Source organism: Neodiprion fabricii, chromosome 6 (genome assembly GCF_021155785.1).
Source record: "Neodiprion fabricii isolate iyNeoFabr1 chromosome 6, iyNeoFabr1.1, whole genome shotgun sequence".
Lineage (NCBI taxonomy): Eukaryota > Metazoa > Arthropoda > Insecta > Hymenoptera > Diprionidae > Neodiprion > Neodiprion fabricii.
This window is the reverse complement of record NC_060244.1, coordinates 16,852,265-17,085,282: the sequence shown is the minus strand read 5'-3', so window position 1 is coordinate 17,085,282 and position 233,018 is coordinate 16,852,265. Positions and strand designations below refer to the sequence as shown.

General features: G+C 38.5%; 11 protein-coding genes and 3 long non-coding RNA genes across 20 annotated transcripts; 8 read left to right on the top strand and 6 right to left on the bottom strand.

Annotated features, from left to right (window-relative positions):
* Positions 1-8,725: 8,725 nt before the first annotated feature.
* Positions 8,726-13,042, top strand: LOC124184996. Its single transcript, XR_006871307.1, has 7 exons — positions 8,726-8,748; positions 10,789-10,902; positions 11,289-11,412; positions 11,644-11,749; positions 12,119-12,194; positions 12,278-12,343; positions 12,697-13,042. It is a non-coding gene; the product is annotated as an uncharacterized LOC124184996 (long non-coding RNA).
* Positions 13,043-21,840: 8,798 nt separating this feature from the next.
* Positions 21,841-26,162, bottom strand: LOC124184995. 3 transcript variants are annotated; one of them, XR_006871305.1, is made up of 7 exons: positions 26,135-26,157; positions 23,981-24,094; positions 23,471-23,594; positions 23,134-23,239; positions 22,689-22,764; positions 22,540-22,605; positions 21,841-22,186 (listed from the first exon to the last, which is right to left on the bottom strand). It is a non-coding gene; the product is annotated as an uncharacterized LOC124184995 (long non-coding RNA). The 3 variants fall into 3 exon arrangements; XR_006871304.1 differs by lacking the exon at positions 26,135-26,157 and adding an exon at positions 24,484-24,666; XR_006871306.1 differs by lacking the exon at positions 23,981-24,094 and having other exon boundaries at positions 26,135-26,162.
* A 6,030-nt stretch (positions 26,163-32,192) lies between these two features.
* LOC124184903 (disheveled-associated activator of morphogenesis 1) lies at positions 32,193-89,877 on the bottom strand. Of its 4 annotated transcripts, none has more exons than XM_046575095.1 (11): positions 89,514-89,877; positions 47,661-47,768; positions 38,233-38,541; positions 37,943-38,167; positions 37,256-37,853; positions 36,900-37,174; positions 35,790-36,595; positions 34,639-35,075; positions 34,350-34,477; positions 34,013-34,183; positions 32,193-33,704 (listed from the first exon to the last, which is right to left on the bottom strand). In XM_046575095.1, exons 2-11 carry the CDS (start codon positions 47,700-47,702, stop codon positions 33,438-33,440), a joined length of 3,258 nt encoding a protein of 1,085 aa, XP_046431051.1. In that variant the 5' UTR covers positions 47,703-47,768; positions 89,514-89,877; the 3' UTR covers positions 32,193-33,437. The 4 variants fall into 4 exon arrangements, with proteins under 4 accessions (XP_046431051.1, XP_046431048.1, XP_046431050.1 ...); XM_046575092.1 differs by lacking the exon at positions 89,514-89,877 and adding an exon at positions 89,386-89,498; XM_046575094.1 differs by lacking the exon at positions 89,514-89,877 and adding an exon at positions 58,013-58,873.
* Positions 89,878-92,733: 2,856 nt separating this feature from the next.
* On the top strand, positions 92,734-101,871 carry LOC124184918 (kinesin-like protein KIF6). The gene is made up of 13 exons (XM_046575132.1): positions 92,734-92,799; positions 92,872-92,990; positions 93,062-93,136; positions 94,007-94,049; positions 94,249-94,353; positions 94,531-94,643; positions 96,073-96,189; positions 96,275-96,409; positions 97,715-97,849; positions 97,964-98,060; positions 98,838-98,993; positions 99,057-99,234; positions 100,785-101,871. The coding sequence occupies exons 1-13, from the start codon at positions 92,734-92,736 to the stop codon at positions 101,828-101,830; spliced, it is 2,385 nt and encodes a 794-aa protein (XP_046431088.1). The 3' UTR covers positions 101,831-101,871.
* A 142-nt stretch (positions 101,872-102,013) lies between these two features.
* On the bottom strand, positions 102,014-120,290 carry LOC124184896. The gene is made up of 15 exons (XM_046575073.1): positions 120,005-120,290; positions 117,396-117,891; positions 115,867-116,168; positions 114,871-115,175; positions 114,052-114,759; positions 113,710-113,964; positions 112,324-112,648; positions 110,868-112,235; positions 108,539-108,747; positions 108,264-108,402; positions 107,399-107,676; positions 105,475-105,843; positions 104,143-104,496; positions 102,616-102,766; positions 102,014-102,492 (listed from the first exon to the last, which is right to left on the bottom strand). The coding sequence occupies exons 1-15, from the start codon at positions 120,216-120,218 to the stop codon at positions 102,296-102,298; spliced, it is 5,670 nt and encodes a 1,889-aa protein (XP_046431029.1). The 5' UTR covers positions 120,219-120,290; the 3' UTR covers positions 102,014-102,295.
* A 228-nt stretch (positions 120,291-120,518) lies between these two features.
* Positions 120,519-129,082, bottom strand: LOC124184909. The gene is made up of 3 exons (XM_046575108.1): positions 128,935-129,082; positions 123,108-125,277; positions 120,519-122,334 (listed from the first exon to the last, which is right to left on the bottom strand). The coding sequence occupies exons 1-3, from the start codon at positions 128,935-128,937 to the stop codon at positions 122,039-122,041; spliced, it is 2,469 nt and encodes an 822-aa protein (XP_046431064.1). The 5' UTR covers positions 128,938-129,082; the 3' UTR covers positions 120,519-122,038.
* Positions 129,083-132,537: 3,455 nt separating this feature from the next.
* Positions 132,538-146,875, top strand: LOC124184943. Its single transcript, XM_046575201.1, has 6 exons — positions 132,538-132,847; positions 139,925-140,120; positions 141,298-141,529; positions 142,942-143,098; positions 143,436-143,576; positions 145,295-146,875. Exons 1-6 carry the CDS (start codon positions 132,736-132,738, stop codon positions 145,528-145,530), a joined length of 1,074 nt encoding a protein of 357 aa, XP_046431157.1. The 5' UTR covers positions 132,538-132,735; the 3' UTR covers positions 145,531-146,875.
* A 15,152-nt stretch (positions 146,876-162,027) lies between these two features.
* On the top strand, positions 162,028-168,693 carry LOC124185549. Its single transcript, XM_046576426.1, has 3 exons — positions 162,028-162,381; positions 164,235-164,312; positions 167,181-168,693. The coding sequence occupies exons 1-3, from the start codon at positions 162,229-162,231 to the stop codon at positions 168,144-168,146; spliced, it is 1,197 nt and encodes a 398-aa protein (XP_046432382.1). The 5' UTR covers positions 162,028-162,228; the 3' UTR covers positions 168,147-168,693.
* Positions 168,694-172,126: 3,433 nt separating this feature from the next.
* On the top strand, positions 172,127-174,477 carry LOC124184978 (actophorin-like). The gene is made up of 3 exons (XM_046575272.1): positions 172,127-172,282; positions 173,338-173,567; positions 173,868-174,477. Exons 1-3 carry the CDS (start codon positions 172,237-172,239, stop codon positions 174,060-174,062), a joined length of 471 nt encoding a protein of 156 aa, XP_046431228.1. The 5' UTR covers positions 172,127-172,236; the 3' UTR covers positions 174,063-174,477.
* A 2,677-nt stretch (positions 174,478-177,154) lies between these two features.
* LOC124184935 (delta-like protein 1) lies at positions 177,155-188,117 on the top strand. 2 transcript variants are annotated; one of them, XM_046575180.1, is made up of 7 exons: positions 177,155-177,328; positions 179,062-179,165; positions 181,122-181,278; positions 182,541-182,663; positions 182,758-182,888; positions 186,596-186,872; positions 187,616-188,117. In XM_046575180.1, the coding sequence occupies exons 1-7, from the start codon at positions 177,189-177,191 to the stop codon at positions 188,013-188,015; spliced, it is 1,332 nt and encodes a 443-aa protein (XP_046431136.1). In that variant the 5' UTR covers positions 177,155-177,188; the 3' UTR covers positions 188,016-188,117. The 2 variants fall into 2 exon arrangements, with proteins under 2 accessions (XP_046431136.1, XP_046431135.1); XM_046575179.1 differs by having other exon boundaries at positions 179,059-179,165.
* A 15,077-nt stretch (positions 188,118-203,194) lies between these two features.
* On the top strand, positions 203,195-206,937 carry LOC124184975 (cuticle protein 63-like). The gene is made up of 4 exons (XM_046575261.1): positions 203,195-203,262; positions 203,991-204,224; positions 204,928-205,095; positions 206,252-206,937. The coding sequence occupies exons 1-4, from the start codon at positions 203,251-203,253 to the stop codon at positions 206,384-206,386; spliced, it is 549 nt and encodes a 182-aa protein (XP_046431217.1). The 5' UTR covers positions 203,195-203,250; the 3' UTR covers positions 206,387-206,937.
* Positions 206,938-207,672: 735 nt separating this feature from the next.
* Positions 207,673-208,657, bottom strand: LOC124185004. Its single transcript, XR_006871317.1, has 3 exons — positions 208,341-208,657; positions 207,921-208,183; positions 207,673-207,830 (listed from the first exon to the last, which is right to left on the bottom strand). It is a non-coding gene; the product is annotated as an uncharacterized LOC124185004 (long non-coding RNA).
* A 4,367-nt stretch (positions 208,658-213,024) lies between these two features.
* Positions 213,025-216,073, top strand: LOC124184964 (zinc finger protein 512B-like). The gene is made up of 3 exons (XM_046575245.1): positions 213,025-213,173; positions 214,188-214,598; positions 215,314-216,073. Exons 1-3 carry the CDS (start codon positions 213,162-213,164, stop codon positions 215,602-215,604), a joined length of 714 nt encoding a protein of 237 aa, XP_046431201.1. The 5' UTR covers positions 213,025-213,161; the 3' UTR covers positions 215,605-216,073.
* Positions 216,074-217,812: 1,739 nt separating this feature from the next.
* Positions 217,813-219,189, bottom strand: LOC124184966 (MAGE-like protein 2). The gene is made up of 3 exons (XM_046575248.1): positions 219,044-219,189; positions 218,579-218,755; positions 217,813-218,410 (listed from the first exon to the last, which is right to left on the bottom strand). The coding sequence occupies exons 1-3, from the start codon at positions 219,107-219,109 to the stop codon at positions 217,967-217,969; spliced, it is 687 nt and encodes a 228-aa protein (XP_046431204.1). The 5' UTR covers positions 219,110-219,189; the 3' UTR covers positions 217,813-217,966.
* Between the last annotated feature and the right edge of the window lie 13,829 nt (positions 219,190-233,018).

Below are 233,018 nucleotides of genomic sequence, written 5' to 3'. Positions count from 1 at the left end.
CATATTTATAATAAATTATATCAATTCATTTTCCGAGTAAACATAAATTCGGTAGCTATAAATGCGCTGATGAAATTTATTATATTATTGCTTAATTGATTCAGTATAAAAATCCTGACATAATATTTTTGATGTGTTCTCATACTGAAAATATTTATTACTATTCCAGGTATGACCCGAGGTGGTTGGCGATGTTTGAAGGTGGTCGGAGGTGGACAAGCACGGGGACGTGGAAGACGAGGAGAACAAGGTGGACGAGGAGGACGAGGATTTGTGCTCGGTGAGTTTAACATTTTTATAATATTCGATGGCAATTGTAATTATATTATATCTAAAATTTTTCGAACTTGTCATGTTCACAATAAATTATTTCAACTCATTTTTCGCGCGAGCACAAATTCAGTATTTATCGATGCGCTCATGATATTTCTATAATTTTTGATAATTTTATCATAATCTTGTTGATAGAATGTGTCAGTGAAAAAATCATATTAGTACGTACACAACATTCTTAAAGTGTTCTGATTTTTGTTTGTTCCAACACGCTAGTGAAATTTCTGTGATGTTTCATAATTTTTTCGTAATCCTCGTAGAATGTGTCAATAAAAAAATTATGTCACTCCTTCAACAATATTTTTCTTGTGTTCTGATACTGAAATTATTGATCAGTATTGGACGTATGACCAGAGGTGGTTAGCGGTGGTCGTTGGAGGTTGTTGGCAGTAGTTGCGGTGATGAAGGTGCACAAGGAAAAGCACGACGATTACGAGGACTTGTGCACTGTGAGTATAACATTTGTATGATATTTGATGGAGTAGGAGTAGGAGTAGGATCAGGAGTGGGAGATGGAGTAGGATGAGGAGTAGAATCAGAAGTAGGAGTGGAAGTAGGTGTTGGAGTAGGATCAGGAGTAGAATCAGAAGTAGGAGTGAGAGTAGAAGTGAGAGAAGGAGTAGTAGGAGTTAAAGTGGAAGTAAGAGTAGCAGTAGTAGGAGATGGAGTAAGAAATAGGAGTAGGAGATGGTGTAGGAATCGGAATAGTAGTAGGAAATAGGAGTAGGAGTAGAGGTAGAATCAGAAGCAGGAGGAGGAGTACGAGTGAGAGAAAAATGAGAAGTAGGATCGTGTGTAACTCGTACTTGAGAGTAGGGTAGGGTAGGGTAGGTGATGAAGGCGCACGAGGAAAAGGACGACGATGACGACGACTTGTGCACTGCGAGTATAACATTTTTATGATGTTTGATGGAATAGGAATAGGATCAGGAGTAGAATCAGAAGTAGGAGTAGGGAGTAGGAGTGGGAGAAGGAGTAGTAGGAGTTATGGTAGAAGTAAGAGTAGCAGTAGTAGGAGATAGAGTAGGAATAGGAGTTGGAAGTAGCAGAGGAGATGGAGTAGATATAGGAGTTAAAATTAAAAGTAGGAGATGGAGTAGGCATAGGAATAGAAGTAGGAAGTAGGAGTAGCAGTGAAGGTAGGATCAGGAGTAGCATTGTGAGTAGAGTAGGAGTAGAAGTAGGATCTGGAGTCATAGTAGGAGTGCGAATAAAAGGGTAGGAGCGTTAAAGGGTGGAAGGGTGGGATGGGGTGAGGTGGGGTGGGGCGGGGTAGGGTCAAGTCGTGTATTAAATAATAAATCCATATTTAATGACAATTGTAATCATGTGGCATCAAAAATTCGGTAGCTATAAATCCGCTAATGGAATGTATTATATTATTGATTGATTAATTAATTCTTTTGATTCTCATATAATACTTTTAATTTGTTCTCATACTGAAAATGTTCATTACTATTCCAGGTATGACACGAGGTGGTTATCGGTGGTTGTTGGAGGTGGTTGACGGTGGTTGAAGGTGGTCGGAGGTGGACGAGGAGGAGGAGGAGGAAGACGAGGAGAACAAGGTGGACAAGGAGGACGAGGATTTGTGCTCGGTGAGTTTACCATTTTTATAATATTTAATGGCAATTGCAAATATATTCTGTCTAAAACTTTTCAAACTTGCCATGTTCAGAATAAATTACTTCAATTCATTTTTCACGCGAGCACAAATTCAGTAGCTATCGATGGGTTCATGATATTTCTATAATTTTTTATAATTTTGTCGGAATCTTCTTGGTAGAATATGACAGTGAAAAAATTATACTGGTACTTACACGACATTCTTGACGTGTTCTAATTTTTGCTTGGTCCAATAAGCTAGTGAAATTTCTGTAATGTTTCGTAATGTTTTCACAATCCTCGTAAAATGTGTCAATGAAAAAATTATATCAATCCTTTCACAATATTTTTATTGTGTTCTAATACTGAAATTAGTTATTAGTATTCGAGGTACGACCAGATGAAGTTATCGGTGGTCGTTGGAGATGTTTGGCAGTGGTTGCAGGTGATCAAGGTGCACGAGGAACAGGATGACGATGACAAGGATTTGTCCACTGTAAGAATAACATTCCGTGATATTTGATGGAGTAGGAGTAGGATCAGGAGAAGGAGTTAGAGTAGGATCAGGAGTAGGAGGAAAAGTACGAGTGAGAGTAGAATGTGGAGTAGGATCTTGAGTACCGTGTACTCGTGAGAGGTGGGGGGTGGGATGAGGTGGGGTAGGTAAGGGTATGGTGGGCGGTAAGGTAGGGTAGGGCTATGTCATGTAGGGTCATGTTTACAATAAATTATTTCGATTCATTTTTGAAGCAAGCACATATTCAGTAGCTATAATTGCGCTAGTGAAATTTATTATATTATCAATTGATTGAATAATTACATTAATCCTTATATAGTATATTTGGTGTGTTCTTATACTGAAAATATTTATTACTGTTCCAGGTATAATCCGAGGTGGTTATGGGTGGTTGGTGGAGGTGGTTGGCGGTGGTTGGAGGTGGACGAGAAGGAGGACGAGGAAGATGAGAAGAACAAGGTGGACGCGGAGGAGGAGGATTTGTGCTCGGTGAGTAAAACATTTTGATAATATTTATTGGTAATTGCATTAACATTGTATTTGAAATTTTTCAAACTTGTCATGTTTACAATAAATTACTTCAATTCATTTTTCGCGTAAGACCATGTTCAGTAGCTTCAAATGTGCTAATAAAATTTATTACATATTAATTAATTATATTCATCCTTACATGATATTTTTGATGTGTTCTTATACTAAAAATATTCATCACTATTCCAGGTATAACCCAAGGTGGTGAGCAGTGGTCGTTGAAGGTGGTGAGCGGTAGATGGAGGCGGTCGAGCTGGACGAGGAGGAGGACGAGGAAGACGAGGATTTGTGCTCGGTGAGTTTAGCATCGTTATAATATTTGATGAAGTAGGATCAGGATCGGGAGTAGGAGTAGGAGTAGTATCAGGGAAAGAAGTAGTATCAGGAGTAGAAGTAGGAGTAGGATCAGGAGTAGGTGTAGAAATAGGAGTGGTAGTAGTAATAGAGGCACGGTGCGGGGGGGGGGGGGGGAAGGGTAGGGTGAGAAAGAAGAAAAACCGAATAGAAAATAGTAATAGCCCTTTGCCGCAGCATAGATCCATACAAGATTCCAAGGTAGGCATCTTAGATTTACGAGCAAAGTCTGATTAGTACTTTGTCAATCTTGTTAGACCTATGAGATACGTTTCTAACCAGACAAAAATATATCGAAAATTTACAGTATTTGACAACAGTGATACCTTATCACATGGACAGTGGCCCACCTGATAATCAAGCTTCACAAGTCCTCATTAAGAGTAAGTTTTACAAGTTCTTGGTAACAGTACCAACAATTACTTAATAACTTCATTCGAAATTAATGATATGTTTTTGTTTTCAGTATTAAAGGCTATCAATGAGGATAGTCCAACGATGCCCACATTATTAACGGACTACATATTGAAAGGTGGGTTGATATCTTTCACCTTGTCTTGAATCCGTGCGAGATAAACACTTGTATATTTCACGGTCCCGTTATTATCATGAGGTTGAAGTTCGTAATGTTATTCAGGCGATGAATTTTTAGAAAAACTTGGAATACAACTTCAGGATTGTCTGAACATAAGTAAACCGTAATAAACCAAATTGTAATCATATCAAGTTATCAGTAATAAGCAATTGCGGGTAAAATATTAGCTTACTTTTGTAAGTATTTATGAATATAGCCTCCATGAATATTCGTTGTTGGTATATAAGGTCTGGCAACGTACCTACTTTCTGTAAGAGATGTTGAAGACTTTTAACATAATTATATTTCAGATCTGTGCCCCACCTAGTGATCCACTAGTACATATCCTCCGACGTGACATCGCTCCGCTACGTATGCAGAAGAAAAGATGTATTAAGATGCAGATTGCTCCTCTCTTCTTGCCATTGTGCTTTCAGCCATTGTTGTGGTGTGTGTTTAAAATTAAGGACAGTATATAATATAGAATAACAGGTACATCTACGAATATAGCACTGCAATAAATCTTATATAAATGAGCTCTCACTGAGATTTCTCTGTATTTATAACTCGACGCGAGAAGGCAAAAATCAATGTAATGCCATCTGTAAGGTAATTGGACTCGTATTTGCACTACGAGAACTCGTTGGGAATTTTGCGGTGAAGTTTGAAAAATTGTTGTAGAAGAAATTAAATAACTATAAAAATGGATAAAAAATATTATCTCTAATAGTAAATGTAGCTAATACAGCTTTAACCGTATATCGATTATGTTAATGATCTATTGTGACAAGATCGGAATTAGATAAGCTCTCTAAATACCCTTTTCTAGTCTATTAACTTATATAATGTACATGTAAATGTATATTTCTTCAGTTTATACAATCACTGCACTAGGATTACCCTTGCCATGTTTTATGGTGCGCTTGTGTAATTTGTATATTATTAACCTTACGCTTTACTCTATTTGCGACAAGTTGCGACTGTTTCTAATTTCTTGGCAATTATTTATGTACATGTATGTGTATATATGTATATATATACTTATGAATGTGTATATACATATATGCACATATTTAAAACTAGACTTTTACAATAAACATAGAGGTTTTAGTATATTCACATACGGATTTCTGTGTATATGTATACTTGAACTAAAATATCCTTATCTCTAATACGGAGTTCTTCGTAATTCGCATTTGTTCTTGTAACCCAATGTCCTACATACGATGGCAAAAATCGAGATCCAACTTAACTGAGTCTCAAAGCCCTGTTGACACAAAAGCAGCTACTTGATAGAAATTATAGTTTATAGTTTACACAGCCCATTGCATGATTTTTCATTATAAATACATATGTTTCAATGTATTTAGGAATAATTTATCAAATATACAGAGGTCATGTGCTAATAATAAATGAATTGATTCGACCGCAGTTTAATGTATTCATTAGAGCTTTAACAATAAATCTAAGCTTTGTTACTGCTTTTATATTATTATGGATAATCAAAAACATTTCTGACTATTCGTGCTGTGGAAGCATGGGGATTAAACCAAATGTAGCAAAAGATTAGAAACAGTGTATGTATAGTACAGGTATTTTTCTAATAATGCAAACACGTGCCGCTGGCTTAGTCTTGACATATCTAGAATACCATGCCTTGCGAATCAGCTTTCCAGGCAGAGATGAATGATGAATTTTAAGGACTGCATTATCGTTGTTGAATACTCTATGCCTCATGGGAAACGAAAATCTGTAACGATAAAATTGATGCACCGGATCATCGTCGACTTTAACTTATGAAATGTCCTACCGTTTTCGAACACCTCCTACCTCCCCCTGCCACCTCCGACCATCAATGGCCACTTTCGATCACCCCCTATCACCTTCTGCCAGCGCCGACCACCTTCTACCATTTCCGAACACCTCCAACCATCCTATTTACCTATATTACTAGATTAGCTATGATACGAAAAGAGAAGAATTATTCATTTCAAAATGAGATTCTATTCGACGCGCGCTTGATGTATTCCATAACATTAGTATTTATAATTATTCCAATGACTTTTCATTTGCCCTCTCGATCTTGAATTTTCATAGGCATAGAATCGAAACGCTGTTTCAGCTGGTCGCAAGTGAAGTATCTGCGTTGGGTGGAGGAGCAGAATTTATTTTTCGAAAAATATTCGGATGGAAAAAAATTCAGAGTAACGGTAATACATCACGAATGCGCTAATTTTGGACGAGATGAAATGGATGCTTCGTATATGAGACAGTATTTAACGCTGCGTAGTGATTTAAAGACCTAAATGAGTGATAGGGAGAGAAAGAACGAGGCTTCTCAACACTTCGAGTGTATTTTAACACACATTTGAAAGATACGAGCGAAATTTTTCATCATCCAACTGTCGCAGAACGGCAGCGTTATCAGCTAACCCGTTAACCGAAGGATATATCTTCAGTCAACGGCTGACCATCGAAGGGCCTGGCGGCTTGAGTCTGGAATCGGCAGGAGAGATGAAGTGCGTATTTCTTGTATGAAATGTGAAAACTAAAATCATCATACATCATATCATATCATCATACATCATACATCATACATCATACATCATACATCATCATACCTAGTATTACAGTTCGAAACCAAAGTTTGAATTTTCGGATGTTCGGAAAGTGACGTCACCAATCTAAAATCGGCTAGCCGAGTTCCTCAGTCGGGTAACAACCGCGCAGTAGAGCGGACGGTTGAGAGTCGCGCTCCGCAAATTTCGAGTACCGGGTTCTCAACCTCCCGGATCCCGCGCTTCGGGTCCGCTACGTATTTCGAGTACCGGGTTCTCAGCCTCCTGGATCCTGAGCTCCAGGTCCGCTACCTGGTGAAACTTGAATTCCAGGAAAAGCGTTCCACGGTTCTTGCGCTCCAGGTACGCTACCTGGTAGAACTCGACTTCCAGGACAAGCGCTCTGTGGTTCCTACGTTCCGTGTTCACTACCTGGTGAAACTTGAATTCCAGGACAAGCGTTCCATGGTTCCTGCGTTCCAGGTACGCTACCTGATGAAACTCGACTTCAGGATAAGCGCTCTGTAGTTCTGGCTCTCCAGGTCCTTGACCTGGTGACTTTTGACTTTGAGGACTAATTTTCAAGTTTACAAGTTTGATTATTGAGACCGTCATGTTTTGTACTATAAAACCAATATGCATGCTTCAGATAACATTTTGCATCCGAAAAAAAACGGAACGACCAGGATCAACAAATTGCAATTGGTGAGTAGTTGGCATAGTATACATAGGAATACATGACAGAAACGTAATTCAATTAGAGCTAAAATTGCTGTGCGTCATGTTTCAAATCTATTAGCACTTAGCTGATTGTCTGTGGTACTTTTTGACGAAATTTATCATCATAAAATAATAATACGTTATACTTACATGCATATGTGAACGGGATTTGTAACATTATATAGGTTATTAGCTGACCCGTCAACTGAAGAATGTATCTTTAGTCAACGGCTGACCATAGAAAGGTTTAGCAGCTTGAGTCTGGAATCAGCAGGAGAGATAAAGTGTGTATTTCTTGTACGAAATGTGGAAACCAAAATCATTATACATCGTATAATATCATCAAACATCGTACATCATACATCATCATACATAGTATTAAAGGTCGAAACCATAGTTTGGATGTCGGATGTTCAGAAAGTGACGTCACCAATCTCAAATCAGCTAGCCGAATTCCTCAGTCGGGAAACAACCACGCAGTAGAGCGGACGGATGAGAGTCGCGCTCCGCAAATTTCGAGTACCAGGTTCTCAACCTCCCGGATCCCGCGCTTCGGGTCCGCGACGTGGTGAAGCTCGACTTCCAGGATAAGCGCTCCGTGGTTCCTGGTTCATGTTTACAAAATATCATTTCAATTCATTCTTCGCGCAAGCACAAATTCAGCAGCTATAAATGCGCTACTGAAATTTTTTCTACTATTGATTAATTAATAAATTATATAAATCATTACACAATATTTTCAACGTGTTCTTATGCTGAAAATATTTAATACTATTCGAGGAACAACCTGAGGTGGTTATCGGTGGTTGTTCGAGGTGGTTGAACGTAGTCGGACGTGGACGAGGAGAAGGACGAGGAAGACGAGGATTTCTGCTCGGTGAGTTTAACATTTTTATAATATTTAATGGCAATTGTAATTACATTTCATCTGAAATATTACAAACTTGTCACGTTGACAATAAATTATTTCAATTCATTTTTCGTGCAAGCACATATTCAGTAGCTATAAATAATCTTATACAATTTATCATATTATTAATTAATTAATTGATATTCTTATAATATTTAACAGCAATTGTAATTATATTTCATCTGAAATATTACAAACTTGTCACGTTTACAATAAATTATTTCAATTCATTTTTCGTGCAAGAACATATTCAGTAGCTATGAATAATCTTATACAATTTATTATATTATTAATTAATTAATTAATATTCTTATAATATTTAATGGCAATTGTAATTATGTGGTATCTAAAATCTTTCGAACTTGTCATATTTATAATAAATTATATCAATTCATTTTCCGAGTAAACATAAATTCGGTAGCTATAAATGCGCTGATGAAATTTATTATATTATTGCTTAATTGATTCAGTATAAAAATCCTGACATAATATTTTTGATGTGTTCTCATACTGAAAATATTTATTACTATTCCAGGTATGACCCGAGGTGGTTGGCGATGTTTGAAGGTGGTCGGAGGTGGACAAGCACGGGGACGTGGAAGACGAGGAGAACAAGGTGGACGAGGAGGACGAGGATTTGTGCTCGGTGAGTTTAACATTTTTATAATATTCGATGGCAATTGTAATTATATTATATCTAAAATTTTTCGAACTTGTCATGTTCACAATAAATTATTTCAACTCATTTTTCGCGCGAGCACAAATTCAGTATTTATCGATGCGCTCATGATATTTCTATAATTTTTGATAATTTTATCATAATCTTGTTGATAGAATGTGTCAGTGAAAAAATCATATTAGTACGTACACAACATTCTTAAAGTGTTCTGATTTTTGTTTGTTCCAACACGCTAGTGAAATTTCTGTGATGTTTCATAATTTTTTCGTAATCCTCGTAGAATGTGTCAATAAAAAAATTATGTCACTCCTTCAACAATATTTTTCTTGTGTTCTGATACTGAAATTATTGATCAGTATTGGACGTATGACCAGAGGTGGTTAGCGGTGGTCGTTGGAGGTTGTTGGCAGTAGTTGCGGTGATGAAGGTGCACAAGGAAAAGCACGACGATTACGAGGACTTGTGCACTGTGAGTATAACATTTGTATGATATTTGATGGAGTAGGAGTAGGAGTAGGATCAGGAGTGGGAGATGGAGTAGGATGAGGAGTAGAATCAGAAGTAGGAGTGGAAGTAGGTGTTGGAGTAGGATCAGGAGTAGAATCAGAAGTAGGAGTGAGAGTAGAAGTGAGAGAAGGAGTAGTAGGAGTTAAAGTGGAAGTAAGAGTAGCAGTAGTAGGAGATGGAGTAAGAAATAGGAGTAGGAGATGGTGTAGGAATCGGAATAGTAGTAGGAAATAGGAGTAGGAGTAGAGGTAGAATCAGAAGCAGGAGGAGGAGTACGAGTGAGAGAAAAATGAGAAGTAGGATCGTGTGTAACTCGTACTTGAGAGTAGGGTAGGGTAGGGTAGGTGATGAAGGCGCACGAGGAAAAGGACGACGATGACGACGACTTGTGCACTGCGAGTATAACATTTTTATGATGTTTGATGGAATAGGAATAGGATCAGGAGTAGAATCAGAAGTAGGAGTAGGGAGTAGGAGTGGGAGAAGGAGTAGTAGGAGTTATGGTAGAAGTAAGAGTAGCAGTAGTAGGAGATAGAGTAGGAATAGGAGTTGGAAGTAGCAGAGGAGATGGAGTAGATATAGGAGTTAAAATTAAAAGTAGGAGATGGAGTAGGCATAGGAATAGAAGTAGGAAGTAGGAGTAGCAGTGAAGGTAGGATCAGGAGTAGCATTGTGAGTAGAGTAGGAGTAGAAGTAGGATCTGGAGTCATAGTAGGAGTGCGAATAAAAGGGTAGGAGCGTTAAAGGGTGGAAGGGTGGGATGGGGTGAGGTGGGGTGGGGCGGGGTAGGGTCAAGTCGTGTATTAAATAATAAATCCATATTTAATGACAATTGTAATCATGTGGCATCAAAAATTCGGTAGCTATAAATCCGCTAATGGAATGTATTATATTATTGATTGATTAATTAATTCTTTTGATTCTCATATAATACTTTTAATTTGTTCTCATACTGAAAATGTTCATTACTATTCCAGGTATGACACGAGGTGGTTATCGGTGGTTGTTGGAGGTGGTTGACGGTGGTTGAAGGTGGTCGGAGGTGGACGAGGAGGAGGAGGAGGAAGACGAGGAGAACAAGGTGGACAAGGAGGACGAGGATTTGTGCTCGGTGAGTTTACCATTTTTATAATATTTAATGGCAATTGCAAATATATTCTGTCTAAAACTTTTCAAACTTGCCATGTTCAGAATAAATTACTTCAATTCATTTTTCACGCGAGCACAAATTCAGTAGCTATCGATGGGTTCATGATATTTCTATAATTTTTTATAATTTTGTCGGAATCTTCTTGGTAGAATATGACAGTGAAAAAATTATACTGGTACTTACACGACATTCTTGACGTGTTCTAATTTTTGCTTGGTCCAATAAGCTAGTGAAATTTCTGTAATGTTTCGTAATGTTTTCACAATCCTCGTAAAATGTGTCAATGAAAAAATTATATCAATCCTTTCACAATATTTTTATTGTGTTCTAATACTGAAATTAGTTATTAGTATTCGAGGTACGACCAGATGAAGTTATCGGTGGTCGTTGGAGATGTTTGGCAGTGGTTGCAGGTGATCAAGGTGCACGAGGAACAGGATGACGATGACAAGGATTTGTCCACTGTAAGAATAACATTCCGTGATATTTGATGGAGTAGGAGTAGGATCAGGAGAAGGAGTTAGAGTAGGATCAGGAGTAGGAGGAAAAGTACGAGTGAGAGTAGAATGTGGAGTAGGATCTTGAGTACCGTGTACTCGTGAGAGGTGGGGGGTGGGATGAGGTGGGGTAGGTAAGGGTATGGTGGGCGGTAAGGTAGGGTAGGGCTATGTCATGTAGGGTCATGTTTACAATAAATTATTTCGATTCATTTTTGAAGCAAGCACATATTCAGTAGCTATAATTGCGCTAGTGAAATTTATTATATTATCAATTGATTGAATAATTACATTAATCCTTATATAGTATATTTGGTGTGTTCTTATACTGAAAATATTTATTACTGTTCCAGGTATAATCCGAGGTGGTTATGGGTGGTTGGTGGAGGTGGTTGGCGGTGGTTGGAGGTGGACGAGAAGGAGGACGAGGAAGATGAGAAGAACAAGGTGGACGCGGAGGAGGAGGATTTGTGCTCGGTGAGTAAAACATTTTGATAATATTTATTGGTAATTGCATTAACATTGTATTTGAAATTTTTCAAACTTGTCATGTTTACAATAAATTACTTCAATTCATTTTTCGCGTAAGACCATGTTCAGTAGCTTCAAATGTGCTAATAAAATTTATTACATATTAATTAATTATATTCATCCTTACATGATATTTTTGATGTGTTCTTATACTAAAAATATTCATCACTATTCCAGGTATAACCCAAGGTGGTGAGCAGTGGTCGTTGAAGGTGGTGAGCGGTAGATGGAGGCGGTCGAGCTGGACGAGGAGGAGGACGAGGAAGACGAGGATTTGTGCTCGGTGAGTTTAGCATCGTTATAATATTTGATGAAGTAGGATCAGGATCGGGAGTAGGAGTAGGAGTAGTATCAGGGAAAGAAGTAGTATCAGGAGTAGAAGTAGGAGTAGGATCAGGAGTAGGTGTAGAAATAGGAGTGGTAGTAGTAATAGAGGCACGGTGCGGGGGGGGGGGGGGGGGGAAGGGTAGGGTGAGAAAGAAGAAAAACCGAATAGAAAATAGTAATAGCCCTTTGCCGCAGCATAGATCCATACAAGATTCCAAGGTAGGCATCTTAGATTTACGAGCAAAGTCTGATTAGTACTTTGTCAATCTTGTTAGACCTATGAGATACGTTTCTAACCAGACAAAAATATATCGAAAATTTACAGTATTTGACAACAGTGATACCTTATCACATGGACAGTGGCCCACCTGATAATCAAGCTTCACAAGTCCTCATTAAGAGTAAGTTTTACAAGTTCTTGGTAACAGTACCAACAATTACTTAATAACTTCATTCGAAATTAATGATATGTTTTTGTTTTCAGTATTAAAGGCTATCAATGAGGATAGTCCAACGATGCCCACATTATTAACGGACTACATATTGAAAGGTGGGTTGATATCTTTCACCTTGTCTTGAATCCGTGCGAGATAAACACTTGTATATTTCACGGTCCCGTTATTATCATGAGGTTGAAGTTCGTAATGTTATTCAGGCGATGAATTTTTAGAAAAACTTGGAATACAACTTCAGGATTGTCTGAACATAAGTAAACCGTAATAAACCAAATTGTAATCATATCAAGTTATCAGTAATAAGCAATTGCGGGTAAAATATTAGCTTACTTTTGTAAGTATTTATGAATATAGCCTCCATGAATATTCGTTGTTGGTATATAAGGTCTGGCAACGTACCTACTTTCTGTAAGAGATGTTGAAGACTTTTAACATAATTATATTTCAGATCTGTGCCCCACCTAGTGATCCACTAGTACATATCCTCCGACGTGACATCGCTCCGCTACGTATGCAGAAGAAAAGATGTATTAAGATGCAGATTGCTCCTCTCTTCTTGCCATTGTGCTTTCAGCCATTGTTGTGGTGTGTGTTTAAAATTAAGGACAGTATATAATATAGAATAACAGGTACATCTACGAATATAGCACTGCAATAAATCTTATATAAATGAGCTCTCACTGAGATTTCTCTGTATTTATAACTCGACGCGAGAAGGCAAAAATCAATGTAATGCCATCTGTAAGGTAATTGGACTCGTATTTGCACTACGAGAACTCGTTGGGAATTTTGCGGTGAAGTTTGAAAAATTGTTGTAGAAGAAATTAAATAACTATAAAAATGGATAAAAAATATTATCTCTAATAGTAAATGTAGCTAATACAGCTTTAACCGTATATCGATTATGTTAATGATCTATTGTGACAAGATCGGAATTAGATAAGCTCTCTAAATACCCTTTTCTAGTCTATTAACTTATATAATGTACATGTAAATGTATATTTCTTCAGTTTATACAATCACTGCACTAGGATTACCCTTGCCATGTTTTATGGTGCGCTTGTGTAATTTGTATATTATTAACCTTACGCTTTACTCTATTTGCGACAAGTTGCGACTGTTTCTAATTTCTTGGCAATTATTTATGTACATGTATGTGTATATATGTATATATATACTTATGAATGTGTATATACATATATGCACATATTTAAAACTAGACTTTTACAATAAACATAGAGGTTTTAGTATATTCACATACGGATTTCTGTGTATATGTATACTTGAACTAAAATATCCTTATCTCTAATACGGAGTTCTTCGTAATTCGCATTTGTTCTTGTAACCCAATGTCCTACATACGATGGCAAAAATCGAGATCCAACTTAACTGAGTCTCAAAGCCCTGTTGACACAAAAGCAGCTACTTGATAGAAATTATAGTTTATAGTTTACACAGCCCATTGCATGATTTTTCATTATAAATACATATGTTTCAATGTATTTAGGAATAATTTATCAAATATACAGAGGTCATGTGCTAATAATAAATGAATTGATTCGACCGCAGTTTAATGTATTCATTAGAGCTTTAACAATAAATCTAAGCTTTGTTACTGCTTTTATATTATTATGGATAATCAAAAACATTTCTGACTATTCGTGCTGTGGAAGCATGGGGATTAAACCAAATGTAGCAAAAGATTAGAAACAGTGTATGTATAGTACAGGTATTTTTCTAATAATGCAAACACGTGCCGCTGGCTTAGTCTTGACATATCTAGAATACCATGCCTTGCGAATCAGCTTTCCAGGCAGAGATGAATGATGAATTTTAAGGACTGCATTATCGTTGTTGAATACTCTATGCCTCATGGGAAACGAAAATCTGTAACGATAAAATTGATGCACCGGATCATCGTCGACTTTAACTTATGAAATGTCCTACCGTTTTCGAACACCTCCTACCTCCCCCTGCCACCTCCGACCATCAATGGCCACTTTCGATCACCCCCTATCACCTTCTGCCAGCGCCGACCACCTTCTACCATTTCCGAACACCTCCAACCATCCTATTTACCTATATTACTAGATTAGCTATGATACGAAAAGAGAAGAATTATTCATTTCAAAATGAGATTCTATTCGACGCGCGCTTGATGTATTCCATAACATTAGTATTTATAATTATTCCAATGACTTTTCATTTGCCCTCTCGATCTTGAATTTTCATAGGCATAGAATCGAAACGCTGTTTCAGCTGGTCGCAAGTGAAGTATCTGCGTTGGGTGGAGGAGCAGAATTTATTTTTCGAAAAATATTCGGATGGAAAAAAATTCAGAGTAACGGTAATACATCACGAATGCGCTAATTTTGGACGAGATGAAATGGATGCTTCGTATATGAGACAGTATTTAACGCTGCGTAGTGATTTAAAGACCTAAATGAGTGATAGGGAGAGAAAGAACGAGGCTTCTCAACACTTCGAGTGTATTTTAACACACATTTGAAAGATACGAGCGAAATTTTTCATCATCCAACTGTCGCAGAACGGCAGCGTTATCAGCTAACCCGTTAACCGAAGGATATATCTTCAGTCAACGGCTGACCATCGAAGGGCCTGGCGGCTTGAGTCTGGAATCGGCAGGAGAGATGAAGTGCGTATTTCTTGTATGAAATGTGAAAACTAAAATCATCATACATCATATCATATCATCATACATCATACATCATACATCATACATCATACATCATCATACCTAGTATTACAGTTCGAAACCAAAGTTTGAATTTTCGGATGTTCGGAAAGTGACGTCACCAATCTAAAATCGGCTAGCCGAGTTCCTCAGTCGGGTAACAACCGCGCAGTAGAGCGGACGGTTGAGAGTCGCGCTCCGCAAATTTCGAGTACCGGGTTCTCAACCTCTCGGATCCCGCGCTTCGGGTCCGCTACGTATTTCGAGTACCGGGTTCTCAACCTCCCGGATCTCGCGCTTCGGGTCCGCTACGCCGTGAAACTCGACTTCCAGGATTAGCGCTCCGTGGTTCCTGGTTCATCTTTACAATAAATTATTTCAATTCGTTTTTCGCGCAACCCCAAATTCGGTAGCTGTCAGTCCGCTAATAAAATTTCTCGACTTCCAGGATAAGCGCTACGTGGTTCCTGGTTCATGTTTACAATAAATTATTTCAATTCGTTTTTCGCGCAACCCCAAATTCGGTACCTGTCAGTCCGCTATTAAAATTTCTCGACTTCCAGGATAAGCGCTCCGTGGTTCCTGGTTCATGTTTACAATAAATTATTTCAATTCGTTTTTCGCGCAACCCCAAATTCGGTAGCTGTCAGTCCGCTAATAAAATTTCTCGACTTCCAGGATAAGCGCTCCGTGGTTCCTGGTTCATGTTTACAATAAATTATTTCAATTCGTTTTTCGCGCAACCCCAAATTCGGTACCTGTCAGTCCGCTAATGAAATTTCTCGACTTCCAGGATAAGCGCTCCGTGGTTCCTGGTTCATGTTTACAATAAATTATTTCAATTCGTTTTTCGCGCAACCCCAAATTTGCTACCTGTCAGTCCGCTAATAAAATTTCTCGACTTCCAGGATAAGCGCTCCGTGGTTCCTGGTTCATGTTTACAATAAATTATTTCAATTCGTTTTTCGCGCAACCCCAAATTCGGTAGCTGTCAGTCCGCTGATAAAATTTCTCGACTTCCAGGATAAGCGCTCCGTGGTTCCTGGTTCATGTTTACAATAAATTATTTCAATTCGTTTTTCGCGCAACCCCAAATTCGGTACCTGTCAGTCCGCTAATGAAATTTCTCGACTTCCAGGATAAGCGCTCCGTGGTTCCTGGTTCATGTTTACAATAAATTATTTCAATTCGTTTTTCGCGCAACCCCAAATTTGCTACCTGTCAGTCCGCTAATAAAATTTCTCGACTTCCAGGATAAGCGCTCCGTGGTTCCTGGTTCATGTTTACAATAAATTATTTCAATTCGTTTTTCGCGCAACCCCAAATTCGGTAGCTGTCAGTCCGCTGATAAAATTTCTCGACTTCCAGGATAAGCGCTCCGTGGTTCCTGGTTCATGTTTACAATAAATTATTTCAATTCGTTTTTCGCGCAACCCCAAATTCGGTACCTGTCAGTCCGCTAATAAAATTTCTCGACTTCCAGGATAAGCGCTCCGTGGTTGCTGGTTCATGTTTACAATAAATTATTTCAATTCGTTTTTCGCGCAACCCCAAATTCAGTACCTGTGAGTCCGCTAATAAAATTTCTCGACTTCCAGGATAAGCGCTCCGTGGTTGCTGGTTCATGTTTACAATAAATTATTTCAATTCGTTTTTCGCGCAACCCCAAATTCGGTACCTGTGAGTCCGCTAATAAAATTTCTCGACTTCCAGGATAAGCGCTCCGTGGTTCCTGGTTCATGTTTACAATAAATTATTTCAATTCGTTTTTCGCGCAACCCCAAATTCGGTAGCTGTCAGTCCGCTAATGAAATTTCTCGACTTCCAGGATAAGCGCTCCGTGGTTCCTGGTTCATGTTTACAATAAATTATTTCAATTCGTTTTTCGCGCAACCCCAAATTCGGTACCTGTCAGTCCGCTAATAAAATTTCTATAACTTTACAATCTTCTCATAATCTTTTTGGTAAAATATATCGTTGAAAAAATTATATTAAACCTCACACGGTATTATTAATTTGTTTTCACGCTGAAAATATTTATTAGCATTCGAGGTATAACCTGAGGTGGTTGAAGGTGGTCGGAGGTGGACGAGGAGGAGGACGAGGAGGACGAGGATTTGTGCTGGGTGAGTAAAACACTTTTATAATATTTGATGGCAATTGTAATTATATTTCATCTGAAATATTACAAACTTGTCACTTTACAATAAATTATTTCAATTCATTTTTCGTGCAAGCACATATTCAGTAGCTATGAATAATCTTGTACAATTTATTATATTATTCATTGATTGATTAATTACATTTATCCTTACACAATATTGTTGATGTGTTCCTATACTAAAAATATTCATTACTATTCCAGGTATTACCCGAGGTGGTCGGAGGTGGACGAGGAGGAGGACGAGCTGGACGAGGAGGAGGACCAGGTGGACGACGAGGAGGACGAGGTGGACGAGGAAGAGGCGGGGTGGGTCGTGGGAGAGGACCTTTCCTCTCCTCAGAGGAGGGGAGGGGGAGGGGCAGGAAAAGGGGGGAGGTGGGCGGGGCGGGGGAAGGGCCGGGAAGGGATGGGGTGGGGAGGGGAGGGGAGGGCGGGAAGGGGAGGGGCGGGAAGGGAAGGGGCGGAGAGGGAAGGGTGGGAAGGGGAGGGGAGGGAAGGGGCGGGGCGGGAGGGAGGGAGGGTGGGCGGGCGGGCGGGTGCAAGACGGGGGAGTGTACTGCTTTATTAACTCTAACGGGCTCGCATCGACATCCGTCCTCCACTCTCTCCCTCCCGCCCTCCCTCCCTCCCTCCCTCCCTCCCTTCCTCCCTCCCGCCCTCCCCTCTCCGCCCCTTCCCTTCCCGCCCCTCCCCTTCCCGCCCTTCCCTCCCCTCCCCACCCCATCCCTTCCCGGCCCTTCCCCCGCCCCGCCCACCTCCCCCCCTTTCCTGCCCCTCCCCCTCCCCTCCTCTGATGAGAGGAGAGGTCCTCTCCCACGACCCACCGCCTCCTCCTCGTCCACCTCGTCCTCCTCGTCGTCCACCTGGTCCTCCTCCTCGTCCAGCTCGTCCTCCTCCTCGTCCACCTCCGACCACCTCGGGTAATACCTGGAATAGTAATGAATATTTTTAGTATAGGAACACATCAACAATATTGTGTAAGGATAAATGTAATTAATCTATCAATGAATAATATAATAAATTGTACAAGATTATTCATAGCTACTGAATATGTGCTTGCACGAAAAATGAATTGAAATAATTTATTGTAAAGTGACAAGTTTGTAATATTTCAGATGAAATATAATTACAATTGCCATCAAATATTATAAAAGTGTTTTACTCACCCAGCACAAATCCTCGTCCTCCTCGTCCTCCTCCTCGTCCACCTCCGACCACCTTCAACCACCTCAGGTTATACCTCGAATGCTAATAAATATTTTCAGCGTGAAAACAAATTAATAATACCGTGTGAGGTTTAATATAATTTTTTCAACGATATATTTTACCAAAAAGATTATGAGAAGATTGTAAAGTTATAGAAATTTTATTAGCGGACTGACAGGTACCGAATTTGGGGTTGCGCGAAGAACGAATTGAAATAATTTATTGTGAACATGAACCAGGAACCACGGAGCGCTTATCCTGGAAGTCGAGAAATTTCATTAGCGGACTGACAGCTACCGAATTTGGGGTTGCGCGAAAAACGAATTGAAATAATTTATTGTGAACATGAACCAGGAACCACGGAGCGCTTATCCTGGAAGTCGAGAAATTTTATTAGCGGACTGACAGGTAGCAAATTTGGGGTTGCGCGAAAAACGAATTGAAATAATTTATTGTAAACATGAACCAGGAACCACGGAGCGCTTATCCTGGAAGTCGAGAAATTTCATTAGCGGACTGACAGGTACCGAATTTGGGGTTGCGCGAAAAACGAATTGAAATAATTTATTGTAAACATGAACCAGGAACCACGGAGCGCTTATCCTGGAAGTCGAGAAATTTTATCAGCGGACTGACAGCTACCGAATTTGGGGTTGCGCGAAAAACGAATTGAAATAATTTATTGTAAACATGAACCAGGAACCACGGAGCGCTTATCCTGGAAGTCGAGAAATTTTATTAGCGGACTGACAGGTAGCAAATTTGGGGTTGCGCGAAAAACGAATTGAAATAATTTATTGTAAACATGAACCAGGAACCACGGAGCGCTTATCCTGGAAGTCGAGAAATTTCATTAGCGGACTGACAGGTACCGAATTTGGGGTTGCGCGAAAAACGAATTGAAATAATTTATTGTAAACATGAACCAGGAACCACGGAGCGCTTATCCTGGAAGTCGAGAAATTTTATTAGCGGACTGACAGCTACCGAATTTGGGGTTGCGCGAAAAACGAATTGAAATAATTTATTGTAAACATGAACCAGGAACCACGGAGCGCTTATCCTGGAAGTCGAGAAATTTTAATAGCGGACTGACAGGTACCGAATTTGGGGTTGCGCGAAAAACGAATTGAAATAATTTATTGTAAACATGAACCAGGAACCACGTAGCGCTTATCCTGGAAGTCGAGAAATTTTAATAGCGGACTGACAGCTACCGAATTTGGGGTTGCGCGAAAAACGAATTGAAATAATTTATTGTAAAGATGAACCAGGAACCACGGAGCGCTAATCCTGGAAGTCGAGTTTCACGGCGTAGCGGACCCGAAGCGCGAGATCCGGGAGGTTGAGAACCCGGTACTCGAAATACGTAGCGGACCCGAAGCGCGGGATCCGAGAGGTTGAGAACCCGGTACTCGAAATTTGCGGAGCGCGACTCTCAACCGTCCGCTCTACTGCGCGGTTGTTACCCGACTGAGGAACTCGGCTAGCCGATTTTAGATTGGTGACGTCACTTTCCGAACATCCGAAAATTCAAACTTTGGTTTCGAACTGTAATACTAGGTATGATGATGTATGATGTATGATGTATGATGTATGATGTATGATGATATGATATGATGTATGATGATTTTAGTTTTCACATTTCATACAAGAAATACGCACTTCATCTCTCCTGCCGATTCCAGACTCAAGCCGCCAGGCCCTTCGATGGTCAGCCGTTGACTGAAGATATATCCTTCGGTTAACGGGTTAGCTGATAACGCTGCCGTTCTGCGACAGTTGGATGATGAAAAATTTCGCTCGTATCTTTCAAATGTGTGTTAAAATACACTCGAAGTGTTGAGAAGCCTCGTTCTTTCTCTCCCTATCACTCATTTAGGTCTTTAAATCACTACGCAGCGTTAAATACTGTCTCATATACGAAGCATCCATTTCATCTCGTCCAAAATTAGCGCATTCGTGATGTATTACCGTTACTCTGAATTTTTTTCCATCCGAATATTTTTCGAAAAATAAATTCTGCTCCTCCACCCAACGCAGATACTTCACTTGCGACCAGCTGAAACAGCGTTTCGATTCTATGCCTATGAAAATTCAAGATCGAGAGGGCAAATGAAAAGTCATTGGAATAATTATAAATACTAATGTTATGGAATACATCAAGCGCGCGTCGAATAGAATCTCATTTTGAAATGAATAATTCTTCTCTTTTCGTATCATAGCTAATCTAGTAATATAGGTAAATAGGATGGTTGGAGGTGTTCGGAAATGGTAGAAGGTGGTCGGCGCTGGCAGAAGGTGATAGGGGGTGATCGAAAGTGGCCATTGATGGTCGGAGGTGGCAGGGGGAGGTAGGAGGTGTTCGAAAACGGTAGGACATTTCATAAGTTAAAGTCGACGATGATCCGGTGCATCAATTTTATCGTTACAGATTTTCGTTTCCCATGAGGCATAGAGTATTCAACAACGATAATGCAGTCCTTAAAATTCATCATTCATCTCTGCCTGGAAAGCTGATTCGCAAGGCATGGTATTCTAGATATGTCAAGACTAAGCCAGCGGCACGTGTTTGCATTATTAGAAAAATACCTGTACTATACATACACTGTTTCTAATCTTTTGCTACATTTGGTTTAATCCCCATGCTTCCACAGCACGAATAGTCAGAAATGTTTTTGATTATCCATAATAATATAAAAGCAGTAACAAAGCTTAGATTTATTGTTAAAGCTCTAATGAATACATTAAACTGCGGTCGAATCAATTCATTTATTATTAGCACATGACCTCTGTATATTTGATAAATTATTCCTAAATACATTGAAACATATGTATTTATAATGAAAAATCATGCAATGGGCTGTGTAAACTATAAACTATAATTTCTATCAAGTAGCTGCTTTTGTGTCAACAGGGCTTTGAGACTCAGTTAAGTTGGATCTCGATTTTTGCCATCGTATGTAGGACATTGGGTTACAAGAACAAATGCGAATTACGAAGAACTCCGTATTAGAGATAAGGATATTTTAGTTCAAGTATACATATACACAGAAATCCGTATGTGAATATACTAAAACCTCTATGTTTATTGTAAAAGTCTAGTTTTAAATATGTGCATATATGTATATACACATTCATAAGTATATATATACATATATACACATACATGTACATAAATAATTGCCAAGAAATTAGAAACAGTCGCAACTTGTCGCAAATAGAGTAAAGCGTAAGGTTAATAATATACAAATTACACAAGCGCACCATAAAACATGGCAAGGGTAATCCTAGTGCAGTGATTGTATAAACTGAAGAAATATACATTTACATGTACATTATATAAGTTAATAGACTAGAAAAGGGTATTTAGAGAGCTTATCTAATTCCGATCTTGTCACAATAGATCATTAACATAATCGATATACGGTTAAAGCTGTATTAGCTACATTTACTATTAGAGATAATATTTTTTATCCATTTTTATAGTTATTTAATTTCTTCTACAACAATTTTTCAAACTTCACCGCAAAATTCCCAACGAGTTCTCGTAGTGCAAATACGAGTCCAATTACCTTACAGATGGCATTACATTGATTTTTGCCTTCTCGCGTCGAGTTATAAATACAGAGAAATCTCAGTGAGAGCTCATTTATATAAGATTTATTGCAGTGCTATATTCGTAGATGTACCTGTTATTCTATATTATATACTGTCCTTAATTTTAAACACACACCACAACAATGGCTGAAAGCACAATGGCAAGAAGAGAGGAGCAATCTGCATCTTAATACATCTTTTCTTCTGCATACGTAGCGGAGCGATGTCACGTCGGAGGATATGTACTAGTGGATCACTAGGTGGGGCACAGATCTGAAATATAATTATGTTAAAAGTCTTCAACATCTCTTACAGAAAGTAGGTACGTTGCCAGACCTTATATACCAACAACGAATATTCATGGAGGCTATATTCATAAATACTTACAAAAGTAAGCTAATATTTTACCCGCAATTGCTTATTACTGATAACTTGATATGATTACAATTTGGTTTATTACGGTTTACTTATGTTCAGACAATCCTGAAGTTGTATTCCAAGTTTTTCTAAAAATTCATCGCCTGAATAACATTACGAACTTCAACCTCATGATAATAACGGGACCGTGAAATATACAAGTGTTTATCTCGCACGGATTCAAGACAAGGTGAAAGATATCAACCCACCTTTCAATATGTAGTCCGTTAATAATGTGGGCATCGTTGGACTATCCTCATTGATAGCCTTTAATACTGAAAACAAAAACATATCATTAATTTCGAATGAAGTTATTAAGTAATTGTTGGTACTGTTACCAAGAACTTGTAAAACTTACTCTTAATGAGGACTTGTGAAGCTTGATTATCAGGTGGGCCACTGTCCATGTGATAAGGTATCACTGTTGTCAAATACTGTAAATTTTCGATATATTTTTGTCTGGTTAGAAACGTATCTCATAGGTCTAACAAGATTGACAAAGTACTAATCAGACTTTGCTCGTAAATCTAAGATGCCTACCTTGGAATCTTGTATGGATCTATGCTGCGGCAAAGGGCTATTACTATTTTCTATTCGGTTTTTCTTCTTTCTCACCCTACCCTTCCCCCCCCCCCCCCCCCCGCACCGTGCCTCTATTACTACTACCACTCCTATTTCTACACCTACTCCTGATCCTACTCCTACTTCTACTCCTGATACTACTTCTTTCCCTGATACTACTCCTACTCCTACTCCCGATCCTGATCCTACTTCATCAAATATTATAACGATGCTAAACTCACCGAGCACAAATCCTCGTCTTCCTCGTCCTCCTCCTCGTCCAGCTCGACCGCCTCCATCTACCGCTCACCACCTTCAACGACCACTGCTCACCACCTTGGGTTATACCTGGAATAGTGATGAATATTTTTAGTATAAGAACACATCAAAAATATCATGTAAGGATGAATATAATTAATTAATATGTAATAAATTTTATTAGCACATTTGAAGCTACTGAACATGGTCTTACGCGAAAAATGAATTGAAGTAATTTATTGTAAACATGACAAGTTTGAAAAATTTCAAATACAATGTTAATGCAATTACCAATAAATATTATCAAAATGTTTTACTCACCGAGCACAAATCCTCCTCCTCCGCGTCCACCTTGTTCTTCTCATCTTCCTCGTCCTCCTTCTCGTCCACCTCCAACCACCGCCAACCACCTCCACCAACCACCCATAACCACCTCGGATTATACCTGGAACAGTAATAAATATTTTCAGTATAAGAACACACCAAATATACTATATAAGGATTAATGTAATTATTCAATCAATTGATAATATAATAAATTTCACTAGCGCAATTATAGCTACTGAATATGTGCTTGCTTCAAAAATGAATCGAAATAATTTATTGTAAACATGACCCTACATGACATAGCCCTACCCTACCTTACCGCCCACCATACCCTTACCTACCCCACCTCATCCCACCCCCCACCTCTCACGAGTACACGGTACTCAAGATCCTACTCCACATTCTACTCTCACTCGTACTTTTCCTCCTACTCCTGATCCTACTCTAACTCCTTCTCCTGATCCTACTCCTACTCCATCAAATATCACGGAATGTTATTCTTACAGTGGACAAATCCTTGTCATCGTCATCCTGTTCCTCGTGCACCTTGATCACCTGCAACCACTGCCAAACATCTCCAACGACCACCGATAACTTCATCTGGTCGTACCTCGAATACTAATAACTAATTTCAGTATTAGAACACAATAAAAATATTGTGAAAGGATTGATATAATTTTTTCATTGACACATTTTACGAGGATTGTGAAAACATTACGAAACATTACAGAAATTTCACTAGCTTATTGGACCAAGCAAAAATTAGAACACGTCAAGAATGTCGTGTAAGTACCAGTATAATTTTTTCACTGTCATATTCTACCAAGAAGATTCCGACAAAATTATAAAAAATTATAGAAATATCATGAACCCATCGATAGCTACTGAATTTGTGCTCGCGTGAAAAATGAATTGAAGTAATTTATTCTGAACATGGCAAGTTTGAAAAGTTTTAGACAGAATATATTTGCAATTGCCATTAAATATTATAAAAATGGTAAACTCACCGAGCACAAATCCTCGTCCTCCTTGTCCACCTTGTTCTCCTCGTCTTCCTCCTCCTCCTCCTCGTCCACCTCCGACCACCTTCAACCACCGTCAACCACCTCCAACAACCACCGATAACCACCTCGTGTCATACCTGGAATAGTAATGAACATTTTCAGTATGAGAACAAATTAAAAGTATTATATGAGAATCAAAAGAATTAATTAATCAATCAATAATATAATACATTCCATTAGCGGATTTATAGCTACCGAATTTTTGATGCCACATGATTACAATTGTCATTAAATATGGATTTATTATTTAATACACGACTTGACCCTACCCCGCCCCACCCCACCTCACCCCATCCCACCCTTCCACCCTTTAACGCTCCTACCCTTTTATTCGCACTCCTACTATGACTCCAGATCCTACTTCTACTCCTACTCTACTCACAATGCTACTCCTGATCCTACCTTCACTGCTACTCCTACTTCCTACTTCTATTCCTATGCCTACTCCATCTCCTACTTTTAATTTTAACTCCTATATCTACTCCATCTCCTCTGCTACTTCCAACTCCTATTCCTACTCTATCTCCTACTACTGCTACTCTTACTTCTACCATAACTCCTACTACTCCTTCTCCCACTCCTACTCCCTACTCCTACTTCTGATTCTACTCCTGATCCTATTCCTATTCCATCAAACATCATAAAAATGTTATACTCGCAGTGCACAAGTCGTCGTCATCGTCGTCCTTTTCCTCGTGCGCCTTCATCACCTACCCTACCCTACCCTACTCTCAAGTACGAGTTACACACGATCCTACTTCTCATTTTTCTCTCACTCGTACTCCTCCTCCTGCTTCTGATTCTACCTCTACTCCTACTCCTATTTCCTACTACTATTCCGATTCCTACACCATCTCCTACTCCTATTTCTTACTCCATCTCCTACTACTGCTACTCTTACTTCCACTTTAACTCCTACTACTCCTTCTCTCACTTCTACTCTCACTCCTACTTCTGATTCTACTCCTGATCCTACTCCAACACCTACTTCCACTCCTACTTCTGATTCTACTCCTCATCCTACTCCATCTCCCACTCCTGATCCTACTCCTACTCCTACTCCATCAAATATCATACAAATGTTATACTCACAGTGCACAAGTCCTCGTAATCGTCGTGCTTTTCCTTGTGCACCTTCATCACCGCAACTACTGCCAACAACCTCCAACGACCACCGCTAACCACCTCTGGTCATACGTCCAATACTGATCAATAATTTCAGTATCAGAACACAAGAAAAATATTGTTGAAGGAGTGACATAATTTTTTTATTGACACATTCTACGAGGATTACGAAAAAATTATGAAACATCACAGAAATTTCACTAGCGTGTTGGAACAAACAAAAATCAGAACACTTTAAGAATGTTGTGTACGTACTAATATGATTTTTTCACTGACACATTCTATCAACAAGATTATGATAAAATTATCAAAAATTATAGAAATATCATGAGCGCATCGATAAATACTGAATTTGTGCTCGCGCGAAAAATGAATTGAAATAATTTATTGTGAACATGACAAGTTCGAAAAATTTTAGATATAATATAATTACAATTGCCATCAAATAATATAAAAGTGTTTTACTCACCGAGCACAAATCCTCGTCCTCCTCGTCCACCTTCATCTCCTTGTCTTTCTTGTCCTCCTCCTCGTCCAACTCCGAACACCTTCAACCACCGCCAATCACCTCCAACAACCACCGATAACCGCCTCAGGGTACACCTCGAATAGTAATAAATATTTTCAGCATAAGAACACGTTGAAAATATTGTGTTATGATTAATATAAATAATTAATTAATTAATAGTAGAAAAAATTTCAGTAGCGCATTTATAGCTACTGAATTTGTGCTTGCGCGAAGAATGAATTGAAATGATTTATTGTCAACATGAACCAGGAACCACGGAGCACTTATCCTGGAAGTCGAGTTTCACCACGTAGCGGACCCGAAGCGCGGGATCCGGGAGGTTGAGAATGCGGTACTCGAAATTTGCGGAGCGCGATTCTCATCCGTCCGCTCTACTGCGCGGTTGTTTCGAGACTGAGGAATTCGGCTAGCTGATTTGAGATTGGTGACGTCACTTTCTGAACATCCGACATCCAAACTATGGTTTCGACCTTTAATACTATGTATGATGATGTATGATGTACGATGTTTGATGATATTATACGATGTATAATGATTTTAGTTTTCACATTTCATACAAGAAATACACACTTCATCTCTCCTGCCGATTCCAGACACAAGCGGCCAGGCCCTTCGATGGTCAGCCGTTGACCGAAGTTATATCCTTCGCTTAACGGGTCAGCTGATAACGCTGCCGTTCTGCGACAGTTGGATGATGAAAAATTTTGCTCTTGTCTTTCAAATGTGTGTTAAAATACACTCGAAGTGTTGAGAAGCTTCGTTCTTTCTCTCCCTATCACCTTTTTAGGTCTTTAAATCACTACGCTGCGTTAAATACTGTCTCATGTACGGAGCATCCATTTCATCTCGTTCAAAATTAGCGCATCCGTGATGTATTACCGTTACTCTGAATTTTTTTCCATCCGAACACTTTCCGAAAAACTTTACTGCTCCTCTAACCAACGTAGATACTTCACTTGCGACTAGCTAGAACAACGTTCCGATTCTATGCCTACGAAAATCCAAGATCGAGAGAGCAAATGAAAAGTTGTGGGAACATTCATGAATATTCATGTTATGGAAGACATCGTGCGCTTGTCGAATAGAATCCCATTCCGAAATGAATAATTCTTTTCTTTTTATATCATAGCTAATCTACTGATATAGGTAAATAGGATGGTTGGAGGTGTTTACTGAGTTCTAATTTTTGGACTTCATCAATTTCGGAGAAAATGTATTTGAATAAAGCCACTTCCTCTGCTCAATTACGAAACGAGTCGTGATTGAATACAGCCCCCATACACCAGATGATTTCTCTCTTCGATCAGATACTGATCCATCACTCATTCTTTCAACGTCGAATAAGAACGTATTTGTACGCATGACGAAGTATTGCTACCAGACTGATGTGCAGAGGATGCATCGGTTTCCGACCTATCAGTCGAGTTCTCACATCTCTTAGATGCCACAACTTTATTGTAAGCTGCAGACTCAGAGGATTAGATGGCCGGTGTGAAAAAAGTCTTCGGAGGCGTTGCCTAAAAATATATAAAGTTTGTAATGAAGTTCTTCGTAACCGACAGCTATCGCGTGCAAAACGTTGGTAATATACCGTCGTCAACGTGAAATTGAAAAGTTGAGAAAGTATTGCACAAGCAATATGTACGACGGAATTATACAGTGAAAAAATAAACTCAATCAAATACATGAACGTGTATGATTTATATTTACCTGAATATGTCGAATCTTTTATAGACGACAGTGGCATCTTTAAGATGATCAGTTTATTTTTTCAAAGTTTTTTAGAAAATCAACTATGACCAGCAAATATTTCGAAGAAAATTTGAAATGCTTCATATTTAGTTTCAATCGTTTCAATAATGTTCCCATGAAGAATTTGTTTTCCGATCTGATGAGTACTTTTAAAGTTACGAAATGAAAAAATTCAATGTCTCATTGTCTCAAATTTTGAAAATATACCAAAAAATCCGAAACATTCTTCTCTTCGCTAGAGATGCGTTGAAGATATGATTCTGAGTTTATTGATTATATATGTTTCTGATTTTTTTTTTTTATAATTCTAGTGCTTGTTTAAATTTGATAAATTGGCGACTATTGGATAAATATATCATTTTCGAAGAGCTCACTCCATTTTTATATCTATCTATATTATGTTTTTGACACGTGTCACCGGTTCGGTCGTTGTCGAGGAAGTGAAAGCGAAAAACAGTGAGGACCAAACTCATGGGCATAGCTACGGAGGTCAAGCCTTTACACTTACTGACGTTCAAATTTTGTCGTGATTTAGGCGGGCTTATTCAACTGTTACAGCTCATCTTTGAGAAAAATTATCAACGTCAGTTATTACCACCGATACGTCAGAAACATATTTTTTATTGCAGAACTATGCGAAAAATTTAAGAAACATCAGAAGCCTGCACTCTAAATATTACTCAAACCTCGACTCAATCTAATGCAATTTAAAATCTTGAAAAAAACTATCGGGACTTGTTGCAGCTTCCAAAAGTTTAGATGTGCAAATACGTTATTTTTTAAATGGGTGAAGCAAGACAAAAAACTGTAGTCCAAAATTTGAAAATTTTGGGTGTTATAATCACTGACTCAAGACATAAATTTCCATCAACGTTCTCTACAAGTATGTAAATCTATTCCATCTCTCACAACTATACTTTTATTCCATATTCCAACAAGCAAATTTATAACTCATTCTTCATCCGATTCAACTCCTTTTTTTTCTGAGTTCTAATTGCTCTGGAAGTATCGATTCGAACATTCATCAGAATCAACTTTCTACGAATAACAATTTCACAGTCAACAGTGTTTTCTTGAACATTAAAAATGAATCATTGATATCAAATTAATACTAGTTTTTCCCTTTTTGTCTGAATTGATTATTTCTTCATTCGTGAAATTGAAGTAGGAATTATTTTTTAATTTTCAGAATTATTTCTCATTTCCGAAGTTGAAAAATTCTAATAGGGATTTTTTTTTCGTTCTCTTGATTCATAACACTGACTAAATAATCAGTTCTTTTTGACTGTCGCGTGTATGGGATCGGGGAGAGCGGCCGAGTGTACAAAAAATAACACTTTTACGGTATATGTATACTCATCTCGAATGTTGAATGCTGTGCGCCAAATGTCTATCAAGAATTATAATTACGCAAACAGGTTTGCAAAGTGATTTCAAAGTGAAATTGAGAATTTAATATCATTACATATGGGCAATCCGACTAAGGATAAATACATATAATACATTAGTTGCATAAATCACACACGATGATATATCGATGGAATAATAAGGTCTGATGAAGGAGCTGAACCAAAGAAAAATTAAGATTGAAAATATAGCTTTTGATTAATTTATTTGACTGTTTCGTGGATAAATTTTAAATTCCCCGACTTACCAACAGTTCATTTTTGCATTTTCTTACGTTCAAAAAATGTAAAATTAAGCTTTTGTCAAAATCAGAGCTGCATTGGTTTTGTCAAGAGCATTGTTCACTTCTTTAAGCTTTAATTAAATGAAAAGTGATCTATGTGAGAATTTAACCTTCGAAAGTTTATTCAGTTTCGAGCAAAGTTATATAAATATATTTTTAATATATTTGAAGTTTATGCATTTCTAATCATGAGTTGAAGGTTTTAAATATAACACTTGCATGTGGAAGTAACTAGCATTCAAAAATTGAACAATATGAAATTAATTGCACCTTTAAAATGTAAAACAAGTATTCATCACTTGAATAAACACACGGTAAATTAATTTACTTCTTTTTATTATTGTGAAAAATCTAAACCTATATCCCATCCTTCCTGAATCCCGCATTTATTGAGTTTTAATGTCGATTTTTTTACATGATACGCGTAAAGATTTCCAGCTTATGTGCTTTAACAAAAATGACAATTGCAACCAGACAAATGATTCCGAAATCAAAAAATCGTAATAAATTTACGGCATATATGCAATACGTGTTCGGGTTAGGTTAAGGAGAAGTTATATGTATGACAAGGAAAGGTTCGTATCTAAATTCGTTTATTGTCACGATATATCGAGTACCGAAGTTTTCTGTAAACATACGCTCTCGCTCCAGCGCGATCGTTTATACAGTCAGAAAACCCCCCCTCCCATCGCCAATCGCGGAGCGGGGAGGGGTGCGCACGCAACTGATAATGCTCGACATCCCGAGAATCTTCATTTCAGTATAAATTAAATCTATACTTATTTATTTTTCATTTGTTACTTGTATTATTCAGCGCTACGGTAAATAACCCAGAATGTGATATTTTTGGATCAAGTTTCCGCAGAATCGAATAAATATCTTCATTTTACGCGTCATCACGACTCCAAATTTTACTTCGAATCTCAGAGAGAAGAAACTCTCCTCTGATTGTAGTAATTTTAATTCTCTGTTTCTCTCCCTCCCTCTCTCTTGTCCCCATGCTCGCGACGTCAAAATCAGCCCCAGGTCAACACACGGTTTACCTGTGCACGAGTGAATGATCCAACAAATCTCGGCAGCAACTTCCGCGACGGATCTAACGCACACCCGGGGTTATTCCAAAGGACGCCCTGGGCCGTATGGCTTATCGGTTTAGGGGACCCATGTCTTCCCGTACCTTTCCAGGTTTCTAGGCGACGAGAGAGAGAGAGCGAGAGGTTCATATTCTTCGCAGTTAAATATTATTTTATTATTCCTGCGCAACCTTTTACAAAGTTTCATTCTCAATTAAAAACCACGTCGTCCGAAGCTTATCGCATTTTTGAATGATCGTCCTCTCTTAATAAAACAATTTTAAAATTCTCACCAAAGGACATTTCATTCGGAAAGGCAAATTCTGGACAAGACCTTCTGCGCGCAACAGATTTTCTGCGATTCCGCGATCGGAATTTATTGACTGTTTGTTTTGTGAAAATCAGGTCGTGACGATCAACCAGTTCACGCTTCTACATATCGAAATATTTCCACGAAAGGAAAACGGCAATAGCGAAAACTCAAGTATAAATGCCTTACGCAACATTTTCATAATTTAATTTTAATTTTTATTTTAATATGACAACAAATGAAATTCGACATTCGAGACAAAGTATTGACAATAACTAAACGGAAACGCTAATAATCAAGTAATAGTAATTGGAAAATATTAATTTGGATGGAAACAGTTACAGTAATTAAATAATAACAACTAAACAGCAACAATACGTATAGCCAAAAAACTAGGCATAAACAATATGGATTTTTTGGTTTCTTTATTATCCGAAGTTAGACTAGTCAGGTTCATTTGCAATTGGGGGAAAAATTTGCATTTCTAAATTTAGCACTTGGATATTAGCATTGTAAAAGAAAATCTAACGTCTATACAACCTAGAAGCGGATCGAAAATTTTCAGGATGGAACGTCACATCGGAATCGAGAGAAGTACTACTCAACCATTATTTAGAAAAGGCCAAATATTATTATGCCAATGGATAATCACAATATTTTACGATTATAGTGAAACAACACTTATCTCGTAATTTGCGATTTATTTTTTTACTTATTATTTTTAGTGTACGAAATGTACGGTAATATAATATTTCTCGGTCAAGAATGTTAGTCGTTCGAAAAATTCCCGGCTGCTATATGAAATTCCCGTATATTTCCCGCATTTTCATGGGCACTTTCAAATTCACGTATAATTTTCCGTTTTCCAAGAAACCCGGTTACTGGACACTCCGATTCGCTCTCAATTTTTTTATTTCCAAGCCATTGAAACTCCTATTTAAGAATTTATTTGCAGATTATAACACAACTTTAGAACTTTAATATGATTAATTACGTATAAAGATATACTGAATATCGAGGGAAATTTTATTTGAAATGGAATATTTAAACCCGATACACTGAAACACGTCGAGAGTTTTACGATGAAGAAGGTAAAATCATTTCACGCATTGATACGCCGACGCACGTAACTTTGTATTTTTTATTTTATTTTTATTTCGTTTCCTCATATATATTAATACATATTGATATTAATATTATACGGTAAATATATTAATCGGACATTATGTTTAATCTTTTATCATAATAATTAGAAGAGTAATAATAACGGTAATAATAAGACATTGATACTAAATATTTACAAAAGTACAAAAGCTTAGAAAACATTGATCCTTATACATTGATCGTTACATTTATTTATTTAATTGATTTCGTTTTTTCAATCCTTCTTTTCTACACATTGAAATCTACGTATTTCCTCGTAATATTGAATCCATATTTCATGTAAGGCTGTTTTGTTTCACATGTTGATAAACTAATCTTACTATGATCTTGTTTTATTTTCGTTTCAGAAACTATAAATTCCGACTATGATCCTTAGTTTCAAAGTGCAGTTACAAAAACTGCGTAGGCCTTAAAATGATCCTATGACCGGAGGAAAATAAACTCTACACGTTTGATACTTACGGGATAGGTATTTTGTAGATGATTCAAAAACGGGGAAAACGAGCGGTATAATCAAAAAACCTACCTCTATCGATTGGTCCGATTATAGTACGTGTACATCAATATAATCTGTATCTTAAATATTTTGATCTTGAACTATTTACTTAATATTATTCATTTTTAGAAATTATATGACTGTTTTTCTTATTCCGCCTCATTTTAAATATCTCTTTAATTTTTGTTTGCTTTGATTTGATCTTCTCTCTCCATTCAATGAAAAGTTGACAACGTTTTAACGCGAGAAAAAAAAAATAGCTATAATCTGCATAATGACTATTTACAACGCAAAATATCACGCATGCTGTCTTTTCTACTAAAAAACCACTAATTTCTTTCCTTCGAAACAGAATCTTCACCCAATCGAGTATTGGATTCGATTGAATGATTACCGAGGTATCTTGACGACATTTTTCATAACTTACTTATTGAGCTTGACAATCTTTTTCCGGAAAACCTTTATCGTGATAAGTGTATTCCATACTGAAATAAATATTTAACTCTCTGTCTTGGCACTCGAATAATTTTTTCCAGTCTTTCGCATATAAATCTAAATTCGAAAGAATCGCAGACACGGAAGTTCAGGACGACCGAAAATTCTTATCTACACGCATCTATTGAATTAATAACTTCGAGCAGGGACTATGAGCAAAAAGAGATTCGTAAAAGTCGTGACAATTGAAAAAAAAAAAAAAAAAAAATTATATCACAAGTGTGAAGATATCTGCAACTGAATACTGCATCCTATTCAAACGACTAATGCCGTTCCCTGGAATCTTCCCTGTGTGCGCTGTGCCTTCGGGATTCTTGACCACTGGGTGTCACTGGTCTGCGCTTCGACCTCTTGAACTTAGCGATGTCCTCACCGAAAACATCACCGGTGCGTAGAGCTGATATCAAGTCATCAAACTCGCCCTTGTTGTCACCTTGATTATTTCCATTACTCTGAGTCTTATTTCCCAGCGAGATACTGTTCAGGATACCCTCTCGAGAATTTTTCCTCTCCATCGTCCGTTTTCTCAGCTGTTCAAAAAAAATTTCTTATTATTACGTGGGTTAGTTGGGCGAAAGTTTCATTTATCAAGGTATAAAGGCTTTTGGTCGGAAAAGTGACGAGATCTCGTGACTTGAATCAGATCACACGATGAATTTTAATCCCTGAGAAACTCAAGTGGCTTGGTTAAAAAACGGCAACGTCTTTTAACGTGCACACCAATCACAGATATTTTATTTTCAATTAAACGAAGAGTATTGCGGATAGCTTCTATTTTGATTCGAATTACAGATTTTAGAAGTTGAATTAAAAAGTGAAGAAATTCTATTCCGCATACCTCTTGCTCCTGCTTTGCTCTGCGCTCTTCTTCTTCGACCTTCCTCCTCATATTTTCCACGTCTTGTCTTGCCTCGGCTAAAGCTTGGAGGAAATTTTCGAAAATACCAAAAAATTCGTCAGGCTGTACGCCAGCCGAATCTTCGCCAAACAATCGCACTGCTCTATCAAACTGTAAAGCCGAATAATTTCATCACCACTGAAGGCATTCAAATATGTCAATATTTTGTGCATTCAACGTTATTTGTAATCTGAGTCACAAATAAAATCGATGACAAGCCATAAGAAGAAGGTGAAAATAAATTAAAAACTGATTGAAAGAACGTAAAAATAATCACCCTAGTTTTCATATCTTGGAACAGATCTTCAGCTTCCGCTAGTCTGCATGTAGCTTGTGCCTGAAATTCCCTCATTGCTGGGAGGAACATGTCGCCTTGGAGTACTTGGGATTGTCCCCTGTGGAATTCTGAAAAGCAAAAGACATTCACGTCTACAAGAAACTGGTACCACACTACTCTAAACTATGCGTGAAATCATGTAAGTTTTTAGATTACTGTAACATTTTTCGAACGCAATTAATAATGCAAGAAGCGTGAGTGAGTACTATTCCCAAGGTTTCAAGCCTACCGATTTCCCGTTGCACGTCAGACAATCCGTTTTTCAAATTCGCAACCTCTTTTTGCAGGTCAGCCATGCTAACTCTGGCGGCGGTTCTGACGTGCGGCATGTCTTCCTCGATGTCAAGAACCTCTCTGAACCTCGACTCCAGCATTTGGACCAGGTAGTGAAGAAGCGTGGTGCCCTTTGCGCACGACGATTTAGTATCCACCAATCGATTGAGAGACGCCAATCTAAACCCGGCCGCATTGCCACGGGCGTTACCTCGATTCACGTAATTTCCGAGAGCCAAAACTAACTCCAAAAGTTTCCTCAATCTCCTTGAACGCGCCACTTGACGGCTTGCTTCCAGAACCGATCGCATTCGCGGCGTCAGCTCGGCGATACTGGCAGCAAATTTTTTCTTGTAGTGCAAAGACCTTAACCTCTGCTCGTAATGAGGTACTCTGGAATAAGTGTCAAAAGGAAGAATTGAGTACGTTTTATGATGAACCTGCATGCTTAATGTTACTGCTGATCCTCTTAAAATTGGAATGGAACTGTTGGGATTAAAAATGACCGATTAAACATGGTGGAGAAAAGTACAAAATACTGGTAAGAAGAGGTCACCGACTATTAAATATTTTTGACATACAATGGGATCAGAATAAAGAGACCCATGTCTCGGTGATTCACTGAATGGGCATTTTTCAACGGGGAAAAAATGTTGAAAATTTGTTTTAGATACCCTTTGAAAAATGATCTAATTTGCTACGAATCTTACTAAAACGTGCTGGTACATTTTTTTCAACTAACATTGGACTCATAAGCTATGAAATTTTTGTTTTATACTTGATCTTGTTCAAATTTAAAATTGCAGTTAAAAATAAACGAGTATTCAGGATTTACTTTCCTCTGACAAGTGTCCGTTCAGTAAAACGCCATGTCGTGGGTCTTTTAATTTTGGCTCCAGATTGGGTACATTTTTTTTTTTAATGAAATCGGCTCATCTTTGCGCGCTATATCCCTTTGTGAGAGTTCTCTGGATAGCTGATTTTAGATCATGCAATAAACATGACCATGTAATTCATGAATTCCACTCTTATTTATGTGCCTGCGGATGAGCTATTTTGCTTAAAAAGGGACACACGAAGTGTGAAATGCAACACGCCGCGACTCACTTGGATATTTGATACAAGAAGCAATCCGCTCTGCTTTGGAGGTCCTTCTGATGAAGGTCGAGTAACGCTGATTCCTCGGAGGATGGTATGTACTTGAGGAGTTGTTCAACCATGTCTATGTGAAGTATATTCTGTTGATCCATGGACAAAATGGCCCTGGTGATGTCGTTGTCGGACATTTTGAGCTTGGACAGAAGAATGGTGCAGTTTTGCGCCCTCCTCGAGTCGATGACAGACATGGTCTTCTTGTTTTTACCTAAGTTCCGGAGGTCCTCTATCGAGCCTTCAGTCGGTACGCCATTCTTCTGATAGGCGCAAAATATCTTGTCGATGGACTCGAGGTCCATTACGTTGTAGAGCTTCGTGTCGTCCAATTCGGACCAAATCGTGCCCTGAAGCTTCTGCTCGGGTATTTTTGACCAGTTGAAAGACTTGAGCGGATTTCCGGGCTGCGGCACATTTTTGACAATCTCAACTTTCATGGGCGGTGGAGCAGCCGGCATCAAAGAGGGGGGAGGTGGCGGAGCCAGTGGAGGTGGCGGTGGGGGTGGCGGCATTGGTTTGGCCTCGACCTCCGCGACCTCGTCCTCGACGATCTTTATCGTAGCCTTGGCATCATCCGGAAGACTCCCCGAAGCAACGAGCTGTTCCAGTCGCTTCCTCTCCGACTTTTCATTGTTTACCTGCCGCGAAAGGGTCTCCACATTGTCCTGGAGCTCGGATATTCGTTGTTTCGTCTCTATGTGCAACGACGTCTCCTTCTCAAGCCGTTCCTTTATCCTCGATAGACTGGCCTCCATGTCTTCCTGCGAAAGTTGTGATTACGGGACATCAAAATTGACAATTCCTCAAGTAACACAAATTCAATTTTTGACTTATTTCAGCAAAAAATTAAGTCAACTAAACAGAAACTCATGAAAAGATCGCGTTTGAAGCCTTTAGTAGACAACGTATCAACCAGACATTCACGAATGTCTGCCAGGTTGTCAATTCGAGAAGTCGACTGCACATTGACTTAACATCATTAAAAAATAGTGTGCCACCTAGGTCTTGACTTCGACCAGTTTTTTCAGATTGTTTTTTTTTTTTTTTTTAATACGGTATACTCACTTTTTCCTGCGTCCTAAGGTCCAGTTCCTGTTCCTTCTTGGCCAGCCGGGATGACATGTCCGAGTTTTCTTTTTCCAGTTCTTCGGCCTTCTTCTTGGCCGCTACAAGCTCTTCCTCCTTCGCAAGAAGATGGACAATTTCCTTAACGTTTATCTCGATTGGAGCAACGTCTGGATTTTTTGTCGGTGGAGTTCCGGTACCTTCCGATTGAAGGACGATCTGCTGAACGATCCGGTCAAAGAGGAGCCAGTGTTGAGGGTGCGAGCCGTAGTCAACTGTTAGAAATAATTAGGGAAGGGTTAATCACGCCGACGGAAGCATTTCCAGAAGTGCTGACTAGAGGATTTCATACATACGAGGCAGCAGAAGACAGTGCTCCAGCAGACTCAAAAGATGAGGATACGCTGCAGTATGACTGAGCTTTCTTCTCAACAAATCGAACATAGCTGTAGCGCTCTTCGTGTCGACGTGTTCCTTCTCGAATTTCCGGGCCAATTCCTTCTCATCTTCATTTCTAACCATCTCGAAGAAGTCCAAGTGCCTGTCCAGCGTCTCGTTCTCATATTTTCTCAGCTTTTCGATGATGGGTTGAATACCGAGCATCAGCAGTTCGTACCTCAAGTGAAGTCTGAACTCTAGGGTGACTTGTCCAGGGCCGTAATTCAGCACCGCGTTTATAAACGACATTATCGCCGTCTTCAGAGACAGGTTATCCTTGTATATACCAAAATTCTTGTCCAGATCGTTCACTATACTCTGAAACCTTGTTCTCTCAGAGTGATATTGCTGGAAGTGTAACATCGCTTCGAGGACCTTCCGGTGACCGCCGGGTACGAGGCAAACAGCACCGAGTATTTCCAAAACCGATATTTTCGTCTTAATATTTTCCGTAGCGAGGGACTGTGATATCGTATTTATGGCTGTTGGATGAGCCAGGACGTGAGCTCTGCCGTTCTGTAAGAGGGCAAGGATTTCCAGAATAAAGGCTCGTCAAGTCCAGTGATCGGTCACTCATTTTCTCTGTTAATGCAAGATGTACCTACCGAATTGTTCATAAGAGCTTTCAAGCAGCCAATAACACTCGTGTGGAGGTTGCTGTTCGTCGCGTCCGTGTCCATTGTCCCTAAAACCTGAAGAAGCGCGGTAAGACCATCGAGCTCTATGAACCTCAAAACGAAGCTATGCGGCTGGGTCCGAAGAGCCGTCTTCAGGGCTTCGACCTGCCGCATTTGATTTGAAATTTCCTCGCCTTCTTCGGGAAACGGGGTCTGTTAAAAGCAGAAATTTGGGATTAGGATCATCCTGGGCGGCGGTGAAGAGTCGGAGAACTTACACTAGCGATCGTTTTGACCCTGTTGATGTAGTCCTCGGGATCACCACTCAAGTCTGTTGTTCTCAGTCCGCCATTGTCCAGGGTGCCATTACCCTTCCGGGAGCAGTAAATCTGCCATTTTTTATTAGCCGGTAGAGCCAAGACCGCTTGTCTGTTCGTTTGTGTAAGATCCAACTCCTCCACCAGCTCTAGGAACATTTTATTCAGCTCCTCCTCCGCGGGCATTGGCAGCGTCGGGGTCATCGCTTGCAACGTTAACGTACCCGTGTGCTCCACTACGCAATAGGTTATCTCCGGCGGTTCGTCATCCTGAGAACAGGTGCAATAAACTTTGAAGAAACTGCGTTAGGTGCAAAACGCAAAATTTTATCGAGTACAGTTTGTACAGGGTACACAGTTCAATATCATTGTCGATAATAGAGTTAACCATTACTCAGTTGACTGATTAATAAAACAATATACTTGGAGAGTCTGCACGAAAAAACGCGGCGATTGTATCTGTGCCACGATCTGTTAAACTTCAGTGGCAACTGTCTTTTCAAAAATGAATGAAGAACTCGGTTTGAACCCGTTTTCCGATTACCACTCCATACTCAAGGTATTGCGACATGCCAAGGAGATAATATTTCATCAGCGAATCGCCGCAGCAACAGCTAGTCGCGTCTTCGTTCCAACTTTCATTATTATCACGAATAGTTTAACCTCGATTAGTTAGCATCGATGTTGGACCAAAACTACAAGTTGATGCTCACACTGAGATTCCTCGATGATAAATTTGTGAAGAGTGAACAAAACCTAGGTACTTGTTCCACGGTACGAAATGGTGAAGTTGTTGATTAAATATTGCACCGATACAATCGCTGATTAATCAAACTCGTATTGATCAAGCTTGATCGATCGAAACTTCACGCTCAACACGGGTACAGTGACCAAGAATAGGCACACAGAGATGTTTCTAAGCCGTATCTAACTCCAAGGTCATGAACCGGCAAGCTCTTCACTGAATTCCAGAATCGGTAGGCTGTTACTTGCAGTAACAGTCTCCCATAGTAAAGAAGATGCCGCCGCAGATGATCTCGGCAGTCGGATATAGGCAATGCGCGGGAATAAGGCAATAACCACTACAAAGGTCAGGCGACCGGCTCGCATGCTGCTGCAAGATTCCTAAGGTTCTTTCACACGTGACTAGGAAAGTCCCCCGTCCACATGCACGAGCTGCCTTCATGTGCACGTGCACGTTTATATCCATCATTCATCGCTCCACTGATCACCGGACTCCGCAGGTCTGCGAAGATGGACCGCGACGGAAGAAGCCTCGAGCAGAAATTCTACAACGAAGATTACCTGCAACGTCGGCAACATTTCTATACCTGCACTTCACGACGTTACCTCCAATGAAATACTATTCTTCCAATCGCAGGTGTATTGTATGGGATATTCCGTATCGTGGTCGTGCTTCTGACCGTAGGGCCCACCGTCTTCGAAGTTTTCTTTCCAATTATCTGCAATATCTAGTGTAAAATGTTTCCCGGCAAACTAGAGGTGATAACTTTTTCCGTTTTCCTAGCAATATCAATTAGAAATTATCAAATTCGACGTAAAGGTCATCTTGAAATTTGATTGTTCGAAATTTTGATTTACACCTATCTAGAACAGTTTGACAATCTTTTCGAAACACTACATAATATCATTCCAACTGAAAGAAAGAAATAAAGATAGCAATTTTTGGTAGATGAAAAACGAGTTCACATGGAATCCCCCATATATGCATATACAAACACTGTTTCTGATCACCGAGGTGGTTACACGTGAGTGCGAGCAAATGCCTAGCCTGCAATTTGCGAGAGTCTGGTAGCTGATATCGGAACGTGGCAGTGGAGGCTGCCCGAACGCTGCTGAAAGCTTTTAAATATCAATAGTGTATGCAGTCAGGTTATCGAGAGGTATAGGCACCTGCCAATATCCATTGTAAGAGAACGTGTGAATGTTGCGTTTTATAAAAAGAAGAAGTGAAAAGATTGGAAATAAAAATAAAAAACCTCCTTCACCGCGGAGACTGCAGATATTGTATAATCTGTAGACGCCGCGCTTTTAGCTTAAGAGAATCAGAACCGGGCGTGAGCTGAAAGAAATAAGGAGTGTATGGAAGTACATTGTGGGCTAGTTGCCAATTTTTAAGGAAAAAAAAAATATCGCTTCTGTTCGATACCTTCATCATCGTTTCGAAAAAACTTGTAAAATAATCAACAAGATTCTAACAAATCTTATGAAAAGTCTTCAGCCGGACTCTGTAGATTTCATCATTCGGAAGAGTTCCTGAAATTTTGCGACGATTCGTCAAATTTCACGTAATCCCCTCAGATTTTTTTTAGTGCCATTGTCAATTACTGGGATTCACAGTATTTGACAATAGCGTCATGCATGCAGGAATCGCGACGAAGCTAATCAGCTAAATTTTTGTGCAGATGGTATAACCATCATGACGTTGACTGACCGCAAAATTGCTAAAATTTCGCAAATTGTCCATTTTCAGCTTTTATCCCCGAATCTGCATAGTCCAATAGCAGCACACAATTTTCTATGCATTTCTGAATTGGTTTCTCTGATTGTTACGATAAAAATTCCGACATTCCCGCCTACAACGAACACCTTGTACACAATTTGCTCGCGTCGTTACCATTTTCACAAAACCTTCGTTATGGATTAGCATGTGGCTCGTGCTGAAATGCATGCTGTGGTCTCGTTCGCGGTCGGAGAGTCAAGGACCCCGGACTAACGCATAATAGGCAGGTGGAATCTCGGACGAAGTTACAAACAGCAAACTCGACGCGTCCGTGACATTGCAAGGCCCCACGATGCGCGGCTGCGGAATGAATATTGCATCGCCAAATATCTGAACTGAATTATTTATCAACCGAACGATTTTTCAGGAAAGACAAGTACGGACACACCAGACATTTCACCAGCGTATAACACGTAATAAATCGTTTAGTTATTCTTGACACTTTCCATGGGAAAGAATCATGCACGTAATACCGACGGGTGGCATACTTAAATTACGAGACATGAATCCGCACAACGTTTATAAGCATTAATCGGTTCTGGTAAATATCATGGGAAGGGTGTATCAAAGGAACTCGTCAGTAAATCGATCTTTGAGTTTTTGAATAAGGAAACGAATGGTGTAGACCAAATCCAATTTTGTTGAAGTTTGGTTGGTGAAAAATTCAACAAACTACCAAAATGTGCTAAAAAGCGGCAAGAACGTCATTTTTCAAAGAAAATCTTATATAGTTTTTTTTTGTACAAAACCAACTTCCAAATTTCTAACGCGATTCTGAAGAGGATTCATCAGACTATTAGGAAAAAATTACTGTTCAAATGTCCCGTTGAAAAAACATATTTATTTCGCGATATAAATATTAGAAAAATACGGAATACGGAAATACGAAAAAAATCAGTAAAAATGTAACAAACAAAAAGTATCGGTAAGGAGTTTTTGTATGTATTCAAGTTCTTTCGTTTAAAGAATAGTATATATATCGTTATTAATAATAAATTGAGGAAGGAATCGTATAACTCATTCGACTGCAGTAGCTCAAAGGCAACAATGCACCGTTCGGTGTTTCTCGCAGACGACTAAGACATTTCTTAGATACATTTTCCGCGTAAAAAGATAAACTAGCGCACATTTTTTACAAAGCATTCGAGTTCACAGAGAAAATAGCTTTGGTATGTGAAGTATATAGCTTTAGATAGTCTATCTGACTACAGATACTTGAATTATGTAATAGCAAGTTAAATATTTTGATTCGAATAAAAAAGTAAAATTCACTCAACCCAGCCGATAATGTCAATTTTTAGCTTCAAAGCGCAGTTTGGAAGAAGGCTGAGGTAGTTTAAACTACCCCGTATATGCGTTCTAGGGTTAATTTCGGAGAAAACACAGAACACGGAAAAAATATAGGCTTACAAATTTCATCGAATGTCAAGATCAAATACATCCAAGCGATACTTATTTCATTGTTTATACACACGAGGAAAAAAAACAAAAAATTTCAACAAATTTATTTTGCATTTTTTGGCATATTTCAAAATATTGTATGATTATTTTAATAGGCTCAAGTCCAATTAGTTTGAGTGCTTGGAAATCACCCCATGTTTCGTCCCTACAGTTTTGTGACAAACTTTCCGTATAATATTGCTTCACCGGAAATAGATTTGAAAGAAAAATAATGAGCCGATTCAACCTTTTTTCTTTCAACTTCGCTGCGGTTGAAATTTTGATTTAGTATTTCAAAAAGTACGAGGAAGAAAAGAAGTCAAAGCGTTCGATGTAAAGCTAGTAAGATTTTCTCAAACTTACAGTATGGATATCGTTTACCAGAAAAATATTCGCGTATGATCGTTTTTATTCCAGATCAAAACGGGAATGTAAATCTCTTATACAATAACTAACCGGTAGTCTACTGGTAGTCGAAGGTACATGTAATACGTAAAATGTAATGTTCGCAAGTATAGTCAATTCGTGTATCCACTCCATTCACTTTCATTTCTGATACGATTATTAAAGAGACATATCACGACGTGTGGTAACGATTCTCAGGAAAATGTAGGTTTTGTACAATACGCAGCGTGCATTTTAGTACGGAGGTTATACAATCACAGTTTCTGATCTCGGTATGGTAACGGATACTAACATTACAGTTGTCCACACGGTCCAAACATAGAATATCATGTGGGAAAAATCCTTAGACGCGTACGTTACAGTAAAGAATGCAGGAAATTCCGTCTAGTGTTCCTCTTCTTCAGCTGAATTTTCATGACCGTTGTGGCACAGCACGTGTACGGTACAGCGAACTGATTGCATACCATTAGTTCGCAATATATCGCAAATTACTTCGTTGTGAATAGCAATAACCGAAGGGATTATCGCCAACAGATTTCACAGCAACTGGGTCGAATATTTCATCAGTTTAGTGCTATTTGGAGTTGCAAAAATACGCGAAGAGTTTCTTCGTAACAAACTTCTCATGGTTTCTGGCAATTTCCGGATATACCGTTACTTTAACGATATTTATTAGGAAAAAATTTTGTGAAAGCTAATATTTCTGTAATCGATAATATTATAAAACGGGTAGGCTAGTAATTAAAAATCTTGACTAACTAGTTTCTAGGTTATAATATTAGATAATAAGATTGATATTCGATTTTGAGCGATTTAGATGTTCATTTCGAAATCTCCCATAAGCGGCTTTATAGCCGATATCTGATGCAACAATTGTGTTGGAAAGTCATTTGCGATTAGACCACTCCTTGGTAATGCCAACTAGTAAGAAATGGCTGCCTGTACGATAAAGACTCTAGAAAATAGACCCCGGTACACCAACCATCACGGCATCTGTCGCCCCTGGAATAGACAACCGAAACAGCACGTTTTTAGGTTGGCGATAGCTTGGGTAATGTAGGGATCCGCTAACTCGAGTGCGTGCAAAATGCGAGGCTACAGCGCGAATGAGCCTTATTGTCAGCAGATCCCTACATTACCGAAGCTAACGCCAACCTAAATTGAACGTGTCACTTCGGTTGCCCATTCTAGGGGCAACAGACACCACTGACGGTGGGTGTAACATATACATGTTATCAATGTTTTTTATTCACGTACCTCAAGTACACAATGTAAACATATGCATACTTTTCATACATTTATTTCAGAAAGTCGGTAAAAAAATTTCAGTCCGATACAAGAAAACTCACGCAGTCTATTGAATATTTGAACGATGCTTGGACAATGTTTCCCTGATGCTAATCTCATTCGAAAAGCATCGAATATCGGCATTTTATGCGATCTTATGATGTGTGAGGTTTCAAAGTGATCTTCAAATGCCGCAAATTTACTACAAAAATTTTTTAAAACATTGCATCTTGTGGAAAAATAGATAATCTGTACGAGTATAAAATACTCGTTTTATTTACAAAAAGAAATTGAAAAGAACAATAAAGTAATCATTTTATAATTTCATGATCGGATCGGTTTCATTTTAGGTTATATTTCCATTTGTCATTGAATACGTATAAATGATGATAGCGAATGTTTCAGACTGATTCCATTACCCTTACAATCTCGGAGGACATGTCGTGCAATCCGATGTTTCATAAAATGTCGATTGAATACTATGAGAGTGTTTACTAATCGTGAATTGATCACTTTTATCGTTTGGACGCGTATCCGCCATGCTTTGACTTGTTTCGAAGAACCAATCAAACCGCAGCGCCGATAGTCTGGACTCTATTTTTCATATAAAAAAAAAATTCCCTATAGAAATTCTAGTTACATGCACCGGCGCGTCGCGCATAATCAGCAACGTGCGAATTTGGTTTCAGAATTCCTCCGCATGCGATTTTGCAGTGCGGCGCTCAAACTCTGTTTAAATATCTCCGTCACGAGTGAACGAAGGCGGACCTTCGTCAAATTTTAAGGACCGATTCGATTACGTGACTGCATACGGGAGAGGCGAACGAACGGACGACGATGTGAAAGCACGAGCTCATCACCGCGAGGCGAATTGGTGTGAAGGGATTAGCGCGTAGAACGCGACTCGCGTCGTGTATAATCCAGGCGTGAATTTACCCGGTTTTCTCTGTTTGCACACATATTATTGCGGTGTTTTATTTGCGTCTAGCAAACAAATTCAGCGATAGATAATCGGCACGTTCATTATAAGTGTACACAACGATCGAAAAAGTAATTCAAATTACGGCGGTTTTCCTTTACTCAAATTTTTGAGCTACGGAATTTGAACTCGAAATCTTCTGTTAAATTCACACGCGTGCATTCTGGTTAACGTTAATAAATAAGGTTGAAAATTTTTGAAGAGATTAACTCCGAGTTGACGGAAATGAAATTCATGTTCGATTGATTCAGAATGGAAGTTGAACTCTGCCGTGATGTATGGAGAAAATTTGAATGATGAAGCTTGATATTCACGGAATGGATATTTTGACATTTTTTATTTTTGTATCAATATTTGCTCATTCTTGTTCACATTACGACGGATAATGTCTAACTATATTTTCATTTTGAATAAAGACTGTTTGACTTTGTTGCATTGATTTATAGTGAATTGTAGATCCAGCGTAATTCCATTTTTTTGGCACCACTGTGTATAACAATTTAAGCAGTGAAACTCGTATTGATTTATTACAATTATTTAGTACAAATAACGAGCAATAAATTTCTGTGAGTTGGTCAAATTTTTAGTTTCAGATCAAACACAGAATCAGAGCATCACATTTATGGGCTGTTGAAGCAGTATTTTAAATAAAATACAAAAAAATTAACCGAGCTGCATGTCGATTGTTAAACCTAATAGCTAATAAGAAAGACAAAATACTTTGATATTATACATATTCTTAGAGAATTTTCAGTATCTTCCAGAAAAGTTGAGTCGAAACGTAAGAAAAAAAAAAAAAACAGTAAATTCTTTCACAATCTGCATTCGAAATTATTCCGACGTTGATGTTCCAAAAATCTTCGTGAGCTCCTGTGCCTGAGATGACTAAGAAAGCTTAAAATTCTTTTAAAGTTTATCTTGAAGTTCAACAGATTATACGTATAACATTTCCGATGAACGTCAATAAAAGTTCGAATGAATTTATTCGCCTGCTTTTGGAGTCATATGTCTGGAATCGTCGAATGGAGGATAGTCGCGACAGCTTGGCAAAAGTTAAAAATACCGTGGAGATGACTAGATCAGCACAAAAAGCAAGCACATGTCGCGGAGCGATAAAGATGACACGTACAAAAAGCAAGAGAATTTAGCGATACTAATGTGCGTTCCTGGAGGCTTGCGACGTTTTTACAGTTACTTCATATTATAGTTTTATCAGATTACTTCCTCGTTCCTTCTTTCCGATCACTTAGTTTCTTGTCCAAAGCAGATGGACGACGGTAGTCAGCGAAGAAATTCTAACTGAGAAGTACCGCGTCTGCGTATAACATGCAGTAAAACCTGTTTTATGAGTATATTATTTATGTTGCGGGTGATAAAACGGGCGGCAAGAGGTGGGAGAAAATGTGTTTGAAAAAAAGAAATCTCTACACTGGTATGCGATTGCACTGAATTATAAAATCTCGTAAAAAGATCAGTCCAAGATTAAGCGTCTTTTCACGATGCGACGACGCCGTAGTTTTGATAGGACCGTTTATTCTGTAACCAACCTTGACGTGATGCGGAGACGCGAACGCTTCAGAGAAAGTATACCTTGCGTTCTTTATTTGCTTCCTTTTTTGGTTTCACATATATCCGCAGCCCACTTTTGAACACACTGCACATACGCGGAGACCGAAGTTAAGCAGCTACAGAGGCTTGCGGTGTAACGTGAGATTTGAAATTCCACGAATTCCATTCAACTTTTTTATTTGCTCCGACGTTTGAATTTCCAACTTTTTAAAATCACAGAATTATGAGCCTGTCACATTTTAACGAGATTTCTATCGTCATCTGCTGAATTTTTTAGCATTTTACGTAATAGGATTCAATCGTGATTGTTTGAATATCAATCTTAAATTTCTCTAGTAAACTATATTGATGTTCACTAAATTTTGAGTTTTGGGATTGAAGGATTCTCTAAAATTATGTACATACAGATAAATACAGAGTGATTGCAGAGATTGCAAATTTAATCCGGGGTCAATAACGAACAAGGCGAATGTGAAGGACAGCAATAAATTTGCAAAAACTCCGAGATAAGTTTCGTTTTGAAATAGCAAACCATCTGAAATTCAAACATACCGTCTAGTTTTGTGTGAGATTTTTCCCATCAAATTTTTTACACAATATCAAAACGTACACAATTTCGCATGGTTTACTCGCAAAAGAAGAATATTAAAATAGAATGATCGAATTGAAAACAACAAATAAGACCTAACAATTAGAAACCAAGCTAAAAATAAGAATAAATTTCTTTTAAATTCAAGATCTTACAGCAGCATGCGCATCGAATATTCTTATTCAAATCGACCAAAAGACAATTTAACACCAAACGACGCAACAGGGATACATTGCATACAATTACTGCAGAGCCGGGGAGGTAATGTAAGCAATTTTAAATCATCGAGTGAATGAGTATAATTCATCTATGCACAGGTTGATAATTATTCAACGAATCTGTAATACATGTAACATACATATACACATCAACAATGGGCATTATGCTAATCACTTCTGCTCCAAATTGGTCAACAACGTTGTGTAATGACGAACGGAGCAACGCATTGCATCGCGGTTCACGGATATTGTCTTGGGAACGTATGATTTAAATTTATAATACACCCGGCAATGATTAAATCACGGTATGTATAATTCGGTTTGCGCTGAAGAGGCGTAATCAGGTTCTCGGTTATGGTTCGTTGGTTGGTAACTTACCTGCAGGCAACCGCAGAACGACTTTTTCACCCTCGACGGCATCGTCTGGCACCGACCCACGAACTCTTTCAGAGGCGCCGGTTTCTTCACCGGACAACTTGGAATTCTCTGGAAGATAAACCGATCGTTAAAAAGCGATAAATGGAGAAAAGAAACCAACATTTGTCATTTGACTGATCGAGATTTTACTATGTTAACGGGTCTTTCGTGTTTTCAAAATCGAGATTCTGACTATCGAAATGAGATATGAAAATACGCTCTTTATGAATCAAACCTCATCAAATTCAGCCCGAACAAACGAACTATTACGCTTGAAAATGTCGTTTTAAATAAAACGTTCAAAAAAATCCAAAACATTTGACTTCAAATTTGATACACCGTACTCTAGGATTTGACTCAATTCTGAAATATTGACTAGTTACTTTGAAATGACCTACAAATTTCAAGCAATTCGATATTAAAAGCTTCAAGTGTGCGTCTTTCTTTTTTTCTTTTTTTCGTTCACCATATAATTTGTACTTTCAATAAAAAAAATTCCAGTCTTGTCAATTGAATTTTCTCACACAATTGGGTGAAGATAAAATATTTTCGAAGGAACGAAGTTACAGTTTACGTTTGAAGATATATTTTCTTTATGAATTCTGACAAATTCATTACTTGACATGAATTCTCCAAGTATCAGCACAGGTTTTTACAGCTCCAAGTGCCACAAAATTTCTTGATTCTAGAACGCGTTTACGAATATTGCCTGTGCCTGTCGAAAGGCAAATCACCCAAGGTTTTCAGGATATAATTACGCAAGTCTGCGTGACTAGGCTCTTGTCACAATTTCAGATGCATTTTAATTCGGGAATTGAGTTCTCTATAAGCGAACTGCCGAGAGGTAAAACGCCTTAACACGCGAGGTTTTATTGGATTTTGGCATGATACATAGATACAAGTAATGTGAATTCTTGTATAAACGCGTAATACTTTTCTAAACGGTGTCATCCGAGGTGACGCGGAATTTTTATCACCCATATAAAAGACTGTTACATAGTTTTACTTTCAAAATAACAAGTTCTGACCCCTGCGCGTGTTTCCCCGCCTCAAAAACCTTATTTACTACCTTGTTTTTAATAGGCAAGGACAGATTCCTTATTAATTTTATTATGAGATAGTCGTACGATTGGCTATTGGTCAAATTATTATATTCGTAAGCAAGGAAGATATATTTAAAAATACAAAATAGAACACGCATTAGCCTAGACATCGATATTTTATTTAAAATCGCTTTAACATATTGAAAAATCTATTAGGTTCGTTTGATTTCGCTCTACGATGGCTTATTTTATTTCGAAAACTATTTTCTACAGATCCACTAGAACAGATATTTTTTCTACCGTCAGTTGAAGTCATTTCAAAATTTTGCCACTCGCTGATCACAATCAATATCGGCGATATTTTGAAAACCAACATCATAATAAAAAATGAATTTTGGGAAATAGTCTCCGGGCTCAAATTACTCGTTGCAGAAGAAAATCGAGCGAATCTACTGATTTTCAATCACTTTGAAGCGTATTTGAAATGAAGGAAGGTAGTATTAAATTTTTTTTTTTTTTCTTAACTCGTATATCTTATTTCTGTAAGTACAAAGAGACTTTTGTAGCTTACGAAAATATCAATTTTACGAATATTCGATGTCCGACTTCATCTCAAAATAAAATTAATCACAAAGTATTAAGTAATTTTTGACCGACCAATCTTCGTGTTTATACTACCGAATTTATATTGCATGTGGGTAATCAAAAAAATGACAAAAATGATCTAATTGATGTCTGCAAGAGAGCGCTGCAACAATTTGGAGAAAAATTGGATAACGTACGTCAATTTTCTCATGTTTACAAAACGATCAGTATTATTCGTAAATTAGTGAAGAAAATTGAGATACAAAACGTGAAAACAACGCAGGTAAATAATATTACAATCACTGTTTGCACTGATTCCGAAAAGAAGGAAGACAAAAGGAAAATAATACATCGCACACGTTAAGTAAGCCCGAAGAGTAGTATTCGAAAAATTTATGCAGCATTGATTGATTTTTAGACCAACAATTGAGGATTTCAACTTTTTCAGTCAGATAAACTCGGATTATTTTTACAAACTCTGAAATTCGCATCACATGGGCGAAGTAATAAGTAACATGAAACAAAAACGTTGCGTGAATTTTTCGTTGCAAATTATAACTCGACGAAGTCTGAACCGTGAAAATAATCGAAACATATCTATGACGGAATTTCCTGTATACTATCAGCATACGAAAGTGAGAACAAATATCTAAGACTTAACTGATTCAATTTGTTTGCGCCAAATTGCCTAACCTCAACATCAAACAATGAAATAATACACGTTTTGCAATAGTCAAGTTATTGTTCCGCGATACGCGCGAAAAAACACGTTAGCAAAATTGTGATGGAAAGAGAAAAACAAAACCTTATTATTATTCGAATGTAGCAAACAGCCCAGCTGCAATTTTTTACACCTATCATCGCACAGATATTTCTTTCGTGTCTATAAAGATTTTGACGAGCACATGCAATTACACATGACATGATCGCGAATACAAAAGATTATACGTACACAAAGAAGACAACATTTTCTCACTCCAGAAATCTGACAAAACATAATGATTTTCACTGACTAGATATTATTTATATCAGTATCTGCATATGTAAAAAGAAAAGTCTTTAATAAAACAGTAATTTTTTTTTTTCAACGTCTCGTCGTCTCGTTTGAAAATTTTACATTTTTTCTTAACCTAATTGCACTTTTGCACGGTATTAGCAGACGCTCGATGAAATTTTACCGATCGTGTATTTCTGCGAGCGGTTATGTGCGCAACCGTCACGACGCGATATTTCACCTTGCGAATACGTGAATAGTCATTACGTATTGCAGTACCATGTAAATTTACGATAGTAAATTATTGTTATCAACGCGAAAAAGTCTTATCGCGTATCACGAGTGTTATACGCGGAGTTGCGCTATTTGCAAGTGTGTACATTGCGTATCGTCCATAATTTAGTAAACCTACTTTGAAAAGACAAGTACATATGGCATGATCACCAGTTCTGCAATTCTACCCAAACGTCTCATTTTTTTGCCACATAAATTTCAGTACAATTTTTTTCTTTTCCACAACTTAACGCCTTTATTTATTCCATTTGTTGCATTCGGGTTTTAATTAATTACTCTCGACTGTGAAGTCTACAAAATTCATTCGACTTGCTAGCTTATTTCATTAAAAACTAATTGAAACGTAACTAAATCTGTATCTTTTTTTTTATTACTATGCTTCACGATTATGGTCATTGGTAATATATTTCCTTTTAGCCATTGTGATAATTTGAACTTGGCGTAAGCATAAATTAATCTTGAAGCCATATTCAACTGCGAAAATCTATTAAATTAACGTACAAAATTTAATATTGTAATAACTAGAAAATATTCACAATAAATATTTACTTGTACAACATTCGCTCGTAATTTCAAAAATATTTAATCCGTTATTGTAACGATGGCCATTTGACCAACAGAAAAGCTGCTCCCAACCGTGAGAAATGAAATTTTTCCTCAGTACGTGTCGTAGATCCGTGAAAAGACCCGTTCCTTGTACATAAAACTGTATTCGACAAAATCTCGTTGACTTTCCGGTGCAACTCCCTGCACGATTTAAAATCAAGCGAATTTCCTCAACGACCGCGTTACACAATTGCGGAGAAACGGCTCGATCCCAACACCGATTAATCGGGATATTGAAAGTGCAACGCGCATCCATGTGCGCCTTGCATGCGCACACGTCGTGCAGTTTATAACGATTCCAGAGTACAGGTATGGCATGCACGCAGCCCGGTAGACCGAGTTTAAAGAGGCCTTCCGAGTTCCCTCGGGCGTATGTGAACTTTCGAGTTGGTGCTATGGCTCGTATGTAACGTTGTTTCAAAATTCACGCCTCTCTCGTGCTCCGGAATATACGCGAATGGTCCGCATTGATCTCTCCTAAGGAGGGCCTGAATTGGTCATTCGAATTTCTGGTACAATATCGAAAATGCGCATCACGTGCCGAGTCTAAACTCGCTTACCCTTCGATTCAACCTTTTTTTTTTTTTTTTTTTGCAGCGTTTTATTTATTAAACTGCTTTTTCGCCAACTGTCGAGTTTTTGGGTTTCGCATGGTCCCGTAAGTATTTCTAAGTTTGAGAAAACCATTCAATTCATTTATTTATTTATTGAAGAAATAGCACATGTAAAAACAAATGGTAAAAATTTTTACTTTTTCCAATTCTAACCAATTTTTACACAGATTTGATGTCCACAAAAAAATTTTACACAATTTTCTCAGAATTTTTCATTATGTTGTTTTTGTCTGCCGTATTCGATGCGCCATTTTGAATTTTCGAATTTCGAGTTCAGATTCGTAATTAACGATCTCAAAAGCCCGTGTATACAATATTTCAAGTGAATCGCATGTAAGGAGAAATAAATGTTCGCAACGTTTTGATGTGACGTTGCATTCAGGCCTGTCTGAATTTCGTTAAACCATATATTGTAGACATATTTTGCAACCGATCAACTCCTTCAAAGCCACTCTCAAATTACAAGATACATACAGTGATTTTCGTTTCAATGTTTGCAATCTCATTCTAAAGCATGGCAGCGATTTATGAAACGTAGTCATTGACTTTTGAATATTTTTATGTAATTTGTTTGTTTGTTAATAACGTCATCCATCGACAATGAAAAAAAAAAAATATAATAGGAAAAACTGCAACGAGTCAGAACAACGAATTCCATTCAACTGATTAGTTTAATATGTAAGCTTGTATGTAAAATTGAATGATGTTATTCGAGTTTGTTATATTCAAATGAATTTTACTCAACCTAAATACATTGCATACATTGTAGACAAATCACGTAAATTTCAAGTAAATATCAAATAAGCTTTCTTTGAATATTCACGTAGAATACTTAATGTAACATCCAATCTAGTAACATTTATCTAGGATCATGCAAATAGCGGAATTTGACAACAAAGTAATTATTTCAAAACTTCAGCTCACTTTTTTTATACTGGACAAATTTTTGTTAGCTGTGCATGAAATCACAATATTTTAATTTGTCATTTTTATAAGTACACCGAATTATCTACTCTTGCGGATTGATACTCGTTGCTTTGTATTTTTTTGTTTTTGCATCAATCGCATCACACTTTGTTTGAAGAACACAAATTAAAACAAATTGAATCAGTATTTCCGAATTGTGAGTGTTCAGCAACAAATTCAAACTCTTAGGTTCACTACTTTATTTCTCTCGAAGAATGAAGGTGAATTTTTCTTCCTTTTTTCACCGACGAAAAAGTAAGTCTTATTACTTTTAGTGTCGACTGTCAGAGTGGAGCGAACGAGAACGGGACATTATTATTTCCTCTTGAATGCCATTATACTTGAGTCTCTTCGTAGAAAAAAAATTCTTTTCTCCCCTTTCAATGAGCACTTCAAAAAAAGGGTTTTTTTTAATGAAGACCGATCTGTCTTAGGTACTCCTGAGAAACCAAACCATTACACTACAAAATTCTGCCGCGTAACAGTAAATTCGATTAACTTTCGAGATTTTTACAACTATACTATATATTAAGGGGCGGGGTTGCAGTTCCAAATTTGAAAAGTTCCGAAAGCTATTAATTCCGAATTATTTGGTGGCGATACTTGAAGTAAAGGAACAAAACTTTTACGAAACAAAAAAGTTTCGAATAGTTGGAAAGCCGATGGAACAAAGTTCGAAAAGCGAGATTCTGTAAACTCAAGTTACGATAGAGCAAGGTTCCGAAAAATAAAGTTTCGATAGGGTAAAATTCCGAATATTAAAATATACTCACACAGCGTAGTTTAGTCAATGAGTGGGTGTAAAAAATTAGAAAAACGGAAAATCAGAATGACCAGAATCCAAAACAAAAAAAAAAAAGATCAAAGTGACCAAATTTCGCTGAGTCAAAAATTCACAGAACTGAAAAGTTTCGGTCATTCAAAACTTTGAAGTTTCAAATTTTTAAATTTTCTCACCTTTGCACTTCGGAACTTTCGACTTGTCGAAGTTATGCCATTTCGGAATTTTGCTCATTTGGAACTTTGAGCGTCGGATTTCGGATCATTCGAAACATTCGATGTTTTGTCATAGTTTGATTTCTTCACTTTAAGTTTTACCAGAAAAAAATTCGGAATTTGGCGCTTCCGGAACTTTTAAAATTCGGAATTTCAACCCCACCCGACTAATACCGCAAGCAAAAAAGTGATAATTATGAACGAGAGTAATTATTACAGATTCAAAAAATTACAAATTCCGATTAAGTTTACATCGAATGTCGATTGTAATCTGTAAACAATTCCAGTATCCACATGCAGGAGTCAACAATAAAATATGACAGTTTACGATACTGTTAATGAAGATTTTTTCGGACAACTTTTGAACGGTAAACCGTGACTTTCTTTCGTTCCGTCATCACCAGGACAAAAACATTCAAAATTTTTTATTGCAGCTGGGATCGGAACGTTCCAGAAAGACTTTTCAATTAAGAACGGAACGTAATAAAAGGGAACAAAAATCCCGGGGAAAAACGCTAGCGAATAGATACGAATCGCAGTGTATATAACTGCGCTTATAAGAAGAGCAAAACGATCGTGCGCGCGCGCTTTCTCTGCACGCGCTCGCGGCGTCGTAATTTCGCGTAATTATCGTTCTTAATATCATTTTCTTCTCGTGAAAACTCTGCTTCTTTTCGTCGCGTCGGCACGTTGTTGAAAAAAAAATCGAATTCAACAAGAAAATTCCAAGCTTTTGAGAAAGTATCGGAGAAGAATTTGAGACTTCTTTTTGTGAATGAAAAAACTATTTTTACTGGATGTAAACCCGTGTGAAAACTATTCGATAGTCGGATTGATGCGAGTTAAAACAAACTATCACGACATCGAATATGATTTAAACATTGTCTTAAAAATCGAATATATTTCTGAACCGGTCGATAATAATTTGTCTTAAAATCTCACATCATTCAATATCTTCATAATCTGCATTATCATGTTTATCTCGACTATGTAAGAAGAAATTATGACTTTCGTTACACAGATATTCGTATTCAATCAGAGCGCTCCAGAAATGATTAACTGTATAGTATTTTATCATACTTTTGATAAATTGGAATTTCACGTCGTTTTATTTTTTTTTTTTTTATCTCCCTTGTTCAAAAACGCGGGACTGAATTTTTGTACAGCAAAAGTTGAGAGTTTCAGCTCCAACAGGATTGTCATTAATATCGGATTGCAAAATTCCGTGATTTTTCCAAGTTTCTCAAGTTCAAATTAGTGATTATCGTGCAGAAAATTAAAAATTAAAAACGTCAGTCAATCGTTCCGAATTATAGTTTCCTTATTTTGAAGTCTATACTTCAATTGCATCGGTGTTTTCATTCAAAAATAAATCAGGTACATTCTGAGTATTTATTTCACTGAATCTGTAATATTTAAAACGGTATAAGAGTTTTTCAGTTTGAAACCTGAGTTTATTCCACGAATTCCATAAACACCCCTGACCATTACAGGTATTCCAGATTTTCCGGGAGTGTGGCTACCCTGATTTCGAACGTTCGAAGACGAGTAATTTTTCCGAGACGCCTCGGGTAATTAACTAATTGTCAATTAACCGTGGAACGGTTAGACGATCGACGTTCCCTCAGTCGTTGAGATGAACCGAACTGACTCACACGGTTGTATAAATTACGCCTAATTAGCAATTACGCACACCGCCAACCCACGCTTAATGTACAAAGCTAAAGCCGAAGCGCACAAAATGGGGAATGGAAATAATCAAACGTGTTGCCTAAACGTAGCCGTACCACAATGGGCTCTAATGCCGGAGTTTCACTTTTTAAATATCTTTGGTGAGAGCGTTAACTCGCAAGCGATCTGTTCTCGCCAATTTGCTCCTTTTTTTTCTACGCCTTTTTTCTCTCCCAACGTTCTGTCGCATATGTTGAACTTGTTGCCGGGTGTTTCACTCATCGCGTCGTTACAGAAATGGCAAACTCACACGGATGAATTGGTTCATTTAATGCAAATTTTATTGCAAACTTTATCACGTTGTTGTTGCACTTATCAGATTTGTAACTGCTGATCTAGAAAAACAACTAACGTCTCATTTTTTTTTTTTTTTGCCAGACAAGTTTCAGTACAATTTTTTTCTTTTCCACAACTTAACGCCTTTATTTATTCGATTTGTTGCATTCGGGTTTTAATTAATTACTCTCGACTGTGAAGTCTACAAAATTCATTCGACTTGCTAGCTTATTTCATTAAAAACTAATTGAAACGTAACTGAATCTGTATCTTTTTTTTAATTACTATGCTTCATGATTATAGTCATTGGTAATATATTTCCTTTTAGCCATTGTGATAATTTGAACTTGGCGTAAGCATAAATTAATCTTGAAGCCATATTCAACTGCGAAAATCTATTAAATTAACGTACAAAATTTAATATTGTAATAACTAGAAAATATTCACAATAAATATTTACTTGTACAACATTCGCTCGTAATTTCAAAAATATTTAATCCGTTATTGCAACGATGGCCATTTGACCAACAGAAAAGCTGCTGCTAACCGTGAGAAATTAAATTTTTCCTCAGTACGTGTCGTAGATCCGTGAAAAGACCCGTTCCTTGTACATAAAACTGTATTCGACAAAATCTCGTTGACTCTTTCCGGTGCAACTCCCTGCACGATTTAAAATCAAGCGAATTTCCTCAACGACCGATCCTCAAAATCACACGGATCATGAATCAGTTCACCTGATGCAAATTTAATTGCAAACTCAATCGAGTTGTTATTGGACTTGTCAGACTTATAACGGCTAACCTGGAAAAGGTGTCGCGAGAGAAAAAGGAGTTATATTGATAATCTGTGATGTATAATTATTGTAATAGTCAAATTTTTGTTAGATCAGAATGTAAGCTTACTTGAAAGGATGATTTTTTTTTTTTTTTCGTTTAAACAGATACTTAACTGAGAATTGAATACCTTGATAGATTCATAAATTGCAGCTACGTCGAGTAAAACGTGTAAAACGATATCGGAAAGAAAGATACGTTTGTTATTATTCTTCTCTGCTTTTCCAAATATAGACCAAGTGAACGAAGTACTGTACAAGTTATCTTTAGAATACTACTACAAGACGTTATTTTTAACAGATCCGTCAAAATTAGCCTCAAATTTCAAGATCGTACACGGAAATAAAGTAAATTCAAATATCCAGTCGTCTATAACCTGCAGCTATTGAAAAAATGGAGGAAATACCTTCAAACGAAACATCGAGTGTATAATAAATATTGCGAATGAATATCGGTACGTGCATATAGCTTCGTTCAGTGAGAGGAAAAAAATAACGAAGCAAAAAAAAAAAAAAACTTGTAAAATTATTAACCTTATACGAATACGTCGCCTTATTCTACCGTCAGCCTTGAAACGAACAGAGGCAATTAATGTATATTCTCAAATGTTTTCAACCAAACGGCGACTGTATCTACTTGGCTGTATTTGTGCTGTGTACACCCACCTGGCTTCGTGTTTGTGAGGAAAAAAAAAAGGAAAGGAAAAAAGAGTTGCGCTATAAAGAGGGACGATAAAATATCCTTGCTCGAACCGGCACGTTCCTGCAAATTGACTCTGTAGGACCTGTATAATCGCAATGTTTTGAAAGTTTGAAAGTGCCCGCGGTCTGCTGATCGAGGAACGATAAATTTTTACCCTATAGCTACGTAATCGGTGAATTTGAAGGCACTCGGAAGCGATTTTGTTAGGATTCAAAAGTTTTTAAATATTAAAAAACGATGTGACGAATAACTGCAATGATTGTGAAAAAAAATGCACGACATTTTTTTGCTCGAATTGTAAAATTAGTGTGTAAATAAAATCATTCTTTGATGATTCGGGGACACAAATTGAAATTGATTCAAAATTCAGTACCTGATGCTCTAATTTAATTTATGTCAGATTCACCTGACCATATTGTTGTACTAAAATATGAACACGTGGTTTTCGATTATCTGACATTATGAACCGAAGTGTGTAGTGAATATTTGTGCAACGAATATTATATATAATTATTTATAATTCAATTGTATATTTTGAAAGAAACTTTCATACAGATTTGGCAACTTGCTTGAAAAACTTCTGAGCAATCGGTTATCATAAGTAACGACGAATGAATGTGATACGATACGAAAAGTATATAATAATATTATTAAATTCGTGTAAAAAATTTACCAGATTCAACTTCCCCATCTTTTCGATCACGGTATCCATGATGAATATATCGAAGTTCTTGGCTAGCGAACGAACAACTTGTAACCAAGTGAGAAGACAGAAAAAATAAAAAACAAAAAATAAGAGTACAGTTTAAAAAAATGTCAATAAATCGTGTCGCACAGCTGATAAGGTGTGTAAACACAGGTGTTTTCACTGTTAATTATAAACGGGCGATATAATAAATTAAAGTCTGAACAAACAGTTGTACCGAAAAACACACGCGGCTCTTCGAGTCGATATTGTCAAATAAGCCATCGGTAATGAAAAAATATTTTTCCCGTTCAATCGAAGCTTAATTGAGTTTAAAAATAGGCGGGAAAAATTTGGCGGCAAATTTCACCGCTCATTTTAAACCGCGTGTATGAATTTTAGTAAAATTTCAGAACAAAGGGTGCGAAGAAGTTCCGGGATTGCCGTTCGCCGGAAGTTCCTGCAATCTCATTGCGCACCGAGGTTGACGATTTCCGAAATTTAATCCCGAAAAATTATAGAGCACTGAGTTGAGAGCTGCGGCACTGAATAAAACGAGTATCAATCGATCGGAAGAATATCGATCCGATTTCGATCACTCGATAAGCAAGCGAGGGTGTTTTTTAATCGTCTCATTTTACACCCGGAACGGTATTTCTTAGTTTCCGATGTTTCGTTTTATTGCTTGTTTGTTTGTTTGTTTGTTTTTTTTTCAGATTCCGTATACGACAGTGGGTGTATAAGTTTTTTATTTTTGTCTTTGTTCTTTGCTTGCTTCGCGGTCGAAAATCCAGAGGAAATTCCTCGAGCAGTCGGAAACGTCCGCGCACTCTGAGGGACCCGCTTAGTCTGCCGCTGAGGATTCGACTGGCAGGTGAAAACAGACCGCGGCACCACAATCTGGGGAGGTGAAACGGGGACCGGTCAAGGGGCAGGGGAGATGAGAGGAAAGGAGATGAGAGGAGAGAGAGAGAGAGAGAGAGAAGAGAAGAGGAGGAGGAGGAGGAAGAGGAAAGGGGACGCCCGTGAGGAAAACGGAAGAATCGAATCCGAGCGTGCTAATGCAATCTTCGTTGGTCGGAGGTGATCGTGAGGGGCCTAATCAGGATGCAGATCGAAACCCTGCAGCTGCCGGCGAGACAAATTATCCTCAACTGTTCCCGTCGCGGTTAGATCGATCATCGATTTTGTACATTCGACCGAGGAACGAACGTTTGGATAGACTCGCCATGTACGATGTTTGCGAACTAATTTTGGGGTGCTTAAGGGGGCGGTAGAAGTTGGATATTTTTAAACTTTGCGTCACTTTGATTGTTTGTAACAATGGTACGAGTGAATCTAATCGGCTCAAGCTTTCAGTGACGTTTATTGGCATATTTGTGAATAATTATGACGTATGTCATGGTTCTCAATAATGTGGACGGTCGAAACGTCATTAGTCCAACGAGGTGAAATTGGGTTTGTACCACGATTCCAACCGAACGGGTAATCCTATCCGGAGTCGCTTTGCCTGGATCTCTTTGTTGGATCCTTCTTCGTCGATCTCCCCCGTGAAATGTAATCTCTAGAATTTATAATGTAGTGTAAGAATGTTAATTTTCCGTTTCCTGATAACCATTTTCGGAATTTTCATCTGATTTTCAATTGTTCAGGAGGGATTGATAGAGAGGAATCCAATGAAGAGATTTGGTTGCAGTCGTGGTGAAATCCAATTTTACTTCCTTGGACTAATAACGTTGGACCGACCATATTATTGACTTAGTAACTATGCCATACATTATAATTATTCACAAATATGCTAGTAAACACCCCTGAAAGTATGAGCCGGTTATCTTTATGTGTACCATTGTTATAAACAATCAAATTCAATTAATTATGAACACCGAATCGGTTCACAGTTTTTATTTTCATATGCGTACGATCTTTTTACGATTTTCATTGGCGAGACTGGGCAAAAACAATTTTATGTAACGATTTGTAGTAGGAAATATTTTGATACATCTTCCGTACGAGAAAATTATACATTGATGAAAAAGGAGAGAAAAAAGAAATCAAATAGGTAAGGAAACTAAACCTATATTGAACGTAAATATCTGCATAAATAATGAAAGCGTTACGTATTATTCAAATCCGGTCAAATGTATGACATAACAGTTGTCATTTCACGTATGTTTTTTATCTACCTTGAAACGTAACGAACTTAAATCCTAAGAAAATTAGAAAACTTTCGATGATTCTCAGAGAATTTACAGGGAATTTGAGAAATATTTGAGAAAACCTTGGATTAAGTAAACATGATTCTACCAGTGTGTTGATAAATTCATTGCACACTCTATTGAACTTTTCTGAACACTTTTTGCTGGTCACTCGAATTTCGACAGAAAAAGTTTCAGAAGCTTTGCAGAGTGGCTGGTTAGATTATGTCAGAAGGATTTCGAATAAATTCCATCACACGGAGAGAATTTTTCTGAAATCTCAATCTGAAAATCCTCTGAGAATCTTTAGAAGTTTATCGACTCGATGTTGAAATTCGAATCAATTGAGAATATCTAATGTCTTATTCGGATTATTTTTTCATCGGTCAGAACGTATTGAGATTGACAGACAAGATTATGAGTTTGGCATCATAAACTCGGCATTTTTTATACGCGATCTTGGCGAAAGGTTCTAAAATATTAGCCAGGAACTTGTTGAATTAGCAACCTCTGTGGAAAAAACCCTCAAATTCGGAGTAAATTCGTAGCCCCAACTTATAGATAATGCTGAATTCCTAAAAAAAAAGTTGAAGGTACGAATTCACTGCCAAGTTGAGGGTTTTTTTTCCGTAAGGAAATTTCCGAGATCATTCAGTATCTGTAAGGTACGATCAAGTTAAATATTAGAATTGCACGCGACCTTCGAATGAAAATATGGCATAAAAATAATTATCCAAGAGATACGTGTTTGAGATAGAATATGCAATTAGACATATAAATGGTTACATAGGTATACATTACAACAAACCAAATTCATTCGAAATCGAAACAATGATCTAGAATGATTGCAATGCTTGGTCGTAAATTTCTTTGCGATTTTCGCATGAAACTTCATTTTGTTGTTTCTGAATGCTCGCAACGAAGAAGAAACTGAGAATGCAGTTAGCTAGTTGAAAATACGTTTTTTTTTTTTTTTTTACGAGGTATGAGAATAATATGCATGAATATTGCATAAATCTAGAAATAAATCAGATGGCATTGGTAAAATGTCGAAATCCGATCATAACCAGATGCCGAAGTCGGACGAACGGAACCGGTTGTGGGCAAAATTGTAAATAGTTAATTACAAGTGAGACGTATAATTTGTAATTTGTAACTGCGGTGTCAATGAATTGCAGATAAAAAGTGCCTGATTAAACTTGAATAATTGAAGTGAAATAAAACAGAAATCACCTTGAAATTTTGTACTAGGAACATAAACCGTAAAAGTACACTTTTACTTTTTTATTTTACTGCACCATAATTACGAGACAGATATCTAATTTGTATTTTCTTCTTTTCGAACTAAGAAAAAAAAAAAAAAACTGTAACCCGCAATTTATTGCGCACAAAACTGAACGGATCGAAACGATAGGCGGTCCAAAATTCTCTTGAGCACTTCAGAGCGGTCTTACGATTAATCCTAAGCTAATCTCATCGAAAGCACGCCTCGAAACGCGCATAACTTTTACACGTTTACAAATAAAAGCCAAGTTTTTTTTTTGGAATGTCATATCCTTTACGCTAATCGATCCATCGACGAGTTGCCTGGTCGTCTCGCTGAATCTCGGTGCTGTTTCACTCGTTACTCTCACAAAACTTCAATCATATCCCGATTCGTTTCCGTTAAGAGAAACTGCTTTGAGTGCAGTTCAGAGTTCACCGCGGCTTTGATTGCGCACCTGTTCAACACGAGTCTGCGTAATTATTTCTGCGTACACGTATGTTCCGGCCATTTCCGTTGAGCAATCATCTACTCGGTCTGTTTCCGGTTCTGCGTGTGTCCTTCTCCTCTCAGCCGATTTTCTTTTCTCTACACGATCAATTTATCGGCTTTGGTGTCGCTGAGGAAATACTTCCGGTGACCTCTGAGACAGTAGGTCGACGCGAAAGGTAGGACGAATTTTTGCCATGCCAAGCTTGCCTGCCTTAGAGACGACGAGGCGAAGAGGAACTCGCCCAGCGGTGTGTGAAAATCGTTGCTCAAGCCAAACGAATCGAAAATTGATTCTTTTTTTTTGCGTACTGAAGCACTGATCGACGAAACTGTGCTGATTCGAGGATTTTTTCAGAGTGTGCGGAAGGTCGGTGCAAAATTTTGCGACATAAAACATGGGAGAACCGGATGCTAAAACTAAAATTGACTAAAACACAATATTTTGGTTTTGTTACGATTTGTGATGTTTTTGAAAGGTATTTCATACGTAAAATTCAGTCTTGACGTAAAAATTAAATATGACGCTGGGCGCTAGTTTCATCAGTAGAGACTCGAATACTGTGTTCTGTGGATAATACATTCTAACACTTTTATTTTTCAGAACAGAAAACAAATTTTTAAACGTTTACCTTTATTTTTATTAGATTTATTTTGTAAGGTTGAAAATGACTTCGAAGAAAGGAGTCCACAAGACGTACATGATTGTAGCCGTAAATATTATCTAACACAAGATTTGTAAAAAATATTATTAATCAGTATGACAGCCGCTATCTTGCTATGGACGTTTTTTTTTTCTTTTTTTTTTTAATGAAAATTTACAAAGTGGCGGCGTCGCGACCAAAAAGTATCGAATTTAACCTATTTTTTCGACAGCATTTCGTTAAAAAAATATGAAGTTTACAAAAAAGAGCGTCCGAAGCAAGACAAAGAATGATATGAAGAATGTTGTGTCCAAATTTGAGACGGATAGCTTGAAGACTCTTCTTTTGAGAGCGTAGACCATTTTGAACAACCGTGTTTCGAGAAAACCGTTAAAAAAATGTAAAAAAATAAAAATAAACGTTTAGACATTTATTTTCTGTTCTTTACGAGTGGTCTACTTTAAAATAAGAAAATCATAGCTATCGAAAAAAGAAATCGCGAGATCGAGTTATTTTTCGACCCGTGGTTTCTTAACGATTGACGCGCAACCATAGAATTTTTTTTGTTCGTTTCGTTCATAAGTGAATTTTGTTCCTCTCCAATTCATCGATTTAAGAATAGGCAATAGTTTGTAACTGTACCAATATTTAGACTGAGAGAAATTTTTAGTTCCAGTTACCGCTCAGTCCTTGACTATTTTCATTTTTTACCACAAAATCGAAAAATATAGTTCGAGGTACAAAATTAAAATTAGTTTTCTAGCTGTCACCGGAAACTCTAGTATCCGTTACTATTCTTTTTCATTATGATCACCGTTACTGTATTTTCTCGTAACTGTTGCGAAAATTTAATGCTCGTGCAACAATAAATTGATGTCAAAGCCTTGTTCAGCTAAAAAAGTACAGTAAACCTCAGAAACTGATTTTGCGTTGCAATTACCAAAAAAGGATCGACGATAGATCGTTTTTCGTTATTCCAACAATATTGAAACAGTTTTTTTAACGAAACCTGTTTTACTCAATTTTTCTAGTCACTGTAACAAATGAAATATTTCTCAGTGTAGTTTGACAAATACCAAGCGAATATCGCACATTACAACTTTGAGCAAACCGTCGTTGATTTCCATATAAGCGAAGCCGACTTCCGGCCAAGCTCTGCACATCCAAATTCGTAGAAGCGTAGACGTTTCGCGGAATGTGACGTCTGCGATTAACTGCAACCATGCGCCAAGCCTCGAGGACGAAGGACGGATTCGTTGGAAGAAATTAAAATGCAAACGATCGCTAACAAAGCCGGAGACATTTGAATTCAAGCAGTTTTACACCTCAGGTATATCAAGGATCGTCAAGGTTAACAATGCGGGAAACACGCGACTCCGGCTATTCGCTGTGTAACGATGCATATGGTCTATATACCGGTGCATAAAATAAATTCAACATTTTTTACAGAAAAACCAGAATCGCCGAGGCGACTCGGACGAACTACGGACTGCAAACGCATTCCGATGCAAGGTTGCTGCTGCTGCTGCTGCTGCCGATGCAACTGCTTGGTTTCAGTACTCAGGGTTGCAGGGTGACGCGTTTGAAATTCTTTGATTTTTAATACGCGTATAAAACATTTCAAATGTTGTATCTTCTCCAGGAATACCTTCATTTTATTAAATTATCAAATTTTCGGTAGATCTTGGATTGATCTGAAAGCTTTGACGAAAAATCCTGCATCGTCTGCGAATTAAAAATCACTAAAAAAACTGTCAAGCTTCTTGAGAGAAACTTTTCCTTAAAAATGTTTGTGAAAAATCAAGATTTATAGATGTTTTTTAATATTAGATTACAGATATTTTTACAAAATTTTGGAAACTTCTTTGTCACGGTTTCCTGCAACTGTCGTGAAAAGTTTTGATCATGAATTTTAGAAAATTTACCAATTTTGTCAGAATCCCAGGATGGACTCATACTTAAACTAAATAAACATGTGCGAAATAGCAGCTCGTGAAGTACAAAGAAGTGTAATAAACATTGATCTTCACTTACATTATCCATCGGAAGTACTTAATAGCTTGCGTTTTTCGTTCGTTGGATACAAAGAAAGAAATCGGTTTCATTTTTAAATTTTCATTGCGAACATAACGAAGTCTCACATTTCAGTACATTCATGAAAGCGTTTGACAGCCAACCCTGCCACTACCTGCGTACAAACTGACTTGTGCCGCAAATAAAAGTGACTCGTAGGACGTCCAAGAGCAAGAAAACAACCGTAGCAGACACGTTTTTTCTTTTTCGCATCATAATTTATCTCTTTCCCTTTCGCAGATCGAGATTCCAGAGAAAATGTTCCCGTGACATTTTCACAGTCTCTATATTATCCTGCAGTTTATACGACTGCAGTGTCCCACGTGAGGACCGTGGTAAAAGGCATTTCATAAAATCTCACTCGCCGTTCGCAGTGGGTAAGTAGCACAGAGTGCGTTATGGTTCACCTGATAACGACGATAAGTACACTGCAACTCGTTTAGAACCTTGCGGCTAATGGGGATGGCCACAAGAGATCCGAGGATTGGAATGGAGCGCGTAAATATCCGTCTGAATTCTCAGGTCAAGTCCACGAAGATCGACGATGCGTGTGAAAAATGATCGATCATGAACCGATTTGACACGCAACGGTGACGCGTGACATAGTCAAACAAAAAACGGACATAACCTTTGGAGAAAATCTCAAAATCGTCTCGTCAATCAACTTCTGGAAGGGTATGCAACTGACACTTAACAGAGTGACGGAAAACGTGTTGAATTCTTTGTCCGTACAGAGCGAGGAGAGCGTCCCCTTAGCTGAACGGTAGCTACAAATGGGGCCTCAAAGTCTCAGTGATTATCCGGTGAATTAAGGCTGCAATAAAAATAAAAAATTGAATAACAGTTAAAATCGGCAGCGAAGCCTCGAGGCGGATGTTAGTTGAAGAATTTGGTGGCACAAATGGGATATTATGCGTAGTGTATAGGATTGCCATGCAGGAGATAAATGAAACGAGACGTTGAATGTCGAGGGACCTAACGATACACCGACAATGAGTGAAGTTGGCGATACTTGACTGAACTGACATATCGGGATGGTAAAGAGGCCGGGACACTCTCGTCACGAATGGTTAAACGATCGCAATTAAAAGTTGGGCTTGTACCAATTTACGAGGATTGATATGACCGTGTCGAGTGGATCTGCTGCCCGGTGTCCGTGCAAGAGACGTTTGATCGAGAATCGAGGAAACCAGTAAGCAAGTATGTAAGTAAGTAAGACAGAATTACGAGCCTGCTTCTGATGCCTTCTCGCGCGTTCCGATTCGCTCACAGCTTCTAAGGATTTATATCTACCCATATCGATAATGTGTGAATACCACACGTATGCGATCATTTACGTTTGGACGATATGCACTGGCGCGTTGTCGTTGACACAAATCTACGCTGTCCAAAGTGGATCGTAAGCCGTTAAGTGCCTGTTCAGCTAATGCGTTAAGGGGATAATGTAGAATGGTCGTTGTGTTTCCACACTTTGTTCACCATTCGTTCCTGTCTTGAGAGAAAATTTGTGTTCCTTGATTGTCGATTGAATGTATAAACAATTAGCACTGATAAATTCGTCGATTGTCGCTCTTGAAAAGCGAGCTACGCAACCGTTATGCTCAATTACAGAAGCACGATCGGTCCATTCAAGGATCGAGAACTCGTTTCTCCGTCTTTTGATCATCTTCCATTTACAATCCGCGGCGATTGAAAGGAAGGCGAGTCATCCTCTTCACTTTGACCGATGGTCTCACGCAGTGATAAGAAGAATATACATCCCGATGAATTCAAACGACTCGGCGAGCACCCCACACACGGAGTTGGAGTCGGAGAGGTACTTACGAGAGAAGCGACATTAACATTGTTGGAAAACGATTTTCACGGTTGGAAACTCGAAGCACAAAGTGCACGGTAGAAGCGCCCGTGATGGTAGGTGCATTTAAAGGTTAATTTATGCGTTTTCCTCGATGTCCCAATCGGTGTCAACTGCTGGACGCATCGACCTACTCGCTACGGATCCGTTATGTTCTATCTCTAGCTCGTAGCTTTTAGACTACTACGCGTGAGCTAGAGTCCCGCCGCTATGGGATGGTACAACGTTCACCGGTTCGCCGACACCGCTATAGCCCGAGACTATGGCAGACGGTTGCCTATTTTATGTGGGAGGGCAACGCATCGCGTGGGCTCATTCATGAATTATTTTTAAGCATACCTGACTCTCATAACCAGGCCAGGCTGCTATTTATATTCAGAACCCTTATGTCGGCTATCAGACGTGACCTATAGCGATAATAGTCGTGCTTTTCCCACTCCGAGTACCCACTCGTCGGCTCAAGAGGGCTATAAACTGAATGCTCGATCAGGCATCAGGCGAGGCACGAAGGAACGGAGATATCGGTTTTCATCAATAACGAGCAAATCTAGTGCAAAATTACCGGTCACTTTGCACTTTGACGTATAAGAAGATAACAGGCAGGCATTAAGTTTTGTCATGATGCTCTTGGCAAGCTATATTATTGATCCTCAACTACCGATGTCAGTTGCGTTACGAATATGAATCGAAATCTTTCTTTGTCACAGAGTTTCAAGATTATAATATCGTTAGTCTTTCGTACTATTGAGATGAAAAAAAACCTTGACGTATACAAAGAGAAATTTTTTGGACAGATACCTTTTAATTTCAGTTATTTATTTGAAAAATTGTTGCGAATAAAGTATTCGTTCTAGGAATAATACTGTTAACACAAATTTTATCTCAATTTTATCTGTTGTATTAACTCAGATCAATTTCAAACTTTTTGCAAACTAGAAAGTACGTAAGAGACCTTGATCTTTTACTGGTTCATAATTGTTTTACAAAAGATGGTAATAACGACTTAAATCAATTTGTGTATCTTCTATTCTCAAACTTTGGACGTTTATCTATTGGTTTTCTTTAACGCTCAAAACTTCAAACGTTGGTATCGTTGTTTGGATAAAACAAAAAACTCGAAGCAAACACCAAAAAAACGTTTTTCTTTCAAGCCGCAAGTAAATAGTGAAGAAATGCATAAAAATGATTGTCTCGTATCAATTTTGACTATCCAAAAAAATTAAATTCCATTCAACGCATTACTCGATCAAATCGTAATCCCCGGAAATGGTTGGCTTCCGTCTACTGTATAGTCTATTTTACGAGGTCTGCAGATCTACGATTCAAATCTTGTTTCAATCTCCGAAGTACAGATCAATGATGAAGATCGCATCTAAAATTGTCCAACACTTTAAAGAATTTTCGCTAAAGTAGTTATAAATTCCAGACGCGACACGTAGAATTTCTTGAAATTTCCGTGTCTTCCCGAAGCGAACTTGCACGAGAGCTTAAACAATGACTAGACCCTACGTCGCCAGGCGTGAAAACGTGTTCGTCGCACGGACGCACATGAATGCACCAACGTAAAATCCAAACACCGAATGAATGACCGAAGCAACCGCGAAGAGCCGCAGGATTGTTCAAAGTGTCGATTCACTTCCGCGCATTCGAGAAGATAAGCGATGCGGCAAATGGTTTTGGAGATTTTCAACGCTTGCGAGATGAATGTGTGATAAAGAAAGTTGAGAAACGAAGCAAGGGCGACGTAGAAGCCGACGAAGAACTTCAACGATCGCAAAGCAAGCGAGAGAGAAGTAAAAGAGAAAAAAGATGATTTTGGCAAACCAGAAGAACCCAACGACTGATCATAAGAGAGAAAGTGCAAGTGTATGGTGTCTCGTATTTGCATCTGGCATAGGTTTGTGTCCAAACTCGGTAAGAACTGTAACAGTTATGTTAGGAGTCGCGAGACTCGGTATCCAGACTCGGTGGTCCGCGGTCAGTGATCGGTGGCCAGTTGTGGTTAGGTAGGTTTAGACGTTCTCGTTAACGCGCCTACTGGGGCATAAAATGGTTGTTGGCCAACCGTGACGCCGCCGCTCGAGTAGGTATAAGCGTTTGGAATGCAATAAAATTACCCAAAAGAAGGAGGAGAAAAAAGAAGGACATAAAATAAATCAGAAAATTAGGAAAAAAAAAAAGTACAGAATAGACTCCTCGTGACCGTGCACCAGTCCGTGTATAAAAGTCCGATGGCACACTGACCCACTCACAATTTATAGAATATATACTTTGGAGAAAATTACAAATGGAACTGACCCGGTATGAGGTTTGCATCTTAATCGATCCGCCGCTCGGGCCTTTTGGTGTTGCACGATGATGCCGCGGCACATACTGCATGTGTCACAGATAGAGAGATAGAGAGAAGGAGGAAGGGAGAGAGATAGAAAGAGAGAGAGAGAGAGGCAAGTGTTCACCGTAAGGTGGTCTAAAAACGCGTTGGTGCTCGGGACAAAGGTGTTCATGCAACGTGATCATAAGGTAGTTATCAGTTCACCGCTCACGTTCCGTGTCCTACAGTTGTCATAGATGTTTGTACAATTCGTAACGCGCATTGGTATTCCTTGAGGAGCATCGGGGGTCCCCGACTCCTGTTCCCGTTTGTTTGTCTCTCGGCCTTGCGCCTTGCGTCTATCGTAGTTTTCACGTGTCCTAGGAAACGTCTGGTATCTGGTTCCTGATGCAGCTACGGCAGGAGCTTCGGGATATACCGCTACAGGGGCGATAAACGCGTACTGAAATTTAAACGCGTCGTGTGGTGTAACGGTCTGTAAGAACCAGCAGCTTAGGACTTCGAAAGGTCTTCGTCGTACATCGAATTAATTCGAAGCACCGCCCCCGACCAAATGCACCGTTTCTTTTCCGTTGAAACGTCATTTGAATAAAGGAAACCGAATACATTTGCTTGCGGATGTAAGGTGCATGACAAAAACTGTGAAAAATTTAGTAGCCTGCTGTTTTAACGATCTTTGAAACGACCGATAGGTTCTTTTAATAACTGAAGTCATGTTCATTTTCAAACAAAGACACGCCGACGGTTTAGCATCCCCGTGACCGAAGTGTTTCACGTTTTAGAACTGATTTCAACATCCCTGTTTTCGTGTTTACGATACAAATTCTGACGAGCTACCTGAGTGTCTGTAACAGGAGCGGGAAATTTTCATTGCGATGAGAATTCAAGTGGATACTTCTGAAACCTATCTTATCTTCAGGCTCAAAATTCAATAGATTATACAGAGCCCGATAACGAAGCATGTTTTTCTCGACCACTGTTTACTTTACGATCTTGCTAATCCCAGAGAACAAAGTTTGTTCAGGATATGACGAGTCGATGCGGAATGCCTGGTATACACTGTAATTTCCGCAACAGACAGGAACTCGAAGAGAGTCGACCACGTTCCAATGCTTAAGCAAAATCTATCGGGGTCCGAGGGATTAAGAAACCCATGAAAAGTGCCCAATGAATAAATTGTCCAACCTTTATCCGCCGTGCCCTGCTACACTATTAATTAGATGTCAGAAAAATGGCCGCCTAACGGCAGTTCTTTTCGACTTCGGCGGAACCCAGCGTAGTTTTCTTGGCCATTCAGTCCACCACTCACAAAGGGATGCATGAATCACGCCGTGTAAACGGGCGTAAAGAAAGTCCAAAGTTCGGGGATCGAAACCGTCGTGTTGTGCAGGATGAGGGTGTAATCAAGCCCGTCGCAGGGTTCATTGCCTAGGGCTACTGTCCAGACGGAATCAATAATAGCACCAACGAGTAGGTGGAGAGGCAGTGGGTACGTCAAGTCAATGGCTTCTCGTGATCCCAAGGAAAAAGCAATTGCTGCCATTCTGCCTGATACCTTGTTACACGAGTTGCCGTGCAACAAAAATATCTACGTAGAGCGAACTGAATTTTTGAGGAGACCGAAAAGACATGACAATTTTTGCAAATGTTGACTGAATAGTTTGAAAAAAATTAATTTACATTATAGTAATGAGAGTAGTGTTGTTGGGAATTGATTCGCGTCAAAACAGCTCAAGTCAAATTTCACTGTAAAATTATCTACCGGGTCGGAATGAAGGTCTGTTAGTATACTACAAGTACGAATATGTCGTGAAACGATAAGATTTGGAGCAAATATAAATAGTGCTAGCTCAAATGTTGGTTGAAACAAGCCTGATTTGATCGAAACTGTTTAAGACACATTGAGACATGGTTAATGAAATGTTTACAAAGTCTTTTATAACTATTTCAGATTTATGCATGGGCAGTTACGATATATGATAAGTCCTCTGGACATTCCAACTTTTAAGATTACCACCTTTCAAATTCAAAGCAACTGAGCCAAAAAAATATTGCTGATGGAGAGTATGAGTTAAAGGTTACGAAGAGAGAAAAAAAACAGTTCAAGGAAGGTGCAAAAATGGTATTCGCGCCTATGACAGCAAACAGGAACGATACGTTCCTACTATGGTTTGAAAATTTTGAGAAACGTCTGGTGATCACAAAGTTCAAACTGATTAAACTCTGGTGTTTTTTTATCCGATTTTTGTGGTTTTGAGTTTATTTTGTTCACCATAGGGATTTTCAGAGGTTACTTGGAAATAACTTCCCAACTACAGTCATGTTCAAAGTGAATAAGAATACGTTTGTGTAAGTACGGTACAATAGATGTTCTTGATCGATCATATTTGTACGTCGTAACTGTATTCTCGATCGTTTTTTAAACAATTTATAGGGTTATGGTAATTTAATTATGTGATTACCGTGTAAAAAGTTAACGCTTCATTGCGCTTCACTTTTTTCTTCTCTTACAATTTCACAAACAATAAACGAAATCGCGTTTCGAAATCGAGATACATTGCGGTCTGTTTAATAAAATATCGGTCATCAGCCAGCTGTATCTAATGTTCATTCGACGCGAATTCGAAGGTATGCCACACGCGGAGGTCCGTTAGTAGCGGTAATGAGTTATACCCGCCGTCAGTATTTCAGAGTTTGAAAGGAATCTCTATAAAAAGCGCACAGATGTAATAATCGTCCCAGAACGTACAGAGCTTCATGATATTCTTTTGTCATAAAATCCGAACAGTGTCAGCGAAAGCGGATGAAGAAATTCTCTAATATCGTTACGATGACTACCAATTTCTCTGGCCCAGCTGCTGCGATCGGTAATCGATCGTTTATAAAACTAAACGTCGTTTATTGAACTTGAAAGTCGATTCGAATCACAGACATTTACGGCAACTACATATTTAAAAAAATAAATAAAAAATAACTGCGAACGCATTTGGTGAAAATTTAGAAAGACTTGGAAATCAACGATTGTAAATTAAAATTTTCTGTGCATAAAACAGATTTAAATCGACAAGAGTAGATTGATATTCGTCTTACGTCATGAAATGGGACTATTAGTTACATGCAGTGTAACAGCGGTGTGAAGTGATACTCCATGCTGCGTGTATAGTTGACGAAAAAGACCGAAGAGAAGAGAAAAAAAAAAAAGAAACTCAACAAATTACCCAACGTTTACGAGAATCACCGGAAATTAATAAAACCGGTATAGTTGCGTGCTCCGGCAGTTTCCGAGGAGAAAAAGATGTTCAAGCAATACATTAGCGTATAGTTTTGCAGCTTGTATAATTGCGGTGACAGTTATTGGACAAACTTCTTCGAAAAAATGTCAGATTCAGGTTAATATCGACGTGCGTTTTAATGAGAAAAAAATAAGGAATATTTGTACAACAGAAATAAAAAAAACCAAAAACAATTATTCAGCAGACACCACTTTATTTTTGCCTGCATGTAATGAGAACCTCGTGTACATCCGTTTGAGCAACGACTATTTGATAAATATATTTATCAAACTGAAGCTGCAGATTAAAAACAATGGAAAATAGCAACAACGAGAGAATATTTAGACACGTGCTATGTGCACAGATAGATACGTAACTATCTAACATGGACAGTCGACTTTGTCGGAAAAGAGATAAAAAAAAAAAAAACGCTGCCGAAACGAGTGAGCAGATAATATAATCGAGAAATAAAAAATTGACAGAATAAAGCCACGTGTACGAATAATACAAAAGTAGGGTATCAGTTTCTGACCTCGAATGTCAAAGGAGAGTCGAAGACAGAAGTTTATTCCGCAGGATCATTCCACGTGTAGCACAATTACTGTACAAATATTTTTTGCATCTTCTTTTTCATTTACCGCATAGGAAAAAATTTTATTCAATGAAAAGAACAGAGTATGTATCACCGAGATAATGAAATAGAGGAATGAAAGAGCTTCGAAGAGATGTCTTGAGTGTACGTCGTATAGAGAAGAAGATAAATAGCTCTCTGAACCGAGCTTGTTACTTCCGATATAAAATGTAATGTCTTTTTTTTTTTTTTTTTTACCTTAATTTTATACAATACGGCTCAACTTTCGTTTTTACCACACATCGTCATCGTCGGATAATTTCATCGCGCGTAGATTTGTGTTTAGGTGTGTATTATAGATACAATATTACGTGTGTATAGGTCATATACAAAACGCGCGTATCGTAAATTTATTCAATGCACGAACATCGTCTTCCGGCTTTCTGCGTCTTCGAGAGCGTTGAGAGACACAAAATAAGAAATCGAAAAGCCAAAAGCTAACATAAACCAGAGAATACATAATATGCCGTTTAATTATATGTACCATGTAATACGACTGTTTATGTTACGTCAAACGGTTACCGTAACATCTCCAATCGAATATTTTATTCGCCTATAAAACAATCTTGTATCGATCACGACGCGTGTCCGAAACCGGAGACATCACAAACGCCCGGAAAGATCGTCAAGAGATAAAATGATTTATAGAAAGATGGATAAGTCGGTATAGGTAATATGAGGGAAAAAAAGAAACCGATGAAAACACGTCTGTTTTCGGAATATTTTTTCCTCAAATCCTACGAAAATATCGAGATTCATTATTTCACTAAATTATTTGCCAAGATAATTTCTCTGAAACCCTTGATTAAGGAGGTTCCACAACTTTATTAAAGATGAATGCGGACATTGTCGGGAAAAAAAAATCGTTGATTAATTTAGAATTTCAGGGAATTAGATTGCGAGTAAATCCAATTCAATCCTCCCCCATAAGAATACACATAATATTTTAAAAGAATTATAACTGTACAAACACTATTTCCAAAAATGTTTCGAATTCTTCGCAGTGTTGTTCTTCCGAACAGTGAATATAAAATTAAGTTTCATCAATTCGCACTTTTATGAACTATATTTATATAATTTTATAAAACAACCTTTTATATTCCGGGGTATTTTTCTGACGTTTATTATAGTTGTTAGTTTTTCTTTTTTTCCTCCCCCCCCCCCCCTTTTTCTTGCGTTTCTTGCGTTTTTCAGCCAGAATGATCCGAGAAGGAGTTCCAGATCGAATTCAAATGTATCACTGCACGCGGTAGACTCTGGTCGTAGGTGCACTGCGGGATTATGGATCAGAGACGACCGAATGTGCCATGGGGTGGTTCCCGCTCGATGCAGCGCACTTCGTAGGCCGGCACCCCATAGAGAACTAAGCCCTAGCGCGTGGACCAAACATCTGTCCAACCCCCCCACCTACCGCCGCACACACTTACACCCACTTGCACGTATCTGCTACTTCCGTGTGGTATTGGTCCACGTATATTATAACCATCGTACGCGTATTGCCTGCCTAAATGCATGGGATGTGTGCAGAGAGGATGGTAGGAGGGGTGGGAACGAGGGGGAGAAAGATGCAGTAGTTCGGTATACGGATGTATAAATATGTGCACACAGGCGCGGATGCCGTGTGTATAATAATTCTGCCGCATTCGACTCGGACGTATTTTTATTACGTTTTCGGATCTTTCTTGTTTCTTTTTTTTTTATCTTTCCATCGCGATATATATGGGGTGGCCGGGAATTGCGCTCCACTCTGCTGGAAAAAAATCATCGAGCGGCTGACTACGCATGCGCGAGCTTCGATGTGTTTTCAATCAGGCCGATTATAAAGGTTGTGTAGATAGTGCGAATTTTTTTAGGTTGAGTAAGTTTCAGATATTTAACGTAGTCATTCGGATAGACTTGGCAGACTTTTATTATTAACTGGCTGATGACTGCTACGAATCATCGTAACGACAGGATTTCAATTCGGTATTTGACACTGGAGAATTTGACATTTTATTACACGATTAGAGTAAGTTGGCGCCCCTATCTTGCAGCCGTAAACGTAACCGCGTTACGATCTCGCCGACCAATCGATATCAATTATTTTACGCATGCGCAGTCGGTCACTCAGCTTGCTCACCCGCCAGCATTTACTTGAAATATAGTAAGAATATATGAAAATATTTTCATTATTTACTCGTCGACAGCGTATTAAACATAATCAATCTTCTGTATGTAACAAAATGAGGGATATTGAGTGGCAATGTGACTGGTAGTACGCAAAATAATATAAGATCTTTTCTCGGTAATACAAAGTTGTTCCCAAACGTGCTTGGGATCTTAATTTTCAATCGTATAAAAAGAAAATTCAGCGGTGTATGAAATAATCACATATTAGTCACCATAGTAACTGTACATCAAATATAATGTAATAATCACGTTTTAGCCAGCATAGTAAAAATAACTCTCAACTAAATTCAAATATCATGTAAAAATTCCATGTTCATCGAGAAGAAACTTGTGCCTAAATATTCCTCCACAGCGATTTACGATAAGAAAAAAGAAATGAAGGAAAGAAGAAACGAAATTCGTTGAATACGACTACGTTACTACGACTTGTTTTGAACACCCTGTATACCGTATACAGCTGAAGCGTGCCCAGAGTTTTGTTTTGAAAGAAGACAGAACTGGGAGAGAGAGAAGGAGAGAAGAAGGTGAAAACAGAGAGATAGAGAAAAAGGGAAAATTCCTACCTACCGAACGCAGTAGACCCAAGGTCTAGAGTCTAGACCAAACATATACATGGTCATAATATGCCGGAAATGTAAGGAACGCTGAGTCGACAGCCCTTAAAAAAATGTAATAATTAGAGTAGTTACACGGCTCGGTAGTTACGGGAGTGCTGAAGAAGCACGCGCTCAAACGTTTTATCTAATTAAATGCAGACGCACTTCATCGTCAGACACGGACTGCGATAGCCGCCTACATATACGGATCGTGATGGACGTGCATAATTTGATAGTCCGCACTGCCGCTGCTGTACAATGGATTCTAATTTCTCCGGGAATAAACCTCTCCATAAGTTTAACTAATCTGACGGATAGCATTAATAAGAGTTTGGTTGGCAAAAGATGAATACTTGGTATGAATTTTATTGGCTGTGCGCATTGAGAATTTAGCAAATTGTTGCAATTGCAAGCTTCGGAAATATCTTGAATAATACAAAAATGAAAAATACTGGAATTGTAAACAAATGCTAGGATATCGTTTTTTATGCAAATTCACAGAGACATGTTTCTTTGTCATGTTGGTATCGTTAGATATTTAATTTCACATTGAACCGATATCGATTGTGATCAACAAATTGCAATATCGAATTGACTAGTGAAAAAAGGGAAAACTTTTTTCAGTAACTTTATAGATAAGTCTTTTAAATAAAATGAGGCATCCTAGAGTGAAACCGTTATATGAATCCACTAGATTTTCAACTATTTTTAAACGATTTCAAACGAAACTTCGATAATTAAGCTTTCGTTTGCAATTCCAGTAATTTTTAACTTTATATTTTTAAAGAGATTTTCGAATAATACACGATAATTTGGTAAATACTAATCGTGTGCTCTCATCGTAATAAAATTATTGAAAAGCATCAATTTTCGAGCAGCCAACCTCTTGACTTTTGATCCAGAATTTTACCAGCACAATAATTTCAGGTCTCCGCGTACCTAATTCGCCCAATCATTTGGATCTTTGCGATTTACTTTCACTATTTACTACGGCTTTTATTTCACACCTGAATTCATGGCTTCACTTATCTTTGAAATTGTATTTTCGTTACATGCCCAGCTTCCCTCCCCTCGTACAACAATAATCCGTAAAAACCTGACTTCTAGCCCTGTTGCCCGGTCAAAATTGGTCCGAGTTAAGAATCCGAAGTCTTGTTACCAGCAATTTCTTATCGTTAGCTGTCGGGCTCGCCGCAAGCTGTAAAGAAAAAAAGGACATCGTCCCAGCGACTGGTCAAGGACGAAGAACGTTTTGTCCACTGCCACCAATTTGCGTTTCAAATGCGGTGTCCGGTCATTATTATACGGACAATTTCGCCCGCGGCATATTTAGAGGCATTCGACATCCGTGCCATACCCAACGTCTACCGGCAGACTTTAATTATCGTCAGCTATCTTTGTTGCACAATAATTACAATTGCTCAATCACGTTCGTATTGACATGTTGCGTCATTGAAAATAATAACCACGAAATTGGTAGCCGATAGCGAAAACTTTATTTTCTGCGCTTCAAATACCGTTTTTACGGTGGCTTAAAAAGTGAAATATTTCCTTTAAGTACGAGTGAGCGTGAATTGAAAAATTGAATACAAATTCAAAAAAATTATTTTCCGTTCTCAAGTGTGAAACGACTTCTGTGACACAGCCATGCTTGGGGGACATAATTTCTTCGGGAGCAGGATGCGATTAGAACATTTAGAAAATCCGTTCGTTGCTCGAATTATAACGAGACCAGGAAGTAATTATAGATAGTATGATTTCCACAATATGCGTACGTACAGCACGCTACGTTGAGTTGGAAATTGGAATTGCGTTACTGCTCGAGAGAAAACGTTTCTTATAACTATATCAGAGATGAAAGTGAACCGTTATTATACAAATCGCAGCGAACGCGTTCGCGAATATCTGATAAAGTACTATTGTTTCGCATTCTCAGAGATTGTGGATTTAAATGTAGATTGTCGGTGTGGATGAAAAGTGCAGTATTGGCGTCGGGATAATAGCGAGCAGTTTGCAAGGTAACGGATTGACCTAACATGCTGATAATAATCTACAAATAATCAACGACGATAGAAAAACGTTAATTTCTTGAAGTTTATAAAGAAAAAAACAAAACATTTGTTAAAAAGACATTTATTCTCCTTGGAAGATTTTTAAATAAGATGTGCTCGTTACGTTCTTGTTTATGTTGATATAGCATTACATACAACCATTAAAGACTTCGCACCAAGTTGACCCTGGAATATTAATTCCCGAGAGGCCGATTAAGAAGAGGAGCCAAAAAAAATTACGCGAATACTTTGAAATCTGCGAGAGGCAAAATCACGGCTACGTTTATTGTCCCTAATTCCGTCCAATTCTTGGCAATTGACGGAAATATTCTATATCTGCAGAAACTGTACGCACAAGAAACTGCAGCACGTAAATCACGAATTACTTTCAAACGCACGAGCATGGATGATGTAGAAAAAAAACGTGCACCAAGACTTAATGAAAATAATAAATTTATCCAATTTTATGTTTTGCTGTTGCGACAATTTTCGAACCGCGAAAACGGAAGAAAATTTGTTTTCTCCAACTATATCCAATTTTACAATAAGAAACTTGTCTGATTTTTCGCAAGTTTTATTGGATCGGAGGTGGAGATTTTTTTTCAGGGGTGAATCTTGTTGAAAGGAATTTGTGACAGCAATTTTTTTACCTCCATCATTTGAAAAACAAAAACTTGGTATTATCAAAATTTCACTACATCCCCCCTCAAACGTTGTTATTAGCGTTTCTCATCCCCGAACAAATTACACGTTTATCCCAAGATTCGATTTTCGAGCTTCTCCATGGTTTGTCGTACGACGTACAGCGGGAGAGACAAACGCTAGCCCCGGGAAAAGCGAACTTGACACAGTTTAACCGCATCGAAAGAAGAGATAAAGTCGTCGGTCTTGGCTGTGCCCATGGGCGTTGGTGACGTCACGAGGATCTTCTCTCCCTCTCCGGACACGCACACACGGACACTCGCAAATGTATTTACGCATCTATATTTCTGTGTTTGCAAAGTAGGTGGAGGCGACTCGAGTAAAGACGGTCGCTCCGTCACGAGATTGGAATTTACTGCCAATGCATGGCATATAATGCGTGCGTGTAGATATAAAGATACGCGAATTAGGTTTTCTACTATGTAATCCGCCTTTTTTACCCCCCTTTTCCTTCCTTACTTTCTCTTCTTTTTTTAGAACCTTTCTCCACCACCTTTATCATTCTCGGTCGCGAATTAAGAATATCATACCAACGGGTATATATCATACGAGCAAAATTTAATTAAGTGCGAAGAGATCGATGACATCGTGAGTAATCGGTGTCTAGAGGCTGGAGGTAATTATTCTCTCTCAACTAGCCGCGATGCTCAGAAAAAAAAACAAAAAAAAAAAAAAAACAGTACCTGTACCTATCACAGTTTTTGTACGTTTTTTCGAAATTTTTTTTCCTCTCGTCTTATTCACACTTTGACGAAGACCCTTCGAAAAATAATTTACCTATACGATCGTGATATTAATGGGTTGTGATTTTTATTTTTTTTTTTCTCTCTTTCTCACTCCTCGCACGTCAATAAGTCATATTGCCATTATACTTATTATACACGGGTAATTGGAGCTGTTATATCCAGGATAAAAAGAAATGCATGCTTCCCAACTGAAGAAGGAAGATATTTCTAGGCCACTTGTAAATGACAGGCAATGTGAAAATAAACTAGCCCCAATAAAAAACCGAGCGATATGCCATTTCGTATTTTCGCTAAATTGTCCGCCTACATATCTTAAGATATATAATATGTATATAAGACGTATATAAAACTCAGTCTTTGCGACGTATGTTCGCTTACAACTCCAAAACTACCGAACCGATTATGATTCCTTTTTTTCCGCACACAGTTACACCATCTGACCGAATTTTAAGATATATTTCGTTACGATCAAATCAACAATTTTGGAAATACGACGACATTTGCAAGGAACGTCGGAGCGAAATCACACACTTGAATGCGAACAAAACTGTTTCGACTAAACTTTTTGTTATACATTGGGTTAGGTTGGGTCAAGTTAGGTCAGATCATATCAGATTAGGTCAGGTCAGATAAGCTTTCCGTTACATATGGGTTGGGTTAGGTTAGGTTAGGTCAGATATTATCGATATTCATTCGAGTATTCTCAATTTTAAGCGAGATTGTTGTTTGTGAATAAAATTTTCATTTTATTACATTAAATTCGGGTGCAGGCGGAGCCGCGACTGGCTGCCAGATTTGTATGCAATATATTCGCGACCGTCTATGCGTATATAACCATTAAAGTTGTTCAACTGCACATGTGCGAGATGCTGAAAGTGCACGGCACCGTGGTAAATGCATCCATGATGTATGCGGTATATGTGGTAAAATATTTTGGCAGTCGTGGGCCAGACTTGTGAGTCACTAACGCGGACGAGACACACGACCCCATTGTATGCCTACAATTTCGGAACTTGCGGGTGCACTCACACCGAACGCGAAGAAGAATTTTCAAGAAAAAAAATCAATTTTTTTGGGACGATGTGAGCCGAAAACTACATTAAAAATAATGGGATCCGTTGGCTGGATACTTTTTATATACTTTTTATCAATTTTATAACGAGATAGTCAGACGTTGAGGAAGTTATGCAATGCTCGTCAGGAATTTGAAAATTGGAAATACTGTAATCATAAGCAAACACTTGGGTATCGATGCTTTGTTTGCAATGGTTTCAAAGTTGTAAAAATTCAATAGATTGGTTCGATTTTACTTCACGGTGGCTCGTTTTATTCGTGACACTATAATTTTCTATGCAGCGATTCAAACCGATTTTCTCTTACTTTAGAAGTCAGTTAAATATTTTCGTTTTCTGATTATAATTAATATCATTCGAATGTTGTAAAATTTGATATTCAACGATACCAATGCAATAGGAATAAAAAATTTCAGAGGATTTCTAACAAAATAGTCTTCCGAATCAAATCAACCATCGTGGAGTGAAATCGAACGAATTCACCAGATTTTCAACCATTTTAAAGCGATTTCAAACGAAGCATAAATATTCAAGTTTCTATGCATAATTTTAGTATCTTTTATTTTCACATTTCTAAACATCTCTTCGTAGCTTAAAAATTCTCACGAATGACACACTAAATTTTCAGCATACGACCATCTCGTGCTAAAATTAATGAAAGGCTCTTTGTCAACCAGCATCCTAACCTTGAATTAGTTGTTTGTTCTCATGTAATTTAATCTGCGGATGATACAATATAAAAACGTATGCAGGATTCGGTATGAACGCATCGTAACGCGGTCTCACATCAGCAAAAAGAGCGAGGGGCTGACAGCTGGAACTGATAGCCACATGGCTTGTGTGCATCATGCTCTTGACGGGATGTGAGGCTATCGATTTTATTACCCCGCGATTCGCTGATGAACGCGAGTTGAGTTATTTTATCGATTGCTGCCCGGCTAAGTGGAGTTCCCGGTCATGTGCGTCGAGATAAAACCACGCTCGGGCGTTAGAAAAATGTAGAGTTGTACATTCTTGAACCCAACACTTGAGCATAGCCTTGTGAGGGTTATATAGTGTCGTAGGTCGGCGATAAATATTTCCAATCATCGACGTTCTGGCTGAATACCTATTTGGATGATGGCCTTATACGTAAGGAATAATTTTCATTGGTTGTTCACTTTTAAAAAAATTTCTTTGCGCGAATTCAAATGTGCGTTGTAGGTACCTGGAAAACGGCAGATAGAAAGTGTGATTGTCGCACTCATCACATAGATGAAATATCAGTCAAATTTGAAAATAGGGAGGTAAAAAATTTACCATTTGGAAAAGTTTTGATTACAGGCCGTACTCGGAAATGAATACTTTCAAAGATTGAATTGCTTACATTTTTATGGAATTCAATTGAATTTTTGATCGACGATTAATCACGGTTGCTTTACGACTTGCGTAATTGCTCGTCAATAATGGCTTCGAAAAATATAAATTTTACGCAAACGTATTCATTAACTAAATATTAACCACGTCATTCGATGTAAAAGAAGACGAAAAAATTTAGCCCAGAATATTACGTAAATCGTATCGAACCCGCGACTATCAGCAGGATTTGAAGTACGTGGTTCGATTATCGCGCTAGCAGCGAGTTTTCCGGCCTCTTATCTTGTTATAGGCGAAATTTCAGGTATAATTGGATCACCTTGGACAAAGCTTTGATTTTCGCTACGAAATGTGCTATGTATATACGTACTACGCTAAGTATATTGTATAATAGGTTAAATTCGTTGGTTGTTTGAACTAAATTTTAAAATTGCGGATTAGTGATAATTATATATTAATAACAGGTATGGTGAATAACAATCTTTAACAATAAGTAACGAGCATTATTTCGCTTCGAATGATTATCAGTGACTTTAGTGTCTTTGACCACTTGCGTTTCGGCATTTTTCTTCTTGATTCTTTGAATACTTGTAATACGTACATATTCATCATCACACAAGTGCAATGGTGTTTTTTCTGCGAAAACTGTATCACGACGTACCCAGCACTGAACATTGTACAAATAATGTTCACAATATGCCAAAGAAATGTCACACGATAGCCAACAATTTCTAAAATTTTATCAAAATTCTGAAAGTGAATCGAGTAATTATACAAATGCAAAATTAACGTCACTTTGCGCCATACGTGCACTGTATATTTGAAAAGATATACAAGTAAAGAAGGGTTAAAAATAATGGCGTAATAAACGAGCTGTAATGATCGAGGTGCGAGGCTGGTTGGGAGATAAACTGCCGTCAATCAAGGCTGAGTTTATGGGTGTAGCGAAGAGAAGGTTTGGGGACTCGCTCGTTAGAAGCTCGAGTAGTTTGTACCTGGTAAATTTTTAAGAATCTACGGTTCTCCAGAAAATATCTGGATCTCCCACAATCTGAAGAGGGTGTCACTGGGCGTAAGAACGCGTCGCGATAAGGGGATAACCACGGAAGAAAAAATTCGAAAACCCCAAAAGGGAGAGGCACGAGAAGAGGAGGGCGAAGAGCTGCCACCCTTCGCTCTAGCCCTTCCACTTTAGCCCTAGAAAATAACGCGTGACTTTTGAGACCTTTCGGCCCCGCGGAGGATTGCCTGCGGTGGAAACACGCCGTGCTTCGACGACGGCTCGGAGTCATTCTAAATATTTACGGTAACAGGGTGCGCGTCTGTTTCTTCGCCGTGAGTAAGTATGTACCGAAGACTGCCACGGCTCAAATTTACGCATGATACCCTCTCGCGGCGTGCAGCTTCACACGCACGAAGATACGCACGCGATGCGTACTTTCGTTGTGCTCCTGGTGCGCCACTATTTTTGGATTCGTGTGTATGCATCGGCGTGAGCGCGATCCAACAGCCGGAATTATTGCAAGGTTATTCCCGAGGTCACACGTGTACCCTTTCTTAGCTAGATTTTACCACCTTTGTTAATTTTACCGAGTTTTACGCGTATTGAGGATCCTACAAGTCGACCACAGCGATTTTATATCCATTCAATTTCCCCCGGTAATCTTCCGGCTTTCGTCGTAATATTTCTGATTTGAACATGGCGTCCAAGTGATATCTTGAAAGCTTAATAACTCTGGTATTCATGTGCGAATCTTGACTAAATTTCGAGCCACGTTTCATTCAACTGGTACACGTATTTGTAAATTATTTCAGAATTTTTCAAGCTGAAATATGAAAATGGTGAACGTTTGAATTGTTGAGGTGGACATAATACTGGACACATGATAGTGATGAGAACCAGGAAATAACTATTTCGACGATAAAGTATACATACGTGCATGGTTTACAGACTCCCAGATATTCCATGAATTCAAAAGCTCTGAAATAACTTGGACGGTTTCCCTTGATCTCGAGTGTCTCGTGGTGTAAAATACTTGAACCATGTCTATTAAAGTAACTTCCCGTGAGTTTAACTTACTTCGATAGACTTTATTAAATTCCTATATAATATTTCACATGTTTATGAGCGTGATTTTGAAATACTTTGAATCAGTTTGTTCTCAACTTATTTCATTGAAAATAAAGGGGAAGAGCTTGAATCTAGAGCAAAATTCGACGACTCCGAGACTAAGAAAACTGAAGGATCTGTAAATTTCAACCTTTCAAGAATTAGAAACCTTATAATGCGAGGAGTCGAAGGTTGAGACTTGAAATACTGTTTTCGGACGTATCCTCAATATCTGTTTTTGACAGTGACTAAATTAATCGTATATAAATATCCGCAACGTAATTGACACGCCGATAATTAGTAAGATTTTTTGTCTCTGGCGCTAACTTTCATTTATCTCAGCTGCCAATCGAGCGACTGTATTATGATTAGAGATCAACCTTTCTCTGGATGAATAGCGTGAACAGCGTACATACCGCACGTGGTACGTGAACGTACATGGGGATTAGCATTTTGATTGTTAGTTGCGCAACGCCAGCCTGCAGCCTGTTAGATGATATTTCAGAAATTACGTGCCACATCTTTGACTTTGAGATGGGTCCAAAGAAATCGGAGAGGAATTAAGGATATTTACGCTCATACGTGCACGCTTTGCCTATGTGTTATACAGTTAAGCCGTTCATTGCCTCGTCTTACACCATGTAAGTATTATAAGTGTAAGATTCTCGGAGGATTTTTAATACCCGTCAGGTATCTTTGAACCAGGCACAAATACCGTTCGGCAATCGTTATATTTATACGAGAGTAAAAGAATGTGTATTTCAATTCTAGATAAGGGAAGGAAACATTTTTTCGAAGTGTATCTTAGTAAGTGATTTATAAATAATGATGGATAGTATTAAAAAAAGTATCGTCTGTGTGTAGGCATAGGAGCTAGCTAAGTCTTTTCGTATCGTCACTCCGAAGATAAGACTTTCTTATCGTTAATAGTGACCGTCGATAAGTATCCCCAAAATTTCAAAATCACCGTCTTAGCGCAAAAAGGTTGAAAAAAATAGAATAAGGAGACTAAGAAATCTCCCGGAATGCCTGGGAATGAGTAAATTACGAAAACAAAAATGACATGTTATGCATGTCACGGGAAGGTGAAGAAGAAGCAATGGAAGATAGAGATTTTTCATTAACAACTGGAAATTTAAAAACACAACATCTTCGATTTGCGTACGAATTACGAGTTTGTTGAACATCCTGTGCGCATTATTGTGATATTTCGGGAGCTAGAAATTTTGTGAAAGTAAAAACAATCAAAGTCGATATTGCGCTGTTGTACACAAAATTATTTTCGTACTCCACGATTACTCACTTTCACTGTCATCCTGATGAAATAACTGCCCGGTTGAATTTCGAACTTTTATCAAAACCGTTTGAATCATCGAGACAGAAATTGCAAACGTCATTTCATTTACCCTCTCATTTCGCTCTCTTCTCTGCAGCGACCGACACTTTGGGCGAAGGTAGCGGTGACCTAAACATACGTTGATCTGTATTAACGGGACGTGAATGAGTACAAACATCGAGTTTGTACGTCGGCTTAGCACAGCTCGACTTTCGTTCTAATCGATGATCTGAAAACACATCGACGGGTTGACAGAAACATGTGTCGTTCTCAGTTCACCGCTCACGGATATCTCTTTCTCCCCGCACATATCCACGGACTAAACTGACTCTCTATTTCTGTGCGAATAACAAATAACACAAGCAGCTAAGTCGGTATGAACGAACCGTACAGGCAGTGTTCGGAATACGTAGGAAGGCACTGACATTTCCAAATGCCGTTCCGTCAACATTTCCCAATACCCTGCAACTCCGCTCTTTATCATTTAGGTTCACAATGGACCTTTAACCGCAAGTCTCGTAACCACCACACGCGAAGATGCCACATGCAGCATGCAAACTGATTCCAGGTGTCGAGTGGTGCCGAGCCAAAGGTCAATTCGCACTGTAGAATCGAGTGAAATTAATTAGCGCATGGAGCTCTCCCGACCTTTCGCTCTGTTGACTATTGTAATTAGAGGGTGAATTACCGATCTGACTGATTATAATTATACAATGAGTGTACATTGTCTAAGTGTGTATTGAATTATATTCTTAGTCCAAAGTGTGAGGGATGTGAGAAGAAATATCAAATCTACGAGAGTTCAACACATGGAATCTTCGTTCATTTTTTTGAAATATTCGTTGAACGGTAATTGATTGACGAAGTAAATACTACCTGACAAACGTAATAAGAATGTTTCGTGTGGAACGATTCGGGTTTCTCATGTACTTTAATTTCGTTACGGAAAGTGAATGCAACAATTACAGACAATTAAATATCATTCTCTTCTATATACTGATTGAAGCATTATTTACCACTAAACACATTTTTGCAAGCCATTAAATTTTCTTCAACATTGTTTCAAATGAAAACAGAAAGCAAACAACCAGTCCGTTTTTACCTGAAAACTACTGCTAGAATGTAAAACGAAACAATGCCAGGAAACTTTTCTATTCCTCATAGATACACGAGTGAAAGAATAATCTTTCGAAGGAGATTCAGTTACATTTCCAGAACTCATTATACATTAACGATCGTCGTTGCATCGTTGAAATCGTTGCATGATAACGAATCCTTGGTCTCGATATAAAAATGGTGTTTTTGATGCGAGCGAGAAACCAGTTCTTAAGTGGCTTGATAAGACAAAAATCAGTACTCTTTATTAATTTTATTACGAGATAGTCGTACATTGAATATTCATGAAATTATAATACTCGGAAGTTACGAATCTCGGTTTAAAACCACGAAATAAAAAATACAAGAACGAGAAACAAGAGCTTGTTGTTAAGTGCTTAATTCCAAGTCACCATGTTGGGATCATTAAATATTTTATTTTACAACATTGAGCCGAAGTTGATAATGATCGAGAAATGTCAAAATTGAATTGAGGACTGACAAAAAAAAATACAAAAATCTGCATTCGTGGCTCTATATAAGTCAGTCTTGTTGACGAAATGAGCTATCGTAGAGTGAAATCGAACAGATTTACTACATTCTCAACAATATTCAAGCAATTTAAAATCAGGCATCGATATTATAAGCTTTTGCAGTGAATCTCGCATTCTTTACCACTATACTTCGGAGAGAGCTTCGTAGCTTATAAAAATATAATGATTGAATAAATCCTGAATGTATCTAACTACCGCGTAATATGATTAATAATTAGTATAGTTTTTTAGTCTGTATAAACCAATTGGTTTGATAATTACCCTAACATTTTTGTGTTCCAATATGTCGTTCAAACACAAATGGCCGCCCGTTCCCGAGTTAGTGTTTAATATTATGATTTTTTTTTTTGGACATAGCAATAATTTCAAGCTCTCGCCACGTACACAAAAAAAAACCGCTTAGAAAATGAAACACGGACGGAAAAAAACCGCGAATCAAAACCCCCGACGTAGTGTAGCGAGGATCAATAGACCTTCGTCCGATGGGAGATCAACGGACGAATGACTGCTTCGATTGTAGACACGACCTTTTGGCGTCGATCTTCATTCTCGCGTGCAAAGTATGGATCGCATGGCTCTGCCTGCACGATTATACAGCGGCCTGAAAAGCATTAGCTGTATAATTGCCCGTTGTCTTCATCGCGTCGTTTACCACGCGGCTCAAAATACAACAGAGTGATTTCGTCCGTGTAATCATTCTGACGTAAATTACATCAATTTCAACATTATACGACGAACGATATACATAACTGGCAGCCCCGCATCCAAACTTAATGTAATAAAACGGAGATTGATAATTTCCTAACCTAACCTGATCCTTATCTGAAAAAGTTTAGTCAACGTTCGCATAAATGTAAAATCTCGTTCCCACCTGGCTTTAAATTATCGTTATACCTCCAAAATTATTCATCTGGTTGTACATTGAGAGAAATTTTTAATTCCGGTTACCGCTCAGTCCTTAACCATTTTCATTTTTTACCACAACCGAGAAATATAGTTCTAGGTAAAAAATGAAAATTAGTTTTCTAGCTTTTACCAGAAGATCTAGTATCGGTTACTATTCTTTCTCATAACGATCACCGTTACCATATTTTCTTGTAACTGTTGCGAAAATGTAATGCTTGAGCAACAATAAATTGACGTTAAAGCCTTATTTAACTAAATAAGTAGAGTAAGCCTCAGAAACTGATTTTGCGTTGCAATTACCAAAAAAAGATCGACAGTAGCGCAAAATGGTAACGCGTACCTCGTTTTTCGTAATCCCAACAATATTCAAACAGTTTTGTTAATAATACCTGTTTCACTGAATTTTTCTACTTACTATAACAAATTAAATTTTTCTCAGTGTAACGAAGTAAAGTCTAAAATTTGGGTCGACGTCTTTGCTATCCACAGAAGAAAAAGAATCAAAATCGGCTTCGGTAGTATAGGAATTATAAGCGAACATAGGTCAGAAAGAATTTCGTGTTTTATACGCGTATATACGAGTATATAAAGATAAATATAACCAGAGTTCTGCGCAGGTTTAGAAATGTCAGCGTGCAAAACCGCACGATACGGTAAAGCCGTATACCACATGCGTCCTTCGCCTTATCTTCCGGGAGGAAAAATGCCGAATACATTTTTTTTCGTACGCTGCAAGAGCGTCAATGACTAATCATCGTCACTGATTATACAGGGCTGTATATATATATATATATATAAAGCATAAATAAATAAATATATATATATATATATATATAAAGCATAAAGTTATACCTTGCGAACCCAGTCTGCCATACTTCGTCACATGTGCACACGTGGTTCAAGGTAAGCCTGACTTTCTCAGCGTGATTAGAGTTTAATCCCTGAATACGGAGCTATTCCGAAAATTCGCGACTGTTCTGCATGGGGATCGGTATGTAGTCGCGAATGAGAGGCTCGACTCGATTAATTATGTTTCTTTGAGTGAATTGCAGGCTTCTCGGACCAACGATGCAAAGGTCAGAAGACTGCGTCTCTCGAAACTTTTTTCTACTTATCGATCATCAGCAACTGATGACGGATTTAACACACAAAATTCAAGGAACGACCATCTTTCAACAGACAGACGTGGCTGTCGTAAGGTTTTCGAAATTAATTGCTGGTCTGATTTTTAGCCAAGATCATGTACCGAGGAACCATGATAATTAATCAGTAAGTTCTCTTGGATACTTATAAACCAGACCATTAATCATCTCGAAAACGGTTTCCCTTCTTGTTTTAAATTTCTTTGCGCCTCTTTTCAGCCTGACAGAATCGCCGATAAAAACTTCGGGTGTAAAAGATGTAACGATGTATTATTGCATTCGCAGTAACGTTAATTAACGTCTCTTCGACTTCCGGTATAATCGGATTGAAACCAAACCATGCTTTATACGTTTTGTAGAAAGAAACAGCTCTGCAAGCTATCACCTCGTATTTCGTCTCATCGACAATTTGAACTTCAACCTCGAATCGAAAGTGAAAGGTGTCAACGTAAACACCGTACTACGTTCAATTCGGAAAAATTATAAGGAGATCTAGAATGCCGAAAAACTGATACGTTTTATTAGTTTTAAAACGAGATAGTCGTACGTCGAATACTTGACAAATTATTATACATTCAAGCTACGAAGATCGCTTCAAAACTGACAGGATTGAAAATTCTGGAATGGTGAGCAAACGGTTCGATGTCAATGCTTAATTTCAAACCGGTATAAAATCGTTAAAAATCCAACAAATTCGTTCGATTTCAATTTACGACGACTCGTTTCAGTCAGAAGACTATATTTCCTGTCAAGTTAACGAACATGTTAACTTTTTTTAAGTAGTCTATCGATCGATCGATCGAACCATCCTTCTCAATTCGCATAGTGACTGACGATCCGCAGGGAAATTACGCAGCGGCGGAAGTAAATCTGAAATTGAGATAGGTCGTTGTCTTACCGACTACTCGCTCACTCGCTCACTCGGCGAACTAGACGCAAGATTCCATTGCAGTCGGCGTGCAGGTCAGATCAATACAGCGAGGGTCCCATAGAGTATAAGTTTCACACGAGTCGCCCATCGAGCCGAACGGAAACATGAAAAATCCAATGGCGAAGAGCCGGTCCGGCTGAAAATTCACGTGAAAATCGGCGCAGGTTGCGAATCGGCAGTGAAACCGAGAAACGCGGCGATGCCGATTGGGAGAAATCGGAGCAGAATCAGAGGCACGATGGGCAGCTGAACGAAAACTGAAAAACGCGTGCAATTCCGGACCGGAAAAGTTGCCTTAACTGAACCGAAGGCCGGGACGTCGGGACGTCGGGACGTTTGACGGTTCTCTGCGCCGGTCCGCCGCAACCGCGTAACCATGACGACGTGCGGCCTGCGGAGACGGATCGATGGGTCGAAACGCGGAGAACGAAGCGAGATGTATCGAAAGCCGAATGTGTGCGTCGAATCTCGCAAAAGCCGGTGACATTCGCAGTAAAGCTCGAGTTGCTGGGTGTCGGTATGATTTTCGCGATTTTCGAAAGGAATTCGTCGGGCTACAATGAGAAAAGTTTCATTTCTTACAGTAACTGGAAAAATTCGGTAAAACAAGTGTCGTTAAAAAAACTGTTTGAATATTGTTGGGATTACGAAAAACGAGGTCCGCGTAACCATTTTGCGCTATCGTCGATCCTTTTTTGGTAATTGCAACGCAAAATCAGTTTGCGAGGTTTACTCTACTTTTTTAGCTAAACAAGGCGTTAACGTCAATTTATTGTTGCACAAGCGTTAAATTTTCGCAACAGTCACGTGAAAATATGGCAACAGTGATAGTAATGAGAAAGAATAGTAACGGATACTAGACTTTCTGGTAAGAACTAGAAAACTAATTTTCATTTTGTACCTAAAACTGTATATTTCGATTGTGGTAAAAAATGAAAATAGTCAAGAACTGAGCGGTAACTGGAACTACGTTGTAAGAGCGTAAAAGGTGATCATTTCGTAAAGTAGACGTAGTTCAGAAAATACGTAGGTCGGTGTGACGATATCGAATTTTCAAAGAAGTACAGAAATCTAGGTTTGTACAATTTTTGAAATTTACGAAGTCAATGCATAGAAGAGTCGACGCGCGGAGAGGTGAAGCACCCAGAGCAAAGACGAGGTTGAAGTTGGTAACGTTTTTGTGACGAAACGTTGAAATAAATCGATATTTTCTTACTTTTATAATGATTTTTAAGGAAATGAGATTGCGAAATATAAGCACGTTTTGTTTTTTTACGGTTTACTGGATTTCAAACGGTTACAAAATCGCGGAATAACGGTTTTTTCAGCATGAATCGTTACGTTAACCTTACTAACTTCGATCTGATTAGAAAAGTAAAATATAGAATCGTGAGAATTCCGCTATTCCTCTTCATTCTAACTATTATGCCATTTTTGCTTTCTGTACTTTGAGCTTTTCACATTTTGACTTTCCTGTATTTTGAAATTATGTGAATCGAGTGTTTCACTTTTCAAAATTCTGTGTTTTGATCCTATTTTCTAATACTTCTTCATTTTTCTCCTCTTCCGTTCAAGTTAGCAGCGTCAAAGGACGAATCACGGAAAACAATACTGAGTAAAATTTCATTTGTTACAGTTACTAGAAAATTCTAGTAAAAAAGGTACATACCGTTACAATGACGGCTCAAATATTGTTAGAATGGCAGTAAAATACGGTTCAAGCAACTATTTACTGTGATTATAATTGTCAATGCTACATCCACTGGGTATTGCGAGATTACATTAGTTTGTTCAGTGTACTACATTTTCCGGTTAAATAAGGTCTCGACATCAATTTATTGTTACACCAACGTCAAATAATCACTATAGTTACGAAAAAATTTGATACACGTGACTATGACAAAGAAGAATGGTATACATTACATTTTTCACCCGGTATTATATTTTTCGATTATGGTAAAAGATAAAAATAGTTAAGCGCTGTAAACGTAACTAGAAATTTCTTTCCTTGTAGATGATGAAAAGTAACGAATCAATGTCTGGCAATTTTAGCACGACTTTGAAGTAGTTCAGATTCTAAAATCAATATTGGTATATTTTTCATCATTAATGTACCTTAACGTTACACTAACGTTGCGAACTTCAACTTCATTCGACTTCTGAAGCGTTGAAACTCATTCAAGTTTCTCGAGTAAATCAACTTATCATCCGATATGAAGTTCGACTCGATGGTCGTGTACAATCTTTACAAATAATGGAAGATTGCTACAGAATTCAATCAGAAATTAGTTTAACTCTTAACAACTCATTGTAAGTTATATCGCATTTATTATACTAATACAAAACTCAAAACGCAGATTATTCGTTTTGTTTTAATGGATTCGAATTGGATAGCTTACTTTGTCCAAAAATCAATTTTATACGAGATCGTACAAAAAACGTTTCGAATAAAAATAACGTATTTTTTTACTAAATCGTGAATTTGCAAGTTATAAGTCATAACTGGTAACGATTCTACACAACAGACATTTTTTTCTAATCATTTATGAACAAATCAAACCATGAATTTATAATTCAAAATATACTGTTATTTTCACAACCCATGACTGAATTTATGGAGCCTCCGGTCATCGGGCATACAAGTGACGTATAATAAAAAGCACGGTTGAAAGCTAAGGTTTTTACGAATGACGTAAAATGAGTTGAGAATTTTGTTGGTGCACTTCTTTCTGCAGTTATGTGGCAGCATTGTGTAATGACAGGTTGTGATTCAGGCCACCAGAAACGGTATCCAAGTAAGCCATGAATCCGTAATAAACACGTGCAATTACCGGAAGATCGTTAAACCGCCATATGGGTTTATAATTTTCGAATTTTTTTTCACGTTACGACCATCGGTCCAAAACCGCGGTAGATGATTATTTTCACTTAAAAATTGTCATTACGTCGTTATTGACGTATACCACAAGATGTAGAGCAGTGTAAGTTCACAACTCGCTCGAGATAAAAGACTGGCGGAAGATATCGATAGGGACATACGGAAAAAAAGAGCAGAGAAAATGTTGCAGACGACAGGCAGCCGATGTGCGCAAATAAAGGTTTCAGGTTTCGGTCAAAATTGCTTCAATTTTTCTAACGAGAAGTGAGAGAGAATAATAGTATAAAATACAGACAAATCTTAAGCAGCATGGTGAAAAATGAGATAAAAGTCTTTGCTCGACTGAGACCGGAATCAAAACGAAGAAACGTCGTGGTCGGTCATTAATTATATCGGTCTGACTAACCTGTGAGAATAATGATATCAAATTTCGTTACCCTTGTGCAGAATTACGAGATACATCGGCGGCCCAGAAAACATGTAGAAGAAGATTATCTGGTTTTATGGGGAGCCCAGAAATCCATTAACGAGTTCATTGACAACAGACCAGAGTCATGGAACTTTGCGTAAGTTATATCAAGACAATTTCGTGATTAAAAATTTTCGAGTAATCCAAGTGCGTATTACCTTTCTTCAGATTCCATAAAATCTTTGATCACGCTGCCAGACAGGACGAAGTTTTCGAAGATGTTGCAAAGCCGGTAATTGAGAGGTACGAATACTCGGAACTCCAAGCAATTATTATTTATATTATATATCACCCGAGTGCAAGCTGCGAATCGATTATTAACGTCGATCGGTTAGGAAAGTGATTTCGACGAAATACGTAAAATTTTGCAAAACACCAAAAGTCGTGAAATCTGGTCGAATAAAGTCTGAAATCACTGTGAGGTGATTCTCCAAGACGATAAATAATTCCTCGTTCGTATGTTCGACCTGTGTTGATTTTTCTAAAAATTCAGAAAGAAAAAAAATACTAAAATTGTAAACTGAAGCTTAGATATAATATTGGCTTCTCATTTTAAATCACTTTGAAATGATTTATAACCGAGTAATATCGGAAATTTTTTTTGTATTTATCAATTTGGTCTCGATAGATATTTAATTTTTTCAAGATTACGCTGATACTGATTTTTATAAAAAAACGGCAATATTAAATTAGCTAAAAAAAAAATCCGTATAAGCGCATCTGTGAAAAATAGTTTCCTTTGGAATGATATCGCACGAGTTTCCTAAAATTTAAACCCCTTCGAAACGATTTGAAAAGGAAAATCAGTATCTGTGCTCTTGTTTATAAGTTTAGTATATTTATTGTTGTTGAATTTTTAATGAAAATTTTCGTAACCTGTCGGATATATCAATGCGAAAAATTTTCATCGTTCAACTGCCTCGTCATCAAATTAACAAAACGGTATTGATTTTTCATTAAACAACGTCTGTAACTGAATTTCCCGGGTTTAAAACTTGTACCTGTCATCCAGGATTCAGGAGGAATCAGATCCTGGTCAAAACTACGTTGTAGCAAGTGAAATATCTGATTTCAAATCACCTGTGCAAAGTAAATTTGATTAATTTGTTTCAGCGTTCTGAACGGCTACAACGCAACTATTTTCGCTTATGGTCAGGTAATCATGTGAGACAATTAATTCCAATTTCCCAGTTGAAATACACAGTTTTCATTCGTAAATTGCAACTAAGAAATGAATTTCGCCAAATGTTAATTTTCACTACGACCATTATAGATTTTGTAATTGAATAAATTTTATTTTCTGAGCCTATATGTTTTACCAGAGTGAACGATACGACTGAACATGAACTTTTCAGACGGGCAGCGGTAAAACATTTTCCATAACAGGTGATTCGGAAGGATACGAGGATCGAGGCATCCTGCCAAGAACGATTCAACACCTTTTTCATACTATTCAAAAGGTTATTAATATGAAATTACCTATAACATGCGCGTGGATGTCAATCCGCAAACATACAATTAACATAAGCGATTATGATAATAACGACGCGCCGGAACTTTCTCGGTAAGAATTCGGTGTCGGAATATTATAGATGATATTACAGTTGTATAATGTGTATAACGTGTGTATAATGCAGAATCCGGAGAACCTCTACTCCGTAGAAATCGCATACCTCGAAATCTACAACGAGAATGGTTACGACCTGTTGGATCCGAAACACGAGGTCGTCGCGAAACTGGAAGACCTTCCGTAAGCCTCACCCACGTATAAAACTGACTATCGTTAATTGACAATCCACACGCGTGCCCAAAGACTCGATCTACACGCCGGACACGTGACGGAATTACACGATGAAATACCGTTACCGAAAACTGGGGAAATAAACAGCGGTTCGAAAACCTCCGTATACGAGTACATACATGATCGTCATAGATCGAGAGGGAAAAACAATTAGGTCACCATTGAGGTTCTACTATTTTGCCAAATTTCTTTCTTCGTTTTTCTGGGTCAAAACACGATGCAATATGTATACTGTAACGTTCTTCCCTCACACTGTCATCCGCAATATTCTTAATTCGTGGGAATTGTTAATTTGGTACAATATCTTGAAAGTCACGTAGTTTTTCATTAACCTTTCGTCATACACGGGGTGTTTCCGAGGAAACGCTGCAGTATATTGGGTTGCCTACCACCGAGGGGCACAAATATCGTTAAGGCAGACCTATCGATTTATCGGCAGGTAGCGCGTTTGCGTGTTGCCAAGTACCGGTAACACAGTAGGTCTGTTTTAACGATATTTATGCCCCTCGGTGGTAGGCAACCCAATATACTGCAGCGTTTACTCGGAAACACCTTGTATTTGTGTAGAGGAAGTTCAAATCTTTTGGAATTGAATATGGAGCGAAATGTTCCAGATCCACATTTTCTAAATCGTTTGGAAAATGTTCCGACAGGACTGTGTAACGTATCGTAACTTACGTATGCGATCATCCTTAAATGGAAATCTCTGGATTTCGCTACAACGTAACGCAAGGGATTTTGTAAAAAGTAAAAAAGTAATTGCATTTCTAGTCTTGTTACGGTTCGGTCTCCGGAGACCGAGTATACAGTACGGTATAGCAGCGTGCACTCAAGAGTCAAGATGTTGTGAGAAGCAACTGGTTACCTCGAGTTACGCCACTAATAAGGCGATCTCGTTTGAACGTTTGCAGTTTCCTGATTTGTTCCATCATTATAAAATCGCGACAGAGAAAGAAATGTAAAATAAAATTCAATAAATATTAGGTATGTGCCATTAATCGATTAACCGAAAAAGGACTAATCGAAGGGACCGACGATAAGATAAATCGACAGAACTATTTATTGAAAGGGTCGATTTATCGGTGAGTCAGAAAAACTATTCATCCAAAATACCGATTGAGCGATTCATTGAAAAGGCCGAATAATCGGGATTCCTGATTGAGTAATTAATCGACAAAAGCGATCAATCGAAAGCGCCGATTCCCCGGAAATATTGATAATGTTTGAAAATACGAATAGTTTAAGGGCTAAATCATTGAAAACACCGATTAATCGATTGGTTGAAAAAGAATCAATCGTTTCATCGCACAGCCTGGATAAATGTATGAGTAGAATGAAATTGATCGAGGGAAAAGGCAAAGAAAATTGACTTTTCCAGTCGCGTGACGATTCAAGAAGACGAAGCCGGTAGACTCCACCTGAAGAATCTGAGCTTTCGAGTCGTCGAGGACGAGAAAGACGCGTTGGCACTTCTCTTTCTGGGGGATACGAAGAGGTAATAATTCTTCTCCGCGTTATAATAACAATATATGCCGAATGAAATGCCGTGATTATTATGGCGACGATCTCTTTTTTTCCAGAGCCATAGCAGAAACCCCGATGAATCCTCAGTCGTCGAGATCACACTGCATATTCACAATAGTCGTATCTGTGAGGCAATACGGTGCTGAAAAATACCTGAAGAAGGCTAAAATGCATCTCGTCGATCTCGCTGGGTAAGATATAATATTTCCATTTTTTGCCATGACCAAAAATTTAGTTCTGGGTATAAATTAAAAATCAGTCTTGTTGCTGTGACCAAAAAATCGAGTACCGATTACTATTCTTTTTTATTACAGCTACTTGTGCTATGTTTTTATTCAACTGTTGCGTAATTTAGTTTTAGACGTTGAGGCCTCGTTTACTAAAAAATTTGATAAACTGATCAAACCGTTGTTTTGTGAGAATATCCATTTTACCAACATTTTTTAGGAACTCTTCGAAACAACATTTTTCTAGTCACTTCTTATTTTATGTACCCACGCCAAAAATATTCGCTAGAATTAATTCGGTTGATCGTTGCGATCAAAGTGCAATTACCAGGGATGTTTAGTTTATTAATAGACCGTTGATTTTATATCCGACATTATTCGATATTATCGGTGTCATGGCGTGTATGACGCGCCTCTTAAACACTTGATTTTTGAAAAATTTGTACTCCATGGCAAACGCGGAAAACTTGATTATTTCGTTGATCACTTGGAAATTCTACAACTCTGGTTCCACAGCAAAATACATGCACGGGCTTTGAAAAAAGTGAAAATAACATTCCAGTATCATTTGCACTCGTATTCAAACAGGAAATGACGTCAAAATCGTAACGGTAATTTGCGTACACTTGCAAACTGGTTCGGAGACACAATTGAACAATTCCGAACGATCTGAGTTGATTCTTTACAATCAGATTATTTCTATTTATGATGAATAAAAACTGTGTTTATACATAACAATAAGTATTGCGTGTGGGGAAAAATGACGCAATTTAAAAGAAGAAAAAAGAGCTACATGAAACTCGTCAGATTTTATCTACAAATCAACATCAGAAGAGTGAAAACAAATATTCTCGTTCTAAAACGAGGTCAGGTTGACTACAAATTTTGTTTTCAAGCCTAAACGGTGAAAATACTGCATATAAAACACCTGATTCAAATCAGAATATAGATAATTTCTAATTAAGTAATTATTTTTCTCATCAGCCCCAATAGATTTATCAAAATATATCATCCGCGATATAATTCTCAATAATATTTATTAAGGCAGAGCGATTAATCGGTTAATTCTAGACTTTGATTAATATTTTTATATGTTCACTTTTTCAATTAATATGTCAATCAAACAATCATTGTTCCCAAAAAATCTATTAATTACTCGCCCTCGTAATAATTGTTTTTTTTTTTTTTTTTTTTTTTTAATCAATGTCATTAGAACCTTTTCTAATTCTCTTCAATCATCCCGATTGTATACTGGGTGCCTTTCCGCAGATCAGAACGCGTCTACAAATGCTGTATTTCCGGCAGCATATTGACAGAAGCAAAGCACATAAACCTGAGTTTACACTACCTGGAACAGGTAATCGTGTGTCTCGGCCAGCAGAACGTGAGCCATATACCTTACAGGTAAAAGAAATTTTTTTCAAAGAAGATTACGTAACGCGTGTATGTCGAGTATCAATAAAAGACAGCGCGGTACGTTCAATTTGTAACTTTATCACGGGATGTAAATTCTTCCAGAAATTCTCTTCTAACAGCCATCCTGAGGGATAGTCTCGGCGGCAACTGCCTGACGACGATGCTCGCGACCTTGAGCATCAGTAGAACTAATTTAGAGGTCAGACGCGTATCATTTTCTAATGCAAATTAGGTATTAGATATTATACGATAATATAACGTTTGAAATTATTTCTGTGAGTGTTGCGTTTTTGCGATATAAAGTACGAACAACAAAAAAAAAAAATCTTAACAATTTCCAACGCGCAACTTAAAGTGGGAGGAAAAAATACACATTTTTTATGAACAAAAAGACGCAGTTTCAAAGTACTGAACTTGTGTTCAAAAACTCTGCGAGAAGAAAAAGAAACACTTTTCTGAAACAAAAAACAACAACGTGAATCTCAATTTTTCAATTTCAAATATCACCTTATTCAAATATCTTCCATGTGAAAGCATGATAATTGTAACAGAGAAAAACATCCATGTTCAACTAATTACTCAGCGAATACAAAAAAGAAAAACGTTGCAAAGAATTGAAAAAAAAAGCATAACGAAGCTGATTCTTTCTACTTTCAAATACCACCTGGCATCTCATTCATTTACGTTTTTTTTTTTTTTTTTGTCGAGATATCTAACCTTTCGATCGGAAGTTCGACAAGTTTAGTGATCTAGAACTTTCGGACACTACTGTATGTTAATTAATTTTTGGTGGGTTTGATTTCTTCACCGAAATATCAGGGGAAATAATTGATTCAAGTTGTCATTACAACGTCAAAATGATGAATCTTCGTATATTTTCTAGAACAATTCATTGTGCGTGTAGCTTATAGTTGAAATTAGCAGTAATTTTTCGTCAATCTTGTAAATGATTAAAACGACCATATTTCGCGGACAGGAAACTATTTCCACGTGTAGATTTTCCCAAAGAGTTGCGCTAATTAAAAACGACGTGAACCTCGTCTTCGAGAGAAACGCAGAGGACGAGAATAAATTTTTAAAAATGGAAGTGGAGAGGTTGAGGAAGCAATTAGCACTGCTTACCGATCAGCCGGTAAGTATACATTGTACTTCAACGATTAATTTTTGTATCAAATTTCAAGTCAACTCTGTACAGAAAAACGAGGAACTAACACCGAGCGAAAAGCAGGACCTCGATTATCAAGTGGACAAATTTTTGCAATCTGCTTTCGCAACGATCGACTGGAAAAACGACGAAAGGAAGATAAGATATTGCCTGAACATTTTACGGAGTAAATTGAGGTCAAAAAATGAAGAAATCAATTGTTTAACAGGTGACGAAAGCTCGGAAAAAAACGTGAATTATTACAGAAATTTGGTCATCCAACGAGACAAGGAGATTTGTATCCTTCGAGCGTTTTATTAATATTGTACATACGTGAGCGGTTTAAACTAACCGGTGAGTCAACTTTTTTAAAATTCTTATTTAATTACCATCGATAATGCCTGCGGATCCGTAATCACTTGGTATGAGTTGGTATTTCTTTCTTTTTTGACATTTTTTTAATTCCTCTTATTTTGCTTATCCACGCAGCACGAGTGATGTGAAATTTCCTTAATTTAGTTAATTATATACATGCACCAATACGCGTGACACGTATACGAATGCGTATACCTACAGCCGCGTTAGTCAAGATGCTTGAAAAAGCTAGACGAAACTCGTCAAACTACTCGGCGAACGATTCAGGTTACGACCAAAGAGAAATAACCCATTGCAATATAAATATATACGTACATAACTTTGAAATACCATCATGCTTGTGTGAAACTCTGTTTAGGATCATTTCAAACGTGCGAAAAAGTCGATGAAACTAGCCCGACGGCGTCGGTAATTGCCAAGAAAGTTCGACTGAGAAATATCATTGCCGAGGCGAGGTCCGTTGCAGAATTGATTAGAATCGGCAAGGCGTCGATTGGTTAGCATAATTATTAGTAATATTCGTTTCTCCTCGCACAGTTTTCCTCCAGTGTCTCGATTTTTTCTTCCATTCGCGGAAAACAAGTCGCAACAAGACGTAAAACCAATGAAAACTGTAAAACCATTGTTTCTTTTTTCTTCTTCCTTTCTTTATTCATCACCCGTCAATAATTCCAAGGAGTCACATTTTTTTACCGCCCTCACTACAAGAATGGAATACCGGCTAATTTCTTTCGCAATTACGATATTTTTTAATATTTAACGACAGCAGAACGATACTGTATTTTTCAAATTCGAAAGAAGCGAGATTTAGGCTGAAACTATATTTAAAACAAAATCATAATCACAATTGTAGAAATCTTTTACAGACGAATATACTGGCATGTTCAAAAGATCAACAGATTGCAATCTTTAACCAATGAGAAATAATCTGCTTTGCAAATCTGTAATTTTACTATTCGATTTAGGAAATACCATTCGATTAATGGAAATGTTTTGACAAGATGGGAAAAACGCATAAAAAAAAATTGAAAAGATACAGAAAACATTCAACAACTTTTTCAAACCAATTACTAATAGTTTAAAAATTTACTGACTTGAGAAAATTATCGCAAAGATTTGCGGTATTTGATGATTATAATCAATATCGGTCCGATGTTGTGAATTTAAATATTTAATGACGCCAGCGTGATGGAAAAAAAAAAAACGTGTTCCGGTGATTTGTAGCGAATAGTCTTATGAATAATATGAGTCACCGTTGAGTGAAACGGAACGAATATGGTAGATTCGCAACGATTTCTAAACAACTTATAGCGAAGCGTCGACATCTGAGCTTTTATACATAATTTCAGTATCTTGTGTCTTTGCGCGTTTCGGAATTCCAAGGATTCGTGTTTGGTGTTGCAGGCGACCTTCGGAGGCGGATGAGTGACCCCCAGATCCTGAACGGAGCAGAGATTCACACGTTGCACAAAGCTCTCCAGGGCGAGCAATCCCGGCTCTCCGATAACCTGACTTTGCTCAAGAACCTAAAGTCCGAAGTGACCGAACTCAAGAGCGTCTCATCTTCGGGTCAGCAAGAGCAGCCAATCGTCAAAACGTGTTCAGATGCCGTGGAGAATCTCCTGCAGGACTCGGATCCGACACCTCGAAGAGATTCGAAAGATCTTTTCGCGCCCGTTGAGTCACTCACCTTGGCAAGGTCGCAGCCGAAGAACGAAGACGAGGAAACGAAGAAGGAGATCTTCGAGCCCTCGAAGCCGTTGAGGAAGGCGATGTCCGAATCCGGAAGAGCCAGACGCAGAATGAAAGTCTCAGATTTCCTGAGCAATGAGTGCCTGAAACTGAACGAGGATGTCGAGAAACGCAAGGCGACGATCAAAACGGCGAGCGAGGAGTCGGATTCCGGTCATGTTCGAAAGCCTGGCGATGAACCCGAGGCCTCAAGGTCATCGGGATTGAATTCGCCGACGTTGACGAACTCGAATCGCCGAATACCGATCGTAGGCGATAATTCTGGGCCGAGTTCAACCGGCGAAAGTTCGATTCGCGCTGAAGCTTCGCTCGTGATGTCGAGCTTTTTGCCCTCGAAGTTCCTCCAGGACTTGCTGCGGTCTGTCGAAGATTCCGAGATTCATTCCGAGCGCCAAAAACGGGAGGAAAACTTTCATGATGCGGATATCCTGAGCCGTTGCCGGTTACCGGACGGTGAAAATTCATCGTGGTGCGAAAAAAGCTGTTCGGGGTTAATTTCGACCCCAGAAAAACGCGACGAGACAGATTTGACGGAGCCTGCGGGAGAGTTTCAGGCACTGACGGAAACCCCGAATCCGGATAAAGGTCTCGAGGAGGACGACGATTTTATGAAATCTTTACCGCTAACCGGGGACCAAGAAATCGATAAAGAAATCATCGCTTTTTACCGAGCAAAAAGATCCGGAGGGACTTATTGATGAATCAGAAGCCACGGGTTATACTTTATAAAAAATAAAAATAAAACACACACACACACAACACAAAGTCGTATATCTCGAATTGCCTGTGAAAAAGTCACGTGTCGCGTATTGAGCGTTTCAATAAATACAGCGAATGTGTTGGAATGGCAAGTGGGTGTAGTATTATTATTCAAATGTCAGCAACAAAAAAAAAAAAAAAGATGTGTGACGTTTTCTTATACCAATCTTATCGCAGGTATTGCATTATTTGAACTTAAATAATAATAATAATAATAATAATCTAATAACAGTGATAACATACCGTAAAAGATAATGTAATAAACAATTTTTTTTAACATACGATTATAATACGGTGTGGTAACACATAGTTACCCATTATAATTACAAATAAATAATGCGATTTGTATATGTATAATTAATTATACCTATGTGCGGACTGAAATTGTAATAATAGGAAAAATCTTAATAATCCTCGCAAGTTAGATATTCCAAATCCAATTTTTCACCGTACATTTTAGCCTCTAATATTTTCAGGCTATTTCTATGCACAGCACCGACGAAATTTCTTTTCGACAAACCCGGATTTTTTCTCAGTTTGAATCCAAACGTTTTATCGATTGACATTTGCAGACTTTCTCGGTAAACGAAGCCCTCGATTCCTGTGTACGCCGGAGAAGAAACGTTTAGGTATTTATTGCACGGGTAATTGTTTGTTATCAACACTGCGGCGTGTTATCGAAAAATCGTGTGAGGTATAAAGTAACAGCTCTTATTCGACTCACCCCTGTACTCGAAAATCTCAAGACTCCGACCGTTTTTAACGAAGGTTAAAAATGTCTCGACAAAACCGTCGAAATTTATTACCAAAAATGATTTTGGATTGTGAGTTGGAATCGACTGGCGTATTTTTTTTACCGACAGACCGTCAAATATCTGGAATCGAAGAGAGAATAAGCAGGAACGAAGAAATTCGATAAATCCCACGAAAACTTTATATGAAGTCTATAAAACCACAGTGATTTTTTTCTTTGTAGATTTTCAAACCAGGTAACTATTTTCAACAAGCTCCATTTTTGTTACTTCTTTTACTTATTTTCTTTTTTTGTTTCGGCTAAACCATTGCATCTTTAGCTGTTATCGTATTGACAATGTTTAGATTCATTCGATCCGAAATGCTGGAAAACTATGTTTCTCTTTTAGTTTGAATTCGATAATATTCTGCGAAATATTTTCGGAATTTCAAGAAAAGTATTAAAAATTAATGAGGTAACGAATGGAATGCGAAATTACCGAAAAAGTAAAAAACTGAAAATACATTTTCACGACATGAATTTCGCAAAAAAAGTGTATACTCAGAGTATACAAAGGAAGTTTTGATCATTTCACAGCAAAAAAAGAAAAGAATCAGAAATTGTTTGTACAAATATATTTTTAGCTATCTATTTTTCTAAAATTCGGAAAATTCGTTTCATATCGTAAGATTTCTAGCTTGCCAAAAAAAAAACAAAAAAAAAAATGAAACTTCAAGGTTGTGCAAGGAATTTTCTCAGGTTGCATTGCGGGGTAAAACCAATGTAAAAATCTAAAATAAACGCCTTTTAACATTTCCATTTTTTTTTTTTTTTTTGTATGGAAGAAAAGGTAATAAGATGATAATATTCAAGGAAGTTAACAGGTATATATTGAAGTATAATACAAAAAATTATTATCAACAAATATTGAATAATGGCGACAATGAAGCCATTCTTGCGAGACCCGTTGAATTCTGCGGCACGTATTTAATTCGTGTGAATTTGACTCTAAAACAATTACTTAATCTACGTTTTCGTAGCTAGTGAAATGCGTAAGGAATTCTAAAAATATTGATTTTTGTGTAATTGGAGTTTATTTGAAAAAGGAGGTTAAATTTTTGACAAAAGGAGGGCGATCATTTATTAATAAATAATGTTTTCACTAACTTGTCGAAAATCGTCCACGCATTTCACTAGCTATAAATATGTAGATTAAGTAATATTTTTTCCCAGACTCAAATTTGCACCAGTTACACCGCGTGCCGCAGAATTCAACATGTCTCACAAGAATGGCTCCAATGTCGTTATTTTTTAATATTTGCTGACAATAGTTTTCTTATATTATACTTAAATATATGCGTAAAAACTTTTTTAAGTATTATTATCTCATTAGCTTTTCTTCCATTCAAAAAAAGAAATTGTCACAAAAGCGCTTTTTTTTAAGGTTCTCACAACGGTGTTGCCTCTTAAAATCGGAAAAATGATGTGTTCTGAATATACAAAAAAGTTCGGACTTACGAACGCGTTATTTTCACTGACTCCTTCGTCGTAGTAGAGGAACATTTCATTTCGGAAAACGCCTGCCTGCAAGCCCAAAATCGAACTGTCTCTAAAGTGGTTCCAGATGCTGGTGTGATTCAGATGTAGGGGGTGAAATTCGCGAATGTGATCCTGATCGGCGAGCAATATTCTGTCCGTATTTGGAACGAACCGCATCCGTTCATCGGCCGGGAAATACGAAGTCGAATTCCCGTATAAGCCGCGATGCAAATCCTCGATCGACCACTTTTCCAATCTCTCCTTGGAGATAACCAGGAATGCGTGTTTGCCGATCTTCTTGGCGTCGTTAATGCTTCCGAGATCCAAGATATGCTAAAACGAGAATCGAGCCTCGTGAGAGTGCAATAATGCGAAGCCCGGCGATAAAGAAACGCGTATTGGAAAGTGAATTTCCCGTGCAGAGCGCGAAACTTGATTCGCGATGTTTGTTTCCTCTCCTCGATTCATTTAATGGCCGCAAATCTAACAGTCGGCGGAACTTTTCAACGAAAAAAGTAAATAAACGAAATTGACCGACTTTCGAGCAACTGTTTACAGTCAAAACTCTATCTCGCTTCAATTTGGATGTGTTCGTTGACTAAGACATGAAAATCCACGAATTTTCAGGGTTCTAAATCTTACGGTTCATGGGAAACACATTGATCAATTTTTAAATTCAACTTTTGTCATCAAATTTTCAGCACTTCGCGACGTCGGAAAAAATATTGTCGCGTATTTTTTTCGTGTGAGGAAAGATGATATTTTTGAATATGAAATCCATTTTGAGGAAAGTGATCCTTAGGAACTGCAAAAAACACATTTTTACCTTGTTAATTCTCTGCTTACGAAGATCCAGAAAAATAATTTATTTTCACCTTTTCGTGTAAAGGAGAAGACATCTTAGACTATATCATGAAACATCTCTCCTTTAACACACAAAAAAAAAACACAATTTCTATTTATACTCCTTCGCGTACTGAAAATAAAGGTAAAAAAAAATGAGCATTCTTAACAGGTTCTGAGGATTTACCTTAGAATGGGTTCCCTTTTCACAAAAATTAGACTATTTCACGCGAAAAGAGAAAAAAACATGAGGTCATATTTTTGTGACAATATAGAAAGTGCCGAAAATTTGAGAGCAGTGACTAAATTCAAAAACGTGGTAAAACTGATCGGTTTAAAACCTCAAAAGTTTTAGGATTCAAATAACTTAGTAGGTATACGCTGTAACATATTTAAATTACAGCCCGATCGGAATTCCGAAAGTTGGTGGATCGGTCCACTATGCATGATACGTATTTAAATACTAACAGTCAATGTGTCTTCCTCAAATTTCCACAAGTTTCCGAAACGCATTCCACAGATTCCGGTTCCGATAGTCAGGATATAAATCTGATTCTCGTACTCCAAGGTGATCCATTTACCGACGTTGTCGAAATTCCGCTTGCTCGATACGATAGTAAAGCCAGATCCGTTGTAAATGAATGTGTTCAAAAAACAATTCTCCAAGTTGATCAACAGATATTCACCGCCATCCGCAGCTACGAAATGATGAGCAGTTTCGATCGCGATATCGAATTCGAGGATTTGGAGATACTCGAAGTATTTAAATCTGTATACCTGGTTATTGGCATACTTTTGTAAAGGTATCAGATCCTGGCAAGTACTTTTTAAATCCATCTACGAGGAGTTGAGTAAAATTTTACAAGATAAAAAAAGTGGATAAATAAAAACGAGACGAACACAAACAGAGTTTATAGCTAAATATACAGAGAAAAAAAAAGGTTCGTTGAGGGAACTGAAATTTGATTGACTGATTGTGAGTAAAATTTTACGATAAAATATCGAATAATGAGTGTGTTTTAATACTCAAGAGAAAAATATCACTGGATTCCAAAAAACCACCAATGGACAATGGCTGCACCAAGAACCGATGGAAAACATTGTTTTTTTATTACTAGATTTATTTTATACTGAAAAGGTTATTCTCTGTGACTGCAGAGTGAACTTTGTAAAATACAGAAAATACACATTCAGCCATTCTGCTGAAACTATATATCGAAAAACTTGAACAATCAGTGCAACAGAAAAATCAGTAATTTGAATCAAGCTTTCCTCGAATCAAGGAGGTTGTTGAGTCAAGAATCAATACTTTCTCGTTTATTTTATCATGAGATAATCACGAATTGTAGATTTATTAAATTCACGTATTCGTAAGCTACGGATATTTTCCTAAAGTACACAAAGAAATGAATAAATAAAACTATTTTAAACTAGAGACCTTCGAATTTTTATTTCAAATCACTTTTACATGGCGAAAAATCTAATGAATTTGTTTGATTTCATTCGAAAATGGTTCATTTTGTTGAGGAGACTATGCTTTACTACTAATTGTAAGGGATTCTTCTTTAATTTGATAGCAAATATTTCAACATTGCTTTGATATTTATTTTGATTAATAACCACGATTATCAAATTTAATACGAGTAAAAAAAAGTCTACGTAAATGTGCAAAAAACAGTTTTTTTCAGAAAAACGGAGCCATCATCGAGTTAAATCGAACAAATCTATTTCATATTTATCATTTTCGAGCAATTTGAACGGAATAATCGACATCTCACCTCTTGTTTACAGTGTGAGTATATCGTTTTTTATTTTTTCTTTTTTTTTGAATTTTTAGGAAAACCATCGTACCTTACGAATACACACGAATTTGACGAATATTCAAGATTCGACTGTCTCGTCACCAAATTACCGAAAAGATATCAAATTTCGACTCACCCTCAGAGAATTTTTACACTACGAGAAGTCTGCACCGTCTTGATGCAACTAATTATTTGAAAAATTGCTCGGCAATGCTCTAACTTCGATCGGAAGACGTAAAAAGTGAAGAAGAAAACCACGGGTTTTTTAATAACCCATCGATGAAAGGGTGGTTTGAAATTTCTTGTTTTCAAACTCACTACTTCTCTGCTGAACAATATCAGTTTCGAAAAATTTACATCGGAGTAACGACTAAATTTACATCTTGTGAAATAACCAGTTGACGTTTGTGAAAAAATAGTGACTTGTTGATTTCCGTAAAAATGTTAAAGCATTGATCAATTGAAGTAATTAGTTTAACCAAAACGTGTCTGAATCATAATTTACGCTGCATTTGGTTCCCGTCGCATTATTGATTGATTGGCAAGGAACGCGGTGTTTCTTTTTTTTTTTTTTTCCAATATTACCGTACCTTTACACCTGTCACTACCGAGTCGATTTCCAATTTTCGTTTCTCCAATTCGTCGTACAAAATTCGGACGTTAATACCGTTCAAGAGTCCGCTTCCCGTGACGTCTTTTTCAAAAGTGACGTTACCCCGAATGAGCCAATCACCCGAGACCAATTGTTTTTTCGGAAAACTGGTGTAAACCGCTTCGCTTTCCCATATCGCAAGATCAATGTCATTTACAAGTCCAAAAACGTGTAAATTTCTTCTCAATATTAACGGACTCAAAAATTGGAAGGTACCTGAAACGTGATAAGACGTACAATTGACCACAGCGAACGAATTCTCTACTAAGTAAACAGCGTTTACCGTTTCTCGTGACACTTTGTGCAGTACGCGAAGCGCAATACGTATCCGTTGACCGTAAAACAACGTTCCGATATAATTCGAAGCCCCCCTGAGAATTTAGGTTTCGCCTGCACAACCTCAACCCGCATTACTTACATGCATTGCGGTCTGTGTAATTCAGGCGATTCCACGCACCAATTATTACAAGACCGGCAGTTCGTGTCCATAAATGCGTTTAGACATTTTTTAGATTTAAGCCTTTTGAACGGTTGATTTGGAAAAGAAATCCCCCGAATTAGACGGAGAACCTTGTGTCAAATTTTTCATTACCTTTTATTACTTAATCGTTGAACACAAAAATTTTTATGGTTCATTCAAAATCTTCCTCTAACTCAATCTTCAACTTCTAGCCTCACTTGATGAAAGAAAAAATGGAAGAAACACAAAAGTCGAGATGAGAAATGCATGTAACGCGATTTTCTTCAAGATGAAAAAGCGTACAAAAAAATAATTAAAAAAAAAAAAACGAGTGATATTTTACCAGTAAGTTTTTCATCGCCATCTAATGTGGCCATTTGTGATGCGTCGATATTGTTGATACATTTCGCATTAAAGTTCGTTTGTATCTGCACATTTCCGTGTAGCACTAAATTTCCGTTAATTGTTTGGTCACCGGATAACTGAGGTGAAAATAGAATAAAAAAAAACAACATAAAGAATTAATGGAGTAAAGGAAGGACAGGGAATTAGGTGAAGTTTGTTGAAAAATATTGAATAAACGTCAATAAAATAAGATCCAAACGGAAACTTACTTACCATAAAGGTATTGGTAAATATTTGATGTATGTTGTGCCCGTTTACCGTTCCCGTAATTCCCAAATTTTCGACGGTGACATCAACGAAGGACAGTCTATTGGAGATGATCTGATTTTCTTTCAACGAAATCACGTCATTCAAGTTTATGCCATTCAAATAACCAACGGTCAAACTAGACTCAAAAGTCACATTTGTAAATGTCAAGACACCTGAAATCAATTTTCGGTTTTCAAAGCGAAAATGGTTGTGCTACAACATCGGGATTTCAATTTTTTTTAACGAACTCTTCGACAGCAATAAGAACCTTAAGTTTCATTTCACTTCGTGTGATTTGTACCCGGAATACTTATAAAGGTTAGCGGGGAAAAAATGAATATTTTTCATTCGTTTCATGAAGTGATGGTTATCTATTGAGTATTTATCAAATTTTTATATTCGCAAGCCATAAAAACGTCTTCGAAAATACAAAAATAGTAAATACTGTGATTAGAAACAAAAACTTGCGATATTCAATGAATGCTTGATTTCGAATCGCTTCAAAGTGGCATCTAATAGATTCGTTCAATTCACTCTACGATGTTTCGTTTTATTCAAAAAAGCCTATTTTATACAAATTCACGGTAACCCTTTTGTTCATCGTGTTGATATCATTGAATATTTAATCTTACTACATTGTATCAATACCGATTGTGATCAACAAATTGGCTATATTGATTATTGAATCAAATACCGAACAAAGAAAAAGTCTGTTTCAGTGAATTTAAAAAAAAAAAACCTTGTAAATAAAATGTACCATGGTAGAGTAAAATCTATAAATCTGCGTAATTTTCGTAATCGCTCACTAATGTAGTAATTTTATAAATACTCAATCGAAGACTATATCATGATGATGTTAATAAAAATCATCGATTTTTAGCCAACCAAGCTCCTCAATTTGCTTATTCAGAGTTTAAGTTACGAATCGACTATCTCATAAATGTAAACCGAATGGCGTGGATACTAACGGACAAAATAGATTCATTTTAAGTAGGTCCACTTCCTGATAAACCGTTCCGCTATTTAAACGGATTTCACCAGAAGTTTGCATACACGCGAAGAATTCTATTTGAACGGATATCGCTCTGCATGAAACCACGTATTTTGCCATGAGAATTTGCTTTTTCGAAGTACAAACAGTCCACGCGAGTGTTCAAATTTATTCGAAGGCTTGGACTGGTTTCATTTTAATCTGCAGCTGTTTCGGACGCGTAGAGCCTGTAAATATTTCCTCGAATAGGGAAATCATTATATGTTGAATCGCGCGGATTCGATCACCGAAAAAATTTACGTCACCAAATGTATAGTGGGGATATTTTTCTACTCGTATAAATTTTTTTACAATCTGCAAATTACCAAGTCGCAAAAACCACGTGATTAATAATCATAAATATGATTTAAAACCCACAGAAAATTTACAGTCTCTAAATTTTTATCTATCTCGATTTTCGATTTGGTTTTATAACTGCAACTGTAAATTAAATTTCTTACGTTTTTTAACCGAATTAAGCACTGAAATTTCGCAACGCATTGCAATTTTTTGTATAGAACGACTGTTTTTGAACATCCTTTGAATTTTCCCGCTACACTAAAAAAAATTACAGTTCATTTTGCGCCTTTCCAAATTTTTGCCTATCATACCGTTCCTACAATGTTTGAAAATAGATGTAGTTTGATCTATGATTCAAGAATGTCAAACACGAAAAGTCGCGAGCAGTTCGTATTTTTAGTTGATTTGAGATCTCTGAGAAATCCAAAAATCCGTCGTATTAAAATCATACTATCAAACGGGGCCTACAAACATTACAATATACAGAATTACGTCCCAAATTATTATATATGACTCATATTTTGTTTCAGGAATGAAAACAATTTTGAATCAGGATCAAAATTTGACGTAGAGTTTCAAAAAATCGATTATCAATCTTCGTATAAGCAATAATTGGACGAATTTTCTTTCATTGAAAAATAACAATCCTAAGCTGCCGAAAATTGATAGAATTTCGGTGAGCCCGGACTTAAATTTCTGATAAGTAATCACATTACTTTCGCAATATGTATACTTTTTGATCGAACGAGAAGAAACTGAAAAACGCTGACGATTAAGTGATCGAAACAATCGTTACGTCTGCACGTAAAATTGCAGGAGAAATAAATTTGCTACTGAATCCCCGATGATCGTGTAAGACAAGGAATATTGGTAAAAACTCTTTGCAACACTGGTGTCAGAAATGGGATCAAAGTGACGACGTAATATTCTAAACCAACGTTCAACAAATTGCTTAAAATTTACCTTGCACATAGGAGGGTCGGTTCAAAAATATAGCGCTCGATTCGAGTTCCTCGATATCAACATTAGCCAGAGTCCCGGTGTCCAAATGTTCTTTCACAATCAAATCGCCGCCGAGATGTATATCGTTTTCAAAAATTACATCAAAACCGCAGTGAACGTCTCTGTCGACGAACAGAGCCTTTTGATTGAATGGTGTCAGGTCCAAACCGTTGACTTCGTCGAGGATGGTGAAGTTTTTCGCGAACTTTACGGAATTGGTGAATACTTTCGTACCGGCAATTTCGACGAAATTTTCATCTCGGTTGACGGTCGCGGCGATAAAATCGCCAAAGTTGAGTCCCTGGACGAGCCCGTTGACTCGGAGATGTTCGACCGCGGCGGCGTCGGGAAACCGGAAATGGCCGGTAAGTTTAAAGGTGTGATTATTCCTTAGATAGGCGAGCCTCTCGACCAATTGTCGATAGAAAATGTCGTTCACTTTTCCCTCCGAGTCGAAGGAATCGGTGACCCGAACGTTTCCCTTGACCAAAACCGGCCCGGTCAAAGTTTGGTCCAGACGCGAGTTCAGGATACTTTCCACCGGAACCCCGTTCAGAATCGGGACCTGGAGGATCTGGCAGTCCAGAAAGTCGAAAGTCTTCTCACCCGTCAGAACGACGCCCTTTTCGTTCCTGAACACCGAGTCCAAAATAAACGAGGTCAGGTTTATCCCGTTCACCAAACCACGAACCTCCAAATTTTTGACGTAAAAACCGTCGTCAACATAAACGTTCCTCGGCCCGTTCCGCGAGTGAATTTCCGCCACGGATTGGCCGTTGATTTTGCCCGCCTGGACTCGTCCTTTGACGACGAAGGCGTCGATCGCCATTTTTCCGTTCCATATCCGGTCAAAGAGGTCCTCGAAATCGTTACGGAATTTGTCGAGATCGGTAAGAGACATGCCGTTTATCCGTCGCGCCTTAACCAAGCCAACTTTCAGCTTATTTATCCTGTGATTTCCGGTAAGGACCTGAGATTTCGTAACCGACATCCGGCGCGCCTCAAACTCGTCGAACTTTACGTTGTTTAGGATTTGCGGACTCACAGAGCCGGCGAAAAGTTCGTCCACTTCTAGATCATCGAATAACACGTTCTGAAAAGTCTGCGAAAACTTGACGGAAAAATCCCGCGCTGAAATCTTGCCGTTCATGGTTCGAAAACTTAGGTCTTCCAGAATCGGGGGCACTTTGAATATCAGTTTTTTTTTAGGGCATTTAGAAAAATCCCCGCCGCCCATCGCCGCGAGTCCGTCCAAGTGATTCTCCAAGTCGTTCAACTGCTTGCATTTCAGTTTATCGAAGGTTACGTGGGTCGAGATTTTTTTCAAATCTAGAAAAATTAAGGGACATATTTTTTTTTCTTTTGTTGGAGCGCGAATAACGGTCGGATCTGCAGATCGCCGTACGCAAAAACTCACTCGGAAATTCCTGTTCGCCACTAAATGTGACGAATTCGTCGATGAGGTGCCCGTTGTACTTTTTTGATGCAACTTTTAATTTGGTGTCGATATGAACGTTGCCCAAAAACGTCTTGTGCCCGGTAATAACGGCGTACTCATCGCTCTTCCAAATTATATCGTCAAAGTCGGACAAGGTCTTACCGTTTACCAAATCCTCAACGATCAAATTTCCCTTGACGTGCAAATTTGTGAACATCGTATCGGCGGTAATGGCATTAACGTCAGTCAGCGTCAAACGATGTTCTTCAAGATCTATCTTGATACCGGTTATACGTCCGTCGATCTAAAGTCGGGATATTAATTGAAATCGTTGCAAATCAGACACGTTGTAACAGTGCTGTTTTTATAAAGTTACCGAATCTCTTTTGGACTCAGGAAACGTAACTAAAGTTAATAGGTATGTATAGCCATTAATATTTGTTTCAAAATTCAATATCTGTAACTTGTAGAGAAATTGAACAGAAACTTGTGTTCCGGACTTCTTGAATTGATTGAAATTAATAAAAAAAAAAATTAGTACTTAAATTCACATTTTATGTGGACTTATATTCAGCGTATAAGTTGGCAAGGTTAACGTAACGAAACGTGGAAAGAAATATAACAATTTTGTAGTTTCAGAAAAGAGTTAAATTTGCAAAATCTGATGCGCTATTAGTGTTAACTGAATCTCAGGCAATACTAATGTTGCAAAATAACTATTTTTTTTACAGACATCAACCTGCTAAACCGTAATAAAGCTGAACATGTTGATATTTTTCAAATTCAACTCTTTCGGGTGTTCTAAAATTGGAAAAAATAAATTTGTTGTTCTATGTTTTATTACGTTAGCGTCGCTGATTGCAAACTCGTAATCCATCAGAAATTCCGATATCTCGAAATAGAGTTTTTCAAAATCCTGGAACTTTTACAAATTGTTGCAGTGGCATTAGTGTCTTTCAAGGTATAAAAAATATTCTCAATGCAAGACAATTTGTTTCAACCAACAAGTTTGGTGACAATTATACCGTCCAATAATTATATCCAATCACTGTTATCGATAAATTAACCATTCGTAAATAGATTAAATGAATTCTATTTTAAATGATCAATGATCGTTAAAAACAAAAATTCTTAAATCAATAACTCGCTGCTGCGTTCTGTATAAACAGTGTTTTGTAGGTTAAAATTAATTCGTGAACTCTGTAAATAACTTTCTGAGAATAAATCCAAGATAAAAAACCTTTCGATAAGTTTTTGTTCATCATTCTCTCAAAAGCACAACATTTTTCAGGTTCTGAAACGTCAGAACTTCCATAGAAAACGGATTCGATCTTGAGTGAGAAAAAATCGGTGGTAAAAAATTACCTGCAAATTTTCCTCTATCGTTAAATTCTTAAACGTTATTTGGTGGGGTAAATTCTGCTTCTTGTCCAAAACAACGAAATCGTCGTACGGAATACCATTGATCGTTTTTATTCCCTTCAAATTCGTTACCTTGAGTTTACCAAAAGTTTTTCGGCCAATAATTTCCGCCTTATTCGTACCGTTTTGCAGCACATATCCTGCGGGATATTTGAGACCGTTTAAAGTCGCCACCGAAACAGTGTCAGCAATGATTTCCTGTCAAAAATACACCAACGTAAATCACTTTTCCTGATATCGGTCAAACGACCGTGAGTTGTGAGTGAGTTGCCGATATTCACGTACCCCGTAAACAACCGTCAGACCTGGTATAATTGCGGGTTGATTTTTCCACACAACACTCTTCATCAAATTGTACCACAAGAATCCGTTAATGCTGGTGAAATTGAGACTACCTTCAACGAGCAAATGATTCAAGTCGGTAAAGTCAACATTTTCGTAGTTCGTCTTTTTGGTGTCGAATATAAATTCGTTTCTCGGCACCCCGTTGATATTGGCGATATTTAAAACGGTTGCCTCGATTGACGGGAACGATTTACGCCCTTTGATAACCAATTTTTTGTCATATTTAACAAAGTCATTGCGTATATTCTCGATCGAAAAGTTATTGATGAACTTCAGGGTCGATTTTTTCACGTGCAATGTTCCCCGCACTTCCATTCCACCGTTCAGAACAAAACCTTTGCTCAATTTAACCTCCGGGGAATCTACGCGCAGAGCTGTCTCTGAGATGATTTTCATTTTCTCCATTTTATCTTCCAAAATTCGGAACCGCTGATCGAATATATTCAGGTCTGACGCTACGTCAAATTTAGAGAATAATTTTGAGCCGACTTTAAGAGACTCGAAGATGACCTCGTGCGAAAACGTCACGGCCTCGGTGTCGACTTTCGATAAATTCCAAAACCCAGTGATCACCGGATTTTTATGGTAACTCTTCTCATACCTTTTTGTCGTCTCGTCTAAAATAAATTCCTGCTTCATAAATGTTTCCTGGAAAATGCATGAAAACTTGACCGTTTGCAAAAAAATTTCTCGCACCGTTGCGACGTAGAAATGAGAATGTACCTAGTTGGATTTATTTGAGAAATTTTCATTTGATACCTCCAGAGAATTCTTGAGCTGCAATATTTTCTCCATTTCATCGAGCACGGGTCGAGGCAAATCTGACAACATGGTATCGACTCTGACCAATTTATTCTCAAACAAAAATCCGTACTTCGGTATCGGAGTGATTTTTGATAGTTGAAAATCGTCGATATTTATTGGCGGAAGATGAGTGATTTGGAATTTTGTACCCTGCCAAGAAAACCCGACGACTGTGAGGTTCTTCAGTTGCACAAGAAGGAGGCATTCTTCTCTATAGGTTCGGACTGGCAAGCATTGGGCCCACAAAGTTTCACCTAAGTCTAATTTGAGGTAAGGTTTAGTTAAAGGGTACGTCTCAAAAGTACAGTGATGTCGAGGAAGTGGTTGCAACGAAAATGTGACGAAAATAAGTTTTGAATACCTCACTTGACCTAATCTGATTAGAAATGACTAGAAAAGTTCCCCTGACACGGGATAAAATTTAAAAACGCTGAATTTCAATTGTAAAGACCTCGTAACGCTGCATTACAACTTCATATAAATACTATTACTCTCCGTGATTTTTCTCTTAAAAATCTGCATTGCACATCAGACTTTTATTAACAATACTGCTCACTTTAATCGCGAATGCAATGTCCATATATCGTCTGAGTTAGATTTTGGGTAGTTATAAATAAATTAAATTATTTTTCATCGAAATTGGACTAACAATAAAATGTTTCGGTGAAAAAAAAATTGAACAACGTGATTTCTCCGATGCTGTTAAAATAGCATGGTTTTTACAGTTGAAGTTCAGAGTTGAAAAAAACTTCGAAATCACAGGGAATTTTTTTCAATAATACTTGAGTAACTTTGTCAGCTTCAGTTTTCATTTATAAACCTTTGTTGCGTCATGTTTGCGTTTCGAAATATTTTGGAGCTGACTGTACGTCTCAGACATTTGTAATCCACGAGTAGCGTGTCAGAAAAACAAAAAAAAATAAAGTTTGAAAAAAGGAAGGAATGATTCACCGCTAAGCAATTTTTCCATCTCCACGTCGAACAGAAATTCGTTTTCCATAAAAGTAAAGAGGGCTGGTTCCGGACCGGAGATGATCAGATACTCCGTGTACCCGTTTTCAAAGCAAACCGAATTCCTGAAGCCATTTGACGTGATATTTTGCGTAGGTTTGAACAGTCCTTCCTTCGTCTCGCTCTCTTTGAATTCGTAAAACGAGATCGTGTTCGCACTATGAACACTGAGGAAAGTCTCTTCGTAGACTGAGCAGATCTCAAACCTCGAGACTTTCGGCATCCAAATTCTTTGACAAAGCCTACAAGACGCAGTGAGTAATCTTTAGCAGCAAACTAACGATGATCAACTAATCGTTCGAAAATATATCATAGCTTACGAAAGAGAGTTGCTGGTTCCAAGGGATAAGTGAGGTTTTTTCAGACAAAGACAGAAAAGCTGATGGCTGAACTTTGCTCAAACAAATGGCATGGTTTACAAACAAGAGTTATAGAAAGACGTAGAACGGTTCCAAAAATTTTAGAGAAAACCAGAGCCAGGGATTGAGAAAAAAAAGTAGTGCAATTCGCACAGTATTTTTGCAAAAATATTGTTTTTGCACTTAAGAACCAATTATAAAGACAAAATTCTTTTTCAAAACAACGTTTTGTACGGTAAAAAACTCGGCAGATACTTCGCTTTACTATCACTTTCGAAAAACAGAATTGTGCTGAAACGTATACAGTATATAAAAAAACATACAAACTTTTACAAAAAATTGAAAGCATGTTACATATAAGAACAAAAGGAAGAGTAAATTTTTCTGATATCACTGCGAAACTTTTTCACGCCAAAGCTCAACTTACAAACGCATATAGTAAGCATATTCTGCTAAGATATAAATTGCAAATTCAAAACTGCAAAAAAAAATTAATTCCTAGAAGATCGTTTTTATATTCCTAACATGCAGTGGTTTGTATGAACACTCTCTTCTTCTGAATATTATAGTATTTGCCGTCTCAATATTTTCATCGCAACATTACCTATGCGCAGTTCCACTAGATAGTAAATAGCTGTGCCACGTGAAGACGCATCAGCGTTGAATAAGTATGCACATGGTAACCGAGAAAGAAACTAATTTAGAGGTATAATCATCGTATCAATTATGCAATTCAAGATTACATTCATCGTTAGAAAATACTTTGATGTCGTTTCAAGATTCTGCGATGAGTATCGTGGTTTTTTCATCGCAATAACTAGATTTCCTTCTATACGAATGCTCAATCAGAGACAACAGAGCGCGTCAATAATATCGCACAGTTTTCATCGGTCTCAAAATGTAATCGTATGAAGAAAGCAAGCTTATTTTCTAAATGCATTTCACAATGACCTGAAAATCCCAGTATTGAATCAAATATTGAGCTCAAAATAATGTGCCGAACTGCCGTAGCAAGATCCAAGACGAAACGCAGAAGCCACGTACGACAGCGTTTTGAGCACACACGGCATCAGCGATAATATTGTAACAGTAAAAGTGCAAAAGACTCACCACAAGTCGAGAAGACCGCCGACGAACTTGAATCCATAGATTTCGAGGGATGAATAGTCGGCGTTGTTGTAGCTCATCTGTTCGGTGAGCAGCAGGAGTTTGTTGCGTCGGTTGTGTTGAAAGAATTCTAACCTCTCGACGCGCCTGGAGACGACTAAGGATGAAACTCGCTCAAACTTCTCGTCTGCATATTTGTACCACAGAATTTCCGTTTCAGCGCCGGCCTCGATGCAAATTATGGCGAAAATTTGCTCCTGATGCGCGACAGGCTCGAGCAAAGCGATCACTTTGAACGTCAAAATAGTGCCGGTAACTGTCAAAACAGCGCGATGATGGACGCGGCCATCTTTGTTGCTATGGAAACAGAGCCAGAGACTCGACCCCCCGCTGCTGGCCAAGATTCCGTCGCGAACGCCGGCCGAATACTGCCAGCCGGTCACGCCGATTGTTGACAGAATTGGGTCCTCCTCGATTGTTATGTTCGCGACGATTAGCTCTAGGGTGTAAGTCAGCGTTTCATTAATCTGATTGTGAATATATGTGCCGGATTGTTTACGTGATGCGCGCACAGGGAGCCCTGATTATAGGCAAATCAGGATACAATTCCGTTCTGATCAGCTCCGAGTTTCGCCGGATAGTGATGACAAAAGGGAAGCGCAGCTACTCAGAGCAAACTTGTACACCGACTTGCCTACAATTAGGGGTACCTGTGGAGCGCATCGCCGAAATAACTCGGTATACATATCAAGCAAATTTTAGTTATTACGAATCTAATATTTGTATTTCTACTGAGGATAACAGATATATGATAAGGTTTATAATTAATATAACGTACATGCAAAAAATAAAAAATATATGTATAAAATATACATGTAAAATATATAATATATATGCTCCCGTAACTATGCTTTTTAGTCGACAGCAAGGTACGTCAGATTGCTGTAGTGCAGTTAACTAGGGGCCATCATTGAATTACGACAGGTTTATTTTTCGCAAAATTGTACTTTTAAAACCTTACGCAATTTACAGACAGCCCCTCTTGAGTGCGAACCTGTGACATTATAATGCATGGATGGGTAGAAATGCTTTTACGAATGTACTCAGAATGTTGGGTGAAGACTGAGAATAACATACGAAACAAGGTTAAGGTGATGCTTGAGTAAATATTCGTGATTGTAGAATTTCTTTTTATCAATCAATGATTCTGATATGTAGAATGGTATTTAGTATATGTATATTATTGAAAATATGCAGTCACTTGTTTTACAGACAAACTCTACGCACATACAGAATGTTGTGAAATTTGCATTTGAAATGGAAAAATGAAAATAGTTCCTTTAATCGCTTCCAAAACATAATATGAAAATAAGGTATTTTCAGTGGATAATTATAAAACTACACATCGTTGGTTAATATTCTGAAGAAATAAGTGCTTTTCATAACCGTTCGGACCTTATCATATGTGATATTGGGTATATTGAATTTTATGTGTGATCTAATTGTAGGGAACATTTTTTTAATCCTACATCACTGTGAGATTTTATCGAAATTCGGAAACATTGACAGACTTTCAGAAATTTTTTAAAATACTTTAGTGCAGTTTCCTAAAACCGTCAAAAATCGCATAATTGTAACGGTTTAGATGACTACATTGAAATGAATTTTTTAACCGTTTCAATTTCGTTATCAATACGAACTGAGCAAGAAATTTCGAGGTTTGTTTCCGATACTTTTGCAAACATCGTGCATTATATTGAGAATATGGGTTGAAATGAAAATGAACTTATAAATACTAAGCAATTCGTGATGGAAATTAAACATGATGTTCGAAAAACAGGCATTTCAATCAAAAAGCGCAAAACTCTAGTCAACACTTTTAATTCCGATTGAAAATGAAACCGTTTTCAACAATACTCTGCGGCTGTTCAGTTAGAATGTTAATGTTTGCAAAATTTGAGAATTTTGGCTTTAAAACGTTTGAAAGATTTATCGCAACTCCGGTTTTAAGATTTTTATACAAATACTATAAAAAATAAATTTCGAATCTTTAACAAAATACTCTAGTGCCACATAATTTTAACATTTGTTATTTCTGTTTTTCTTCAAACGATCGTGCATGGTCACCCAATTCTATCTCGATATTCTTGTCACCTCGATAAATTTTATTTTCGCGTCAGATAATGCTTGCTTGTTTCATATTGAGCAAATTTCATTTCAATACCTAAACGATAAGCAAGACACAAGTGTTGTTCAAAATGAAAACAGATTTGCCATCCTCTGCGTATAGTTTTCCTACTTGTCGGTGCAAAAAAAAAGTTATTCTTGTGTATGCAACATCGTCTCTGATATGATTTTTTCACTACAATGAAGAGGATTTCATTTTCATCTGCCAAGAATTCAACACAACAATTGACCAATATAATGCGAATTCAATGAAAATAATAACAAGAAGAATTATTTCCATGTACAATATGCACAGAAATTTTAATTCCGTACTATTAATAATTACAATATATTGTGAGTGTGAAAAAATTTTTAGCGCACCGTAGATATAAATAATTATTGCATCCATGTTAAATGCTGAATAAATGAGTTACAAGTTTTCCTACCTTCGCGATTCCCGGCACCGCTTCCAAACTCGTATTCCTGCCATATTTTCAAACTGTCGTCCGTATCCCGAGAATATCTCTGAGTCTTTACATCCTTCAACATGGCGTCCAGTTTTTCGACCATATCTTCGTCGTGAAAGCCGCATTTTGCCCGTAAGAAAATTACAAGGAAAACCAATGCAGCTTTACTAAAGTGGGATAGTGCACCGGCCATCTTCGATCACCTATCGATCTCTATTTCTTGAACATGCTCTACCTCGCGTGCTTATTGATGTCGACTGTCGCTGTGATCACTTAATCGGCATTTACTACACACCTCCCCCCCCCCTGCCCCCTGTTCACGCTTTGCTCATTGTATTCGCAATCCTCGTCAGGGCACGACTCAAAATATCGCCAATTCACGGGCTGTTTGGTGTCAGATATAGGTAGGTATATGTATACAATATACACGCGGACCTGCACAATATGTATTACGTAAACATATATACTGAAATTGGTGGTAGTTTATTCTTATCATACCACGTGATATACAAAACTATGTAATTAAATAACTTACATAAATTATTAAGATAATTAGACGTATAATATGAAAAATATGTTTGATTGTAAACCCATAACTCGTTACACATTGAATGTAAATTTTTAGAAACGTTTAATATTATGAAACAGCTGAAATTTGTATTATCCTTCGTTCGTGTTTCAGGGAGACGAGCATACAAATTTGGTGAAATTGTGTACGATGCTTGCATTGAAATGAAAATATAATCTTCCTTGTGCAAAATAAGTTGGATATCGTAAGATTGAAAATGATCCTTAATCTGATTCCAGAGAATAATCGAAATATAATAAAATACTACACTCAACGTTGGAAAAGTGAAACTTAAGTTAATCGATGAAAATAGAGCCAATTGAAGGAATGTCTTCGTAATATATTTAAAAAAATTGAGAACCTTAAATTCAGACAAAGAAAGCTCAGTCATTAAGAATTGTGAAAAGAAATTCTATTATTATTATATTTTTTGAACGCCAATATCGTATTGTTTGTCCAATTTCGATAGATCGGATATAAGTTGCTGGAGATTAATGTATTTCTGAAATTCTAATCAGTTCATCATAAAAATTATTTGAGGTTTTATTCAATAATCTCATGCCTTGCTTCTAAACAAATTAGCGTTGCTCGGAATTTATTCAAGGTGATTTATAGCTTACAATTTATTCACAAGCAAGATGGACCCCGATCCACAGAAATTGGGCAAACAATACGATTTCGGCATCAAAAAATTCAAACAATATTACGATTCTCAAGGTTTTTTAAAATGAGAACAGATTCAGACAACTAACTTGAGTTTCATACCGTCAAATTCAATACCGTCAAAATCAATACCGTTCAATAATTTTTCAATGCAACAAATTTTTTCATTGGAATGTGTGATCCATACATCCTCAATTCCATGGGTCATCAATTCACCAGAAAATATATCTCTAGCTTCTCAAAATTCCAATGAAAATTTATCAACAAAAGTATTCCAATTTAATTCAAAAAATTTTATACTGATAATAGTCAATCGAACATTTGAAGAAAAAATGTTATTAAATTTTATTACATGTGCACCACCAATCAATTTGGAATCTTACTGTATCCAGTCGCTTTGGTGAAAAATTGTTATCCATGAAATTCTACATAGGTATAATGATCATGAGGTGCTGAATGACGATGATCATCGAAATAAAATTAATCTCAGAAAACACGATACCCCAATGTTTTTTGATCGATTCAAAGAGTTGTGCTTTTCAAAAAACGATTACACCTTGATAAAATCTACTTTTTGCCTCAATTCATCAATTGCAAGAATTGTGAAGTGAACGAAAATAAATACATAGATTCTTCCGTGAGCAATAAACGAAAAGAAATAAAAAAAAAATATAAACATATTTAAACAGATTAGGTGAACGAACGTTCAGGATTATTTACAGGCGCTCTATTCTCCAAATTTTAGCCCTGCGTCACGAGGGCGAATGCAAAAAGCAGTGATTTCACGGCACGGTAACCGGTATAAATCTTGTCCTGTCGCCCACTTTGGGCTGGAACCTTAAATTGACCTTGTCAGCAGACCCCTCCTCACCGACCTCTAAGAAGGTGTTCCAGTCGACGAGGAAATAAAGACCAGTTTTCCTCTGCATCGGTAAGACAGGATCCGGTGCCCTCGTACTTCCACCGAACGAGTCTGCCAAGTCGGCAATGTTCGATGCTCCAGAAGCTATCGAGAGGTCTGGTAAAGTCGGCGCAGTCGTTGAAGATGTGGTTTCTGCAGTGGGTGATGTTGTCGTTTCTACAAGTTTCGTCGATAAATTCTTTATTTAGTTCCATTCTCAAAAATCCCGCAATTCGTGTGTGATTTTAGTCCTTCCGGTTGTTAGTGGTATTCAGAATTAGGATTATAAACAAACAAAAAATTCTGACATGGTGTGGTTAAGTAAATTACGAAAGCTTCGTAACGGCGTGCCTCCAGAACACACTTATGTCGTTCACATACCGTCACGCGATACTTTTATGTCACTTCTCTTCACGTTCTTCATGCAACAGATACCAAACACTACACCTCTGAATTCTCGACCTCCGTAATACCTCTTAAATGCGCAGCAGTTGACTTTCTAACACCGATAGAAAGCTGCGAGACCCTTTGAGGAAATCGCTAATTATTGGAAATCGTTAGTCGTTCAATGCGGAAGATATCCATAGTCAGATAACACATCGGCAGATGAACTATCTACCAAAACCCAATTTTAAACGAAGTGATAGACAGACCAAGAAGATGATTAGTAGAGGTCGCAATGCATTCGAGCGCAGTGTTAAAAACTGTAGCCAATCACGCAGAATAACAGCTTTTGCAGGCGGTAAGTGACAAGCTTGGATAGAGGAAGGTTTGGTTCCTATTTAGTGACAGAAATTTTAGTAACGAGTCAAACAATTAATCTCCGTCAAATTCTCTTAGTTTATTAGAGGCTTTCGTTAGCACGGTTCTGATCCTTGTTAACCCCTGAATAATTTTTCCAACCCAAAATTGCGAAGTTCCCAAAACGTATAGCATTAATTTCTGAATACCAGTTGACAACAGTGTCGCATTGTCCGCTCCGCCGTCGGTCGCAGGTGTCGTCGCGTCCTCCTGTCTCTTGACCTCGTTCTTGATCCCCTCGTTGTAAATGTTCAGGATTTCCTCAAGGCTAAGCGGATCCGGACCGTTCTGCAGGGTCTTCGTCGTCTCCAAAAGATCCTTAGCAGCGACCTGAACTTCCTGCGAATTCGCTGAGCCCGACTGGACTTTCCTTACGGTATCCAACAGCTTGTTGATCTTCTCCTTCTGCTCCTGAGTATGACCCGGCGTTTCGTGGGGCTTGAAGACATGCAGTTTCGGCGTGCCGGGCAGGCTCGATGAATGTGAACTGACCGTCTCATTGTATTGATAAGACTTTTCCGACCTGGTGATCAGTCCGATGTTCTCTAAGATCTTCCTCATGTTGTCCGGCACAGCCTCTATCAGTGACGGCGGACTGGCCTCCGCGCTTTTCCTCGTCTTTACCGACTTGTGACCCCGAGTTTTCTGGTTGTCACCATCGCCCAAGCCAAATTTGGCCAAGAAATCTCGCATATCCTGGTCTTTCACGTTCATCGTTGGCAGTGGCCTGAAGTTAGAATAAGAGTTCAGGTTGACAATAACAGGAGTCGGCTTCTTCGTAGTAGTGGAAGGTGTCTCTGAGTTCTTGGAAGTCTGTAGGCCAAAGGTCTGAAGGAGAAGTCTCATATCAGGGGTGAGGTTTTGCGTTCCCTTCTTGTAGTCGTAGTTGGAACTTCCGAACGTATTCTGATTCAAAATTGACGGAGAATTTGTTCCCGGGACTTCCAGGCCGGATATTTGCTGAGGGACCAGGTTATTCGAACCAGAAAATTGCACGGTACTTCCAACGTTCGGTTGCTGATCTGGATTACTCTCTGAAAGACCGATGGACGCGAGAAGATCCTTTATTTCTGACCTCATGGGGGGCATGGTAGGACTGACCTTGGGAACTCCAGCAGAATTAGCTACATATGTCGAGCTGAATTTCGTTTTTACCGGACTAGTCGTGCTAGTCGACATGGAATTAACGAACATTGGACTCATGTTCTCCATTTGGAAGCCATGTTTCTTCTCGCTATTCTGTCCTTGGATATTTATCGTCATTTCGGGCATTCTCGTCGTGGTACTGGAAGCTTCAGAAATTACACTTTCCAAAGATACTTTTTGAACGGGAAACTTGTACTCGGGATACTGTTTCACGGGTTCCACTGCGGCTGGAGGAGCATTGTAGTGCCATTGGTCTGAAGCCAGGACATGGTGACTGGTAGTTTCCGAAGACATTGTAGTGGACTCGGTACTGAGCTCCTGGCGAACTTCATCGGTGAATTTCGTCGTCGGGGGTTTCCTAGTGTTCACGGTAGTGCTATAGACGATCTCGAGTTTCGAATCCGTCGAAAGGGAGTCCTCGAACTGTTCCGGAGCCTGTCCATAGACAATGGAGTCGGTCGAATCGAAAGAGCTTCTTGGGGTGGTTTGTAAATTGTTCAAGTTGAAACTGAACCGTTCGGGCGATTCGACGTGAACGACTCTCGGTTTGCCGTCGTATATCGGTCTGAAGTTACTAACTGTTGAAAGTGTCTTGAAATCGATCGGGTCCAGCACTTCGGAATACGTATCTCTATGATTCTCGTAGGAGCCAGTGGACTCCTCGATTTCATCCTTCAGCTCAACAGGGTTGTCCGACGCCACGTGGTTGTCCAAGGGAGTGTCAAGCGCGAAGCTCGGCTCTCCCGATTTCTCCGTGTAGATTATTCCCCCTTCCATTTCACCCTCGTCATAACTCATCTCGTAGTTGGCCGAGTCACTTGTATCAGAAACCATTTGGACCATCGGCGGCTTCGTGTACAGATCCTTTAGGTTTTCCTGCGTGGCATTCGGACTGTACGGCAGCACGACCATCAGCGCTCTCTGGTACTCCATCCTCGCCTTGTCGATGCTCTCCTTATCCGCTTTCGAATCGATCACGTCCTTCGACGTTATGTTGAACAAGATGTCGACTATTTCCGACCGTGAAAGCCGCGGTAGTCTGGGATCCTCGCGAATCATTCGCTCCACTTCGTCGATCGTTCGATTGATCGACGTCTCAATCTGCGTACGTGATGGTAGCTCATCCTGGCAGTGGCCCAGGCCAATAATGACCAACAGGCAGAGCGGGATAATCTAAAACAATTGTGATTATAGTTGTATTGCACGCTGAGGCTCGAAAATTCACTCGCGACCTTGCATCGGAATGCTTGACCATTGATTGCTAAGAAATCGGTATACACGGCTACTACAAAAAAAGAAATTATTTTGCACAGACTCTTTACCGTTAGAAATGATTGTAAGTTTTCTATATTTGCCAAATTTTTAAATACGCTCAAGGTGGTGCGACAAATCAACTCGTTTTGGCAAATATGATGAATTCTAGATTTAATCTGGCATCTTATTGGTATTGATTACTTTATGTTGTTTAAGGGGGTATTCTAGTCTAGAGGCCCGAATTTCGAGCATTTTTTGACGGTGAATAAAATAAAAGCTATTGATATTTTTATTATCCATTTTTTCATCATTTATTTATTTATATATTAAGAGCACACAAAATGAATTTAAAAACAAAAAAATAAATTTTCATGGAATTATGCGTCCTTGAAGTGGAAGGGGAAAACAAAAGGCAGTATCCTCGTCGCCACGATTTCTACCCTTGTGGTCATCAGAAAAAAAAAAAAAAAAAGATTATTAATCTACATAAATGCAGCTATCGTACTAACCAAAAAAAAGTCGAAAAAAAATTTTTTTTTGCCAAATTACGGCTGTCCGAAAAAAATAATACGTTTTTTTTGACTTTTTTGGACGTTTCTGAATTTTTTAAAAATAGTAAAAATTATTATTTCGTTATAATAATGGTTCGTGCGATAGAGACATGTATTGAGAAGATTCTCACCAAATTTCAAGTAAATCGGTTCAATAGAACTTGAGAAATCATGGCAACCGTTTTGAAAAATGTAGTTTTGAGAAAAACGCGTTTAAAGTATTCGTTCCAGCCGAGCCAGTATTGAAGACGTGTCACTAAAATAGCTATATCTCTGAAAATAATTGAAATTTTGACTTGTCCTTTCAAGGACACATTCTTAAAAGGTTAAGCTTTGAAAATATAAAAAAAAAAAAAATCGATTTTTTCAAATTTCTACACTAGAATACCCCCTTAACACCATTAATACCAAATAAATCCTCTCCAAGAGGCATTAATTTTGTTTTGCGTTGAAATTACATTTTAAATATCGGAATGAATAATCGTGATGATTATATATGCTCCCTTTCAATAATTGAATCACTGCTCAATTTTAGTTATCCCTACTTGAACATTGATCACAAGAGTCAGCAAAACATTTACGTGATCATGACAAAACAGCGCGGCAGCGATGTTGAATTTGTGACAATTATTTCAACACATTTCGTTGGCCAAACCCCAATGTTACGAGCATGTTTTGGATGTTTACGAATTTTCTTACTGAGCTTCTAGAGCACTAAAAAATTCAGCAATCACCACATATTCTTGCCTGCACATGAGCAACCCAATAGACGCCAAATTATGAGGCTTGGAATTATGCCCAAGTTTCACGAATGCTCGTCATCTTCGATAAATGCGCCGAATTTGTAGTGAAACGGTTGAGATCATTACTCGGAAAAACATCTGTCTGCAAACGTAACCGAGACGGTATAAGTTATTTGTCCGGATTATTAGTGAACTGAAACATACAAATCTTGGATCCGTCAACCAGTTATCGACACAAACGAAATGTTTTAGAATAATCTGCTGGAATAAGAAGAAGAAAGCTGAAGTTTTGATAAGTTTCCTTGCTTTTCACGGGTATTTTATTTATTTATTTTTTTTTCTTACCAATATCACTGTCACGTTTCAATTATATTTTCGTGTCGCTAAGAAAGACATTTTAGCGGCTTCTACCTCCCAACTAACTGTATCGAAAGTTTGTTTAGTCCAGATACGGCTGCTGGGTTCTAACTGAACCGTTGTACAATATTCCTAATTGTAAATGAGTATAATTCTACAGACAGTCATCGGATTCTGCTGTGTCCTAGAATTTTTTCTGATATCAGTGTCAGAATTGGGACGTAGGTATAACCACGATTCGTAATTACCGTGCAACTGTGAACTGACCCAGAACTCGAAGTGCATCGGTATGGCTAAGTTTCAATGCTTCTGATGAGAAGCAGAAGCTGCAGAAGAAACAATACGAGCGATCGGAGCAATGAACAAAAAACTATGCAAATTCATGCGACCCAATTTCGACGTCATTTCTTCCTTGATCGTGCTAACAGAAAACAGTTAGAAAATTTTTATTCAACCGTGATGAATATTATAATTTTGACACAGATGAGCTGCCGCGACGCCGATCCTTACGTAAACATTGCAAAGCTTCTGCTAACCGCGATTTCGGATTTGTCAGCAATACGTGAAACTGCACGAATCGGTAGAGATATTGAGTAACCATGTTATTCTCTGAATGGTATCGATTTTTCTTCAATAGAACAGCGAGTTGACGTAGAATAGAAAAAAAAAGAAAGAAGAAAAGGATTTAAAGAACTCTGTAAAAAGCCGGTCTAATCGAGGTCTACGTCCTTCGCGGTGAAAGGTGTTTCACCTGGGTACCAAACACCGGATAATTTCATGTTCCTTCGCGGTCTGAGCTGCAGGGGGATGTCAACCTGTGGAAGTACCAACGAATCTTTGAAGGCACTTTTAAACGCCGAAGGTGCAGTTGAGTAGAGAAATTGGAAATGCAGAAAACGTCTTGATTAACCCAAATTTGCGACCTTGTCGAGGACGCGGTGCGGTTTGGCTAGGTGTGCTCAGATATGAGAAAACTCGGGTTATGCTCGCGGTGAGCGTTTCAATATTCATAAGCTGTCGTTGCAACAGATCCTTGACTGAGTTGACCGATTGCAAAGGCGCCCGCAACCTATGATCGGCAATTACATGCCGAAGGTATTTGCACGCCATCATTTATACTTTTCATGTTTTATCCCGACCTCATCTGACTGGCTCCTCACGCGATGCTCTGCATGATCGTGCGAAAACTAAAAGGGAAGATTTTCAGGTTCTTTCAGGGTTTGCGAGAAAAAGAATAATATCGTCACCCTATCAATTTCGATGACAAAAATGAAAGTAACTTTCAGTTGCGTAGACGCAGAGCTCAAAGCACCTGTCGCTTTTACAAAATATGCACTGGATAATTCTCGATCCGTAATTACATCGATCCATTTCGTTGCGAAATCTATAATCAGTTCCGAGCGAAAGGATAAGCCGGGAAAAACCCAGCTCGATCTATGATCCGTTCATAATAAATTATAGCTACGTAGTCTAGTATATTCGCGTGGAAGTAGCTAACCTTGTTGAATGACCTGGATTATCACACACTCAATTTTTTTTTTTTTTTTTTTCGTTAGTATTTTTTCTCTGCAGCAAGTCTTCATATTCGTTACGTTCGACCCCGCGCGAATAAAGTAAAATAAACTACAAAAAAGGTATTGAGGAGATTTATAGAACTTGTTTCACATAAATTCAAAATTTGACTAAACTAAACACAATTTCTCAAACTACAATTTTGAACAAAGTGCGTGCGCTACTAACAGGTAGAGCGAACTTGGACGATAGGCATGAAGCTGGAAGTGAAAGTAGCGGAAAAAATGGAGAAATGAAACGAGAATTACTTTGACAAAGTCGGAATATTTTCTAACAAAATTGACAAGGATTGAACCGGGTGTCTGTCACTTTTAGTTACAAAGCATTGACTGAAGTCCGGTGCAAAGACTCACCATGTTGACGTCCAAACGGTCCGAGTCACAGTCTAGCACTGACTGAGCCAGTGAGGCCTACTTTCCAACTCTCTCCCTATCTTCCATACTGGATTCTCTTTCGTCGCGCCGCAGTCGATCACTGCTCTTAGACGATTTATGACGACATTATACTGCAGCCATGTAGGAATTATAAGTGAAGACGTACGCCATCGGAGTTTGAACTTTCCTTGCCGATGGTGTATTCTGCGTTATGAGCAAACAACGTGTGAGTGCTACGCGTGGTACGCAATCTGAGATCTGCAACGCGATGGAGGAACGTGAGCGAGTAAGTAGAAAATACGGTACAGCGATGATCAATTTCGAGATAAATCCTCGAGAACGGACGAGTGAAACTTTTCCTTGATTAAATAAACGCAGAATTTCTATCAACCCTACATTTCATTTCACATGAAATCCTTTTACTGCGGAGAAACGGCATTCCAATCGATTTACAGCTCTGCGCTTCTGGATCAAGCATTGATCAGGACGCGCTTTTTACAGCTCAGCACGGCCTGTCTTTCACGTCTCTGATCTCATACTATTCGTTCCATCGATTTAATCGATCCGTGGACGTTTAATTTTGACATGCACTGATCTGCTTAATTACCTTGCGAATCGAGCGCGTCTTTCGTCGCGCAACAATCACGCTCGAAATTTTCCAGATCTTGTGTTCTAGTTGAAAAACGAGCTAGGTAAATCCCGGAAGGAAGAAAGCGACAGCTTCCTCTGTGTCAGTGCAGGGTCTGTGACTCGAGATTTCCTAGATCTTGTAACTTGAGTTGCTTGTAATTTCCCACAGTTGACGATGCGTAATATAACAGTGTTTGACCTTCCCCTTCTCGCATCATGAGTACCGAGTTTGCCAATTTTGGACCGGTTCAACTCAAATGGGGCTCATTCGAACGGTACCTTCACGTACTCCGGTTTACAAAAATGCACTTCATTTCGAATAGGATATGCCTTTTAGTATTTCGGTACTTGTAATATCCATTTCTATGGAATTTTCCGAATTATACTGGAAATTCTCAAGTGTTGAATTGCCGCTGATGTTTCTCAATGGTATACCATTTGAAAAAAGATATCAGGCACCACAGATCTTAGAGCTCGCGTCATGAGCATTCATTGATATTCTGTTGAAAGCATAAAATATTCCGATTATTTCATACGAATTTTTATTTTTGTATTTTGTCGTTCTCTTTATTCTTGTTCGACTAAAATGAAACATTTGACCATACCGAGTGAGTGGGAAGTTTGTTTGATCAAAGCAATATTCTTTTGCTGCCAACAAAGAGAAGATTTTGTAGCTGCAACTGATTTTAGAAGAATCAAGTTGAAAATGACACCAAATCAATGTGATTTGAACTTTCAACTTTAAGTATTTTCGCCGCTGTGAGGATACATAACAATTTGTTGTGTTTTTAATTTAGGCCTGCGATTCGTTTCGTAAAAACTTTTCGACTTTATTCGTTAATAAGCAGAAAATATGTAAAGCATTAAACTTCGTAAATAACCTCATAAACCTCATTTTCATAATTTCAATCAGCACCGCTATCGGGCAATGACTAAAAAAAAACCGAGTAACTGCGTAGCCAAATATTACGGTGATAGATATGAATAACGTTCGAAAGCCTATAATTAACCGTTAATACGATAATAAGCCGTAAACATATTTGTTTTTATTCTATCAATTTTGCACAATATATCAGCTACTCTCAAAATCTCCTCCTACCTCCTCCTAACCCACGGCAGATCATCACCTAGCTGTCTATTTTTTGAAAACGGTGAGCCAGGAGCGCTTCTTAACTGTAGATAAAACAGACCACAGCTGTTTCCACCAGCAGCTGTAGGTAACAGAAAATTACCTTCAGGTGCTAAGTCTGTTTTATCTACAGTTGAGGACGATCGGTATTAGTGGACAGTTGAATGTAGGATCTTTCAATGGAGAAATGCGTGAAATGAGGGCCGCGTAAAAGTGGTCGAAAAAGTAACCGGACAGCCTTGATTGCTTCCTCGAATTCAACGTCGGGATGGAATGAGAGATCAATTTCCCGAATCCCCGATCTTCACGAAAGCGAGATAAATCCGTTTCTCAACACTTTGATATCCGTATATCCCGACTTGTACTTATATACTGTCTTTTATAATTCAGAAGTTTGTGTTAGCTGCTGCCATCACGGAAACAACGTCCAGGGCTGGCCTACAACTGTACTGATGTCGCGTTACGCCTATGCAACGAGAAACTGAAAGTATGAATTCTTATTCATAGGAATCAGAAACTAGGTGCTAACTCAACGGCGTGTGCGTGACAGAAGGAATTTTTAAATAACTCCTTACGCTGCACATCGGGGTCAAAATGACCCCGCGACATGTTCACCGTAAATTTTGTATGAAAAACATTCAAAATAATCTGATTTGATCTTAGATGAGTAATAAAATACCGTAAAAATCTTTAATTCATTCTTTTTCCAAAACTTCAAATTCACCCACTCAAAATAATTCCTTTATTTTCTTCGCGCAGTATCTCAGCGTTTTTTTTTTTTTTTCATATCTGTCTTGAGAGTTACTCAGCCAATATTCAGCTCAAAATATTGGAAATTCAGTGAGTTACGATATTTTGAGTAGGCTGATCCATTTGCCGATATTTTGTTGTTTTATAAACTTTGTTTTCCGTATTAAAAATTTCATTTTGCTAAAGATAATTAATTTGCCTTAAAATATAATAGTTAAAAAGTATCCCAGAATTTTTTCAAGTTATCCGAATGGATATCTTCGTTTCTACGCAATGAGTATTTGGGGCCGTACGCAATGAGAATTTCGTATTTTGTTATAGCTTCAAATCTAAAATTCATCTAGATTCGGCATCTATAATACGAACAGACTGACTAACGAAATGAGAAAACAGCCAATATTCAAGTTTAAAAAAAAACACAAAAACAATAAAACGATAGATTTTAGGCAAAGGGAAACAATACTTGGACAAAATTACGAACCCGGAATAAAACTGATCGAAACTAGAAGTCAAACCACACGACGAACGAGACCAACACAATAATGCACAAAAAGAATGCTGAACCCTGTACACTCTACGTTAAAGTTTCCAAACCTATGTAGGAAAGTGCGAAGCACTCTACACGGAGGTACACGTAACGGATCTTGAATTTAATGTAAAAAATTACTGTCTAAATTGCTCACACGACTGTGCAAATAAATAAAATAAACTGAACTAAACTAATAATAGACGAAGTCGGTTTTGACGTCTCTATGAACTGATCCAAAACTTCTGCACATCACATGCACATCGACGTTCTTCTGTTTTCGCTCGTGTAGCATCTCAGACTGCATAAGTTGTAAGAAATTATCGACTGTACCTGCACCATGTATCAGCATTTTTCTGTGAGGCATGTGAGAGAAGTGATTTAACCCACAATACTGGAAAGAAATCTACGAATTTTTCGCCATCCGCCATATCTCTCAATCAGTCTTCTGTGAGTGGAAAAAGGTATGGTTACGAAATTATCACGATGTCGGGGGTAAAAGTGGGAGAGTGGATTACATGGTTCCAAGACTTGGTTGCTCTGCAAGTTCTTATACTTCAGTGGCTGACTCTCACCGTGGAACGTGTGCCGCCGATAGAAACTCGGTTCTGACTGTTCAAGTAACTGTTTTCATTCGCATTTATCCATATTCGCAAGATGCACGGGTGGTTGCACGGATGAAGCCGGCAGAAGTTCGATATCCAACGAAAACAAAATCATCACGTCGGATCATACAGCGACCATCATGATCGAGATGACTAAAAATTTCTCATTCGATTACGAGCATAGTCAACATCTCATCACGAATGAGTCCTGCGACTGGAATCTGGTGCCTAGTGCGGTGGATTATATTGAGAGTGAGTAATTTCTTAAGTTGCCAATTAACAAAGGAAAAACACAAGTCGATAAAACAACTGTAACGGGACTAGATTTAGTAGATCCATGGTTCGATACTCTCCTACAACTCGCTTGTTGATTATTATTTTCCGGTTACGTGTCTGTTAGAGATTCAACGATCTCATATATTGTGTGAATACGTGTGGCGCGTACGTTTCTGCGTCGTGCCTGCATCATAGATACGTTGAATTAACAAGAAGGAGTGTCGATAATGATAGTGAAAGATCTAGGTTTCTCTTGCCTTTCACGGTGTAGCTCCATGGCTGAAGTCCGATCCAGAATCAATCGCGAGTTGCGCAAAACGTTCAGCAATCCTTGACTGCATGTACGAGTTCGCACAGCTAACTTGCAGCCAGCTACCTGCTGACGTAATTCAATCCCATGCAACGGAGAAAGCGCAATTTTGAAAGTACAACCCGATGCATCGCTTGTTCCTGCCGCAGAAGTCCGTGTCACCGTGTCGTTGAAAAATCTAGGACGCGTATAAGGTATAATAACGCAATTAACTGGAATGAGTTCGTTGAAATTACTGTGAAAATCCCTAACATTTTCTTCAACATCTGGACAGTTATAATTAAGGTTTTCGCGAAAATAACAAAAGAAACATAGAATTCTGCCAAACCTGTTTGATCACACCGACGCATGCAAACACTGTCCCATGTGGTCATGAACCGCTGTGGTAGCTTAACATTTGACATACAAGTACACTTGACGCAAATCACTTGCTTCAATTAGCGTTTAGTTGATTAGTTAAATGAATTCCATGCAGATCACTTTGGTACTGTATCAAGCATTACATGTTCAATTAGTCCAAGGATATCTCAAGAATTTGACGCAAATAAGCGTTTCTCGTGAATTAAAAGACACTTTTTGAGAATCCCCTACATTTCCAGTTGACGATTATCAAGAGTCCCGAAGTGAGAGCAATTTCTGCTGAGTTCTGTATAGTATTAATTCTAAGACGAACTTTCCTCAAGCTGTCATTCATTCTATACGCACTACATGTCAATAATCCGTAAGAATGATGCGCTAAGTGCGATGGATGGTATTTGCAGAAGCATCGAGTAGAGCTTGACATTCAATTTCGTTTTCTATGTAGGTAAACAATGATCTCACGTTTAACAATGATTCGTAGTAAACCACAGTTTTAGACCCGGTGGAGTACGCGGTTTGAAGATTATAATAAACACTTCCGGTACACCATGGTGATGAATACTTAAAATTTACCGAACGGCCGCATATTGATCATAAACAGCTGAGCCGTTGTTCCCAAACATCGCTAGAGGCTGTCACTACTACCCAAAGTGGTTCCTTTACACCAAAAATTCTCAGATCTTACACGAACTCGCTAATGTCTTTCATTCAAATCATCACCAATTTGTCAAGATGCATTTTGTTGTCAATTCAATTGTAACGTATTGCTAATTCAAATTCCAGGATTGATTTAAATTTTTTTACAAGCAACGCAAAAGACGGCTTACCTACTTTCGAACAAGAATATTCAAACCCGCTTACCGCGCGAAACGTGAAATGTAAAAGTTTTGCCTGAGGTCTCAGTTCACGATAAGGTGACACACGTTTCTTCAATTCTGTTTGATGATAGAAAAGCTGTCATAACAGCTTGGAACACGGAACTTTAATTGCCTACAGCTAATCGAGTGTTCAGACTCACATCCACTATATGTATAAGTTTAGCACGCGGAGAAAATAAAAAGACGATTTGAGAAAAATAAAGATGCAGCTTTCCAGTGAATTTTGTGCTTCTCCGCGACATAGAAAGAAACTTTATCATAGAGGACGTCTGAGTTTTGCTATTTCCGGTAGTAATTACCAAATTTTCGTAATGAAATAGTCAACTTCTCTTCAGCGAGATATTTTTCTGAAAACTATCGAAACTTTTGCCGCGAAGTAATTGAAGACGAAGACCACGTCCAAGAAGCAAATGATCTCATTGACCGGAGTCGGAAATTCATTTATAACTGGTTACAAAGTCATGAACTTGATATTCCCACGTTTAAAATGGTGAAAAATTATCATATTCAATATACGTCATCGCACTTTCCATTGCAAACATGTGTGCATGGACCGATCCTTTTTTGGCGGCGCGGCAAGAAGCTGACAATGAGGCAACACGCAGCCAGTGAACCCCGTTTAAATAATACGTCTACGAGTGTTGTAATGTGCTTGGGGTGATGCAACGTACATTAACCTGGGCTAACAAAATACTCACAGAGGCCTGAATGTACGATTCAGTGAACGACAGTGCTTATTCATCCTCGCTGTAATCACGTTACTAATCATTGCTGAATAGCGATGAAACACCAGCAAATTATGAGGATATTTCTTGCATCAAATCGGACCGGCGATGTGCCGAGTGAAAAATTCAGTTTGTAAAATACAAAAAATGATACGTTTTCTTTTTGACGAACAGAAAGTGAATAAAATAGAAAAAACGCGTACGAATGTTTTCACAAGTTCCATTTTCGGATATTCGAATCACGTGAAGTGCAATTCTAATTCTATTTGTTATTGTTCTGCGTGGAGTGGAAATTTTTTCGAGCATTTTGTAGAACATGTACATGGTTGAAGGGCTGTGTATTTTAAGTAGCTTCTCTTGCTATTCAGGCTTCTGAAATCCTAAAAAATTGAGATCGTCACTAAATGGGGTGATGTCCAGAATTTTCCTGTTGTTAGACGAGTGAAATTGCAGTCAATGAAACCCGGTTTCGACTGAAAATACCACCGAGTGTATTCTGATTTCAAAACTTCTTCTATTTTTAATAATTCTCAACCTTGTATTAGATTTGTTCTACGGTACATGTAATCATTACGATACATAATTCACCTGAAAATATGAATAAATAAAATGCTTGAACGGAAAACTGTGCTCAAGTTTTTCACGAAAATACTACAGCTGCTTGAAAGTAAATAATTAAATCGATGTTGTGAAAACATTACGTCAGTATAATCTAAATAAGATTAAGTAATGATTGTCCAATCGTGAGAAACGACTCAACTTCAGCATGCTTATACAATACACACTGTAGTATTTTTCCGTTACAGGAACAACAGCCGATTACGTTTATCCGATAAAATGTAAAACTGTGTTTGTTCGGAAAATAAATGATGAAAAACAGGTTTTGATTAAACGATACGGTGGCGCCATTTTTTCTATAATTCTAAAACTGGATTTCGATCAAATTCGACTTTAGTAGTAAAGAAGTGCGACATCGGTTCCGATCGTTTCACAAACGTGTAAGATCCTGTGGCTCATCGCCTCCTGTGTATCTGAAACTCTCCCGATTCTTTTTCTAGAAATATTTATAGCGCATGTACTCTGGAGTAGAAGTGGGGCAGTGCGCACCCTGAAGGAAGTAGGTAAGAAGAATCGGTACTCAAAATAGAAACGAGAAAGAAACCACGGCAAGCATAGCCGACTATAAATCTCTCATCGACGATACGTACCCTGCAAATGGAAGTCACGTTTACTGCTCAAACTTTCTGCGTGTGAAACCTTTTCAACTCAAGATTTTCGAGTCCCCAAATTTTGCTTAATTTCAGGCCATCACTGAAGCACAATTTTCACAAATATCAGACGCCCAAAGCAGTTGCGGTAGGCTTGTGGTCCAAGTTTATTACGTCGATCCGGCGGTTCTTTGGTCCATGCATCTGATTTCAGTGCCGCATGTTGGTACATACCTACTCAGCGAATTGAAATTAATACAGCGCCGTCGAGCATAGAGATAATTCCATCCCGTGATTGTCACAGACGACAATTTCACCGCAGACTCTGTGAACCGGAACGTCAGCCACGTGGCAACGTTCGGCGAAACTCATCAATCCCACCTAATCGGCCGTGGTCCATAACTCTCTTTGACTCTCCACACCCCAAAATTCTCGCTTTCATGGGCCAGGGACACCCGGTCACCCCACGTTCCTATTTCTACCTACCGGGTGCCCGTTGTGAAATACAAACACCCGATGCATGCCGACACTGTGATCACTTGCAATAGTAGCGAAATGTTCCGTACCGCAGTGACGAAGAGTTTCGATATTGAGTAAGTTGGTGAGTCGAATTCGATACCCTTTCGGTGATTTTAATACGAAATCGTCGAACACCGAGTATTTGTCAAATTTGGATATTCGAAGGCTACGATGGTTTTTTGAAAATTCAAGAACACGTATACCTACTAAATTTATAAACAAGAGTTCAGATATCTGTTTTTCATTTTAAATTGCTTGAAAATAGTTGAAGATCTAGAAGATTCATTCATTGTCAAATATGTCAGATTTTACCGATAGCTTGTACATTGTTTTAATCAAGAGCGGATGAATTTTTATTTCAGTGAGTATCCATAGCTTCTTTCAATTACGGACATGGAAACAGCGAACATTGCTATCTCGATTTAATTCACGAACAATGTCTCTTATCCGGTACAAGAAAGATTGGTACGAATCGAATACTTGAAACTTGGTCCGATGGTTTATACCACTTACAGTATAACTGTTTACAAAATAGTCAACAGAATTGACGATTTCTCATCGCGCAAACGTTTATTTTCAAACACTACAGCGATATTCATAAGGAAACAAAAAATTGTTCGACTCTTTTATTACCAATGCCCCGTTATGTCGAAAATTTAAGGAGCCGAGAAAACTCAGAGACTTACCAGTCACGGTGTTACGCCCATCTTAAACCAGCGTCACTTCCAGGGGAAATATTTTTGGGTTTCTAACGGCGAGAGAGGGACTCTTAGTCATGGAATGCCAAGGGACACCCACCTTGTGACCAGATAACCAGATACGAATATAGCAAGACCAGGATACTTTTGAGGGGAGCCTGCTGCATGGCAGCCTCCGGCAACGAGTCCCCAAAGAGTAGCCATCCCTCATGGCGGCGTTGTATAGATCGATGAAAAGCCTGTTCCTAGTTTCTAGCGGGTCAGCCCCACGGTCTTCGACGTGCTTTGAAACGACGAATAAAAACCGTAGAGAGAAACAAAATTTACCATATGATATACTTTGGATGTAACAGTCGACGGTTGATACGACCAATGTACGCGAGCACTGCCCGATTACAATTTTTAATCGATTACACTTTGATTACAAATTATACACGCAACGAATATTCTAATCTAATTACAGAGTACGAGTCTAATTCGTATTTTATTTGGCTGTTTCAACGTGACGTCTCAATTGAAGAATACATGTGTAGTTTGCGTTTTATCACAGGTTCTAACTACAAAATGCAATTTCATTAGTACGTTTATTCATTAATAAAAATTGTAATTTTAAATCCTAGTACAAGTGTAATCTGTATTTTGTACACAACCTTGTGATTTAAGTTTTATTGTTGATTCAAGTGTAATTGATTAATTAGAATATTACTGCATCATTGAATAAAACCGAATTTTCATTCTAAGTCGAGTGATTTTTATAGAAAACAATAATGCTCAATTACGTGGATTACTTTTTTTTCGTAATAGCAAAAAAAAGATGTTACTACCCGCTTTAATCGATTATTCTCACCTGTAGAGTTAGATTTGTGCATTATACGTCACCGAGTTGCGATATCCACGCAGGTGAAAGAAACCTGAAACCAAAAAACTCCCTAAATCAAGGTTTAACTTTTCACGTGATTTGACCCGAAAACATATCGCGTTTCCGTTTGTCTTTTTTGTGACCGATCGAGTTACTTTTTACCATCATAGACAAGATTTTTACAAAATCCGAGTCCCGATTGGAGTTACTTTTCGAAAGGATTTCTTTGGCCGTTATTACGCTTCTCGAAGTTTAACTACCTGCATTCGTTCATCCGTTACGAGTCACCCGGTTTAATAGGAGAGCTCGACCGAGAGAGTTACACACTGATTCATTCCCGGTGTGAAGTAATTTTCAGAGAAAAGTTAAGAGAGAGGCAACGATACTTCGGCCTTGAGAGCTCGTTGCCTGCGTCAAAACTCAACGCGACTCTCTTCGGTTCGAAGATAGATAGTTTATATTTCGCCTACTTAAACTTACGCCGTCGGCTATGCCTGTGTTTACGTTACGCGTTTCACCGGGCAACGACTTTGGTTGATACGGCACTGTTGTGCAATTTCAAGTAACTTCGCAATATTGCACGGACGAAACAACCCGCGTGCCAAATGACCAATCCCCGCACTTGAACGACACAAAATGCGTCGAGGATGTCCATTGATTCACTTATGAAATGAAAACTATCGATCATCCCCTTTGTCTCTCATTTACCGATTTCTGAAACACTTTCGGATTATTTGATTTCGCGTATTTCGGCGAATCTTTATTTCGAAAAATAAACCGGTTCCGGCTTAACAGCTCACTCAATAACCGCAGGTTTACGTTCTTTTTCTCTTTTCCTTTTTTGGTGTATCCGTGTTGTATTTCAGGCAATTAGAAATTTGCGTTACGACATCGTAGAGAAAATCGCGATATTTCGCCAATGATCTTGTAAGTTTGTCGAACTAATTTGTACAATATTGCCACAACTTGTCCAGTCGGTATTTCGGAATCTGTATTCTGTGCTTACAAGACATTAATTCATTGACCATAATATTCTCAGCTAGATTTTTCGGTGCTTTTATTCTTCAATCCCGAAAATAAGCTTTATAAATTCCATTACCTGCAAATTTTGTACACAAGCAAGTCTCGTTTCGATAATCTTCTCCGTACATAGTCCGAGGTAAAGAATTGATATTAAATATTCCGCGACGAAGCTAAATTAATATCGTCAATGTTTCCCTACTTCTGAGAACAACCACGATTTTAAAAAGTCCAAAAATGACATACTTGAAAGAAAATTTGTTTTAAAATAAAACTGAAATGTCGAGTAGTGTGTTTCTGAATTCAAACACGAATCCACACCGTAGACTCTGGTCAATAAAGTCGAGTTCCGATCAACTAATCAGTGATCTCAACTCTCAGCTCATTTTATACCTGAGTATATCTAATCCGCCTTTCAACGGATTACGACCAACGCGTCAGCCGGTCAAAGCACGTCATAATTTTTATAATTCCAGGTCTGGGATCGTTTGGGGTTGGTCTGATCGGCGTGGGTTCCGTGCTCACCGTCCTCACCTTCTACCTCATAATAGACGCCGTCTACAACATCACGTTGCAGAATGAGACGGCTGCTTACAAGACCAACTGTCTCATCGTACTTTCCATCTACCCAATCGCCAGTCTCTGCAGCCTGTTAGCCACAGCCGTACCTAGGTGAGAAAAAATTCGATGTCGAAGCCGCGCTTAATAGATCGTGTCGATTTTAATATTACCAATGATCGCGCGCTGTGTCGAGAGAAAATCCTCAGCAAAACCCTGAGGCGGTATTTGGAAATAGTGAAAACTTCACAAGATATGAGATTTTTTTCGGCATAGTTACGCAGCTCGGACATTGGCGGACTAATTTTTCTGATGAAATTATTTTCAGAATCGGATTAAATTTTATGGTAGAATTCTTAGTTTTTTTTTTTTATTTATTTTTTTTTGTTAATCGAATTTCAATTTGCTCTCGAGTTATGAATTTTTTAAAAATTCTTGTTTGAATTTGCCGAATCAGTATCACTGGAAAATTCAATGAAACGCTAATAAGATTCAACGCTTGCTCAAGTCTTAATTATATAAGAAAAAAAATTGTTAATCAAAACATTATGTCTGATATTAATCGCCAAATTTTTTAAGCTCTCGACAAAAAGAATGTTCTTCCAACACGATGTACTCTTTTTTCCACCCCAACTACTCTTCACAAATTTCAAGCCAAGATACTCGACAGACTGATTACTCATTGCATTTTTATAATTCGTATAAATTGAATTTTGAGTTCTTCTTAAAAAAAAAAAAAAAAGAATATCATTCCTCATCGCGTTTCACGAAATTTATATTCGAGCGAGCTACTCACTATACGACAAATTTTTCTTCTTCCCATATTTCGAAAAATAGTCTGCAGAATTTTGAGAAGAAAAAAAAAATAAACAAAAATTTCACTCAGCGGATAATCCATTATTATCTTTAATCTCGACCAGCGAGGCTTAAATGATGAGCCGTTCCCTCCGTCTACCAGCAAACATTGACACGCCTAGAGTTACACCTCGAGTTTTGAGGGATTTGTCGGCTTGCCCCTCGACGAGTGTTGGCTTAGGATTTCGTTTGTTTTCGAGGTGTGCACTAGCAAATTTCAAGTCCGAATTGCCAAGCGAAGCAAAAGTTTTCTCCGGGGAATAGAATCGGCCCTCGACGACTTCGGAGTATCAAAAAGACGCACTGAGCTGGTTGAAAAATTTACGCACACACCTCGGCCCTAATGGGGGTTGACAGTATTGATTAATAGGCAACGGTTAGCGCCCTAATGGTCCCCGACACCGGGATCTCACTCTTTCTCTTCTCTGTCACACAGAGCCCAACTGCTGTCGGAGAGCCTGACTCAGATATGCCTGACGGTCTCCCTTTATCGGCTGTTTCTTCTCCTAATTGACTTGGGGCACAGAAGCGTCAGTAAACCGCCCTCCATGCTCCTCAAAGTTGGGCCCTGCTGCTGCTGGCCTTGTCTACCTTTCTCCAACCCCGAAATGAACAGAATCAACCTCACGTGGCTTCGGCTGTGTGTTCTTCAGTTCACCATCGTTCAGGTCAGTCTTATTCTCTTCCAGGATTCGCCGAGTCGGAACAACGAGAAGTCGAATCAGTGAAATGTTGAAAATCGGTTTCACAACACTGAGAAATATTTCATTTGTTATAGTAACTAGCAAAATTCGGTAAAATGGGTCACGTTAAAAGAACTGTTTTGCAAAAAACGAGGTACACGTAACCATTTTGCGCCATCGTCGATCCTTTTTTGGTTATTGCAAAGCAAAATCGATTTCTTCGGTTTCCTCTACTTTTTTAGTTAAATAAGGCTTTGACGTCAATTTATTCTTGCACAAGCATTAAATTTTCGCAACAGTCACAAGAAAAATATAGCAGCAGTGATCGTAATGAGAAAGAATAGTAACGGATACTAGACTTTTTGGTAATAGCTACAAAACTAATTTTCATTTTGTAAAAAATGAAAATAGTTAAGGACTGAGCGGTAACCGGAACTAAAAATTTCTCGCAGTGAATGTATTTGACATCGATGCCAGAATGTTTCAATGTTTCATTGCCATTGATATTTTAAATTATTTTGATTATCTCCGACTCAACGATGATAACTTTTTTTACCTGAATAGCGGGACAAAAAGTGGCATATTATTCCTTCCTAACGTTTTTTCCCTCATATGCGGGAACAAAAAGCACTTTTCTCCCGCATGCGTGGGAAGTATGAGGTTATATTTCCCGAAAATTGATGTGGAGCATCATTTGGCGGGGCTAATTTTGTGAATGCGATGGAAGTGTGTAAAAGGAAGTAAGGAAAAGCGCGCGCTATTCAATTTACTATAATATGATTCTTCGGTGCTATCTACAGTTGGCGCTTGTGCTGCAGCGTGTTAGAGAGAAGAGAGAGTGTGAAAGAGAGAGAGAAAGAGAGAGAGAGAGAGAGAGAGAGAGAGAAAGAGAGAAAGAGAAATCAGAAAAAAGACACAGCTGTCAACGGTTCGTTCTGCATATTCAAGTCATAAGATCATTTGAAATCACGCATAAGAATAATGGTTCAAATTCTGTCTTTGAAGCTCTCAGTTTTATGCTTATTTTCAATTTCGCAGAAAGTTTTCATCAAAAACACTGTGTCAATACGAAAGTATAGATTCGATTCAGCTGGGTGTAATTTCAGACAAGTGTTCTCAAGGTTTTCCGTGCTAATCGCTTTACTGTAATTTACTGCAGAGTTATACGGAGTAAAAAATTGAGGGGAACATTCAAAGGCTTGCTCGCATAGGCTGAATAAAATGAGTTGAAACGTTGAAAAATCAAAACAGATGAAAACAAAAGAACGACATATTTATACACGTTATAGTCTCAACGTGATCATGGTGTAACTTTTTACCATGATTGTTATTCTCAATTATTAAAATTTTTAAGTTTTATCGCACGTGTTAGACTGAGACATCGCCGAATTTTGCAGGGTTTAACGAGCTGCGTTATTCTCTTCTTGGATGCGGAAAGTTCTGTACTTGCACGGATTTACGGAGCATACTTGCAGCCAATGGCTCTGACTAGTCTACTTTTTGGCCTCTACGGGTTAACCGTGGCAACCAAAAGTTTGCAGGATTGCTCTCCAGGTAATTTAAAAATATCAAGTTACGTGTTTATAAAAGCAGATAACAAATTAGTCGCTTTACAGATTTCCTAAGAAATTCCTCGTCGAATTTAGATCAGGAATGGAATCTAAGTTAAAGCTTCTTCAAAGCCTTTACTGAAAATTAGTGGATCAATTAATTTTTTACCCATCCTAGAACGCTGGTAAAATTGTAACTTGATCAAAATTACCGCATTCCAAAAAAAGGTTTTTCTTGGTACGATAGAGAAAAGACGATTAAAAATCGTGACACTGAATTCAAGCCGTTAATTTCGGCTAGATTTTTACGTCAGATTTAGTGACTCACTTGTCGTTTTCAGACGCATCCCTCCCTCGCAGGACAATGGTGTGCCAAATGGTTTTACTCTTTTCCAAACTCCAGGGAACCATCGTGAAAAACCTCCCCAGTGCCGGGGTCTTTCCATGCCACCCTCCGTTAACACCCCAAATTTATGCTAACCGTGAGTAAAAGTTTATCACTTTTATTACGTTCGGCTGTCGCGTTCAGTTTGTTCCAAAATAACTCGGAATTATCCAATTTGACACGAGGCGACGCTTATTCGACCTTAAAAACACGCTTCCGTTCACGACGCCGACGTACGTAACAAACTTACATCCTGCATCGTCTAATTTTCTCTCGAGAGCCAGCGAAGCGGAAAATGTACAAGTGAGCAAACGGGGAATCCCACACCATCGAATGTCTCGGATTTTATTCATGGTTGTTTATTTCATTGCCTAGATGAGAAAAAAAATGTCACGTTTTTCACGATTTGTTCTCAAACAGTTATTTATCTCCAAGATTTTTCACCTCAGAATAAATTCAATAAACCTGCAGTGACGGTTGAAGATGATTTTATGCCATTTTCAAAAGTGGAATGAGTTTTACTCGATTCATTCAACCAATTTTTTACAGATATTTAGTTGGGTAAAGTCAGTGCTGATAATTTCCAAGATAAATTTCATCGGTCATTATGAATATCAATTTTCGAAATGATCGGAAGAAAATTAAATTTTCATAACAAAACATTTAATTGCACAAAGATCTATGTATACAATCTACATAAACAATTTTTGTCCAAAATTTTTACTTACACGAGCAATTCGTCGGTATAACAGCTTTTATTAATATAGATAGAAATCAGTTGAATAAATGGTGAAAGAAAATAGATGCCGTAGAATGGTTTAAATTGCCAATAAATAATTCGAGATTGGTGTTTACACAAACTTGAAAGAGAGGAAAAAAAAGAACTAATGAACATATTTTTTTTCAAATCACCACATATTTAGTTGCAATTAGCTTTTCGTAGAATTTTCGCAAGTAATTCTTTGCCTCTTTCTCATTTAAACAACCTGTCCGAAAGTATGAATTTTTGCTATTCGATTATATCGATGTAAAACTGTACAAATAATTATCCTTATAAAGCCCGTTAAAGGACTGGAATAAACAAATGGGAAAATATTACATCCTGCAAGGAACCGATCATTGTCGGAAATGCAAGAAAAATTCTATTCTTCGGAAGGATTTGTTTTCTTAAGCCGATAATTGACCCTTTCGCTGCACACCGGGGTCAAAATGACCCTACGGGATCTTTACCGTAAATTCCATACGAAAAACATCCAAAATAATCTGATTTGATCCAAGATAAATAATGAAATATAGTAAAAATCGTATATTTTTTTTTTCCAAAAATCAACTTCACTCACAAGAATAAATACCTTTTTTTAATTGCGCAGTATCTCCATATTTTTTTGTTAAATGTCTGTGTCCTTGATAGTTACTCACTCGATTTTCACTTCAAAATATTCAAAGTTCAGTGAGTTGCGATTTCTTGAATAGAACGATCCATTTTTTGGTATTTTGTTGTTTTATGAATTTCATTTTCCTAAAGATAACTGATTTGCTTCAGAACGTAACAGTCGGAGAGTAACCCAGAATTTTCGCATTTCATTCGAATCGATCTCTCGATTTCTACTCGATGATTTTTGACGCGGGGTGTCCAGCGACCCCGGTGTGTCACCAGTGTCATACACGTGAGATTCGCATTGCAAGGGTTAATATTCCAATAGTTTGTTCCGAGGATAAAAAACAATCCGCCGTCATTTGAAACAGTCTATGTCAATAAAACATATCAGGAATTAACAGCGAATTTTTCCATGATTCTTTCTTCTACAATTTTAGTAACCTACAACTTCCTGATGCTTGTCGAGATGATGATGCTGGCCTACGCGGCTAAGAGGATATACGTGAACGTGGAGGAGCCAGCCGAGGAAGCGATAATAATTGAAACCTGCACGCCTAAAAATATCCTGGGTCCGGCGGAAGTCAGTGGTAACAATGAACTGGCGAACGCACAACATCCGGTACCGATAACCGCACTCGCTGCATCCGAAGACGTTCACTCTCGCGTGCCCTAAATAGCTTTTGAAATCTACCGAAGAGGGTAGGAAATATTGACTCGAATTTCTTGTTTTTCTTTCCCCATCGACTCTGGAAAAACGTTCGTTTCCGGTCTCGGCATGCCACGTCAATTCCCATATTTCGGAAATGTGGAACTGCGGGTGTTAGACTTTAACGGACAGTGAGAAGACCGGAACACTATTGAAAGACGATCGATCTAGACTATCTTTATTATCGAGATTATTCGAGTTCGGATCAGGTTAAATTTATCAACGATATGCATCAAAGTATGTACCCAGAAGTGTTCTCAAAAGTATATAAAATAAATTATTGTATAGCGAAAAAGAAAAATTACAACACTGTACGTCCCGTGTTATAATTCGTACGTGTAAACTGATTACTTTCAGTAAATAATTTAATTCGTTTAAAAGAACCTTATGAATAATAAGTTGTGTAACTTGCACACGCAATAATATGGATCTTGGAAAGAAAAATCCATGCAAGTACGCCGGTATACGTTAGTTAGTTACGATACAACAGTTAATTGATCAATTAAAGGTTTGCTTGTATGTATATATATATATATATATATGTATATAATAAACCCTATACCGCACGTGGGAATGTACAAAGTAATTACCTAATTAATTGCTGTTTGTATTAATGAAACAGAGATCTGGGACCCACAATGACGGTTTACAATTAATAATCCAACCCGGCGTAATAAATCAGTCCAACAATGAAAAGAAATAGATGCAGCATTAAAATTGCCACCCTGCTTCGGATCCAGTCTTTACGGATCTCGTGTGAATGTGGCGTATATAACGCCGAATAACGTCGCACTAATTAGCACCCTAGGGGCCGAAATAAATCAATGCTTGATGCCGATATTTTCCCAACGAATCCTCACTGATCCCAACGCACTTGGCTGCCTTCCGACTCAATTTATTCTAGCGTGGTTTGCTGCACGATTATACATATATACATACATATATACACCTATATATTTATATACCTTAACGAAAATAGAAACTCCTGTAGGCATTATACTCCAGACGTGTAAGGAGAAATGGAAAGAAGTCGGTGGTAGCTTAATTGCAGCTCTGACAGTAACACATTCTTTCTCGTGTTATGCGCTGAGATTTCACTATTGTTACGATGTCTGAACGCTGTCGGGTCACAGTCGTTGGTTTAATTATAAACTTTGAATATACCTACACCTGCTTAGTCGATGAGATTTCAACACCGTTGCAGAAATTAACGGGCTAAATTACCTTTGTACACTTGACCCAAGAAATATTTTTACATCGCTGAAATTAGGCGAATACCAATATTGTTAAAAAAAACAATTAAATTTAAGACTGACTGAAATTGTAATAATGTTGATATGAATTCAGCGTTAATCCGAATTTGACTAAGTGATGTTTTATCATAAATCTCTTCACCCAATGTTAAAAAAAAATGAAAGTACATTGAAAGAAATAAGTGGATTTGAAAATCCAGAATGAAAATGTACTTTTTGCAACTGTCACCTCTTTAGATAGTTCGGACGTGAAATAAAAGATGTGGAAATGTGATAACGATCACAACGTGCATTCGATCAAGTTTTGAAAAATGTGAATGCACGTGTATGCTTTACATATAATTTAAAATACTAAATTACCGTTTTTACCGTGAAACGGGATTAAAGAAAAGATTCATTCTAGCATGTAATCGTAGAAGCATTTTAGCCAGCCTCAATATTCGCCCACTCATTCATATATAATCCACTTTCTGAGAGAACCTGTTAGTGAAACTGACCCAAACTTTTTCACTTGACATAAAATTTTAACAATCAGTAAAATTTCACGCGACAAATATCTTTTTTTCTGTTTAGATTGACTGTATTCAGTGAGTTACAACTAGACATTGGTGCAGTTCGCGTGAAAAAATGGTAGTAATCGGAAAACTGTCCGCGCGTGAAATGATTTCTTCTACGAAATATTATCAACGATTCCACAGCTGTACGATCTTGATATCGTAAAGAACAAATACTGGTATCCAATTTTCGATTTGGCAGAAAATGTTGAACCTGTTCAATCAAACTATATACGATGTAAAATAAAATTTCGTAAGGGTTAAAAAAGTTTAAAGTTTCACCGACGCGCCTCTTAACAACCTGTGGGGCACAAATCTTTATTAGAACATTTGTGAAGACATCTTTAGCGTATAACGTCGCTTCCTGGGCACCCATTCCAACGCTGACTATACCCGTAACTTCAAGGAAGGACGACATTGTCCGCGGCACGGTGGGCGACTGGTTTTCAACCGAGGATCGCACCCCAGGGATGAAGTGGCAAAAATGGGCATAGTGAAAGCGAGTCCTTTCAATTGAGAAAACTGACTGTCAAATTAGTTTACTGTCGGCCGGTGGTTTCGCCGAGCGGAATCCGACGCTGAGCGAATTTTCCTCAAGGCCCAAACCAGTCGAAAAGGAGCCGAAACGGTAGCTCGATGGTCGGTTGAACGCTAAGTCAAAAAATCAACAGAATAACCCCGGCTGTCGGTCTGTCCGGAGGGTTTGGGGCCTGAGGCCCGAAGGGCCCGGGTTTTCGAAGGCCCGAAGCACGCAATCCACCTCGTGCGAAGTATGTACGCAAATAACTGTTCGGAGAAAACGTCTGAGCAAATAATTATTTTCTAACAATGGGAGGTATCCCTTCCCCTGGGATTTGGCGCTCTTTTCAATTGCAGTTGTGAGAAACACATGCAAGCCGGTATGCAACTATGCACGCGTGGTTCGTCCAGGATCGGCGAGGATTAACACCCAGCTTTTAACTGAGAATTAAATTCGCAGCTTCCTTGTTTTGATAAATCGTTAATGGAATGAGAGGTTTGGTATTAATTGTTGTTCTGATTCGACTTTCAGAACAATTGTAATTGGAGGAATTTTGAGGAATGAATGGATAAGCATCTGAAATCTTATAAACGAAACTTCAATACCAGCAAACTTCGTAATTAATAAAAGTCATTACATATAGTAAAATACAATAGCCATACTTCTCAATAAGTACAAGCCATGTTATATTTCCTTCGACTTTCCGATTCTCTATTTCAATAATTCACGTAATTCCCCGGATAATGATGAGTTGAACTATCACGTTTCAAGATGCGGCTCTTTATCGCTTGGAAATTATTGCATTTTTACGAAAATCGGTCAAGCCTCAGCCTCAGCTATTTGTGAAGATAAAACATCTGTGTGCAATATTTGTATAAATTTATCAAGTAACGCAGAATAGCGAATAATTTCAGAACTGGTCATTAAAAACCGGTCAGTTTTCCCCGCCTGTTATACATTCATTTAATATACTGATATATTTAATTTATAACAAGTTCATACGGTATTGATTGAAAGAATGCCGCAATCTTTGATGAATAAGAAACCATCACAATTTCGGAATGAAAAAAATTTTTACAGCTTAAGAAAAATGCGGTGTCACCTTTCAACAACGCCATTTTTTCCAGTGTACACCATTCGCGTTCGTTTCTCGGCCAGAGAAGCCTGACACCCACGTGATGCGTGTCGTATATGCATACGTGCGTGTAGAAAGATGCATCCGTCCATATCACTTGATCGCGAGACAAATTCTGAGCTGAGAGGACACAAAAGTTTCGCGCAGAACGCAACGGTTCTATACACCTACGTATATATATCCTTCTTTTTTCCTTATTCTACATGTACATGTGTATATATATATATAATATACACCTCGTGCACACCAATACATGTGTGTATATGTATATATGCATTGGTGTATATGTATTGTATAAGACGAAGCCTAAACATCCCGGCACACGCGGTCATTTTACGACCAATTTCGGGAACAGCTCGCCATTATGAGATCGTCGCTTACAGATGGAGAAGATGGAAAGGAAGAAGAATAAGAAGAAAAAATGGAACACGCTATGACGGACGAGGCGAGATTTCCTGGAAGTCGGACGAACCGGCGTCGGAGGCGTAAAATCAAAACGACTCAAAAATGGGAGATCAAAATTTGAAGAAAAATGTAAGACAAGCGCTCTTTATCTGGCTGATATATCTCACTAGGTCTGCAAATGTTTCGCTCGGAGGCATATTGAGGACAGAAAACGTTATCGGATACATTTTTTTTTTTCTTAACCATGTTATTTAAGTAACTAGAAAATTGCTGAACCGATAGAATCCAAAATCTAATCAATTTAGAGTACAGAAGAGCCGCGTCGAATCAGACAAAAATAATCAAAATCTTTCAACCCGTTTTTGAGATACCGTCAAATCGATTTTTTCTATTATTTCACTCGCGCAAAATCTACTGTAGCTGAAATCCAAGATCCTATCAGTTTTGAGTTAAGAAGAACACCGTCGATCCGGTACAAAATCATAAAACTTCGTTCATTGATTTCAAGAGACGGCTTAACAGAAAATTGATCAGCTGCAGAAGTTGACCAAAAAAAAAGGGTCGAATGCGGTTCTCCGTAATTCAAAGCATCGATACATCTTGAAACAAGCCGGAAAAACTGTTTTTCCACGCTACTTTTCATCGACATGAGAAGGGAAGAGTCTGCCGGTCTATCCGTCAAACTTGCGCAATGAAAATGAAAAAGTTTTGAAAGACAAATTAGAAAAAACCTGAAAAACAAAAATTTATCAGAATTTGAAACAATGAATGTTTAAACTGGGAAAATAACAGTCGTTTATTTTGAAAACGCAATAAGGTGGAAAAAGTATGTTTGTCGGTAAAACATTGAAAATCGATTGACTTCCGGCAGAACCAGAATTTCAAATTAAACGAGACATTGAAATTTTTCATACCCATCGTTTTATTGTTAAGTCCTGTAAGTTTCAAATTTTTTGTCGGGCAGACCGACAAATCGACAATTTTTCAAGACCTGTTTTTAGGATCCTAGAGTTTCGAAAGCGAAAGGATTCGTTGAAGTTAGAAAAAGCGATTTTCGACCAAAACCAACACTCTTCTTTACACCATCAAAGGTGATGAAAATCAAAGAACCATATTATTTTCGTAACAACTTACCATCTCGTTCTCTTTTTCCTTCGTAAGCAGAGAATTAACTACAAGTTGAAAAGACACTGGACGAATAACAATCAATAGACAAAATATACGAACACGGATCGGTCTAAAACCAAAGTAGGCAGGACTTGCATGAATAAAACATCCTGCACATCGTCTATACATAGAAAAAAAATTATAATACGTGTATACAGCCGATGACTGGCGCGCATTCCTGCACATAAATAAATTCGTCGATCCTATTTTGTTATTCACGATCACGTCCCGTCGCCGGATACGCAATAAGGGGATGAACGATTTTACCTCCGACGAATTTTCAAGCCAGCACGGGGGCCTGATGGGCCCCTCATTTTTCAAACGACGGAGGAGGCATACATACCTGCAATCTCTTTCGGGTTGGGCCCGCGGCCCCGAGGACGGGATTCTGGATCCTCGGTCTATAATAGATTTAACAGTTTCCTTGGTCCATTCTCAGACGTTTGACGGAGGAGCTGCCGAAGGGCGAACGAAGGGATGCGATTGTTGCGTACAAATTTCGGATTGACCAGGCGTGAAATCGTTTGGCGGAGAATTGCTCTTTGAATTTTCTTCCGCGTAGGTACGTCTTCTCTTTCCGGATCGCCGGATGGTCGTATATTGTTTCTCGAGGATGTTGCAAGAAAAACCTACGATCAACCCCACGTTCAACGTCGCAGCTGTTGCTATTACTATATATACGACAGGTTGACTCGGCGATATTAATTAGCTCACGTGACTCGGCGGTAATTCTGTTTCCAACCACTGGAACTCAACTCCCTCCTTCCATGTGGTGGTCGGATCGACCGACTTTCCGCTGGATTTTTATACGCCCTGGCTTGTACCGTAGGATACCAAGATCCTCCAATTTTTAGGCCTTAAGATTCTACGCTTTTTAATAGATTTAATTGAACCCGTCTGTGAATTTTTATCAACACTTCTCGTCACCGAGCGAAACGATTCACGTTATTATCAAAAGCAATGCTTCCTAGTTCCTGTTGATTTATTTTATTGAAAAAATAATGTACGAACGAAGCTTGGTTTACGCATTTTTGAATAAATCAAACCCCGATCTAATCGAACAATCGCCTGCGAGATATAAATTTACTCGTATTGCATCTGCGCAATTTGATAGTCGCACCTAAGCGATCACAACTTACCCGTTAATGAAATCACGAGTTCGGACTAGATGGCAGGCAGGTTTGAAAATTTCGTTTCTGCGTCGCGGTCGGTCTGTTTGTTCAAAGCACGACGTGGCGTCGGGTGTGTAAATCTGTGAGAAATATGTGTCAATAAATTCGAAAAGCCAAGTTTTTAATAAGCTGAGACTCGGTGTGCCGCACGTGACCATCGATTCCAGCAATAAACCGCTGCCGTATGTCGTGTAAGCTGCTAACGACAATACGAGCGACGAATTTAAGACTAGGAGGAAGCCAAGCGAGTCAAATACCAATGCCAATTAAGAGAAGAATATATCTGGAAGCTGAGATCGTCCCATATGCGAGCTGTTGCACAAGTCGGTGGCCTCGGAGACCCTCGAGTCGTATTTCAGGTGCTGTAAGACTAGAAAAATAATCACGGACTCGGCTATGCAGTGGGCAGGGTTGAGTAAACTGTGAAACGATTTCGTTCCGAGTGCACTTCCCGAATGCGGAATGACGTTTGGATTTCTTTCCATTCTTACATTTTTAAAATCATACGACCATATATGCATATAATTATAATCTGACGTAATGTGTTCCCGAGAATTGAATGATTTTTATATTTGCGCTGCGATTACGTCTCGAATATATACGTTATCAGAATTTCTATCGATTGGAACACTCTGGCATATTCTGAAAGAGTTTTGAGAAGGTTTCGGAATCGTTTTGGCGAAACCCGTCAATGAATGTGTCATTTTACGAATAACTCTGCATAGCTAAAAAACAATTTCAAAATTTTTACTTTTCGTCAAAAAGAGTAGAATTTCTGAAGATTCAGCGTAAATTTCATGAGAGTATCGAAATTTCTTTAAGTTGCATACTCTCAGAATTTATCGCTTGTACAACATTTTTTTTTTTTTTTTTTTTATTTCAGAAAGTACAAGTATTCCAATTTCGTGAAAATCTCAGAATGACGCAGAATTCCAAAATAGACAACTTCTCAATGGACGAATAATTCGCACGTGGAATTAAACACGTGTGGAATGAAAACTGATTACGATAAGTTGGAACGAATTTAAAAAATACATATCTTCCTATAATACTTTCTTATGCTAATTATACGTTTCACACTCCATGTAAAACACCTATTTTTCATATTATATTTAACGCGCAGCGATTTCCTTTTTTTCTATTTCAAATAAAAATTTGGTCATATATTATACCTCCCACTTTACATACACTTATATACGAGCATTGTACCCAGAATTGAGCCTGGAATTGGAGTTTAAAACGCATTTGAAACGCAGTATTCTATAATATTTAAATCGCGGTGAACGGTTACATTATCGGAACCGATTTTCCCTCATTTCCGTTTAGGCTTCTACTTTACGATTATAATTATTAAGGCGCATTTTTTCTCAATTCCCAGCCAGCGTAACGTGACAAGAAGTTTCTGTAATCCTATTCGAATGTGATACTCACCGAGAGACTAATCGAGCCGCAGGATTCGAGTTGGGCATTTTTTGATAAAGGCGTGAAGTCGAAGCAGATATTTTGACAAGTAACGGTGGATCGGTTATTGTGTGAAAATCGAACTGAAACGTCCCAATTCTGGTGTGACGATAATTCTTAGCCTTGGTACTGGGGATTAAAGGTGTAACTTCCTGCGCTCACAACTTTACAGTACGTCGAACGTATTCTATTGTAATTATCCCGGATTATCGAGGCTTCAAATGATTTCCGTTTTGACAATGTACAATTTCCTGAACAGATACAGGCATACGTAAGTATTATTACCCACCTGCTGGAAAAGCCCTTGTGCTGACACGCCTCTACTATTTTAGTTTTTCACCCGAATTTGGGGAACCAATCGTTTAAACCGAGTTTCTACAGGTATTCAACCGGGATGAAGAATAATTTGAAAACTTTCCGGTAATTTGGTAGGAAATACGCCCATCGGCAAAACCCTACCGAACACCCGATTCTTTCCCACTTATTATATAGGTAGTTATTTTGAATTGCAACAAATTGCTGAAAGTCATTAAAAACCACTTACATTCAAATATGAGAAAATCGTAATTATCCTCTTCGCTTCACTTCAAGACTATAAGTAAGTAATTTGCTCACCAAGAATTTGCTTCAACAATTGTGGAAATTACAGAATAAAATAGTTATTCTCTGACATATACAATTTTCCAGAGAAACGAATAAGGTTAGCTGCAAAAACGAAAGTTCAAAGATTTTTAAACTCGATTCAATCCAACCGTTGTTACCAATTGGCAATAATTATGTTGAAAATAATTCGGATTTCGTAAGATTCTTTGATAAGATTGATAAAAAAAAATCATTTCACTACGATATTCTTCATTTTCGATTAATGTTATAATTTGATCGTTTCGGGTGAATTTCACCAGTATCTATAAGGGACAGAAAAGTGCCCGCAGGTTGTCACACTTTTATTACTTTACATCGAATTGAAACAGAGTAAAATCAAGAATAAAAACGTGCTTTTGTAATTAAATACGGTTTAGATGGCTTCATATTTTCGGCCATCAGATGGCGTTTTTGGAGCATCGAATCCCAGTGTGATACCTGTTTAGTCCAATCAGAATAGGTCTGAATTAAAATATTCGAGATACGACTGAATTTTGGTGTCGAGGGGCTTTCTATCCTCAGGAACTCAAATCTGAAGTCATTTTTGAGCCGCATAGCCGGCGATTCGAGAAAACAGCAAAATTTGACGTATTTTTTTATGTTTTCCTCAAAAATCGCTATCGGCTTAGAGCGGAAGATTCTACATCGGATTATATCCTCATACGTCGGAAACGGAGTCGACTTAGCAAATTAAGAAAGAAGGAATTTTACTTATCGACACCATCTGGGGAATTTTGGTGATGCAAGTTCTTTTTTCTTAATTTGTGAATCCGACTCCGTTTTCGACATATGAGGACATGATTCGCTGTACAATTTTCCGCTCCATACGCTGGTCAAGTAATTTTTCATCTATAAATAGCAGTTTTTGAGGAAAACGTAAAAAAGTCAAATACAGATAAAAAATGGCGTATTTCGAATATTTTTAATTCAGACTTACATATTTTGACTGGAATATGTTGGTTTATTTTGTTCCTTGCGTGATCTAAGGATGAACAGTTCGTCGTTCGGACTACCGCAATACCGGCACTGGATCCGAAGCTGTGAGGAGCATTGGAGTCGGTACGAGAGAAGATGTGTTTGAATCGAAAAGGAGGGTGAGGAGAGAGAAGTATTGACACGCTATATACCGTCCGGCTGTCCGTAAGGCCGCGGTTGCCTAGCCGCGGTGAGAAATCATTAAAAATGAAATATTTCTACGCTACGTAGGCGCAGTAAGGCATGCGTGGCATGAGCCACAATATATCTCATGAAACTTATTAAGTCGGCAAAGAGTAATAAAAAGGGAATAAAAAACGGGAGGATTTCGGTCGGGTCCCGCCGATCGACGGTTTAAACTCGTTTTTAAACGCCGAAAATTGCCTAGCGCTAGATTATTATACTCCGAGTCTTGTAACTTTCATAATTCGTAAATAACAACGTTCCCCTCTTCGGCTTGTGGGTGCGCTTCGCTTAGCATATTTTACAGAGAATGCAGCATCGACCGGCAGCAACAGCAGCAGCAGCGGCAGCACGCGGGCTCGAAATTCAAATTAAAAATTCCGAATTATGAAATTATGCTCGAAACCGGGCCCGGGAAGAGCAATTTTCGGGCAATTTTCAAGGGTCTAAAAATAATGACCTGCCTTCGGCAACCATATGGTCGTGGGCACTCGCCCCATAGCGAAAGCTGCGAGTCCAACTTGCATGCTGTTTCATTTCCACCACCACCGTTGAGGGAAAAAGAATTCATACCAAATATATACCGAACGAATTCATTTTCTATACTCTGATGGAAGATGTTAGTCAAATAATCATCGTTGATGCAATAACGGTTCAAATGTTCATAGAGATATATAAACTTTTCACTCTGATTGTACTTGTCAGTACTTGTACATTTTATGGTTATCCAAACAACAAATCGCTTTGGTCGGTTTACTGCGTTATGTCAGTTGTAGAAGGAACTTACATCAATTTACTGTTGCACTAACGTAAATTATCGCAATAGTTACGACGATATATACCACCGTCTACCCCACGATCAAAAGTTATAACACATACCAGATTTCATGGTCACAGATTCGAAACTAATTTTTAATTTCTACTCACGTAGCTGTATGTTTCAGATACGGTGGAAAATGAAAGTAACTAGTAACCATAAGCAGAAATTTCTCTCATTTTAAACAAAGCAAAATTACATTTCAGTACAATAATTCTATTATTCATTCGTATCGGATGATAGTTTTATTGTCTAGTTGACTGGTTTTTTTTTTTCACCTACTCAAAACACGTGAGTATGTTACGTTCCCGATTAACGAAAATTTTCTATCTTACGAATGATTTACCGAATACAATTGAATTCCTAAACGAATATCGTTCCCATCGTTCTTTCGAACTACTTTTCGACCTGATCGAACTCGCGAGTCGTTCAAATCCGACACTGGGTTGAGTTTTAGGCAAGAATAAGAAGGTATTCATCTGTGTTCCACGGGTCCTGGACCAGGCATCGCGTCTGCCGTTCTCCTGTTCTGTTTCAAACTTGTGTGTGTGTTTGTTTTTTTTTTCTTTTTTCTCCGTTTCATCTTCCTTTTTCTACTACTAGCCGGAGATAAGCCGCGCACAGAGCGTTCGAATGCCATATGTTGCCGATTTCGAAAAATGCTTTTTCCGATTTCACCAGACCGCTTAAACAGATGGCTCTACGTCGCATCATCGTCGGGTCCTTTGGATCCTCTGCATTATCCTCATCCTCTTTTCCAAATCCCGACCGTTCGAATTTAAAGGTTTACAGCTGCGCTGCCGCTGATATAACGTCGGCAGTGTTGATTTACATTGCGTTTCTCAAGTGCGGCACTTCAAATACTTTAAGAACCGGCGATCTTCGAATGTACTACAACAGGTTCGAATCACGAGTGTGTCAAAGGCAATTAAGATTATTAACTGGCGGCAAGATCTGAACTGCAGTGTGAACTTTTATTTCCCCGTTGCTCGGCTGATCCCGAGTCCTGTTTCTGAGAGGTCTATGAATTTTGGAAATCGGCTTTTATTCACACTGTGGCTTCGGATAAATTAAACATTTTCAAAGTGACTTGGATGATTTCTAATTTCATGTAATTTACAACGTTTTTCTTTTCGTTAGTTTCATATCCATATAAAGAACATTGACTATTCTTCAACTAGGTAATCTAATAGTGATATCCATTTTACTAGAATTTTCTAATATAACTACAAAAAATGAAATTTTTCTCAGTTTTTCAGCAACACATTTTCACTGAGAAAAAGAAAAAAAATCAATCAATCTCACAAAACTTGTTTAATGATACATTTTGTACCCGGTACGTACGAATTTTTCATTCAAGATGTAATTATTTTCTACATCACAAAGCATATTAAATTTAAACACGAGGAGTAATTTGCCTCAATCCTGAAGATAAAATACGAGAACCAAATTAAAAATCACTGTCCACACAATCCGATGGTTCAGAAAGCTTCTGACTCACATCCGTTAAGGAAATGGATCCTATTTGTGCAGGTTGTGAAACATATCAATATTTTTGAAGATCTGCTTCTCCGATTGTGAGAGCAAAATTTAAGAAAACATTCAAATTCCTCTTACGCAGCATTTAATGCCAAGCACTTTCTCTCTTCTTGAAACGCGAGGAAAGTTTTTCACGTAAAGTGAACAGCCTTGTAAATGAATGAAGAAGTCGCATGTTATAATTGAAAAATTTCCAGCGTTACCAGAAAGTATACAACGCAACGCACCGAGCGAAAGCGCAAACTATCGAGTGACCATAAAACGTGCCGAGGTGTCTGTACGAAGGGCTGTGCACAGTGGGGTAGTGAATAATAATTTACAACCGAAAACGGGAGTCGCCGCATGACTCGGTCTGGCCGCAAAAGCGAAACACTCGAAGCTGCAGTAAAGCTTTCGGATAATTGCGGCCCTAAAATCGGGTCCGCAAAACCGGAGCGTGCTGTCTCGTAACTTCCGCAAAAATGGTCTCCTCCGCCCGTTTTGGTGAAAAGAGTTGGCTATAAAATCCGGTATTCACTACGGGACACAAAGGCGTGCGTTCAAAAACTTGGGCGTTAAAATCCAAGCGATTTTGCCTCTGGCAGCAGCGACTAATTGTCAACGAGATTAGGGAATGGTGAAAAACTGTCTTACTCCTAGGTTTATGGGCCGGGATCTTCGGAAAAAAGAGATCGAGACACGGTCTCCGGTTACCACCTGTCTCCGAGTCGAACCACGTACCGTGAATAGACAAGTGAGAGGGGGACAGAAATGGAAAAGGAAAGTAAAGAAATCCCTGCGGGATCAGTAAAGACGCGCGACGACTAATCTCCACAAAGAAAATTTGTCTCCGGCGCATTTGACGCGAAAAATATTTTCAAAGGCGGGTCTCGCTTCCCCCCCCCCCCCCCGTCTTCCCTTCTCTTCATTCTCAGATTTGGAACTCACGCGGTTCACGAAAATTTTCCGCTTTGTTAGGCCTCCTGCGGATTTGGATTTAGCCAGGAGACCGGGACAAGGACAGCTCGGACTGGTTTCTTGGCCCGACCCTATACGTCGAGTAAGGTGTGAGACGCGGTGTTTTCCTTCACCCTAATCCCCCGAGGTTTACCCAATATTTTTCCAAACTATCGTCGGTCCGAATCTCCGAATTCTCTTTTTTGACGCTCACCGACTGTTTGTTATATCCCTGAAGAACGGCGCGTTAATGTTTGCGCATGCAGCGTCTTTCGGACCTCCGTGAAACTTTTTTACCTGTTGGCGAAAAATGTCATCTTCGAGTTACGCTGTACGCGTGTGATTTAAATTTTTTGGCATTGATTTCAAGTGACCCTAGTTCATTTGTACCTTATCGTGTGATTTTTATTGATTTATAATGATTTTAGAGCGCTTTAGGTGGGTTTAGGAGCGATACTCAGTGATTTCCAGATTGGATGGAATCGCAATGAATCACAAAAATTCATTGGAAATCGCGCGGAACGATGGAAAATCATCGGAGACGAGTGGGAACAACTTGTTAAACTGCAACTCAAGAAAGCACATCGTGACATTCATATCGACGGAGTTTTATTGAATTTATACCATTTCACAATCACTGCAAAACTTACAACGATTTCCAAGAATTTCAGTTGCACTATATTATTTTCCAACTATTTCAACAATTTTATTGACCTAAGAAATTATAGTTTACCATCAAACGAATTCAACGTTGCAATAACGAGAAAATTTGCTATCGAGAGCTAGACTTACATCAAATACTTATTCGTACCAAATTTCCTCGCAGTTCCTGCATTACCTGAGAAAATCTTTTGACACCCGTATTTAACAAAAATTTCCTAGTAAAAATTTCAGCACAACGCGACCGTCGGTCTCGTTTGTCTCGTTCCGAATGCTCAGCGATCAATCAATCAATCGATCAATCCCAGGGCCTTTCCAAACACGACCCTAAGTACATACCTGTAATTATTCGGTAGCGCCGAGATCCGGAGAATCGGTACCCAGGTGTGAGAAAAGTACACAATAAAATGTCGTGTCCCGAGGCCCGGGGCACAGAGAAAAGATCGGAGCACGGTTCTCTTTGCACCCCTAAACGGTGCACGGAGCCCTAGATGAATAGATTTCATTCTCCGATTTCTATGCGCTGGGCGAGCTGGGCGGCCCAACGTTGCTGGAAGGCGAAGGGCAGCCGGTCTCCGAGGTAGGCGAAGGGCCGTTTAGCTGCGTATATTTCACCCCACAATCACCTCGCGAGACAAAATAATAAAATACCCTATTTGTACACATCCTGTGCATTGTGCACCGACATCACGCATAGCTGGCGCACCCTGGAGTCCAGATACAGAAGACGCCTCCGAGGAACCCGGGGATTTCCGGTACGTTTTCTCCTCCTCGTCGAGACATTTCTTCCTCGTCGTTTTTTACAACCCCGCATGCTAGGCGTGGCCCGTGCCGGATACGCGTTTTCGGATTCCTAGATATCATTTGTCGGGCACACAATGTGCAGTTACACGGGATAGAATATCCTTTCACCCAATGTTTTCCGGACCTTTTGCGGGCGGAATTCGTAAAAACGAACGCGTAAAAAAATTCACAGCCAGATGCAGCTCCATTTTTAGCTGCGTATGAATCACTCGTCGATAATTTAATTCTTATTAAAAATAAGTTTATGCCTATAGCGGACAAATTTTGTCGCCTCTTGCGCTTCATTTTTTTGCTTGCCTCCGGCTGCGATCGTCGATCCGACCCGAAAAACGAGCGATTCAAAATTTTGCTCCGATCGTTCCCACCTGGGAAAATTAAGTGGCGCGGGAAGTTAAATGTTTCGTTGTGTATGATGATCATAATGATTCAGTTGCCGCAATAAGAGATTTAATAATATTCGAAAATAGCTTTTACTTTCCCACGGAAAAAGCTTTGCTTTGCAAAGAAATACGTGATTTTTTTTTTCAGGCTTAGTCTAAAATAGAACGAAGGTTCAGCAATTAGCGTATCGTACCGCAAACAGAAACTTATCAGATGTATGACATGCTTTTGTTCATTGGTGATAACTTTTAATTGAACGAAGTGAGGTAAAACTTTGAAAACTCAAGTCCCTCGTCATATACATATGAATTTTGATACACTGTTCAATACCTTTGGTATATGTATAACAGCAAACAAAGAAATGATCTTTTTTAATAAGTTTGAGAAGATTTTTATCGCCTGCGTTATTCAGTCATGATCAGATTAACTAAAAAGAAGCGTCTCAAGTTCTGCGAGTTTTCAATTTCAAAGGCTGATTAACAAGTTGAAGATTGCTTTATATATTCTCAAATGGACGCAGGTTATAGCTAAATATTATTATCAAAAGCTATTAGGATACTGGAATAGAGTCTGTTTTTTAGAGTTTCAGATTACTTGTTGAACTCTTCCGCTGAGTGTATAATTAAAATGATCCGTTTTTTTTCAAACAGGTACACATTTCAATTAATGTATGGAAATTGAAAAGTCGAGGCTGTTAGTTACAACATAAAGTTAATACGTTCGAGGCAAATTTTTCACCGAGGCTTTTCTGTTTCTACAGTCTGAAAGAAGTAAAACGAAAACGGAGTAAAAAACAAGCCGAATCCTAAAAATGATTACAATCGGATTACGCCATCAATATTTCTTAGCTTTTGCGATTAATTTCACGTATCACACGTGTATGACATGTATGATATTGGTGACGGAGAAGATTGCCACGATATATAAGCAGACACTCTTGTGTATGTGTAACACCGTGATAAATTGGCACTATTAATTCGTCGAATACCAAGAATTCGGCCCATGCCTGTACAAGAGAATAACAAAAATTCTATCCTCGCGCAGTCAATCGAACCGACCAACCGACCGTTAAGGAAAAAAGGAAAACGAAGAAGCGAGGAAAAAACTTGGTGGAAAAAATTTACCCACCTCCGCTTCAATGCTCACGTACTATTATTTAATTATTTTCTCCCCCACCCAACGTTGCAGGCCTGAATTTTTCCCCACGGAAAAACACTACGATACCTACGTACGGTTGCATCCAGTTTAATCTTCAGAGGATGTTGAAATATCAAAAGTGTATTTGTAGAGCAAGGACAAAATTTCCTTAAAAATTTTTTCGATATCTCCGAGTAAATTCTGCGGGCATCGAAATTCTCTTCAAAAAAGAAAAAAGAAGCTCCGAACTTGTTGGAAAAATTTTATTAACCTTCAACAAATTCCCCGAAACTCTCGCAGATTTTATTCCTCCGGAATCCCATTATCCCGAAGCCTGATTCAATATGAGTGAATAAATTCGTGTAAACTGCCGACTTTTTTCGTACGCACAATGAATTTTCACCCGGGGTGATATTTTCCCTTCGCAGTAGTTCGGGTCTCTGTGATCATCCCGGTCAATTACGAAATGAGTTTCACAAGCACACGTGCACAATGCCGGCGGAATAATATCCACGAAATAACACGCCACAGCAGCGCGAACGGCGGGAACGAAAGGAAGACAGGCGAGCCGGGGTAATTACGAGGGTTGGTTCGGGGTGGCCGAGACCCAAGGCAAGGGGGGGGGGAGGGCGGCAGGGTTTCAAGGAGTGGGGGACGGGAAGCTATAAAAGAAAAACTCCCGAACCTGGAGCCGCAGAGTTGACCTGGAATTCGAACGACGAAGAACCGCGGCCCAACGGCGAACCGGAACGGAACTCACGCGGCGACAAAAAGTTCTTCAGTGATTTAGAAGAGAATCTAGCGCGAGCGCTTTAATGATAGCGATAGAGATTTCCGTGCGTCGTGTAATATCGTGCATGTAGGAATTAGTGATTAGGTGGTGTGAAATTACATTACAAGGCATAAATTGTATTAAAGAACAAAATGGAACTCGAGTGGGTACTTTTCGCCCTCTTGGTCACTGTTACCGCTGGATTTGATCTTGGCCCGTCGATGAGAATCGCTCAGTGCAGATCTCTGTGTCTTCGGCGTCATCAGGAAGCCAAAGAATGCAAGGATACTTCGAATTGTTACATGGTAAGTGAGGAAAACTTGATCCCAATTGATTTTCACGTTCTTTCGATTCGTAACTTGAGGTTCGAATTATGGCTAAGTTACTTTTTGTGTAGTCTCTCTTACAGTTTCTACCCAATATAGCGGGAATAATGAAACCATCCAACTATCTCCACTTCTGCTTGAAGAAGTAATTACTTCGACCGTTTCAACTGAGATTTCCCCTCAATCGTAAAACGAATGTTTTTTCCTTGCACGCTGCTTGTGAGCTAGTCTTTCCGATCACGTTCCCAACACCCGGTAATATCCTTGGGGCGAGAAAGGCTGCAGAAATCACCGAAGCCTACGCGTCGTGTAATCGAAATCCCGACCGGAGGCGAGTCATCCGTAATTCATGAAAGGGCATGGCGTAAGGTCTGTTCATTTTCCGTTCGCCGTAAACAGCTTTCGGAATAACCGGGATGCGGGGGATGAACTTTGAACGGAAGGACGATGCGCGCCGCTGCGCCAACGTCGCCTCACGTAGAGAGACAGCGTATCCGGTAAAAATCGTAGACGCGTATCTTACTGCTCTGCACAGCGTGTACATTGTCTCGGTGACAATGGCGATAAATCTTTCCGTCAGTTTTATGGGGCGCCGTAGCTGAAATCATGGTGGTCCGGTGTCCCTCGCAGTCAGACCAGCCCCCCTTGGGACGTGCCTTCCTCCAGCCTTGCTCTGCCAGGGCGACAGATGGACGCTGGTGTGGGCGTTGCTCATTTGGCGTGTGTATAATGCCTGTGGTGAGCATCGCCGAGCGATCGAGAGAAATCGATTCAAATTTATGCCCATCTGGTTGGGTGGTACGCGTACCTGTCCTCTCAGAGATCGCGTCGATTGTTCCCCGTGAAATGAAGCGGTTTCATACACCCGCGCAGCGCACTCGCTTTGTACAATTTGCCTTTTTGCCTGTGCATGTGGACCGCGGTTGTCGGCAATGATCAATTGTTCCCCGGGGAGCAAGCGGAGTCGAAATAGGAATAAAAAGGCCAAGGGAAAACACGGTAATGGAAAAAGGGAAACAAACAACGGCCCGGGGTCCGGTTGGCCGCCATCTGTCGGTGAGATCGAGAATCGAATTTTTGGTGCAGCTTTTTTTCTATCGACTCACGTTCTTCGGCTCGGTTTCTCTCTGTTCTTCATGCTCGATCTTCGATGCTCGTATAACGTATACCGAGAGTTCTTCTTGAAAGCACCCGCTCGATGATCGCGACTCGTCTGGTTTATAACCGCAGCCAACATAGTAAAAATGTTACCAGCATCGTAGGCGAGAGGTTATGGTCGAGTGTCACTGTTCTAGGGAATTTTATTTCTTGTCAGCGAATCAACGAATCAAAATTGAGCAAGTTGAATCACCCGCGGATATGAAATTTTGATTAAAAATAATATATATACCGTCCACGCGATGCATCCGACTTGTAAAGAAAAGAGGTAATCAAGGCGAGAGAAACGGGAGGGCGAAAAAACTGAGGACAAATAAATCGGGGAACCGTTTCGGAACAGTCGTTAAGAGAGTTCTTCTCCTGTACTGTTTCTCCGAAGTGGAAAATCGGCCGCCCCGACGACGCGCTTGATGAACCCCAATAAATATAAACAGAAGGCGCAGAGTCGTGATGCGGTACTGCGGTTCGTTGGGAGAGACCGTGGCCGAAGTATAACAGCGATTCGGCCCTCGATTCAAGCCCTAATTTAAGCCTCCACTTAAATCGCCCAATTCATGGTCTACCTTTAACCCAAGACTTGCTCCTTTTTCATCACCGTTTCTTCTCGTTCTTCTGCTACTCTTCTTCGTTTTCTTACACCGCTTTCATTATTTATTTTTATTCTTTTCTTACAGTGCTGGGAGGCCTGTGGCTTTCTGGAAAACAACTGGAGTATTTGGGGATCCGTCTGCCAAGTTGACGAGGAAATTTGTGTAAGTGTGTTACGAATGGTATGGGATACTAAAAGACGAAATTCGAGTCTTTGGGCGGTCGAAAAAAGGTGGAAAAGTGATTTGAACATCTTGAAAAAAAGATGACGAGATCTTTACGAGAGATTTGACAGACTGAAATGCCCAGCTAAAGAACGTATTACGCATGGATGTATGTTTACAATGTACATAGATATGTATGTACTAATAAATCAAGTCGCAAGCAATATAGAAGGAAAATGAACTTTTTTATTCAAACGTACAAAGAAATTTCTGGCTGAAAAACTCGAAATAAATTTATAATCACATTACTCAATGATACGAAAAAGTAGAATAAATCTCAGCTTCTCGGTTTCTTGATATTTTGACAAATAATGTAAATTGATTGAATTCCGATTCTAACGACTCCGGTCGTAACTTGTACCTGAAATTTGTTGTGAAACACTGTGCAAACAATCTCTGTACAAAGTTGACAATAGTACAATATCGATTTCCTAATAGTTCTAGTAGTTCTCTTGTCTTTTATAGCAACTCCTGAAGTGACAAATAATTTTGAATCCTGTGGAATAGACTTAAGCTGAAATTTGGTTTTAGCGTTTTATGGCTCGCTCATTTTTTTTCCTATATCTTTGCCCACTTTGGAGAGTTCTTCAACAAACTTGATAAGACGCTTCGTAACATTTTTAGATAACAAGCTCCACGAGGAAAATTACCAAACTAGGAGCCTCAACTGTTCATGATGAAAACAGATGAAAAAATTTCTCGGCCCGTCCCCGAAAACAAAATTATATAACGAGTCAATTTCGGGTTTCTTGCCTTTCATCCTTTCTCTCTTCATTATCTCTTCATTATATAGACACATCTGTAGTACGCATCCGTACACTTTGTACAACCAATTTAAGACCGATGGAATGTAACTGATGCGTCTGCACGCGAGAGAATCTCAATCTTCAATACAGCATGATGTTGTGCTGCAGGATCGAAACACAAATCAAATGAAATATCCCCACGAGTCGCGTGCAATTGAGCAGTTTTACAAATCAATTTGTGCACCGGTGAGCTCGGCACACCCTTACTTCGTTATTATCCAAAATGAGGCCGTAACCCCGAGACAACGAGCCCGCAGAACTTCGTGATTCGATTTAATTATTAATAATATAAAACTGGGCCCGTGTGTAATACACAATCAGAGAGTGCGCAAGCTTGTGTAAAATCTGGTCTATTCAAACAATTCGTGTATATTTCTCATCGGTTCCACGTTACAATTCATGTAAAACGTTATTGATCGAAGATTTTTTGTCCACCGACGGAACGATCACGCAAAAATTATAAGCAATCGAACAACATACATTAATTAGATAATATATTTGACGAAGCACCGAAAGCATTGAAATAAAATTTCTGCGCTCAAAATTTGAAAGCATTATGAAATTTTTCTTTTTACAAGCGAACCGAAGTTTTTCCCCTTCGTGAAGAATATACGGCCGAAAATCTGACGTCCCAAGGGCTCGCTACCTCCGCGTAAGTCACGTCCATGTAGGGTTTGATTATCTTTGAAAGAAAATCTATTCAACCTTTACGACGCCCGAGTTTCTAAGGCGTCTACCTGCTGATTTAAACGGTAGATTGAACAGGAGAAGGACAACCCACTTTTCTGACCTAGCGGAACGATCGTAATCTTCGTCAAATATTTGGAAAAACAGCACTACCGTTACGGGATTTCAAATATTATCTCGGGAAGCGCATGAGAATTAGGAGATTCTCCGTGCATCGCTCGCACTGTCTTATCAAGGCCTCGGCAGGTGGAACGAACGTTCACTTAATACGCGATAGCCATTAATGTGACTTGAAATTTTTTACTTCCGTTGCCGAATGAAAATTCTATTGTGCTAGAAGAATTCTAGCGCACGCCTAATTATATGGGAGAAAATGCGTTTCCGGTACTAATTATTATCGCAGCGTATGCTGTGCTCACTACTGGATAATAACTACATTCTTACGAAAGTACCATTCCACACCGATAATTAACACAATTAGTAGTTTCCACCCCTCAGAGTCTCGGAATGTTTCGGAAAATTTTCCAAGTGACGTTACAAAGTGACGTGAATCATTTTTCACTAAAAAGGAACAATACGAATTTTTTGGCAGGATCGTTAGTAAAAATAAGCTATCGTTATATTCATTTTTTATAATAATAATTTTGACAAACAGACGATACGAAAAAGATTAAAACCTTTCCAGTCGTTTAACACACCTGTGAACCAAACTTCCGATTAAGTTTTCTTTGATCGTAAGATTATTGAAGTTACACGCGTCAGATTTTTTTTTTTTGCTACACAAGCATCACGAACTGTTTTCAATTAGTTTTCTATTTGGTATTGGTAATTTTTACAAGATTAACGAAAAGATACAATTTTGTACTTTTGGTGCATCGGAATTTTTATTGTAAAGTATTATAATTATATTAAGTTTGGATATCATAAACAACCAGCGACCAATTCGCTCTGAATGAAACAAATTATAGTCATCTTGGCGTAATGATCGGAAAAAAAAAATTTACCAAAAGCTTACTCGATGAATTGTATTGTACAAATTGAAGAAATTTGGATGGTTAATCTGACGATGATCGGTAGAATCTTCAAATACGTTTTGCGTAAATACATCAGTTGTCCAAATCATTAAGCAATAAATTGAGGTGTAACTTTTTTCTAAATTTTTTCGACCTGAAACGATGAAAAAAACAGTAAAATGCCAACTTGTTTCTTTCCCGAGCACAGCTCGCTCTCTGAAATTCCACGTCCAGTACCCTTTGTGCGCTTAATTCAGATGTAAAAACCCAACTGACCGTATTTTCTCTTTTCCTCCCAACAGTTATCCGGGTGTAAAACGGCCTGCGCCTACCACGGAACGAGAGTCGAAGAGGAATTCCTGCCCTCAACATTGCCGGCGCCGATGGCCGGGCCGGCGTACCTGGAGGCGTACGACGTGGCAATAGTATTCAGGAAGATCGAGGCGGAGTGGAAAGAGATGGATCAGGTCCCCGGGGGAGGAACCATGACGGTGAACGAGACTACGTGGGTCGTGGTCGTGGCTGAAAACGGGGTGCGGCAGTACAGCGGGGAATTCTGGAAGCCGACCCTGGAGAGTTTGAGGGAGGGCGCCCTCTTCGAGGCGAGTCTGAGCTGGAGCGGGAGTACCGTCGAGGACAACGAGAACGGCGAAATCGGAAACCCGAACTCCGCGATGCAGGCAATCGACTTCGAGAACGACGAGGTCCTGCGGAACGCCTTGAGCTCGACGCGGAATTTCGAGCCCCGTGATTCTGCTGCCGCGGACAGGATCAGACTCTACTTCGCGCCCGGGGCGAGAAGCTACTTCGACGAACAGAACGCCAGGATCCTTGCCGACGTCGGCGTTCAGAGTGAAGAGGAACGACCTGAGATTTACGGCGAGGAGCCAAGCCTGATGGAAACTACGTCGAAGAATAGCGTGGAGAAGGGAACCGGTGAAGCCTCGTACATCGTCTCCTGGGAACCGGAAGCCGGCGGGCTGATGGGCAACCAGGTCGCCGACGCCAAGTCTACCCAGATATCTCTTCTTCCTGGAACCAAGTACCTCGTCCGAGTTGCGTCCAACGACGGGCCCGGCAGCTTCGCCCTTGAGATCGACACGACTATCAAATCCGTTCAGTTCGCTCCCCTGGAGGCAGCACACTCGAGTGTTCAGCCCTTGGCAATTTTGGCCGGATGTGCCAGCGCCCTGAGCTTCGTCACGGTTGTTGTTCTCCTCAAGGTTTGCAGGAGAACGCCGGTAGACGATAAGCTGGACTATGTGTGAGGAGAGATGTGCGAGGTGCCACCAAAATCGTTAATCTACCGAGAAGAAATGGTATAACGTTGCAGGTTGCGCATCCGACTGCGCATGCGCGAGCTTCGTCGTCTTCTCATACAGGCTGGCCACCACAAGCTTCAGCTCTCAAACCCGGCTTACGGAGGTTATGTAGGCAATGCGATTCCAGGCTAAGCAGGTCTCACATAGTCGACGCAGTCAACCGGGAAGGCTTGGCAAACTTTCATTGTCAACTGACTTATGACTGATGACTGATAACTGCTACAAGTCAGCGTATCAACATAATTTCAGTGCGCTACTTGATGCGAGTGAGTTTTTTAAAGTTGGCTACCCTGACTTGCAGACGAAAATATTTCCGCGGTGCGATCTCGCCGATCGCTAAAGTTCAATGATTTTATACCTGCGCTAAGTTTCACCGTTCTCTTGCGGTAAAGTTGTACATATTAATACTGTGTTTATAGATTTCAAGTTTTATGTAACGAAAAATTAGTTACATGGCGATAATTGCTCAAATTATGTAATGCAGAGACTGTGCAAGAGTTCCTATAATTACTATCTGTATAATATCCAGATTGTGTATAATTTATTTGTAAATATTCATACTGTATATATACTTGGAGAAATATTAAATAATTGATATATATTTGATAATCAAACTGTTTCGTTTCGATGTTGAACCTTCGAAAAATTGGTAACTCCAATTGTAAGAATTCATTATTCTTATATATTAATTATTGCATCTACTGAGAAATTATTGTGTCGCCACTACATTACTGCGAATTTGACGGATAACCAATCTTGTTACATGAATTGGCATTCGAGGTACTAGACTTACCTTCTAATCAGCACTTCAGCACTCAAATCTGCTGACGTTCAGACTTAAATCAGCTTTTAAACTACCGGCAAGCACGTATTTGTAACAGCCACGTTTTATTCAATGATGCTCTTTCAGACAGCTTTGCGACAAGTAATTGCGCCTAACTAACGCAATACAATATACACGCACGCAACGCGTTCAGCTGTACTTCGGAAAGCAAGAAGAATTTTGGAGTTGGAATCATTTCCCGGTCAATCAGAAAGCGGATGAATTTCCTGAGGATACCTTGCCCACTATTTGGACCGAACACTCAATAATAAGACATATAGACTCTGACCGTAAATTGAATTTTTTTGAACTCCACCAGGTGTTTTCCGGTAATTCGGAAATCTCGTAATTCAATTTTAATGTTGCCATAAACTTTCAGTGTTCTTTGACACCGGAAATCCATCCGGCTAGTCACTTACAATTATATGCAAACCTGTGGCTAACATTCATAAAACTCAAATTTAAAGCATGTCGATTCGAGTATATGAAAAAATGAGGAGTATTCGACTTGTTACATAGCGCGAAGTGGAACAAAAAGCAACAAATTAAGGATACGCACCTCATAACAACTTTTACTGTCATGATTTCTTTTTGTCCAAGTGCTGTCTGGTACGTACATCCTGATCCAAGTCGCTGTTAATTTTTGTCGCATCTTTTAGCTACAACAAGAAACGTAAGAACTTTGATTAGTGTCTGGCATGACATGTGTAGCGATGAAATACATCAACTTCGATACAATTAAAATACTTGCCACATACACACCCTAATTTTGTTTCTGTGTGTATACATATCATTTATACGTAAAAATTTTCGAATCAAAACGCATAATTTATTTTTCTGTAACGGAACTTTGAAAAGTCTAAAATCATTCAAATGGATTTCTTTCTGCAGTTGAAATCGTGCAAACAATCAACATCTAAATCGGAAATAATCGAGAGTCAGAAACCGGTCAAGTTGACGTAGATCACCTCTTTTATTTACCTGAAAAAAATAATTGTTTCGTTATTTCTTATAGTTTAACCATTCAATTTGGTTTACCCAAAATGTTATCTTTCAATTGAATAAAAACCGAAATCTGTGGTCAATTCAAAAAAAATTATCGGTACAGCAAATTCAACCACTTTTTTGTAAATGTGCAGCATGCTGTACATACTTCAACTGATTATTTGTTCACGGGTACTTGAATTGCAGGCCGAGGTTACGAAAGTACGCAAGCTACTATTTCGAGAACCTGTGACGTTCGGTTGAACAGTTTCATTTGCGAATCCTTGACACGTCTATTATGTCTGGATGAATATTGGAAATCAGAAATGCAACAGCATTTTTATTTTATTTTTTGCACTCCAATGGACTTTGTATGTATTCAACACTATCAGGCAATCCGTGTTCTTGATGATGCCTTTTTAATTGACGAAAATAAGAAGATCGCTACTAAAAATTGCCCTTGTACGCATTATTAAAGTGATTCTTGATCGAGTCATCGTTGACAAACGAGGAGTTAGGAGAGCTTAGTCTACGGTTATAAATCGTGAGGATAGTCCGGTAGCCTGAGATAAGAAGAACATCACGAATCCCTCCCAAGGGTTCAGCCGATAAGCGACTCACGTTATATCGCCGTTTGATCGGTTTCCATAATTTCAAATAGCCACGCAGAGCCATCCAAGAAGCAGTCGGGACGGAAACGAACTGTTAGCAGAGTAAAAAAATCTATTTCAATCATCCGAGACGCGAGGATTAGCCCGGACAAAGTAGCGCGATAAAATATATTTAAAGGATTTAAAATCTGAACCTACATTGCGGAGCAAGGATTCCCAGCTGATATTATTCATGCCTATAATCGCCTTATTTCTGATCTCACCCTGAAGGAATTTTTAGCCCGTCCTCTGAATTAAAACCTTCTATTTAAACCCGAAAAGGGTGCAGTGCAGGCGGCTGGGATCGCCGAAAGTTATTTAACGCCGATGCAGACAAACCGTGAATGAAAACTCGAGCAGCGAATCATTCGGAGAGGGAAGAAAAAAAATTGCGATGAAAAATTAGTCTGACAAGAGCTTGAATTTTTTACTCTATAATTATAACGCTGCATAAACCGAGTCGTAAATTTCCACGCTGCCAATCAATTGCGTCATATTCGTTCAGCCTCTGTTTGCCGAAATAAATCTCGCCTCTTTCTTTTTTGTTCATCGAAGGATAACGTGTCAAAAATTCAGGCTCGCAGGCAAGGTAGAATTACGGGGTGAAGAATTAATCTTAAATCCAAATAAGGAGCCACAAGCAAGTAGCACGTCCGCGATATTCATTCGATTCTATTATCCACTGGCAATGAATACATTTTTTACAGACATAATTCAGCAGGTGAAGTTTTCATTCCTTTTTGATTGCAGCAATAATTATTCATCGTTTCGTTTTGCAATTCAAACGGCGAAAGATGTTTTCTTTTTTCTCCATTTGAGAAAATTCTTATGTCGTTTCTTTTTACTTTTTTCGTTAGGAATTAGTCCTACATAATTCTCGCGTTATTTAATAATAAGTTCATATGAATACAGGGTGATGTTTGTCACGCAGAATTGAAATGTTTGGAATCATGGAATAGACAAGACCTCTTTTCTCAAGTTTTCAACATCAGTACCAGTATTTTGGGTTAAAACGAGTGAAGTTTTCCGAATATATCTGATCGGTCGGCGACGGTCAAGCATTTTACCAAAAGCTTTGCGCAGTTAATCTTGTAACATGGTAATGAAAAAACATCTATCGAATTGTAATTAATGTTTGCCACTACAAAAGTAATAAAATTACGTAACGGAAGTCTTGGCTGGTTCCCATCGCCCGTGTAAAATATGGTTACATCATTTATTGAACGTAGCAAAAAACCGCGTATTAAATTTTATTTTGCTCATGTCCCATTCGCATGGTGGCAGGATAACACCGATGAACTCGGGACCTTGAAACAGGTACTGTTATATCTATCTATCTCCATTCGTAAATTATAATCCGACTTTTTCTATCAGCATTACGTAGGTATAAGTGTGTGAAAAAATCACAACCACACTGTAACAGCTTCTCTGATGCGTCGTTTTTTTAGCAAACAAGCTGTCAGTAGCCAGCGTATTTAAGCTAGCAGTCGTTGAACATCTCGTCACTCGTAACCAGGAGCTCGATTCCGAATAACCCAGAGTTACAGGACTTCTATTCCTTCGTTAAACCACATTCAAGATGAGGTTCTACTCAATCGTTTTGCTGGTTGTAACCATCGCTGCTGGTAAGTTTGAATTATTTCATTCTCATGCCTCTGGAGTTTGAAAGGCAGTAGTAGTTGTTTAACAGAATTTTTTCGTGAAATTTCGTGTTTCTTTTTTATGGACTGTTGTGGAATGGTTTTCTTTTTCGCGTCAATTGTTCGTACATCAATTATTGAAATGAATATAATATTTGTAGAATATCGTAGAATTCCTGATTTCGAGTTTCGAGAAACAAGTAACATTCAACTTTTTTCATAAGACTCACCTAGTGAGACAAGAAAAGTTCAAAAATTTCTGATGAGCTTTCTGAAGCCGGCAATATTAGATATACTTAAAAAATTTTCAAAAGTCTTGGTTTGCAAGCGGTAAGTTTTTCTTTGCGTGAAAAATGCGACATCTGGCAGTGCTTCAAGAATAATACGTCATACTTTCTCATTCGTGGATATTCGTAATCTTACAGAAGATCGTTCATAGGAATTCATATTTTTCGGCAGAATTTAATGTAAAACAATTTATTCGCTTCCGAGTTGTGAATTTCCTCACCAGTTGTAAGAATTATCTACGTGGAACTGTAACAATTTTTATTCGATTGTAGATTTTCGTATACATTCGTAAAACCCTACAATAGTTCAGCGAATTTTACTATCATTTTTACAACGAGCAGATTTTTTTTATTGCTATCGTAAAGCCGTGTCAATTATTATAATTTTCTTTACAAGTTAGTACTTTTTTTCACGAAAATTCAAGCCACTTTTAAAATCAGTCAATTTAAAAATTCTAGGTTGGTTGATTTCATGTTTCGTTTTTAAATATAGTTCTAGACGGTCGCAATTTTTTATAATATTTCATCATTTCCTGCGAAACACATTAATTTTTTGTGAAACACAATTATTGGAGATGGTATTTTCACCTGGGCATTAACGTTACTCAAGTCTTTGTGCAACTTGAGGCATCGCTGAAATACCAAAAATGCCTAGTTGACAGGAATATAAATCGTAGTCACGAAATTGAGAGATACGCTACAAATACAGTAAAACTGGGAATTACTAATCTGCAGGATAATTTCATTTCACAGTTCACAGTATCGAGATAGGGAAATCGGTGAAGGAGAGTGTCGGAGAGCTGAATAAGGGACAACTGCGATACGTAATTTACTCACTGAAAGACGGAGTTCAATCCGATGTGGAAGATAGCGGACCACCAAGTGAATCGTTCAAGGATATGGCGGCGAAGATAGGCAAACATGATGATTCTCGCTATGGAATGATCGACTACGAATACGAAGAGAACGGCTCTCCAGTCAAGGTGCGTTTTTGTTATCTAATTTGGCACTTCGTAGCCATGCGAGGTGAATTTCTTCTCGGTCACGATGAAATCCCGTTTTGAATAAATTTACTTGACAAGATTAAGAAGTAATATATCATTTACCTAGAATTTCAACCTAAGAATCATGTTGGAAGTCGGCATTGATTTTGAAAATTATCTATTTAACTAATTTATTAAAAAACAATTTATTCATTCCGGTGTGAATTTATTTTTCACGCGCGAGCCGATTCTGGCAATGCCAATCATTGAGCTCATCAAGCGTTGTTTTGAAATTCACAGAAACGAGTGCTGATCCTCTGGAGCCCGGAAACCGCGACAGCGGCAGAAAAAGAGATTTTCCGCAACGCGTACGACGAGAAACACGCTGCAGCAGCTGGCATTGATTACTTTGTCCAATTCAACGAGAAGAGTGAACTGATCGACGAGAACCTAATTGCTAAACTGAAGGTAGCTCCAGCCATTCCTAAGGCATAAAATGGAAGGAAGTAATCTTAATGGAATGCTATAGTCTGTTCTTAGCGACTGCGTTGAACGTCGTATTCTACATGCAATTCTGAACAAAAACACACCAATTAATTGTTGCGTTCAATCAAAATAAGGTGCCACAATTTTGTTCAGAATGGTACGTAGAATCCGGCTGTTACACCCATTTTGCGTTCGTGAGCCGTGAACTTGGACATTTAGATATATCTGAGTCCATGCTGAAATCGAGTGTAGCATCTCCTTAAGACAATTACCGTACGACGGTGAATCGAGGCATACAATTGCTTTTGGTATATTCATTCCAAGCTTTTACTTATTGTAAGATAAATGTATAATCCCTGCGCCACGTGGCTACCGATGTGGCCGCGTATGCATAACAATAAAGCATTTCGAATTAAGCCAAAAATTATGTGATCGCTTGAAACCTGATTCTCCAACTTTTCTTCGTGTATCAAAAACACCGAGATTTATTACAAGTATTTCGAGTGTCCAGATTCAACCACAGTCATGTTTGTAAGAGATCCTTCCTGAATTTCCGTAGATTCCAGGATGGAATCGTATTAATCAAAACAATCATGGAAATGGGAATTTCCAGTAGACAACAATTTTTTATAGGTTGTTCGAAAAAATTGGACGTTTCTCGTCACTCCTGAAACACTTAGTCTGGCCGAGTTCAGCATCAGACAGACAAAGCTCTGAACCCGTCTTGAAACGACGCAGAGATCGCGGCTGAGATTTCGTTTCTTTCTCCAACTGTTATTACCGAACATTTTTCTCGACTCGTCGAGTCGTTGATCGGTGCCTCGCGGGGTGACCAAGAATAACGAGTCAGCTCGGTCTCTCTCTCTCTCTCTCTCTCTCGTACTCGTAATAGCATCTCGAATTAGTTTGTACCTTTCCACCGTCCAGTCCTGTCATTATAAACGCTCCAGCCGCCACGGGCGGTTTAAGGTCAAGTTTAAGCCACCGTGTGTACAAGAAACCGACCTTGCTCTCAGCGATCTTGATAAGACTCGAGCCGTTATAAATTACGAGTAGCGCTCTCTCATGCTTATGCCAATCACCTTTTCGCCGAAGCGCTGCACGCGTTTAATAACCTTTTTTTTTAAATTTATTGTTAGCCGTGAATGACGGAGCACGCCTTTTGTACTCGATCATGGAAACAAACAGTCGTGCTTTTCTACTCAATCCTGAGGGTGAGAAACCACATTGCAGTTCATCTGCCGCCACGAAAACTGAGTCACTGATTCCGAACACGCACTTAATGATCGAAAGGCCTTGGCGGCATGAATTTCTCCTGTAGGAAAGGCGTGCCTTTCCATCACAAATTTTATAGCCACCTGATTACGATGTCGCGTACGTGTCAATAGCCGCGTTATGAATAAGTCCTGAAGAGAAAACCACATCACACCTACTCACAATCAGCCTTCGATAGACGATTATCGTGTCCCCGTTAAATCGTTTCTATCTGGCAAGTTTGATCCATCGATCAGACAAAAGTATGATCTCGGTATTTTTTCATCGAAGGATTATATCCTGAGTATCAGATGAAAGGGATGATGACGCGCAGTCGAGGTCGAGGGGTCTTAAAATTCTGTAACCCTCTGTGAACGGAATCCAAAATTACATCTCGTCCGCTAAGGACCAGCTCGGATTATCCGCAACGCCTCGAGCAAGCGACCCAAGTTCTAAGGACAAAGGAAGACGTTCTTAAAATTTGTAAGAAGATTGGGGAGAAAGAAGGTAAAACGATTAGGTATAATGACAACGACTGTGTTTTTACAGACCCAGCCATCTGTTGTGTTATTACAGTGATTGTCTTACGATTTATCGTGGTTGTCTTTTAGGCTCGTTTCACCGAAACCAGAGCACGACTTTTCTGCCAGTTCAAATCGACACAGTTTATCGAAGCGTCTGCGGTAAAGTGTAGTAAAATTTATAAACTGCGGTATGTGATTGAATTTGCGACGTCATAAAATAATCCAAACAGGAACGTACCGTATTAAACTTCGAATATGTTACAATTTACGAGTCCGTCTTTCCAGCTACAAAAATTTAGACTAAATCACAAACAAAATAACACACAGAGAGAATATTGGAAATCTAATTGCAACAAGAATCGAATAGAAGAATAGATCGAATATAAAGAAAGATTTTTAATTTCGAAACTGAAAAGTGAAGTCGTGTTGAGAGACGATTTGTGCAGAATGCTTGTGAAAACCAGAAAATGGACTAATTTTTAAATGAGTTTTCCGAGATGAGTAAGCAAGTTAGCAAGCGGTATTCATTTATTTTCATGTTTAAAAATGTAGCAATTTAAATAATATCTACCTAAATTGTCGACAGTTTTAAATTCTTTCGAATCAAACAGATCTTTCTGATTCCTTTGGCGAAATTCTTTATATTTATCCCCACTTTTTGTGTCGTTTGTAACTCTCTAGCAGAATCGAATAACTTGTTTCCACCAATTTCTCCATTCCGTTGAAACTGTGCGAATTTCTTCAACTATGCTGAAGGAATGTTTCAAAAATCTCCGAATTGCTTTTGGATCCATGAACGGCTTTTCAAGGAAGCTGAGAAATTCGCGAACAATTTCTCTCGACATTCCAAATTAGAACTACCTACACAAAGAAGAATTTTAACATATTGGTCAAAGTCTGACTTCATACTCCCCCGTTACTTAGAGATGAAAACGACAAGTCAGAGTTCGAGTTCAAGTCGAAGCCGTACCTTCGTGGATGCTCGAGAGTTCGAATCAAAGTATCGTCGCAGCAAGAGTCAATTCTCCGGAAGTTTCTAGAGGAGCATTGAACTTGAAGTCGTTAGTGGAGGCATAAAAAACAGAAGAAAGAGCCCAACGCTACCGGTGCCTGGCACATATGACTCAATAAACCCGGGCATGTGTGAGTTTTACTCATACGGTTACATGGTTCTTTATAGAAGTGCGTTCAAACATGAGAGGAGGATGTGTGCCGGCTACGAACTTGGTCGAATGCACCGGTGAAGCGTCGGTGGCGAGTGCCAGAAAAGTGTGCCGTGACCTCGAATAAGGTCCCGTTATCTTCTCCTGGTTCCTCCGGTCTTCCGCCTCAGTCTTGGCCGGGAAGTCGAGTCAAGATGATCCTCCTCATCGGCTTCGTATCGTTGTTGTTTGGTGTTCAAGAAGTGATTCCAGTCGGCGATCACAGTGCCGTCTCACTCCTCGCACCCTTTTTCGGAATCACTTTGCTACCGGTATCACTCGTCTCCGGTACCAGGTACGTAATCAGTTATAACATCATTCGCGACGACTCTGACGACGAGGAAACGTTCTTGGCTTAATCTGGTTGGGCCGCAGCGTGGTCAGAGCTAGAGATAAGTCAAGGTTGAGGTACAACGACTCCCAAACGTGAAATCCCAGATGACAATTGACGAATTCAGACTCTCAATTTGTTGAGGTACGCGGCAATTGACGGTTGTAGTTATGTCGAAATTAAGCAGTTGACATTTCGCAGACTTCCAAATTGAGAAAATATTATAGTCTTGTTGTAATGAGGGTTAAATAAGGGTCTGCAACTTTTCATGAAATGTTGATAACAATCTTCTTCACACACACATTACTGAAATAATGCGATTCCTTCGAAATTTGCCAGTTTTATGACGAAAATAAAAGTACCAAAGTAGTCAGATTCTACGTATACATAAATGCCTGTTATTCACGCGACAGAAATTGCTTTTCTCTCGAAAATCTTATACAACAAACATTTTTTTTTAATGAAATACGGTATTTCGTCAATTTCCAAGTTAAGAGTTTATATACTTGTTAAAGATGCGTGAACTCGAACGAGTCCTGGAACGAAGATTTAACTGCGAGAACTCTTTAACTGCGTCATAGTTTTGTACTTTCATTTGAATAACTTTGATAAATACAATGACAAATATATTTTATTGTGATGCTAGTATAAATTTGTAACGCTCTGTAGTGTTTTATATACAAAATATGTATTAATAACCAAAGGCATAAAGACTCGTTCAATGGGTATTAGTATTTGACGGAGTTTCAATGTGTTTGTTAAAGATTTGTTGTGTCAATTATTAATAGATTAATACATACATTATACTGCATTGGCCAGACTGTTCTCAAAATTTTTAAAATCATAAATGGAATTATTTGATTCTTCACATCAGATTTTAAATCAATCATAAATTTCTTCGATTTCCATAATTTAAAAGGAAATTCCTACGTAACACTAGGTCAGTTTTTTGTGGGAAGTGTACAATCGAGAAGAAAAAATGTATTCTAACCTGAAAATTGATAATAAAATGTATGATCTTACTTCTCCAATCAATCTATCAAATAAAAATTCTTCAAATCTGTTTTGACGTTTTTGTGATAAAACCTATCTTCCGCAAAACAGACGTCATTGAAAATTAGTTTCATTGTCGAAATAACTGTGAACTTTTAGAGTCTTAACATATGAACATTATTCTTCAGTTTTATATTCAAAGTGAAAAATGAGAAAAGTATTTATACGGAACATAAAAAAAAGTGACTGAACCTATGACTTTGAAAATATCTTACATAGCGTACACATTTTTGCTAATTGTCAAACTCTGCGATAATTATCGATAACGAGAGTAATTCTTTCAATTGCTACAAACGAAATTCCCAGTAAGAAGTAAGCGAAGAAACGAAGGCAAAATGATTCTCAAAAACGCCAGTTCCTACTCGAGGTATACAAAAATACGAAATACAAAAAGACTGGAGATTCAGTCCCCATTTCTCCGGGATAATTAATGAACCGGCATTCCTGGAGAGGCAGAAGTTCATCCCGTACCGATATCTGGACACGACCGAAGAAAACATCGAAGTTAATGGCACTGCTCCCTGTAAGGCCTCGATATATAGCTTTGCTGGTCCTTCGGCCGAGGACCTAAGGCGGCTTAAAACTGATTTCGATCGTCTGTAACGCGGGACTTTACGGTCAGTCTTCTTATTTTTTTGCAGCAGATACGTCCCAAAGTGGAAGAAGCAGGCCTGCGAGATCCCAGCATCCCAGCACCCCAATTCACACTACGTATGCGACGAAGCAGGAGACGTGAAATGTCTGCCAGGTAATTTGAACGCCACCGTAAAAGCTTCTGATCTTTTTTCTTTTTTATCGCTCTGACAATCAGGGAACAGAGAATGGCTGCTACATCCTTTTATGAAGTTCTCATCATTATTCTACCGGATCCTGTGCATTCCCCTAATTGTGAAGCAATTTTCATTGATTTAGGGTAGATACCAGGTTCTGATTTACAGTAACTATATTGACTAACCTGCATGCTGTGCACTCAGACGTTGTTTTAAAAAGTTCACTGTTTTGTGACGTACTTTTTCATCATGCACAAACATACGTAACTCATTGTGGCACAGAGGTTTTCAATTCCTATAAAATCAAGTGGATGATGTTCACGATTTTTGAATCTTGTCGATTTTGCCGCCATTTAACAAATTGCAAATCGGAAGATTCGTGATTTCTTTTTAACGGGAAACGCCACTGACATCGCTTATACGTGTGTTTGACATTTTCTTATGATATTAAATGGTTGTTTCGCCAATTGTTCAATCAGGACCAGAAATATGTATTTTGGTCTTAGAGAGAAATGGGAGAGGAAAAAGAAAAGCAACCGGTTCTACTTCTTTTTACCAAGAAAAAAAATTCAAATCCTCTTTCATCATATTGCATGCTTACACTTTTGATATTCTTCAAACTTTTTGAAAAACAGTAACCAGCATGTTCTGTCTTTTTTATCCACACGTTCCACGATTTATTTAAAGAACTTCCGAATTTGAACGTTTTCTTTTTTCATTCGGAACCTCAAAAAGCGACCGATTCTATCAAAAGTTGTCATGATACCTCGGCACCTATTGCCTATAAATAAAAACAAAACCGAGAACCTTGAACTTATTGAATTGTGAATTTTAGAATATTCTTTTTGCCTTTCAAGTGGCTGTGCTCACTTTTGAGGGCCCCAAAATAAACAGCCAAAAGGATTTAACGGTTTTAATTGCTCCTCTCCTTAAGTAATCCCAACTTTTCTCCTAGAAGTAGAACCTTCACGACACTGTAATGTAGATCTTGAAAATAAGCAGCATTAAACTTCAAAATTGACTTGATATATGGAGCATTTCATGCCAAATCGGTCACTTTCGATCCTTACCAGTTTTTATGTTGTTATATTTATTTTAGGTGCTAGTAGCAACTTTGAAACCCTCAATTCATTTGTTTTAATCACACATATTCGAATCTTCTCAAAGTATAACATGTTTTGAAATTCTGAAAAATTTCATTTTCAGCTGCAATCATTATGGAATTCGTGGCAGCATGAAAAAGTCTTATTTCAATTTTTAAGCACTTTAAAAATTTGGAATTTAGGAAAATCAATGCTTCATGTTTTAGAATATCAAAATAAATTTTTAAACACTTGCTTTTCTATGGAAAGCACGTTGAAATTATATAGAAGATGAATTTGATTTTTCCAAATCTTTGCGGAATTTTTAAGAAATCCAAAGTAAACTTATATTTGAAACGATCGCCTTCGACCATTTTGTGTAAATTCAGAAAACCACAAAATTATAGCATCACTGCATTTTTGCATAAATATATGTCATTCCTTGAGCATATAATATAAGAATGCTAATAATTCGACGGTTCGTTTCTTCAATAAATTATCACAGCGTCACACTTGAGATTTTTATATTAAAAATCTTGACCCAGCGAACGATGTTCATTTCCAAGAAGAAGCAATCCAAATGTTTTTGCCCCTTGAAATTTCATTCAATGCAACTCACATAAAGAGACATTATCACACAATCACATCGATGTCAACACTATAACATTAGAAATCACGGATGCACGCGTAAAATCGTACCGTGCTGTAAAAAAAAAATTGAACATATAGCAAAATCCGAAAAATTTAGTTGTCAGATTTATCCCACGATAATTCAGTATATTCGTAACGAATTTGCGTAAATTAATTTAATCGACAAAAGGCTAACCCTTTCATCTCTTAAACGCTTTTCAGGATGGAGGGGAGACTTGTGCGACGTTCCAGTGTGCAGGAAAGGATGTGACCCACTCCAAGGATACTGCCGTCGTCCCGGTGAATGTCAATGCAAATTCGGCTTCTATGGAGAACTATGTGACAAATGCGTCGCTTTACCGTTGTGTCAGCACGGCAGGTATTCATGAATGTTACTCGAGTCGCTGCAGCGGGTTTCCGAGCGTAAAACGCAACTATTGGTGATGCTGTGTGTTAAATATCACGGATCACCGATCTCTCCGTGACCCCAGTCGCGTACTAAAAACTTCCACGGAGGGAATAAATTCTGCAGCAACCAATGAAATGCATAAATCTCGGCACGAACCGTTATGAACGACTTGGAAATCTGTTAAATCGATTCGCGTCAGTGCGAAGCGCTTTTTCATATTGCAGTTCCAAAATTTAATGATAATTTCTCAACTCACAAGCGCAGATTTAAATGTCGAAATTTTACTTCCTTGGGTATAAAAATTTGGTGATGCACGTCCCCACAGCCAAAATACCGGCACGGTTATATATGCGTTAAAAAAAACAACTTGACTGCAATAAACGGTTGATTACTAATTGAAATAAGATTTCAAAAGCTGTGCCAGTGACCTCTGATCGGAGACCACTTATCTCCGTGACTCACGTCGCGGCGTCGTTCTAAAATTTCGCTATTTCAACGCAAATGCTTATAACGGTACGAATGACACACTCGTGCAAAACACAACGTATAATCGGTTATTCGTATATCTTCTTATAAGGATCAGACAATTTTTAATTAGGGTAACATGTTTTTTTTTTTTGGTACTGAAACAAGGTCTAAGCGTTAGATACACAAGTAATAATAATTTCCTTACCCAATTTTCTAAAATAATCGTGAGTGTTTATATATCGATACAATCCCATTGATAATTAATTATCCTCGAAAATGATAACAACTTTTTCACGTTGGTACAACCAGAAACCAGATATCAGCAAAATCAGGATTTTTTGTTCACAATAACGGACCTATGCTAACTTTCAAGATCTACAAGAGAGTTGTTGGTTAAAATGAAGCCACTCTAACTGTAAAACTATTATACGCGATTATTTTGGTCGATTCCGCAAAGAAACCGTAATGAGTATACTTTTTTACACGTTAGGTATTTAAACGGTGAAACATCACACGTTATGAAGCACTTCTAAAACTTCATTTAAAAACCTTTTATTTTGTGCGGATTTTCAGTTCGGCAAGAAATATCGTCTAAGCCTTATCCAGCCAGAAGTTAAAAACATTACCCGAATCTGAAACAGTCTGATAACTTTGCATGAAACATTTTTCTCGTCTTCATGACGCATCTGCAGGTTTAACGCCAAAACTTTCAGGTTCACGAGTTGATTTCACTAATCCAAGCTCAAAACATTCGCCCACTCCAGGTGCAACGTGAGCTTCGAGTGTGCCTGCGATCCAGGATGGTCGGGACCTTTCTGCTCCGAGCCGATATGCAGCTCAGACTGTCACCCCGCCAGAGGATACTGCGAAAAACCAGGCGAATGCAGGTAAAAAGCCTGGCGAGGGCTGTCAGCCTCGAAAGACTTATCCACCGACTGTCTCTCATCCGATCGCATTCCATCGCCTCGTCTCTGTCCACAGGTGCAGACTCGGCTGGCAAGGATACAAGTGTAAAGAGTGTGCCGTTCTGCCAGGCTGCGTCCACGGAACGTGTCAAGGGCCTCTTGAGTGCCGCTGCGAACCAGGGTGGACTGGTTTCTTATGCCAGACACGTAAGTGCGGTCTCAATTAGCGATAACTTCACACGATGGAATGGAAAATCGGTTTGAATCGAGTATCGTGATTGGAAGAATGATCAGAATAGAAAAGCACGGCATCCGCCATCGGACTGCTTTTTGAAGAGTTTTTCGAGCGTGGTGTCACGTGACCGATTTTAATGTTTTTTTTTATGAGAATCCAACTCGTTCTTTCGTTAAAGATTCATTCGATTCGAAATTTTTGATGGTATGATCACTTTGAGGCCAGAAAGAAAGCTCTGGTTACCTAGGACCTATGAATTATCTGATGAATTGATCATCTAATAATTTTCAAAATATAACTTCAAAGCCTGTCTCGCGGCGAAATAAATAGATGAAAATTCTGGATGATGTTTTGTTCCAAATCAATTCAATGTTTTACGAAAGAATGAGATGAACTCTGGTGAAAACTTTCAAATCGGTCACGTGACACAACGATCAAAATATTTTAAACACTGAAATATAATGATACAGGGCCGATCACTGAAGTGCAGGTGGGAGTTCCGGAGAGAGATAGCATCGAAGGGATGTGTTGTCTCCTTCTTCTGACACATGCGTGGGAGAGTTTGATAAAAAATTGTAATGTCACTGATTTACAAAAGAAAACACGTGTGAAAAGGGCACTCATTTCTGAAGTAGAAGCTTTTCAAAAAACTATACCGGTGCAAGAGAGACAGCACTTCTGACCTGTAACCTCTGACCTATGTCTCTCCGGAAAGCCAGCTATATTTCAGTGATCTTAACCCGCAATCAAGAATCTACTCAGTCGAGTAGAGTGGGTCGAGTCTCACAAAAATTATAGAGTCTGATCAATGGCCGCCGTCAAATTGCGAGTTGATGTGGGAAGTACGAAATGTACTTGACGAGGTCGTGATCAACGTGGATTACGTTTTATGTAGTACGTATGCATTGTTTGTTCAGATACCTCTCATCACGATGCAAATATACCGCAACTTTTTCACACGTCAGGCTTAGAAAATCATTGGAATACTATCGGTGAAAATATGAATGCGATAAAATAATTTAAACGGAGATAGTTTTGCTCACGATGTCAATTCTATATTTGCAGGATGCGTAATAAAGGTTGTTTTTTTGCTACTATTTTCAGTCGAAAAGCATTACACTTAGTTATTTTCGGTATTGTATCAATGATTTTTAACTCTCTCAAATTTACTCAAGATAAATCTTAGATAGCTAGATGTTGTGTGAAAATGAAGAGCCTATATATAAGTATAAAATATTCGTCCTATTTATTGAAGAAAGTCGAAGTATTTGAAAAAACACTAAAAGACACTTCTTCCGTCGTCTTTTTTTCACACGACCATATCCTTTACGGTAATGTGCCAATAAGTACACCGAACGTGCTGGATTTCGACCGCTTTAAGGACATGTGTATTTGGCTCAAACAGAAAATCCGATGAGAACCGTTTGATACGTCAGTAACGCACGCACTGATACTGTTCAATATCCGACCCACCTGATATGTCGGGGCACGATCTTACCGACTGGTTTACCGACATATCAAACGATTCTCATCGGATTTCATGTTTGTACTTACATACGTGCCCCGGAATCGGTCAGAATCACCAAAATGTACCTTAGGGGCCGTCCGTTAATCACGTGATCTTTTTTTAAGCATTTTTCAACCCCTCCTCCCCCTTGGTGATACGTGGTGAGGTTGAAGACTACCCCCCCCCCTTCCCCCCACCCAACATCACGTGTATTTTTAGTATCTAAAAAAAATCTAAAATTCTTCAGAATATCTTAGAATATTATCCTAAGTACAGATATAAAATATAATCTTATCTTATTCTGATATTAAGGACCATGATGAAAACGTCTAGATAGAAAGGTTAATAATGGTAAAATAAATACACGTGATATCTTATTACACCCCCCCCCCCCCCCCCCTTGTGACATTTCGTGACTTTTGTCAACCCCCCCCCCCTTTCAAGGCTTACGTGATTAATGGACGGCCCCTTAACTGGAACGTGCACAAGCCCATCTCGCGCGTATCTATATATTCGATTAATCATCCAGTATTTTACTCACTTTTTGAGGCTTCCGTATTTTGTTGCGGCGCAGTGAATTAGGAAGACACGAAATCACTATCTGAACTCTCATAGTCGTTATACCTATGGTCTCCACTCTATGGTAAGGCTTACACGGTGCGCGATCCAGATAAACTGTATTTCATTCGTCGGAATCGAACACTCGACTGTACATCAAAATTATAATACGCCTCTTGGATATCATGGCGAAACGACGGCAACGCTATCTGCCGGTTAACGGCGGCAACTCGAGGACGTTGTTTTCATACCAGTAAACATATGATTCACATATAAATCACGGCACGTTTTAAATTATTGTTTTATTTAGTGCAATGCAAAATTAAAAGTGATATTATGAGCCACACTATCATCAAATGTGGATTTCAGAATATCCATGCAGAATTCATTTGCGGAAAATCTGTGTCGCAAGGTAAGTAAATGCACGAAACATATGAGATATTCTTTCAAATTCATTGTGATTTTTACGACGTATTTATTTTCAAGATTATCGTATTACTAACAATACGATGATCAATTAATTAAACATTTATAGGATATAAACTATTCCAAAGCCATCATGTTCAGTAGGTCGTCGAAATTGATGATGAAGCTAGTGGAGAACGAATCGTCGGTGGGAAAGTAATACCACAGACGAGAGTACATAATCCGCCGTACGAAGTGAAATTAGAGGTATGTATTAATTATGAGATAAATGAATAGTTCAATAATAATGTAAAAAAATATATTTTCAGGAACTTTGCATCTATAAATGCAAAACAGAAATGGAAAATGTAGATGTATCTCCTTACGTTAGACTGCTTGCCACCAATAAAATGAGCACTGCAGATCCGAGTGTTCTTATTCGACTGCCACGGCTTGTTATCTGGTGTACTATAAAAATAAAACATTTAAGAAAATCTGACGTTTGTATATTTTCAATACGTTAATTCTTTACATCAAATTGTTATAATGATACTTACATTCTTCTGACAGCTTTTATCCACTCATTTCTCTTGCTAATTTCCCAATTTCGTCTCGGAAACGAATAAAAAGTTAACTCTGGATTTTTCAATTGGGTATTTTTGCAATCCACGACACAACAGTACCTCGTACCACCCATTTTTTGTTTATTTCGCAGAGCACTTTTTAATTGAATTGATACATAAACCGTACAGCTGACCGCACTCGCACGTCCACGTGTTGCCTGAATCTGCCACCAAGCCGCGCCACTCGAGTTATCCAAGAGGCTTATAATGCATTTCCGAGGCTGATTCAATTACTTACCCTTGGAATCTCGAGAATCTACCTTGCCGTCAACTGTTTTGAATGATGTTGATCGAAGACTGTGAAAACGGTTATTTACTGTGAATCCAACACTTCTATCACTCATCATATGAACATTCGCACATATCCGCCGTGTATCGACTAGTTGCGAAAAGTCAATAAAACCGAAGCGTCGATTGTCTTGACTCTTTTTTCTAAGTATTCTTGGATATTCAGCAACCGATTTGGCTAGTTCCACTTTACCGTACTGTCACTCTGTTCCACTACCGTACTAGTTGGCTTTATACCGTACAGTATAAAGCCAACATCGTGAGCAACGTTTCACTTAATTCTCTTGGACTTTGACAGCAATCTGCGCGAAGGGATGCAGCAGGGAACATGGAGGGTGTCGACGCCCTGAAACTTGCAGATGCCGGGTTGGCTGGAACGGGCCAAACTGCACAGAGTGTGTTCCTTACCCAGGATGCGTTCACGGCACTTGCAAAAGGCCGTGGGAGTGTCGGTGCCAACCTGGCTGGACTGGAGATCTCTGCAATGAGAAATTGACCTACTGTGATGAGAACCCAGATTCTTGTAAGAATAACGGAACTTGCATCAGCGTCATTCCGGAAGACGGAAATTTCAGGTATGCTCATAATTACTCGGCTATCTTTGTCATAATATTTCTAGATTCTTCTCTGGATACGAGAATGATTTTTTCTGAAAAGGCTTTTTTAGCACTCTAACCTTAAAATCGTAACTTCATCGTGATTTCTTAGCTCTTGTGATAAAAGATACGGAACTAAACTCGGAGGCATAAGGTTTTTTGACTCGCGCATTACAGCACTTGCCTTCGGCTCGTACTTTAAACCTCACGTCTCGTCAAAAAGCCTTATCCATCGTCGTTACGAAATGTACTATTTTTACACGAGAACTACAATATCCCCTTAAAACAATCCCCGTCATATTGGATAGAAAGTGAACTACGTTTCACAACTTCATTTAACACAGTTGTAAGTGAATAAATATTAATTACTTGCTATTTTCGGAATATTCTACAAGTAATATTCTCAGGACAAGAAACTTCCATTTTTTGAATTATAAGTAACAATTTTTGCATGCTAAATGTAAAGCATCTATATCTAAGCTTTTGCTTATAATTTTTACAATTTGTATTTTTTCATTTTAAAAAAAATCTTCGCAGCAGCAAATATAACAGTTTTACAAATATGTTATACGAATATCTCGTAATAAAATTATCAAAAAACATCGATTCTTACTAGCCAACCACCTTGAATACACAGCGCTCCCACAAAAAGCAAACAACCCCACTCACAATCAGTTCACCCCACAGAGAAACCTCAACATCAATGTAAATTTGCATTTCAGATGCATTTGCCCGATGGGTTACATGGGTCGTCAGTGTCAGATCGAGACGACAGTACCAGCGACGGAATTGATGCCGCCTATGCCGATCAACACACCGACGCAATTCGAGATGCCGGCGACGTCAACGGAAGAAAGCGTCGTGACGCTTTCCAGCCTCGTTGAAGAGGCGCCGGTGAAACCGGATGTCGAAGAGGGCAGCCAGGCGCTTGAAGAAGACAGACTTGACGACGACGAACCCGTCGAGCACAAGGACGAGCAGACCGTCGAACCACTGGGTCCAATTTTCATCACCGATCCTCCAACCACGAAGGAACCTGCGGCGACAGCGGGAAAGTGGCCAACCGAACCACCGACAACTATGCTGCCCTCGGTCGATAGCGATGTCGATAACGAGGCCTAGAATCTTAGCCAAGATTTTCACCTGCTAATTTTTTTACAAAATTGATCGATGAAATTTCTTTCACTTCACGTCATACAGGTGCTGGGAAGAAAGTTATTTAGACATGTTTAGGGAGTTTTTTCACTTTTTAATTAACTAATCAAAGTGAATTTTCCTCATGGCTCTGCATTTTTTTTTTCTTGTTTTTTTTTTTATACGTTTTTGAGATGATATTTTGAAAATATCGGTAGGTCTTTTTGATCGGATGGTTACCTACCTTGTTAATTGGAAAGAATGTATATTTAACTTCATTCCAATGGATTCCTACCTTCGACTGGACTTTATTCAATTCGTGATATAAAATGCAACTGGTTCAAAGCCAAGATTCTAACGAGAGGAGATTATAACTCTGCAAATTTGCAGAAATTTATATTTTGTCAGAGGACTAGAGAGAAATCAATCCCACTGGGATTAAGTATCGGCCGTAGAAAGGGAATGAATTCTTGCAACACGATGTATAGGAAAATACAGAGTGGCCATATTCGAAGCATTTCGAAAGAAGTAAGCTAACAACAATGTTGTGACAAATGTAGAAAACTACGTCTGAAAAAGTGTGTACAGTTAGAGAAGCTACCAGTAGAGTTTTGTAGAAAAATTTGCAGAAAATCGAGGCAAAAACGATTCAGAACCCCATAGCAACGTTGTCCTGAGCATTCGAGATTCCTCAGCCACACAAATCCAATTCCAATATCTAGATTTACCACATTGTAAACCGCCCACGTGTTGCGTTTCACATTAATCATGGATTTTATACGCAGACAGGTTCTCAAACCTCTCTCACTCTCATCGGTCAGTCCAAACCTAGCGAGTCAGCAGGATTTGCTAAAATCAACATCTGCGGTTATGAATAATAATGTAAAATTAATCAATGAATCGGTTTTCTACAAGTCAGTACATTCAATAATCGCCGTCTTCGATCAGCTACCACCGTACAATTAGTTGATCATCCGCCGTTCTCCAGAAAATACCGAATTTTGGCTTATACTCAGAATTCTTCTGGTGAAAAAAAAATTGTATGGTCTCTCACCAAAATCTCTACAATTTTGCAGAGAATTCAAAACACGATCGTAGTTCTTAGATAAGATTTTTTTTAACAGAATTTCGTGATTTACATAGACAAATTTAGAATGGCTTAATTTATCATGGCCATATTCCATACACATCAATTATTGAAATGGACATTATTGTTTGTGGAATATCGCAAAATTCCTGATCTAAATAAACGACTACTGCTCGTTTAGAAAAGCGTGACATCTACCAGTGATTCATGAATAGTATTTCATACTTTTTCGAAAATATTCGTAATCGAGTAGAGAACCGTGCCCGGAAATTAATATTTACCATAAAAATTCTATGAGAAACAATTACATCAGTTCCGAGTTGTAGATTTCCGCATGACTTGTAAAAACTCGCAGTATCTACGATTACCTGCGTGAAATTATAACTATTTTTTTTCGATTATAGAATTTGGTAGGAATTCATACAATTCTCGAAAAGTTGTAGGGAATTTTATTTTCATTTTTATGGCTAATGGTTTTGTTAGTTTCATCGTAGAAAACTGTCAATTATCATAATTTGTCATAGAAGTTCGTACTCTATCACAAAAATTTACAGAAATTTTCTTTCAACATTTCGAGTCAATCGACTTTTTAATTTGTTATAGATAACTGTATATAATCAAAATTTTCAGTAACGCACCACAGTTTTCTACGAAAAGTTTACAAAAACCAATGATTTTCCGTCGTTCCGTGTCTCCGTAAAATATTGTAAAAATTATCGACACCCGGGTGATCATCAAACGCGTCCCAGCATCCCGCGAAATTAGGTCCAGGAAGCGAAAACGGTCAAGCGAAGTAGGCCAACCGTCCGTGTCCCGACATAAATCACGGTGACGTTTCAGCATCGGCATCGTTAATAGCATTCGAGGCGAATCGAGTGGCCGAGCACTCGCAGGCAGGCAAAGAGATACCTGAGTAACGTAGACCTGTGGTGTTCAACCGACTTAACGGTCTAGCGAACATGTGTTTCCTATCCGCCAAAGCCGGGCATCAGGAGCTCCGCAACCCTGTTTACACAGGCACGAGTGGCACCGTGTGTCCATGTATAGCTGCAGCCCGACGGAACTCTGTCCTAGGTATTGCGTTGCCCACGTGTAACGCGCTGCTGGTATGAACGACCGTTACGCAATGCGACCGCAAAGTTTGACCGTCGGTAACCGGGTTTGATTTTTAAAAATTCGCCAGTTCCGGTCCGCGTGTTCTTATCTTCTCTGGATTACATAAAACTCAACTTCTCTCTGCCTGTTTGTACGTATTTTCGCTCGTAACTTCAGAACGAGTGAACCGATTTTGATTATTCTTTTTTCGATGGATAGCTACAACTTTTTGCTAGGTTTTAGACTATATTTCGTTACAACCAGATCAATGGTTTTAGAGGTATAACGATGTTTGTAAGCCAGGCCAGAACGAGATCACGCACTTAAGCGATCGCTGACTAAACACTTACAGATAGAGGAAAGTTATGTTCAAGAGTTTTCTATGTCTTGAAAAGCTCCGCAAAAAAGTCTATGAGATCATATGGCTATGTCTAACAGTCGTGTCACAAGAAGCATTTGAAAATATTCGTGGGCGGAGCCGCAACGGGCTTCTAGTTAGTTATAAGATCGTTCGAAAATCCGAAGCACACTACGCGATACACAGGAATGCGAATTGCGCAGAAGCTGATATTTATTCGTTTATTTATTGTACTTAAGTAGTTATAGTATATATGTATTTATTTTCCACATGCTATCTTTCCTTTTATGATCTGAGTATAATAAAGATTGCATTATACCTATCGTGCCTGCATGTCTGATGGATTTTTATTCGATGGTCCGATTTACCTACTTCTTTTACTACAAAAATGTTATTTCACCTATCTAACCGAAATCTGACAGAGGACGAATTTACTAGTTTCAGGGACTGACTTTCGATTCGAATTTAGAATGTCACGTCAGTGTCACATCTGATGAAATATACAGAACTTACTAAAAGATCACAGAACCATTAATCAGCAAAAATACTCAACGTCGTCGGGTGCTCTGAAAAAATTACCAGAGATTTTTCTCAAAGTTCCTGCGATCTCTCCAGTTCACTACAGACATATCCTGGCTATATTTACTTTCACTGAATTGTGAATATAGCCGCTCAGTTGAACAGGTAATTACAACTCTTTTCGCCTCAATTACGTGCAGACCATTCTCATACCACAAATCTGATAACAGTGAGACATCGTTGAGAGAAAGATCAAACAAGTTACGAATATGCAGCATCGGTGTTTACCGGTAATTGATTCATACTAAACAGAAATCATTCCTTCGGCGAGAAGGAACTTGGATTTCTATTTCTGGTTATAATATAGATAATGAGTAAAATGTAAAACTATTTCGCCGCAGCAATATAGCGGAGCAATTAAATATGAAATTTATGTCCAAGTCCGCAAAGCGGTGAAGCTGGGGGACAAATAGAGCGAAGGCTGTTCGTCGTTTCATAACGCAAAATAACCGCAGTCAGTCGGTGCGTATAACGATCGGAACAAGCCTTGCTAACGATATGACAATTATATCGGCTCATTATTCCCCGTCGATCTGTCTACGAGGGCATAAAATTATGCGCATACGCTCGCCTTCAATCCACGCACAAATATACAATTGCAATTCCAGCACGCCTCCGATTCGATAAATCGTTAAAGATTGTACTTATCTAGTCGCATGTATGCGGTATGAAAGAATCGCAGACTGGAGAGGACAACTGACCCAGTTGCTTTACTACAGAACACTAATGCGGTTACCTACCCTGGACAAGTTGTTCGCCTTTACCGATAACGGAAAGTAAAAAGGTGTTCAGATATTTTTCCGTACGATATTTTGCAAGGATGTTTTAATCGTCCATTATGGCGATTCCATTTGTCTTCGTATACGTTCACTTCGCTATAAGTACGGAGAACTGAACCTTGTGTGAATTTATTAAATGTAAAAATTATCGTTTACTGCACGTCCGATTCCATTTTGGCAACAAAAAGTTCAAGTTCAAGATCCAAGAAAAATCTGCGAAATAATTTATTTAAATACAGACGACAAGTGAATTATTATCGATCGTTGTAAATAACGAATATTTTTTGCCATGAAAAAGTATATTTTAATCGAGCCCATGTTTCCTCGTATGAACCGAAACGTTTTAATTTCTGCTATATATTGTCCGGTATTTGATAGATTTTTTATCGAAAATTAACAAAATACATCAGTCGCATACAAATTATGCGGTAGGTTTACATTCAGATAGATCATTCTGCTGGGTGCAGGTATTTAATTCATATACTCCAAACCATTGTGCAACACACATGAAATCATGGCCATATCTTGATGTTGTGGATCTGATCTGTCTCACTAAATATGAAGTGAATACTCAACATAGATGTCGTGAGCAAAAAAACGATTTGTTTTCGTTACACAGACTGCAAATTATATTGTTACACGTTTTCAGAACAAGATTTGAGCAATAATTTTTATTACCAACAAATCCGGACTTTGCAGGGTATTTCAAGTGAACAACTCAACTTTCTCAAGGAAATTTTTGCACAGCGCAATTTTATTATCTCGGTTGACTGGTTTTTCGGAGTGCGATTGCGGTGGAGTCGCTGTTTGTGAAACGTCACCTCTCGCAGTCATCCAGAGAGAAGCAAAATGAAAGTACAAAAGTTATTATCAAGAATCGGATCCCCCGTTTAGTTTACCTTGATTAAATTTTACCCTGCGAATTTTTTCGAAAGTTATTTAACAATGCATCTTTGCGAAATTCAATGGAAGAAGAGCCGTGTAGACAAAGTTTGTCTAAAACTCAAAATTATTTTTGTGGAAAAAATGATACGATTGCTTCTATTCAAAATTGTTTGATCAAAATAAATTTGTTATATTCAACTCGATCGACATATATGTACTATCTAAGACATAGCTGATTCTACAGATTCAGGTTCGGTATAGAAAGATGAATAAAAATTGATTCAATTTACGATTCCTTCATCAAATGATCGAACGAAGCAATCATTTTTGATTTCTAAAATATAACGTACGTGATTATATAAATTTCAATTGCTACTTTCTCAGTTTTTTCTAATTAAAGTTAACGAACAAGTTCAAAAATCCTGGAAGTTATTCACAGACGAAAAAACTTCATTTCATTTATAGGATTGGCTTCTGAAGAATACTTGAAAAGCTTTTAGATATAAATTTCCGAAATCCATTTCAGCGATTATTTTTTTCAGCCACAATCAGAAAGATTCTACCGATCAAAATCCAACTCTCCATTCATCTTCCTCCCCACTCCAAGTTTGAGACCGCGCGTTCCCTTGAAAGGGCGACAAAAGAGGCGAGAGAATTTCATCTCAAAATAACGAACTGCTTTTCGAAGTGCTCTGAAAGCCTGATCAAAGAGCGGCCTGCCTTCGACTCTCCTGCTCCAGGACTCCCTTGCAGGCTGCTGGATTGTGGGAACCGCTTCTGTTTCCTCCGAGTGCCGAGTGCGATAATACCCTTCACTGGATTCCACGCTCCGTATCTGACTTAAAGAACGACTTGTCAAGATCGTGATCTTTGGAACGTAACTTCGCTTCGCGATTCGCGAATATTCTCGCATATGCAGCACTCTCTCTACTTCTCTCTCTCTCTCTCTCTTTTCTCGATCCCCACGTACGTTTCTCTCCCTCTCTCACTCCGCGAATTTACCGTACCGCCTATGACGTGAACTAACAATAAAAGCATCGTTAGAAACCCACGTTGGCGTATCGAGCGAACCGCTGTTACATCGCAGGCGTTGCATTGGCACTCGTTACACCACCCTTGTAGACCTCGATATTCATTCGCTTACACTCACGGAAATTTACAGATGTACAGTTATGGATTTAAAATGAAAATGAGTTCTGCAGCTGTGAAAAAAAAAATTTAATACGTCTTACTGAGTTCTTTTCGATTATCGTCATTCCTACTGTAATTTCTCGTAGATAACTGTTGCGATAATTTTATTTTGGCGCAGTAATAAATTGACGTTAAGATTTTTTTTGAGCTGAAAAAATATTGTTGACTAAACAAGCAGATTGACTATTGCAATAGCGAGCAAACTTGATATTCACAACAATAATCGCGCTAAATATTTAACAATATCTAAACCGTCATTGCAACGATATCTACTTTACTAAATCCTTGTAGTAACTGCAACAAATGAAAGGCTTCTCAGTGTGCCTATAACAGAGCTAAAGGTTCAAATTATTTGTTAATTCAAAACTATTGATATTTCGAGTTTTCTAGTACCCAAAATTACAAATTCCTTAAATTTTCTTACGGCCAAAACTCCAAAATGGTTTAATCTCGACATGGTTACAAAACCTAATGGTTATAATTCGGTGATTACGTAAAATGGAATTTCCAATTCATGTATGCACGAAAGGCAGAGAAACTTAGGATAATTAGGTCATTTTTCAGTTAAGTGAGATAATTACAATTGTTACGTACAATTGAATATCTCTAATTTTGTAATATGTAGATATAAGTTAGCATGAATGACATTTTCGGAAATTTTAGTATAAGTAAAAAGTAAAAAAAATACGTACCAATTATTTAAGGTTTTCCCGCCTATAAGTACACAATATATAAAAATTCAGCAAAAAATATACTTTAGTAAAGTTAAATCATTAGAGGTGTTCAGTATCCGAAAGTTTTACCTATCGGAGTTTTCACCATTCAGAAATTCGAACTGCTCTAAGTTTTCACTTTTCTGATTGATGAGATTCGACATTCATTCGGTTCGACCTGAATTTCGTCTCATAACTTAAAATTCACTTTGACTTTTTGCACGCTGACTTTGCGTAACACCAGTTAGAAAAAAATATTCAAATGCCAAAACACTGATAAGTAATGTTAACAAACTTTTCAGAATTCTGTTTCTTGTACGAAAAATAAATAATCAATAATCCAAACTTTGAAAAATTATATGAACTCAACGCTACTTCCGACTTCAGTTTTGTTTCACGCAAGAATAATGCCAAGAAATGTGTTCCTCTAATTGAATTACCACTTGCTGCAGGAATACATTTCATGGAGTTATTTTTGAATCAAACCAAAAAGTTTTTGGACAGTTTTGTTCAGCATTGCATGTAGAATTGCGGTATTTTTGCATCATTACTACATAGGCTTTGATAATACTCAAAGTAAGTGACACTTATTTTTCCAGGCTAATAAAATCGTATCCAAATTTTCCGAAATGATAGCATATTTTATTACGCTTGTGTCAAATTGATGTAAGATATAAGTAGTGTACCATAACCTCAAAGTGAGTCAAATTCTGTTGGAACTATGATCAGTGTTTTCATAAATTTTTCGAACTTTCATGAGACAACACCCAAGCAAAATTACAAAAATTACTATCTCGTTACTCTAAAGCGAAGAGAACTGTAAAATTCGATTTGTTCACTTCACCGACGCTTCGACCACTCAAAAATCCCGAAAATATTTATTATCTCTCTACTCGTATCAGTTAACTTGACCAGATAGTGCGGATTGCCGAGAATTGCGTCCTTATAAGACGCAATACACAGATTGCAAACTGGATTCACATGGTACTAAGTACTCGATGAACTCGGTATAAGATTATGGCGCAAAGACAGCGTGAGTAGCCCGCGGGGAATTCTACAAATGAATAAACATTGTGCAAGCTGATCGACCAGGAAGTTCAGTGCCAGGGTCACAACGATCTCGCGAAGATTCGCGGTTGAAACTAAAGCTCAAAAGATCGGGAAGCAATATTTTGCTACGAGTATCGACGCCTCTGAATCTATACGTATCAACTTTATAGCATGGAAAAAATACAGATCGAGGCGCGTTGTTAGTATTTTGTGAATATCGTTGGAATTACGAAAAACGAGGTACGCGTCAACATTTTGCGCTATCGTCGATCCTTTTTTGGTAATTGCATCGCAAAATCAGTTTCTGAGGTTTACTCTACTTTTTTAGTTAAACGAGGCTTTAACGTCAATTTATTGTTGCACAAGCATTATATTTTCCCAACAGTTACAAGAAAATATAGTTATAGTGATCGTAATGAGAAAAAATAGTAACTAATTTTCATTTTGTACCTAGAACTATATTTTTCGATTGTGGAAAAAAATGAAAACAGTTAAGGACTGGGCGGTAACCGGAACTAAAAATTTCTCTCAGTGCATAGATATTTCAAAACAATTTGATTTCAAGTATTTCAAATGAAGCATTGTCGATGTACTTCTGAAACTCTCGGATAATAGAAAATATTCCGAAAAAAACAATTTACAAATGTAGATGAATGTCTGTTCTTTTTACAACCCTCAAGTCACACAGTTAAAAACCAGTATCAAATCACTCTTAGATCTACGAATCACCGCCAAACGAATGTTCAACTTCGCAACATTAAGGGTGACGGCTATAACGACTAGCGTCGAATACGCTTGATCCAAAAACGTCTGCTGCGGGTGTCCGTTTCACCTCACTAATTACCTGCGGACAACATTTCATCGAGTGGAAAGTCGAGGGAATTTTTTTTTTTTTTTTTCTTTGCACATTTACGGTGACGTAAATTATTATTCGGTAGGTACGCATTATACCGGACATACGGGAGTATCGGGGCTTTCCTTCGAATCCGCCGGCAAGGAATCACGGTGAAACGATCGGCCCTCCGAGTCCTTGCGAAGAATGCAGAGTTTCGTCGGGCTTCGGTTAAAATATAAAGGAATAAATTAAACGGGGCTGCATCACGGGGCCTGCTTTTCGACCGGTTCAGCATGCACACGCCCAGCTTTTGCAGCGTTGTTCGATACAGTTCAGTCACGCATTACGCATTACGCACGTACGCGCATGCATTCGTGTTGCATTTGCGGACGAAACGAGGTTACGCAACGAGAGTTGCTGCACAGGACTCGATCCGATATAAATGTTACAGTTTTCACTCCGCCCAGCGAAGAAAGCTGCGGCAGGAAATAAGGCGTCGAATATTGCCAGAATTCGTCCGTATTAAATGAAAGACCGAACGACGACTTCTCTTATTGAGAAACTGCCTTGGGTGCAAATTTTTATACACAAGTAATCAGTTATCCGCAGAATTGGGAAAATTGTGAACAAGGTGACTTTGGCTGACGAAGAAGAACCGCGCATCTCTCTAATATTACTATTTTGATTGAACCTAATCAAACGCAGCGAGAACCTGAAGTTCTAATCAATTGCGTCATTTAAGACTAACCTGTTTATCAAAGCCCAAATAGAATTGAAAAAAAAACTCATCATATATCTGTCAGTACTTTTGAATAGATATTTCTCCCGAATGATGCAGTATTTGAAAAACATAGAAGAGAGAAATATTGACTGAATAGAATGAAGCGACGACGAGTTAAATACTGAAGCATTGTTTATATGCATGGACAGTTTCGGCCAGGTCTAAAACTTTCGGAAATCGTGAAACAATAAATACATTTGCAAGTATCGATCAAGCAGACGCTATTAGGTTTGAAATTATGCAAGATAAAATATTGCATATGATACAGCTGATAAATTAGACATTTTTATAAATGACCTTTAAACTCGTACATATATAATTAACGAACGAAGACAAACTCTGATTTACTACATACATTGCTTAACTTACGCGCATCTGTTTTTTAGTTGCATATAAAATTGTAGTTATCAATCACCCGTCACCTATAAATCTTTAAATTACGCAAGGTTATAAAACATTAATAGAATTGAGTTTAAGCTATTTCCCAGACAGCACTTGAAACTGAAAGTCGCGAAAAAGATGTTTCAATGATAACTTACGGACTCGTTTTTTGACCTCGCAACGATATTGATATGTCGAAAAAATGTGTTTCGTGACTTTGGACGTAAAAAGAATTTGTGACAAAACGCTATTTAGACACAATTTTCAAAACTTTTAGTTTTATTATGTCTGAGAATTGAGTTCACATGAAATGCTTAAACAAGGATCGTACAAATTTCGCACGTATTGCCAAATTTAGGCACTCGTATCGTATAAATCTGCAAGTATCGATCAAGAAGATCGTAAATCGAGTTGGAAATTATGCAAGACTATAAAAATACGAAGAATTGTAAGATCCATAAATTTCAGTCAATTAGTACATAAAATTATCGAAACAAGAATCTCGTTCTCTATTTTCTTGATTTGTGCATCGCTAAGTATTATAACCGCGACTGAATTTTTGATTGATAATACTTTAGTGCACCCTGCGTCGAGGGAAATTTTTAGTAGTGCATACTGCACGCTCATTTTTCACCACAACCGAAAAATACATATAGTCCTGGGTATAAAATGAAAATGGGTTCCTAACCGTGGTCACAAAATCTAGTACGTCTTAACTATTCTTTTTAGTGACGGTCACTTGTACTGTTTATTCTTGTAATTATTACAATAATTTTATATTTATTCAGCGATAAATCGATTTTAAGGCCCTATTTGACTGAAAACCTTAGGTAACTAAGCAACACATATTTACTGATGCAATAACCAGAAAATTTCCTATTTACAACTACAATCAAACTGAACCAGATTTTCTTGCGATTCGAACAATAACTTATAGCGTTATTGTAACGATGCCCATTTCAGTAGAGTTTTGTTCTAACTGTGAAAAATCTAATTTATTTCTCAAAGTATCGCGAACGTACATGTCGGCGTTACAGGAAATAGTTGACACCCCCTCGTCAGAGCTCACGTAAATCCTGCATCAGAAATCAACGTCTTGACTTGTAACAAGATACAGCAATGACTATGAATATGCGATAAATTCCCTTCCCATATGCATTACAGAGTCATACGGAGTGATTCGCTCCATTAATACAGGGTTCACGATGATGCGAAAGTAAAATTTACGTGCGGTTTAAGGCGTACCTCGCGATATTGAACCGAAGCTTCGGTCAATTACGGCTAATCTACGGATTAAAATACGATTCGAATTTGAGTTGTTCTCGGATTTGAACGTGAGGATCGGCAAGTATATGGGATGTGTGGATTAAGCCATGGTAATTACGCTGCAGCGTAATGAGAGTGTCGTAAAATTGAACGGTCGAAACACTGCGGCATACGAGACCGCAACTGCCGCACAGATAATATCGGATTTTCAATCGCGGTCAGGCAAAGCCGCGTCATATTGCTACTTCCGGCTCGTCGCAATCAGTTCCGGGGATATAAAATACAGCAGGCGATAACCACACGGCGACAGCGATGAAAATTAAAATTCAGGAAAAGGCGAGGCGTTCGCATATTACGCATGGTTTCTGCTATTTGCACGTGTATACATGTATGAGGCATTTAACGAGGTATAGTAAGATCGGGAGTTGAGATTTTATATTTTCTCCAAATCCGAGAACCAAGTTTGGAAGTCAGCATCCGGATTAGAGAATTTTTCGATCATGCCTATCTGCGATATGATTTAATTTCATATTTCCGAAGCACCAATTTTATAAAATTTGTAAAAACTCAGAGAAATATAGCAACGTATTACCAATTTTCTGAGCGCTTGTAAATAATACAGTTTTCATCGTAACGAAATACAAGTATATTATTATGAAAAAGTATTGAAAGTACAAAAAAGTGGTAATTGCTATAAATTGTTAATATCAAAATGATGGAGAAAATTTTTAATGATGTGAATCGAAAAAAAGCACATTTAGGGAAACTCAAGATAACGAATGTATTGTGACACCATTTTCAATTTTTTTTTTTTTTTCATAGATTTTTCGAATCTTTTCAAGTTTGAGAAATAGGTGCTTTCGAATAACAAATTAAATTATATCTCGGATAAAAGTTGTTTAATAAAAATATATATACATTTTTCGACTAGTACTCATTCATGTAAAGAATTAGAGACCCCGTGGAATGCTTCAATATATGTGGACAAATCAGATAGCTTTTGGCGAATTTTTCAGGGAAAAATTTCTTCAATTCAATTTTCAACAATGTGTTATAATGTGCACTGTGGTATGAAATTGCCCTAATTTTCACGTCTCACCATTTACGATAAACACGTTGATCAATTTGATTGGTGTTTCAAATTGGGCTTTCGTCTCCATACGTTTAGTACTTCGAATCGTCAAAAAAGAAAATTCCACCTAACATTTTTTTTTTCTCATTTCTTTTGTGATAAAAGTCTAATCTTCCCGATGATGAAATTCGTTTCGAGTCTGGTTTAGGCGGAGAATCGGAGAAAAAATTATTTTCTTTTTCATATATGAAAAAAGTACACATTTTTAAAAACATATCTTGATATTTTTATAGTGGGATAAAAATGCGATCATAATTAATTCGCCATACTTGAGCTTGCTGAACATATTCTATATTCGTAAGTCATAATGGCTAAAAAATTATACGAATCTTACATCTCGGTGTGCTCTATAACATATCCAAATTGCAACCAGACCGACATCTCAACTCTACAAAGCAAGCTGAAAGTTGGTACATCGGCCCATATAATGCTGTAATAACGTGAACGTTTATCTACCGTCACAGATCTAAAAGGCAACGCATATTTGTCTCGTTATTTCTGAAAAATGGATTCCGGAATCAGATATTACACGCGAATTTCACTCAAATAATTTTCACGAAGTTTTTACAACTCGGCGAATTCAAGCACCAAGTACTGTTTTCTTAAATTTATATGCATTTGGAGTTGATTTTCACGTGGCATACATTTCGCATGACAATTTTGTAAAATCTACTACATGATAAATTGAACAGATATCGACAAATTTCTCGACAAATTGAAGTATCGATAACTTTTTGAACACTGAACAATAAATACACTAAACTTCCACATCGTTTCCTAGTGTTTCATATTTAAATTATTACATGATTTTATCAACTTTATATCGAGTATTCATTTTCTTTATTATACAGCAGCATTAACAACTTGAATGATGTATAATAGTGGCAATAAAAAAAACGTTAATTGTGTGCCGATGTGTTGAAAACATTTTATTACTGCTAATTAACAACGAAAAGTGCACTTTTCGAGACGATTTGAATATGTTAATCTACCATTCGGGAGATAAAAAGAATGGTGAAATTAGCATATATTTTTCAACAATATCCAGACACAACCGCAGGTGGATGAAACAGTTATACCTTGAACCCGATCGAGAGGCAAACGACTACTCTTGACCCAAACGTAAAATAAAAACTCCGGGAACCATCTTTTTAGCTAATCGTGTACTTCGTTGCATTTTGGCATATGAATAATAATCACCGGTCGCTATATAGCAATACATTTAACGCTTCTTCGTTCGATCTAACAATAAATACCTGATCTTTTTTCTCCAACGACATACGATTTTATGGTGACTAATTAATATTCTAAAAATCGCTCAATAAAGTCACTCAATTTCTCTTTCTTTGGTTTTTTGTTCTCTGTTATTAAAAACGCTGCTGTCGGACGCATTGCGGTAATAGAAATTAAAAGTTGTGTCCGGCTTTTTATGGAAAGTGAAACAGCTGACCATGCTTGTATCATGCTAAACGTTGGCGATAATTTTTGGCGCGTTGAGGACGTAATCGTGCCGAATTGGGACATTTGAGTGAATATTAAATTTTTCAAATAAGCTATGTTAATTGGAACTCTAAATTACGTTAGCAAACAGTCATCATAGTTATTAATCATACTGCTTAATGGTTAGTTCTAAAGTCCAGAAAGTCATTGAAGCTGAACGTTGGTTATACCAGCTGTATGCATGCCTGATTGCTGATAATTAGTTCGATCGATAAACGTACGTTACGCGAAAATATGAGTAAAATTCCAACTGTCACCGAAGGTATGTTCAAAATATTTTCAACGCTTGTTTAATCGACGGTTGAAACGTTCAAGATTTAAGAGTCAATCCCATCTCATTTCGAAACATTGTTGTAAATGAATTCTGACTCGACGCCAAATGTTTTGGAATTTTGTCCGTTATCACTTGAGGAGATTTCGAGCAGAACCGGTTTTAATCGTAGAAAATTTAAGTCGATGCACAAAGTGCAGTCAGCAGGTAAGTAAAAGAAGAAAAATGAGTGATATGGCAACTAAACAGATCCGCCTGATCATTGGGGTGATTAAAAAATCAGGATTTGCATTGGTCGGTCGTTAAATAAGGCGATAAATTTAGGTTTATGTCCCAATCGGCTAAAAACTGACCAGTCATCAATTATTTATCAGTCCGTTAACCACGAATTTCGATGACAGAAATCGCAACCGCGTCTTCTCCAACCTTCAACCAAATAATTTCGGCGAATTGGACCGAGTCTAGTACAAAGAAAAAACAAATTTGTATTCACGATGTGCGATTTTGCGGTAACATATTGCAATATTATTCAGTCCCAAAGAGAGAAAATCATTGGAATTATGAATAACCAACATTTTTTCCAACATTCCGAGGTTACTAGACGTACACATCTTTGAAAGTAGACGCCTTGGGGTGTCTGCAAATGTTTGTCTGTAGCCGCAGCAGGAACTTGAAAGAAGCTTGAAAAACCGAGGTTTCAGTTTTTACGATCTCTCAAAGTGAGAGATGAAAATGAACGCACAAGTAGCGATAAAGGCTTGGAAAAAAACTGTACACTTTGTTTTTAATCCTGGATCACGAGATGATTGCGTGCACGAAATGAACATCGCAAGGTGTTTGATGTTTTCTAGTTTGAGCGAATTTTCTCTAACTCAACGCAGAAGCGTAAATCCTTAGGTTGTCCACCGTGTGATTAAATGTTACGATATGTCGTACATGAACATGCATTCCCACATTTGCATCGTGTTATACAACCGTTGGTTAAGCCTTGCTGCAGGATTTTCCCCGCATTTAATATATCCCTACCAGTGGTTTCCCGTGCTCTAAATGCAGGTACGCGATTACACCGACAAACACACGAACAATTTCATAAAAGACTAGATCAGCGGTAAGCAAATACACACGCACACACACACTCGGATGCATTGAGGTAGGTGTGGCAAACGGCGACAATCGCTATTGGTTTCCTATTGGCGGGGTGCAACGGCGAAATGAAAGTGAACTCCCTATATAAAGGGTAGTTTTCTACAGAATATCGTCAGAGCCGATTTCATTTATCGGTCTAAACAGTGTACCTTAACGGTCAGCTAATCTACCACCATGAGAGTTCTGGTACGTTTGCAATTACAAAATTATAGGATATCATTTTTTCGCTCAAGGCAGGCTTCGACTTGTATTTTTTGGTTTCCGGCCCACCGTATCTAAGTTTTGGAAAAGTAGTCTTCCGTTTTTCTCTATAGTCGTAGTCGAACGGATAAAGGATTTCACGCGTCAATCAAGTATACTGGGACAGAAAAGATCGTTCGCCTAAATTATTCCAGTCGAAAAAATCAGTTATCACAAAGACCAACGATATTGGTCCAAATCCCGATAGCACTCAGTAAAACAAAGGTGATCAGTTCCACTAGCAAACCCTGAAACTCGAAATGTTCCAAAAAGCTTAAATTATCAAGATGCAACTGATTTTTACCTGCGATTCCTGAGCGAGAGTAGAGATTAGATTCCGCGTTGAATGAATATGTTAGCCAATATCAAAAAATAAGTTCGATCGGTAGCTAGTTTGAAACAAAGGCGTGTCACAACCAGCCGCTAAAATCCTGGTAGATCGTAAACCCGGTCGAGTATCAGATTACACGCTGAAAAAAGTGCGAGCAGACATTGCGGAGACCGAACGATCCTCAAGGAGCAAACGTGTTTGTCTCGGCTGGCAAGCACAAGGCTTTCGTTGTCACGAGTGGGCTACGCGCGACTTGAGCAGACCCGGAAACGCTGAGTTCGCCTACACGGCACTAGATTTCCCTCGACCCATATTCAATGTGGCGTAATGCCCGATCCTGCAGGTCTGCTTGATGCTGGTCTCGGTGGCCTTCGCCGTCGAAGACAAAGCCGTGAAGAAGCGGGGCCTCGGATTCGACCTGGGCTACGGAGGATGGGACGCCGGCTACGGATACGGAGGATACGGTGGATATGGACACGGACACGGTCACGTCCAGACGGTTGCCATCCAAAAGACTGTCGCCGTTCCGGTCGCTCATCCCTACCCCGTCGACAGGCCCTATCCTGTCCCTGTCAAGGTATGGCCATGATTTAATAGTTGAGAAAATTAGCTTTTATGCCCAAGTAACACACAGTGAACTTGTATTCGGCTTGTGCCAGGCAGAATATAAGAATAACGAAAAGGACATACTGGAAGCCAACAGTCGACTACGTGTTAACTACAGACGTTCACCGTCGTGGTCCCGCCATGATCAACTATGCACAAGTTGACTATAAATTGACCTGTCACTACAAAAAAAATCAGTTTCAAAAAACTTTGACATTTCGATAATTACCAGATTTTTTTTATCCTGTTACGTTCGGTATGCCTCGTCTTACACTATGTTTAATTTTTGGATCGACGTTGTCTGGATGTCGATATTTGCATGGACTTTCATGGGTATCAGGTTGACTGAGTTTCGACTTTGCGCTTACTGACAGTCATGAACAATCTCAAACGAGTGGTCACACGTCTTGCCTACTTTCTGAAAATTTTAAATAAACTTTTTTCATCTCTTGACACCATGCCTGCTTTAATATCGTCAAATAATAGTCGGCATCTCGACGATAATGATACTTGAATGATCTAGCAAGGATGGCGTAAATAAATTGACATATTTCGAGGAAATTAACTCTTCCATGCTTCCGAACCCATTATCTTACCATTATGCTGATGTACGTTTTTTGCTCTTGACATTTTTCTAGATGATTCCTAACACAACAATCTCTAACTTTTTGCAGGTACCAGTCGCCCACCCTGTGCCTGTACCTGTACCGGCCCCCTACCCAGTGGTCCACACCAAAACCGTCACCGTTCCTGTCGACAGGCCTTACCCAGTCCCCGTAAAGGTAGCCGTCCCAGCCCCTTACCCCGTCAAGGTGGCAGTACCGGCTCCCTACCCCGTCAAGGTGAGATATGAAGAGAATTTTTCCGTCACGGTTAGTGTGGTGTTCACGGTATAACGTGGGTGTCGTAATGATGTGGGAAATCACGATGGAACCTTGCAGGTCTTGCACAAATGGACTACGTAATTATTGCATGTAAATTGATACTCACGGATTAGCAATGTGGATTGATGCTTCGGAAAAAATTAAACTCACAACCACGTTAGACTGACACCAATCTCTATTTGAAGGGACGACAGGTTGTCGTAGCGTAGCTCCAATTTTCATGCGCGGTATTCAGTCACTCAATTGAGAAGTTTCGTTTACGAAACTCTCTGAATTTCTCATTTCCGTGTTCCTATTGCGCCATCTGAAAAACAGAATTTTTCATCAAATAATTACAACTTAACTGAATTTGTGTTCTTTCTCAGTTATGATAGTGAACTGAAACTGGCCTCACATAGCTTATATTCAATGCTGCTAGCAAAGATGGATATTTTTTTACTCGTTCAAGGTTGCATGAATATTCACGTCTCCAATTAATTTTATGATTTATCAAACGATTATTACACCGGTTGACTTACAGTCTTAAAATCCTTAGCTCCGTAATCTTTCATCAAAATCTGACCAACCTTTGATTTGATTTTATAATTGATTATTGGCTCCGCGTCATTCGAGAATTCTTCTGAAAATGAGAGGTTAAAATGAATACGGTTAAAATATATGAGAACTAAATGGATGATGGAAGTAATTCTTCAACCTAAATCGAAGGTTTTCGACTATATCGGATATATAATAATCAATCATGGTCAATTAAAAAGCAAAAAATATTATATTTATGTAGCAGTGTTCCCATTCCTCAAGCACAAACTTTTGGCTCTCATATTAAAATCTCACGAATTCCAACCTCAACAGAATCAAGCGTATTTCAAACGACCAGTCAATTGCTCCGGTGAGAATCCATTCCTGATGAATTCCACCGGGAAAACAAATTTCTTGAAAAAGTGAAATGTGTATTCACAAAGTGCATAATGAAAACATCATTCTGACACAAGTAAAATGAGCTGATACTGGAATTTTATATCTACCTCAAAATGGTGCAAACCTGAGCATATTCCGAGGAAATTTCTTCCATCCTCTTACAGTAGAGCAACAGTAACTGTTCCTTTTATTTTTCTAGGTGCCATCCCCAGTTCCCGTCGCCGTCCCGCACCCAGTTCCCGTCTACGTCAAACAGACAGTCCCGGTCTATGTTGGACACGGAGGCCATGGTGGTTATGGTGGGGCCTACGAGGGATATGGCCATGGCTGGTAGGAGGGAACAGGACGACAGTCCGAAACACCGTTATCACCAATGAAAACTTTGTCGCTAACAGAAGCGTAGAGATCACTGTAGCCTGTTCGCCAAAATCGTATACCATAACGCGAAAGAGTTCGCGTGATGAATCAATTTTTTAATGTTTTATTGAAAGGAATAAAATTTTTATAAATAACTACCAAAAAACTATGATGCCTGTTACTGTCGTCGATTTCATCATCGCCATTCCCGGGGTTCCGTTCTCTGGGTTACGATTTTCACAGCGAACTGTTTTGCTTTGAGTAAAATGAAACTGGGAGAATCGGGTATGAGTAAGAAAAAGCAGCTATTCTAACTCATAAACAATCGTAAGTGTCGTTGTTTCGAAAGTACAGAGGTGTGACCTCCTATAATAACGCGCCGTACTAATTATGTGCAAATGAAAGATTTCGACACATCCTCGCACAGAGGACACGGTTAGATCACCTATCAGATGTTGCGTTGCGTTGCCCCGACCTCCTCTTACGAAATTAGAACTTGCCCCTGATCCTTGCCAATACCATCAACACCTGAAAAAGAAAACTCGTCCAGTCCAAAAAAAAAAAAAAAAAAAAATGACTCTCAACTAATTGAAAAATTGCATGAAAGATTTATTTGCGCATAATATATATAAACTGATAAAAATAAAAAAAAAAAAAACACAGACATGGTGAAAAAACAGCGGTAAAATATATATCAAATACACGAGGTTGTATAAAAAATAAAACTATTTTTAGCAAAATTAGAAGTACGACGACACCATTTGTTTGATTTAAGTGTGTTGTAAAAAAAAAAAATTCATTTCATCCCGAACGGATGATCATTTTTTTCGAGAAGTCACACCAGGGGCGAAGAAGACGCGTTCTCGCACCTTTCACGGCTGCGGATATTTTCCTCGCCGGCTGTAAAAGACGAGAGAAAAGCGAGTGTCAACGGAAAAAAATCGGATCGCACAAACCGCACGCCAAAGCCTCTCACCGTGCATATAACCTACAGCTGGGTCTGGCCATCGAGGGCCGCACTGCCTCCCGAAGATCGGGTAGCCGACGATCGATCGCTAAGACTCTTGCTGCGAGTGGCGCCCCTCTCGGGGAACTTGGCACGTCCGAGTCTGGTGGGTTTTCTTGGACTGTCGCGCGGCAGGATGGCGACCATCTCGTCCATTTCATCCTCACCGGCGCGCCTTCGCCCCCGACGTCCGCACCTCCTCTTGCCCCTGCCCCTCCTCTTCCTCCTGCTGCGTTTTCCCCTGCACTTTCCCCTGCCGTGCCTCCTTCGCCTGCGGGATCGCCTGCGTCCACATTTCCCGCGCCTGCTCCTTCGCCTGCGTCGTTTCCGGCCTCCGCACCCTCCTCTTCTGCCACGATCAACCAAGTCGTCGCAGCTGATCGTCAGCCCCTTGGGGTTCGAGAGGTAGTAGCCGCTGCGGAGGTTCGATTATTTAGTTTATCAGGGTAATTCTTTGACGAATTTCTTTTTTCTTCTTTAATCTTTCATGCGTTTTCAAACTCACCCTTTTGCGCGATGGATCAAACCGTAGGACATCCCGCGCTTCAGGGCCATCTGGACGTGGCGCTTGAGGTTGGGTCCGGAGACGTCGTATTCCGAAGAGATGAAATTCACTATCTCGCGGGAAGTGGTGCCCTGGATATCCCGCAGCTTCCGGATCGCCGAGACGACGAGGGCGGTGTTGCGGGGCGGTTTTTTCGCTACCATTTTCAGGCGGTTCGGCTGAGGAAAGCGGGACTCTTTTTTGTTAAGAGGTACTCATCTGATCTGCGAACGTTATTTAAAAAAGATGTGTCGATCAATCATTTTTCGATATGCTTCTTGGGTCTATAATTAAATGAGAATCCTTCTCTCCCGTTGCCCCGTGAATTAGTCCAGTCCTAAAAAAGCTCCGTTATGAATGAAAGTGAGGAAAACTGATTACCTTTACTTAATTTTCTGATCTCCTATAATAAGGCACCAGGAAGAGTCTGCGCATGGATAGATATCGTTCCGCCAGCAAATTTAGAAATTGTTGCTTATTTTTTTTCTTTTAAATACTTTTAAAGAAACGTTTCCTCCGAGGATGGTGTCGCGACTAATGAAAATTTACTGTTTTCTTTCAAACAACATCTTAGTGACGATCTTCGATTTTCCCTCAGTCCCATTGTCTCTCCGAATCTTTTGTCAGTTTTCTTTTATTCCGCAGCTCAGAATACGGGAAAGTTTATTCCTAAACTCACTGCGAGCGTTTTCGCTGATTTAGCGTCCTTGTCGCCATCGAATGACTTCGGCTAACGCCATCCTCTTCGCTCTTGATGAAATTTTCGACGGTCGGGTTACTTCGAAACAGACTCCAAACTCGGAACGGCATTTCTTCAACAATCCAATGCTCCGCTAATCGAGAGCAGATTATCGTTTTCACGAACCAATTCGCGGGCATCCTCCGATTCTGATTCTTATACCTCTCGCATCGAGAACCTTACGATCAAGCGCTCGCTGGAAGTGTTGCAGCCACATCGTAACTACGGGGTGAACTGAAAGAAATGCTCTGATCATATAACTAAATCTGACGGTGAGAAGAAACATGATATTTAGACGAACGCCAGAATTACCGTAAACATTTTGTAAAGTCTGTAACAGGTGATTTATAAAACGCCCTGAGTAGCCACTTGATCATCACACTGTCCAAAATGAACTTCAAATCATGAATCATTCCCAAGAACTGCGTCGCAAAATCTGCAGTTTGATGCCAAATATGCCGAATCTGGAAACATAATTGAACTTTCTAGCAGTTTAAGTTTGATAAAAAATTGGACCGGCAAGGTAATAAAGCACACGACATCTCTGCGGTAATTTTCAAGATGCCATTACGGTAATTCTCCAACATTTTTGATAGATGAACACTGCAACGAGATTCGAATACAGAGTTGCGAACTCCGTCGAAAGTGTCTCTTGCGCTTTGAGTCCAAAAATCGAATCTCTTATTGAATATTCCAGTGGATCGATTTTGGTCTCTAAATTTCCACTTTCGATTCCAGAAGTCCTGGAAAAAAGTGCGCAGCTGGCGATTGATGTCACGTTATACGCGCAGACATCGTTTTAATACACTTGTATTTTACGTAAGAAGCATGAAAGGGTCAGTCATGCTGAAAAATATAGAAATGCGTCCATACGTGTTATGTGCCTGTAAGTACACAAAGCGTATTTACGTTGGCGATGTATATAACGCAGCGGCAAAGACTGCAGCGAGTATAAACGGCGCAACCGCGTAAAAACGGTGTAAGTTTCCGGTTTCGAAATCTGTGTACCAGTCCGCAGCGTGTTCTTTATGCAATCCACCCGGTCCTCGGTAGCAAAAATAACGGGGCTGGGAGGGGGAGAACCTTTTCACTTCCATCCCATCTTGTATCCCACCTCGCAGCTCGATCCCCGTATCCTGTTTCGCGAAAGAGGCAAGCGCGATGCCTGCACCCCGTTGACATGCTTTACTTTATCGCATTAATAACGCTCGCATAAGTAGCCATTAGCGATTCCTTCTACCAATTTTTTATACCCACACCTTACGCACGACGTATTTACATACTCTCGGTTGGATTTCCTACGCGAAATTCATGCGCTTGTGTCTATATACGCATATAAATGTATTTATGACGTGTCTACTCACGCACGTTTGATACATAGGATATTCGTGCGGCAATAATGATCAACGCAGGCTACGTAATAGTGCCGTTAAATTATTATCCTAAGTGCAAAAAATAATGGAAGTGAAATCAAAAAGACCTTTAAGAACGGACACGTCTCTGGATGGTTTTTTGTTGAAAATATGAATGTGTCATAATAATTTCAGGCTAGTGACAGACCGCACAAGCGTAACTCATAGGTTAGATTACTCCTACGGATGTCATATTTTTTTTATCCCCGAATTGCGAAATTTGTTATTGATATCGTAAAAAACTCTCTTTGGGTCGTATTTACATTTTAATATCGTGTAGATGTTTCGTTATAATGTCATGTCATCAAATATAAATGTAAATATGACACACCTTCGTGATAAGAATATTACGGCTGACCATTCTATCCCATTAGCTCTAACTTGGCCCAATTTGATTCTTTTTCAAGTTCTTTCGGTCCCCACAGTTTCAGTGCCAACGAAATTTGAGTCCCACACCGTATAAGATTAATTGAAACCTTTCTCAAAATTTGTTCTATGATCAGAAATCGTAAACGACGATTTTCTTTTTCATATTCATATGCAATCTAAGGTTCTGGAATATCATTCATGACTCACCCAGAGAAACAAAGTGTTACAGAGACAAATAAATATTTGTTATATTTGAAACGACTAGAAAGTTGATGCGTTATAAATAAATATTCGCATCAAACAATGAAGATTTTTACCCACTTGAATCTATGTTTCACTTCTGAAGTTAAATTTGATCCAACTGAAATGGAAAGTATCTTTATATTGAATTAATTCTATTTACTGTCATTTAATTTTTACTAGGTTCATATGCAACAAAACATTTAAACACCTCCAGCAATCGAAATTTTTCTAGGTATTTCCTACTTTATTTCGTATACAGCCACATGCCATTTTGCATCATTCAAAACATCTCTTCAAGGCGATCAGCAGAGGCCAACGAATCTACAATCGATTGGGATACCTACTTGACTGTAATTGATCGATACACCAATTGTGACCGAAATAAATGTCCCATTATATATCATCTGTAACGATTCAACTCTTCTTCTCTATTTAGATGACACACTTGCTAGCTTGGTTAAAATGTCAAATGCAAATCATATAAAATCCACTGAAACATATTACGAAACGTTCTATGTTGGGGATCCACATAATATTTTGAAATGTCATAAATTCTGTACCAAGCCCATATGTATACCGGAACCGTTCAGCCTTCACAGATAAATTTCTCCATCGGATCGCCGATAATGTTATGCTAGTCCGAATCATAGTTCAGCGATTTTGTACACGCCTTTTTATAAGCCATCATTTAACTCACAACGTTAATTTCACTCATACGGCTGTTACGGAAGCTAACGACCATACGAATCGGACAGGAAAACTGACTACGCTTTGATATTGAGGTGCTCGGAGCTAATACTGAATACAATAATAGAATGTTGATAAACCGCGTGGTTATGAGCCAGGAAAAATACATATTGAGATTTTTTCCACACTGGAAGCCGTGATGGATGATCTATCCGTTGTAATTTAGGTGAAGGATATCTGTCTTGTCGGATAAAGATTTTCGCCTGGCTCAATCGCGATGTTAATATAATATTGAGATACGTGCTGACTTCTCATTCGCGAACATATTGATAAATTACCGCTAGGCAGATCAGTGGGAGAATTCTGAAAGTTTGAGTTTCGATATTGAAAAATTTCACTAGACTACATTACACATATAATGTAACGTATGTTATACACAGGATTGCGTGCCATAAATAAGATTCTCGTTACGTCATAATATGTTATAAGTCGGTATGCAACTGCTTGCGCCGAGTAGCGATGGTTTGGAACTCGTTTAGAAATTCTTCTAGCTACCCACTGAAGAATGGAACGTACCAGGTGTCGTCTTCACACGTTTAATTTTATTGCTACTAAGCGTGTATTAAGAATTAACGCAATATGTATGAGATTTGCTTGCTAGAATCCAATATTGAGCAATATATGCCTGCGTCAAATCTTGTCGCACAACTGTTAAAACCGTCACGTAACTAGAGTCGCGAAAATTGTCATTTGTCAGAAATTTATATAAACCTCGGTTAATCGGCTCGTTAATCATCGCGCGAGTCGCGCAAATTAGTGGTCAGAATTGCAAAAAAGATCGTTCGGCTACCGGACAAATTCCTTAAATATTGACTAGACGTACCCGCGTTTCGAATACCTGATTTTAATGCGATACCGAAAACATCTTTCGGTCACCTTGTCACAATTTTTGTTTACAAGAATCGAAACTCTCGTTTATGGCCCAGAAACTGACCCTGCCACTGATCGTGTCTCCCCTTGTGACTCGCCATTCTATATGATACGCCACAGTCTTACAAAGCTTGAAGTTTATTTTCGCCAGACAAAGATCCGCCATTACTACCAATACCTACTGCATTTATACATATATTAGTGAAAACGGCTGTAGAACTATAGAATCGTTTCACACGCCTGTGAAACAATCGGCGTTCGACGAGGTCATGGAGAAGAGTTTCTTTGTTCTCTGGACGAAAGAAAAAATTACTTTCGACATTCCGCGATCTTGCAAGAAGGAAAGAGAGGGAGTACAAAAAGAAGATCATCCTCGGTTTCGGAATGAGATGTTTTGTGAAATTGGATTGAAAGGAGAGCGAGCATGACGATTAGGAGCGAATCCATTTGGGATTTACGAAAATTGTCGTAAATCACGAGGAAGTAAAGTAAGATAAGGAAAAAAGTACAGGTATCGGCGTTGAATCGAATCGCTAATTGGATGTGCATATTTTGACATTCAAGGGGAAGATGGCAAGCTTCAAGATCGAAGCGTCAAGGTCCAGCACCAACCCAAAGAAGTGCAACCGCGTCGACGCGTGTTATTCGGCGCAAAATGAGTATCAGGTCCTCGATGTAGATCTGGGAAAATTACGTAAGGAACGCGTCGTCGCGTCGTGGCCCCCCCCGGGAAGGGACCTCCTGCGGAGGGTTTGCAATTCGTATAAAAGAGGACCATCTCCGAAGAGTCTTCAGTTGCAAGCTCGAAACAAGCATAGCAGCATGAACGCAAAGGTACAACTTCATCATACTCGGTTTAACCGTTATAAACAACAAGTGATCGCATTATAACAGCATCGTAAGAGGTGTTTGAAATTCGAAACTTACGTCAGCACCATACAGTTTTTGAGAAAGTCGTTCATCGAGAGACCGCGGGACTTGAGTCAAGCTAAATTTTTACAAAGATGACGAGCTAACGACGTGCCGGATATTTCGTGACAAAACTAAGTCCGTTGTTAACACGCTTTTAATACTCGCCTTTCGTCCAACGGTTCTTGATCTTAGAAACTGGTAGTACCAGGAGACGTTTTAACACTAACCATACCGGCACTTCGCGTATCCCTATTCTTACAGTAGTATAACCGGTCATTTGATCGGGTCTAGTACGTTTAGAGTTAAAGATCTTGGCAAATGTCAATTTCGTATTTTTACAAATTATAAACATCTTACGAGGAAGTCAATATGAATTAACTTGTTAGAAATGAGAAAAAAATCGTATTTTTACTCATTTTGTCATAGTTCTCCAAAAAACGATAGTTGGAATACATTTTAGTATATTAATCATCGGTACTTCACGATAGTAACAGCAACAGAAGTTTACCGATTCCACTAAAATAATTCGCTTGTCGCGTGATTCTGAATTGATCCTTAAAATGATTACAATTATTGCATTCTCCAGCTCTTCAGAAACAAAGTCTCATAAACCGGGAATATCTGGATAATAAAATGTTTGTCATAGATGTTTAAATTTGAAATTGAATTTAAATCTACTCGTCTGAAAATGTCTTCAAAAAATTGCTCTTTTTCCGAAATAACGCTGTCAAAGGAGCATTGTATAAAAATTTGTTTCTGTTCGTACAAAATTCTGATGTCGAAATAAGAATCGACTTGAAATCAAATGCACATAAGCATTCATTAGTTCGTTTCTAACAAACGCTCATTAATTACATTTTCAAAAAGCGTTCTTAGAGCTCACTAATACATGGCCTCGTTAACGCAAGATAACCTAATCTAAGACACATGTTCCAGGTGATAATTTTTTTCGCCCTCGTGGCCCTCGCCATTGCGGAGGAGCACAGGCCAGAAGCCAAGCCTGCGAAAGCAGGTGCAGCACCAGTTGCGGGTGCTTCCAAGGCTGGGGCTAAGCCAGCGGACTCGAAGAAGGACAAGCGAGGACTTCTCGGACTCGGCTACGGATCCGGATGGAACTCAGGTCTCGGCATCAACAGTTACTCTTCCCTGGGATCTGGCTTGAGCTACGGATCTGGCCTCAACTACGGATCTGGTATCGGTTACGGATCTGGTCTCGGCTATGGCTACGGCTCCGGTCTCGGTTTGGGCGAAAGTGTCAGCTCAGTGACGATCACTAAGGAAGTCCCAGTCGCGGTTCCCCACCCAGTTGCCGTCCCCGTTGAGAAGCACGTCGCCGTTCCCGTAAAAGTGAGTAACCGTCAGTTGCACTCTCTGCTTCGATTCCAACCCGCGGTCCGATCCCTGATCCTCCTCCCTCCTTCTTGACATGAGGAATGGAGTAGCGTTACGACGATGGAGGGATCGTTGGCGTGTCTTAAGGAAGGGAAGATGTGGCCCAAGGTAGCGTACGCGGTTCACCAACGAAGACCTCGGACTCGATCCACGCTCCATTAACCAGACGCTTATTACTTCTCGTTCCTACGCATATTGGAAACACCCAACCGCGGATTCTCATCTCTACGCAATAGCTTGAATCGCCCTGTTATGCTAAATTCTTTACAAGCGTGACTTCGGTCCGCATGAGTGATTAGAGAGGAGTAGGAGGAACGGTCATTATTCTCTCAAACCAATAATTCATCAACTGTACTTCGAGTTCAAACTGCCACCGTTACGCTTGGCACAACTTTTCTCTCCAGTGTTGTTTAAAACTACAGTACATGAAGTGCTAAAAAAACTTTTACCTTCGAATGGCCCCAGTGGTCCGACTTTCCCAAACTCAGAGTCCACGCGCTATGATCTAATGCCTTAAAAATACCCATAACAGTATAAAACGGTTGCGCAGTAGCTGGTGTGTCGCCAAGCCTGTTCGAGCTGCCTGTCGCTACCTCATCAATTAACTTACCCTAGTAATACATGTAATTGCAGATCCAGTGTAATATCGTATTTTCTCTTTCCCCTCCAGGTGCCGTACGCGGTTCCTGTCGACAGGCCGTACCCCGTCCATGTGCCAAAGCCGTACCCAGTTGAGGTCACCAGGCACGTACCCTACCCCGTGGACCGTCCTTACCCAGTCGCCGCTCCGTACCCCGTCAAGGTCCACGTTCCGGCCCCTTACCCAGTTGGAGTGCCCCAACCCTACGCCGTTCCCGTTGTGAAGCACGTCCCAGTCGCCGTTTCGCAGCCCGTTATCATCGAGCGCAACAACGGATGGAACTCAGGATGGTCTGACGCGTCCAGCTACTCATCCTGGTAAACGTGAGCCTCGATGTGGAAGGAGCACGAGTCGGAAACTGTTTTATTCTACGAATTGATTGTGCCTATTGCACAGACTTCGTTTCCACGAAGAACCGATTGTCTCACTTATTAACGGAACCGGAAGCAGGGATAAGAAATAAAGGAGAAGAAGGCCTTGTCCTGGTTTTCCATGGTTTTCTAACACCCTCAATTCGTTGAATTGAACTATAAATATACAAGTGCTCCTTATTTGGACATTCGAGATCATTCAGGAGAGTAGTGCTCATTTTATTAATGTTCTTATTATTTTGCAATCTCGTTCCAGCACTTGTGTACATTTTTCTTTTGCGAAAAAAAAATGTATACATCTATGCGAACGTTTTACACGTTGTGATGCTATTTGCATTATACATACACATACCACGTGTGTTAACTATAATAAGAACTGTGACATTTCTGTTCAATAAAAAATGTTAAATATACATGGATACGAATATGTATTTTTGGATTAATTGCGCCTTTGTTCCCACCCATTTGAAATAAATAAATGAGCACCTTCGCAAAGAGTTAATTCTAGATCTGAAGATAGTCGATCACCTGCCAAAAGTTCTCGATTTAGTGAACGGCGTGACTTGTGATAATACTGCAACTTTTCGATTTCGTAATAACAGTGTACGAATCTCTTGAAAAATAATCAAAATACCATGAAGTACCTGTAAACAACGTTATGATGAATTTCAGGGTACGTAGTCCTCGCTCTACTCGTAAGCATTCCAAGACTTGATATACGAATCTTCAGGGATGATGTGGTTCAATGACGAAGCTTTGATACAGGAAAATTTTAATGATGGAGACCTGCATAGCAATCAGTGCTTATATTTACATTAACATTTGAAGCGGTTGATGAGTTCAGAATAAACTTTTTCTGTCTCTTTCTTACTAGAAAGTCTCACATTAAGGGATCATCTCAGTGTGACCGCCCGAAAAATCACTGATTTTCGCGATTTTTTTTTTCATAGTTAGGATATCCTAATCGGTCTGGTTTTTTTTTTAATAAATTAAAGCAGCGATGAAGAATACAAAATGATTTTTGTTGCGGTGATTTTTTAGTTTTTTATTATGGTTATTGATTATCAAAAATGTTGTAAAAAAAAGAGTCCTCATCGGTGTCCACTTTTCCGGGTTCAATTTTGATCTGAAACAAGAATTTCAAATAGATTATTAATCTGTAGGAAAGCCGCTATAGTCCTATGCAGGTTTTTTTTAATAAATGTAATAGCAATATTTATATGCTTTCAATTTCCAAATTGTGAAAACCTTAGGTTTCAAACTAGAATTTTTTTTTGAGTCTCAGACTATTGCCGACAGAAAAATGTATCAGAAATTAAACACCAACTGATCTTCTCAAGGATGTCTCCTCAATTAAAACTTTGAATTAAAAAATGATAAAGACCCGTGCGCATTTCCTAGTAACGACTGCCACAAAACTCACTTTTGAAATGTACCAACTGTAATTTCGAAAGTAAGCTTCATCCACTTATGATTTGAAAGCCTTACCAGAAACTGGAATTTTAAATCAACGCGCTTCAATCTACATTTCAACCATTTCGACAGTTTCATTCCCTGAGTGACACTTTTTTACACGCCCAGCCATGGTTTGGTCCAGATCACACTATCGGTAGACGGTAGAAAGTTGGTGAACCGACAAAGAAGACCGGTCTTACCGTGGTCCTGCCCAAAGGCAAGCAAACGTACGTGTACGTTAAACAGGTTGCATACCGTTCAGGCTCACGAATAAAGTTGCTCCGACCAGCAGTAAACAGCTCATTACACTCCACGTAACTCATAAAATATTATGATTGAACTAATGGCACGTCGACAGTCATGAATCTCAATAATTGCATAAAAACAACATAGATCAATACGAGTAGCGTTTCACCATCGCGCCCTCACTTGTCTGTATGTTACGGAAGTTTATTATGGATAGCCTTAGGGGACTCAAGACCATTGCGAAGTTCAAATGCACGTCCCATGAGAGGAAATTACCTAGCTTTGTGACTGCAGAGCCCAGTTGAAGCTGACCGACCAACACATTCTCAGGGTTGAAATCCTAACAAAGGTTATCGGTATTCGGACCGTGTTCTCTGCGTTTTTTAAGGGTACTGATAAAATTTCTGTACAGGTATAAGCAGCGCCGGACATGACAGAGTATAATGACCGGCTAAGATTTTCTTGGGTGCCGTAAATGCACGAATTTTTATTACAAAAATACATACAAAACAAAAGTCCTACAGGGTGGATCAACAACAGACATTAACAAACAAAAACTTAACAATGACTTTGGCCACGGCGGTAGTTTCGTGCTTTGATCCTTCCGGGTGTCAGTGCTGGGCCGAGTAGTCCGGCTGAGATGCATGGAAATTTTCATTTCCGTAATTTGAGTTGTGGCCACCCTGATCATAATCGTTCCCCTGAGACTCAACGGTGTATGAATTGTAGCTCTGTTCTCCATGGCCGGCACCTTCGTCGTTCCCACCGCTGTATCCACCTTGCTCGTAACCGGTCGACTCACTGTGCTGTGGGTAAGGTACCGCATGGGGCACCGGATACAGGACTGGTTTGTTTATGGCAATCGGATGTGGAACTGCTACTGGCTGCGGGAAAGGTACTGGCTTCGAGACGAGGAGGGGTACCTGTTGCTGGAGCTCGTAAGGTACCGGCTTCGATATCTCGATCGGAATGTGATGGGGCACCTTCACGATCTGAGGCACCGGAACTGCCACTGGATGGTTGACCGGTACCGGAACCGGGATGTGTTGAGGAACCTGGGGGAAACCGAACGGATTTGAGTAAACTGGTGGTGACAAGGGATACGTTGGAACAGGGAGATCGGTATGCTATGAAGCAGATGAATCAGAAGTTCGTTTTGCAGAACAAAATCACCAGCAAAATGGCAGTTCGGTCAGAAAACTTCGGGATGACTGTAGACTCACCTTAACTGGGTAGGGCACGGGAACCTTGACAGCCACGGTCTTTGTGATCCTTATGATCTTAGTGGGTATTTCCTGGAGATGCACAGACTGCGAGAGGAACTTTGGTTGAACTGAGAGTCCGTGACCTCCGGAGAAGTAAGACGCCTTCGCCGTGGCCAAAACCACCGTCAACAGAAACTGTGCGATTTTAAAGAGTTCAAGATCACTATTTGCATAATTTTCTCATGAATATGAGCGGGAAGGAACTATCGGGGTGCCTGACTCTGGATAGGTTCTTTAATTAGGGCATTAAGGAAGCGGAAGTAACTTTAGTGGATACATCAAGTCAGTATATCAATATATCAAGAAATCGGTACGAGGAATCTGGTGAAATATTAAAAACTTCCGGTGAGTTCAATTTGTTATCAAACTAACAATACGGTAGAATGGTAAAATTGGGTTGTAACTGCTTCGTCGGAGACTTACAAATCGGAACATGATTGCTTTTGAGATTTGGGTGGTATTTACAGTGAGGCGAACTTCACTGACCATTTCAGAGCGTCCAGTGGCTTATATATGAGGACCTTCACCGTGACAGATCCGAAGAAAGCACTCTCTATCTAACTGACTTGCCTACGTTCGCAAATGTCTTCTTTTTTCCGGTAACCGGGTTCGTCGCCCGCTCACTTGCCGTTTCCCGTCGAAGAAGAAAGGTCTCCTACTCCTCGTCGCGAACTCTCAGCAACTTCTCGACCTTCTCCGGTCTCCGATTCCTTACTGCTTCTCCCCTTCTCCGTGGAGACTGGATTCGAGTGCAACCGAGTGTATCCACTAGTCATTATACCTGCAAGAAGTACGCTACAATTATGGAAAGAATGCTGCTCTGACAGTATCAACGAGACAATAGCTCTCATTAATACAGTAAATCGTATCATACATATTCATCTTTAGAAAAAATTAAGTTCATCGTACGACATTCCGACAAACAGAAATTATGACAACTTTCCGAATTGTCCGGTTATCACGTTATTGAATTACACGTATATACTAAGAACGTGTATTGGAAATGAGATCGATGTGAGTCAAAACATTTGTAATTCAAAATATGCTGTACAAACTTTGGTCATTTTTGTCTCTACAACAAGCATGTTCTGCGAACCTGCAGAGTATGTTAATGTCAAATGAGAATTTTTTAACACTAAGCTGAGTTTACAGAGGACTCGAAAAGTCATGACTGAGTTTCCCATAGATACTAGAAAGTTCGCATGACTCAAATGTCAGTTTATTCACACAATTCAAACTGAGTGATAGTCCAGTGCCCTTCGCGAAAACGTCACGTCCGATTGCAAGCTGATAAAACCAACACGCTATGTGTTTTTACATGCAATAAATTCTACACTCGTTCCATGCCACTTTAACTTCCCACAGCGGCATGATTGCACGTCACAATGCAGCCGGAATATGGATGTCAAAGCTAGTACAAAACTCAAAGCTATTTCACTTACGAGTATACTATGTATTTGCGAATTTGATTGGAGAGCACTTCAACATTTTAAAAGTCTCGACAGTGTCTCAATCTTTTGAAACTTACAAATAAGACTCGCCTATAAATATGGTGGAGTAATTGAAATCGCCAACGCCTGGATAAGTAACGGTGCAGAATTTGCGGAGCAATAAAACCTCGCCCATGTGATAAATTTCCGTACAATTACGCACAAGAAGGAAAATCGCACGCGTGTATCAGAAACCGGTAATCACACTGAAATTGATGAGTTCCGTTTCTGCGGTTTGAATCTAAGCCTGCGTCCTCTGCAGTATGTCTGTGCAGCTAGATAGAAGGTAAAAGAAATTGCATTTACAATTATCTTTACCATTAATGAAATAATTTCCGTCCCTGTCTTGAGTAAAATAATCAGCAATTACTTCGTCAGTGAAAGTGCAGATGACCACAGATTTGCGATAAACGTCCGCGTTCAGGTTTTGCTTAAAAAGTGAGAATTTTGAAAGGTTTATTCAAGAGGAATTTAATCTAAAGCGAAATCCATACCGAGGAAGAAATGTTTTGTTGCAGGAGCAAATTTTAGAGAGCAGCTCGCTGAACGTACAGGTGACAACGAGGACGAGTTTTTTTCTGGCCTCGTACCTCCATTAAATCGCGATATTTTTTGCCGCAATAATCGGCGCGAGATTTGAATTGATCGACACTGAGAAAGAGCTAGTCTAACCGGCAGCAGTACTAAATTTTCATGACTAACTACACTATACTGAACGAAGAAAACAAAAAGTATGATAAAAAGATGGACGATCGCCGATCAATTCTTGTCAGTCCGGTAACTGAGCACGAACCAGCCACTGAATAAAAGCAAAAGTTGAACTATTATTTATCCAGTGATCTTTCTCCTCTCACTTTCGCTGTAAGGTGTGTACCTACATTTACCCAGTTTCGATACGGGCTAAAAACATGGAATGACGGTGCGCAAATGCTGGACACCAACGATCCAAGATCAATGTCAAGCGGTACAGGTAGTACTGATCGAAAACTAGATCGAGCCGTGAGGGACTTGGAAGAGGTGGAGGATTTTTTTAATTTTCTTGTTACAGTGCCGAGTTTAATTACTTACAAGAAACATTAAGTCCCATTTTAATAGATTTTAATGAGAAAGAATTAAGGACGAATCGCTCGAACCGTTTGAATCAATAGATACACGAACAGATGTAATTATTTCAAAAATCTGATAGTAAACACGAATGAAACAATATTCTTTCTCAGTAAAAAAAATCAATCTGAGCGAATTCGAATAACACGAAACAAAATATCAACACTTTAAGAAAAGGTGTAAGAATTAGAATGTTCAAAATGATTAAACTCATTTTACTCATTGAATAGAACCCCACAGATTTTTTAAAAAACATTAGAACAATTTTAGATGGCAGTAAAGTTAAAACGCGTGAATGTAATTGTCGACCAATATACATTATACCGCACTCAGAGTACCAATATGCAAATCTATTTTTACGATCTCAAGAGATTTTTATGGAGAAGGATGTTTGCCCAAAAACATTGAAAGTGGATGAAAAACACCAGATTTTAATCATATTGAACGTTCGAATTATAAAACCTTTCCTTAAATTGTTAATATTTTAGCTTTTGTTGATGGAAATTGTTTAAATTCATGTCTTCGAATAGTATAAGGATCTTGTTTCGTTCGCGTTATCTATCATCGACGCAAATAACATTCCTGGAGATTTGTTGCGCAGTTTTTTTTTCTCTTCGAACTTTCAATTCAGAGGATCCGCCATTCATCCTTAACCGTGACATTTTGTTCTAATCACTTGAATACTACTTATGCTCTTCTATGACGATTTCTACTCAAAGTTCAAACGAAATCGAATTCAATCTGATATGTGGTTGTCTTTGATCCACGTTTATAGTGATGCATATTAGATATTACACGGATTTCATACCAAATCTCAATACCTATTGAAGTTCATCGATTCAGACAAACGATAAATTACTTTGTTGTTATATGCACACAAAATGTTTTGATCGAACCACTTTCGAAACAGTTCACACTCCCGGTATCGGAATTAAACAATAGTCTGCATTCTGTATGATAAAGTTTAACAATGAGTTTATTGAAAGTGAATGTTTTACTCAACCCTAGTTCTTTTGTTCTTTTTAACGAGCCAAGCGAAAGGTGGCAACTGACGGACATAAAAGAACCAAGCAATTCATTTGGAACAACCATTCGTGCAGTTTTCTGCACTCGCCGTTGTCAGCGGCAGAAACGTAAGCGTTTCCCAAACTCAAGCATTTCAACTCTTACTTTGAAGAGATCCACATACTAGATACGTGGTATTTCTGCACCGAATATCCTGCTGAATATAATAATCGAGTTTTCAGCATCGCGTGCCTTTAATTGAACGGATATTTGATTCGAGGCAATATCTGTTCTACAGTGTCAAATATTTACTACTCTTTATAATTCGACAACTAACGGTGATAGTGTTCCTGCTCGAAAACGCTTAATGGAAACACCAATTCTTTTTTTCTCATAAGAATCGGGGAATGATTATTCCATCGAAATACTGTTCCGCCAAGCGGTACTTTCACTGCTGCACAAAACGACCAACTCCTCCCATACGTATTTCCCCACTTCCAATTTAACGTTGCCCGAACAAGAGCGAAACGAAATTCGATGTGTGAACTAAATTGTTTCTATGCTCTACACCTCGTCATCAGTGATAAAGAACGCTCCATAATTATGTTCCCACTGTAAGTGAAAGCTAATATTGAGATGAATGTTATTAGTTAATAGCGGACCTCCCTTCTGTCATCGTGAAAGAATCAATCACACCTACATTCAAACGTTATTATTAATTGTGTACGAAGTGAATTATCAAAGTCCAATACCTACGGCAAAACACATTCTATCTTCAAACATGCTTTCAGTTTCAATGTTTGCTGTCTTATTGATTCCCAGATAGACGGAAGAGTCGACGTGTGTAGAATGAATGAAGTTTGAAATTACGAGAATCATCTACTCGTATAATCATGAGCTAGCCAGCTGTACACTGAAGATCATTAGTTAAGAGTGATGAATAACTCGAGATAAACTGTAGCCCAGTAAAAATGTTCTTACAAGTACCGCCGTTTAGACACTCTCCCTGAAATGCTTCGACGCTAACCGCGTTCTATAATTACGTATCCAGAGCCACCTTTCACTGGAGAAACCAAACTGATTAATGAATCACTCCAAGTGCGCTCGATTCCATTTCTTGTATCATGTACGACAACCGTATAGATATAATTCGCGAGTACTCATTCTCGCCAAATGCGCCTGCTGCACTGCAACTTGCCGTACGCACCGTCTCCTTCTTTTCACTTTCCAGAACAGAGCTACAAAATATTAAAATGAATTCAATTGATAATATGATTTACACCAATTGACTTTCGATATGTAACGACAATTTATACTCAATTGAATTTCACGATACACAAAAGCATGGTTTAGATTCGCATTAAAATATGAAATTTTACAAATGCCAACGCAGCTCAAGTTTTCTACACAGGATAAAAAAGCGATTTCCTAAAACGTACATCTGAATAGTTAGACCCGCGTTTTGATTGGTTCGATTTTCTATAATTTAATCATTTCGATCACAACCAGCCGTGAAAATAGTATTTATTGCGAAACTTTCATCACTTTACAAACTAATTCAATTAATTGAAGTACCATCAAGTATGATCGATATCTTTTGTCGTTAATATTCTTTTTTTTCTAACGAGCCGTTTAACCGTCTAACGAGAGTTTTATGGCAATTCGCGTAAAATTTCCAATAAACATCGTATAAACTGTGTCGGAGTCCTTCGAGACTTACGAATTTTTTGTTCGATGTAATCATACCAACATTTTTATAATGACCTGTGTTTCGGATAGGTGAGGTCCAAAACCTAAAAATTCACAGATATAAAAAAAATAATTTTTTTCTACCGATACCAATGCTGTTCTGATATCACCAGATGAATGGATGAATGGTAAAGAAGGAAGGATGACTGGTAAAAAAAATTAGGAAGAATAGCAATTAAAATATGAATTTCAAACAAGTCAAACATGGTCGTTAGTTATTTTAACTCTAATAAACTCTGAATGATTACTTTATGATCGATAAATTCTCAGCTAAAAACGTGTTAGAATATCGTTATATTACCAAAATTGCCGAAAATTATGTTTCTCTGCTACTTAGAGTGTGATAAACCAGAGTAAATTATTGGAAGCATAATGATAATTTTTCGACTAATTCTTGTAAAAATAATTCACCTATGACATTAAGTTTTAGAGATGCACGGATAGTTCAATAATTAAACAATCATAAATATATTAAAAGTATTTCTTTCGATGTAAATTAGTTTTACGAGTTCTTTCTTGTGCTACCTTTATAATTACTATAACTTAACCAAAATGTATACATAAACTTATACGAACGACCGATTTACCGGACTTAATTCGATTTTTTTGCTCTTCTACGTAATTCAAGTACGTATTGAAAGAAGCAACCATAAATTTTTTTACGATTTTTTGGATTAAACGTATCTTCCATAGATAAGCATAAGAGATACGATATGTTAAAATCGTATGTCCAAGTATTATGTCATAACAAATTCTTCGTTTATACTGTTTTTCGCTTTAGTATTCATGCCCATTCCTGATGGCATGCCATTTGAATTCTAAATTTCAGCAAAATATTTTTTCTGGCTCTCCAGCTGCTGATTGTTTCAATATGGAGTAACTTCGGCTGAAATTTGACATTGTATTGCGTATTACGGTACTTATCGTAATATTTATTAACGAAGCTGAAAAGTTTCATAGCGATACATGTATTATTCTATATAACTTGTAAATTGCTACTAAGCCCACTTAGAAATTTATGGACTGTTTTTCGGATCGAAGAAGGCATGCTATGTAAAAATTTCAGCCAAATCGATTGGGACACTTTTGTGTTACGAATGATTGACGCTGATTTTTGGTAAACACTACACTTTAACGAGAGAAGAATTCGAGAAAAAAAATTACCGTAAACTTCAAGGAATACAGTAAAAGTTTTGTACGAAATCTTATTTCACAAATCATCCTGATTTGAAGCTACGTGGATCTCAAAAATCCTTGAATGATTTCCAAACGTACGTCATGGACATACGCTCAATCCAAAGAAATCTGAAAAAATGAATAGCTAATCCTTTCAACACATACGTGAATCACATAGAAGAGTAGAGAAACCGGAAGCGAAACAATAGCATTTAAATATAACTCATCGCAATGAAACACTTTCAAGCTCACTCGATGAACGGAAAACTTTCGCTCAGATATTATTATAGATATATCAGACTTATTCAGATGACAATTGGTTCACTACGAAACACTGTAAACTCATTTATCCTACAGACTATATGTCATTGAAACAATTTTGAGATCTTATCGCGGTTAGAGTTATTTTCCAAATATTTAAAAAATGTAATTCTTCAAATAATACATCCAGTATTGTTTGACATTAGGTGCAAACGGAGCTTGCATTTATCAGACATACCTTCGAATTACCTCCTTTGCAATAATGATCAACTAATAATTTCAGTCTGCGAGCGGCTGATCCCGGAAGTCCTCGAAGCAGGTACGCCACACCCGCAAAAGATGACCAATAATTCTCGTTTGTTGCTTTTTTTTTTGCAATCTATACGGCGCATCTCATACTTGTTATAGAGAATCGCAAACATTTACACACGCAACCGACACCGGCTCAAAATAATCAGCGTGTCGTTTCTTACGGACGCCTAATTTTTCAACTTTTTTTCATATTAATCTTCTTCTTTATTATGCTGAAAAGTCGTTTGACAATTTAGAAATGACCGGCAGTCACCCGATAGGAAAGAAATACCTGACTCGTGGTATTGGCTAATTTCATCCAATCGCTCCCACCCAGTATAAAATCGTGTTTATCGGGGTTGTTGAACCCGCTGGTCTAAAATTTGCCTAAAAATTGGAAATGAAAGGTGGAACGAAAGATATCACAGATGGCAGGATGTTCTCTGGAGGCAGAGAAAAATTCATACCCAGACAGTTTATGGTTTGTGGTAGTAAAAACTATACTGTAGCCACAAAAAATATCGAACATGATGCGATGATGTAAGGTAAGTTGTGTTTATTCTGTCATTGAGCAAGCGGTCACATGTAATTCCGAGCTTTGCGTATGCGTACATAGTCACGGAAAGAAGGCCAACAACTATCATCGTCCGGTGCTCACCTCTCGTTGTGTACTTCGAAGACGTGGCGGAATGCAAATTTAGCAGTTTCGTCTAGCACTTCTTCGTTCCTTTTTTCTTTGTCGCCTTTTTATGTTTCCAATTTACGCACGATGACTATGTTCCCGTAGAATTTATTACATACGATTAGGTATGTAGAATCCCATTGGTGATAAATTTTCTGATTAAAAAGTCCACGCTATAATTAAATCCATTGATTGCGTGTAGAAGTTACGTAACTCCAGAATGCTGTTAATCCACTTGGCTAAGTTAAATGCGTATTGAGGGATTCAATAATCGATGTAAAATACACAGTTTCGGAAGAGTCGTGATTACGTGGAATTGTTTTGAATTTATATTAATGGACAATAAAATCTTGTATCGATTGATATTAAATTTCCGTAGCTGGGTATTCAGATTTTCTGCAAACTATTGAAAGCGTAGTTTTATAGCCATAAAAATTATCGGCTTGTCCTCCGCCGGCTTAACAGAATTTAATTATTACCAATAAGACGCTGATATAATTTCAATGGAATTTTAGCTCATCATATTACAGCGGTTTCTAATCTCGCTGTTTACAGGTCATAGGTAATTCATTACTAATTCACGATCATACGGGGAAAAAATTCATTACCGTCGCCACGTTAACTTTTCGCCGACATAATATTTTTACAAGTCATTTTATCAAGCCTAGCCTGACTTCAAACAGATACGGCAAATAACCGCAGATCGCTGTGACTCGAAATGAACGTCTAGGCCTAAAAAAAAAACTCACAAAACTTGAGCAAAAAATCGCTGTTCTAAAAGTAGAGTCCAGAAATTGACATAAGCAGCCAAGAGTAGATCGTCTATTAGTATAATTTTGCATCATTTTTTAAATATTTCCAAACATCCAGAATATTTTAAACAAATAATTACCCTCTGTAAATATTTGTTCCAAATCGTACAAAACTTTATTGTCTTTGTTAATTACTACGTGAATTTATATCAGGCAGAAGCTATTGAAAAAATATATACTTGATACCGATGTATCCATTTGCCGTCTAGTTGCAAAAATATGTTTCCCTGGCCTTAATCCTCGACTAATCGTTACGTAAACGTCAACGTGATTTCTCTTCCCCTCAAAGTGAAGTAACCGACATTGAAGACGCCTTCACATAATATGGTAAGTATATCATTTGTTTGGTACATAATTTAAATGTCTCCATACTCAATATACATACATGAGATTTCACATTCCCGATGCCTACAATACTTACGAAATGTTACGCTAATTAAAACAATTCCAGGTATTACGTGCTTATCACTTGCTTTCGCTGCTAGTTATGACTAATCGGCGAATGGCATCCCAGCTATTGCGGAGCGGATTGAAAATCATACGTTACAGTATCCCTGCAATTAGCTCATGATTATTTTTCATCTGCTAGTGCTTTTGGCTGTTTGTTTCTCGAAGCCAGTGGCGTCTTCTCAGTTCGAAAGTCGAGTGGGGGCTTGCCTTGAAATTTCGAACGAAATATCGAACGAATTGAGCCGAGATCTTCGAAGGTTGAGGCCGTGACCAATGAACTGATTGAACAGATAGTAAAATTACACGCATACTATCATAAACACGTTTGGAGGGAACCAAAAATAACCAGATTTGATAGGTTACTTTTTTAATTACTATAATAGTAATAATAACAATGGTATCCTTCCTTCCGATTAATCTTAGTTATCTAAGTATACCTACTTTTAAAATCGAGGTGAAGTCGAGGGAGCATCCCATGTGAATTGGCACCAGGACAAGGCATCGTAAACACAGTTTTATTCGAGACTGTACCACTTCACGAATCTGTGGTCTAACATTTTCCACCCGCCGTAGCCATTTCGTAAGAAACGAACGGCAACAGGTGAATTTGAATAATTTAATTTCATGCCAATGGGCGTGACTGGAGATGCTTTAAGTTTATTATGCCGTGACTTGTTTATTAACGCACAATATAAGCAGCATAGTATTTAAACGTGTAATAATCAGACAGGTTTTAAAAAGAAATGAAATTGGCCGTGTAATATTTTGTCGCCGAGGTCGGAAGTTTTCGATTTCCAAACAAAATTCACGACTCGGCCGAAATATTATTCAAAACACGACTAAAATTTTTGCAATAAATGAAATTATGAAGTTTTCTTCTGATGCCAATTTTCTCGGACATTGTCATCTACTTTAATTAATTGATTATATAATGGAGCATATTCTCGTCCTAAGTGATTTATAACTAGATGCTAATGATGCTTGCGATATCTTGAAAATACCATAATGCAACTCCGTAATCAACGAATATTAGTTTAAAATAAGCTTGAAGCACGCGTATGGATTAATTATTCAATTCAACCATCACGAAGAGAGCATGCAGGCGCACGTAACGACCAGGGTCATAGGTTGCAATTTAATACTTTCCTGCTGTCAACCGATGACAAAATTGTGTTGCTCGTGGAAAGTTTGTAACACGTAACATGTCAAGAATGAGAGGGATCAGCAAAGCGACACTTCTTGCAACTGGATGCAATTGACATGACAACTGCCACAGATGATAGCGTGTACAATTGTCAAGTTATTCAGAAATGGTAGACACAGTGAATTGGAATTATTACATTTCCCATACCTATGTGAATGTATCTTGAAAAAAAATATTCAAATAGAAAGAGTATTTAACATACCTGTACTGGTTGGTTCAAAACAGTCAATTATTTTTAAAAAAAAGAATGAAACTCTATAGGCTTATTATGCAAAGTTGATTTGACTCGAAGCCAACAAACGATCTGGCGGGTACTTCATGAGAGCCACTTGGCTCGTATTCCAAGCTGCGCTGGATTTTACCTAATACAATTTTACTTTATAGAACTATCAAACCATTGCATCCAGCCCTCCATGTGAACAACGTCCTTTGAGGTACAAAGCAGTACTTCGAATCCTCCATTAAAATGACTTTAAATCTTGCATCCTACCACTCTACGGAGCTAAAACTACAGCACCCGAAATACGCTCCAAAAAAAAGTTCTTACTTCTTTGTCCATCGATTTTATGAGGGCAGATGAATAAGTAAACACAGGTATCACCAAGATACAGGTAAGCTGTGAATATTGAAATGGGTGCGAATGGCAAACCTTTAAGGAACCCTTCATATGATAGTGATATTGTTACCGAAAGTATAATTCGACGTTCGACCCTTACCGAGACCCGATTACCATTGCTCGATTGTCGAAATGAAGGGAGATTGCAGTTGCGGGAAACTGTACAACTCTGACTTATCATGAGACTGCGATAACTTGCTTCTGAAGTCATCGAACTTTGAACCTTATCAATTAAGGTTCAACGTAAGAGTACAAAGAATAGTGATCATGGCGAAACGGTAGATGTATGCATTTTCACAGTAGCCGCGATTTGGTGATACACCAGCGATGAGAATTGATCTCATTCTTGATATTATTTTTGACAAATGATTCGGAAATACAACGAACTTGGGCTTTTCGCGATACGAGAGCCAACGTTGAATCAGTTTCACCATTCATGATCAATACCTTTCTGAAAGAACGATTTCCAGCTACAATCTTACTGAGTTGGGTGAGTAGAAAGGATGGCATTGACCTTACCTCACCGTTTGAACGAAGTGGGAATTAACGATTCATCGTAATAATATACATCGTGCCTTCCGCAAAATGTACATTTTTTTTTGCATTTCCATCTGATTGTGAGACCGCTTAACGATTGTTCGTTACGATAGCGAGTTTGAGTCGTGCCACAGGCTATAAATAGAGATAAGACATCGCGCGGCGCTTTGCCAGGTGGATAGCGTATATCACCGTATCGATACTGCCGGGACAGGCAGTTAATTGCGAAGAGCCCGAGGGCTTCCTCTTGTACGCCATGGCGAACCAGCTAATATCAACGGTGTTAAGTGTTGCGTTGCGTTCGAGAATACATCCAATGCAATATTTACTACCTAAAATTGATAATGGTAAAGACCTTTGACACAGCCGATCATTTTTTCAAAATTTCGCCTCGATTATATATTCTGCGTTTATTTTTATGCATATATATGGGGCATTCCACATCAAATCGATCTGGGTCTGAAACTTGACCTCTCCGATTTAGCTCGCAGTTTTTATATGATTCTTCTGGCTCTCGAAAGGAAAATTTTTTTTTTTTAATTTTTCAAATCCATTGAAATTAGCTATCATTTTTTTACATTTAAAAATCTGAAATATTTCGAAAAATCATGTGTTAGATATAAAAAAATTTGAGACTTGAGCCAGTGTGAGCCGGTATTCGCTTCTTATTTTTTTCGAGCTTTCTTCTTTTTGAAACATTTGGACATGTAACATTGGATTGTTAAGAATTTTATCAGGTAATTAGATTTTGTTCGTCAATATATCCGTTTTTAAAAATTGCAAATGATTAATTACTTCGGGAAAATCTGGAAGAATTCTCAAAAAATTGGTGCTACATATGATAATCTTTGAGTAATCACCCATAGTAAAGTAACACTTCCTTCTTGGAAATTGTAGAACGAAATTTCTAACTCGAAAAGACCACGAAAATGTAAATTGGAGTAGATAAAACCGTAATTAAGATTCTGAAAAATCGACAGACTGTGCAGTTGAGAAAATTATTTCCGGTATTTTTCATATCAGGAACTTTGAATGCCTTATGATAAAAAATTGTCTAATTTCTCTTGTAGTTTTGGAAAAAAACTCGAAAAATAAGAAGGGAATGCGGGCTCACTTTGACACAGATCTGAAAAATTTATTGTATTTAGTACATGATTCTTCGAATTATTTCAGATTTTTAAATTGTTCCAATCAAAATGGTCGTTCACAAAAATTTAAGCTAATTCCAATGGATTAAAACATTTCGAAATAAATCAGTCTTTTCGAAAGTTAAAATGGTCGTATCAAATATCGTGAGCCAAATCGGATGGATTAGGTTCCAGAACCAGGTTGATTTTACGTGGAATGCCCCATATGTATACATGTGTCTGTGTGATTTAAGAGGAAACCAGATTAACCCGTGAATACAGGCGCGTTAATTGGTTTTATTTCTGCGGTTGGCAAGTTTACCGTGACTGCGATCAGATCTTGTAGAAGGATCTAGAAAACTAAGCAGCTATCTCCGCTGCTCAGGTTCAACTTTTGGAGATGGGCTTAGACCGCCATTTGCTATCCATGGCATAGACCATCCCGTCTAACATGAAAATGATGTAATATGTTCTCTGCCGGAGTCAAGGCCGCGATGTCGATTCAACGAAAAAATTTCTTCTCCCGATATCACATAATTGGCCAGTTATATGTTGATTTGGGAAAAACAACCTATGGATTTTTCCATACAACCAAAGCTATTCTTCCAGGCAATCTCTATTCGTATAATATTTGCTTCAAATTTACTTTGGCAGTAGCGTAACCATAGACGGTAAAGGCGTTTGTCTGTTATTACTTTTTTATTCTCTTCTTGCGTGTAAGTTCATGGGGTTAATTCATTTTATTCTACTTCTTTACCTCCTGTGTTGTAAGTGACTCTGAATATTCATGCACGAGAAACGGCAATGACCTCACTTCGATTCTTTGATCGTCAACACAAAGATGGACCGGCATAAAACGATGTCTTGTATTTTCTACTGTCTTTTTACGTACACTAGACTCGGGAGATTGGATTTCATTTCAGTGATTTTTATCAATCCTAATGTGATTACATCTGTGTTAATGATGGCACAACAAAAGAAAACTAAGGTTCCTGCTGATATTCATTAGATTAAACGTATTTATATTTATATACGCCTGCGTCCACTTAGGAACGCTAAACAACGTTCTTTTATAGAATACATTAGAACATCGTTGCACCAAATTTACCTAAAGTTTGCCAACATGGATGTATTTTGCATAAAGTTCTCTCTTTGGCTTTCAATTGACGGTAATTGCACTGATGCGATGATTTTTTCCATGGCAGACAATATTTGCTTAGGCCTATTTACCACGTTCGGGTTCTACACAAAACGACAAGGAATTACTACAAAACGTATCATTTATTTGCATCTAATTTATTGTATTCTAAACACTAATCGGCGAAGAAACGTACCAATAATAACCACAACAACAAGATTAACAACTCACTGGAATCGAACTTATATTCTTAGCGGGATTTGGCGAGCCACACCCTTCTGGCTAAGTCTATTGCTTCATCCGATCACTGTCGAAAAAAACAATTCACATCCAGTACTCTGCAAGACCATCATTTCAACCTGGAAGTTAGTTTTTTGAATCTTAGACCTTGGAAATTGTGAAATGAAACTTCGGACTTGGAAAAACCAAGAAAATGTAATTGGGAGGACATAAGACCATACATAGAATTCGTAAATATCCGCAGACTGTACAGTTGAGCAAATTATTTCCTATATTTTTCATATTACGAAATTTCAATGCGTTATTGTAAAAATTTTCGTTAAAATTAGATTTTAATCAACATAATAAGCCACGGGGAAAATGAAATGGAGACATTGCCACGCGCAGGTATTGGTTCCATGTAAATTTTTCGGCAAGAAACAAACATTCTGTTCTATCTCTCATGTCGTGTGAAACTTACAATTGAGGCTATTAAAATTTCAAGGTGATGTCGTGACACGATATTTTATATACCGT

Excerpts from the sequence above, each read along its gene's own strand:
- LOC124184903 (XM_046575092.1), bottom strand. The coding sequence starts at position 89,439 with ATGCGAATTGAGAAGGATGGTTCGATCGATCGATCGATAGACTACTTA. Across the intron at positions 37,175-37,255 it reads GCACTGTCTTCTGCTGCCTC|TTGACTACGGCTCGCACCCT; the intron begins GTATGTATGAAA and ends TATTTCTAACAG. Across the intron at positions 35,076-35,789 it reads TTCTTGTATCAAATATCCAA|AGTACCTCATTACGAGCAGA; the intron begins GTGAGTCGCGGC and ends CACTTATTCCAG.
- LOC124184918 (XM_046575132.1), top strand. The coding sequence starts at position 92,734 with ATGGTGAAAAATGAGATAAAAGTCTTTGCTCGACTGAGACCGGAATCA. Across the intron at positions 92,991-93,061 it reads CCAGAGTCATGGAACTTTGC|ATTCCATAAAATCTTTGATC; the intron begins GTAAGTTATATC and ends ACCTTTCTTCAG. Across the intron at positions 99,235-100,784 it reads AGAAATCAATTGTTTAACAG|GCGACCTTCGGAGGCGGATG; the intron begins GTGACGAAAGCT and ends TTGGTGTTGCAG.
- LOC124184896 (XM_046575073.1), bottom strand. The coding sequence starts at position 120,218 with ATGGCCGGTGCACTATCCCACTTTAGTAAAGCTGCATTGGTTTTCCTT. Across the intron at positions 108,748-110,867 it reads CCGACCCTCCTATGTGCAAG|GTGTCTTGACATTTACAAAT; the intron begins GTAAATTTTAAG and ends AATTGATTTCAG. Across the intron at positions 104,497-105,474 it reads TTGAGGAAGACACATTGACT|CATATCTTGGATCTCGGAAG; the intron begins GTTAGTATTTAA and ends TTCTCGTTTTAG.
- LOC124184909 (XM_046575108.1), bottom strand. Across the intron at positions 122,335-123,107 it reads TGCGACACTGTTGTCAACTG|AAACGACAACATCACCCACT; the intron begins GTATTCAGAAAT and ends CGAAACTTGTAG.
- LOC124184943 (XM_046575201.1), top strand. The coding sequence starts at position 132,736 with ATGATCGAGATGACTAAAAATTTCTCATTCGATTACGAGCATAGTCAA. Across the intron at positions 143,099-143,435 it reads TTTGCAGGATTGCTCTCCAG|ACGCATCCCTCCCTCGCAGG; the intron begins GTAATTTAAAAA and ends TGTCGTTTTCAG. Across the intron at positions 143,577-145,294 it reads ACCCCAAATTTATGCTAACC|TAACCTACAACTTCCTGATG; the intron begins GTGAGTAAAAGT and ends CTACAATTTTAG.
- LOC124185549 (XM_046576426.1), top strand. The coding sequence starts at position 162,229 with ATGGAACTCGAGTGGGTACTTTTCGCCCTCTTGGTCACTGTTACCGCT. Across the intron at positions 162,382-164,234 it reads ATACTTCGAATTGTTACATG|TGCTGGGAGGCCTGTGGCTT; the intron begins GTAAGTGAGGAA and ends CTTTTCTTACAG. Across the intron at positions 164,313-167,180 it reads AAGTTGACGAGGAAATTTGT|TTATCCGGGTGTAAAACGGC; the intron begins GTAAGTGTGTTA and ends TCCTCCCAACAG.
- LOC124184978 (XM_046575272.1), top strand. The coding sequence starts at position 172,237 with ATGAGGTTCTACTCAATCGTTTTGCTGGTTGTAACCATCGCTGCTG. Across the intron at positions 172,283-173,337 it reads GGTTGTAACCATCGCTGCTG|TTCACAGTATCGAGATAGGG; the intron begins GTAAGTTTGAAT and ends TTCATTTCACAG. Across the intron at positions 173,568-173,867 it reads AGAACGGCTCTCCAGTCAAG|AAACGAGTGCTGATCCTCTG; the intron begins GTGCGTTTTTGT and ends TGAAATTCACAG.
- LOC124184935 (XM_046575179.1), top strand. The coding sequence starts at position 177,189 with ATGATCCTCCTCATCGGCTTCGTATCGTTGTTGTTTGGTGTTCAAGAA. Across the intron at positions 181,279-182,540 it reads CCGTTGTGTCAGCACGGCAG|GTGCAACGTGAGCTTCGAGT; the intron begins GTATTCATGAAT and ends CGCCCACTCCAG. Across the intron at positions 186,873-187,615 it reads CCGGAAGACGGAAATTTCAG|ATGCATTTGCCCGATGGGTT; the intron begins GTATGCTCATAA and ends TTTGCATTTCAG.
- LOC124184975 (XM_046575261.1), top strand. Across the intron at positions 204,225-204,927 it reads CCTATCCTGTCCCTGTCAAG|GTACCAGTCGCCCACCCTGT; the intron begins GTATGGCCATGA and ends AACTTTTTGCAG. Across the intron at positions 205,096-206,251 it reads CGGCTCCCTACCCCGTCAAG|GTGCCATCCCCAGTTCCCGT; the intron begins GTGAGATATGAA and ends TTATTTTTCTAG.
- LOC124184964 (XM_046575245.1), top strand. Across the intron at positions 214,599-215,313 it reads ACGTCGCCGTTCCCGTAAAA|GTGCCGTACGCGGTTCCTGT; the intron begins GTGAGTAACCGT and ends TTTCCCCTCCAG.
- LOC124184966 (XM_046575248.1), bottom strand. The coding sequence starts at position 219,109 with ATGGTCAGTGAAGTTCGCCTCACTGTAAATACCACCCAAATCTCAAAA. Across the intron at positions 218,756-219,043 it reads AAGCAATCATGTTCCGATTT|TTTCTGTTGACGGTGGTTTT; the intron begins GTAAGTCTCCGA and ends AAAATCGCACAG. Across the intron at positions 218,411-218,578 it reads CCGTGCCCTACCCAGTTAAG|GTTCCTCAACACATCCCGGT; the intron begins GTGAGTCTACAG and ends GGTTTCCCCCAG.